Source organism: Hemiscyllium ocellatum, chromosome 7 (assembly GCF_020745735.1).
Source record: "Hemiscyllium ocellatum isolate sHemOce1 chromosome 7, sHemOce1.pat.X.cur, whole genome shotgun sequence".
NCBI lineage: Eukaryota > Metazoa > Chordata > Chondrichthyes > Orectolobiformes > Hemiscylliidae > Hemiscyllium > Hemiscyllium ocellatum.
In genome coordinates, this window is record NC_083407.1 from 45,237,638 (window position 1) to 45,493,851 (window position 256,214).

Here is a 256,214-nt window from a genome sequence, read left to right on the forward strand (position 1 = left end):
AGGACAAATGTTCGGCACAACATCATGGGCTGAAGGGCCTGTTCTGTGTTGTATTGTTCTATGTTCTGTGTTCTAACAATACAGAGAGGAGTAATCAGATGCATTATTAAATTAATCACAGGTTAAACACTATTTGAAGCGATGCAGCAGATTTAATCACAGACACTTTAATCAGACTTCGTAACCTTGGGGTTCCTGTATGATTGCCACCCGCCTTCCCTTCCCTTCCAGCTAGGTTCAAAACTTTGGGGTGTCAGGAACTTGAGCTTACCGCTGGGAAGAAATGTGATTTTAAAGTACAGCTGGTTGTTCCCACTTGCCGTACCCAATGAAGACTTCACTAGGTATAGTGACTTATTTGTCTTCTCAGGCCTTCTGTCTGGGTTGAGTCCATTGATGTGGTAATGTATACTTTTGATATATTGGGTGAATGCTCAGTCTTCCTTACTTTCTGGTGATTATGCTGCTTGGTTTTCACCTCAGTATGTGCCTGAGGCCTTGTGGTGTCAGTCAGGTCTGTGGTTTTCAGACACTGGTGGTCTCAGGTCTATTGGTTGTGGTCGGTTGCTGTTGGTTTCCCTGGTACAGAACAGGCCTGTGTTGGTAGATTTTGGAATTTCTGTCAGGATCCCTCTTTCAGAGGTACTTGTGCAGATAGCTCTCAGGGAGATAGCTTTCTCAGGTGAGATCAGGACCTGCAATTATACTAATTGTGGGCGTCTTATCTTCACGCCAAATCTGCACATGCCATTGAGTTACTGGTGAAACCAATTGGCTTCCAGGCAGTTAAGGAGTATGTGTAAGTGTATTTTGATTGAAGTTGAATGCCCAATATCTTTGTGAATGAATATTGATTGAAGTTGAATGTCCAGTATCTGTATAGGTTCCATAACGTCTGGGCTGGATAGCCCAAGGTTAAAAGTTAGTTTCAGTGTAGAGTGTTAGGTCTAGTTGATTATTCGCTTAGAGCAAAGGTGTCAATTTGGACTTTCCAGTTGAACTATGGTCCCAGGCAGCCATCTCTGTGTCTGTGTATTTTTCCCAGAGCTCAGTCCAATTGCTCCACCTTCTTTCAAAAGTTTTTTGAAAATCCAATGTTTTGATCCAGTATTGTGGAATATGGGGATTTTTGCTCAATCCTTGTTCATAAATTTAATTGGACTAACCTTGTGTTTATTATAGCTATAAAAGCAGGTCAGAATCTAAGGATTTTGTGACAATTAATGTCCCTGCTGTCTCGCAAAAATCTGCCTACCATCTACAAGATATAAGTCAAGAGTGTGATGAAACACATCCCATTGGCTGGATGAGTGTAACTTGAACAACACTTCAGAAAGTTGAAACCACACAGGACAAAGCAGCCTTTTGGATCAGTATCCTGTCTGCTACCATTAACATCTATTCTCCCTGTCCCAACATAAACAGTAGCAGCAGGTGTGTACCACATACAACAAACCTCATCAATAGCACTTTGCAAACCCATGGTCTCAACCTCATATTCGTAACTGTGTAGCCAATTTTCATCCAAATGCCATCTCCAAGTTTGCTGATGATATCATCGCTGTAGTCCAGATATCAAACAATGACGAGGCAGGATACAGGAAGGAGATACAGTCAGTTCAGATGTAATGCAGTAGCTCAGTTCTCATGAGATCTCGCGTTATAAGAAAATCATGCAATAGCAGTGCCATTTAAACTAATAGGACCAGAACTGCATTATAACCAATACAGATAAGGAAAATTCACATTCTACAAATAACACTCTAGATTCTTCAATCGCGTCAAAGCCAAACACACATTATAGCAGAACCGACTATAGAGTGCTTGGTGTTGTGGTGCAAAGACAACAATCTCTCCCTCAATTGATGTAATTGATCATCAATTACACAAAGAAAGGGAAATGGACATGACCCTATCTACATCAATGGAGCTGAGGTGAAGAGGGTCGAGAGTGTCAAGTTCCTAAGAGTGACACTGACCAAAAATCTGTCTCAGTCCATCCGTATAGATGCGATGGTCAAGAAGGTACAACATTTCTTCTTCCTCAGGAGGCTAAGGAAATTTGGCATGTTCATAAGGACCCTCACCAACTTTTACAAATGCACCACAGAAAACATTCTGTCTGGATGCATCACGGCTTGGTACAGCAACTAATCTGCCCAGGACCATAAGAAACTACAGAAAGTTTTGAACACAGCCCAGACCATCCCACAAGCCAACCTTCCATCCATTCGTTCCATCTACGCTCCACAGAAAGGCAGCCAACATCATCAAAGACCTCTCCCACCCTGGTTATACTCTCTTCCAACCTCCTCCATCAGCCAGAAGATATAAAAGCTTAGACACACATACCAACAGGTTCAACAACAGCTTCTTCCCTGCTGTTCTAGACTGCTGAATGGACCTCTCAAAATTTCAAATCTAATATTGATCTTGCTTTTGCACACCCCCTGTGCAGCCATAACCTGTATGCCTCGCTCTGTTAAATCACCCTATAATCTACATCCTTGTATGTTATGATTTGCCTGTACTGCATGAAAAGCACAACTTTTCACTGTACTTAGGTACATGTGACAACAATAAATCAAATCAAATCTTGCCACCTAGAAGACCAAGTGCAGCAGACACATGGGGATACCACTACCACCGGCAAGTTGCTCTTCAAACCACACATTGTCCTAACATGGAACTAGTTCCTTTGCTGTTATTGAGTCAAAACCCTATCTTCCTTCAGCATTATGGGTGTACCTCCACACCAAATGGACTTCAGAATTTCAAGAAGGGGTGTGCCACCACCTTCTCAAGGACAACTTGAGATGAGCAATAAAGACTGACCATGACAGTGATGCTCACATTCTATGAAAGAAGCTTTATAAACTGCCATTTGGTTGTAACTTTAAATCGCAATTTACATTCTGTTACTTATTTAGTGTGCAGTTCATATCAATTAATATGATGTGAATGATTCTGTCACTTAGGAGCTTTCCAAGAAAAATAATGTCTGTGTCTTAATTTACTGAAAAGAAATTCTCCTTTGCTTTGTCAATCAAGTAACTGACCCTGCTCCTAATTTTCTTTACACTAATCCCACTGCTCACATTAGCATTCAAATTGTGTCTTGTGGCATATTGTTCTAATACTTCAATTCACAAAGGACCTCACTTATGAGTCAAAGCATTTGACTTCTCTGAAGGAAATGGTTTCACCATATTAGGTGGATGTTAGGCTGGCTCAGTATTGTTCCAAAATTAGGTTTTTGCTGGTTACAGATTTTGCTGCTTTTATGCACCAATTATTCTGGTGGGACCAGATCGCTGTGTATGCAAATTTTGCTTTTGCAATAGACGTTTGTATGGTCGCGTGTTATTATAATTTGTATTTCCCCCTGTGAATATTATCCCAGGCATTGGAGCACACTTTCAGGGTGTGTGACATCATTAACATGGCGGCAACTTGAACAGAACTGCTGTTCATATTAAAAGGAGTTATGAATTGAAAATTCCTTTTTCTTTCAGATGTGGGCAATTCTGGCAATAGTATTTACACTTTGCGTTGTTAGTCATTCTGAGGAACTGAACTAAGGTCTTTTTTTTCTTGATTTTGACTGTAATAATCACGCTCACATAATGAGTCTATTCTGGAAATGACAGGACAAAGACACAATGCCAGTGAAGGAAAGACTACATATGCCCAACTCAGGATAGTATATGCTCTGGAGAAGAACATGCAGATGATTGTGCTCCCATGACATTGCTGTATTTGTCCCTCACAATTGTAGTGGTCCATGGGGAAAGAAAAGTTACAGTTTAGAATTTTGAATTAAGTAAGATTTGCTCAGTTTAAATTAAATATAAAATCTAAAGTTTTTCTTGGAGTCGAACATGAAAGGTGTCTATTGAGAATAGCTGTGATGTAGTCAGTTAATTAGAGAGTTAGCTAAAACTACTTGTTGAACAAAAGCACAGCAAAGCTGACTCATCTATCAAAAGCAGTATAAACACACCGTCTATAAAGGACACCAGCACTGAGTTCAGCTGGCCAAGAGTGGAACACCTGGGTTTTTAGTCATGAGCGAATTCAGTAGTGGGTAAAAGAGATATACCTTGCTTTTATTTTCCTTACTTTTTTGGAATGCATCATATCAGCTGCACAGTGCCAGCACCTGCTCAGTTTGAAAACTAGAGTGATAAACAAGAGTGACATATTAGGACTCTTTAGATTAGACTACCCACAGTGTGGAAACAGGCCCTTCAGCCCAACAAGTCCAAACCGATTCTACGAAGAGTAATCCACCCAGACCCATTCCTCTACATTTACCCATTCCCCTAATACTACAGGCAATTTAGCATGGCCAATTCACCTAACCTGCACATTTTTGGACTGTGGGAGGAAAGTGGAGCACCTGGAGGAAACCCACACAGACACGGGGAGAATGTGCAAACTCCACACAGACAGTTACCTGAGGCGGGAATTGAACTCAGGTCTTTGGCACTGTGAGGCAGCAGTGCTAACCACTGTGCCACCATGCCACCCATAATCTGATAAACCATTCAGCTGATAGGTGTCATAAATAGTATCAACATTTAATAGATACTAAGTGAAATAGTAGTAAGGAATAACGATTAAATTTACATGACTGGAAAAGTCTCACTTGCTTCATATCAAAGGTGTGCCATGGGCTGCAGTTTTGTCTGTCTCTCTGTGAGGTACATGGAACATTCCTTGTTCCAGTCTTACTTGGGTTCCTCCCCACAACCCATCATCAGTGCTGTTTCCCTCTCTTGTTTGAAATTGGAAAAGTTTCTTAATTTCACTTCCAATTTCCACCCCGCTCTCACCCTCACCTGGTTCAGCTATGATTCTTCCCTTCCCTTCCTTGACATCCCTTTTTTCAATCCTGGGGATAGGTTGGTACTAATATCCATTAAAACCTGACTGACTCCCATGGTTGCCTGGAGTATTCATTCTGCTTCCTGGAAGGACTCCTTTCCATTCTCTCAGTTTCTGTGTCGCTGTCGCATCTGTTCTAATGTTGCATCTCCTGCAGGTGGCTTCAAAAATATCCACCTTTTTTCTTCATGAAGGGATTCCCAGCCATTCTGATTGACAGAATCCTCAGCCATGACTCTCTCCATTTCCTGGTTGGGAAGCTGAAAATGTGTTGCTGGAAAAGCGCAGCAGGTCAGGCAGCATCCAAGGAGCAGGAGAATCAAAGTTTCGGCCATGAGCCCTTCTTCAGGAATGAGGAGAGTGTGCCAAGCAGGCTAAGATAAAAGGTAGGGAGGAGGGCCTTGGGAGAGGGGCTTTGGAAATGCGATAGGTGGAAGGAGGTTAAGGTAAGGGTGATAGGCCAGAGTGGGGGTGGGGGCGGAGAGGTCAGGAAGAAGATTGCAGGTTAGGAAGGTGGTGCTGAGTTCGAGGGTTGGGACTGAGACAAGGTAGGGGAAGGGGAAATGAGGAAACTGGACAAATCTGAGTTCATCCCTTGTGGTTGGAGGGTTCCTAGGCGGAAGATGAGGCGCTCTTCCTCCAGCTGTCGTGTTGCTAAAAAGCTTTTTCCCACTCCACCAAGGACATGCAGGTCCTTGGACTCCTCCATCGCCAGACCATAGCAACACAACGGCTGGAAGAAGAGCACCTCATCTTCCACCTAGGAACCCTCCAACCACAAGGGATGAACTCAGATTTCTCCAATCTCTTCATTTCCCCTCCCCCCACCTTGTCTCAGTCCCAACCCTCGAACTTAGCACCACCTTCCAAACCTGCAATCTTCTTCCTGACCTCTCCGCCCCCACTCCCACTCTGGCCTATCACCCTCACCTTAACCTCCTTCCACCTATCGCATTTCCAACGCCCCTCCCCCAAGTCCCTCCTCCCTACCTTTTATCTTAGCCTGCTTGGCACACTCTCCTCATTCCTGAAGAAGGGCTCATGCCCGAAACGTTGATTCTCCTGCTCCTTGGATGCTGCCTGACTCGCTGTGCTTTTCCAGCAACACATTTTCAGCTCTCTCTCCATTTCCTGCTTACCATCATCTATCCTTTTGTCTGCCTGTCTCTTTTTCTTTCTCTTAGCTCTGTCTCCACATATTCGCTTCCTCCTTTCCACCACCCACCCCCTGTCTTCAGTATACAGGTATGTGAAACCTTTTCTTGGCTACAATCAGTTCTGAAGAAGGTTCGGTGGACTCAAAACGTTAACTCTGCTTTCTCTCCACAGGTGCTACCATATTTGTTGAATTTCACCAGCAATTTTTGCTTGTGTTTTAGACATTTCAACATTCCTAGTTATTTTGTTTCATTAAAGTAAAGGAAGTGATGGTTCTTTAGACAGGAAGAATGAGAAGTTAGAAGTAGATAAGAAGGAAATGAACAAATATTTTACTTCTGCTATCACTAGGGAGAATCCAAAAAAAAATTTCAGTAATTACAATTAATCAGGAGATGGAAGGGAGAGAGAAACTCAGTGAAATTACAATCACGAGGGAAGGGTACCAAGAAAACTGGTGGCGCTGCAGGCTGAAAAATCCCCAGATCCTGTTGGTCTTCATCCTAAGATCATAAAAGAGGTAGATAATGAGCTAGTAAGTGCATTAGTATTAATTTTCCAACATTCACTACATTCAGGAAAGGACTGGAAATATAACTTCTCCATTCAACAAGGGAGGGTGGCATGGTGGTTAGCACTGCTGCCTCACGGTGGTTAGCACTACTGCCTCACAGTGCCAGAGACCTGGGTTCAATTCCTGCCTCAAGTGACTGTCTGTGTGAAGTTTGCACATTCTCCCCGTGTCTGCGTGAGTTTGCTCCGGTTTCCTCCCACAGTCCAAAAATGTGCAGGTTAGGTGAATTGTCCATGCTAAATTGCCTGTAGTGTTCGGTGTAGGGAGAGTGGGTTGCAGGTTGGTGTGGACTTTTGGGCCTGTTTCCACACTGTAACTAATCTAATCTAAAACCAAAACATTGCATTTTCCAACCAAGTCCTGAATTTGAGATAAGATTAGTACCAATGACCTGCAAGAGGCCTTTAAATGAGGATAATGACTTATTATCAGTCTTATTATCACCTAATCTTTCTTCATTAATACGCAGTCTCCTAATCCACTACCCACCAGATAGAAAGCAGACACTGAAGGTTCTCAATATGAAAGTCAGAGCGGCTAACTAGTGACCCCAGCTCACTGCTTACTCAGCCAGATCTCCACTTTGGACACACTGCAACACATTTCAAGATATACTCCATAGGCAGAGACTGCATACATCCCACGTCCATTGACATTGGCACCCGACATGTTCTAGCCTTTTGGCATTATCATGGCATTTCTCCAATCCACTTATTTTACACTACTATACTCAATGCAACACTTTGAAATAGCTTTCATTTCAATGATGCTGCAAGTACACTTGACTGGAAGATGCTCTGTTCCAGAAATACTCTGCTCTTCTCTATTGCATCTCTCTTAAATTATTTCAAAGCTGTTCCTAATATCGTATATACCCCTTAGCCCTCAGTCAATGATAGTCAGAAGCTCTGTGATAACTTACTTGCAACATTCCTGAAAACACATTTCCTTAAGTTAAATATTTTAACCTTTATTTTCAATTAATACATTTTCTCTCCATTTCAATACAGAGTGAATTTGTTTAATGTGAGTAACGCAAAGTTGCTGATAGCAAACTGGTAGCTCACCGTGCACCACGCTTCACTGTCCTTTCCACTCATGTGTAAAACATGTTGCCATTGAATTACCAAACTGCTTAACAGGTTTACAACATTTGAACTGTTTCTCTCTTCAGACTTCTGGTCTGCTAAGTATTTGCAGCACATTCTGTTTACATCTGCATCATTTGGCCTTTCGTTTGTTGGATTTTTGAGAACTATTATGGGATCATGGTCAAAAACTATCATGGATGACTGTCTTTCTCATTCCAGCTCATGAAATTCCATCCAAATAAACCTCATTTATCAAATGGCTTGGCTGAAATTTGATCATAGGCCACATGTTGAAAAATTGGGCAGTTAGTTGTCAGGTAAGAAACCACACTGATTTTACTCCCTCACATTGCTTGTACACAATTCAATGAGTGCAAGTTCAAAGGCTTCATTGTTTCAAGGCTTCAATCCAGCAATATTTGACTATTTAAAACATCAGCCAGAAGGGTGGTAATCACAATGTTAATTCTGCTAGCTCTGTGAAAACAAGATTCTCTTATTTTTGTGGGTTCTAAGCTCTCGATATTAAACCGTTCCATAATGTGCAGGAAAGGGGTTGGTGTAGAGAGGATAGCTCATGCCATCAATCCATTGTAAACACGGCTGCTGGCAGAACCCAGGAAACTCAGCCATGAAATGGCTCCAGGCAGAATCTACCCCTACAGTGGAGAAGGAGAGGGAGTGCTGTACTGGGTGCTCACAGGAAAGTCTTTGGTCTCCCTTCTGCCCCTATGGTGGCCTCTCTATTCTTTGACACAATCAGTTATTTCACCCTTTCGACTCCAATCCCTGCTGCCTGCCCTTTTGATGGTTATTCTCATCCCACAATTCGCATTCACAAGTTGCAGTCTTGGCACCCATCCCTCTTAATTTCCATCAAACATTCCTAAGGGCATCCAGCTGTGGCCATGTGTCAGTAGTTTTCCTGCCTGGCAGATTGCCAGCCAGTCAGATTAACTGGCTGCTAGGTAAGAAGCAAATAAAAAATATATAACTTGGTGTTGGGTTTACATACAGGGTTTCTCGGTCTTATTGTGTTTCCTCTGCATTCTCTCTGCCTTGCCATATACATCAGAGTCCAGATGTTCCATTCTTACTCTCTCCTTAGTTCCTTCACTCAGTCTTGGCACTGTTACATTGGACCCTCACCAAGTGGAGACCCAAGATAATGAAACAGAAAGCCTTTAGTGTCACTCTGAGCTCATTAGCATGACATTTCTATCCCTGCATCTGCTCCAGGCACAAGGGTTCTACTCACACCTCGGGGAAACCTCAAAGTGTGCATGAAGCGTAAAGAGGTGGAAATTCTGTATCGGTCTGACAGGAGCTGAGATTAACTGCTGGTCGAAGCAATGCTACAACTGAAGATTTGCTTTGATTTGCAAACGTATCAGTAACAGGCAGAATTAAAACAGGTGATCATAAAAGCAGTTATTCTAAAACAGCAGAACACTTTTAATGAGATCAGTTTGTGGAGCCTCTAAATGATTATTCAGCCAGACGAAATTCAGTATTCTGATGCCATCAAATCCACAAATGCATTTTCATGTTTGTTTAATACCTGATTATGCCACAGGTTTGTACTTCTAAACCAAAACAATCATTTAAGCATCTGCATCATTTTGAAATGGTCAAACATATTTACAGATCATTGCCTCTGTAGTTATATCAAGCAGTGAAGCTAAATCGCTTCATTCAGCATGCTAATATTGCATCATAGCTGTGTTTCTAAAAAAAAAATGAAGTTTACTTTTAAACAGCCATTTTAATATGGTTTGTATTCCTAGATTTATAAAATTTGCTCATTACTCTTTCAGATATGTATTGGATAATTCAAGTGAAGCAGAAATGTTTTCTTTTCACCAGAGTAAACATTATTTGAAGCGCTTGTTGTGAAGTTGACATATTGCCTAAAAGGCATCTTTAAGAATGAACCGAGTACAAATCAATGTCATTATAATAATTGAGTTGAAGAGAATCTTCTAAAGCAATTTTGTCCAATAAAGATGGAATATACATGCATGCTCCTAAATCAACTGACCATCCCATTCGATGTAACCAGACTTGGTGACTTTCATTTAGGTACAATGGAATTATGAAGAAAAGCAAGATACAGTGAAGTCTATGGCATGGGACAGAATCTTTGCAGTGAGAAATTTCAAAGAATTCTATAAGAAGTGGAGCAAGGCCTTTATGATGTCCAGGACAACAAGTTCCATTTTACAAATAAGTTCTGGATGACTAGACAACAAGACTTTCACTAGAGATTGGCAAAGGTCTATTAATGGAGGATATTACCCTCATTATTGCCTAATCTCATCTCATTAATATGCAGGTTCCTATTCTACCACCTGCCAGATAGAAACTGGGTGCCAAGAATTTCCAACATGAAACTCGGAGTAGGTAGCTGGTGGCACCAGCTTTTCCAAACCTCCATCATGGACACCCAGCACCATCATCTCATGGTCACACGCACCACACATTGACAGACACTGACACCCAACATGTGTTAGACTTTCTGCACCATCATAACACATCTCTGATCCATTTACAGTACACCTCTACACTGCCCAGCTGCACTTTGGAACTGTAGTGGCTCCTCATGTAGGAATGTTAATGCACGGACACTTTGACGGGAGGGACAGGCACCTAGCTCATGGATTGGTTCAGACTCCATGTCATGACTGTCCACTTGCTCTATTAGTGCTCACTCACTTAGTGCCTATCTGGATGCTCACAGATTTATCTTGCCTTTTGTCATGTTGTCCCCTTACTTTAAAAAGTTCACCGAAGCTCTCTCTTGTCTTACTGTTTAGCACAAACACAAAACTCACCATTCTTATCAGCAATCATCAGTCAAGGTGATGGGCATGCTACTGTATAGTACTATGCTATGCCAATGTCATACCTACAATATGTACCAGCAGCATGCATAGCAAACACACTGCATGTGCATTAACTAAATAGCCATGTCTCAAAGTAGAAAGGGAGTAGCTCTCAGTCAAGTCACAAAAGGTGCTGTCAGTAAGAGTGTGCTGATGCAGTCAGGCAAGGACTGCACCCATGATCAGTCTAGAGGCTTAAGCACAGTTGGTCTTCCAATAGAAGCAGTCAGACTCAGGGGGTCGGTCTCGGTGATGTGCAGGAAATGTACCATGGTCAGTCCAGCTAGTATAGTGCAATCAATCAGGGGTTCATGGATCATCAACCAGGGAGCTTCACAGAGAGCAGTTTGGCATCTTGTCAGTCATCAACTGGGGTTATTTGTCCATGTCGGTCCTGAGTCAGTGAGGTTGGGATAGAGTAGTCAGTCCTGTGGGTTAGCAGAATGGATGTTGTGGGTGTGTATCAGAAGGCACAGTGGGTAGTAGGGGATGGGGGAAAAGTTGTGAGCTCAATACTGAAGATTGTAGGCAGCAGCCTGGGATGCAAAGGGTCCAAGGAAAATAAAGGTCAAAATGTGGTATACAAGAGGGAAGCCAATAATGTATGGGAGGATATGGGATGCTGCGGGAATGGAAAGTATGGAGATGATAGGTGGGCACCACTATCATTTCTGTGACAGGGAATTGTGCAGCATGATGGTGGGCATAAACAAACTGTAGTGATGGAACTCAGGCAGAAAGAATTTCCATTCAAGATGGTAGGTGGGAACATGTGGGATCCAGTAAACATGCACTGTCCAAGAAATACCAGGTAGAAATGGATAAAGAGACAGGGAGCAAAATCTGATGAATAAGTGGAATCTGGTGCTTACGGTAACCAGTGTGACCTGCTTTGTCTTCCATAATCCTGCTAAATATGACCTATGAATGGAAAATAGATGGAACCAGACCTTGAGTCACTATTTGCTTTATGATCAAAAATGCAGCCTTCACTTTTGCACAACAGGCAGTCCTTCAAAGGTTAAGTTAATGACCATGCAGTTGTAGAAAGCAGGTTGAAATTATTTGCAATCAAACAATTGTGCATGTGAAATACACACAGTATATAAGTGCGTGGGATGCAAGTGCTGGTCATAACTGGATGTTGAACACATCATTGGTTACTGCAAGTTTCAAATAGACACCTTTACGAAATAGAAGGAATCATATGCCACCTTAAAATAGGTACCAATGGGCTACAATGCACAAAGTTAGTACAAAACTCCATGGAGTACGCAATGGTAGAGAACTGATTCTATCCACCTGAATTGGAAGACTCTTTTACATGTAATGATGCCATTAAGGGTGATGTCGGGCTGGAAGGAGAAGGAATCAGTACTCATGCATCACTTGCATGGCACTATTATCCACTTGCCACATGACTAATAATGCTTCAGAATAAGGTCCTGTGTCAAAGCGTCAAAATGTGTCAATACATGGCCTTCTTTTCAAATTGTCTATGTCTCACTCTATGGTGGAATATGTTGAGACTTTATTTGTGAATGATCAGAATGCTGACTGTTATCATTGCTAAGGACCTGTTTTGTTTCTTCTGATTTCCATGCTGGGTCATTGCAAGCATGACTGATGGATCCAGCACAGGAGGCATGAGTATTACTATGATGCAACAAAGGTGCAGAGCACTGAAAGAAGGAAAGATGTGCCAGTTGGCCCAGGACTGGCAGCAACCTCCAGCAGAACTCAAACAGCATCGTAATGTTGGTGCAGATTGAGGATTGCCCAGGATACTGTCACTGAACTATGCCAACTGCTGAAATTGGACCAATGACCTGAAGGAATAGGAGGTCATCCTAGCCTGGTGGTCAACAAGGTGACAGTTGCATGGAATTATCTAGCTTCAAGAAGCCACAGAACATATCTTAATTGTGCATGTGAAAATGCATCAAAACTGTGACTGATGCCATTGGTACCAGATGAGATCACTTCAGCTCATTTCCCCAGGACATGGTTAGTTCTACAGTCTGGGCAGTTGGAATCAGAACTATAGCTGAATTTTCCCACATACATATTGCATACATATCTCACTGAGAGGCCCATGTCAGAATACAGCTGAATTCATCAATAATAAAGGGTTCCATTCCATGAATGTGCAAGCGATCTGTGGTGACTGGTTCCACTTCTTAGATGTTTGTTCCCAACTTCCTGGGAATTGCCACCATTCCCACATCCTCAATAACTTTCATGTTTCCACTACAATTGAGGATCCAGATTCCTTACAAAAATGGTTACTATGAGATAAGGGCTACCCACTGTGACTATGGTTGATGAATCACTATACAATTCCCTAATTAAGACAGAGTACAATGGAGCACATTTTCCAACCAACGCTATTGTTGAGCATTTTAGTGCGCACAACTGGATCAGGAAATGAGGGGATGTGATGCTGAACAACTGAGAGAGCTGGAGCAGACCTCAGAAGAGGAGAAAACTAAGAACATTGAGCAGGAGAAACATCACGTGGAGCATGATAGAACACATTGGGCTTATACATCAGACAGGACTTACTGTTACCCAGTTCCAGTAGTTTGAGAGCAATCATTGACTGTAAAATTGTTGCAGTTCAACATGCAAACATGTTCTGTGAGGCAAATGCAGCTTCTGTTTGCTGGATTTCTGTTTGCTGACAGTGATTGTAAATAAAAGTTAATCTTTATAAGTATTAGAAAGTTTCCTGTTGTAATGATCCAACATTCATCTCTGATAAGATGCGGGGCTGCAGTGGGTGTTCTGAAAGCATTGCATTGACCTAGAGAGGCTGGTCAGATAAGAACTAGTGAGTTGTGTTGCTGGTACATAACCATCCATAAGTGCAAGAATGTGCAAATGCATGGTGGAGCCAGCGTTAGTCATGCCACCTCTGTGCTTTGAGAGGCAGTTGATGGTTAAACTGAGATCGTCAATGCTTGACCAGTGGCATGGCAGGGGTTCTAAGATGGCACCAGCGCCAAGGATATTGGTACATCCCAGGATATCCCGGAAGAGGCAAATAATTCTGGCTACAGTGAGTGGAAACATCAGGCTTGTATCAGATGAGAGGGCACAATTAGGGCTTGGGGAGTCGTCAATGTGGAAAGTTTGGGATAATAACACAAGAAGACTCATTAGGACTAGGGGAGAGAAACCCTCCATAAAAGTCAATGACATTGACACTTAGCTAAAACTGGGAAGAGGTCATTGACACTTAGCTAAAACTGGGAAGAGGTGGCCTATAGTATCTTAAATTGGGCAGCATTGCAGCTCATTGTTAGCACTACTGCCTCAGTGCCAGGAACTCGGGTTCAATTTGATGATTCTATTGTTGTTCATTTCAGAAATACTCATTGTAACAGCAAACTCTTTAATCAGTGAACTTTAAAAACTCAAAGTATAGAGTGAACATACTGGGGAAAAACTCCTAGCCCTCAGTTTCTAATTCTAGCATTTAACAAATATAAACATAGTTGCAAAGACAATTATTGTTACAAGTTGCTGTAGACTCTTAAAATCTTTATGCAGGGTGCTGTAGCAGTGATAGAATAAGTGTGACATTGCATTTACACTGGTGGAATGGAGGAGGTCATCGACCTTATTTCTGCATTGCTGGATGTTTCCCTACATTGTGGAGATGGTATTGACCCTCTTGGTGACATCAGACCAGACTGGTCCAGTTGCACAGCTTCCTGTGTTGGTCCTCCAGGAATAGGATTTCTCTCCTTTGCACCTCAGTGTCCACCAGATCCTCTAGATCCCTGCTGGATATATGCAGTGCCATCTTCCCCTTCTACGACATCTTCCAATTCTGCCTTGTCAATGAATGAAGAGAAACTACCTCCACTGGTTGGAAATTCTAGAACTTAGAATTTTAGAATTAAGGCCAGACCATTCAGGAGAGGTATTAGGAAAGATTTTGACACACAAAGTGTTGTAGAGATTTGAAACTCTCTTCCAAAAATAGGAAGTTATGTTAGAACAGATATTAATTTTAATTCAGAAATAGATAAATTTATGCTAAGCAAAGGTATCAAGACATATGGGCTAAAGTTAGGTGTGTGCAGTTAGGCCGCAGATCAACCATGGCTTCATTGAATGATGGAACAGACTTGTGGGAATGAATGACCTACTCCTGTTCATATTTTCCTATGTTCATAAGTAGGGCAGCTTTGGATTTCCAGTGCTTATCCGGCTGCCAAGTAGCCTTTTCAAGATGACGTGGATGAAAGGGATGCTAGTCTTTGGGTGGATACCTGTTGAGTGGCAGGCTGTACTAGGAACAGCACATGGTAAGATGGGATGGAATTTGGGTGTGAGAGATACATCTGGGATATAGTAAATAATTAATGTGATACATTTGGTAACAAATAGTGAGAAAACTCACGAAGCATTGCAACGAAAAATTTTCCAAAAGCTCAATGTAGCTTGGGCTTAACCAAAGCAAAATGTAAAATTCAATCAATAGTAGCTAAATGTATATGTCATGTTTATTTAATTTACAACAGGCATTTCAGTTCAGAATCAATCCTTGCAAGATTGGCTTGGAAATATCTTTCAGAAATGCGTAAGCTGCTATATAATATAGATTTCAAGATTTTTTTACTTCTTGTTTACAAGACATAAAAAGTTTTTAAAAATCAGTTTTCAAATTGACTTTAGACTTTATCCAAATATTCTAGCAATGCATTCTTAACTACTTCAGTCATTAGTTCCAAATTACATAAAAAATTATCAAAAGTATTTGTACATTCTTCTGACTTGTAAGATCTCTGACAGTTCTCATGTCAACAAACATTGAAATACAACCCCAACTATCATCCACAATCCTCTGAGAATGGTAAGCATAAAAATGGCCACAAGTTCTTATTTTTATTTTCCCCCACAAAAACAAAGGCACCCCTTTGCAATCGCATTTACAGCTGTTTAAACTATTATTGCTGAAATCTGCACAAGTTCCAGAAAATAATATCACTTCAAGCTTCACTCTTATATGTCAGTGATGAAATACAACAGCATAGATGTTACTTGACTACTGGCAACAGCTCTGCTTGTGATATTGATAAATTCAGACTATCACTTACATGGGTTGAAATGGCACTTTAAGCAGAGTGACATTTATGGCTGATTATTCAGATAATGCCAGTGATATTTTTCACTATTTTTAAAAAGGATGCTAAAAGGAACCCTTTCTGAGGCAAATCCTTTAGAAAGTTGAAAATTATATTATTAATAAATAAGGATTTTAAGAAATTTTTCTCAAGTATCCCTTTTTGGTTTTCATACAGTGCATTTTTTTTAAGGGTGGAAGTTTATAGAGGGTTGGGTGGAGGGGTGAATTGGTAACCCACTTCTGTGTTTTCACAAATACAAGATTAAAGCCTCAAAATTATAGACATGGATGAAACCAGCCCTGGGCTATCTTCCCAATTCTTTCTCCATGCAAAAAGTGCTCAGTCTCTGCATGGCATTGTATCACAACTCACAAATAGTATTTGAAACTTAACACTTGGATGATTGGTATAAACCCAACATTTTAATATTTTGTGCTGTGTTACCATAGTTTGATCTGTATGGACACTCAGATGCTGTTACCTTCTCTAAAGATATCTTTATATTAAATCTGATTTTCATGTCATCAGCTCTGCAAGAAAGGCCACCCTTTTATTAAGGTCTGATGAGATTTTCCAAAATAATAGAATAAGACTTTATATTCACTGCATAGGATACATTTATAGAACATAGAATATAGAGCATAGTCCATTACAGCGTAGTACAGGCCCTTCAGCCCTCGATGTTGCGCCGACCTGTCATACCAATCTGAAGCACATCTAACCTACACTATTCCATGTACGTCCAATGACGACTTAAATGTAATTAAAGTTGGTGAATCTACTACCTTTGCAGGCAAAGCATTCCATACCCTTACTACTCACTGAGTAAAGAAACTACCCCTGACATCTGTCCTATATCTATCCCCCCTCAATTTAAAGCTATGCCTCCTTGGGCCCACTGTCACCATACTTGGAAAAAGGCTCTCCTGGTGTCCAGCCTTTCCTCGTAAGACCTTCCCTACATACCAGGCAACGTCCTAGTAAATCTCCTCTGCACTCTTTCCAAAGCTTCCACATCCTTCTTATAATCCGGTGACCAGAACTGTACACAATACTCCAAGTGCAACCGCTGTCGAATTTTGTACAGCTGTAGCATAACCTCATGGTTCCAGAACTCGATCCCTCTATTAATAGAAGCTAACACACTGTATGCCTTCTTAACAACCCTGTCAACCTGAGTGGCAACTTTCAAGGATCTGTGTACCTGGACACCAAGATCTCTCTGCTCATCTACACTACCATTAGCCCAGTACTTTGCATTCCAGTTACTCCGACCAAAGTGAATTACCTCACACTTGTCCGCATTAAACTCCATTTGCCACCTCTCAGCCCAGCTCTGCAGCTTATCTATGTTTCCCTGTAATCTACAACATCCTTCATCACTATCCACAACTCTGCCGACCTTAGTGTCATCTGCAAATTTACTAACCCACCCTTCTACAACCTCATCCAGGTCGTTTAAAGAAATGACAAATAGCAGTGGACCCAACACCAGCCCTTGCAGTACACCACTGGTAACTGGACTCCAGGATGAACATTTCCTATCAACCACCACCCTCTGTCTTCTTTCAGCAAGCCAATTACTGATCCAAACTGCTACATCTCCCACAATCCCATTCCTCCGCATTTTGTACAATAGCTTACTGTAGGGAACATTACCAAACGCCTTGCTGAAATCCATATACACCACATCAACTGGTTTACTCTCATCTACCTGTTTGGTCACCTTCTCAACGAACTCAACAAGGTTTGTGAGGCACGACCTACCCTTCACAAAACTGTGCTGACTCTCCCTACTCAAATTATTCTTTTCTAGATGATTATAAATCCTATCTTTTATAACCTTTTCCAACATTTTACCAACAACTGAACTGGTCTATAATTACCAGGATTGTCTGTAGTCCCCTTCTTGAATAGGGGAACCACATTTGCTATCCTCCAGTCTTCTGGCACTTGTTAAAGTTAACTTCTTAGTTGATTGTCTAATTGAGAATCAAGACAACACATCACAAATGTAGCAGTGTCCCACTAATGTCAGTCAGTACTCTAACAAAATCAAAATCAAAACCGAAAGGACTGCGGATGCTGTAAATCAGGATCAAAAACAGAAGTTACTGGGAAAGCTCAGCAGGTCTGACAGCATCTGTGAGTTAACATTTCGGGTCCAGTTCTGAGGACCCAAAATGTTAACTCTGATTTTTCTTTACAGATGCTGCCAGACCCGCTGAGTTTTACCAGCCACTTCTGTTTTTGTTCCTGCAACAAAATCAGATCATTACGACATTGAGAAACAACTGTCACAATAAGCATACCCATCCATCTCATTTTGCCAAAATTTCAATTTTATGATATGAACAATTCAGCAATGCTGGTTAATATAAAATGTAAAAGAGCTATTTCATTTTAAAACAAATATAAAATTCAGTCATTAGTTTAGATGCTTTACAGTGTGGAAACATGGTCCTTCAGCCCAACAAGTCCACACCGACCCTCCGAAGAGTAACCCACCCAGACCCATTTCGCTCTACCTAATACACCTAATACTATGGGCAATTTAACATTGCCAATTCACCTGACCGCACATCTTTGGCCTGTGGGAGGAAACTCAGAGGAGGCCACAGGGAGAATGTGCAAACTCCACACAGACTATTACCTGAGGCCGGAATCGAACCTGAGACCCTAGTGCTGTGAGGCAGCAGTGCTAACCACTGAGCCACCATGCCACCCTATTAGCTTTGGATTATATGTTTTCTCAAGCATTGAATGAGACATGTTACTAAATATGGAAATAATAGGATAGCTAGTCCAATACATTACAATCTATTCACTCATTAATTTCAATACAGTATTCCAATATATCGGCTAGTAATATAACAATACGATTATGTTATGTTTCCATTCTGCTCATGATGCCGAATTAAATAGAAGTATGAAGTACATGTAGAACCTAGCCAGAAATTTCATCAACCACATTTCACAAAAAGATATACACCAAAGTAATGTCTTGTTGTTAATCCTACAAACGACAGTTGTTCCTTTATTTACATTAGCTTTCTTGTACTAGCAATACCTTATAGCTGACAGCTATAATTAGTAAGTATCTACTGGCAGTGTCAATACACTGTCAAAAGAATCTGAAAAGTTATTGAAGCATGATATAATTAGAAACATTACATTTTATCTCCTGTCTAAATTGGATTGGTATCAAAAGCAAAGTATATGATTGACAAAATCATTTTATATCAGCTTGGCTTTAAATTAATAGTTCAGTCTACTCAGTGTTTTCTTTCACTTTTTGTTAGTAATACAGTTCGTATGTTGTCTAACTTTGTCAGGATTTCCCTGAAAATATTGCCAATGGCTGCTGAGGCCTGTTTTTAAATACAGTGATGGATTTATAGCTACAAGAGCTGGATTCTCTTGATCACTCCAGGTCTAGCTTCAAGAGGAGTAATGAACTGATTCTGTCAAGAACTCTTCAGATCTAGCTGATTTTGTGTTAGAGCTTCTGCAAAACAAAAAGCCCAGATTTGGTTTGACATTTATCTTTCAAGTATTGCTCATCTAATTTTAGTGTATGTCAACAAAAACCCTAAAAATGATCAACATGAGCAGGTGCTGCACAAACCTGTGCATTAAAGACATAGTTTTAAATATCAATATGTATAAATATAAGTGTCCTGCACAGGTTGAATCAACATCCTATTTCAAACAGATTTTGATTCCAATGACAACAAAATCTAGTGACATTGCAAAACTTTAGGTTACAAGGTTGTCCAACATTTTCCCTTCATTAACTTCTGGATTTCCTTAAAGAAAAAACATACGATGAGTATATGTTGATCCTTTGTTAGTTCTAAGTTTGTAGATAGAAGACATTGACCTGATAAATCAAGCCATTCCAAATATCCATTATATTCAATAATGCACTTTTATCTACATGCAAACAGTGTGATTATGGGGCAGAATTTAGTGAAGCTGATGAGCAAATAGCACTTGTAATCCAAAATATTCTGGGCTTAATTTATGGCCTCACAAGCTGGGACTGCAGAGCTACTAACCCGACACAGGTTCATATGCTCCACTGATTCCACAAACAGTGCAGAGGTAGCCCTCAGAGCTGCTGGGTGTGGAAGCATACTATAAGACCATAAGACATAGGAGTGGAAGTAAGGCCATTCGGCCCATCGAGTCCACTCCGCCATTCAATCATGGCTGATGGGCATTTCAACTCCACTTACCAGTATTCTCCCCGTAGCCCTTAATTCCTTGTGACATCAAGAATTTATCAATCTCTGCCTTGAAGACATTTAGCGTCCCGGCCTCCACTGCACTCTGCGGCAATGAATTCCACAGGCCCATCACTCTCTGGCTGAAGAAGTGTCTCCGCATTTCTGTTCTGAATTGACCCCTTCTAATTCTAAGGCTATGTCCACGGGTCCTAGTCTCCTCGCCTAACGGAAACAATTTCCTACCGTCCACCCTTTCCAAGCCATGTATTACCATGTAAGTTTGTATTAAATCTCCCCTTAATCTTCTAAACTCCAATGAATACAATCCCAGGATCCTCAGCCGTTCCTCATATGTTAAACCATTCCAGGGATCGCCAGTATGTCCTTCCAGAGGTGTGGGGACCAAAACTGGACACAGTACTCCAAATGGGGCCTAACCAGAGCTTTATAAAGTCTCAGTAGCACATAAGTACCACCTTGGTTGTCCAGAACTATGTCCCAACTGTAAAATAAATAAAAGACAGCCCTCTAACACTCACCCTCACATATAAATTGCATGCAGTCCATATTTCCCAGCCAACGCATTTTAGAGCAAGCCTGAAAATCACCCTGCATAGCCAATCATAATCTCCATTTCAATCAGTGCTTATATACTGAACTCCATGGCCTCTCCATCCTACCCCCCTCCCCTCTACCCATCTGCCCTTCATAACCCCGTCATCCAAGTACCATGTCATACCAACTGAAGACCCTACACTCACCACATTTTGCCCTTATATCTTCCATGCCAACTATCTATCATGGTCAGACTTCAGGTGCCTTGGTGCAATGGAGTAAAATAAAATTTTAGGTATCTAGTGATGTCTTTACTATTTTAATAACAGCATTTTCAGTGATTTTTTAAAAAACATTCAATACGTATAAATCCCTTCAGGTATTAAATCCCTTTGAAAAAAAAATTCAAATGCTGACATCAATGACTACATGAAGCTGTCAGACAAACTGAATTTACAATTGCCTTGCTATGATGATGTTAGGTTGTGGAATCAGTTACTGCAATATGAATCAGCAAAGATGATGTGCAATATTCAAATGAAAGGTTGTGATTGACTTGGGGATATGTTCATCACCTCGTTGAGTTGCACCCAGAGCACCAGAAGTGGAACACCGTTCTGAAGAGTCCTTTGAAAAGGCAAGCAGAAGTCATAACTGAGCTAGTTATTCATGGAGACATATGTTGAATCAACAGAGTGAACGTCTGGATGGCACAGGAAAGAAGGAGCTGTTCCGAGAGGATGGGCTCCACTTCAATCATGCAGGGACCAGGTCCTGATGAACTAGAACTGTAGATAGGGTCTTAAACTAAATAGTTCACTATGTGTAAACTTACTTAAATAAAATGTAATAATTGTTTCCATGCAGTCTACCGATGCTTTTGGTTGGTTTCAAATTCAAAACTGAAGGGCATTAAATTTAATGTTGAGAAATTTCAATTCAAAATGCAGCTCTTGCTGTTCTGTAAGCAAATACCATAGCCCTTTGAATATAGCAGGATGCCACAAAAAGCAATGAGATGAATATCAAGTAAATATGCAAAGAACTGTTATGCTGAAGGTAAGAAACAATTACCAGGTGAACTATCAAGTGAGATGTTTTGTTCATGTGGTGTTGATTGTGAGAGGACTATTAATCAGGACATGGATAGTACTCATTGCAGTATTTTAATTTGTATTATACAGTCATAGCTATGTATAGCACGGAAACATACCCTTCAGTCCAACTCATCCATGCTGACCAGATATTCTCACCTAATCTAGTCCCATTTGCCACCATTTGGCCTAGATCCCTCTAAATCCTTCCAATTCATATACCCATCCAAATGCCTTTTTAATGTTATAATTGTACCAACCTCCACCACTCCCTCTGGTAGCTCATTCCATACACCCACCACCCTCTGCATGAAAAGGTTGCTTATTCGGTCCTTTTTAAATCTTTCCCCTCTCACCTTAAACCTACACCCTCTAATTCTGAACTCGCCCATTCCAGGGAAAAGACCTTGTCTATTTATTTACCCTAACCATGCCCTTCATGATTTTATAAACCTCTATAAGGTCACCCCTCAGCCTCTGATACTCTAGGGAAAGCAGCCACAGCCTATTCAGCCTCTCCATATAGCTCAAACCCTCCGACCCTGGCAACATTCTTGTAAATCTTTTCTGAACCTTTTCATGGAATTTTTAATATTCAAATAAATAGGCAGATGACTTCTTTGGTTTGTGGCATGTTCGACAAAGCAGCATTGCCTGACTGCTGGATTGGATTGCCAACCCAATCTTTTTACTCAAGTGATTTATCGACTATGTCATTTTTGAATCACACAGGTATAAGTGTTGAGTATACATTTGTTTTGGGATGCTGATCTAGAACACCTTGACTTTGCTTGATTTGTTTGTAACTATCTCCTTTTTGCAATTATATCTTGCTGTATTACATTTATTCATGGGCGTCCATTATTCTTTATATACCCTCGGGCTATAATAAGACTTGCTAAAGTGCAGTCACACATTTTAAATAATTTTGGCATGTCTTCAATCTTCGGGGAAAAGTTGTTATATACATTCAATCAATGGGATCAAAGAAATGCCAAGTATTATCCCCAGTCAGAGTGTGTGACTGTTGTATCCTGATATGATCACAACTTCAGCATCTGAATGATATGAATTTTAACAGCTTGGAAGCAGTTATTTCTTCATTGCATTTAAATATGTGTCCTGAGTGACTTCTAGTGTACAAATGGAAAAGCAGCAGATCTTAATCAGATTAGATTTGCCTCATTCACTCCATTCACACCCCCAATTCTATTCACATAACCTGGCTGTTATCCCCAAGGCAACCATTACCTGTCTCTCAAAAGCAGCTATTTCCCTCCCTAAGACTGTCATCCTACAAATCTTGATGTTACTATCCTTTCCAAGATTACTCTTAGGTTAAAAACTAAAATAAGCATGTCAAAATTAATCTTTTTTTCATTTTCTTAACATTTAAACCTTTTTTTCTGACTGTAGATGTGTTCATCTGTTAAATATTACTGTATTTACTTTTGAATGAAAATCATATTTATTACATAAATTTCAAGTGGGATCCCACTTCATTTCAGCTTTAGCTTCTATTAAGATAATCAGCTGCCTATAAGGCCTATATACATCAATATTTGATCACATTTAGGCATTTAACAAACATTATTTTGAAATAGTGTTTTTTTTCTGCAATCTTGTGTTCTATATTCATTTATTTGAGAAATAAGAAGAAAAGTATCCCAAAGTTCTGCTAGAATGAAAAACAACAGGCTGAAACTTGGCCTTTTATTTGTCAAGTTGCAAAATGCATTGGATTTTTTTAGAGGGCTCCTCATTTGAAGTCCAACGAGATATATCACCGTACCTTACCTTCCTGTCATTAACTATCTAGCCCACCCCACTGGCATCTCTCATGTCCAATTATATCCCCAATTTACCACACTCCATTCACAGAAAATCTTACCATTCAAAACATTGGCATACCTTACATCCATGCCTTCTATAAAAGGCTACTGTGCAACTGGACATGCAATGGCAATTCATTTGTATAGAAATAATGGGAAAAGGGAAAAACCAGGAGATTGGCACTTGGTGATGATTTTCAATTGAATGCCAATGTGGAAATAACAGCTCAAATGATCTCCTTCAGCACTAAAATGTTTCTGTAATTCTGTGCATTTCATGACAAGAGAATGGAAATGGATGGCAAGGAACATGACTTGCAGTGGATATGATCAGCACTGGAATCTGCCTGGTTGCCAGGCACTACTCCAAAGAATCCATGTCACATTCTGTTATGAAGTTGAAGGTGTGTACTGTATCTTTAAGAGAGTGTGAAGGCTGTTTTGGCAGTGAGAGTTTGTAAGCAACTGTCATGTGACTGAATAGCAGTCTCAGAGTGTACTGGAAAATTGAAAATATGTAACATTTGGCTGTAAACTAGATACCTCAGTAGTTTGACCACCATTTGAATTTAACTAATCAGTTTAAATTATGCCCTAGGATACTAAAACACAGTCAAATTTGAATTTTACTGTTTTGACAACATCAAACCAATGAGACAATCTGATGATTTGGCTATAAATAAGCCAACATTTTGAGAATTAGCCGGAGAGAGAGCGACAACCTGCCATCTACAGAGTGAGACTGCCATGCAAAACACACTCTATTAAGCTTAAGCTAGGACAAATGTTCAGCACAACATCATGAGCCAAAGGGCCTGTTCTGTGCTGTATTGTTCTATGTTCTATGTTCTAAAGGTACCTTTCTCATATGAAACACCTTTGCACCAAAAGACTGAAGATGACCCAGGGAGATCTACAGCCAGAGGAAGACGGACACCAATGATGACAGCCACTGTAGTGTTTTGAAAATTAAGTTGATGTAATTTTAATAGGGGCTTTTATTGGATCAGTATATTGTTAATGAGCTGCCAGTGGATGCAGTGGAGGCTGTTACAATTGCAACATTTAAGATGCATTTGGATGGGTGTATGAATAAGAAAGGTTTGGAGGGATATGGGCCAGGTGCTGCCAGTTGGGACTAGATTGGGTTGGGATATCTGGTCAGCATGGACAGAGGTCTGTTTCCATACTGTACATTTCTATAACTCTATGACTCAAAAAAGTTGGAGGTGGATAACAGACATTTAAGTGAAAGGAAGCTTAGAGTTGTAGATAGTTGTTGTTTAATGTTTACTTTTAGATTTAAAGATTAAATTGATACTTTTTTCTTTAAATAGCAAAAGTTGGGAGTTCTCTGTTACTCATACTATAATAGATTACGAGGCAAGGTGAGCATTTCTCGTTGTTTGGTTTAAATAACAGTGGGATTTGCTGGCATGTTGTAAGGTTTGGGGGCTCAGGACTGTTATTTGGACAGGTTTAGACAGATCCGATCCGAGACTTGGGCAGATTTGGGGTACAAAGGATCCCAGCAGATTTAAACACTTGCTGATTAGTGTCCACAATCTTTAAATAAAACATAGAGGAGAGAATTTGTTTAATTTCGGGTTATTTGTGATTGGTTAAATTATAAGTGAGAGAAATGACTGTTAAGATTGTAAAAGAGGTTCTGGGGTTTGAAGATGGTTCCCACATTTGCCAAGAAAGTTTAGAAGGACAGAAACATACCATGATTTTAGAATTAGCAAAGAGGTTAAAACTGGGTTTAACCAAGGACAAAAGTAAAGCTGAAATTGTAAGGTACTTACTCAAGTACTTAGGGGTGTCAGAAAAACAGACATGTGCAGAGGTAGAAAAAACTTAAATTACAATTGAGGAAAATGGAGTTGGAAGATAAACAAAGGGTTAGAGAAATAAAGAGACAAAAGAGAGAAAGAGAGAGAGAATTTGAACTTCAGAAGTTGCAAATTAGTCAGGATGGTCAAGTTAACAGGATGGAGATGAAGAGAGAAGGTAATGATATATACAAATATGTTAAAACACTGCTACATTTTGATGAGAAAGATGTCAAAGCCTTCTTTATTTCATTTGAAAAATTGGTGAGGCAGATAGGGTGGTCAGAGGACTTGTGGGTAATGGTAGTTTAGACTAAGCTGGTTGGCAGAGCTTGTGAGATATTTGCAGTGCTGTGAGCTGAGGGGTCAAGAGATTATGTAAATTTCAAACAGACTATTTTGAGTGCTTATGAATTGGTACTAGAAATGTATAGATGGTGATTTAAAAGCATAAAGAAGGAACCAAGTCAGACTTATGTTGAGTACAAAAGAATTAAACATTGTAATTTTGATAGATGGGTGCAGGCCTTAAAAGTAGATAAGACCTATGAGGCTCTATGAGAGACTTTTCTGCTGGAGGAGTCTAAAATCTCACTTCGAGAGGTGTTAAGAATTCATGTGGATGAACAGAAAGTTCAAGAGATGAGAAGAGCAGCAGAGATGGCAGTTGAATATACATTGGTGCATAAGGCAAAGTTTCACTTCTGGCAAGAATTTCATCCTGTGAGTGATAGAAACTGGGAGAAGGGGAGATCTTATGCTATGAAACAAAGAGTAGAGAACACTGGTAATTGTTTACCACAGATTAAAAAAGAAGCCCAAGAGGGTGGAAAGGAAGTGAAAGGCCTCAGGTTCTTCCACTGTGGTAAAGTGGGACATGTAACGTCACAGTGCTGGTAGTTAAAGAAAGGCACTGTGGCAAAAGATGCGGTTAAAGAAACTAAGTCTTTGGCATTAGTGGAAGTAGTAAAGGAAACCCCAAGAAAAGTTGTGGATGAGGAGAGTGCAAAGCCTAGGCAGGGGCTGGGTATGGAGTTAGTGAACAAACAAAGAATAAAGAACAAAGAAACTTACAGCACAAGGGCCCTTTGGCCCTCCAAGCTTGTGCCGATCCAGATCCTCTATCTAAATCTGCCACCTATTTTCTAAATATCTGTATCTCTTTGCTCCCTGCCCATTCATGTATCTCTCTAGATACACCATAAATGTTGCTATTCCTGCCTCTACCACCTCCACTGTCAATGTATTCCAGGCCCTCACACCCTCTGCGTACAGACCTTTCCATGCATATCTCCCATAAACCTTTCCCCTCTCACTTTGAACTCGTGACCCAAAGTAATTGAGTTCTGCACTCTGGGAAAAAGTTTCTTACTATCCACCCTGTGTAGACCTCTCATGATTTTGTAGACCTCAATCAGGTCCCCACGGCAGCAACAACCCCTCCCCACCCCCACCCCCACCCCAACCCCTGTCTTTCTAGTGAAAATAATTCGACCTATTCAATCTCTCTTCATTGCTAGTGCCCTCCATACCAGGCAATATCCTGGCGAACCTCCTCTGCACCCTCTTCAAAGCATCCACATCATGGATGGCGACCAGAACTATGCACAGTATTCCAAATGTGGCCGAACCAAAATCCTATACAACTGTAACATGACCTGCCAACATTTGTACTCAATACCCCATCCAATGAAAGAAAGCATGCTGTATGCCTTCTTGACCACTTTACTGACTTGCGTTGCCACCTTCAGCGAACAATGGACCTGAACACCCAGATCTCTCTGTATGTCAATTTTCCCCAGGACTTTTCCATTTACTGTATAGTGCCTGATCTCTATAAGGAATTCACTTCTATCGGTAAAATTTAGTCATAAAGAACAGGGGGAGAAGGGAAAGAAGTTGGAATTTTGAAAGATACCATATCTAACCAGTCTCTAATAGTAAGAGATGAATGTATTTGCACTCTTTCTGTCATGTTACCTGCGAGAGTGGTAATTTGTGGGACAGATGAACAGAAATTTAGCATTCCCTGTGTAAGATAAGGTTGGAGTGCCAAGTCAAGACTGGGGAAATAACAGAGGGAGTAATTGACAGTGTGACAGTTCCAGGAATACAGTTTGTTCTTGGGAATAAGTTGGTGGGATCCAAGGTAGGATTGACAACCCTTGTTGCAGCGAAGCCAAATGAAGACCAGCGAACTGTGGAGTTAAAAGAAAAATACTCTGGAATTTTCCCAGACTGTGTAGTAACAAGATCCTACTATCATAAGTCACATAGAACAGAGCTCATTACAGTGCACTACAGTCTCTTCAGCCTTCAATGTTGCACTGACCTATGGAAACAATCTGAAGCCTATCTATCCTACACTATTCTATTTTCATTCATATGTTTATCCAATGACCATCTAAATACCCTTAAAGTTGTAGAGTCTACTACTGTTGCAGGCAGTGCATTCCATGCCCTTGCTACTCTCAGAGTAACGAAACTACCTCCATCCTATAACTATCACCCCTCAATTTAAAGCTATGTCCCCTCATGATAGCCATTACCATCCGAGGAAAAAAGTTCTCACTGTCCACCCTACTTAACTCTCTGATTATCTTATATGTCTCAATTAAGTCACTTCTCAACCTTCTTCTCTCTAACAAAAATAGCCTCAAGTCCCTCAGCCTTTCCTCATAAGACCTTCCCTCCATACCAGGCAACATCCTAGCAAATTTCCTCTGAACCCTTTCCAAAGCATCCACATCCTCCCTATAATGCGGTGAGCAGAACTGTACACAATACATCAAGTGCAGCTGCACCAGATTTCAGTCAAAAACTCTGATGCAGTCACAGCATGACTTCGTGGCTCCAAAACTCAATCCCTCTTCCAATAAAAGCTAACATACTGTGTGCCTTCTGAACAACCATATCAACCTGAGTGGCAACTTTCAGGGATCTATGCACATGGACACCAATATCTTTCTGCTTATTTACCATTAGCCCAGTACTCTCTATTCCTGTTGCTCCTTCCAAAGTGAATCACCTCACATTTCTACACATGAAACTCCAGTTGCCACCTCTCATCCCAGCTCTTCAGCTTATTTATATCCCTCTGTAACCTGCAACATCCTTCAGCACTATCCACAACTCCACCAACCTTATTGTCATCCACAAATTTACTAACCCATCCTTCTAAATCCTCATACAGGTCATTTATAAAAACAACAAACAGCAGTGGTCCCAAAATAGGTCCTTGTGGTACACCACTAATAACTGAACTCCAGGATGAACATCACCCTTGGTCTTCTTTCAGCTAGCCAATTTCTGATTCAAACCATTAAATCCCCTTCAATCCCATGTCTCTGTGTTTTGTGCAATAGCCTACCAGGGGGAATCTTATCAAACACCTTACTGAAATCCATATACACCACATCAACCACTTTACCCACATCCACCTATTTGGTCACCTTCTCAAAGAACTCAGTAAGGTTTGTGAGGTACAACCTACCCTCTACAAAACCATGCTGACTATCCCTAATCAACCTATTCCTCTTTAGATGATTATAAATCTTATCTCTTATAATCCTTTCTAACACTTTACCCACAACCGAAGTAAGGCACAATGGTCTATAATTACCAGGGTTGTCTCTATATGCCTTCTTGAACAAGGGGACAATATTTGCTGTCCTCCAGTCTTCTGGCACTATTCCTGTAGACAACAACGACATAAAGATCAAAGCCAAATGCTCTGCAATCTCCTCCAGAGAATCCTAGGATAAATCCCATCCAGCCCAGGGGCGTGTCTACTTTCATACTTTCCAGAATTGTTAACACCTCCTCCTTATGAACCTCAATCCCATCTAGATTAACAGCCTCTGTCTCAGCATTCTCCTTGACAACAGTGTCTTTTTCCTGTGTGAATACTGACAAAAAATATTCATTTAGCACTTCCCCTCTCTCCTTGGACTCCATGCAAAACTTGCCATTACTATCCCTGATTGGTCCTAATCTTTCTCTGGTCATTCTTCTATTTCTGACATACCTGTAGAAAGCTTTAGGGTTTTCTTTCATTTTATCTGCCAGCAACTTCTCATGTCCTTCCTGGCTCTTCTTAGTTCTCAACGAAGATATCATCGAACTGAGTCAAAGTGTGTGGAATTAGCTGATCATGTTAATTCCCAAACCTGATGGGACTCAACAATTTTGTGTGGATGATCGGAAGGTCAACGGCATAACAAAATTGGACTCCTATCCAATATCAAGATTGGAAGACTGTACAGAGAAAGTTGGACAAGCCAGTTACATTACAAAGTTAGACTAACTGCATGGTTATTGGCAGGTACCTTTATCAGAAAAAGTGAAAGAAATTTCTGCCTTTATAACCCCAAATGAGCTATATCAATTCAAAGTAATGCCATTTGAAATGAAGAACGCACTCGCCACATTCCATCTATCTGCACGATATAGTGATCTTCACTGAGTCATAGAAAGAGCATATGGTACAGTTGGCAGAGGTCTTTGACTGATTAAGAGACGCAAAACTGGTAATAAACTTAAAGAAAACAGAATTGGTAAAAGCAGAGGTGACATTTTTGGGACATAACATCCGTCATAAAAGGTTGACCCCAAGGAACACAACAACGAAGGTCATCCAGAAATTTCCATGACCAACCTTGAAGAAAGGGATGCTTCGATGTTTGGGACTAAGCAGATTCTGCCAGAAGTATGTTCCAAACTTCAGCAGCGTAGTGGCACCATTAACAGATTTGTTGAAGAAGAACACAAAATTTTGGTGGACAGAAACTCAGGAGGCATTTGACAATTTAAAAGCAGTATTAACCACCGCACCAGTTTTTGTTACACCAAACTTTTTGGAACCTTTCAAAGTTCCAAAGGAATTGGACCTGTACTGCTACAGGAAGATGATGATGGAATTGAATGGCCAGTTGGTTACTTTTCAAAGAAACTCAACACACATCAGATAAAATACTCTACCATCGAAAAGCAATTATTGAGTTTGGTACTGGCCTTGGAACATTTTAATGTTTATGTGATGAACAATATGTCAGAGATGGTTGTGCACACTGCTCACAATCCTTTTACTTTCTTGGAACAATTTGAAGGCATGAATATGAGACTATTTTGTTGGAGTCTTAAGTTACAGACTTTTAATTCACAAGTTGTACATGTTGCAGGTCATAAGAATGTGACAGTAAATGTGTCATCATGGATTTAAAGGATAAAGTATAGATAAGATTGAACAGATATCAATGTTTTATGACATTGATGTCTGTTCAATCTTATCTATACTTTATCCTCTATATATATTCATTGTAATGGAATTAAGAATTAGACAAAAAGAAACATCTTTTCACTATGGTAGTTCATTTTTTTCTTAAGGGGAGAGGTGTTATGAAGTTGAAGGCATGTACTGGACATTTAAGAGAGAATGAAGGTTGTTTTAGCAGTGAGAGTTTGCAGGCAACTGTCATGTGACTCTCTAGCAGTCTCAGAGTGCACTGGAAAATTGAAAATATGCAACATTTGGCTGTAAACTAGATACCTCAGTTGTTTTGACCACCATTTGAATTTAACCAATCAATTTAAATTATGTCGTAGGATACTAAAACCCAATCAAATTTGAATTTTACTGTTTTCACAACACTGAACCAATGAGCCAATCCAATATTTGGGGTACAAATAAGCCAGCATTTTGAGAATTAGCCAGAGAGAGAGAGCAACAACCCCCTATCTAGAGAGAGACTGCCATCCAAAACACTCTCTATCAAAGGTACTAATTATGAAACATCTTTGCAGAAAAAGAACAAAGATATAGCCAGAGGAAGACAGATGCCGATGACTACAGCCACTATTGGGTTTTGAAAATTAAGTCGATGTAATTTTAATGGGACTTTTATTGGATCAGTATATTGTTATAGAGTCAGAGGTAGATAACAGACCACTAAGAGAAAGGATGCTTAGAGTTGTAAATAGTTGTTGCTTAATATTATAATTATACATAGAAAAGTATTTTTCCTTAAAATAGTGAAAGTTGGGAGTTCTCTGTCACTAATATTTTAACAGATTATGAAGTGAGGAGTGCTTTTCTGGTTGTTTGGTTTAATTAGCAGAGGGATTTGCCGCCGTACTGTAATGCATTCTACCCAATGCTTTTCCATAAGGACAGAAGATACAGGAGCAGAATTAGGCTATTCAGCCCATTAGGTCTGCTCCATCATTTGCTTAGGGCTGATATGTTTCTCAACCCCATTCTCCTGCCTTCTCGCCATAACTCTTGATCCCTTCAATAGTCAAAAATCTATCTATCCCTGTCATAAATAATGACTTGGCCTCCACAGCTTTCTGCGGCAATCTCTCACTCAAGAAATTTCTCCTCATCTCAGTTCTAAAGGATTGACCCTTTGCTCTGAGGCTATTCCAACGGGTCCTAGTCTCTACTCCAAATGGAAACATCTTCTCCATGTCCACTACATACAGACCTGTCAGTATTCTGTAAGTTTCAATCAGATTCCCTCCCTCATCCTTTTAAACTCCATCAATTACAGACTCAGAGTCCTCAACCGCCTGTCATATGACAAGCCTTTTATCCCCAGGATTATTCTTGTTAATGTCCTCTGAATCCCTTTCAATGGCAGTGCATCCTTCCTTAGATACAGGCCCAAGATTGTTCACAATAGTCTAAATGCAGTCTGACCAGAGTCTTATACGGCATCAGTGATACATCCCTTTTTTTTGTACTCTAGCCCTTTTGAAATGAATGCTAGCTTTGCTTTTGCTTTCCTAAATGCCAAACGAACCTATAGGCTAACCTTAAAAGAATCCTGAACATGGGCTTGAGCATTCCACCCAGACTCTAATCCTGATCCTATCCCTGTAACCATGCATTTCCCATGGCTAATATACCTAACCTGCACATCTTTGGACTGTGGGAGGAAACTGGAGCACCTGGAGGAAACCCACACAGGCACAGAAAGAATACACTAATTCCATGCAGAAAGTCGCCCAAGGATGGAGTTTCTGTCGCATCATTAAGCAAGCCCTGGCACTGTGAGGCAGCAGTGCTAACTACTGGGCCACCATGCCATCTGTCCTGTTGGTCCCGAGTCTTACGTCTCATCTCAAGGTTTGTCACATCTTTCCTTAAGTATAGTAATTACCTCTTCTAGATTCAATACTCTAACCATTACCTCTTCAGATTCTGGAAGGGTCTCAATGAATTAGAAAATAGCAACTAAAACACTTTTATCCAATAAAATAGGGAGCTGCAAGCAGAAACTATAGGCCAGTTAGCTTAGTATATGTCATACAGAAGGTGCTAGAATTCATTATTCAAATAATTATAGCAAGATACTTAGAAAATCATATAGCTTTGTGAAAGGAGAAGCAGGGTAGCTTAATTTAATAGTAGCAGAAGGGGCTTCCTAAATATGGTGAACTTGAATATCTAAAAGATATTTAATCTAAAAGTATTACATCAAAGGTTGCTGCATAACATAATGAGACACAAGTGAACAAATGAAAAAAAAAACATTTAATGGGGTGGGTTGGTAACATAAAGAAGGTCAATATCAATAGTTTATCTGATGACATCAGCAGTGACATCAGGTCACATGATTGGCAGTGAGTAGAAACTCATATAGTCAAATGGACATTTTTGTTATGTTTGTATTGTACATAGTTCAAGAGAATAGCTGCTTCATGATAATTTCTGAGCAAACTCACATCTGACTAAGCAGCTTAACTACAAAAAGCATACCCAACCTTTCTAGTACACCTTGTCTATCAATTTTGACTCTATCTACTATCTCCAATTCCACAGCTGTTTTGTCAGATTCCTCTTCGCAAGGAAAAAACAACAGCAATAACTCATTGAGAATTCCAGTCTTGCCATACACCTTGAAGCATGTAAACTCTTCTTTCTCCCAGTAGGCTCCATTTCACCTCATACTATGTACTTTCTATTTACATGCTGCCAGATTTTTGTGTCCTTTTCATGTTAAGTGCCCTTTTATTCTCATATTCTCACTTGCAAGTCTTTTGCTCTTTATTTTCCTCACAAGTCATTGTCTTGGCCTGGCTTTATTTGAAGAATGCACCTGAGATGTATCATATGCTATATTATGTTTCTGTCTCATCATTCAGCAAGCTTTGGCTTTGGCTCCCCCCATTTACACCTACATTTCCTCCTTAAAGATCAAGCATTGGTCAATGATAGATTTTCCTGTCAGATTTTGTTTCAGACTTTGTCTGAAATTTCCACTCATCTCATTGCGGTCAGCTCTCTTCCAATTTGGATGCTATGAATTACACTGTTAGTTGCTCTTCTCTATTGCCAATCTAAACCTGTCAATTTACTGACTTGTTTATAAATCAACACCATGTTTGTAATGCATTAACACAGAAACATTGAAAATAATAGCTGGTGTAGTGCATTCAACCTTTTTGAGCCTGTTCCACCATTTAGTATGTACATGGCTGATCATCTAACTCAATAACCTGTTGCTGATTTCTCTCCATACTCTTTTATTCCTTGTGTCTTAGAACCATATCTATTTTCTTCTCGAAAGCATTCAATGTTTTGGCCTCAACCACTTTCTGTGGCAGAGAAATCCACAGGCTCAGTGGAAATGTTTCTCCTTATCTCAGTCTTAAATGGCCTACCCTTTATACTTAGACTATGATCCCTGGTTCCACATTCCCCAGTCATTGGGAACATCCTTCCTACATTTATCGTGTTCTAGTCCTCTTAGAATTTTTTTTTTAAGAGATTACCTTATAAAATGCATTGAATACATTTCTAATTGTTACCCTTAGAATCAGTCTGGTAAACCTTTGTTGCAGTCCCTTCATTACCAGAGTATCCTTCCTGAAAATAAGGAGACCAAAACTGCTAACAATATACTATGTGAGGTCTCACCAAAGCCCTGTACAATTGCAGAAAGACATCAGTGCTCCTATACTTGAATCCTCTCACTATGAAGGTCAATGTACCATTTGCCTTCTTCACTGCCAGCAGAACCTGTATGTTTAGTTTCAGTGACTGATTCACAAGAACACCTATGAGCAAGGGTCACCAGACCCAAAAAGTTAACTTTGATTTCTCTTCACAGATGTTGTCAGACCTGCTGAGCATTTCCAGGAACTTCTGCTTTTGTTTCTGGTTTACAGAATCCTCAGTTCTTTCAATTTCTATTTAGTAATCCTCCTGCCCGTTTTTGAAATCAATGTGGATAATCTCATATTTATCTACAATATAATAAAACAAAGAACTATGGATACTGGAGACCTGAAACAAAAACAGAAAGACCTGAGAAATTCAGCAGATCTGGCAGCATCATAACAGAGAAAAAAACAGACTTGACATTTGAGTGCAGCAATCCATCATCTATTGAGACCTGTTAAGTTTTTCCAACACTTACTGTTTTTATTCATATTATATTTCATCCCATGCTTTTGCTCACTCAGTTTAGCTTTCAGTCTGGAAATGAAATCATACTATTGAAAGAAAATGGATAGTTGAATTCCTCTACTTGTTTTGCCTTATGATAGCCATTTAAATATTTATTTATCAGTGGAACACTAAAACACTTCTTAGAGACATCATGGCTCAGGTCATAATGTTATTCAAATTCCAGGCATGAGCTTTCACTGAAAACAAATTACAATCTCTTGCTCTGAACAATATTTCCACAGATTTAATGCCTCCAAAGTTATTTTATTGATGCAGGAGTCAGACTATTGCAGTTAGAAGAGCCATATAAATGCAAACCATCAATCATCTGGTATTTGTTTAACAATGATGGATAAGAGCTTCTCTGTTCAAAACATCACCCGAACATCTGTAAAGATCTCTTTTCAATATTTTTACTGAAATAATAATCAGTTGTTTTCAAGAGAAAATTCTTCTAGACCATAAATGCTTGCTAGAGGTCTGAGCAACATGAGTCATGGCAGAATTGGACAAGAAGTCTGCATGGTTGATCCTGACATCAACCCATTCTGCTTCTTCCATGCAGTGTGCTGAGGATTCTCACTAGGCAGCACCGAGTTGCCAATTATGGGAGATTATTGCTTATGAAACCTCTGGCTGAGGGGACAACTCATTAATATTCAGCTTCCTATCTGAGAAACCTCAACATGAAAACCAGATCAGGTACCGGGCGGTTTCAGCTCACTGCTTGCTCCAAATAGTCTCCATGTTGCGGTGTGGACGCCAACATGTTGGGGCCACTAAAGTATGATGCACCCCAGGTTCACATTGCCATTCACATTGGCAACTGATGTGTGCCAACTTCTAAAAGCCATCATGGCATATCTCCAAACCACTTACAGAACTCTTCTACACTACAATTGTGCACCACAGTTGCCACTGTCACAAGAACTCTGTGCACTGAAGGACACACACCCAGCTCTTGGACTGGACCAGGTTACATCTCCAGGTTTACTGGTCACTGTCATTGCACTCACTCACTTTGACACTACCTGAATACTCACAATATCTCTGTCTTGCTTTGCTGCACTTTGCCCTTCAGCCGGAGATATCATGCTTATATTATCCCTGCCTTGCCTTGACAGTGGTGCAGACACAAAAGAAGACAGTTGGCATGATTGTCATCAGGCCTCAGTCAATACAAGGGGTCAGAGGGTCCCAGCAAACTAGGTCAAGGACAGCATCCAAACCAGTCTAGGGGCTTGGACATAGTCAGTCTGCTGCTCAGTCAATTAAGGATCTCCTCAGAAGGGATGAGGAGTTGAATGTTGGCAGCAGCCCATCTATCTAGATTCTTTCTACCAAAAATGTGGGAGAGAAAGGGAGAGATATTAAGGAAGATGAAAGGGGCTGGCAAAGCTGTTACTTTTGGCGCATGTTGGGAAATTACTCAAGCAAGTGAATAGGCAGCATACAGTGAGTACAGGGTTTCTGCTGTCTGGAGTTGGGGTGGGTGAGGGTGAGTAGGATTAATGCTGCAGGCAATAGTGAGATTGTTAAAACATGATAATGGGAGCTGGATACAGTAGCTGAGATAGAGTGAGCATGAAGTATTGTAGAGAAATGGTGGTACCTAAGCTGGTGGAATGGAGAACATCATTGACCTATTTCCAGCATTACTGTGTATTCCTCCAGACATCTGAGAATGTTTTGACATGGATAGTAGCCTCAAATTAGACAAGCAACTTTGAAAAAATTAGAATGTTCAAAGCAGGCTGGTCACCTGAATACTCCAGCTAGGAATAATGGAATAGGATCCCGGTTCTATTTTGTTGGTTTTCAGAACTGGGGCCATGATTAAAAGGGACGGCCGGGGGCATTCGTATTGTGCCGCTAGAGGTGAAATTATTGGACCGGCGCAAGACGAACAAAGCGAAAGCATTTGCCAAGAATGTTTTCATTAATCAAGAACGAAAGTCGGAGGTTCGAACATGATCAGATACTGTCGTAGTTCCGACCATAAACGATGCCTACTAGCGATCTGGTGGCGTTATTCCCATGACCTGCCTAGCAGCTTCCGGGAAACCAAAGTCTTTGGGTTCCGGGGGGAAGTATGGTTGCAAAGCTGAAACTTAAAGGAATTTCATACCACCACAAACAGCAGGACCTCCAAAACTCGGTCAGCAAAGCAGAATACTGATTTCTCTCTATCTTCCACGATTACTCTGAATTTCGGAACTGTGCAGGGCAGATCCAGACTAATCATGTTTTGCCAGATGCACAAAAGGCTTTCAAAAATGGAGCAGAAGCAAATAATACTGGTGAATTCTAGGATATACACTGTGTGGCAAGTTGACGTGACGTGGAAAAATGGGACTTGATCTAAATATTTATGAAAAAGGTCTGGGCTGAACATCATTGATTTTTTGCTAAGTCCAAGTTGTGCTGTGCATTTTGGAGGGATTTCTGCCAGACAACCTAAAGTCTTTTCTTACTTTATAGAGTCATAGAGTCCTACAGCACAGAAACAGGCCCTTAGGCCATTTGGTCAAAATCAAAAATCTTATTAATCTCTCCTTATTGATGACCATCACAATCCTATTACACCCCTCATGTCTGATTCTAGGCCCACTTGACCATGTACCATTCCCAGAACAACTCACCATGGATTACCTATCCGCCAAAAGACCAACATCCCTTGCACTTGCACCATTTTTAAAGAGCTTGTATGCACCAGGGGAAGCACTGGCATTCTGAAACTGCCTTGCTCATTGAAAGACAGATTGTGAATATGTAAGGAAAGTGGAAAATCGCACTGCGATTCACTGACAGTGTCCTAGAAGCCCTGCTCATGGGGATGATGCAAAGGAGGGCTGTCTTCTTTTAAGTGGACCAGCGGAGGATGCCACAACACCAGATGCTAGCAACCTGCTCTGAAGTTGTTACCCAAGTTGTTATCACTTCCCTGGTCCACAGAAACAGTCAGGAGTACCTTATGAAGGTAAACTGACCTTCTCCACAACTCCAGGGCAAGTGCCACACTCTTCTCTCTGCTACCCCACACTCACACTATCTCTGCTACTGCACCCCCATCCCAACAAGGCTCACACTCTGCCAGTCTCATTATTGCATGCAATATCTTCTCTCAACCACCTCAGGCTATCGTACCACTAACCTGGCATGCCCATAGCACTGCTTCCTCACTACCTCAGAAAGCCTCATTGCCTTTCAACCACTTGCACCAGAACTAACAGACATGCCATCCACTTTCATCCCGCTCAATTTCTCCCTTTCTCTCATTCCAGGAGAAGACAGCCTATGCCAAGGCAGAGTGAGGCTGAATGTGTGGAGGGGTGCCCAATGTTAGACTCCTCATTCCTTAAGGATAGAGCCCTGGCCTTCACAGGGAAAGACCAGTATCATTATGGCAAAGGTGAGAAGACATCTATGTTCTGTCAACAGAAAAGTGCCTCTCTACAACTCACGTGGGCATTGTACACCACTTTTCACCACTGGACATGATGGCTTCTATGTATCTCTGCCCCCTCTGTGAAGAACAGGCAGCAGTCACAGAAGTCACCTCCACAACCTTTGAGGATGAAAGTACCAAAATGTGGACATCACCACCCCAACATAGATTCTCAGGGTCTGAAGGCATGGTGACAGAGTGATGGGGAACCTGATGCATATTGCAGGTGCCCCTTGCTCAGTCAGAGACTCGGCAACATGAGATCCCTCAGAAGTCTCCTCTCAGGTTCTCCATCACCATTGTACCTTCCTATCTCTGACCCCTAGAATGCAATGGTATTGCCTCTGGCAACAAGACCCTAGGCATGTCTGGCCCATGCAGCACACAAGTGCACTGAAACCTCCAGGGCCAACAGGCTCCACCACTGAGTAGGTTCCCTCCACCACAGCTATAGAGCCAGGGGATACACTGAGCCACAATGGGAGGTAATGGAAGAAGAAGAGCTAATGAGCACTTTGTTGACACAGGCAACAATAGTTTTCCCTGTAAAAGCCCTAACATTAAATAAAAGTTGGGAGGTTTTGCTCAAACTGTGCAAGTGACTACTCAGACCACAACTGGAATACTGGGAACAGTTTTGGGTCCTTATCAAAAGAAAGATATATTGGCATTGGAGGCAGTCCAGAGAAGTTCATAGGGCTGATAACAGGTTTGGAGGTACTGCCTTTTGAGGACAGGTCAGTAGGTTGGACCCATTGTTGGTAGAATTTAGAAGATTGAGAGACAACCTTATTGAAACATCAAGATTCTAAAGCATTTGACAAGGTATATGCGGACATATTTTGTCCCCTTGTGGAGAGTCTAGGGCCAAATGGCATAATCTTAGAAGAAGAGATCTCGCATTTGATAGAGATGACAAGGAATTTCTTCTCTCAGAGGAACTGAACCTATGGAATTCTTCACTACAGAGGGCTGTTGAGGCTGAGTTGTTAAGTATATGCAAGGCTCAGATAGGCAGCTTTTTAATCAGTTAAGGAATCACTTGTTATAGGAAAAAGGCAGGAAAGTGAGGTTGAGGATTATCAGGTCAGACATGATCTCATTGATGTACTGAATGGCGAAATCCCCTTCCTGGTAATCCTTCCCACAAGGCTATTGGCTTCACAGCTCCCCAGGTCCTCACTCACTGGTCTACATATGCCTCCTGTTTCCACTGTGCCCCGGTATGTGAGGTAACCATGCCAGGAATGAATAATCATGACTACACACAGCCCTCGCAGCAACTGTACTCTTGGTTGTGGATGAATCACCCTCCTACATGACCCCCTTCCTTTCCATGCTTTATCAAATTCCTGCCTTACAAATACAGGTGGCCCCTTTCACAAACAGCATCCCCTTTCAACCTGCATGCTGTCATTGGTTCCAAAGACTATTGTAACGAATCTCATTCTCACAACTGCATCTGCTCTTGCCGCCCTTCACCCTCAACCCCTTTCCCTTTAACTTCGGCAGATGGAAACAAGGGACTGATTGTGATTCATCACACTGAGCAACCCAACTGGACAGACCTGGATGTGAAGTGCCCAGAACCCTGACTGATGGTTGAATATCTCCCCACTATGTTAGTCCTAACACCTGGATTAGCCACTGTAGAGCAAGAGGACTGACCATGATCCAATGCAATGTGATTGTAAGCAGAAAATCAAATAGGAGGATGCAAGGGAAACAAACACGAAGTATAAAAGAGGAAATTTTGGTAAAGATGGATGATAAAGAGATAGCAACAGGTAAGAATGCTCCAGATGAAGTGGAAGAGGTGGATTATTTGTTTAAATTTTTTTACCTCCTCAAATAATTTACTCCTTTCACCTAAGTGTTGCATCCTCATTCCTGAAACTGAGATGGTCTCAGCTCTGGTGTTGTGCTCACTTGTAAAGCTGAGCAGCAGTGCAGAAATGAGAGCCTAATGAGAATGCAATTTGAGAAGAAGTGCCACAGATGTTTATTAATAAGAATAGCACATGGATGCAATTACAAGATACTACCTCATTTCAGAATTTAAATGATGGTTTGTTGCATCATCTGAATTCCTTGATGAGCTTTCTACCTTTGGCATATCTGATATCCATATGCATTTTTCAAAACCCATTACATCCCTACTACTCTATTTAGCTATCATCTAAAGAGGAGATTAGCCAAATCATATATTTGGTGCCAAGTTGCTGGTCTTGTTTCCCAGACAACATGTGGTCTAGTGACAAACACAACAGGCTGTGTAGCCAAATGCTGTTTTGAAGATGCTTCATATTTAATCATTTTTGCGGACTTGAGTTTGGAAGATTTTACAAATGCTTGGATTCATTTTTAAAATGTCAGTGAAAAATCACATTGGAACTTTAATTAAACAAGGCATTTCTTGGAAATCCCCACATCCTGGGTAATTACTGGTCATGGCAGCTTGAACACACATCATGTAAGACACCTGACTGTTTTGTGACTGGGTTTTATGGCTGTCTCGTTTTAACATTGTTAGTTTGGAGTTTAAGTTTGGATTTTTCATTTGAGGAAAGCCTGCTACAAAACAATAAGCAAAATAATTCATGTTTCCTGTCTCTAAAACCACTTCTTGAGAGCAGAATGAAATCTGACCATTGTTCTGGAAGAGGAATTGAAATAATTTCTCAATGTTGTATTTCCTGAATAATCTGTGTCCACCAGCATTTCAAGGACAAAAGCATGTGCTTAATGACTTGACCACAGTTGCAAGAACAAAAGATTAGGACTTAAGAGTATTCTATGCCTTCTCTTTTTTATCTTCAAGAACAAACACCATTAGGTAGTAAGTGATTTTCTATTTTTTAAATGAATCCCTGCAGGTAATTCTATTTTATTTTTCTCTATAATATGTTTGTGTGTTTTAGCTTATTTACTGGGGTAAACATTGCTATTTCATTTTTCAACCTGTGTGAGTTTACCAGTTCTGTACTTTCACTGAATGGGTTCTGTTTTATAATAAATAAAGGTATAAGTAAAGTCGCCACAGTCTTACCAGACGATAGAGTTGCTCTTTCATTAGAGAAAGAAACTGGGGGTGATTTACCACACCTCAGGCAAGGGAGGAGATTGAGAAGGAGTGTCTTTCATAGTAAATAAATAATAGTGTTTATTGAAGAAACTGGTTTGACAGATATTTTCATTTTATGTCTAATATCAAGGATTATGATTCACCATATTGGGTCTTGAGTATACCATTTTTATTTGTTGTTGCGACACATTGAATAGTAGGACTAGAGCAATAATAGTTGAAAATGTGTTGCTGGTTAAAACACAGCAGGTCAGGCAGCATCCAAGGAATAGGAAATTCGACGTTTCGGGCATAAGCCCTATGCCCGAAACGTCGAATTTTCTATTCCTTGGATGCTGCCTGACCTGCTGTGCTTTAACCAGCAACACATTTTCAACTGTGATCTCCACCATCTGCAGACCTCATTTTTTACCTAGAGCAATAATACACTGCTATAATCTTGCATACAAATTAGGATCAGGAGTGAGCTATTTGATGCTTCTGGCCTTCTCCACTTTTCAATAAAATCAAACTTTAGCCTCAACTTGACAACCTGCAAGAGCCATCAAATCGGCCTTATTATTCAATGACTCTGCATCGACCACCCTCTTGAGAAGAGAATTCTGAAGCCTCATGACCTGTTGAGAGAAAAAAAACATTCTCCTCATCTCTGTCTGAAATAGGAGGCACCTTGCTTTTAAACAGTGACCCCTAGTCTAGTCTCGCCTGCAAGTAGATACACCTGTCAGCATCCACTTGTCCAGTTCACTCAGGATGATCACTTCTTGTTCTTCAAAAATCCAGTTGATACAGAACTAACCTGTCAAATCTTCCCACAGAAAATAACCACCTCCCAAACTATTCCAGCGACCAGATGACTGAAATGATTCTAGATAATTTTTAAATCTTTCCTAATTCTGGAGACCAAACTGTACACAGTTTTCCAGATGTGTCCATACTAGTGCACTAAAAGTTAAAGTTGCCTTACTCTTATCAGACAATAGGGATGTTTTATCAGTAGAGAGAAATGACTGGTGGTGGTTTAGCCTGAGCAGTGCCACACCTCAGGCAATGGTTGAGAAGGAGAGTCCTTTGTGGTAATCTCAGCTGATGCAGGAATTGAACCCGTACTGTTGGCTTCACTCATCACAAATCAGCCATTAAGCCAACTAAGCTAAAACATTTCTCCTTTTATAGTCCTTTCCCCTTGCACATTAAATAGATGGCATGGTGGCTCAGTGATAAGCACTGTTGCCAGGGGCCTGAGTTCAATTCCAGCCATAGGTGACTATCTGTGTGGAGTTTGCATGTTCTCCTCATGTCTGTGTGGGTTTCCTGTTGCTCCTGTTTTCTCCCACAGTCCACTAGTTAGGTGGATTGGCCGTGCTAAGATTATCTGTAGTGTCCACAGGGTTATAAGGATAGTGTAGGGGGCTGGGTCTGGGTGGGATGCTGTTCGAAGGGTCAGTGCAGACGAATTGGCCTGAATGGCCTCTTTCTGTATCTCTGAAATAAATTTATTGCATTTACTCAAACAGACTGTGTCAAGGTCATACTTTAATATTCATGAAACAAGGTAGTTCACAGGAATGTTACAAAGTAAAATTAGATGTAAATTCACCGAATGTGATATTAGAGCAGATGACCAAAAACATTGTGAAAACAGTTAATTTTAAAGAGTGTCTTAAAAAAAGGGAGGTGAAGAATCAAATTAGCTTTGAGAGAAAATCCCAAAGATTAGGTAATTTAAGCCACAGCCTGCACTGATAGTCCAATTAAAATTGAAAATGGTAAATAGGTCAAAATTATGCTAAGTCAGATACAGGTATATCAGAGGCTGTTCAGCTGGAAGAGCTTACAGAGATGTGGCGTGTTGAAGCCATGGTTACGATCCCTACAGAGACTAATGAATTTTTAAAAAAGAGATGATTTTTTTTCTGCTAGTATGGAAGGAATTGCAGGACATGATCTCACATCTTCAGACTTTTATTCTGATAAACAAATTAAAATCAATTGGATCAAACATTATGCACAAGGCAACTAAGACACCAAGGAAAATGTAATTTTGCTTTTAACTGGTATCTCAATCAAAAACTCTAAACTCATCCTAGCTTCCAGCAGACTCATTTTCCCTGTCATACTAAATCAAATCTTTCAGTGTCCTTCAAAAATCATTCAACTTAATATGAGTATTCCAGAACAATGCCAATTTCAGTAATTTCTCGTTCCTAGGATATCAGAAAAGTCCTCTTAGTCCTGTTCCCTTACTTTCATACAGAAGACCAACTTTTGTAAGCATTCTGCCTACTGTTAACACAAAACAGTTCACCCTCTTCTTCACAATAATAGCTACTGTTTTTCCCACACGCAGTAATTTTATTGTTTCTATCTCTCTCTCTCTGCCTATCTCTCTCCTTCTCCCTCTTTTTGCCTAACACTGTCTCCAAAGGTAACACTCTCCTTCAACACGTTTGGTGATTAGCTTTGGTTTCTTTCCAAATCATAGTGATGGCCCAATACATTGGCAGAAACTGATTAGTTAAGACATGAAACTTGCTAATAGTCTGTTTCAGTCTCCAACAGTTGCCAAGGAGATGGAAAGTGTTGAAAGCTAGGGGATGGAATTTGCAGCAGTTACTGAAGACAATAGCTTCAGTCTTCTCAGTATTGAATTGGAGGAAATATCTAGTCTCCCAGTACTGGATATCAGAAAAGTAGTCTTATAATTTAGCAACAATGAAGAAATCGAATGAAGTGGTGATGAGCTAGAGCTGGGTGTAATAGCTTACACGTGAAAACTAATATGAAGCTTTCGGATTGTATGACTGAGATATATTACACGGAATAGAAGCAAGGACAATGATGATGTGGTAACCATGTCAAAGACTGCAAACACTTCAAGAAGGGCAAGCAAAGTAAAACTTAGTTCCAGTTCAGGGGCCACATGTTACCCACAATGGAGATCAAACTCATTGTTAATTTGAAAGTAGTTTATTTGGAAATAATAAGTAAAAAAAAATGCATGTTAGATAGATAGGAAAAATGTACTACTCACAATAGGTAAGTACAGTTTACTGATCTCAAAGGAGATGAATGGACAGATGGTCCGATGACTATTGATCTTTGTAGCTTGTGTCAGCAGTTTTCCACTTTCTGGCCAAAGTATTAGAAAGCTCTGCTCCTAGTTTCCCTGGTTTACCCTCTTTTTGTTGATCTTCCTTCATCTTTGGAAAGTCGCTGCCTAGTGAGGATTGCCACCTCAACCCCAGCACCCATAATATATATTATTTCCAGGGCTGGTTTACCCTATGTCAATCAATTGGTCAAGACATTCCTGCGAATGTCCAAAGGACAATTAGTCAAGGTGTGACCTCCCCACTGTCATCACTTTGACTGAGGTCATCCTGTAGTTTATCTCATGATAGATGTCATTTGTTAACTCCTGTTAGGCAGTTATAGAGATAAGAGGGTACACAAGATTCCCTGAAAGCATAATTTCTCTTTGTTTACCATCTCTGTTTAACCTCAGCCTCAGACTGTTTGTATTTTTCAGATAGAGGAACAGCCTTCTCCCAGATATGTTGTGTCTGCTAATCCTGTAAGAATTCTATCATATTCTGGGAAGTATCCTTTCTTACAGAAGAGAAAATTTCACCTTTATCACAGTGATTTAGGATGGTGTTTTTGATGTTGTGATGCAAGTTTTGGACTTAATTGAAATACCTTCAATAAAAAGTCTTCCCTACAGTGCTGGTTTTCTTATTAATTAAGCTAAAATCCTGATTACATGAACACAAATATTTATTTTTGCAAAATTTATCCAGCTGACTATTCAGTTTCTTTAATGAAACCATTTCCAAATGCTGCTTCAGACAAAATAGAAGAAGAAAAGTATGTACCAAATATTGTGAAGCTATGGGACATTAATTGTTTTATACGCAATGGTTTTTAGCGTTGGTGTAAAATGATTTTGAAAGCAATGCTAGCGGCATTAACTTGTATTCAACTAAGTAACTGACTTCCAAACATCCATGAGCCCCTGAACATAAAACTACTGTAAACAATTGAATCAAAATTGTATTTGTGCAGGGGATTGAATATAAGAAATATCCCAGTGCCATTAACTAATCTCTTGACTCCTGCCAGTTATTTATTGATGTATCATCACACAGATTTTGTTACAAAATACAGTGATAGGTTTTGTACTGTGTCGCCATTCTCCAACTCCCTCTCAAAACACAGAAATATAGACCAAAAGATAGAACATAAAGGCGTAAAAATGAAGAAATAGTGTTCAACTTTACAGTCCTTCTTCTTAAGTGCACCATTATGGGCCTGGTAGCCAGCCATGACTCTCCTTTGCTGCCTCGCTGGAACAAGAGTCACCTGTCTTCGGTGTCATCTTGCCTCCACCGACACTCTGCCACTCTTCGCCAAACCTCACCAATTCAACCTCCACCAATATGTACCACATTAGCCAAATTCAACCTCACAGCCAACCCTGAGTCTGCTTTGTGCCCAACTCGCCAATGAGCCACTGCCGGTGTACCTGGTTTTAGACTGGGCCTAAATTCACCTCCACTGCCGCCTCCAAGATTCTGCGCTGGGCGCAGACACCACTAACAACCCATATCTGCCTCCGCCACAGCAGGCATGAGTCAGTGCTAGGATAGCCTTGGCAATGCAGAAGCGCTGGGCTCACTTCAAGTCCATGCTGGGCCCACTTGCCAACTGCCACAAGTCTGCACTGGACTTACTTCGAGTCCATGCTAGGCTCATTCGCCGCTACAGATACCATTGCTGTGACCAAGCTCTTCAGCAAGTGGTAAGTAAAACTTTAAAAATAAGAAAAGAGACGTAAAAGAAAAGAAATGAAAAGAGAAGTTGTTGAAGCTGACGAGCCCTGGGTTCAGAAGCCCCACTCTGCTGCCACCTGTAAACAACTACTGATTTTAAATATTTTCTCTTTGCTTCATATATGCCTTCTTCACCCTCAAATTCACTTTTCCAATACTTCTTCAGCCAGCCAATACATTGAAAATTCTGTTACATACATGTGAATGCTCCGTGGGTCTGGCTCACCAATTGCTGTTGTGCTCAGTAACTTATTTTGATTCCTAGTCACCAAATCTTCCAATTTAAACAACTTCTCTTTATGTTTAAATCCCTTCTTATTTTCTCCTTTATCCTGTGCAGGCCTCCCTAACTCAACGCCCTTCACAGAAATCTGTGTCATCCCAGGCGAAGCCTTCTGCATACCCCACTCCCATCAAGCCATCACTAGTTATTGTGACTTCAGCCACATAACGTAGATACAAACACTAGTCTCCTTCCTTGAACCTGTTCAGTTGTCTGCATCTCTCACTAGACCCTAAGAACTACTGAGATCCTACCTTTGTAGTTACCTCTCTTAGGTTTCCTCACTGCTGGTTTTCCTTATGGAGAAATTTTGCTATACCTAATGGACTCAGTATCCTCGCCATGCTAGATTAATCCTGTGCATAATAGGACAGGAATAATCACTTCATCAACAATATGATGTTTAAATGGTCAGTCATCTCATGACTTCAGTCCAGGCTCATTTGTTTAAAATTAGAAGCCATCCAACAAGGCTGATACACCTGGTTATTGCTGCTACCATTAATGCTGTAACACCAGCTGAATCTGTACAATCACGGGATTAAAATGTAATTATGGACATGCGAGGACATTTGGCACATCATTGTTAATTCATACAAAATGGTCCTGAAATGTCCTCCCGTCTTTACTGCGGTGTCCCATTGCATATTAAACAACTGTCCTGTCAGTTCCAAAATTAAAGCTTAACCAGAATTTGGATGTCAGTCCGCATAGCTGAAACATATGTATATGTGGTTCTGCTTTCTGTCATGGGAGACCAGCATGGAACAACTAGCACTTCTGCAGGCTCCACATTGCTCAAAGTAGTTTGTTTCCAAATAATTCCGAGGTATAATGATTTCATTACCGGCAGTACATGACTGGCAGTCCTATCAGTCTAAAGTTGTCTCCTTCAGGAATATTTTTACTGATCATGATCTCAAACTAATTCTTTGACTATAGCAAAGGCTATGAATGGAATACTAATTCTCATTTCCTGTCAATATCAGTGGTCTGCCAAAACTAGATTGAAAAATCTGAATATATAATTGTCATATTTCATTTTTTTTTAACAGAAAGAGTCAGAAAAACAGAGCCCCTGTTAACAGTTATTTCTAAGCACAGTGCACTCGCACAAGTTTAGGGAACGGCATCCCAATGATAAGTAGTCGATATAGCAAAAGAAAATTAATTATTTCCAAGAGAATATACCAGTAGCAGGCAATTAATAAACACCTCACACTTCTCACTTTGAAAAGATGATAGATAAAAAGAAGACCAAGAGGGGGCTGAAAATGTAGCCAGCTTTTAAATGACAAAGAAGGCCCTGCAAGTCAGATATGTTAAAGCAACAAGTTTTAGAAGATAACATATCTACCACACACTCTTAGGATCTTTTCTATGATACATAAATTGACTCACCAAAAGCTCTTTTTTTCACTGTACCAGGCCAAAAGATATTAATTATTAAACAGGTCAGTTCTTCTAACAGCAGGACATATTGTTGCATCTCCCCCTTTTGTACGAAAAACAGAAATACAAGCCATATAATTAAGCCATTAGCTGAATTCGGCAGTTCAGAAATTCTCAAGTCAAATAATAGTATCCAGAATCTTTCAGGCTACTGTGGTGTCACCCCTGTTGTGAACCATGACTGACAGAGCATTAGTTTGGCCATACAGTCTATATGCAATAAGCATGCAGTGGAATATGAGATCAATCAACCTCCAGTGACTTACTGAATAATGAGCCATTTAACACTGGGGAGAAAGCAGTATGTTCATTCTCATAGTTACTTCCAGCTGAACTAATACAATTTTTAAAAATAACCAACTTATCAGTGAAGTACCTATTTACCTTAAATGTTTTTGACTTATTTTGACTGGTGTGAAGTTTATGGTAAAGATATGTTGTGATTCTGGAGGAGTTTAGCTAATTCCTTAGATTTTCAAGGGAATGTCCTGCTTTCCAGCAAGGTGATCAGAGGGATCTCCTGTCCTATAATGATGTAGTGATTGTAACAAGGTCAGCCAGTTGCACTTTATAGAATATAAGTTCCCTGATTGGGATTGTTAATCTGGTTCAATCGGGGAGTCCTAGCTGATATAAACATAACAGTGTCAGACATCTGACCCTCTGACAGCTGGCTCAGAGGGAGCTGGACCAGTGTCACGGGCTTTGCATGTGTAAATAAAGGGAGACTTGGTGACAAAGGTAACGGCCTTTGTGCAGTGTTTTTCAAATGAGACAGCCTATTTCAATAACAGGAGATATAATGTGTCACTTCTGTGCTGCTGGACAAGCACTTGGAAAGATGGATTGTTGTATCAGGAAAAGTCGACAGGCTTGGCTTGTACCATGAGACATAGAAGCAGAACAGGCCATTCAGCTATTGGGTCAGCTCCACTTTGCAACTATGCCTGATATTTTTCTCAAAACCATTCTGCTGCCTTCTACCCATATCCCTTGATCCATAACCAAATCATAGAATAAAATCACAACGATGTACTCCCCACTCCCTCTAACCCAATCCTATCCCTGTCACCCTGCATTTCCCATAGTTAATCCACCTTGCTAATATATCCGTGGACATTATGGGCAATTTAGCACGGCCAATCCACCTAATGTGTGCGTCTTTGGACTGTAGGAGGAAACCAGATAACCCAGAGGAAATCCTCACAGACACAAGGAGAACATGCAAACTCAACACAGTCATTCAAGGCTGGAATCAAAGTCAGGTCCCTGGTGCTGAGCCACTGAGCCACCCTATCTACTGCTATCCAAGAACCTACCTATGTCTTAAATTCATACAATGACTTGGCCTCCAAAGCCTTCTGCGACAATAAGTTCCACAGATTGACCACCCTGTGGCTGAAGAAATTTTTTCTCATCTCACTTCTAAAGGGTAATCCTTCACCTTGATGATGTGCCCTTGGGTCCTAGTCTCTCCTCCTAGTGGAAACATCTCCACATTCACTCTATCCAACCTCTCAGTATTCTGTGAAGTTTGGAAGAATACATTGTGACATGATTAAAACGCACAAGATCCTGAGGGTTCTTGACAGGATGGGTGAAGAAGGGATATTTACTTTTGTGAGACAATCTCAGACTAGGGAGTCATTGTTTAACAAGTATGGAAAAACCATTTAAGACAGAGATGAGGAAAAATTATTTTCTCTTGGAACATTACAAATCTTTGGAACTCTCTTCCTTGACAAGCATCGGAAAGAACATTTTTGATTTTTTTTAAGGCAGACGTAGATAGAATTTGAATAAGCAAGGCAGCCATATGTTATCAGGGTAAGTGGAAATGTGAGCTGCAAATGTGTTGCTGGTCAAAGCACAGCAGGCCAGGCAGCATCTCAGGAATAGAGAATTCGACGTTTCGAGCATAAGCCCTTTCCTGATGAAGGGCTTATGCTCGAAACGTCGAATTCTCTATTCCTGAGATGCTGCCTGGCCTGCTGTGCTTTGACCAGCAACACATTTGCAGCTGTGATCTCCAGCATCTGCAGACCTCATTTTTTACCCTTAAGTGGAAATGTGAAGCAATCAGACCAGTCATCATCTTACTGAATAATGGAGCAAGCTCAAAGGAGGAGTAACCTACTCCTCTGTTTAATTTGTATATTATTGTGTGAAGTAGCCCTGCAGCACAAATACTGTGAATAAACCCTCTCCCATAAGCAGATAAGAAAGCAGCTATGAATTTTGTATACTGTATGGGCATATTTAGCAGTCAGTGGGAAAGAGATATCCATGATATGAATTGATCTTTTCCCAATTTCAGCTTGTTTCTGGTCCCAATTGAAGTTGAAGTAGTCAGTCACATTAAAGTATTCTCACAGTTAGCAAATCAATAAATAAAACTCACTTAATAGCTTCACCTTTTTGTGATAGATAGTGAAATGAATGATCAGGGCACAAACATTGGATTAATGTTGAAGATAGAACATCATACTATCTTATTATTTTATAAACATGCAAAATTTCTCATTCCTGTTAGGGTGAAAGGAAAGGCTGGTAGGACGAGGAATACTGGATGACTAAATAAATTGAGGATTTTATTAAGAAAAAGAAGGATGCATATGCTAGGTATAGACAGGATAGATCGAGTGAATCCTTAGAAAAGTATAAAAACAGTAGGAGTATACTTAAGAGAGAAATCAGGAGGGCAAAAGGAGACATGAGATAGCTTTGGCAATCAGAGTTAAGGAGAATCCAAAGAGTTTTTACAAATACATTAAGGACAAAAGGGTAACTAGGGAGAGAATAGGGCCCCTCAAAGATCAGCAAGGCAGCCGTCGTGTGGAGCTACAGGAGATGGGGGGGATACTAAATGAGTATTTTGTATCAGTATTTACTGTGGAAAAGGACATAGAAGATTTGGAATGTAGGGAACTAGGTAGTGTTATCTTGGAAAAGATCCATATTACAGAGGAGGAAATGCCGGATGTCTTGAAATGCATAAAAGTGGATAAATCCCCAGGACCTAGAACTCTGTGGGAAGCTAGAGAAGTGATTGTTGAGCCTCTTACTGAGATATTTGTATCATCAGTAGTTACAGGTGAGGCGCCAGAAGATTGGAGGTTGGCTAACATGGTGCCACTGTTTAAGAAGGGCGGTAAGGAAAAGCCAGGGGTCTATACACCGGTGAACCTGACGCTAGTGGTGGGCAAGTTGTTGGAGGGAATCCTGAGGGACAGGTTCTACATATTTGGAAAGGCAAGGACTGATTAGAGATAGTCAATATGGCTTTGTGCATGGGAAATCATGTCTCACAAACTTGATTGAGTTTTTTGAAGAATTAACAAAGAGGATTGATGAGGGTAGATCTGTAGATGTGACCTATATGGACATCAGGTAAGACGTTCAACAAGGTTCCCCATGGTGAGCAAGGTTACATCTCATGGAATACAGGGAGAATTAGCCATTTGGATACAGAAATGGCTCAAAGGTAGAAGACAGAGGGTGGTGGTGGAGGGTTGTTAACAGACTGGAGGCCTGTGAACAGTGGAGTGGCACAACAATCGGTCCTGGGTCCATTACTTTTCATCATTTACATAAATGATTTGGATGTGAACATATGAGGTATGGTTAGTAAGTTTGCAGATGACACCAAAATCGGAGTTGTAGTGGACAGTGAAGAAGGTTACCTCAGATTACAATGGGATCTTGATCAGATGGGCCAATGGGCTAAAACGTGGTAGATGGAGTTTAATTTAGATAAATGCGAGATGCTGCATTTTAGGAAAGCAAATCTTAGAACAACTTATACACTTAATGGTAAAGTCCTATGGAATGTTGCTGAACAAAGAGACCTTGGAGTGCAGGTTCATAGCTCCTTGAAAGTAAAGTTGCATTTAGATAGGATAGTGAAGAAAGCATTTGGTATGCTTTCCTTTATCGGTCAGAGTATTGAGTACAGGAGTTGGGAGGTCATGTTGCAGCTGTACAGAACATTTGTTCGGCCACTGTTGGAACATTGCATGCAATTCTGGTCTCCTGCCTATCAGAAAGATGTTGTGAAACTTGAAAGGGTTCAGAAAAGATTTGCAATGATGTTGCTAGAGTTGGAGGATTTGAGTTATGAGGAGAGATTGAATAGGCTAGGGCTGTTTTCCTTGGAATGTCAGAGACTGAGGGGTGACTTTACAGAGGTTTACAAATTATGAGGGGCATGGATAGGATAAATAGACAAAGTCTTTTCCCTAGGGTGGGGGAGTACAAAACTAGAGGGCACAGGTTTAGGGTGGGAGGGGAAAGATATAAAAGAGACCATAGAGTCATAGAGATGTACAGCATGGAAACAGACCCTTCGGTCCAACCCGTCCATGCCGACCAGATATCCCAACCCAATCTAGTCCTACTTGCCAGCACCTGGCCCATATCCCTCCAAACCCTTCCTATTCATATACCCATCCAAATGCCTCTTAAATGTTGCAATTGTACCAGTCCCCACCACTTCCACTGACAGCTTCATGCAGAAGGTAGTACGGGTACTGGTGGAGGCTAGTACAATTGCAACATTTAAAAAGGCATCTAGATGGGTCCATGAATAGGAAGGGTTTAGAGGGATATGGGCCGGGTGCTGGCAGGTGGGACTAAATTGGGTTGGGCTATCTGATTGGCATGGACAAGTTGGACTGAAGGGTCTGTTTCTGTGCTGTAAATTTGTTGGTTGTGTCTTATCGTTCACTGGCAGAGTTCATGTGATATGAGCTGCAAATGTGTTGCTGGTCAAAGCACAGCAGGCCAGGCAGCATCTCAGGAATAGAGAATTCGACGTTTCGAGCATAAGCCCTTCATCAGGAATAAGAGAGAGAGAGTGTAACCACAGAAGTGCTCATCAGTTCAATGACTTCCAATTGATTACAGTATGTGGGACCTCAACAATGCACCCCTTTGGTGAAGTGCAGAAGCACTGATAGCTTCTTCTGGGTTTCCACACTTAACTGTAAAGCTGCATACTCTAAACGGTTCTGTCACTTTCAGAGCAATAATTTCAGTGAACACTTCAATGACATACTATTACAAAATCGCTGTACCAAAGCTGGACTCAGTAGTAAAGTCTCTGGTTGAGCTATGTTTAACACAACAGAAGATGATTGTGCTTGTTGGGGGGGGGGGGTACACCCAACTTATTCCTAAGATATTGCTATGAAAGCTCCTCATGGTATTGTTCTATGCCAATAAAATTCAGCACAAACTTCTCTTGGGGCCATTTCACAAGTTTGATTCCATGTGTCTCCCTGATGGGGAGGTGCCAGTGTTGGACTAGAATGAATGCACTCACAAGTCACTTGATACCAGATTACAGTCCACACATCCCACCTGACAAAGCAGCATTGCTCTGAAAGCTTGTGATTTCACATGAACCTGTTGGATTATAATCTGGTGTTGTGCAGTTTCTGATTTTCTCTCTCTGGCCACAGTCTCAGACTAGGTGGCATGGTTGCTCAGTAGTTAGCATGGCTGTCTCACAGTGCCAAGGGGCTAGGTTTGATTTCACCCTTGAGTGGCTGTCACAGATCCTGGGTTTCCTGCAGGTGTTCTATCTTCCTCCTACAGTTCAAAGACGTGCCGCTTGGGTGGATTGGCCATCCGAAATTGCCTATTGTGTGCAGGCTAGACGGATTAACTATGGGAAATGCAGGGATGCAGGAATGGGGTGAGTCTGGGTGGGATGTCCTTTGGAGGGTTGGTGTGGACTTGATGGGCCGAATGGCCTGCTTCCACACTGTAGTGATTCTATGATTCAGACTGAAACACACTGTTTCAGAGTTTGATGTCCTTATTGGGCCTAGAGTTTCAACATATGACCATGTCTCACTGTACCTTGGGTGTTATATAATTTCATGTGGTTTCAAAAATGCAAAAGGATGTTTAAATATAAAAACATTTACAATGCAAATGAAAAAAGAGATAAGCAATGTTTTACGTTACTTTGGCAGGAAGGGATAAAAACTGATGAAACTAGAAATTCTGTGAATCTGTGATAACCGTTAAGGAGGGAAAAAAGTTTGGGTTTTGATAAGGAATTAGGAATTGAGTTTCATCTAATCGCGATGCCCAGCGTGGAGGGCGCAGTCTAGAATGTTAATGTTTTAAGTCACATGATAACTTTCATTCCAGTTGCACTAAGTGTAAAGGCACCATGTAAGTAACTACCAGGTTAAAGTGTCTTTGAGTTCGTCGTGCTACTGTCGTCTTCTATTAGTGTTGCAAACTGGGTTAAATTTCTTGCGATCTGCATGTCGAGTTACTTTCAATATCTGGGTAATGTGTTATGGAGATGAGGAAGTGGATTAGTTCAGCTTGTGCAGGGATCTTCTCTCCGAGCTGGAGAGGGTTCGCTCTTGGTTTCCGACAACTTTCTGGCTAACAATACTAAGCCTGATCTGCATTCGAGAATTCATTGATACCAGAACTCCCGCCCCGCGGATGATTGCAAAACTATCTGCTTTGGGCCGGCTGCTCTTTACTATGCCTTTTTATTAGTTAAGTTTCACATGGAAGTTACAATGTAGAAACTGCACGGCCCAAAATGACGCTGTCCCTGAGCGGCCCATCTTTTCGGAGGCAGACACGGGACTTGTATTAGAGTCTGTTGGAGGAGGTTGTAACAATATTTTGTGTGATCACAGAAATTGCTATGTATTGGTTTATTTTAAGCTCTCTACTCAGACGGACCAGAAATAACGCAGTGTATGCTGTTGGGCCGGAGGGAAGCAAAAATAAGTGTTGGTATTCATGAACAGGATTAGTATCAGTCTAGAATGGAAGGCAGCTCCATAATGGTGTGTTTTGTGAATTCATTTAATAGAACGATGCTTTGCTGTGCGGTGGGTGGGGATATAAATTAACTTGGCGGGGGTGGGGGAAAGAATGGAGTGGATGTCCAAGAGGCAAGGCCACATTGGATTTGGTACTGAGTAATGAACGAGGCCAGATGTTAGATTTGAAGGGAGGTGAGCACTTTGGTGATGGTGACCACAATTCGGTTACATTTACTTTAGTGATGGAAAGGGATAGGTATATACCCCAGGGCGGGAGTTATAACTGGGGGTAAAGCAATTATGATGCAATTAGGCAAGATTTAGGATGGAGAAAGTGAGGGCTGCAGATGCTGGAGATCAGAGCTGAAAATGTGTTGCTGAAAAAGCACAGCAGGTCAGGCAGCATTCAAAGAGCAGGAGAATCGACGTTTCGGGCATGAGCCCTTCAAAGATTTAGGATGGGGAAGGAAACTGCAGGGGATGGGCACAATTGAAATGTGGAGCTTGTTCAAGAAACAGCTACAGTCCTTGGTAAGTATGTACCTGTCAGGGAGGGAGGGAGTGGTCAAGCAAGACTGTGTGTTTGTTAGCGAGAAGAAGATTGAGGGGTGACTTAATTGAGACATATAAGATAATCAGGAGGTTATAGGGTCAACAGTGAGAGCTTTTTCCTCAGATGGTGATGGCTAGCATGAGGGGACATAGCTTTAAATTGAGGTGATAGATATAGGACAGATGTCAGAGGTAGGTTCTTTACTCAGAGAGTAGTAAGGGTGAAATGCCCTGCCTGCAATAATAGTAGACTCGCCAACCTTAAGGACATTTAATTGGTCATTGGATAAACATGTGGATGATAATGGAATAGTGTCAGTTAAATGAGCTTCAGATTGGTTTCACAGGTCGGTGCAACATCGAGGGCCAATGGGCCTGTATTGCTCTGTAATGTTCTATGTTCAGTAAACAGTGATGAACAGACCAATATAGAAGAAGGATCAAGCTGATCTAGAAGACAGTGTTAATATAGTCAGGTTAAGGCACAAGGGAGCATAGCAAAACATTTTTTTGCATTTCTTAAATGTAAGGAATCTTATGAGGAAGGCAGATGTGTTAACAATATTCGTTAATGCATGGGGAAGTAATATAGCTGTAAGTAAAAAATGAGGTCTGCAGATGCTGGAGATCACAGCTGAAAATGTGTTGCTGGTCAAAGTACAGCAGGCCAGGCAGCATGTCAGGAATAGGGAATTCGACGTTTCGAGCATAAGCCCTTCATCAGGAATGAGAGAGAGTAGCCAAGCAGGCTAAGATAAAAGGTAGGGAGGAGGGACTTGGGGGAGGGGCGATGGAGGTGGGATAGGTGGAAGGAGGTCAAGGTGAGGGTGATAGGCCGGAGTGGGGTGGGGGCGGAGAGGTCAGGAAGGAGATTGCAGGTTAGGAGGGCGGTGCTGAGTTGAGGGAACCAACTGAGACAAGGTGGGGGGAGGGGAAATGAGGAAACTGGAGAAATCTGAATTCATACCTTGTGGTTGGAGGGTTCCCAGGCGGAAGATGAGGCGCTCCTCCTCCAGCCGTCGTGTTGTTATGTTCTGCCGGTGGAGGAGTCCAAGGACCTGCATGTCCTCGGTGGAGTGGGAGGGAGAGTTAAAGTGTTGAGCCACGGGGTGGTTGGGTTGGTTGGTCCGGGCGGCCCAGAGGTGTTCTCTGAAGCGTTCCGCAAGTAAGCGGCCTGTCTCCCCAATATAGAGGAGGCCACATCGGGTGCAGCGGATGCAATAGATGATGTGTGTGGAGGTAGCTGTCAAGAATACCCCAGTTCAGTATATAATCTTTAGGTGAGATTGGATTAATGGGTTTGTGAATGAGGCAGCATTTATCACTGAGTCAATCGTTGCCGGAAGGAGGCATATCTTGGAAGGTTCTGTAAATTAGGCCATAATGGGTTGAACTTTGGCTCTGTCTTTTTAATTACTTTGGGGATGTATTAATCTCCACTTAGAAAAGCAAAGAATAATCAAAAAATAGTCAGCATGACTCTAACCAGGAAAGATAATCTCTTAAAACATGTAATTGAATTTTTTTGAGATGATAAATGAAGATGGAATGCAGCCGATGTAGTCAACGTGGACTTCAGTTAGTCTTTTAAGTATCTTGTGGAGGAGACTGGCTTACAAAGCTAAGAGTCCATGGGATCCAGGGCAGTTAGGCAAATTGGATCTAAAATTGGCTGGTGGAAGGAGGTGGGAGTGATGATTGAAGGATATTTTTAGAACACACTACAGTACAGAACAGGAACAGGTGCATGAAAGTGAAGCTAAATTAAATTAAACCTTTCTCTCTACCCATAGTCCATATCCCTCCATTCATTGTTTATTCAAGTCAGGTCTTTTTCAGCCTTTGTCGCTCCAGAAAAACAACCTTATTTTGTCCAGTCTCTCATTGTAGCTCATACCCTCTAATCCAGGCATTATCATGGCAAACCTCTTCCGTACACTTGACCTTTTGTGACTGGAAGCCTATTGAGAAAGTGTATAAGTTATGAGGAAGGAGGGAAAGAGTTAAGTTTAGAGTTCTTGAAAAAGGCTCAGCTCACATGACTTTGACCAGATAAGAATTTGCAGTAAACAATGAGGTGCTGGAGGCAAGGGTAGAGGTTTAACGAGGTAAAGAACATCCACTATGCAATGCCAGTTAACAAGATGAGAAACATCCATTGTGTAATGCCAGATGGCTTAATCTTTATTGTTGATGTTTGCTGATTGTAATGGTCACTCAATCAGTATAAATGTTGCCTTATTTGGATACTGCTTCCTGTAAGTGATGATATAATTCCTTAAGAATCTGCTGTTCAAGAGAAGACCGAGAACTCATGTCTTTGTGTCTGTGGGCAATTGTTCTCTTTCCATGGCTTGGGATAAAGATAAAGAAGGGAGCTGGAAAAGCACAGCAAGTCAGGCAGCATCCGAGGAGCAGGAAAATTGATGTTTCAGACAAAAGCCCTTCATCAGCCTTCCTGATGAAGGGCTTTTGCCGGAAACGTCAATTTTTCTTGCTCCTCGGATGCTGCCTGACCTGCTGTGCTTTTCCAGCACCACTCTGATCTAAACTCTGGTTTCCAGCATTTGCAGTCCTCACTTTTGCCATAAAGGTAAAGAAGGTAGAGCCATACCGAGTCAAAGCAAACACTCAAACAGATATGGAAACGGGATGACACTGTGACCAGTGGTGTACCACGGGTTTGGTGCTGCGTCTCTTTCTGTTTTCGTACATTAATGATTTGAGACATGAATGTAGGAAGTATGGTCAGTACGGGGCACAGTGCAGGCCAGGACGTTAAATGTCTTCAAGGCAGGGATTGATTAATTCTTGCTCTCTCAAGGAATTAAGGGCTATGGGGAGCGTGCGGGTAAGTGAAGTTGAAATGCCCATCAGCCATGATTAAATGGCGGAGTCGACTCGATGGGTCGAATGGCCTTCCTTCCACTCCTACGTCTTATGGTCCTATAGTTCACAGATGACCATGAAAATTGGTGTGGCAAATAGTGAGAAAAAAGTCTTGGGCTACAGTACAGTGTAAATGGGCTCAACAGTGGCAAATGGAATTTCATCCTAAGAAGTGTGATGTATTTTAGTGAGTAAAAAGAGAAAGGAATATATGTTGAATCACAGGATCTTAGGAAGGACTATGCATCAGAGAGACATTAGTGTGTAGGTCCATAGATCCTTGAAGGCTGCAAGATGTAGTTAGGATGATCAAGATGGCATATGGGATACTTTTGAATATAAGAGCAAGAATGTTATAATGGAGCTGTACATAATATTAGTCAGGCACAGCATTTCTGGGTCGTCACACTATAGGAAGGATGTGATTACACTCAGGAGGGCATAGTGGATGTTCATCAGGATGTTGCCTGTGCTGTATCATTTCAGCTATGAAGAGACTTGATTGACTGTGTTGTCTTTATTTTCAGAGCCCAGATAGCTGAGAGGGACCCGATTAAGGTCTACAAATTGAGAGGCATTGAGTAAATAGTGAAACCTTTCCTTTTAGCAGAGAGGCTAGTAATCAAGAGCCGCAGCTTTCAGGTGTGGAGCAGGAGGTTTAGAGGAGATTTGTGGGGAAAAGAAGACTCACGCAGATGATATCTAGAACTCAACCTAGAAGGTTGGTAGAAGCAGGAATCATCAAGACATTTACTAAGTATTTAGCTGAGCATTTGGAATGCCATAATGTTCAAAGCTACAAGCCAAACATGAAAATGGGATCAGTAAAAATAAATGATTCATGTACTTCTAATGGTAGTGGTTATGGTTTTTGAAGACTGAGGATCTTTGGTGAATTTCTGCAGTCCATCTTGTAGATATGATGACTGAATGTTGATGGTGGGGAATTGAATTTATGTAGATGATGTGCCAATAAAATGGGCTGCTTTGTCTTGGATGGTATCAAGTTTCTTGCATATCGCTGGAGCTGCAACCAGACAATTGGGGAGAATTTCATCATGCTCTTGACTTGTGCCTTTTAAATGGTGGAAAGGCTTTGGAGAGTCAGGTGGTGAGTTACTCATTGCAGGATTCCTAGCCTTTGAGCTGCTCTTGCAGCCACTGTATTTCATGGCTAGTTTTCATGAGCATCTGGTCTTTTCTGGCACCTTGCAGTACGCTATTATGAAACTTGCAGGTTTTCACTTATACTCTATATTCACCCTCTTAGCCAATCTCTTGGTTGTCCTTAGTCCAATTCTAAAATGCTCCCAGTCTTCTAGTTTACTCCTATTTCTAACAACTTCATATGACTCCTCTTTGGATCTAATACTATCTTTTATTTTGTTAGCTGTGATTAGCCCACAGTTTCTTTTGTATTTTTGCACCAGAAAGGCATGTATAACAGTCGAAATGCATTTATTCGTTCCTTAAATTTTAGCCATTGCATATCTACTGCTTTTCAGTGAAGATGTCACAATCACCTTTGTTTTTACCCCATCCTTTATATCTTAATTTTCTTTATTTAGACCCAGGGACCAGGTTTTGGATAGAATACTTTCTATTTCAGTTAAGAACTCTATTATGTTGTGACCTTTCTTTCCCTTTCCCCAAAGGAACTGTCTCAAGATTAACTAACCCCATCTCATTGCACAGAATCAGATCTGTTACCTAGTTGGTCTAGTCACATTAAACATTAACCATTTATGTGGTCCAAGATTTAATCTGCCACGGTATTATTGCGAACATGGTTTGCCTAGCCTGTGTAGATTTAAAGTCACCCATGTTTACTGTAGCACCCTTGTTGCTGCACCTTTAATTTCCAGTTTAATGCCATCCCCTACCTGAACACTGCTTGGAAGCCCGTAGACAACTGCCACCAAGGTTTTCTGCTTTATTCTACCCAGACTAAATTCTCATCTAAATTCTCTCTCACCTTTGCATTTCTTAGATTTTTATACTAACGATACCCATCCATCGTTTTCTTTCCTTTTTGCCTGTCCAACCCAAATGTTGAATACTGGCGGATGTTCAGTTCCCATTCTTGGTCACCATGCAGCCATGCCTCTAATTGCAAACGTATCATACCCATTTCTAACTATGTCCACTTTTAATTCATCTACCTTAATGTTTTGTGCGTTCAGATGTTGTATCATTTTTAAATATGTCTTTTGTTTTACCTTTTTTTTGTGCAATTGACCTATTTGCTGCCAGCAGTTGTTTTCTTTGCCTTTGCTTTCTACTTATCATTTTTTAAATATTTCTTATTTTTCTCATTCTTGTCTTCCTTCTACAGTTCCTATGCCTCTCCACTCTTGTTTAAACCCTATCCCTGCAGGAATTTTGCACCAGTCCTGCTGGAGTTGCAATCCATGCAAGTTGTATAAGTCCCAATGCCTCCATCTTACACCATCCCTTCAGCCATGCATTGAAACAGTCTTGATTTGGAGATGCCGGTGTTGGACTGGGGTGTACAAAGTTAAAAATCACACAACACCAGGTTATAGTCCAACAGGTTTAATTGGGTAAAAACAATTACTGCAGATGCTGGAAACCAGATTCTGGATTAGTGGTGCTGGAAGAGCACAGCAGTTCAGGCAGCATCCAAGGAGCAGCGAAATCAACGTTTCGGGCAAAAGCCCTTCATCAGGAATAAATCACATGAAAGAAGTGAAACTATCACTGTATTCTAACAGACGAAAGGCTTAACAGACAATCAATTTTTCAATATATAATTTCAGTTACATCACACTCTAAATTTTTGTTATAAATTCTGTATGTTAGGATTGAGCCCTAAGGCAAGAATCTTTCAAAGACAAGAATCTCAGGGAGTCCCTCTCCCACTGCAACTCCCAGGTTTAATTGGAAGCACACTAGCTTTCAGAGCGACGCTCCTTCATCAGGTGGTAGTGGAGGGCTCAATCCTAACACACAGAATTTATAGTAAAAAGTGAGGTCTGCAGATGCTGGAGATCAGAGCTGAAAATGTGTTGCTGGTTAAAGCACAGCAGGTTAGGCAGCATCCAAGGAACAGGAAATTCGATGTTTCGGGCCAGAGCCCTTCTTCAGGAATGAGGAGAGGGTGCCAGGCAGGCTAAGATAAAAGGTAGGGAGGAGGGACTTGGGGGAGGGGCGATGGAGATGTGATAGGTGGAAGGAGGTCAAGGTGAGGGTGATAGGCCGGAGTGGGTTGGGGGGCGGAGAGGTCAGGAAGAGGATTGCATGTTAGGAGGGCGGTGCTGAGTTCAAGGGAATCGACTGAGACAAGGTGGGGGGAGGGGAAATGAGGAAACTGGAGAAATCCGAGTTCATCCCTTGTGGCTGGAGGGTTCCCAGGCGGAAGATGAGGCGCTCTTCCTCCAACCGTCGTGTTGTTATGTTCTGGCGATGGAGGAGTCCAAGGACCTGCATGTCTTCGGTGGAGTGGGAGGGAGAGTTAATGTGTTGAGCCACGGGGTGGTTGGGTCACCCACCCCGTGCTGGCCTCTTACCCGCCCTCGATCTATTTATAGCCAACTGCCGCCGCGACATTAACCGACTCGACCTGTCCACCCCTCTCACCCACTCCAACCTCTCACCCTCAGAACGTGCAGCCCTCCACTCCAACCCCAACGTCACCATCAAACCGGCAGACAAGGGAGGCGCGGTAGTAGTTTGGCACACCGACCTTTATACCGCTGAGGCCAACCGCCAGCTCGCGGACGCCTCCTCCTATCGCCCCCTTGACCATGACCCCACCTCCCACCACCAAACCATCATCTCCCAGACCATCCATAACCTCATCACCTCAGGTGATCTCCCATCCACCGCCTCCAACCTCATAGTCCCACAACCCCGCACCGCCCATTTCTACCTCCTGCCCAATATCCACAAACCTGACTGCCCCGGCCGACCCATTGTCTCAGCCTGCTCCTGCCCCACTGAACTCATCTCCGCGTACCTCGACACGGTTCTGTCCCCTTTAGTCCAAGAACTCCCCACCTACGTTTGGGACACCACCCACGCCCTCCATCTCCTCCATGATTTTCGCTTCCCCAGTCCCCAACGCCTTATCTTCACGATGGACATCCAGTCCCTGTACACCTCCATCCCCCATCACGAAGGACTCAAAGCCCTCCGCTTCTTCCTTTCCCGCCGCACCAACCAGTACCCTTCCACTGACACCCTCCTTTGACTGACTGAACTGTTCCTCACCCTGAATAACTTCTCTTTCCAATCCTCCCACTTCCTCCAAACTAAAGGAGTTGGCATGGGCCCCAGCTATGCCTGTCTCTTAGTAGGATATGTGGAACAGTCCATCTTCCACAACTACACTGGCACCACCCCCCACCTTTTCCTCCGCTACATCGATGACTGTATTGGCGCTGCCTCGTGCTCCCACGAGGAGGTTGAACAGTTCATCAACTTTACCAACACCTTCCATCCCGATCTCAAATTCACCTGGACTGTCTCAGACTCCTCCCTCCCCTTCCTAGACCTTTCCATTTCTATCTCGGGCGACCGACTCAACACAGACATCTACTATAAACCGACTGACTCCCACAGCTACCTGGACTACACCTCCTCCCACCCTGCCCCCTGTAAAAACTCCATCCCATATTCCCAATTCCTTGTCTCCGCCGCATCTGCTCCCAGGAGGACCAGTTCCAATACCGTACAGCCCAGATGGCCTCCTTCTTCAAGGACCGCAGATTCCCCCCAGACGTGATCGACGATGCCCTCCACCGCATCTCCTCCACTTCCCGCTCCTCCGCCCTTGAGCCTCGCCCCTCCAACCGCCACCAAGACAGAACCCCACTGGTTCTCACCTACCACCCCACCAACATCCGTATACAGCGTATCATTCGCCGTCATTTCCGCCAACTCCAAACGGACCCCACCACCAGGGATATATTTCCCTCCCCTCCCCTATCAGCGTTCCACAAAGACCACTCCCTTCGTGACTTCCTCGTCAGGTCCACACCCCCCACCAACCCAACCTCCACTCCCGGCACCTTCCCCTGCAACCGCAGGAAATGCAAAACTTGCGCCCACACCTCCTCCCTTACTTCTCTCCAAGGCCCCAAGGGATCCTTCCATATCCGCCACAAATTCACCTACACCTCCACACACATCATCTATTGCATCCGCTGCACCCGATGTGGCCTCCTCTACATTGGGGAGATAGGCCGCCTACTTGCAGAATGCTTCAGGGAACACCTCTGGGACGCTGAACCAACCAACCCAACCACCCCGTGGCTCAACACTTTAACTCTCCCTCCCACTCCACCGAAGACGTGCAGGTCCTTGGGCTCCTCCATCGCCAGAACATAACAACACGACGGTTGGAGGAAGAGCGCCTCATCTTCTGCCTGGGAACCCTCCAGCCACAAGGGATGAACTCTGATTTCTCCAGTTTCCTCATTTCCCCTCCCCCCACCTTGTCTCAGTCGGTTCCCTTGAACTCAGCACCGCCCTCCTAACCTGCAATCCTCTTCCTGACCTCTCCGCCCCCCACCCCACTCCGGCCTATCACCCTCACCTTGACCTCCTTCCACCTATCACATCTCCATCGCCCCTCCCCCAAGTCCCTCCTCCCTACCTTTTATCTTAGCCTGCCTGGCACCCTCTCCTCATTCTTGATGAAGGGCTCTGGCCCGAAACATCGAATTTCCTGTTCCTTGGATGCTGCCTAACCTGCTGTGCTTTAACCAGCAACACATTTTCAACACAGAATTTATAGCAAAAATTTACAGTGTGATGTAACTGAAATTATATATTGAAAAATTGATTGTTTGTTAAGCCTTTCATCTGTTAGAATACAGTGATAGTTTCACTTCTTGCATGTGTAAATCACAAAACCCTTGTTTAAAAACCCTTTGTTAACAATAGTGATAGCTAGACAATATGTTGAAGGTGTTAGCCCCCTGTGTTCTCTGTCTATGACCTGATGTTTAGATTGATTCTAATCTAAAAAGTGAGATAACGGAATTTAACATAAATTCATGCAGTTTTTTAAGCTCAGAGTTCTACATAAATGCATCCGGTTTTTGAGCAAAGTACAATGTAATCCTGCAAATACAAATTCACCCCACAAATTATATTTGTGCATGTGGGTGTGTGTTTGTCTGGGTTGGGGTTGTGAGTGTGAGAAAGTGTGTGCGTAGTTAGTGCAGAGTGTCTTAAGTCTGTAAGGGGGTGCATGTGTGAGTGTGTGTGTCTGTAAGGATGTATGTGGATGTCTGTGTGTATGTGTATCAGTGTGTATGTGCATATAGGAGTGCCTCTGTGTGTGTGTGTGTGTGTAGGAGTATCTGTGTGTGTGTGTGTATAGTGCAATGTTGGTCACCGGTAATGTGACATGAACCCAAGGTCCCGGTTGAGGCCCTCCCAATGGGTACTGAACTTAGCTATCAGCCTCTGCTCGGGACCTTGGGTTCATGTCACATTGCAGGTGACCACCATTGCACTATACACACACACAGATACTCCTACACACACACTCTCACACACACATACACACAGACACTAATACACACAGACGTGCACACAGACACCCACGCACACCCTTACAGACACACACACTCCCACACTCACACATGCACCCCCTCATAAATTTAAGACACTCTGCACTCACTACACACACACACATACACTTTCTCACACTCAACTCCCAACCCAGACAGACACACACATAGACAGACAAAGACCCACATGCACACATATATTTTGTGGGGTGAATTTGTACTTGCAGGGTTACATTGTACTTTGCTCAAGAACTGCATGCATTCATGTAAAACTCTGTTATCACACTTTTTAGATTAGAATCAATCTAAACATCATGGCATAGACAGAGAATGCAGGGGGCCAGCACCTTCAACATATTGTCTAGCTATCACCTTTGTTAACAGCTCACCTGGGAATGCAACCTTTTTTTAAAAAAAGGTTTGTGATTTACACATAAAAGAAGTGAAACTATCACTGTATTCTAACAGATGAAAGGCTTAACAGACAATCACTTTTTCAATGTATAATTTCAGTTACATCATACTGTAAATTTTTGCTATAAATTCTGTGGTAGGATTGAGCCCTCCACTACCACCTGATGAAGGAGTGACACTCAGAAAGCTAGTGTGCTTCCAATTAAACCTGTTGGACTATAACCTGGTGTTGTGTGATTTTTAACCTTGAAACAGTCTGTTCTTCTATTCCTGATCTGGCTAGCAGGAGGAATTAACAGTAATCCTGAGATTACTACCCTTGAAGTCCGACTTTGTTTTTGTTATTTCCTAACTTCCTATGTTCATGAGTCAGAGTCAAAGAGATGTGCAGCATGGAAACAGACCCTTCTGTCCAGCTTGTCCATGCCAACCAGATATTCCAACCCAATCTAGTCCCACCTGCCAGCATCTGGCCCATGTCCCTCCAAACTCTTCCTAATCATATACCCATCCAGTTGCCTTTTAAGTATTGCAGGAGAAAGTGAGGACTGCAGATGCTGAAAAATGTGTTGCTGAAAAAGCGCAGCAGGTCAGGCAGCATCCAAGGAGCAGGAAAATCGACTTTTTCTGAAGAAGGGCTTATGTTCCTTGGATGCTGCTTGACCTGCTGCGCTTTTCCAGCAACACATTTTTTCAGTTTTAAATGTTGCAGTTGTACTAGCCTCCACCACTTCCTCTGGCAGTCCATTCCACACATGCACCATCCTTGGGCCCCAGCTATTTACAATCTACATCAATAACTTGGATACAGGGTTAGAAGGCTGTATAGCCAGATTTGCGGATGACACAAAAATAGGCAGGATGGTAAATTGCAATGAGGAAATAAGGACCTTACAAATGGATTTAGATAAGTTACAAATGTGGGCCAAAATGTGGATAAGTGTGAGGTCTATTTATCCTATCCATGCTCCTCATTTGTAAACCTCTGTAAGGTCACCCCTCAGCCTCCGATGCTCCAGGGAAAACAGCCCTAGCCTATTCATCCTCTAAATCTTAAATAGCTTAAATCTTCCGACCCTGGCAACATGCTTGTTAATCTTTTCTGAACCATTTCAAGTTTCACAACATCCTTCCTATAGGAAAGACACCAGAATTGCATGCAATATTCCAACAGTAGCCTAACCAACGTCCTGTTCAGCCATAACATGACCTCCCAATTCCTGTACTCAACACTCTGACCAATAAAGGAAAGCATACCAAACACCTCCTTCACTAACATATCTACCTGCAACTTCATTTTCAAGGAGCTATGAACCTGCACTCCAAGGTCTTTTTGTTCAGCAACACCTTACCATTAAGTGTATAAGTCCTGCTAAGATTTGCTTTCCCAAAATGCATCACCTCGCATTTATCTAAATTAAACTCCATCTGCCACTTAGCCCACTGGCCCATCTGATCAAGATCCCGTTGTACTGTAAGGTAACCTTCTTTGCTATTCACAATACCTCCATGGTGGCTGAATGGTTAGCACTGCTGCCTTATAGCACCAGGGTCCATGGTTCGATTCCAGCCTCGGGTCTGCATGGGTTACCTCTGGGCGTTTTGGTTTCCTCTGACCGTCCAAAGATGTGCAAGTCAGGTAAATTGGCCATAGTGTTAGGTGCGTTAGTCAGAGGGAGGTAGATTACTCTTTGGAGTGTCAGTATGGACTGGTTGGGCTGAAGGGCCTGTTTCCACACTGTAGGAAATCTAAAACCTCCAATTTTGGAGCCATCTGCAAACTTACTATCTATATCTCTTATGCTCACATCCAAATTATTGATATAAATGACAAAAAGTAGTGGACCCACCACCGATCCTTGTGGCACTCCACTGGTCACAGGCCTCTAGTCTGAAAAACAACCCTCCACCACCACCCTCTGTCTTCTATCTTTGAGCCAGTTCTGTATCCAAATGGCTAGTTCTCCCTGTATTCCATGAGATCTAACCTTGCTAACTAGTTTCCCATGCGGAACTTTGTCGAAGTCCTGAAGTCCATATCGATCACGTCCACTGCTCTGCCCTCATCAATTCTCTTTGTCACTTCTTCAAAAAAAAACTCTATCAAGTTCTGCTTGAGGACCTCATTCTGTATCATTGCTACTGACGCAGACAACAATCTCTGCAAGTGCAGAATCGACAACCTGTTACCTTTAAAATAGGTTCCCTCACTCTCCTTCCACTACACCATTACACACACATATGCACAAACACTATCCAATCTCAATCCATGCAGCTGAGCTACTCCTGGTGCCATGGACTTGGCTCTTGCTGCATTCCCCTGAGAAACCATCTTCTTATAGCCCAGTACTTTCTCTGTCCAGTGGTCTGGTGTAGTCCTGTGCACTCCTTACTTCAGTATTTCACTGTTCATGCTTTCGACAGAGATCCCAGGCCTGCAGATACTTTATGCTGACACGAGCCACCATTCTAGATCCAAAACATGGATTTTCTGCTGCTGCCTTGGACATTTGTAATGTATCCCTAACTTAGCACTTTGCACAGGACGATTGTTTCAGCTGGCCAACCTGGCTTGCTGTGACTTACCCTTAAATTACTCGCTTTCTATTTACTTCCTCTAGTTTAAGGAACATTGATTATATGCCGGTGTCCTTACTTTATTTCTTACGCTGTAAACACTACTAATCTAAAGACCATTTTTTTAATGACTAGACAATAAAAATCCTCACTTCCTCTTACTTGCTGAAGATACCACTTGAGTTTACACTTTCTCTGTGATTTTATTCTTGAATTTTTAAAAAGAATACTCAGCCATGTCTCACAGCCACTCGATTCCTTGAGGCTGAAGATAAATAAAGAAAAGAGAAGTGCTCTTTTCCTTTCCTTCTTCAATGAACTCCATTTCATAAAACTTTAAGACTTACCACCAGGGCATTTAAGCTCTTATTTATAACACTGGGACTAATCACTCTCATAGAGTTATACAGCACAGCAACATACCCTTTGTCCAACTTTTCCATGCTGATCAAGTTTCCCAATGTAAACAAGTCCCACTTGCCTGCGCTTGGTCCATATCCCTCTAAGCTTTCCCCACATACTTTCCCAGATGTTTTTTTAAATGTTGTACCCGCACCTACCAGTTCCTCTTGGCATTCACTCCACATACGAACCATCCCCTGTAGAAAAAGTTGCCTCTTAGGTCCTTTTTAAATCTTCTCTCCACTCACTTTAAAAATATGTCCCCTAGTTTTGAACTCTTACCCCCACTCCTCACAGAAAAGATATCTGCTATTCACTTTATCTGTACCCCTCCTGATTTTTACAAATGTCTATAAGGTCACCCCTTAACCTCCTGCACTCGAGTGGGGGAGCAAATCCAGCCAATCCAGCCTATAACTCAAACCCTCCAGTCCTGGCTGCATCGTGGTAAATCCTTTTTGAACCATCTCCAGTTTAATAATAGCCTTCCTCTGGCAGGGTGATGAGAACTGTACACAAGACTCTAAAAGTGGCCTCACCAATGTCCTGTACAACGTCAACACAATGTCCCAACTCCTATGCTCAGTGATCTGAACAAGAACGTAATGCCTCTAAACTCTTATTATCTCACTTTTGAAAGCCTCTCACTTGCCAGTCATCCTTTTACCTGTGATTAGGCTACTCCATTCAACTCTTGAAAGTTGAAGGACTTAGGCTCGAAATGTCAATTGTCCTCTTCGCATGCTGCCTGAACTGCAATGCTTTTCCAGCACCACATTCTCAACTCTTGAAGGTCCCTGTCTCATGCCATCAAAGTTTGCCTTACTCCAGTTAACTTTTATACAAGCCTATCCTTTTCTTCAGCTATTTTAAAATGAATAGAATTATGATTGCTGGTCCCAAAGTGCTCCCCCAGTAACACTTCATTCACTTGCCCTACCTTCTATGCCAGGAGGAGGTCCTTCTCTAGGAGGTACATCTACATATTGATAAAGAAAATTTTCTTGAACGCATTTAACAAATTCCTCACCATCCAAGCCCTTACCACTACGGTAGTCCCAGTCAGTGTTTAGAAAGTTAAAATTCCCTACTATTACAACTCTATTATTCTTACATATATCTGAGATCTCTCTTCGTATTTGTTCTACAATTTCCCTCTGACTATTGGGGGCCTACAGTACAGTCCCATCAAGGGGATCATTCCTGTCTTATTTTTGAGTTCCATCATATGGCTTCTCTGGATGATCCCTCAGAAATACCCTTTCTGAATAGTAGTGTTTTCTTTAATTAAAAGGCCTCCCAACAGTGAGTGTGAGGTAGAAGAACAAATAGGGAAGCTGATTTTGGAAAGAAGTAAAGGCAGCAGGAAAGTGGTGATGGTAGATTTTGATTTTCTGAACATTGACTGGGATACACTTGGTTGAAAATGTGCTGCTGGTCAAAGTACAGCAGGCCAGGCAGCATCTCAGGAACAGGGAATTCGACGTTTCGAGCATAAGCCCTTCATCAGGAATGAGAGAGAGTAGCCAAGCAGGCTAAGATAAAAGGTAGGGAGGAGGGACTTGGGGGAGGGGCGATGGAGGTGGGATAGGTGGAAGGAGGTCAAGGTGAGGGTGATAGGCCGGAGTGGGGTGGGGGCGGAGGGGTCAGGAAGGAGATTGCAAGTTAGGAGGGCGGTGCTGAGTTGAGGGAACCGACTGAGACAAGGTGGGGGGAGGGGAAATGAGGAAACTGGAGAAATCCGAATTCATACCTTGTGGTTGGAGGGTTCCCAGGCGGAAAATGAGGCGCTCCTCCTCCAGCCGTCGTGTTGTTATGTTCTGCCGGTGGAGGAGTCCAAGGACCTGCATGTCCTCGGTGGAGTGGGAGGGAGAGTTAAAGTGTTGAGCCACGGGGTGGTTGGGTTGGTTGGTCCGGGCGGCCCAGAGGTGTTCTCTGAAGCGTTCCGCAAGTAAGCGGCCTGTCTCCCCAATATAGAGGAGGCCACATCGGGTGCAGCGGATGCAATAGATGATGTGTGTGGAGGTATAGGTGAACTTGTGGCGGATATGGAAGGATCCCTTGGGGCCTTGGAGGGAAGTGAGTGTGGAGGTGTGGGCGCAAGTTTTACATTTCCTGCGGTCGCAGGGGAAAGTGCCGGGGATGGAGGTTGGGTTGGTGGGGGGTGTGGATCTGACGAGGGAGTCACGAAGGGAGTGGTCCTTGCGGAACGCTGATAGGGGAGGGGAGGGAAATATATCCTTGGTCGTGGGGTCCGTTTGGAGGTGGCGGAAATGACGGCTGATGATACGTTGTATGCGGAGGTTGGTGGGGTGGTAGGTGAGAACCAGTGGGGTTCTGTCTTGGTGGCGGTTGGAGGAGCGGGGCTCAAGGGTGGAGGAGCGGGAAGTGGAAGAGATGCGGTGGAGGGCATCGTCGATCATGTCTGGGGGGAATCTGCGGTCCTTGAAGAAGGAGGCCATCTGGGCTGTGCGGTGTTGGAACTGGTCCTCCTGGGAGCAGATGCGGCGGAGACGAAGGAATTGGGAATATGGGATGGAGTTTTTGCAGGGGGCAGGGTGGGAGGAGGTGTAGTCCAGGTAGCTGTGGGAGTCAGTCGGTTTATAGTAGATGTCTGTGTTGAGTCGGTCGCCTGAGATAGAGATGGAAAGGTCTAGGAAGGGGAGGGAGGAGTCTGAGACAGTCCAGGTGAATTTAAGGTCGGGATGGAAGGTGTTGGTAAAGTTGATGAACTGTTCAATTTCCTCGTGGGAGCACGAGGCAGCGCCGATACAGTCATCGATGTAGCGGAGGAAAAGGTGGGGGGTGGTGCCAGTGTAGTTGCGGAAGATGGACTGTTCCACATATCCTACGAAGAGGCAGGCATAGCTGGGGCCCATGCGGGTGCCCATGGCAACTCCTTTAGTTTGGAGGAAGTGGGAGGAATGAAAAGAGAAGTTATTCAGGGTGAGGACCAGTTCAGTCAGTCGAAGGAGGGTGTCAGTGGAAGGGTACTGGTTGGTGCGGCGGGAAAGGAAGAAGTGGAGGGCTTTGAGTCCTTCGTGATGGGGGATGGAGGTGTACAGGGACTGGATGTCCATAGTGAAAATAAGGCGTTGGGGACCGGGGAAGCGAAAATCCTGGAGGAGGTGGAGGGCGTGGGTGGTGTCCCGAACGTAGGTGGGGAGTTCTTGGACTAAAGGGGACAGGACCGTGTCGAGGTATTGGGAGATGAGTTCGGTCGGGCAGGAGCAGGCTGAGACAATGGGTCGGCCGGGGCAGTCAGGTTTGTGGATTTTGGGCAGGAGGTAGAAACGGGCGGTGCGGGGTTGTGGGACTATGAGGTTGGAGGCGGTGGATGGGAGATCCCCTGAGGTGATGAGGTCCTGGATGGTCTGGGAGATGATGGTTTGGTGGTGGGAGGTGGGGTCGTGGTCAAGGGGGCGATAAGAGGAGGCGTCCGCGAGCTGGCGTTTGGCCTCAGCGGTATAAAGGTCAGTGCACCAAACTACCACCGCGCCTCTCCGCCCCCACCCCACTCCGGCCTATCACCCTCACCTTGACCTCCTTCCACCTATCCCACCTCCATCGCCCCTCCCCCAAGTCCCTCCTCCCTACCTTTTATCTTAGCCTGCTTGGCTACTCTCTCTCATTCCTGATGAAGGGCTTATGCTCGAAACGTCGAATTCCCTGTTCCTGAGATGCTGCCTGGCCTGCTGTGCTTTGACCAGCAGCACATTTTCAGCTGTGATCTCCAGCATCTGCAGACCTCATTTTTTACTGGGATACACTTGGTGTCAGAGGTCTGGATAGGGCAGAATTTGTAAGGAGCATCCAGGAAAGTTTCTTAGAGCAGTATGTCAATAGTCCAACTAGGGATGGGACCATATTGGACCATGAGCCAGGCCAGGTGATAGAAGTTGCGGTGGGGGATCGCTTTGGGAATAGTGACCATAATTCTGTAAGTTTTAGAATACTTGTAAACAAAGATGCGAATGGTCCTCAGGGGTACTAAATTGGGTCAAGGCCAATTATATCAAAATTTAGCCGGAGCTGGGAAATGTGGATTGGGGGCAGCTATTTGAAGGAAAGTCCACATTTGATTTATGGGAGACTTTTGAAGATAGGTTGAAGTTAGGATAGCCATGTCCCTTTGAAAACAAAGGATAGGAAAGGCAAGATTTGTGAACCAGGAGAAAATGTGTGACTAACCAAGAGCAAAAGGTACGTGTACATAAGATCAAGGCAGCTAAGAACAGAACAGGCTTTGGAGGAATATTGGGAAAGTAGGACCAATCTTAAATGAGGAATCAAGCGAGCATGATTCATGATTCATGAAATAACTTTCATGAGCAGAATTAAGGAGAATCCCAAGGCCTCTTATTCATATATAAGAGGTAAAAGGGTTGGTCCACTAAAGGAGAAGGAAGGAAGGTTGTGTAATGAACCTGAGAAAATGGGTGAGATTTTCAATGATTACTTTGCATCAGTGTTCACTGAGGGAAGGGACATGATGAATGTTGAGATTAGAGTTAGAAGTTTGTTTACTCTGGATAACATTGACATAACAAGGGAAGATGTGTTGGGTAGGCTAAAGGATATTAAGGTGGACAAATCCCAAGGACCGGATGTGATCTTTTCCAGGTTGCTGAGGGAGCCGAGAGAAGAAATAGCTGGGGCCCTGACAGATATCTTTGTAGCATCCTTAAACACAGGTGAAGTGCCGGAGGACTGGAAAATTGCTAATGTTGTACCCCTGTACAAGAAGGGAGTAGGGATATTCCAGGTCACTATAGACCAGTCAGCCTGATGTCAGTGGAGGGAAAGTTGCTGGAGAAGGTACTGATGGATAGAATCTATTTATATTTGGAAGAGAATGGGGAGATAGTGATTTACCAATTTAATAGAGTACTTTGAGGAAGTGACCGAGTTGATAGATGAAGGAAGTGCTGTAGGTGTCATACACATGAACTTTAGTAAGGCATTTGATAAGCCTCCCCATGGTAAACTAATGGAGAAAGTGAAGTCATATGGTGTGCAGAGTGTTCTACCTAGGTGGATAAAGAACTGGTTGAGCAACAGGAGACAGAGAATAGTAGTTGAAGGGAATTTCTCTCAATGGCGAAAGGTGACCAGAGGTGTTCCACAGGAATCAATGCTGGGGCCACTGTTGTTTATGATATATATAAATGACCTGGAAGAGGGCATTGGTAGTCTGATCAGTAAGTTTGCAAGTGACATAAAGACTGGTGGAATAGCAGAAAGCATAGGGGACTGTCAAAGTATACAGGAAAATATAGATAGACTGGAGAGTTGGGCGGAGAGGTGGCAGATGGAGTTCAATCTGGGCAAATGTGAGGTGATGCAGTCGGGAAGGTCTAATTCTAGAACAAACTATACTGTAAATGGAAGAGCCTTGGGTAATGTTGATGAGCAGAGAGATCTAGAAGGTCAGGTCCATTTTACCCTGAAGGTGGCTGCACAGGTGAAAAGAGTGGTAAAGAAGGCACATGATATGCTTGCCTTCACCGGACCGGGTTATTGAGTATAAGAGCTGGCAGGTCATGTTAAAATTGTATAAGACTTTGGTTCGGCCACATTTAGATACTGTGTACAGTTTTGGTCGCCACATTACCAAAGGATGTGGATGCTTTGGAGAGGGTGCAGAGAAGGTTTACGAGGATGTTGCCTGGTATGGAGGGTGCTAGCTATGAAGAGAGGTTGCGTAGTTTAGGATTGCTTTCATTAGAAAAAAGGAGGGACCTGATTCAGGTCTACAAAATCATGTATGGTGTAGACAGGATAGATAAAGAGAAGCGTTTTCCCAGGGTGGAGGATTCAATAACGAGAGGTCACGCGTTCAAGATGAAAGGAGAAAGGTTTAAGGGGGATACATGCGGAAAGAACTTTGCACAGAGGGGTGGTAGATGCCTGGAATGCGTTGCCTGCAGAGGTAGTAGAGGCAGGCACAGTAGATTAATTTAAAGGGTGCTTAGACAGATGCATGTGTAGATTAGATTAGATTCCGTACAGTGTGGAAACAGGCCCTTCGGCCCAACAACTCCACACCGACTCTCCGAAAAGTAACCCACCCAGACCCATTTCCCTCTAACTAATGCACCTGACACTACGGGCAACTTAACATGGCTAATTCACCTGAACTGCACATCTTTGGACTGTGGGAGGAAACCGGAGCACCCAGAGGAAACCCACGCAGACACTGGAAGAATGTGCAAACTCCACTTAGGCAGTTACCCGAGGCTGGAATCGAACCTCGGACCCTGGTACTGTGAGGCAGCACTGCTAACCACTGAGCCACCGTACATGGGGAGCAGAGGGATACAGATCCTTAGGAATTGGGCAATAGATTTAGACAGTGGATTTGGATCAGCACAGACTTGGAGGGCCAAAGGGCCTGTTCCAGGACTGTAAATTTTCTTTGTTCAAAAACACCGCTCCCCGCTTGCCTCCCTTTCTATCCTTTCTATGCCATCTAAACCCCGGAACATTGAGCCACCAGTTCTGTCCCTCCATTAGTTGTGTTTCTGTAATAGCTATGATATCTGAGTCCCATATTCTTATATGTGCTCTGGGTTCATCTACCTTTAGATTCTTTACACAGCGGGTTGTGAGTTCATGGAATGCCCTGCCAGTAGCAGTGGTGAACTCTCCTTCTTTATGGTCATTTAAGCGGGCATTGGATAGGCATTTAGAAGTTATTGGGCTAGTGTAGGTTAGGTAGGATTCGGTCGGCGCAACATCGAGGGCCGAAGGGCCTGTACTGCGCTGTATCTTTCTATGTTCTATGTTCTATTACCTGTAAGACCCCTTGCATTGAAATAAATGCAGTTTACTTCTTCAGAGTTGCCTCATGCTCTTTTCTTTTCTACTTAACTTGCTCTTTTTTAAAATTCAGAGCCAACTTTACGACACTAATTAGGAGCCCTCACCTCTGTCCCCCTTCCCAAATAGCACTAATAAATGTCCCCACCCAGATAATGGTCTCCTTCCAGTTTGTGTTAAAAATATCTGTATTCACTCTGCAAACCTTAACCCTGTCTCTAAGTAAATTGTTTTTATCAATGTGTACAACAGCATCCAGCTTCTCACTCACCCTCTTGACAGCATTTTGCAACTGTTTTGTGACATCCCCAATGCCTGGCACCAGGGAGGCAATATACCATCCTGAATTCATGCTCACGGCCACTGACAGGAGAGTTCCGTGTAACAATTACTCTTTTGAATCTTGACAAACCCAACAAACATTTTTGTTGCCCAAGATCTGGCTGCCACTTTTATTTTCCTGTGAGAGACCATTCCCCTCAACATTACCCAAAATGGTGTAATTGTTTGAGAGAGGAATAGCCACAGGAGACTCCTGAACCACCTTCCTATTCCTCCTGACAAATAGCGACAAAGAACAGTGAAGCTAGTTACTTATTTGGCTGAACTCACCAGCTCTGCAGCAGAGATCTTGATTTGCTTGCTTAGGCCTAGCCCAAGCCTCTGAAGTCTCTAGAATTGAAACAGTATTTTTTATGTAAAATGATAAATTGTAAGTAAGTAGTCCTCGACTTTACACAAGATTAACCCTTGAAATTTAAAACTCTTGCCTTCTCTTTCATCATTTTACAGTCTTGTCAGTCTTCACCAGTTAAGATTGGTCAAGGATACTTTTTAAACAACACTTCATTGATTACCTGTAGTTACAAAGACTTATCTGAACCATGATAACCATCTTGGATTGTCAAGTATAACTTCAGTCACTAGTGGATTTTTTCCATTTGACCCAGCTGAGCAGTTTTGCTTGTGCCACACTTCTCTGAAGTGAATTGTTTGTTTATTTTTAACACATTCCTGGTTTTCAATTCCTGTATCCACATTTAGATCAGGACTTATCTGTCTGGAAGGATCTGAATTTCTAAGCAATTTATTGGAAAGTAGGTGTTACATGATGACACTATCGATCACTTACTTCATCACATTATAAATCCAATGACGTGTGCATAATTACATATCCTGAGATGTATTTATCTATTAAAATTTACCGAAATGGTTTATCACTTTATAGCTCCTTTTTATATGAATAATTAGGAGACAAATAAGACTACTTCAGTTCTTCATTGTATCCCATTATTGTGATACTGCATCCACTTACTCTGAAATCTCCTTTGACTCTCCATCCCTTCCTGTGCCTTTTAGTCCTCGAGATATGGCATTTTGTAGGTATCCTACTTTTGGTCACTGAGGCAACATGATGATTCAGTGGTTAGCACTGCTGTATCACATTGCTGGAGACAAGGGTTCATTTCCACCCTTGGGCAGAGGATGTGGAGGATCTGCAAAGAGATTTAGATAGGTTGTGAATGGGCAAAGGTCTGGCAAATGCAGTGCACTGTTGGTAAATGTGATGTTATTCACTTTGGAAGTAAAAATAATCGGTCAGTATTATTTAAATGGTGAAAGATTGCAGCATGCTGTTGTGCAGAGGGACTTAGGTGTGCTTGTATGTGAATCGCCACAAGTTGATCTGCAGGTACACCTGCAAATTAGAAAGGCAAATAGAACATTGGCTTTCATTGCTAAAGGGATTGAATTTAAGAACAGACAGGTTCTGCTGCAATTATATCCAGGTGAGGCAGCACCTGGAATATTGTGTGCAGTTCTGATCTGTCGTGAGGAAGGATATACTGGCTTTGGAGGTGGTGCAGAGGAGTTTCACCAGGTTGCTTCCAGAGATGAAAGGGTTACCCTATGAGGAGAGGTTGAGCTGCCTGGGACTGTACTCACTAGAATTTAGCAGAATGAGAGGAATTTATAGAAACATAAAATTATGAAGGGGATAGAATAAGATAGAGGCAGGCAAATTGTCTCCATTGGTGGGCGAGACTAGGAATAGGGGACCATTGGTGGGCGAGACTAGGAATAGGGGACCTGACCTCAAGGTTGGGAGAGTAGATTTAGGACACAGATGAGAAGGAACTGCTTTTCCCAGAGAGCAGTGAATCTATTGAATTCTCTTCCCAAGGAAGCAATAGACGCAGCTTTATTAAATATATTCAAGACATAGTTGGATTGGTTTTTGCATGGTGAGGAATTGAGTTGGGGGACAATGCAGTTAGAGGAGTTGACATGATGGATAGATCAGCCATGATCTTAATGAATGGCAGAGTGGACTCGGTGGTCCAAATGGCCTATTCCTGCTTCTATTACTATGAAACTGTCAATGTGGAATTTGCACATTCTCCATGTGTCTGCGTGGGTTTCCTCCAGGTTTCCTCCCACAGACCAAAAGTGTGCAGGATAAATGGATTGACCATGCTAAATTGCCTGTAGCATCCCAAGGATGTACAGGCTAGGTAGATTTGCCTTGGAAATGTAGGGTTACAGGGATAGGGTAGGCGCTTGGATCTGGGTGGGATGCCCTTTGGATTCGATGGACCGAATTGCCTGTTTCTACACTGTAGGGTTTTGATTATTAAACCATCTGCTTTCCCCACTCTTGAAGAATCTTACAAAGTCCATTTATTTTGTCGAACTTTACCCTCAAAGATTGAGCAGATTCCTTGTCCAAAACCCTCCCCAAAGCATGCAGGATATAAAACTGCTCTATATGACTGCAAACATTGGTACTTTAATTTAAGAAAACTTCTTACTCTATTTTTATTAGGTTGTTGACACTGGTTCCAAAATCTCTCCTGTTGTAGGCTCAGATGGTTGGTAGTAAGTGTTTAGTGGCATTGTATTACAGAAAATTCTCATCAACATCAATGATTTTGAGTTACCTGCCAGATGATACTGCTGTCTAATGTAACTGTAAGCAATGCAATTTTTTCCATTTGTTTTGAAATGAATTTTAAATGGTGGAACTTCTGGTGAATCTGCCTCTTGGCATTAGGCCCGTCTAAAATAATTCACCAGTATTTGTGCTAAACTCAAAACTAGTTTGTATTGCATATTGTGCAGAATTCATGTAGTTAACCTTTGTTTCAGCCTAGAAATAGTACTGTTGAAATTGGATAGTATTGTTGACATTAAACAACCCTTGGATCTTTGAAGATTGTGAGCCATTAGCATATTAAATAAAAATTGTTTGTATAACTCAATGTACTAATAACTTAACAACACAGACTGTCAATTTGTTTGTATTTCCTTGGATGAAGGTTTTGAACTGACCTAGATGTTCCAAAGGGAGGAATTGAGCAGTCAATTGTTTCTGTAGCAGGGCAGTGGAAAAAAAACTGTTATTTTTTGGGGTAATAACCAAACAAACTGCAGATTCTGGAAATCAGAAAAAAACACCCAAAATTGCTAGAAAAGCTCAGCTCTAGCAGCTTCTGTGGTGAGAAATTAGAGTTAACATTTTGGGACCATTGACCCTTCCTCAAACTCACTGTCTCAGTCACATGCTTGCTCAATCTCAACCGCATTCTCTCTCGCTCGCTCACTCACTCAGTCAAACGTGTTTGCTCAGGTGCTTGCTCACTCAGTCACATTTTTTCTCACACACTTGCTTTAACTTGCACTCCTCAGAATTGGAGTGGCTGCAACAAAATTTATGAAGGACTTAAGTATGACACCATCAAAGACAGGTTTCAGTAGAACTCCCCATTCCATCAGCATTGGCGCCAGTATTGTCTGTCCACAGGATATGAACATACAAATTAAGAGCAAGAATAGGCCACCATACCACATCACCACAGGAAATGACATCACCAACCCAAAGAAACCCAACGTATAAATAGAAAGCAGGAATTTTCATGCATTGCTTCGCCTGAAGCCCATTGAAGATGTTACCTAGTAGGGTAACAAAATGTCTGGAAATGAACCTTCCACCTCAGCAAGCAAACCTACATCCAAAACTTCAACCTGAGCTACAAATCTTCTCAAACCTCACTGTAGCCTTGCTCCTGTTGCACATTCTCAAAACAATTTTTGTTTTTTTAAATTGCCTTTTACCAAGACAGAAGAAACTCCTCTTTGCAGATTAGAAACTTACAGTTGAACATTTGAAACAAGGTAGCAGCTATGACTTCTGTACTTTATCTCTCCCACTTGTGCAATGTTTTTAACAGTGTCCTTGGCTGAGGTTTCTGAGCATTTACTTTGTAAAAACAAATGATTGCAAAGTAAAATTTTGATTACAAATAGAGTCTAAAGTTCAACATTTTGAATTAACTCTCTCTGCCATTTTGTTCACCTCGTCTGGAATATCTCACAATGGAAAAGCTGTAGGTAAAGGTAGCATTTTATTCTTCTGTAGAACTTTGCTCTACACTTTTTAAATGTACTCCAGTATACATGTGTGCAAGCACTGGTGTATACGTCCTTGTAATTGTTAGTTTTAGTATTTTGAGAGATTTAATTTTGAAAAGAATTTGAATTGTTGTAAATTATGTCGAAAGACATAGTTTTTTCAGTCAAAGTAATTTGTACAAATTCAACTTAAAATTGCATTGTGTCCACTCCTTGCATGATTATAAACTTTGCAGGATTCTTTTTAACATATAGTTTGCAGATGCCGCTAGGAACTAAATTCAAATGTTCACCCTTTCTGGAAAACTAAACTGTTGAGTTTCAAACAAATATACCATCTGCAATTGTCAAAAAATTTCTGAACCACAACACAATTCAAAATCCATAAGTCCAGAAAAGCAACCGCTTAATGGCTTTTTGATTCTTGCACTGGGAGAAATGATAGAACAAAGAAATAAAACAAAAAACTGCAGATGCTGGAGATCTGAAACAAAAAGAAAAATTGATGGAGAACCTCAACAGATTTGAAAACGTCTGTGGGGACGAAACAGAATTTATGTTTCCAGTTCATTAACTCTTCATGATTAAACAATGGTACAACATAGTGTACATTATGCAAGATATTACTTTGCTTGTAGCATTACTAGTTAGCCCTCCTCCCAAAGACCTGATTGGCATTAACTTCAATGTCCAGTGTTGTACAATGTGAAAGATAGGATGTAAAGACATCTTAACCCTACCTCTGAGCCAAAAGGCCTGTGTTTGTATTTGGGTTCACCTGCTCCAGATGTATCACAACATGACGCTGATTAAAAATATCCACCTATAAAGACACATTCTAGGAAGCTTTTCTATTCAGCATCATGTTACTGTGCAAGCATTTGGCTTTTTAAGATTTGGTGATATGAAATGGGCGGCATGATGGCTCAGTAGTTAGCACTGCTGCAAGAACAGCTGATAAAAAGCCTAGTGTTAAAGGTAAGTTTTAGGGAACATCTTGAAGGAAGAAAGTGGGGTGGAGATTTGGAGAAGTTTGCAGAGGGAATGCCAAAGCTTTGCATCAAGGCAACTTCGTCAATAGCCACCCAAAAGTGAAATATTAAAAAGGTCGGGGTGCTTGAGACCAAAATTAGATGGGTATAGATATCATCATATGCAGCTGAATTGAAGTAAGGTTTATTTTACCTGTCGTGACACCCATATCCGGCATTTTTTAAAATTGATATTATAGTATTTATCTGTATTATCATTAAACATAAAATGTAACTTTTAAAAAGTTGCATCTTTTCTGGATTCAAAGCCTCAATCTCTACAAATTTACTTTGTTCTTTCAGAAAAAGCTAGTGGTCTGATCAAACCTTGACCTGTGCTTCCATATTTTAAGTGGGAAAAAATGTTCAGCAGCATTAGCAGAAAAGTTAAAATTGCACATATATTTTGTCCTGTGGCTTCTACTTCACTGACAAACTTCTTGAGGCACTTTATCAAAAGCCTTACATTACAGATCATATCTCTGATTCTGAGCTTCAAGTCTCATCTGTACCAGAACTGTGTAATGACATTGAGGATGCAGGAAAAACTTAGCAGGTTTGGCAGCATCTGTGGACAGACAGACAGACAGACAGAGTTGATGTTTCAAGTCCAGAAAAATCATACCGTTTCTCTCTCCACAGATGCTATCTGATCTGCTGGGTTTCTCCAGTTTTCTGTGTTTCAGATTTCTAGCATTCACCGTATTTTGCCCTTTTTTTCCATAATAACATCTCCATAAAGATTGATCTAGACAATACCTATACCACTACATCAGCAGCATTAGTCATATCAGCCTATATGTTACATCATCAAAAAACTGCCTCGGGTTGTTTATGCATGATTTGCATTCAACAAATCTGCAATGGCTCTCATTAATTAACCAACCCCTTTTCAAGTGGTTGTTACTTTGTCTTGGAATATTGTTTTCTAAAAGCTTTCCACCATAAAGATTTAATTAAGTGGCATGTATTTTTAAACGGACCAACTTGAAGTCCAGCTAGCATTTGTAGTGCCTGCTTTATCAATTTTTAACTTATCCCATATCTCAATCACTTTCACCTTCATTGTAACTTTGCATCTGACTTTGTTTAAAAACATGCTAAAGTACTCATTTTGCACCTCAGTCATGCACTCTGCCTCCAGGCATGAATTTGTTTTTAGTTGCACATAGATGTTAAAGTTGCTGACAATGAAAATCAATTAATGTATTTGGGAGTCTGGGGAGTGAGAATAGGAAGGAACCAGTAAACAGGTGGTGAGGTATGTGGAAAAGAGAGGGACATTCAATTTGTTTGGTTTTCCAATAAACTTTAAACAGAAGAAAAATCTTGGTTACTGATCTGACCTTACCAATTGCAGTTACTTCTGGAGAATGGAAACAAAAGTGAGAGTTATATGCATTGTGGAAGAAATTCCCATTCTAGATTCGAAAAATTGACATCTGACAGTGCACTCTACTGTACATACCACAGCTTATCAGTTTTGAAAGATTAATGTTGCAGCGCCAATCTGCAAATGTTACTTATCCATCAGGTTTTGGAAAGCTTCAGAATAATGAATGCTCTGTGACATCACTTTCCTCATGTATGCTGCTAATACCCAGCTGTACTCTCACCATTACTTCCTTCAACTCCTAAAGTGCCTCCATATTGTCAGACTGTCTGCCATCCAATGACTGGATGCTCAATGAATGGATATTTTCTCCAATTCAATTTTAGGAAGACACATTCTTATCTTTAATCTCCTGCCACAAACTCTGCTCCCTAGCAACCTAGATAGTTTCTCTCCTGACAAACTATCTGGAACAGAAACAAAGCACATGTTTTGGTGTCATAATTATATAGTCATAGAGACATACAGCATGGAAACTGACCCTTCAGTCCAACTTGTCCATGCTGACCAGCTATCCTAAGCTAACCTAGCCACATTTGTCAGCACTTGGCCAATATGTCTCGAAACCATTCCCATTCATATAACCATACCAGCCTCCACCACTTCCTCTGGCAGCTCATTCCATATGCTCACCACCCTCTGAAAAGGTTGCTCCTTAGGTCCCTTTTAAAATTTTCCCCTCTCAGTCTAAACCTATGCCCTCTAGTTCTCAACTCCCCCACCCAAAGGAAGAGAGTCTATTTACCCTATCCATACCCCTCATTACTTTATAAACCTCTAAGGTTACCCCTCAGCCTCTGACACTCCAGGGAAAACGGCCTCAGCCTATTCAGCCTCTCCTGGCAGCTCAAATCCTCCAACCTGACAATACCCTTGTAAATCTTTTGTGAACCCTTGTAAGTTTCACAACATCCTCCTGATAGAAGGGAAACCAGAATTGCACATAGTATTCCAAAAGTGACCTAGCCAATGTCTGTACAGCCGCAACATGAACTCCTAACTCCTATACTCAATGGTCTATCCAATAAAGGAAAGCATACTAAACACCACCTCACTATCCTATCTACCTACAACTCAATTTCAAGGAACTATGAACCTGCACTCCTAGGTCTCTTTGTTCAGCAACACACCCAGGACCTTACCATTAAGTGTATAAGTCGTGCCTTGATTTGCCATTCCAATGTGGAAAACCTCACGTTTATCTGAATTAAACTCCATCAGGTCTTGGTCCATCTGATCAAGATCCTGTTGTACTCTCTGGTAACCTTCGCTGTCCACCTCCAATTTTGGTGCCATCTGCAAACTTACTAACTGAACCTCATATGTTCACATCCAAATCATTTCTATAAATTGAGGTAGGTTTCCAACCACAACTTCACAGATCACCAAGATCACCTACTTTCATTTCTGTAATTTAACCCAAATCTAACTTTGAACTAATTTACGGCTGAAGCCTTATCCATACATGTAACCTCCAGATTAGACTATTGCAACACACTCCTGGCCGTCATCTCATCTTCCATCCTCCATAAACTAGAGCAGAATGAAAACTTCACAGTTGTTATCCAAACATGCCCCAACTCTACATTGTTTCTCAGTCCATCAGTGCTTCAATTTTAAAACACTTATTCTTGTTTTCACATCCCTCTGTAGCTTTGCCCCTCCCTTTCTAAGAGACAGTTTATCCTATCTCTCAGTATTGATTCTAAAAATTTGCCCACCACCAAAGTAGGTCAGCTATTTCATCCCTGACCACCTTCAACATTCTAGGGAACAGTCCATCCAACCCATAACTTATCCACTTTCAAGGATTCCAACTCCTCGAACACTTGCTTCTTGTTATGATAATTTAGTTGATACGTCACACGGCACCTCTTTGGATTAATAAATCCAAATCAATCTTTCCCTTTATGAACATGGAGACAAAATGTCATTTAAAATTCTTCTCATATCCTTTGCATCTTCACAATATTTCTTTCCTTCATCTCTAATAGGTCCCACGTTTTCCTTTACTGTCCTTTTGCTCTTTATATACTGGTAAAACATCTTTGGGTTTTTCTTTATCTTGCAGATATTTTTTCATGTCCTCTCTTTAATTTATTTTTATTAAACCTAATTGCTGTACCTTCTACACTACTGTAGGCTATCTGCAGGGTTGAGTTTCTTGTGACTATCATCAGCTTTCGCTTTCGGTTTAATCTTCCCATGTATTTTTCTAGACAAACATGGAGGTCTAGATTTGGCAGCACTATACTTTTGGAGGGTACATATCTGTTTTGTGTCCTAAGCATCTCAATTTTCTAGTGCCTCCCATTGTTTTACCACTGATTTATCCTTTTAGTAGTCCTGTCCTCAGCCAAATCACTCGTCAGTTCTGGAAAATTAGCCTGCAAATCAAACTTCTGCCGCACCCTGCCCCTTGTTTAAAAAGAATTCCTGCTGATTTTATCTCTGTCCTTTTCCATAATTTTACTAAATCTAACCAACTCGTGGTCACTATCCCTGATATCTTCACCCATTTGCGACATAACCCACTTGCCTATGTAACTATAAAACTTTTCTTACTGATTTTTGATGACCCTGGTAAGTTTCCTTTCATAATCCCTTTTAGTAAGCCATATAAGTTGCTTTGTGGCCCTCTGCTGGTTTTTGTATTTTTTCCTAGTCAGCTGGATCTGTGCTGTTCTTCACATTTTTATAAGCTCTTCCTTTCAATTTTATGCTGTCTCTGACCTCTTTAATTGTTCATCATTGTTTTTAATATCTGTGAGGTGGTGCTTTTCCCTTTCGGCTATAAACTGGATTCGTATTGTGTTTAAATGTTTCATTAAACATCCTCCACTGTTCTTCAGTTGTTGTAGATTTTCTCAGTTTACTGTGGACAGTCTCTGTCCCATCTTGTTAAAGTTGGCCGTAAGTAAATCTAAACCTAAAGTAGCCAATTCGTGCATCACTTTCAAATGCTACTCTTGTACTCTATACCCTTCTATTTATAAAAGCCAAGTGCACTGTTTTATTTACTGCTCTCTCACCCTGTCTTGACACCTGTATACACACACACTCAGGTCTATCTCCTCTTGCATCCACTTTTGAATTATACCCCCAATATTATATCGTTTTCAATGTTCTTCGACCAAAGTGCATCGCACTCACTCCTCTGCATTGAACCTCATGGCCAGCTATCCAGCCACTTAACCAACATGTCAGTGGTCTTTTGGAGTTCCACACTGTCCTCATAGGTTTTTTTTCAAGTTTGATGTCATCTGCACACTTGGAAATTGTCCCCTGCCCACTAAGAATCACATTATTAATATACATCAGGAAAAGCAAGGGTTCCAATCCCTTGGGAACTTCACGACAAACCATTCTCCAGCCCAAAAAAATTGTCATAGAGTCATTGAGATGTACAGCACAGTAACAGACCCTTTGATCCAACTTGTCCATGCCGACCAGATATCCCAACCCAATCTAGTCCCACCTGTCAGCACTCAGCACATTTCCCTCCAAACCCTTCCTATTCATATACTCATTCAGATGCCTTTTAAATGTTGCAATTGTACTAGCCTCCACCACTTCCTCTGGCAGCCCATTCCACACATGCACCACCCTCAGCATGAAAGTGTTGCCCTTAGGTCTCTTTTACATCCTTCCCATCTCCCCCTAAACCTATGTCCTCTAGTTCTGGACTCCCCCACCCCAGGAAAGAGACTTTGTCTATTTATCGTATCCATGCCCCTCATGGTTTTATAAACCTTTATAAGATCCCCCCTCAGCCTCTGACACTCCAGGGAAAACAGCTCCAGCCTATTCAACCTCTCCCTACAGCTCAAATTCTCCAATCCTGGCAACATCCTTGTAAATCTTTTCTGAACCCTTTCAAGTTTCACAACATCTTTCTGATAGAAAGGACACCAGAATTGCATGCAATATTCCAAACGTGGCCTAACCAATGTCCTGTACAGCCGCAACATGACCTCCCAAATCCTATACTCAATACTCTGACCAATAGAGGAAAGCATACCAAATGCCTTCTTCACCATACTATCTACCTGACCTCTGCTTTCAAGAAGCTATGAACCTGTACTCCAAAGTCTCTTTGTTCAGCAACACACCCTTGGCCCTTACTATCAAGTGTACAAGTTCTGCCATGATTTGCTTTCCCAAAATGCAGCACCTCGCATTTATCTAAACTAAATTCCATCTGCCACGTCTCAGCCCATTGACCCATCTGACTAAGGTCCTGTTGTAATCCGAGGTAAACTTCTCTTTCCACAACACCTCCAATTTTGGTGTCATCTACAAACTTACTCTACCTCTTAAGCTCACCTCCAAATCATTTATATGAATGACGAAAAGTCGTGGACCCAGTACCGATCCTTGTGGCACTCCACTGGTCACGGGCCTCCAGTCTGAAAAGCAACTCTCTGTCTTCTACCTTTGAGCAGTTCTGTATCCAAATGGTTAGTTCTCCCTGTACTCCATGAGATCTAATCTTGCTAACCAGTCTCCCATGGGGAACCTTGTCGACCACCTTACTGAAGTCCATATAGATCACGTCTACCACTCTGCCCTCATCAATTCTCTTGGTTACTACTTCAAGAAACTCAACCAAGTTTGTGAGACATGATTTCCCATGCACAAAGCCATGTTGACTCTCTCTAATCAGTCCTTGCCTTTCCAAATACATGTACGTCCTGTCCTTCAAGATTCCCTCCAACAACTTGCCCCCCACCACTGTTAGGCTCACTAGTCTATAGTTCCCTGGCTTTTCCTTACCACCTTTCTTAAATATTGGTACCACATTAGCCAAACTCCAGTCTTCTCGAACCTCACCTCTGACTATTGATGATACAAATATCTCAACAAGAGGCCCAGAAATCACTTCCCTAGCTTCCCACAGAGTTGTAGAGTACACCTGATCAAGTTCTGTGGATTTATTCACTGTTATGTGTTTCAAGACATCCAGCACATCCTCCTCTGTTATATGGACATTTTTCAAAATGTTACCATATATTTCCCTACAATCTATGTCTTCCATGTCCTTTACTACTGATGCAAGATACTCTTTTAGTATCTCCCCCATCTCCCCCATCTCCTTGTCGAATGTGGGAGATTAGGTAGCGTTTGTGTTACAGAGGATTAGATCTGCAATAAATACTGTTGGTTCTGAATCCTGTCAGATCGAATGGATCATTTGGAGTGCTCCCAGTTGGAGGCAATGAGGAATTTACAAGAACAAAGGGGTGTGATGGATGCAATTATAGGAAGGGAGAAAAGTTGCAGATATAGTCACATAGATGGGTTAATTCCAGAAAAGGTAAGAGGTAGGCAGGTAGTGCAGCAGTCTTCTGTGGCTATCCCCATTTCAAACAAGTATGCTGTTTTAGAAAATGTAGGAGATGATGGATTCTCAGGAGACTCTAGCATGAACAGCCAAGTTTCTGGTATTGAGACAGGCTTTAATGAAATGAGGGGTACTTTGGCTTCCAAGAGATTGATTGATTGTATTTAGGGGACTCTCCAGTCCGAGGCACAAACAGACATTTCTGTGGCCAGCAGCAACAAATCAGAATGGTGCGTTGCCTCCCTGGTGCCAGGATCAAGGATGTCTCAGAAAGGGTGCAGAATGTTCTCAAGGGGGAAGAGGGCCCAACCGGATGTCACTTTGCTCTTTGGAACCAACGCCATAGGAAGGGAAAAGGTTGAGATTCTGAAGGGAGAATATGGAGAGTTAGGCAGGAATTTAAAACAGAGGTCCTCAAGAGTAGTAATATCTAGATTACTCCCAGTGCTATGAGCTAGTGAGGGTAGGAATAGGAGGATAGAGCAGATTAATGCATGGCTGAGGAGCCGATGTATGGGAGAAGGATTCTCATTTTTGAATCACTGGAATCTCTTTTGGGGTAGAAGTGACCTGTACAAAAAGATTATCCATTGACCATTACTCTGTTTTCCTTCACTTATCCAATTTTATATTCACATTTGTCAGTGTCACTTTGATACCGTGATCTACAACTTGCCTCACAGGTCTGTTGTGAAGCAGTCTATCAAATACCTTCTGGAAACCCATGTATACCATATTAGAAGTGTTGCCTCCTCAAGTCTTTCTGTTATAAGAGGCTGAGACTTGACCTTAAAAAGGTTTATAAAATGAGGGACATGGACCAGGTGAATGGACAATGTCTTTTCTCTGGGTTGGGGCATCCAGAACAAGAAGGCATAGGTTTAGGGTGAGAGGGGAAAGATATAAAAGGGTTCTAAGGGGCACCTTTTCAGGCAGAGGGTGGTGCATGTATGAAATGAGCTGCCAGAGGAAGTGGTGGAGACTGGTACAATTACAACATTTAAAAGACATCTAGACGGGAATATGAATAGGAAGGATTTAGAGGGTAATGGCCATATGTTGACACATGGGACTAGATTAATTTAGGATATGTGGCTGTCATCCATGAGTTGGACCAAAGGGTCTGTTTCCTTGCTGAACATCTCTGTGACTCTAAATTAGTTAAACATAGTTTCCACTTCAGAAATCCATGCTGACTCTTCTCACCTGTTTTCTGTGACTGATTTTACCATAAATAATTGATTCCAAAAGTCTCTTCACCACCAAATTTAAACAAACTGGTCTAAAATTGCTGGGATTAACTGAAACCTTTTGTTTTGAACAAGACTGTAATGTCCAGGGAAGACTGAAGTATTATGGCCATTATCTGTGTAATTTTGTCCCCACTTCCTTCAAAATCCTTGCATCCATCTTACCTGGTCTTGATGTCTTGTTAACTTTAAATGACAACAATCTATCCAAGACCACTTCCTTTTTGATCCTTCTACTGACACGTCTTCCTCTGTGACGATGGCCTGGGCAGTAACATCCTCTTGTGTAAACATACATGTGAAGTATTCATTTAATGCCTCAGCCATTCCCCCAGCCTCCATCTGTAAATCCCCTTTTTGGTCTTCTGATCTTGTTTGTCGTTGCTAATTTGTTGGTCTGAGTTAAGCTGACTGACTGAACTTTATAACCAACAGAAAGTGTTATGAATGTGCCCACCAGAAGGTAATGGGAGTTCATTTTGCTTTACAGCAATGGTGGATTGTCCATAGAAAATAATAATTCTCCCTCTCTTTCAGATGCAAAAAATGGCTAAAAAAGAAATGATTAAACCACTTTTGGGAAACGAGAGTGAAATTCATCATTGTGACCTCCAGAAAGTTGATGTTGGCATTCTGGGAACTGGAGACTTTGCTCGCTCGTTGGCTACACGACTGGCATGTTCTGGTTACGGTGTAATTGTAGGAAGCCGACATCCTAAACGCACTGCAGCTTTGTTTCCAACTGTGAATGAAGTTACCAGTCAACGAGAAGCCATCGGCAAGGTCAACATCATCTTTGTAGCAGTGAACCATGAACATTACAGTACATTGAGTGATCTTAAAGATGTACTGACTGGGAAGATTTTGGTGGATGTCAGTAACAACATGGAAATAAATGTGTATGAGGAATCAAATGCTGAACACCTTGCCTCTTTGTTCCCAGACTGCACAATTGTGAAAGCATTTAATGTCATCTCAGCCTGGGCTTTACAATTTGGAGCAAGAGATGGGAATAAACAGGTAGGTATCACAGAAATAAATGGTGCAAAGCAATTCCTTGCTTTGTCAATGGTGTATGATTTCTGCAGAGGAAATATCATCATACAACTTATTTCTAAGTAATTTACAAACATACAAAATAGGAGTAGAGCATTTATCCCCTCTGGCCTGCTTCAGAACTCAAAGATCACGGCTCATCTGTCTGTGTTTTTAAATTCCAGCTCCCCCATTATTTTTAAAGTCCTGGACTAATGAAAATCGAAGTTCCGCTGTCTTAAAACTATTCAGTGACCCTGATTCCACCATCTACTAAGGCAGAGACTTCTAAAGTCATATAAATCTTAAGAGAAGGGAAATAAATTCTCCTCTCATCTCTATCCTGAAATGGCGATTACAGACTTTGAAATAATGCCCCCATGTTGTGCAATCACTCACAAGAGGAAACAGCCTTTCTACACCCACCTTGCTGGGACCATTCTCTTCATCAAGTCACCCCACACTTCTCTAAATTCAAGTGGAACCAAGCCCAGTCTGTTCAATTTTTACTCAAAAGAACCTACTTATTTTTGAGTATCAATCTGGTAAACCTCCTATGAAACACCCTCCGTGCATTTATTAAATTTCCTTCATTAAATAAGGAGACCAAAACTACACATAGTTCTCAAGATGTGATCTCACCAGTGTGTTTAACAAGTGAAGCATTGTATCTTTGCTACTTCTCTCTGTTCCTCTTGAATAAATTATAACATACCATTAACTGCTTTGATTATGTGCTGTGCTAGGATATCTAAATCCCGCTGCACCTCGGAATTCCACGCTTGTCCTTTTGAGTAAGACTTTGCTTTTTTGTGCTTCCTACTAAAATGAAGACCACCACAATTTCCAACATTATACTCCAAAGCCAGTTTATTTTGCTCACCCAATCAAACTGTCTATCTGACTACAACTTTCCTTTGTCGCCTTCATTAAATACTTACCACCTATCATAATGAAGACTGTGACCTTAGCCACCATACCTTCTCTCCCCTCCTCTTAATCGTTAACAGAAATTGTAAAAGGTTGAGGCCCCAGCACAGAACCCTGTAGGACTTAATTTGTCAAACATCCTGCCACTCAAAGACCCATTTGTGCATAATCTCTGTTTGTGCTAATCACCCAATCTCTATCCATGCTAATATGTTATCCTCACATCATGAGTTTTTGTTTTCCAATAATCTTTAATGTGACACATTGTCAAATACCTTCTGGAAATCTTAGCATGTCTGCAGGTTCTGTCTATCCACACGCATCTTAATCCTTCAAATAGCTCCAATAAAATAGTTGAACATGATTTTCCTATTACTCATTCCCAATTACATGGAGTTTTTCCAAGTGCTGTAATGTCTTCGATGGTCAATTCTAACATTTTGCCCACAACAGACACAAGCTGACTGGCTATTTTTTCCTGTTTCCTGCCTCCCTCCCTTCTTGAATAGGGAGGATATATTTCCATCCAGTCTGATGGAACCTTTTCTGAATCTGGTACATTTTGCAAAGTTAACACAAAAGTCTCGACTGCCTCATCAGCAACATGTTTTTAGACCCTGCACTGGAATCTATCTGCACCTGAAGACTTGTTAACCTGCAACTTCTTCCAGTTTTGAGCACCACTTCTCCTGTGATTATAATGTTTCTAAGTTCCTCTCTCCCTGCCGTCTCCTGATTTACATCTATACCTGGAATGCTTTCGTATACACTGTAGTGAAGTCAAAAGCAAAATATTTGCTCATTTCATCCATCATTTGTTATTGAATATTAACTCCTCATTTTTGCTCTGTAACTCACTTTCTCTTTTTTCCCTTTTCAAATAACTGAAGAAACTTTTGCCCGTTTTTAGATTGCCAGCTGGTTTCCGCTCATTCTAATTTATTTCTCCCGATCATCCAATCATTCTTAGTATTCTGACCACACATCTAATCTGCCACTCATCTTTGTGTGGTTATGTGCTTTTCTTCAAACTTGATACTTGCCTTAATTTCTTTAGTCAATGACAGATGGTGGGTCCTCGATCAAGAGTGTTCTTTATAATGGGAATATAATTATTGAGTATCCTGAAATGTCCCCTTAAATATTTGCCATTATGTCTCTATTGATCAATCTCCTACCTTCGCAAGCTCAGGTTTCATGCCAGCATTGCCCTTATTTCGCTTTTAGTCCTAGATCTTTCAAACTGGATATAATATTCAATCATATTGTGGTGGCTGCTCCCAAGGGATGTCTTAACTAAGATAATTAATTAATTCTGTCACGTTTTACCATACCAAATCAAATGCAATCTGCTCTCTGATTCTAAAATGTTCTGCTCTACGAAACCATTTTAAAAGTATTGTAAACTCCTTGTTCAAGCTCTTCCTACAAATCTGATTTTTCCAGTTTATATGTAGATTAAACTTACCTATGATTATTGACTGCACTTGATCACAAACAATTAATATTTTTTCTTGCTTATTTTGTCCCACATTGTCCTTTTACAGTTCTCAGGGAGATCCATAGACAACTCCCACTGGTAGCTCTCAATTACTTACCTCTATCCAAACTGGTTCTACATCCTATTCCCCTGATGAAAGATCATCTCTAACTGTTGCAGAAATGGCATCCTTGATTAACAGTGCTGCCCCTCCAGTTTTATTTAGCATCCTATTTCACCTGAATGTCATATCCAATATTCAAGGTGCGATCCATATCATCCGTCAGCCATCTCTCCATCATGGTTATCAGATTTGTATTTATTTACTTTAATGTGCACTATTTTTGTGAATGCTACAATTCAAGTACAGTGCCCCTAGTTTTGGTTTTTGTTATCTTTGTAACATCTAATCTTGATATACGTTGATTTATTCTGAGGTATTTTCTCCCTACCTCTTCCCATGTTCTCTGTCAGATTAATTGTAATAGAAGCAGGAGTAGGCGATTTGGCTCATCGAGCCTGCTTCGCCATTCATGGCTGATCTATCCATTGTGCCAGCTCCTCCTACCTGCATTATCCCCATAACCCTTAATTCCCCTACCATGCAAAACCCATCCAACTGTGTCTTGAACATATTTAATTAAGCTGCCTCTACTGTTTCCTTGGGCAGAGAATTATGTCCTCATATTCATTATTAGCTATTTTCCTTTCTTATCTTGTCTCTAGTCTGTGATATACTACATCTTTCCACATTCGATCTCTGTCTCCCTTTATTTTGTTTAAAACCCTCTGTTATTTCCCTGTTGTCATTGTTCACATAAACACTCGCCCCAGCACTGTTCAGGTGGTAGACTGTTCCAGCAGCACAGAGCCCATTTTCCCAAGTATTGGTGCCAGAGGTCCATGAACCAGACCAGTCTTCGAGCCAAATATCAACCTCTCTTATACACCCTATGCCAATTTGCACCTGGCTCGTGGTAATCCAGAGATTATAAACTTTGAGGTTCTTTATTTTATTTGGTGCCATGCTCCTGTAGTCACAGGTAGATAGGATAGTGAAGAAGGCATTTTTGATATGCTTGCCTATCTTGTTTAGTGCATTAAGTACAGGAGTTGGGAGGTTATGATGCGGGTGTACAGGACATTGGTTAGGCCACTATTGGAATCCTGTATGCAATTCTAGTCTCCCTGTTATAAGAAGGATATTGCGAAACATGAAAGGGTTCAGTTGCCAGGTTTGGAGAGTTTGAGCTAAAGGGAGAAAATAACTATTTCCCTGGCGCTTTGGAGGCTGAAGGAAGACCTGATAGAGGTTTACAAAATCATGAGGGGCATGGATAGGGTAAATAACCGAGGCCTTTTCCCTAGCATGAGAGAGTCTGAAAACTAGAGGGTGTAGGTTTAAGGTGAGAAGGGAAAGATTTAAAAGTGACCTAAAGGGCAACTTTTTCACACAGATAGTGGTGAGTGTATGGAATGAGCTGCTAGAGGAAGTGGTGGAGACTGGTATAATTATGACATTTAAAAGGAATCTGGATGAGTATATGAATAGGAAGGGTTTAGAGGGATATGGGCCAAATGCTGGCAAATGGGACTAGATTAATTTAGGGTATCTGGTTGTCATGGATGACTTGGACTGAAGGGGTCTGTTTCTGTGCTGTACATCTCCATATTTCTGTAACTGAATGTATGATATTTTCTAACCTCTTTCCTTATACTATATATGCTGCTGGTACCTAGACAGGCCAAGACCACCAGGTCACTCTGACATCCTTCACCTGCAAGTTTCATTCCAACGTTGGGATGGCCTAAAGCCTCACAGGCAGCACAGCCATCTGGTCTCTCGTCCTTTACTGCAGAGAACAATGTCTATTTTTCAGTATACTTTCACCCAGTTCTCTTCGCTGTCATCCAAACAAGCTGACAGAACTTCAAACCTACTAGTCAATTGCAGAGGCTTACACTGTTGCCTTTTGAATACCCCTATCCACCTCACCCACAGCCTCCTATCTCTGACCGCTGACTGACCAAATCAGAAGACTCTATACTCAGTAATGTGACAGCTTCATGGCACAAAGAATCCAGGTAACTTTCTTCCCCCACCCAACATGCATTGCACTGTGTAGTTCAGCCTCCAGTGTAAACTCTGAGCTGAAGCTGCTCAGGCTTCAAATATTTAATTGTAGGTATTTGCTCTGGATCACAATGGTGTTAAAGAGCTCCCACGTGCTAAGCTGTAACACATCACCTGAACTGCCATCCTTATGAGTTTTAATTATTTAATTTTATTACTGACTGACTTGTGTTGCCCATTACAGATTTTATTAACTTTACCAGGGCTTTGAACACGACTAAAACTTAAGAAAAGACCGTAACCACTTACTGGAGACTCACCAAATAGGTAGCTCCTGTCAATGCAGCATAGGAAGAACCAATTCCAATCAACTGTACTGAATCTAGCTCTCTTGCTGTCTCTCTTCTGGGTTCTGTCCTTGTCCTTTTCTCCTCTCGGTGTATGATTTTTTTGTTTTGCTGTTGTGTTGTAAACTTGCAGAATATGATTCTTTCTTTGATTTGCCGTAGATTGTCGTTCATAAGTCACCCTGGTCCATAAGACAATCCCAATTCTTGTTGGCACAAAAGTGCTTGCATAACCCTTATACATAAACCCTGTTTTCCGTTAACAAATTTCCTCAGTTACCCTGTCACAAAAGCATCCTTTTTAAAAAAGATGAATTCCAGGAGTCATACTGTATCTCAATCCTATCATGAGAAGCATGAGATCATAAGAAAAAAGTGTGGTAGTAGGTTTGTAGCTCCTGAAGCATATTCGGCAATGGGATAACATTATGGATGTACTAACTGGTTTTAATTTTTTTTCTTTTTTTTCTCTTTTTCCCTGGTTTATTTTTAAATTTTCTCGGCACACTACCACCCAACAGTGGTAGTGTTTACTTTTCCCCCAGCACCCATGTCGTGTGTGCAGATGTCGGACACAGTGAAAAACAATAAGTACATAAACCTTTATTTATATTCCACCACCAGGAAGAAAGGAAAGCACCCAAGTGGCCAGTGACAAGCAGTTCCCTTCTCAAAGTGCAATGCTACATGATCAATACATTCCATCACCTGCCATGGCAGAGATTTGAACCTGGGTCCCCAGCACATTACCTGAGCCCCTGGATTAACAATCCAGTGATAACACCACCGAGCCATCATCTGGCCTGCCAAGCTGGTTTTAACTTACCTTTATTGCCTATTCTCAATAACTCCAATTACCTTGTAAATCGAAAATCTATTTAATTCCACCTTTAAACATACTCATGATGCAGCCTCCATTGCTTTCTACCGAAGGGAATTCCAAATATTAACAATCCTCAGGAAAGAAATTCATTCTCATTTCCATGATAAATAGGGAAACCCTTTCTTTATTTACCTGTGCCCTATAGTTCTGAATTTCTCCCACTTTACATGGAAGCAGCTTTTCCTGATCTGAATTACTAAATTTGAAAAATAACATGCCTTATTCTCCTACAGGTGCTGATCTGCAGTGACAGCCAGGAAGCTAAATGTGTAGTGACTGAAATGGCACGAAATATGGGATTCATTCCTGTGGACATGGGCTCATTGTCAACTGCAAAAGAAATCGAGAATCTTCCACTTCGCCTTTTTCCTTCCTGGAAAACACCTGTTCTGCTTGCACTAGGCTTATTTATTGGCTTTTATATCTATAACTTCATCATAAGTGTTATTCACCCATACGTAGTGAAAGGACAGAACAAGTTTTACAAAATCCCAATTGAGCTAGTTAATGTCACTCTGCCATGTGTTGCATTTGTGATGCTGTCCCTTGTTTACCTACCAGGGGTCCTAGCAGCCATCTTTCAGCTCCGTAATGGCACTAAGTACAAACGTTTTCCACGTTGGTTAGATCAGTGGCTTCAGCAAAGAAAACAGCTTGGTCTGTTGAGCTTTTTCTGTGCTGCATTGCATGCAATCTATAGCCTCAGCCTCCCTATGCGCCGGTCTGCACATTACAAGCTGTTGAATGAGGCTTTTAACCAGGTAAGAATTATAATTTTAAATATGGTACATGAATTGATGTAGTGTTGGAAAATTTCAAAGGTGATGCAACAAGCACACCACCAAGTGGCAGGTTTCATTAAAAAAAAATGACTATTTTATCTAGCCAATCTAGGCTCAATCTCTCCCCACAACTTTTAAATAAAATTGATATTTTGTTCAAAGCAAATTTAAAATAGTCTATTCCTAGTTTGGGGTTGGAGGGGAGGGTGTGTGGGTAGAGATGAGTTTTTGGAATTCTCAAGAAATTTTAATTAAGCAATACCACTCAAAGTACTGCTAATAAGTGCACATTTAAATAAGATTTATGTTAAGAAATTTCATTTGCTAATTTTGAGCTATCCAGTTGAGCTATCCAGTAACTCAATAAAGAATTTGGTGTTATCCCTGGGGTATGAGTACTTTGCTAATTTTACTTTTAAAATCCAATCAACAGACAAACTAATAGTGGCTATTATCCTGTGAAACAATAGACAATAAGTGCAGAATAGGCCATTCAGCCCTTCGAGCCTGCACCACCATTCAATATGATCATGGCTGATCATTCCTAATCAGTATCCGCTTCCTGCCTTATCTCCATAACCCTTGATTCCACCATCTTTGAGAGCTCTATCCAACTCCTTCTTAAATGAATCCAGAGACTGGGCCTCTACTGCCCTCTGGGGCAGAGCATTCCACACAGCCACCACTCTCTGGGTGAAGAAGTTTCTCCTCATCTCTGTCCTAAATGGTCTACCCCGTATTTTTAAGCTGTGTCCTCTGGTTCGGCACTCACCCATCAATGGAAACATGTTTTCCTGCTGCCAGAGTGTCCAATCCTTTCATAATCTTATATGTCTCAATCAGATCCCCTCTCAGTCTTCTAAACTCAAGGGTATACAAGCCCAGTCGCTTCAGTCTTTCAGTGTAAGGTAATCCCTCCATTCTAGGAATTGACCTCGTGAACCTACGCTGCACTCCCTCAATAGCCAGAATGTCTTTCCTCAAATTTGGAGACCAGAGTTGCACACAGTACTCCAGGTGTGGTCTCACTAGGGCCCTGTACAGCTGCAGAAACAACTACCTCAATTAATAATTAACCACCATAGACTATTGCATTTACTGTACACATCTGTTCTTGACTGATCTACCTGCAAAACATATTTGTGATCATAATTTGTTTGAGTTCAGTACTATTGTTTTTAAGTTGTTACAAACATATTGGACAAAAAAAATCAAGTACCGTCAAAATATCAATGGCATTAATAAAAATTTATTAAGGAAATTAACAAAAGCTGTAGATCTTGATGGCCTATCTAACCTTTGCAGATTTTTCTTATGTTTTGACAATTTAGGCGAGTTGCTTCACTCCTCCTTTAATATTTCATTTTGTTGTGACAAAAATTTTACATTCCTTTTAGCATGCAAATATATAATTCTTCAATTAAAACACCATAAGGTTTTAATAAGTTAAAGTGCAATATTTTCTTGAGAATTGTGTTACTTACTAACCCTGAGACGAATAATAAAATGCAACACTAGACACATAGACACTGGTCTATGTTTTAAAAAGGAGTGACTGTCTTGTACGAAATGAATATCAAGAATAGGCCATTTAAACAGGAAAGATGTTATTAAAATTGAAAGGGTTCAGAAAAGATTTACAAGAACATTGCTAGGATTGGAGGGTTTGAGGTATATGGAAAGCTTTTTTTCCTGGAGCATCAAAGGCTGAGAGTGATCTTAGAGGTTTATAAAATCATGAGGGGCATGGATAGAGTGTATAGCCAATGTCTTTTTCCTAGTGTAGGGGGAGTCCGAAGGTAGAGGACTTGGGTTTAAGTTGAGAGGAGAAAGACTTAAGAGGGACCTAAGGGACAACGTTTTCACACAGAGCGTGGTGCATGCATGGAATGAGCTGCCAGAGGAGATGGTGGAGGTAGGTACAGTTACAACATTTAAAGGCAGCTGAATGGGGACATGAATAGGAAGGGTTTAGAGGGATAGGGGCCAAATGTTGGCAAATGGGACCAGGTCAGATTGGGATGTCTGGTTGGCACAGATGAGTTGAGCCAAAAGGGGGTCTGTTTCCATGCTATATAAGTCTGTGTGTATGGCTCTTAAATAAAAGTCCTTAAATCATAGTCATACAACATCAAAACAGACCCTTCAGTCCAACCAGTCCATGCCAAACATAATCCCAAAATAAACTAGTCCCTCCTGCCTGCCCTGGCCCATATCCCTCCAAATCTTTATTTTCATGTACTTTTCCAAAAGCCTTTTAAATATTGCAATTGTACCCACGTCCTCCAGAAGTGTACAGTTTTAAACAGAGATCACAGTTGAGCAACTTATGTTGCGTAACATGAGCTGTGCCAAAATTTGTAGATACCTTTTGAATTCTAAGTGAATTAATGTTTCTCCAATTTACTTCATCACTTTGGCGCAGTTCTGAGAGGCCAAGAAAAACCAGAAGAGTACAAGGCTTTCAGTTCTTCTCGAACAACAGATCTTTCTCTTCTCTCTGTGCTTCCCAAATCTGCTGCCTGAAATACCACTCAATTGATAAGAGGGTGACTTGCATCTCCAGGATTTGAGATTTATCCAGAAAGATCTAAATCAAACAGGAATTATAGATCTAAGTGGCTGGTTTCATTCATTTTGGTAACCCATTCATTTCAGTTTAGACTAGGTCTGGTTATTGATGGTTTCAAAAGTTTGGCTCAGTTAGGTCAGGTGATACTTTGTTTAAAAAAAAATTAGTACAGCAGACTATTTTATTGACCAGGAGTGTACCAATTATTCAAATATTCCAGTTGATCGAGAGGTTCACATAATTAAGGTAAAAACACAGTAATAGAAATTAATGCAGGGGGTATGTACATCACTGTTATATTTTATTCACAACATAAATAACTTAAGTAAAACTTACCAGCAGAGAGCCTTCTCACTTACATCCTGAACTGACTACTCAGGCATCACAATAATATAGTAATCTTCTGATATTTCCGGTATATAATTGTTGCTGACTTATCGAGGGTGCCTGTTTAAGGGAAAAGTTTACTGTACATATCTCTGGTATCAAAAATAAATTGAAATCAAAAATTGATAATTGATTGCCAGTAGTATAACAATTCACTTCTCAAAGTTCAGTTATTGAGAACTTGAATAATCCTTAACACTTATATCATGTTAATTTAATAAACCTTCACTTGTAAACTTTCACTTTTACCAAGTGGCTGAGAAAAGCAACAAGAAAAGGTGGAATATTGTGTGGAGCTTAGTGAATCGTGTTCTGTGGACTAATTACATAGAACATAGAACATAGAAGGATACAGCGCAGTACAGGCCCTTCGGCCCTCGATGTTGCGCCGACCGAATCCTACCTAACCTATACTAGCCCAATAACTTCCAAATGCCTATCCAATGCCCGCTTAAATGACCATAAAGAAGGAGAGTTCACCACTGATACGGGCAGGGCATTCCATGAACTCACAACCCGCTGTGTGAAGAATCTACCCCTAACATCTGTCCTATACCTACCGCCCCTTAATTTAAAGCTATGTCCCCTAGTAACACCTGACTCCATTAGCGGTAAAAGGTTCTTAGTATCTACCCTATCTAAACCCCTAATCATCTTATACACTTCTATCAGATCTCCCCTAAACCTTCTCTTCTCCAATGAGAACAGCCCCAAGTGCCTCAGCCTTTCCTCATAAGATTTTCCTACCATTCCAGGCAACATCCTGGTAAACCTCCTCTGCACTCGTTCTAAAGCTTCCACATCCTTCCTATAGTATGGCGACCAAAACTGCACACAATACTCCAGATGAGGCCTCACCAGAGTCCTATACAACTGCAACATGACCTCAGGACTCCGGAACTCAATTCCTCTGCCAATAAAGCCCAGTACACCATATGCCTTCCTCACAGCACTATTTACCTGGGTGGCAACTTTCAGAGATCTGTGTACATAGACACCAAGATCCCTCTGCTCATCCACACTACCAAGTAGCCTACCATTAGCCCAGTAATCCATCATCTTGTTATTCCTACCAAAGTGAACGACTTCGCACTTAGCTACATTGAATTCCATTTGCCACATTTCCGCCCAGCTCTGCAACTTATCTATATCCCGCTGTAACCTACCACTTCCTTCCTCACTATCCACAACTCCACCGACTTTTGTGTCATCCGCAAACTTGCTCACCCAGCTTTCAAGTCCTTCCTCTAGATCATTTATAAAGATAACAAAAAGCAATGGTCCCAAAACAGATCCTTGTGGTACACCGCTAGTAACTGCGCTCCAAGATGAACATAATCCATCAACTACTACCCTCTGTCTCCTTCCAGCCAGCCAATTCCTAATCCAAACCTCTAATGTATCCTCAATGCCATACCTCCGAAGTTTTAGCATTAGCCTACCATGGGGAACCTTATCGAACGCCTTACTAAAATCCATATACACAACATCTACTGCTTTACCCTCATCCACTTCCTTAGTCACCTTCTCAAAGAACTCAATAAGGTTTGTGAGGCACGACCTGCCCTTCACAAAACCATGCTGGCTATCCCTGATCACGTTGTTCCTACACAGATGTTCATAAATCTTATCCCTTACCATTCTCTCTAAGACTTTGCCCACCACTGAAGTCAGACTCACTGGCCTATAGTTACTAGGGCTATCCCTACTCCCTTTCTTGAACAATGGGACCACATTCGCTATCCTCCAGTCCTCTGGTACTATTCCCGTAGACAATGACGACATAAAAATCCAGGCCAATGGCTCTGCTATCTCCTCCCTAGCTTCCCATAGGATCCTGGGGTAAATGCCATCAGGCCCAGGAGACTTATCTATATTCATCCTTTCCAATATTCCCAAAACCTCCTCCCTGCATATTTCCAGGGCATCCATTCTAATTATTTGTGATTCCATATTCACATCAGCAACAGTGTCCTGTTCCTGAGTGAATACTGATGAAAAGTACTGATTTAATGTCTCTCCAATCTCCTCCGCCTCCACACACAACTTCCCACTACTATCCTTGACTGGACCGATACCTACCATAGTCATCCTTTTATTCTTGACATACCTATAGAAAGCCTTTGGGTTTTCCCTAATCCTACCAGCTAAAGACTTTTCATGTCCCCTTCTCGCTTCTCTTAGCTCCCTCTTTAGATCCTTCCTGGCTACCTTATAACACTCAATCGCCCCAACTGAACCTTCACGCCTCATCTTTACATATGCCGCCTTCTTCCCTTTCACAAGGGACTCCAATTCCTTACTAAACCACGGCTGCCTCACAAGGCCCTTTACACCATGCCTGACTGGTACATACCTATCGAGGACACGCAGTAGCTGCTCCTTGAACAATCCCCACATCTCATTAGTGTTCTTCTCTTGAAGCCTGTTTTTCCAATCCACACATCCTAAGTCATGCCTCACTGCATCATAATTTCCCTGCCCCCAGCTATAGCTCTTGCCCTGCGGCGCACGATTATCCCTCTCCATCACTAAAGTAAAAGTCACCGAGTTGTGGTCACTGTCCCCGAAGTGCTCACCTACCTCCAAGTCTAACACCTGGCCTGGTTCATTACCTAGAACCAAATCCAATATAGCCTCCCCTCTTGTTGGCCTGTCGACATATTGTGTCAGGAAACCCTCCTGCACACATTGTACAAACACCGACCCATCTAATGAACTCGAGCTATAGCTCTCCCAGTCAATATCTGGGAAGTTAAAGTCCCCCATAACAACCACCCTGCTACCTTCACTCTTTTCCTGAATCATCCTCGCAATATTATCCTCTACTTCTCTAGGACTATTAGGAGGCCTGTAGAAAACACCTAACAGGGTGACCTCACCTTTCCTATTTCTAACCTCAGCCCAAACTACCTCAGATGGCAAGTCCTCTTCCATCGTCCATTCCACTGCTGTGATACTGTCTTTGACAAGTAATGCCACGCCTCCCCCTTTTTTACCCCCATGTCTGATCCTACTAAAACATTTGAACCCTGGAACGTGCAACAGCCATTCTTGTCCCTGTTCTACCCACGTCTCTGTAATGGCCACAACATCGAAGTCCCAGGTACCAACCCACGCTGCAAGTTCACCTACCTTATTCCTTATACTTCTGGCATTGAAGTATACACACTTCAATCCACCTTTCTGGTTACAGGCACCCTCCTTAGAGATCGCTGCATTATTCCTAACTTCCCTACACTCAAGGTCCTGTACCCTAAAGCTACAGTCCTGGTTCCCATGCCCCTGCAGAGTTAGTTTAAACCCTCCCAAAGAGCACTAGCAAACCTCCCCCCAAGGATACTGGTGCCCCTCAGGTTCAGGTGTAGCCCATCCTTTTTATAGAGGTCCCACCTTCCCCAGAAAGGACCCCAGTTGTCCAGAAACCGGAATCCCTCCCTCCTGCACCATCCCTGTAGCCACGCATTTAACTGCTCTCTCTCCCTATTCCTCGACTCTCTATCACATGGCACGGGTAACAAACCAGAGACTACAACTCTGTTTGTTCTAACTCGGAGCTTCCAACCTAGCTCCCTGAAAGCCTGTCTGACATCCTCACCCTTCTTCCTACCTATATCGTTGGTGCCAACGTGGACCACGATCTGGGGCTGCTCCCCCTCCCCCTTAAGGACCCGGAAAACACGATCAGCGACATCACGTACCCTTGCACCTGGGAGGCAACATACCAAACGTGAGTCCCTGTCGCCCCCACAAAACCGTCTGTCTGTACCCCTCACTATTGAGTCCCCAAGAACAATTGCTCCACCTTTCTCCACCCTACCCTTCTGAGCAACGGGGCCAGGCTCCGTGCCAGAGGCCTGAACCTCGTTGCTTGCCCCTGGTAAGTCATCCCCCCCACAAGTATCCAAAACGGTATACTTGTTCTTGAGGGGAATGACCGCAGGGGGTCCCTGCACTGGCTTCCTCCTCCCACTCCCCCTCACTGTCACCCATCTATCTTGAACTTTCGGAGTAACTACTTGCCTAAAGCTCCGATCTATGACCTCCTCTGCCTCCCGAATGATCCGCAGTTCATCCAACTCCAGCTCCAGTTCCCTAACACGGGTTTGGAGGAGCTGGAGATGGGTGCACTTCTTGCAAGTGTACTCAGCAGGGACGCTAATGGCTTCCCTCACCTCATACATGTTGCAAGAGGAACATTGCCCTCTCTGCACTGCCATCCCTCTAAAAGTAAGCTTTCCTTAAAAACAACAAAAACCAACTAAATCCAAAGAAACAAACAAGGAAAATGCAGCACTTACCCGCTAGTCACAATTGGTCTTATTATTAGGTTAGAGGAGGTGGAAGGGTGGGAGGCACTACTCGTTGCAAGCAACGAGGCACTTACATTACTGAAAAAATGATCATTTGTATTTTTGAAGAGCTATAATTTTAGCATTTTATTCTTTTAATTGATATAGTGAGTGGAAATATTTGAGGGCCATGACTGAGAATAAAACAAAAAGTTTAGCACTGTAAGCATCCAAAACAATAGTAATGTAACAGAAACTGGTATTAAATATGAAATTCACACTGTATTTCTGAAACAAAAATCTGAGTCTATATTGATGGAGTCCAAATTTGAAACAAATATATTCAAACCTTTCATATTAAGCATTGTGTACAGTCCAGGAGACTAGTTTTGCAGGAAAATTAAAAATCCAAAATTTGTACGTGACCTCGTTTCAGAATTTTAAAAAAATGATGGCATATAAGCTGTTGTAACAACATATTGCTATCACTGTAATATATTATTTATTACAGCACTTTGCCACATCTCTTGTATCTAAAAACATGGCATATGGAATGAAGTGTTTTGAAATAATTAACTAGTCAAACATTAGGGACATGAGACATATCAAGTAAATGCTGTAAGAATGCAACAAGTCAGTATATCAGCCTTTGCAAAGAAAAAGAATATGGATTGGCAGTTTAGATGTGTATCTTGCACCAAAACTGAAGGATAGCTGAATAAAGATTAAAAATAAAAATAAAAGATGGGATAATCAAGTGTTAAACAATGACAATGTCTGTGTTAAGTAACCTGCAAACTGCTTGGTAGAAAATGGATTGTTCTAAAGGATCTTGCACACTTGCTTTTTTTCTGTTATTTTTACAGGTCAAAAATGAGAGAGAAAATGCTTGGGTCGAGGAAGAAGTGTGGAGGATGGAAATTTACCTTTTCTTTGGAATTCTGGGCATTGGCATGCTTTCACTGCTTGCTGTGACCTCATTGCCATCAGTGGCAGGTTCTCTGAACTGGAGAGAATTTAGTTTCATTCAAGTAAGATTTTTTTTTAAAAAATGAATCTATGTTTCCACTAACTCCATATTTTATCAGTGAAGTTAATTGTGAACATAAATAGTAGAAATATATTACACAGCCTCTTAAGCCTGCTCCACCATTCAATAAGATTGTGTTTGATCTATTTTGTTTCAAACTCTGTATTCCCATCTGCCAATCACCTTTGATTCCCCTGTCTAGCAATTTATCCACTCCTATTTTAAAGATATTCAATTGTATCTATCTCCACAGGTAGAGAATTTCAAAGTCAGGAAACCCACTAAGAGAAAAGAAATTCTTCCCTTTTCTGTCCTGAAAGGGTGACCCCTAATTTTAGGTGTTCCCCAATTTTGGGTTGACCCACAAAGCCTTTCCATGCTCACTTTGTTGAGACCACTTAGGATGTTGTCATACACTCCAGTGGAAGCAAATAAAAGTTGTCCATCTTCTCCTACAGATAACCCACTCATTCCAGGTATCAATCTAATGAACATCCTCTGGAGACTTCCAATGCATCTACATCCTTCCTTAAATCAGGTGGCCAAAACTGCATGCAGTGTTTGAGATGTTGTCTCCGTAATGCCCAGTATAACTGTGACTTTTATGTTCAATTCCTCTGATATTAGAGTGGATCATTCCATTTGGGGCCTTGGTTACTTGCTGTACCTGCTTATTACATTGACACCTGCACCAGATATATTGTTAGGCTGAAAGTACTTCATGGGTTCCTTAAGGTCTGATCAAAACAAGAAGACAAATGCATTTTGATATAAAGTAAATGTATTGGCTTGATCAGTTTTTGATTTATGCAAACTGAGTAAACCTATTAGCTTAATCTACTTTAAACATATTCAACAAGCCTTCTAACTGTTGGTAATTCTGGGCAACAGCTGGCACTTGTAGCTCTATCTTGGATTCCACAGTATCAGTCTGCAGACCCCAGTCCAATGCTGAAAATCCAGGGCTTTGGTCTCACGGGCCTGGTCTGATTGGAAAGACCCACATGAAGGATGGTATCCCTGCAATTAATATTATTCTGAATGTAAGGTTAAGTGCTGAATCTCCATTTTGTAATAACCTCAATACTTTCCAGCCTTCAAAAATATCTGGAAAATAAATCTAGGTGGCTCTATGTAGACTACACAAGCAGACAGTATTCATAGACTCCACAAGGTTGGGCAGCTACCCCCCCCCCACCAGTAGTCAAAACAGACTGTTTTTGCATTCGATCTACTTTACATGTACTTTTGCACTTCTGTAGTTCAGTGTCATGTCTGATTAACCGCTAATGATGTGGTTTGAATATATCATTTTTGAGCCTAACACAACACTAGAGCATCTAAATACCTCTGTACCTCGGAATACTGCAGTTATTCTCCACAGAAGTAATACTCTGCTATTTATTATTTTTTCCTGCCAAATTGAACAGCAACTGCTTTTCTCATTATTATACACCATCTGCCAGTTTTGTTTTTAGCCCATTTGCCCTATCAATGTCTGTCTGCATCTTCCTTATGACTTCTTCAAAACACTTCCTTTTCCTACCTACCTTAATGTTGTGTGGAAAACTAACACCAACTCATCGACTACCTTATTTTAAAGCCTCTTTTAAAACCTAAGGATGAACTCCATCTGGATATGGAGATTTGTCAGCCCATAGCTCAAGAAATTTGTTAAGTTCCACAGTCCTTTCCAGTGCCAGATTTTCAACTATTCTGGAAAAAAATCATACCCCCTATAGTGAAGATAAAAGCAGCACATTTAATTCCCTCCACCGTTTTCTTATTATCAACTATTAACCCACTATATTCACTTTAAAGGATTATTATTCACTTTATGTTTTCCCTGAATATAAAACTTTTCCTGTAGAATCCCTTTGCTATGTTTTAAATTTTAATTTCTTCCTGCTGATGACCCTTAGTCTTTTTCTGCCAATAATGTGACCTGCCAGTCATTTTTGTGCAATAGTATGTTTTCTCCTCAAGTTTATTACTTTCCTTAAGAACTATTGTTAACCATAAATGGTTGGTCATCCTTTTAGAATCTCTTGATAATAGGCACTATTATCGAGTCTTCTGAAATGTCCCCTTCTTTCTGTGTTTTCTATTGATCTAACCCCTTGCCTAGAATACTGTTTACTTCAGTTAGATCACCATTTCATACCAAGATAGTTACCTTTATTTAGGTTCCAAAACCAGCTGCTCAAGGAATGCTTTTGAGTTGCTATGAAAGCTTCATCTTATAAGACTGCCAATCTGACTATTCCAATTTCTACGTAAAGTCACTTATGATTCTCGCCATTTTCTTTTCACAAGCATTCAGCATTTCTTCGTATATACTTTGTCTCATATTGTGGTTAGTGTAGATTTATCCACAAAATGTCATGTTGGACATTTGTTGTTAAGATACCAGCAACTATCACTGGCTGTTTGTAATGTAAAACATTTGTACTAATTCTTTTATTATTATTTGAAAGTTGAGAGTAATTTTGCTAATTTACGAACTACATACTAACAATTACCACCTGTTAGTTTCATTTTCTAGTTCTGGCAGAAATTCAGTTGTGAAACAATTGAGTCTTTTGATTTCCTTCATGTATGACAGCATTTGATTAACATTAATTGCATTTCTGAATTCACTGTCTTTTGTCAAGGACAGGAAAAGAAAACCATCTTTGTGGTAGAAACCAGAAAATTTATAACACAAGCCATTCAGCAAATCATTGTTTACGTCTAGCTAGTAAATTTATAAACTGTAGTGACATAATGTCCAGATTTGTGGTAAGTGCAATCATTAGTAATTTTTTTCGAAGCAATGATGCATTTTGTTTGCTCCTTGACAGTATTTTTCTACTTTCGATTGTTTTAATAGTTGAATCAGTGGATTACATAACTTAAAGGATTCAGAAAGCTTTCAGCTTTGTCTCTTAAAAGTGAGCTTCTTAACAGTCAAAACTGGGTTCCAGAATTTGAACACATGATCTTAATTGACAATTCAGTGTCATACTAAAAGAATGCTCTCTGAAACATTTAAACCAAGGTCCCATTTGCCTTTTTAAGTGGATGTAAATTATGCCATGGCAGATTCAGAACAGCCATGAGGAGGAATTACTTCTCTCAAAGGGTTGTGAATTCACTACCCCAGCCTGTGGCAGATGTCTGGACACTGAATAAATTTGAAGAGATACAGAATTTTGATTAGTGACAGGTTATGAAAAGCAGGCAGGAAAGTGGAGGTCAGACTGAGATTACATCATCCACAATTATATTAAATGGTGGAACATACTAAGCGGAATTTTCTACTCCTGTGCCTGGTTATGTTCTTATCCTCTGGTACTAATTTTAAGTATTGTGGTTCTGTGCCCTCAGCCAGTGTCAAACTTTGTGGGCCTATTCATGCACAAAGCTATAATCCTATACACAGTGATTACAACATTACAAAAGTATATTGGTGAATTATAATGCAGCAAGTGAAACAATACTTACAATGTAATGCCAGCATTAAATAGAAAGGTATGCATGAAGCTATTAATATTAGAAGTGCATACTAAAAGAATGTCCAAGCTTGATAAATGAAGTACTTATTCATTTGTAAAAATTGGAATGAGATTCTTTTAACCAATTGAAACTTAATTGCTTTTCAGTCAAGATTTGGAAGCGCTGCATTGGTGATCAGTACGCTACACACACTGACGTTTGGATGGTCTAAAGCCTTCGATTCAGCCCAATACAAATTCTACCTGCCACCTCCCTTTACAATTGCTCTCATTGTGCCTTGCATGGTGCTTGTGGCCAAAGTATACCTGTTCCTTCCTTTTGTCAATCGCAAACTAACACGAATCAGACGTGGCTGGGAAGCTAATCGCCAAGTGAAGTTCTGCCAGGATGGTGATGCCAGCCAATTTTCAAATGACCATGCAGAGAACACTAGCATCGTTTAAGTACTATCTCTGCAGAATCTCATTTTTTGAAAATTTGCAGTTTTCCCAATTGAAGCACTAATTCTATTTCTAGAGTATTTTATAAGTTATAAATAAAAGCTGACATGCTTGTTAAAGAATAGTATCTGCATTTCTAATTTTTTTTAATGCTTCGTACAGAAAGAATTGTTGACATTTTATTCATTACCTACATGGGTAGTAATCTAAAATGCCACTTATTAGGATGAATAGTTTTTAAATGGGTCAATATTGTGGCAGTTTTTAATGTCACTCAATTGTTCAGAAGAATGTTCAGTATATGCAATAGTACAGAAGGACAAGTATCAAGACAATAAATAGCTGTAAACACGTGAGCTTGGTGCATCTTCACAGTGAATCCATAAGATTACAAGACCCAAAATCAAAAGGTGCCACATTAAAAAACCACTGCATTCTATGATAAGTCTTACATATTCACATTTCCTCTAAGCCCAATAGAAGACATTGAGTTCAAGTCATTGAATTCTGAACATTAACTGTTTCTGTTTGCAAAGGAGCTACCCAAGCCTGCTGAGCTTTCAGCTAGGTTCAGTTAAGCAGAACTAAGCTAACTTAGCTCTTCCACCTCCAATGGCAGGGGGAACACCCAAGTTGTTCATATTAAACAGCACAGTGGTTAGCACTGCTGCCTCACAGCGCCAAGAACCCGGGTTCAATTCCTGCCTCAAGCGACTGTCTGTGTAGAGTTTGCACATTCTCCCTGTGTCTGCATGGGTTTCCTCCACAGTCCAAAAATGTGCAGGTTAGGTGAATTGGCCGAGCTAAATTGCCTATAGTGTTAGGTGAAGGGGTAAATGTAGGAGAATGGGGTCTGGGTGGGTTGCGCTTCGGTGGGTCGGCGTGGACTTGTTGGGCCGGAGGGCCTGTTTCCACACTAATCTAATCAAACTTGGTGATGCAGTCAATAAGTTAGTGTCAAACTATCTCAATAACTGCATCAAATTATTTTGAGTAAGCAAGTTTCAATATCAAAACTGCAGAGGGTAGTCTATGGTTACTCCACAATTTAGTGACATTCTGGATAAAAGCAAAACACTGCAGATGCTGAAAATCTGAAATAAACACAATGCTAGAGAAACACAACAGGTTGAGCAGCACCTGTGGAGAGGAATAGATTTAATATTGAATCCACTATGAGTTCAGAATGGGAGTTAGAGGTGGGGCGGACTGAGAATGCATGCAGGCACTAGGCAGGGACATTAGAAGAGTTTCTGGTGGGGAAAGTAAGGAATCCATATGACTCCTACCTTTACCTACATTAAGTGAATAAAATGTATTTCCTTTGTGTAATGTTTTGGAATGTCAAGGGTGTGTAACAAACTGTGCTTTTCACGGACTTTTAATGGGGTGGAGACAATTTAATAAACTTCATACTTTTATTCAATCCCACCATTAAAATTTACATTGAATTTAATTCCATTTATTTGAAAAAATATGAGCAGTACTTGACAACAACATACACAGTTGCGACATTTCAACTCCATTATTCAACGCCATTAAAATAAGACTGTGGTCTCCAGCCTCTTTCAGAATTGACCTGTAACCAATCATAAGCAAGTGGCGGTTCCAATTTTCTAATTAATTGCAGGGAAAGTATATAGTTATAGCTCAATCTTTTCTAAGGCAAAACACCATGGAAGAGATTATTAGGCTAGCCAAATTAAAATGCACCTTTCTACTGTCAACATTAACAGAAAATAACTTTATTTATATGTTGTGGCATCTTTTGGATTCTTGAACAAGTTTCAACATATTCTGAAGAATATAATATTCAAACTCATTAAAATTATTTAAGATTTGGCACATTCTGGTTAAATCACCATAATACTACAGGGTTCTTTTTGAACTTTTCATAATCTTCTCTCTTGAAATAAGCAAGTTCTGTTTCATGGGCTGAAAAATAAAGAGACAGATGTGAAGATCTTTATGATTTTTAACAGATTTTTGTTTAGCTCAAAACTGTAACTGAGAAAATCCACTTGTATTTATATCTTTATGGTTAATCCTATCACTGAATTATCCAACAGGAGACAGTGGACAGTAATCAGAGGTAAAAACAACAAAAAAAGATTCATTAGCTTGTATCTATAGGAATGTTGAGATTAATTGCACAACACATTCTATCCCAAATAATATCAGCCAACTTTGAATGGATTAACAACTGAGCCCAGATCCTGAGATCCAGTGTATGTGTAGCTGAAAGTGTATTTTACTATTGTAACTATAAATTGGAGAAACTTCAAACATTTTTTTGACTGGCTGTTATAATCAATTTGGATTCGTAGATTTGAAACAAAAGTGCAATGTCAAATTCCTTCATTAGTTCATATTGCAATCTCATCCAATATGCATGTTGAACATAAGTCGACAAAAATAAATAATACTGCAACTCTTCGGTCTTAAAGGTTTAATACATAATATTGTCTATAAATGGATGGAAGTTTTTTCACTGAGCTGGAAGGTTCATTTTCAGACGTTTTGTCACCATACTAGGTAACATCAGTAAGCCTCCGGTGAAGCACTGGTGGTATGGTCTGCTTTTTTTTTAAGAAAAAGCGTTTAGGTTTTCTTGGATCAGTAATGTCGTTTCCTATTCTTTTTCTCAGGGGTGGTAATGGACTCCCAAGTCAATCCAAGCCACCAGGATACATGAACATTAACAAGTCACAAAAAGATATGACCCACTCTCACTAGTGTCCTTAAATACAGATGAAGATGGGACAACACATCCATCCCAGGAGAAGCCAAACAGAGACACGTACAAGAATTCCTGGAAGCGTGGCACTCCAACTGGAATTCTATCAACAAAACATTGACTTGGATCCCATTTACCACCCCCTGAAAAAAAAGAACAGGAAAAGACATCACCAACCCAAGGAAACCTAAACACAAATAAAAAGCAGGCCATGCCACAAGTGCTTCACTAGAGGCTCACTGATGATGTTACCTAGTATAGTGATGAAACATCTGAAAACTAACCTTTCAGCTCAGCAAGCAAACTTATATCCAGAACCTCAACATGAGCTACAAATCCTCTCAAAACTCGCTAACACCTATGGGCACGTTACGCTAAAACTGGCCAGAAAATGGGAAAACAATGCCATCTGAGAGTGCCATCTGCAAACAGCTGTACTTCCTGCATGAATGCGGAGGGAAAAAGGCACTACCTAAATGTCTTAAATACAAACTTCCCCATAATACCCCACTAGCCAAAAGGAATAGCAGAGCAAAAAGGCTGCAGAATGCTGAGAGAAATGATTAATGATGCCCACAACAGACTCCATAAATACAACCAGGAAACTCCATGCCAAAAAATAACTTTACTCACTAATGCAACAGACCATGAATGGACAGACAGTACAACAGCTATAGACATTAGACAGTGACAACACAGAAAATGAAAAAACTAAACCTGCAGAAAAACTTACACAAAATAACAATACAGACAACACAGAAGCATGGATAAGAAACTTCTGACCAACCCTTAACAGACACTGAAAAAGCCGTTTAGTAAGAGGATTAAATTATAACTTCCAGGATGTGGACAAGAAAGATTTCTTAGCAGCATTAGAAACAACACAAAGCCAATTGACTCAGAAGAAATCCAGCAAACTGTCAGACAGACAGTCGTACCAACATTAAGCAGGAAACAGGAAGGAAACACACTCAATATATAAGAAAGGAAAGCACTAGAAGGACTCAAAAAATATAAAAATATTGTTATCCTACTGCAGACAAAGAATGCTAGACAGTGATTTTAAATCAAAGAGACAAATTGAGGAAGCAAATGCACTGCTTGCAGATACCAACACTGACCAATAAGTGGTGATAGACCTGACCCCACAACTAGAGAACAGAATCGCAGCCCTACTCAAAACACTCAGAAATCTGGAGAAAAAAATAAGACCGACTTCCAAAAAATGAAACCAGACAGATCCATCACACCACACTTCTAGGATTACCCAAAATTCACAAACCAGGAGCCCCCCTCAGGCACATAGTCTCGCTACCTGGAACACCAACTTACAGATTAGCCAAGGAGCTACACCAAAAACTAAAACACTTAGTAGAAGACTCACACCATTCCATCCACTCCACCCAAGAATTCTGAAGACCGAAGACACCAAGACAGAAGAGGACAAAATAATGGTCTCCTTTGACATAAAAGCTCTATTCACACCCATCAATATCAACCTGGCCAAGGAAACACTGACTACATCATTAGAAGACCCAAAAACACATACACCAAACACCACCAACTTCATCAGCAAGAACAGTATCGTCAAGCTGGTGATCTATGCCTTACCACACACTTCACCTTCAACAACAAAACCTAAAGACAAACCAACGGAACACCTATGTGATCTCAGATATCAGGGTTCTTAGCAGAGACAATAATGCAGAGAAACAAACAGTTCTGCCAACCATCCAACTCAAACTTTGGGTCCATTACGTGGATGACACTTTGGTCATCGCAAAACGAAACAAGTTAGAGGAAAGCTTAAAGACCATCAATAATATGCTTACTAGCATAAAATTCACTAAAGAGGAGGAAAACAATAACAAACTGCAATTCCTAGATGTCACAGTAGAGCCAAAAGCCAATGGGGAACTTCAAACCAGTGTCTACAGGAAAACAACACATACAGACCAAAGCATTCATCCCAATGTCCACAAATGGAGCTGCATTAGAACATTATTTCAATGAGCCACTACACACTGCAGCATAAAAGGAACTAGGAGGAAGAGAAGAAAATCACCTATACAGTGTATTTAAAAAAGAACAGGTACCCAATGAACACAGACTGCCGATTTCTCAGCAACAAACCTAAAGAAACACACAAAAACGTATTCAGAAACCCTAGCCACTCTCCCCTACATCAAAAGACATTTCAGAAATGACTGCCAGACTGCTCAGACCTCTTAGCATCATGGTAGCCCACAAAGCCACCAATACACTAAAACAGCAACTAATGAACTTGAAAGATCCTATACAGACAACAAGCAAAACTAATATAATTTACAAATACCTTGCAAGAACTCTAACAAACACTTCATTGAAGAAACCATCAAAAAAAAAAGCCACCACGATATATGAACATCAATTAGCACAAAAAGACATGACCCACTCTCGCTAGTATCCTTACATACAGATAAGGACACCGTTTCAACTGGGACAACACATCCATCCTAGAACATGCCAAACAGAGACACGTGTGAGAATTCCTAGAAGCATGTCACTCCAACCAGAACTCTACCAACAAACACATCAACTTGGATCCCACCTACCATCCCCTGAGAAAAAGAACTGGAAGTGACATCGCCACAGTAAATGATGTCACCACAGGAAATGACGTCACTAACCCAAGGAACCCTAAACACAAAAAGCAGGCCATACCACCAGTACTTCACCAGAGGCTCACTGATGATGTTAACTAGTGTTGTGACAAAACCTCTGAAAACGAACCGTCTAGCTCAGCAAGCAAACTTACATCCAGAATCTCAACACTCGCTATTGTCTCTAAATCTTAAATCAGCAACAAAATTGAGAAATGGAATTTAGAACAAATAGTTGGCAACCTTAGAATTCACAACAAACTGAAATTTCATTTGAGTTGAGTATCCTGGAATCTACAACATGTACCAACAAATAAATTTAAAGCAATCAAATTTAAATTACTGACAAAAAGATACTTCACTGAGCTGTTCGATTCTACCTACCTACTATGGAACTATCTTTTACATTTACTGTGCATTTCTTTGTGAACAGAAATTTATCTTCACTATTTTGGCAAATGTTGGGGTTTGGGTTTTATTAGTGTTCCAGCTTTCACGTAGTCAAAATGTAGATTCTTATTGAAATTTTGAAATGCTTATTGCATTTAAGTGTGGAGTTACTCCAATTGCTGGTGTAGGAATGTAAAAACTGCTTTCTGCGTCCGATATTCTTAGAACAAATTTTTTTTTACTAAATACAAACTAATTAGAAAGCAATTCTGAATGCAACAATATGTTCACCCAGATAAAATATGTCAGAAAGGTTTCCCAATCACTTACCCACTCCTGCTTCTTTCAGTGTGCTTGCCTCCTTTAATACAAGTTGATCATCGTTGTCTAAACTCACAACGAGATCATTTGTCTGAAAAATGGAAAATAAGTAGTACTGTCTTAGAACTGGACATGATAAAAGGCATATCGAGGTCCAGACAGCCCTTTAAATTCCTTATCAATAACATAGATTCAAAATTGAGATGGTGAGCATACAGACATGCGACAGCTTGACATCATTTTTACATTTCAATCAAGGCTTCCAAACACTTTCCATCACCATTCCTGGACACATTATCACACCAAGGAGACATATCCATCTGGGTGATAAATTTTGTCATAGAGGTTGAGAGAATGTGGCCCCGGATGGGCCAATGAATAAAACTTACTGCTAATTTTGCCCTTGCCCCCTCTCAGTTGAGTAAATCAAAATCTTCCTGTTGAACACCATTTGAAGTATAGAGGATAGCAAGGACATAAAATGCTGAGTGGAAAAATTTTAAATATCCATACTAGGGTGGCATGGTGGCTCAGTGGTTAGCACTGTTGCCTCACAGCGCCAGGGACCCAGGTTCAATTCCCGTCTCAGGCAACTGTGTGGAGTTTGCACATTCTCCCCATGTCTACGTGCCATTCACATATCTGTTGATGATAATGCTGGTAGGAATGATCACCAAATAATTCTCAGCACCAATGTGGTTTGCGAGAGTTTTGCTGTTTACACATATCTAACAGCTCAAAACTGGCCATCCAATATGGCACTTTAGTCCATTAGCAACAAGCCTGCATTCCATCCCATTACTTGGAATATTTATCACTTGTTTTATTAAATTGGGAATAACCCTGGTTGAATAAAGGGCACAGGGCAGCATGTTAACAGCAACACTAGACAAACTGAAAATGAGGCTTCAACCTGAGTGAAGCAATAGAACAGGCCTATATACATGTCAAACAGCAAAAGCAGCAAGACCTGAGCTGATAATTGATTTGATCCTGCAGTATGGTGAACAAAACTCCACAATTGTGTCATTGCAATCACGGACAATAATCAATTAAACAACTAACAGGAGGTAGTGGCTCCATAAACACCTTCATTCTCAATGATGGCAGAGACCTGCATGTCAGTGCAAAAGACGAGTTTAAAAACCCAGTGGATCCAACTCAACTTATTCCTGAAATACCCCCAAATGCAGATTCCAGTATATTTGTTTCGGTTCACATGATATCAATAGACAGTTACATACACTGTATAATGCACAGACCATGGCCTAAACAACATCTCAGTACTGAAGTCTTGTGTTGGTGAACTATCCCATGCTCTAAGTAAAGCTGTATCAATACAGCTACAGTGTGGTGTCCACTTGGCAAAATGGGAAATTGTCCAGGAGGCAAGACAAACCCAATTTCTCCAACTTATTCTCAATCTTCCAAATAACATTAGCCAACATTAACATATCAAGTGGCACTTTCTAATAACCTCCATTCCAATCTTCAGTTTGTATTCTACCAGTACCATTTAGCTACAGACATCACAGCCTTGTTTCAAACATGCAAAAGAGCTGAATGCGAGATGTCTGTTAAGTGTACCTGCCCTTGACATTAAGGCAGTATTTGATTATAAAGTTCAGTAGTCCTGATAAAATGAAATAAATGGGAATCTGGTGGAGACTCCAAAAGCTAGAGTTACACCTAGCACTAGGAAAAATAACTGTAGTGCTGAAAGTCGTAATGAGTTTCTCGAAGAAGTGTCAAAGGCCTAAACACCATCGCTGTTTTATCAATAGCTTTTGATCATAAGCTCAAAAATGCTGAAGCTTGATGATAGTTTGTCCAGTCCATTTGCAACTCTGGTAAGGAATAAGTCTGTGCCCACTTGGGCTTATAAACACCCACAAATGCTTCAGACAATGACTATTTTCAACAAGAGAGAACCTAACTATCTGCCCTTGACATTCAAGAGCTGAATTCCCAAATATACTGGGGTCATCACTGACCACGAATTTAACTGAGCCAGTCACATAAACACTGTGGCTACAACAGAACTTAAGCAATCTGTGGCTACGTGACTCAAAATAACATTTCTATCATCCATTTGGCACAGTCAGAGTCTGATGGAATAACCCCAACTTGCCTCGTTAAGTGTCACTCCAAAAACACGCAAACTCAACACAATCTAAAATGAAACTGCCTGCTTGTTGACATCATTCACTTTACATGGTCTGAAGAACACCAATGCTCATCTCAGTGACAATGGATGCTAACGATCCTCCTCAGCTGAACCACATGAATTACTTTGATACCTCTAGATGAGATGATTCAAAAGCATTCCTGCTTGGCCTCCCATATCCACACATTTAAGGTAATGTAATCCTCCGCTGCTTGCATTCTTCCTTATGCCAACACTTCTGTGCTCACTGACCTACAGTGGCTCCCAGTCAAAGAAAATATCAATTTTTAACATCGCAGCCCTGTTTCCAAATCATTGCATAACCTTGCCTGTCCCCATCCCTAAAAACGTCTCCAGCTCCACAATCCTCAGAGACATCTGTAGCATGTAATTCTGGCTCTTGAGCATTCCCACTTTTAGTTTCCACAAATGACAGCCAAGTCTTGAGATCGTGAAGCTCTTCTGAAAATCCCTGTTCTCTACCTTTTTTAGAATATTCCAAATAAACCTGTCTCTTTAATCAAACATTGGAATGTCTACCATAATATTATTTTAAGTGGTTCAAAGTTTAACTTTGCTTTATGATGTTCTTGTGATGTTTTGTTATGTCAAAGGTGCTTTATAAATAGGATGTTTTTAAACATTTCCTCCCTCCCCAAGTGCATAACTATCACAGCATCTATCATCTACAAGATCCATTACAACAACTCAAACTCAACAGCCAGGAGTCTGATGGAATAACCCCAACTTGCCTGCTTAAGCATCACTCCAAAAACACTCAAACTCTTAGTTAATTCAACAGCATCCACCCAAACTCAAAGCTATACTGCGTAAAAAAGACAAGAGAAGCGGTCGTACAGGAACTCCCATCACCTGGAAATTGATCTCCAGTTACATGCCATCCTAACTTAGGACTATATCACAATCCTTTCATAGTCACCAAGGTAAAATCCCAAAACTCTTGACTAACAAAACTATGGAAATACAAAGATTAGAGTGGTGCTGGAAAAGCACAGCGGGTCAGACAACATCTGAGGAGCAGGAAAATCGATGTTTTGGGCAAAAGCCCTTCGTCAGCCCCGATGAAGGGCTTTTGCCCAAAACATCGATATTCTTGCTCCTTGGATGCTGCCTGATCCGTTCTGCTTTTCCAGCACCACGCTAATCTTGACTCTAATCTCCAGCATCAACAGTGCCCACTTCTGCCTATGGAAATACAAATGCAATCAGAACATAGACCATCGAAAAGTACAGCACAGAACAGGCCCTTAGACCCACGATGTTGTGCCGAGACTTAATCCTAATGTAAAATATAGTAACTTAACCTACGTGCCCCTCAACTCACTGCTATCCATGTGCATATCCAGCAGTCGCTTAAATGTCCCCAATGACTCTGCTTCCACCACCACAGCTGGCAATGCATTCCGTGCATTCACAACTCTGCGTAAAGAACCTATCTCTGATGTCTCCTTTATACCTTCCTCCTAATATCTTCAAACTATGACTTCTCGTACCAGTCAATCCTGCCCTGGAGAAAAGGCTCTGGCTATTGACTATCTATTCCTCTCATTATTTTGTACACCTCGGTCAGGTCTCCTCTCTTCCTCCTCCGCTCCAGAGAGAAAAGTCTGAGCTTATTCAACCTTTCTTCATCCGACAAGCCCTCCAGTCCAGGCAGCATCCTGGTAAACCTTGTTTGCACCCTCTCCAAAGCCTCTCGTATCTTTCCATTAGTAGGACGACAAGAACTGGACACAATATTCCAAGTGTGGTCTCACCAGGGACTTGTAGAGCTGCAACAAAACCTCACGTCTCTTAAACTCTATTCCCCTGTTAATGAAAGCCAAAATGCCATATGCTTTCTTAACAAGCCTATCCACTTCGGTGGCAACTTTGAGGGATCTATGTACTTGCACACCCAGACCCCTCTGTTCCTCCATGCTGCCAAGAATCCTGCCTTTTTTCCTATTTTAGCATTCGAGTTCGACCTTCCAAAATGCAGTACTTTGCATTTATCCAGGTTGAACTCCATCTGCCATTTCTCAGCCCAGCTCTGCATCCTGTATGTCACGCTGCAGCCTGCAGTAGCCCTCTATACTATCGACGACACCTCCAATCTTTGTGTCATCTGCAAATTTACTAACCCACCCCTCAACCTCCTCCTCAAAGTCATTTATAAAAACTACAAAGAACAGAGGCCCAAGAACTGCGGGATCCCACTCAACACTATCCTCCAGACAGAATATTTTCCATCTACAACCACTCTCTGCCTTCTGTCAGCCAGCCAATTTTGAATCCAGATAGCCAAACCTCCCTGTATCCCATACTTCCTGACTTGATGAATGAGCCTACCATAAGAACCCTATCAAATGCCTTGCTGAAATCCATATACAACACATCCACTGCTCTACTGTCGTCAACCTGTCTTGACACATCCTCAAAGAACTCAACAAGATTTGTGAGGCATGACATGCCCCTCACAAAGCCATGCTGACTGCCTTTAATCACACTATACTTTACCAAATAGTCATAAATGCTATCCCTCAGAATTCTTTCCACAGCTTTGCTGACCGCAGATGTAAGACTGACTTGTCTGTGGTTGCCAGGGATTCCCCTATTACCCTTCTTGAAAAGTGGAACAACATTCGCCTCCTTCCAATCCTCCGGTACGACTCCCATGGAGAGTGAGGAGGTAAATATGCTCGCCAGCAGCTTAGCAACCTCCTTTCAAATTTCCCAGAGCAGCCTAGGATAAATCTGGTCTGGCCCTGGGGACTTATCAATCTTAATGTTTTCCAAAATTTCTAGCATACCAATTTCATCAATCTTGATCTGGTCATGACTGTATCCCAGCTCCTCTAAGTTTTCATTTACATTAAGTTCCCTTTCCTTGATGAAAACCGAAGCAAAAAACTCATTTAGGGCTTCCCTTATCTACTCAGACTCCACACACAAGTTCCCTCTGCTATCCCTGATCGGTCCAACCTTCTCCCTGATCCATTCTCTTATTCCTCACATATGAGTAAAACACCTTTGGGTTCTCCCTAATCCGTCTTTTGCCAAGCCTTTTTTGTGCCCCCTCTTGGCTCTCCTCAATCTATTTCTGAGCTCCTTTCTAGCAAGCCTGTCATCCTCTAAAGCTGTGCTAGATCCTTGCTTCCTCCACCTTACGTAAGCTGCCTTCTTTCTTTTGACGAGAAGTTCCTCTGTTCTCGTCATCCAAGGTTCCTTAATCTTACCTCTTCTTACTTGTCTCAGAGGAACAAATGTGTGCATCACTCGCAACAACTGCTCCATAAATAGTCTCCACATGTCTGCTGTGCCCTCTCTGTGGAACAACTGCTCCCAGTCTGTACTTCCCAATTCCTGTCTGATAACATCATAATTTCCTTTTCCCCAATTAAATACCTTCCCTCGGTAACTGCTCCTTTCACTCTCCAAGGCCATGCTAAACATGAGGCAGTTGTGATCACTTTCACCAAAGTGCTCTCCCACTGCGAGATCTGACACCTGTCCTGGCTCGTTGCCGAGCACCAAATCCAAAATGGCCTCTCTCCTCGTTGGTCTGTTAACATACGGAGTAAGGAAACCCTCCTGAACACACCTGACAAAAAAAAGGCTCCATCCAAACCATCTGCACTTATGAGGTTCCAGTCGATATTGGGAAAGTTGAAATCACCCATAACAACAACCCTGCTACTTTTGCATTTTTCCAGAATCTGCGTGCCTATGCGATCTTCAATCTCTACTGCTATTAGATGGTCTGTAGAAAACCTCCAATGCGGTGGCTGCTCCCTTGCTGTTCCTAACTTCTACTCATACTGGCTCAGTAGACAAACCTTCCTCAACAACTTTTGTTTCTGTAGCTGTGATGCACTCTCTGATTAGCAATACACCCTCTCTTCTTTTTCCACCCTCCCTGCTCGTTTTATATGTTCTAAACCCTGGAACATCAAGCAACCATTCCTGTCCCTGTGAAACCCACGTCTCCATTATGGCCACAACATTGTAGCTCCAAGTACTGATCCATGCTCTAAGTTCACCACTCTTATTCTGGACACTCCTTGCATTAAAGCAGACACACTAATTCACAAATGTGGTTCAACATTATCTTCACAAGGTCAATAGGTGATGGATAATAAATATAGATCACATGAAGATTACATCCCATAAATAGATAAAAGAAAAACCAATCACAAGTTTTTATTTCCTAATACTCATCTCTGCAGAGTTCTGGAAATGGTTTGCCTTTTAATGCTAACATTTGATCACACTATGAGATCGACTTATCTATGCTTATTTCAAATAAGCAGTCATTACAATATGCACAGAAAAATTAGTTGTCTTGAGGGGCTCTGATGACCATTTCATAAAAGTGAGGGGCATGGATATGGTAAATAGGCAAGGTCTTTTCCCAGGGTGCCCAAAACTAGAGGGCTAAGTTTAAGGTGAGAAGAGAAAGACATAAAAGAACTTAACAGGCAACTTTTTAAAAGGCAATGTGTGGTGCGTGTATGGAATGAGCTGCCAGAGGAAGAGGTGGAGGCTGGTAAAATTACAACATTTAAAAGGATTGGTATACGAATAGGAAGGATTTAGAGGGATAGGGGCCAAACACTGGCAAATGGACTAAATTTAGTTAGAAAATCTGGTTGGCATGGACACGTTAGATTGAAGGATCTGTTTTCTTGCTGTATATCTCTAGGACTCTAAAATGTCTACACGCCAAATTAGATTACAGTATAAATTTATCTAATGCATTACTTGATTAATTATATAGCGGAGTGTACTGTTCATTTTAGTTACAGTCCACACAAAAAAGCTGCTTGAAATTTGGAGAAACAAAAAAAAATAATGGGAGTAACCCATTGAGCTTGATCCACCATTCAATATGGTCGATCATCCATCTCAGTAGCCTGGTCTTTCTTTTGGCATATGCCCTTTGTCCTTTTAGCTCTAAGAACTATGTCTAACTCCTTCTTGAAAACATTCAATGTTTTGGCTTCAACCCTTCTTCTATGAAAGAAAATTCCCTCTCTGGGTGAAGAAATTTCTCCTCATCTCAGGCCAACCAGGTTTCCTTAAACTGTGACCCTCACTTCTGGAATCCATGATCATTGGCAACATCCTTCTTGCATTTACCTTGTCAAGTTCTGTTGGAATTTTGTAGGTTTCCCCCATCATTCTTCTCAACTCCAGTAAACATTATTCAAGGGATTTGAACAAGCTCAGACAATTTCAAGAAGGGCTTTAAATGGATCTTCAAAATGCAGGAAAGCAGTATTAACTGTATTCATTTCCCATACAACTAAAATTTGGGAATACCCGTATTAGATTAACAAATGTAAAAAGGGAACTCATATTGCAGATTACCAACGTGGCAATTAGAATACAAACATTTCTTACAAATATGTCAGAACAAGGTTAAGAACTGAACTAATGTCAAGACAAATACTTATCACATCTGCTGGATTACTTTTAGAACTGATATTGGACATTATAGATTATTAAAATTTAATTTTCATTTAAGCATCAGTTTATTATTCTTGAACATTTGTTGGAGCCTTGCACTTTCAGAAGTGAAAATAACATTTTTGCTTGAAGAGATGTTTAAAAAATAAATAGAGTGCTGAAAGAAATAGAAGGCTGAAACTACATTCCAAAAATTAGGATCAAAAGACTTAGTCTCTGATGAAAGAAATGGCAGAATAAGCCAAAGCAAAAACACTTCTAGAATTAAAATACTGTTGTGCATTTACAACAGGTAATTTGCCTACCCATAGGCAGCTTAGGAAATGATGTTATACATTGTCAACAAACAGAATGGTGTGTAAACGGCAAATTAATTTTCATGAAGTATAAAGTGATACATTTTGCTACAAAAATGAAAGAAAGAAACTACTACTTGGATAATAATAGACTAGATGGCATAGAGGAACAAAAGAGATCCAAGGACGCATAGTAGATACTGATAAAACCTTGATTTCTTTTTTGTATGAAATAGCCAATGTGTCCAAGAATGTAGCATTTTAAAACCTTAACACGTTTAAAACTGATCTAGGATCAGTTTACAAAATTGTTAGCTACCATGTATAAACAGGAAATACATATATATTATTTGTTTACATATTGCATATTCATTTAAATGATATGTAATAACTATATACTGCTTTTGTTTTTGTAAGATTCTAACATGAAAGGAAATGTTGATTTTGTATTATGTGCAATCAAGTGCACTAATTTTTTTGTTAGTGCATCACGGGCCACAACAACAGGTTGTTCTGCTATAACCCACGTTTCATTAATGCAAATTTGCTGTAACATGATTCACAAATTGGAAACACAGTTTCTAACGTGTATTGGCTGTAAAGTGATTACATCGCTAACACTTTAAGTGCTGTTTCTAAAGCGCAATTGTTCCATAACCCAAGGTTACAAAAGAATGCAACCATCGCATTATAGAAGAACAACCTTTAGCTGTTTAAAAAACAAAAACAAAATAAAAGGACTTCAATATTTGAATATACCTTTGCACCGTGTGCTTGGTGAATAATCTTTAATGTATCTGCGGAGAGATTGAAATTAGTAAAAGTTACTCTGTTCAGAAACAAAAAATTTTATCTGGATGATTCTGTGTCTGCTTTCTCAACCAGTGTTCAACACTCTATATTTTTCGTTCTCTATTCTTGTTTTCATCACCTAGTGAACCTGTAGTTAGATTTATTTGTCTGATCCTTTTGTCAACATGAAAATAATCTGGTTTATCCCTCTAAAGCTTGGGAAGAATCAAGCTGGCACTATAAACAGCTAGGGAATATCAGACTGGATCATATAGTAATAACTGAATTACTTGGCTGAATCATAATTACTCATACTTTCCTTCAAACAAGAGTGTTCAGAAAACTGAAACGCGAAAAGTACTGTTGCTTTGCAGCCTTCTTAACTCTTCTTGAACACAGTAGGCTGAAGGAAAATAATTATAACTAGAAAGAAGGCTGATAGCGGCCTAGCTAATATAGTATATAATATACATTATTAATGAGTTAGAGGGAAGACATAATTGCTAGTCATCTGCGACAGCAGGATCGTATAATACCATGACTAACACTACTCAGTCAAAAGAACAAAGAAAAATAGTTGAAAGACTGACTATTATAATGCTTGGCAATTATGCCTCATGGCCAGAAATATTCAAAGGTTATCTAGAGAATTATTGCGCAGAGGTTGATTGTCATACTCTACGAAACTTCAAAATCATTGAAATGTTAGTTAAGTGAAATCTAATGCACCAGATTTTCCAAGGAGTAGCATTCATAATCAAATTGACAGTTCCCTCTACTTTTATGATGGTAAGAAAGATCTCTGTATTTCAATCTTGGCTTCTTCAAAAATGCTTAGCATATCTTAAATCTAAGAAGTCTCTCATAGTGCAGGATAGTCAAGGGAAGTGAACCACGACTTTTCTTCACAGCATTAGTTGCAGTATTGTGAGATTTAAATGTCTAACAGCACAGACAACAGCCTTGTGAAAGGCAAAGTAGGCATGACATTAGGTGCATCCAGGGAGGTGGATAATCTGTGTTCGGTATTGGGGATGGGTTTGGGAGAGGTGCACTTGCTGAAAATGTGTTGCTGGAAAAGTGCAGCAGGTCAGGCAGCATCCAAAGAGCATGAGAATCAACGTTTCAGGCATGAGTCCTTCTTCAGGAATATTCCTGAAGAAGGGCTCATGACCAAAGCGTTGATTCTCCTGCTCCTTGGATGCTGCCTGACCTGCTGCGCTTTTCCAGCAAAACATTTTCAGCTCTGATCTCCAACATCTGCAGTCCTCACTTTCTCCCCGAGAGATGTACTTGGGCATGTGGCAATTTACCTAGGAGCTAGACTAGGCTTTAAACTGTCTAACATTTCCTGGGTAAGACATAACTTTCCTGCTGTGGAATCTCAGAGTTTAATAGATATTTCAAAGGGTTTGTTGCAACAATAGGGATTCCGCAGGTTACTGATGTACAATCCCCCACATCTGGCCACCAGAAAACCCAGACCATTATTATTAATGAAATCCTTACATAAATGAAACCATGTTCAATTCAGTTTTCTCATGATTAAAATGGCAGCTAAATGAAGCTATTTCAATTCAAATGCACATACCATAGGTGTATTTCTTAAAAGGTGGTGGAAGACCAGGTTTTGAAGATAAATCTGTGGAAAGCAAAGACAAACATTTCTAAATAACATTGATGCAGATTATCAAAAAAAAATCACATTTGGTTATGCTACAGCAGTTACTCAAAAATGATAAAAATATCATAACTTCACCTGAATGGGAACATGGCTAATTATAATTAGCACAAAGTAAATAGAAAGGTAATTGAATAGAGAAGAGTCATCAAGTAAGAAATCATACTCAAAACACAGGAGGACATTCAGCCCGTTCAGTCCATGTTATCTCATTCAGCAATCCAGTCATTCCTACCCTATACACCAGAAAATGTATTTGTCAAGATCCTTTCCACTTCCACCATCTTTTTAGGTTGTAAGATCCAGTTCATTAACACTCATTGCAAAAAACATTCTTCCTCACATCCATTCTGCATCACAAACCCAACAACTTAAATGCGTATCCTGTTGTACTTGCACCAATGCTAATGCATTAGCAAATGCAAACAAGTTTTCCTCATCTACCCTATCTAAAGTTGTCATAAAGTAATAAAACTCTCTAAAATCTTACTCAAACCACCTTGCTCCAAAAATAAATACCAGCTTTACATAATGTTCGCGGAGCTAAAATATCTCATGTTGAGGATAATTTTATAAATCTCCTCTGCACTCTCTCAAAGACTTTAGATCCTTCCTAAATTGTCATAATCAGAACTGGGCACAATACTTATGACTTAACTAGAGTGTTATGAAGTTTTATTATAACTTCCCTGTTTTTGTAATCAGTATCTATATTTTTGAAGTCCAAAATCTCTGAATTCGTCCTGCACCTTCAAATATTTTAAGCAAATGAAACCCCAGGACATTCTGCATCTATGAAGTATATATTGCCTCTCCCTGCCAGGCCACATTACCTCACACTTCCCTGTACTAAATTCTATCAGTTATTTGTCTGTCCATTGTAGCCTACATTACCTTGCAGCTGATTGGTATCCTTGCTATTTGTCACGCCTATAAGTTTGATGGTATCAAGTTTGAACAATATTTTCCTACATCTAAATAACCGTATTTGTATATATTAAACAAAAGCCAATCTCTCAGTTATAGCACATTTCACAACCTGGGAAGTAATTCACACTCAGTGCTTTGAAGTATAATCACTGCTGCAATGTAAGGACAGGCATGTGCCAATTTGTGCGCCAATAGGTCTCACAAATGTATTAAGGTAGGTTCGTCAGGACAATAGCAACTTTAATTTTAACAACAATTTATTTTTTGCAATACTGATTGAGAAATAACTACAGAGAGAATTCTTCTATTCCACAAGACAACTGGCAAATTTTTAATATCTGTTTCTGAACAGACAAGGTTTTAACTTAAGATAGAACATGGTAGTACATCAGTTACCCAATCAATACTGTGTCAATAGTATCATTCATTCTATCAATTAATCTCTTCTACTCTCTAATCATACCAGACTTTTGCTCTTTATCCTACCTATTGTATTACTAAAATTCCCCAATTCTGACAAAAGGCCAGGACCTTAATAGTAACTTTGTTTTTCTCTCCACAGATGCTGCCAAATCTGGTCAAGCATTTTCTGTCTTTTATTAAACAAAATAGCTTAACAGGTTGAATATAAAGAACAAATAGATATTTATATCTTTTGCCAATTATCTCACCATTCTGAAGAACGTTAAGAAATTCCTGTACAGTCTGATTTACATTGACATCATGGTAGACCAGAGATTTGAAATTGCGATGTTCAAAGGACCGTACCAAACGAACTGTGACAGTTACTTTCTCAGGAGACATGTGTTGCGCTAAGAATTTTAATATGTTGAGCCTATGAATTGTAAAAGAATAATGGAGTTAACCCATGATGACAAAGAGAATTTGGTGTATGGTTCAAATTTAACATTTAAATACCAGAAAACATTATGAAAATACATTATTTGCATTCAAAAACATTAATTTCTGTTTTCCTACAAATTAAACTATAATTTGAGGTGACAAAAGAAAATAGCAGAAGAAATGCATTAATAGATTGCCCTCAAAATTGATTCAATAGTCAGACTGAATCCTGAGATTTGGTGATCAACTTAACCATGACACATTAAACAATGTTAGGAAATAAAAACAAGCAACAGCCTAAGTGGCAAGCCCAGAGACAACTCATCAAGGGGCATATGAAGATATTCTGCATCATGTGGAGCTGTGTGAAACTGTAACTAAAGAGCAAAGAAGATCAGGAACCATCCAGAATAGCATACTTGTTGCCACTTCGTTAACATGGCCACTTGCAGTGACTACTTTTAAAACAAAGGCTCATGGTAATGTTGACATTGCTGGCTGGGCTTGCACTTATCATCCTTGAGAGGATAGAAGTTGTTACCATATATACTGCCTTGTCATTCCAGGTGGTAGATGTTTGAAAGGTGCCATCAGAGGAGCCTTGGTGAGTTACTACAATACATCATGTAGATGGTATACATTGCTGTCACTGATGGTGAAGGACATGAACAGGGTACCAGTCAAGTTGGCTGCTTCATTCTGAATGGCATCCAGTCTCTTGAAGACTTGAAAATAGCAGGTAATCAGTAAATTTGCAGATAATATGAAAATCACTGAGGTGGTAAATAGAGAGGAGGTTAGCCTTAGGTTACAAGAGGGTATAGACAGGCTGGTCAGATAGGTTGATCAATGGTAAATTGAAGTCAATCCAGAATTCATGAATGACTTGATGCACTTGGGTAGTACGAAGTGGGTGGAAATCTGCAACTCACTGACTGAAACAGTGATAGAGGCAGAAACCCTCATAAGTATTTAGCTGTGCATTTGCAATCCAAGGCATACAACGCTATGGGTCTTGTGCTGGAAGATGGATTAGTATAGCCAAGTGCATGTTTTTAACGAGTCCAGTCTTGATGGGTCAAATACCCTATCTTCTGTGCTGTCGATATCTATGAAAGCAAGATTCAAAAATAGCGTTGGTGGAAATAAATTAATTCTTGTAGATGGTTGATTGACACTTGGGAGCCAGGAGTCCACAAACTGCAAAATCCCTAGACTCTGAAGTACTCTGAGCCAAATGCAGCTTCTGGTCAAAAGGAAACCTACGTTCCTGACAGTAGGAGATTCAGCAATTAAACATCAACTGATGATGATTATATTCTTTTCTGTTGAAGATCAGTGACTGGCACAGATATACAGCATGGAAACAGACCCTTTGGTCCAACTCATCCATGACAACCAAATATCCCAACCCAATCTAGGCCCACCTGCCAACACCTGGCCCATATCCCTCCAAACCCTTCTTATTCATATACTCATCCAGATGCCTTTAAAACGTTGCAATTGTACTAGCCTCTACCACTTGCACTGGCAGCTCATTCCATACACCTATCACCCTCTGTGTAAAAGAAAAAGTTGACCCTTAGGACTCTTTTATATCTTTCTCCTCTCATTCTAACCCTATGCCCTCTAGTTCTAGACTCCCCCACCCCAGAGAAAAGACTTTGTCTATTTATCCAATCCATGCCCCACATGATTTTGTAAACATCTATAAGGAACCATACCCCTCAGCCTCCAATGCTCCAGGGAAAACACCCCAAGCCTATTCAAGCTCTCCCTATGGCTCAAATCTTTAAATCCTGACAACATCCTTGTAAATCTTTTCTGAACCCTTTCAAGTTTAACAACATTGTTACGTTAGGAAAGAGACCAGAACTGCATGCAATATTCCAACAGTGGCCTAATCAAATGTCCTGAACAGCCATAACATGACCTCCAAATTCCTGTTCTCAATACTCTGACCAATAAACGAAAGCTAACCAAACACCTTCTGCACTATCCTACGACTCCACTTTCAAGGAGCTATGAACCTGAACTCTAGGATCTCTTTGTTCAGCAACACTACAGAGGACCTGCTAAGACTTACTTTCCCAAAATGCAGCACCTCACATTTATCTAAATGAAACTCCATCTGCCACTTCGACAATCTTTGATATTGAACATGTTTTGCCATATTAAAGACTACTTTAGATTAGATTAGATTCCCTACAGTGGGAAACAGGCCCCTCGGCCCAACAAGTCCACACCAACCCTCTGAACAGTAACTCACCCAGACCCATTCCCTCTGACTAACACGATGGGCAATTTAGCATGGCCAATTCACCTGACCTGCACATCTTTAGACTATGTGAGGAAACCCACACAGACATAGGGAGAACATGCAAACTGGCACTGTGAGGCAGCAGTGCTAACCACTGTGCCACCGTGCTGCCTGAGTATCTGAGGAGTCACAAACAGTGTTAAATGTTATACAGTCATCAAACATCCCCACTCCTGCTCTTATGCAGGAGGGTTGGTCATTAACTGGGTCTAGGACACTACATATTAATTTATACAGGTTGCACCCAGACACCAAGATGACTGACTTGCAACATCTACAGCCTTTTTCTTTTGCCAGGTATAATATTAAGCAGCTGACATTTTTCACTCATTCCCACTTTGACTCCAACAGGCTCGGGCTCCATGATGTCTTATTCATTGAATGCTGCTTTGACGTTTAGAACAGTCACTCTCACCTCACCAGTTCAGCGCTCGTTTCCTAGCAGAACCCTAACTGAGTATCATTGAGCAAGTTATTACTTTGAAGTGCTGCTTGTCAGCACTGTCAGCAATTCATTCCATCACTTTGCTGATAATCGTGTTTTGGCTAGATTGGATCGGTCTTGTCGTGCACACAGAGCGTACCTGGTTACTTTTTCATATTGTCAGAGATATGCCAGTCTTGTAGCTTTACAGGAAAAGCTTGGCTAGGGGATCGCCATTTGGATTGGTCACTGGAACTGAGATTTTTGTAAATCAGGTGTATTTGATACTGAAGTCCTTCACTTAGCTCTAGTTTCAGTCTTTTTGGATTCCTGTTTTAGGTGTACTTTGCCTATTGTATGTCAGAAGTTGTTGCTGTAACAAAAGCAAGTGAATCTCTGAGTGAGAAAGATGTTATGGAGCTAAAATTGTATCTTTGTGCCATCCAGATACATATACAAAGAGATGCACAAGTTTCTGAAAATAAGAAAGTTGAGAGTCAAGTGTCCTAGCCCTGAAAAGGGCACCATTAATTACGTGAATTTACCTAGAAAGATCCATAAATGAATATCAAATCATAATGAAGTGATGCAGCTTTAAGAATATTAAATTAACATTTATATTGTATTTCTAGCATCTTATTGAGATGCCTACCACACCTTCTTTATTAAGTACATAAATAAATAGACAATTAATAGAATGATAACAAAAACAAAAAAATGATGGAGAAACTCAACAGGTCTGGTAGCATGTAAAGAGAAAATAGAGTTAACATTGAGTCCAGTGGTGGTCAGACCTTCGAGCTTCTCCAGTAACATGTTTTTGTTTCAGATCTTCAGCATCCATAATTCTTTGTTTTATTTTAGCACAGATTACTGTGTAGCTAAAGAGAAAACAGTAGTGTAGGAATAAATGTTATGTTTTCAAGTTGGTAAATCATAAATTAACAGCTTCAGTACTCCGACCTTAGCTTTTTATAATCTATGTTAATAAAATTATGAGGAGAATAAACATGAGGCATCCAAGTACAGCACATAACAGATTCCATTTTGTGGTTCCTCAGATAGAACACTTGCTAAAATAAGTAAAGTGGCCATAAATTAATCCAGTTTCTTCTTTTCCAAGTTGAAAGCACCTCTGCACCAAAAAAAAATCAGTCGCTGCAGGCATAAATAATTCAGACAACAGATTCCTCATTCTCACAGCCCATTTTCTTTCTACTTCAGCCAGAAGCACTTTATCAAAAATGTTATGCCAAACTGCAGGGCACTGCACCAACTGAGAGACAACAACTGCAGCTCTGGAACACACACAAACCTAAATTCATAACAAACCAGAGACTAAATGAGAGAGGTCAAATCTGGAATATTAAAAATATTTTGAAGGAATATTATTGTCAGAACAGGGCATTTGGTTTAAAACTGGGCCTGTCCTAGCAAAACCTGGCCACCCCATTCATCCTGCATTGAAGGAACCCAAAGTACACAGCTCAATTTATCTTTTTCAATAACATTACTCAATAAATCAAACTAAAAGACCATTTACTTTCTCTAGAATTTTCTTTCCTCGTGAGAATACAGTTTCATTCAGCACCTCCCCGTCACCATTTCACTTGCTGGTTATCAATCACAGATGGTTCGCTGTTTGAAACAAAAACCAAACAAGACCGAGAATACAGCAGGGAACAAACATTTCACATCCTGGAGCGGAAATGTCGGCCAAAGCCAAGAGTCCGACTCCTAAGTCCTAAGCAGTGAATGTCACTTAGGGAGACGGGGTGGTTGATGAGTTGATTCTCATTCCCAAACTCCCGCAGACTGCGCCCCTTCTCCCTCCCAGACCTGCCCCCTGGACTCAAGGTTTTATGAAGACAGCCGCAGACCAGAGGCCGGCTAGCACTTTGGGAGAGGAAAGAAAACAGTAAGATAACATGATCCCAAATACATACATATATCATATAAGTGTATATTCTCTCTGTGTGTCTCTTGAGCTAAGTACTGCCAGACCTTCCCTGGTTCCCCAGTGCACTCATACCAAACACTACGAACCACCAGCATTGTTTACCTCAAATACGAGAGACCGTGTTGACGCCTGCGCACTCGTGTGCGACTCAAATCCCGCGAGATTCACTTCCCGCCCCATGACTCCGCCCCCCCTACGAAACCTGTACCGCACACCTTCTAATAACTGCACAATCTGCACTTTACCGTAATATTCAATCAGAAGTGATTTTCATTTACCGCGTAGAGTCATGGTCATAGAGATGTACAGCATGGAAACAGATCCTTTGGTACAATCCGTCCATTTTCCTTGGATGCTGCCTAACCTGCTGTGCTTTAACCAGCAACACATTTTCAACTACAACCCGTCCATGCCGACCAGATATCCCAACCCAATCTACTCCCACCTGCCAGCAACCGGCCCATATCCCCTCCAAACCCTTCCTATTCATATACACATCCAAATGCCTCTTAAATGTTGCAATTGTACCAACCTCCAACACATCCTCTGGCAGCTCATTCCATACACATATCACCCTCTGTGTGAAAAAGTTGCCCCTTAGGTCTCTTTTATATCTTTCCCCTCTCACCCTAAACCTATGCCCTCTAGTTCAGGACTCTCCCACCCCAGGGTAAAGACTTTGTCTATTTATCCTATCCATTCCCATCATAATTTTGTAAACCTCTAACTCTCCAGGGAAAACAGCCCCAGCCTGTTCAGCCTCTCCCTATAGCTCAAATCCTCCAACCCTGGCAACATCCTTGCAAATCTTTTCTGAATCCTTTCAAGTTTCACAACATCTTTCTGATAGGAAGGAGACCAGAATTGCACGCAATATTCCAACAGTGGCCTAATCAAAGTCCTGTACAGCCACAACATGACCTCCCAACTCCTGTCTCAATACTCTGACCAATAAATGAAAGCATACCAAACGCCTTCCTCGCTAACCTATCTATCTGCGACTCCACTTTCAAGGAGCTACGAACCTGCACTCCAAGGTCTCTTTGTTTCGCAACATTCCCTAGGACCTTACCATTAAGTGTATAAGTCCTGCTAAGATTTGTTTTCCCAAAATTTAGCACCTCGCATTTATCTGAATTAAACTCCATCTGCCACTTCTCAGCCCATTGGTCCATCTGGTCAAGATCCTGTTGTAATCTGAGGTAACCCTCTTCGCTCTCCATCACATCTCCAATTTTGGTGTCATCTGCAAACTTACTAACTGTACCTCTTATGCTTGTATCCAAATCATTTATGTAAATGACAAAAAGTAGAGGACCCAGCACCGATCGTTGTGGCACTCCACTTGTCACAGACCTCCAGTCTGAAAAGCAATCCTCCACCACCACTCTCTGTCTTTTACCTTTGAGTCAGTTCTGTATCAAAATGACTAGTTCTCCCTGTATTCCATGAGATCTGACGTTACTAATCAGTCTCCCATGGGGACCCTTGTCGAACACCTTACTGAAGTTCATACAGACCACAGCTACCCTCATCAATCCTCTTTGCTATTCCTTCAAAAAACCCAATCAATTTGTGAGACATGATTTCCTACGCACAAAGGCATGTTGACTATCCCGAATCAGTCCTTGCCTTTCCAAATACATGTACATCCTGTCCCTCAGGATTCTCTCCAACAACTTGCCCACCACCGAGGTCAGGCTACCAGTCAATAGTTCCCTGGCTTGTCCTTACCGCCCTTCCTAAACAGTGGCACCACGTTAGCCAACCTCCAGTCTTCTGGCACCTCACCTGTGACTATCGATGATACAAACATCTCAGCAAGAGGCCCAGCAATCACCTCTCTAGCTTCCTACAGAGTTCTCGGGTACACCTGATCAGGTCCTGGGGATTTATTCACCTTTACCCATTTCAAGACATCCAGCACTTCTTCTTTGTAATCTGGACATTCTGCAAGATGTCACCATCTATTTCCCTTCAGTCTATATCCTTTTCCACAGTAAATACTGATGCAAAATATTCATTTAATATCTCCCCCATTTTCTGTGGCTCCACACAAAGGCCACCTGGCTGATCTTTGAGGGGCCCTATTCTCTCCCTAGCTACTTAGATTAGATTACTTACAGTGTAGAATTCAGCATGGCCAATTTACCTAACCTGCGCATTTTTGGACTGTGGGAGGAAACCACAGCACTCAGAGGAAACCCACACAGACACAGGGAGAATGTGCAAACTCCACACAGTCAGTCGTGTGAGGCGAGAATTGGACCTGGGTCTCTGGCATTGTGAAGCTGCAGTGCTAACCACTATACCACCGTGCCACCCACCCTTTTGTCCTTAATATATTTGTAAAAACCCTTTGGATTCTCCTTATTTCTATTTGCCAAAGCTTTCTCATGTCCCCTTTTTGCCCTCCTGATTTCCCTCTTAAGTATACTCCTACTTCCATTGTACTCTTCTAAGTACTCATTCAATCTATCCTGTCTATACCTGACATATGCTTCCTTCTTTTTCTTAACCAAACCCTCAATTTCTTTAGTCATCCAGCATTCCCTATACCTACAAGCCTTCCCTTTCACCCTAACAGGAATATACTTTCTCTGGATTCTTCTTATCTCCTTTCTGAAGGATTCCCATTTTCTAGCCGTCCCTTTACCTGCAAACATCTGCCTCCAATCAGCTTTAGAAAGTTCTTGCCCAATACTGTCAAATTTCGTCTTTCTCCAATTTAGAACTTCAACTTTTAGATCTGGTCTATCCTTTTCCATCACTATTTTAAAACTAATAGAATTATGGTCGCTTGCCCCAGTGTGCTCCCCCACTGACACCTCAGTCACCTGACCTGCCTTATTTCTCAAGAGTAGGTCAAGTTTTGCACCTTCTTTAGTAGGTACATATTGACTCAGAAAATTGTACGCACATAAGAAATTCCTCTCCATCTAAACCTTTAACAGTATGGCAGTCCCAGTCGATGTTTGGAAAGTTAAAATCCCCTACCATAACTATCCTATTATTCTTACAGATAGATGAGATCTCCTTACAAGTTTGTTTCTCAATTTCCCGCTGATTATTAGGGGGTCTATAATACAATCCCAATAAGGTGATCATCCCTTTCTTATTTCTCATTCCACCCAAATAACTTCCCTGGATGTATTTCCGGGAATATCCTCCCTCAGACCGGCTGTAATGCTATCCCTTATCAAAAATGCCTCTCCCCCTCCTCTCTTGCCTCCCTTTCTATCCTTCCTATAGCATTTGTATCCTGGAAGCTGCCAGTCCTGTCCATCCCTGAGCCATGTTTCCGTAATTGCTAAGATATCCCAGTCCCATGTTCCTAACAATGTCCTGAGTTCATCTGCCTTCCCTGTTAGGCCCCTTGCATTGAAATAAATGCAGTTTAATTTATTAGTCCTACCTTGTCCCTGCCTGCTCTGACTGTTTGACTCATCTCCCCGTGTCTGCGTGGGTTTCCTCCGGGTGCTCCGGTTTCCTCCCACAGTCCAAAGATGTGCGGGTCAGGTGAATTGGCCAAGCTAAATTGCCCGTAGTGTTAGGTAAGGGGTAAATGTAGGGGTATGGGTGGGTTGCGCTTCGGCGGGTCGGTGTGGACTTGTTGGGCCGAAGGGCCTGTTTCCACACTGTAAGTCTAATCTAATCTAATCTCTGTTCTCAACTGTACCAGTCTCAGATTGATCTCTTTCCTCACTATCTCCAACCCCCCCCGCAACCTTACTAGTTTAAATCCTCCCAAGCAGTTCTAGCAAATTTCCCTGCCAGTATATTAGTCCCCTTCCAATTTAAGTACAAACCGTCCTTCTTGTACAGGTCACTTCTACCCCAAAAAAGATTCCAATGATCCAAAAATGTGAATCCTTCTCCCATGCACCAGCTCCTCAGACATGCATTCATCTGCTCTATCCTCCTAATCCTGCCCTCACTAGCTCGTAGCACTGGGAGTAATCCAGATATTACTATCCTTGAGGACCTCCTTTTTAAATTTCTCCCTAACTCTCTGTAGTCTCCCTTCAGAATCTCAACATTTTCCCTTCCTATATCATTGGTTCCAATGTGGACAATGACTTCTTGTTAGCCCCTCTCCCCTGTGAGAAAATTCTGCACCCTCTCTGAGACATGCTTGATCCTGGCACCAGGGAAACAACGCACCATTCTGCTTTTTCTCTACTGGCTACAGAAACGTCTGTCTGTACCTTGGACTACAGAATCCCCTAACACAATTGATCTCTTGGAAGCTGACATACCCCTCGTTGCATTAGAGCCAGTCTCAATACCAGAAACTTGGCTGTTTTGCTGCATTCCCCTGAGAAATCATCACCGCCTACATTTTCCAAAACAGCATAGCTGTTTGAAATGGGTATATCCACAAAAGACTCCTGTCCTAGGTGCCAACTTCTCTTACCCTTCCTGGAGTTAACCCATCTATGTGACTTTATCTGAGACTTTCCCCTCTTCCTATAACTGCCATCCATCACATACTGTTGCTGTTGCAAATTCCTCATCGCTTCCATCTGTTTCTCCAACCGATCCACTCGACCTGATAAGATTCGCATTCAACAGCATTTATGGAAGATATAATCCGCAATAACCCTTAAACTCTCTTGAACTCCCACATCTGACAAGAAGTACATATCACTGCAAAGGCCATTTTTACTCCTTCACAATCTGCAGACCCAGAAAATAACAACTTCTTATATTCCTCTACAAACACTGCACCAGGTTAAATTAATAGTTATGGCTTATATTTTAAGCTTAATCAAGAGACTTATCTCCAAAAACATATAATCAAGAAAGAACCCACTGTACTCACTAATACAGCTCTTCTCTTGGACAGACTTAAAACAACAATTTACTGATCTGATTCTGTGTCGTGAACTTTGCCCAAACCGGTTCCGCCGAGATTAGTTGTGAAATTCACTGTTTGTTAATTTTCCCAGATGCACTCCGATGTCCAGCGACACATGGCACAGAACAATAAAGTGGATTGCCAGTGTCCTCAGACAATACAAAACTCAGACAAACTATTTTATTCGCGAGGATTAGTTCAAGCACAACAAGTTTTAATGCATTTATTGATGCTTTCAACAACCTTTCAAACACGACACATTCGGTAAAACTTCTCTTATTTTTCCCAATAATCTTTCTGCCCATTACTTTAGGTCAATGCTGTTAATAGGAATATGTCCTTCCTATCCCCTCAGTCTAGAATCCTCACAATTTTGTATGTATGTATTTTGAAGAAAACAACCCAAGTCAAATGAATCTTCTTTTGTTAAAAGTTTTCATTGACAAAGCCTTTTTAAAACTCCTCTGTTTCCCATTTATTGTGAGGCCAAACCTCCAAACCTAACTAGTATTTTCTACAGCTCTACCTTAATTTCTTATATTTCATTCATTGGCTAATATAGGAATTATTTTACATCACTCTTAATCACCTTACCTAACTGTCCTGCTAATGTCAGGTATCTTCGGATTTTCACTCCAAAATGAAACTTAACTTCTCAGCATCCGAACATTTATTACACTACAGGCCCTTGCCTCCCTGACAACAATCTCACACTTATCTGTTTGACTTCCATTTAGCACTTTGCTGACCACCTGGCTTGCATAATTGACATCTACCCACTTTATTGAATACATGGTTGTTTGGTGCATATTATTGTAATATTTGGATTCTAAATTGTTTTAAAAGTGAGTCTGTTGGAATTTGATTACTGTTGTGAAGGATATTTATTTAAAATCATCACACCATTATGCACCAGAAACCTAAATCCAGCACTGCTTTGGGTTCATGAAAGATGTTTATACTGTTGAGTTTATGACAGCGAGAGTAAAAACATTTAAGACCATTAGCTTTTGAACATTTCTTTTTTGAGATAATTAACTGTTTTCAGTTCAGTTTGTAAATCAAATGGTGAGTTTGGAAGCAAGTTACAGTTTGATTTGATTTGATTTATTATTGTCATACATAGATTCATAGAATCCCTGCAGTGTGCAAACAGGTCATCTTTGGCCCAGCAGGTCCATACTGACCCTCCAAAAGGTATTACAGCCAGACCCACTCCCCTACATTTCCCCTAACTGACACACCCTGAACAATATGGGCAATTCAGCATAGCTACACTTGGACTGTGGGAGGATTGGTTGGGCCAAAGGGTCTTTTCCACGTTGTAGGGAATCTAATCTTATAAAATCATGAGAGGCATGGATAGAGTAAGTAGACAAGGACTTTTCCCTGGGGCAAGGGAATCCAAAACTAGGAGGATAAGTTCAAGGTAAGAGGGGAAAGATTTAAAAGGGACTTAAAGGGCAACTCTTTCACACTGAGGGTGATGTGTGTATGGAATGGGCTGTCAGAAAAAGTGGTGGAGACTGATACGATTACAACATTTAAAAGGCTTCTGAATATGGTATATGAATACGGCTTAGAGGGATATGGGCCAAATTTTGGCAAATGGGACTGGAGTTATTTAGTTAAAAATCACATCACCAGGTTATAGTTCAGTTTCACCTGCACATCCATCAATGTCATTTATTGTATCCATTGCTCCTGATGCGGTCTCCTCTACGTTGTGGAGACTGGAGGCCTTCACACAGAGCGCTTTATGGAACATCTCCGGGATACCCGCACCTATCAACCCCACCGCCCCATAGCCCAACATTTCAACTCCCCCTCCCACATGCAGGTTCTGGATCTACTCCACCGCCACTCCCTCACCCCCGACGCCTGGAGGAAGAACGCCTCATCTTCCGCCTTGGAACACTTCAACCCCAGGGGCATCAATATTGACTTCACCAGTTTCCTCATTTCTCCTCCCCTCAGTTCCAACCTTCCAGCTGTCCTCATACCTGTCCTACCTGCCAATCTTCCTTCCCAACCAACCGCTCCACCCTCCTCTCTGACCTATTCCCTTCATCCCCACCTCCATCCACCTATTGTACTCTTGGTTAGCTTTTCCCCAGCCCCAGTCCCCTCCATTTATCTCTCCACTCTGGAGGCTCTCTGCCTTCATTCCTGACCTGCTGTGCTTTTCCAACACCACCCTAATCCAGGTTATAGTCCAACAGGTTTATTTGGAAGTACTAGCTTTTGTAGCGTTTTGCCTTTATCAGGTGGTTGAGGAGAATAACATTGTAAGACACAGAATTTGTAGCAAATGTTCACAGTGTGATGGAACTGAAATTATATATTGTTTAAGTTCCTCATCTGAACAACCAATACAGGAAATCGCCCAGCAATGAATTGAGAGGAAATTCCTGCAAGATGGCCTTCAGTGGCTTCCCCAGGGAGGTTTTGTACAGTATTTGAACTTGGTTATGTTGTTTCTCTGAAATTAGATACATCTCATCAGGCTAACATGAATAACACTATTCGTAGTAAGTTTTGACCTCAAGAACATGGTGAAATTGTTCGTAAACAAAAAGGACAAAGTACCTGGAGTGGGAGAGGCCTTCCTCGTTAGAGTGGCCTCGATGGAAGAGGCGGGGCCAGGATTCGGCGGTGTTGAGAGACGGGGCGGGGTCACAACGGTGCGGTCTCGAGTGTAGGGGTGGGGCCAGGAATGGTGCGTCTGGAGGGGAAGGGCAGGATAGGGAAATGCGGTGTAATGGGGCGGGGCCGGATGGTGTGGCGTGGAGCGGCAGGGCCAGGATGAAGAGATGCGGAGGAGAGGGGCGTGGTCAAGATTGTGCGGTGTGCAGGAGAGGGGCGGAGCGGGAAAGGCGCGAAGCCAGATGGTGCGGTACGGAGGAGAGGGGCGGGGCCATGATGGCGCGGTACGGAGGAGAGGGGCGGAGCCAGGATGGTGCGGTACGGAGGAGAGGGGCGGAGCTAGGATGGTGCGGTTCGGAGTAGAGGGGCGGAGCCAGGATGGTGCGATTCGGAGGAGAGGGGCGGAGCCAGGATGGTACGGTTCGGAGTAGAGGGGCGGAGCCAGGATGGTGCGGTTCGGAGTAGAGGGGCGGAGCCAGGATGGTGCGATTCGGAGGAGAGGGGCGGAGCCAGGATGGTGCGGTTCGGAGGAGAGGGGCGGGGCCAGGATGGTGCGGTTCGGAGGAGAGGGGCGGGGCCAGGATGGTGCCATACGGAGATGAGGGGCGGGGCCAGGATGGTGCGGTACGAGGAAGTGCGGGGGCAGGATGGCGCGGTATGGAGGAGAGGGGCAGGGCTAGGATGGCGCGGAACGGAGGAGAGGGGCGGGGCTAGGATGGCGCGGAACGGAGGAGAGGGGCGGGGCCAGGATGGCGCGGTACGGAGAGAGGCGGGGCCAGGATGACGGTCATTCCCTCCCGGTTCCGCCAATCAGAGAACGCGGTGTGGCAGTTTTACGCCCGGGTTTGGCGCTGGTGCAGTGGTATCCTGCTTTGAGAGCGTGCAGTCGGAGTGGTGACACCGAGTAAGCGGCAGCAATGGCACAGGTAAAAGGAGCGGCTGCAGACTCCGGCCGGGCACGAATGGCGGAGATGGTTATGGGGTTATAAAAGCTGGTGGTTTGTATTGTTGTGCGGTCTGATTTGCCTGGCTGCTCGCCTGCCGGTGGAGGGGCTGTAGCCACAGTCTCTGGGCTGGCTCTGATTGTGGACTCCACGCCCTGTACTCGGGCTCGTTATATATCACGGTTTTCCCACTACTGCCGTGCACTGAGCCTGCCATCCTTCATCACCCCTCCGGGGAGTCGACGATCTTAGGGAATTTTCGGCGCCCCCAAATGGGCGCGTCTCTCTCGAGGATGCCATTGCGGATGACAAAGCCATTTAGACTTTAACAAGGTATCTGCAAACTGGAGAAGCAAAATACATAGCTTAGTAGAGGGATTAACTCACATTTAAAATATGTAGATTCTTCTGACAGTAAGCACAATTCCTCATTGGAAATATTTGTAGTTTCAACGGAATTAACGGATAAACGGGAAAGTGCATCGCAATGCCTTAAATGCGGAATCTATTTTTAATACATAAAATTGTTGCGAAAAAGATCCTTATCGTACAACCATGGACGTTTGTTATTGGCTCAGGTATCATAACGTACCAGCCAGCAATTGACCAGTAGTATTGGTAAATGCAAACGTGCAAAATTATAGATGTCTCCTTTTTAATGTTTTGGAGATGCCGGTGTTGGACCTTTTTAATGTTATTACTGTAAAATTATTCCCAGGTGTCAATCGTAGAGGTCTGCACTGGAGACAAAAGGCCCTTGGCCCACCAAGTTTGCAACAATGAAAAAGAAGGACCTAACTGATCTACTCCTATTTTCCTGCATTGTGCCCATAGTCTTGTATTCTTTAGTGCTAAAAGTGTATACCTAAATACTACTAAACTGTTATGATGGTTACTGCCTCTACCATCCCTTACAGAGAGTTCCAGATTCCCATTACGCTTTTCCTCACAAGTGCTCTAAATCTCCTGTTCTTTAGTTTTTAACTCTGTGTCCCTGATCAGTCTACCCTGTCTCTGCCCCATAATTTTATAAATCTCAATCATGTCTCCCTACTCCCCCGGAGGGTTGGGAAAGTTGAAACGTATAAAATGTTTCAAGCGGCTTGGGATCGGAGCAGCTCAGTAAATGTTTTCCCTGACATTTGGAATCTAGAAGATGGGAGTACTGTGTCAGTCTGGAGTTGGCAAATTATTTTGTAAAGTTTGTTCACTAAAGATTGTGTGTCTATGGCATTCGTGACCCTGAAGGAATTTGGATGATTAAGCTTTCATTATGTTCAAGACAGAAGTTGATTATAATTTTGGGTTTCAACGAATATTGAAGTGTTGGGGTTGAGTCATAAATAATAGCACCACTCTAATCTACCTGCCAATCTCCCTTCCTACCTATCTGCTCCACCCTTCCCTCTGATCTATCGCCATCCCCAATTACCTATTTTATTCTTTGGCACCTTCTCCCCAGCCACACTGTACCCCCCCCCCCCCCCCCCCCCCCCCACTTATCACTCCACCATGGAGGTTCCCTGCCTCCATTCCTGACGAATGACTTTTGCCCGAAATGTCAGTTTTCCTGCTCCTCAGATGCTGCCTGACCTGCTGTGCTTTTCCAGCACCACTCTAACCTTGTAAAAAATACTGTCAGCAATTATTAACAATAATTTACCTACCAGTTTTAACATAATGAAACATCCAAATTAGCATATCAGAAATGTTATAGAAGGAAGTGATTCCAAGACTCATTCTAGGTGAGGGAGTCACAAGTTTTATCAGAGTTTCAAAAAGCCTCTTTGAAGTCTACAGTGAGGTAGAAAGATGGTGGAGTATAGAGAATGGTTACATGGAACAGATTTATGGAGGATAAGAGGAGAATGAATTCATGAGGGACAGCATCAAATTGAACTAACAGTTAAAATCGTAGTAAATAAAAAGTAACTTGGAGAAGAGACAGAGGAGGGAAAGCAAAGAAGTGATTAGGGCAACTCAGTGGTTAGCATTGCAGCCTCACAGCGCTATGGACCTGGGTTCGATTCCAGCCTTGGGTGACTGTGCAAACTCCAACAGACATTCTCCGAGTGCTTATGTGGGTTTCCTCGCATAGTCCAAAGATGTGCAGGCTAGGTGAATTTGCCATACTAAATTGCCTGTAGTGTTCAGGGATATGTAAGTTAGGTGCACTTGTCAAGGGAAATGTAAAGTAATGGGGTAGGGGAAAGGGTTTTGGTGGGATACTTTTTTCAGAGGCTTGGTGTGGACTTGTTGGGCCAAATGGCCAGTTTCCACACTAAGAGGTCTATGAACAAAAATCTGTGATGGCATTTTTACTGTCCTTGGCAAGGTGGTACTGAATGATTTGATTTTGAAATAGAGTCGAGTACAAAGTATATATAGAGTTATATAGCATGGAAACAGACCCTTTGGTCCAACCCATTCATGCTGACCAGATATCCCAACCCGATCTAGCCCCACCTGCCAGCACCTGGTACATAACACTCAACCCTTCCCATCCAAATTCCTTTTAAATGTTGCAATTGTACCAACCTCCACCACTTCCTCTGGCAACTCATTCCATACACGAACCATCCTCTGTGTGAAAAAGTTACCCCTTATCTGAAGAAAGTGATAGTGTTAGAGGACCTGTAGATGAAGTCAAGATGCGATCTTGTCATAATCACTGAACTGCTATCAGAGCTCTGAGGGATTATTTGATGGGAGATGTCTCTTGCTAAGGAGGTTTCATTAGGTGTCATCACTCAAGAAGGTTTCTGTTAATAATGATCATCCACAATAAGTTAATGGATGGCAGCACCCTTGTTACAAGTGAAAGGACGTTCTGGAGGGAGATGTCTGGAAGTATGGTAACAGCTGATCTGCAGGCAGTGTCCACAAAGTCAGGTGTAAGAAGTGAGAGTTTGACAGGGAGGGAGACTTAGCTCCCAGTTGGTGGGAAGGTCGAAAGTGGTTGAAGCAATTGGAGTTGCAGCTCAAAATGATCCAGCACTAAGTATACGTTAATAAACCTGTCGATTAGATGTAAAGAAAATTGGAGGAAAACTGTAAGCTTGTCTTCTAGTGAAAGAGAGCAGGAACACTCATGAATCCCCAAGGCTTGTGGTCAGGAAATAGGAAGGCGGAGTACCTGAGTATGTACTTGCGTACGGAGTATGACGGATAAAGAGAAAAAAGGTGAAGAGTGTGATACTTTACAAGATATGGCCATTGACGATTGACTATTTTTCAGCTTAATCAAAGACCAGTTTCCTTGGAAGAGGATTCAAAACATCTGAAACCCACAAAACATTTACTTTGTTCAGTTATCGTCGTTATCAATTGAACGTTGTTAGAGTTGCAGTTGACATCTGGTCATGACTTCAGTCATATACTACAAGGAACTGAGATGAAAGAGCAAAATAATTACATGAAGTATGTTTCTTATTAGAGCTAAGGGGTTGAAAGGCACCAAGCTACTAAATTACTGACTAAATGTTTCAGAGTACATTTTCCTAATTCTGCTGCAGATGTAACTCAGAATTAGAAATGCTCAATGTCACCTTAGAATGAGCCGATCACAGACAAATATGGGGAAAGCAATGATGAGACCCACCCTGTTATTGGTCTCTAAATAGATTACATTAATAATGTATTTACTGTAACTTTGTTCATTGTGGAGATCTGATTACTTGTTTGGGTTTCAACTCTTCAGGAAGATATTATTAGGGAGCCCATACAGAGCCAACTAACTTGGCAAGGATTTCAGTTGGCAATCATATCTTTTATAATGAAAAGGTTTGTAGCTCAGGTTGAGGTTCTGAATGTAGGTTTGCTCACCTGAGTTGGAAGGTTCATTTTCAGATGTTTTATCACCAAAGTAGTTAACATCATTAGTAAGCTTCTGGATGAAGAGTGGAAATGACTACCAGACTATTCAGACCTCTTGGCATCATGGTAACTCACAAGCCCACCAACACATTAAAACAGCAGCTGAAGAACTTGAAAGACCCTATCCAGACAACAAGCAAAACTAATGTCATGACAAAATACCTTGCAAGGACTGTAAAAAACACTACATTGGACAAACGGGCAGAAAACTAGCCACAAAAAGACATGACCTACTCTCACTAGTACCCTTGTATATAGATGAGGAAGGACACCACTTTGACTGGGACAAATCCATCCCAGAACAAGCCAACAGAAAGGCACATGAGAATTTCTAGAAGCATGGCATTCCAACCAGAACTCTATCAACAAACACATTGACTTAGATCCCATTTACCAAGCCCTGAGAAAAAGAACAGGAAATCGCATCACCACGGGAAATGACATCAGCAACCCATTGAAACCTAAACACAAGTAGAAAGTGGGCCATGCCACCAGTGGTACACTGGAGGCTCACTGATGATGTTACTTAGTATGGTGATGAAACATCTGAAAAGCAAACCTTTCAGCTTAGTGAGCAAACCTACATCCAATATCTTTATAAGACTTATCATCTGAATTCTTCTTTCTATTTTAGGGTGATTTTGAAAAGGCAGCAGAAGAAGTTAAACAACTCAAGTCACAACCATCTGATGAAGAAATGTTGGCTGTCTACAGTCTATACAAACAGGCAACAGTTGGAGATGTGAATACAGGTTTGTTAGTGACAAAGTTCAGTACTAATATTGCTTGAAGTGGGAGATGTTATTCGTCTATTAAAATTGCTTTTATTTTCCCAGATCGTCCTGGCATGCTTGATCTAAAAGGAAAGGCTAAGTGGGATGCATGGAATGCACGTAAAGGTTTGTACAAAAATTCTTTAATTTTATTTCTATAGATATAAACTTCTAAAGTTTATATGAAACAATTTTTGAAATGATATGAAAATGAAGTTTTCTAATTATCCAACATAACTATGTATGGTAACTTGAATGGGTTTGAAGTAGTCTGTACAGTTTATCTTGTGTGCTCTCCATGTATTACTACTCATAATCTCTGTTAATTACATGCATTAATAGCTATTATCTGTCTTCTATTCATAACGCTATAACATGAGCTTGCGAGTTCATCTGAAATTTGGCTTGACTTCTGACTATCAAGAGTCACTAGTAACATTTGAGATTGCGTAAAATTAAATATGTCCTGTAAATGTAAAATGATAAGCGTTCTTGGATTAGTGCCTACTGTACTTTGTTAGCTGATCCCATATGGTTTACTATTATAGCAGCTCTTATTAAAGAGGAAGATAAAATAAGTACAAGAATTATATCCTGGTATTTATAATCTCAATCTAGATATTCCATTTCAAGAAAAGTTTTGACCATTTCTATGTGGATGCACAATTTCTTTAGCATTATATTAATTAAATTATGAAGTGTTTTCATGTATGAAATAAAAACCTACTTGTAAATGATTTTAAAGATGCATTAAATAAACTGTCTGCAATTTGTTGACCTAATTAGGAACAAGTAAAGAAGAAGCAATGGCAATGTACATCTCAAAAGTTCAAGAGCTGAAGGAAAAGTATGGAATGAATTAAAATTAACTCTTTTTTTTAAAAAAAAGCTTTGATCTTTAGACTGCAGTTGTAGAAAAATGCACTGACTAATTTGTTTCCTCATGATACATATAGAGGAGATAATATTTAATGTAACCAACTGCCTTAATGGTAGTTACATTTGTGATTTTTCTATTAAAAATATGATAATTTGTATCACTTATTAATGTTTAATCATATCAGTGAATTTAATATTGGCTTTTCTGTAATCCACTTAAGAAAAATAAAACGACAACAGGGATACAATTAACTACTCATTTGTGCCTCATTGTTTTGATTATGAAATATCTTGAAATAAAGTTGTAAACTTGAGCGGCACAGTGGCTAGCACTGCTGCCTCATAGTGCCAGTGACCTGGTTCAATTCCTGTCTCGGGCAACCATCTGTATGGAGTTTGCACACACTCCCTGTGTCTGTGTGGGTTTCCTTTGGGTGTCCGGTTTCCTCCTACAATCCAAAAATGTGCAGGTAAGTGGATTGGCCATGCTAAAGGGTGTGGTAAATGAGATCCAAGTCAATGTGTTTGTTGATAGAGTTCTGGTTGGAATGCCATGCTTCTAGGAATTCTCATGTGCCTTTCTGTTGGCTTGTTATTGGCAAATCCATGGTAAATATAGGGTAGGGGAATGGAGCCGGGTGGGTTACTTTTCAAAGGGTCGGTGTGGACTTGTTGGGCTGAATGGCCTGTTTTCATACTGTAGGAAAGCTAATCTTTTTAAAAAACAATTCTATCTCCCATAGTTTCTCAATTTCACCAGTCCCATAATATTAAAGTTGTAAACTTGAGCGTTCTGCCTGACTGTCCAAGCAAAAGGTTTGAGCTCAAATTCAGTGTGTTCTACAGTACCATATGTTTGTCTATCATTGACTTCTTAACCCTTGTGGAATGGGGGTGACTGTCCACCTACCAGTAAATACAGAAACTCTGCAAACTGAATGGACTCTCCTAAAGTGTTTCCTCTGTAATGAGGTGGGTGGTTGTGAGAAAATCAAAAATGCTGTATCTTTCTTTCTGATTGGCCCTTATGGTGACTGGGCCACAATATGACCACAAATTTACCAGCAACTTACACTTTGCACCCTTGAAAATTTGTCATGTGACTCTAAACAGGGATGATTTTAACCTCTCACCTGGAGGGAACCTGAGATCACTATCTATCTTTCTTTGCGTTGTTTGTTTACATGAAGAAAGATACTGCTTTCTGGGGAAGAAATTTCCACAGGCCAACAACCCTTTGAGAAAATGAAAAATTCTTCTCCATCTTCAAAGTAAGGCCTGTTATTATACATCACTCTGGCAGCATCTTCTTTGATAATCATGCAAATCACTCATTTAGTACCTTTAGCCATGCCCTCTGCTTCCATGCATAAATCTTCCCTCTGGTCCCACTCTTGCTCTTACAATCCACTCACTACTTAAATACCTGCAAGAAGACTTGGATTCCATTTTATATTTGATAGCCTTTCCACATAATCTGTTTTTGGCTTATCCTCTCAACAATCCATATTCAGCTGGATTCGCATTTGTATTGCCAACCTGAAGTACATGAAAGACGATCTCTTTATTTATTATCTTAAACTCCATTTGTTTCTTCAGCCTGGGAGTTCTGCCTTTGGTTGTTTTGCCTTCATGGGAATGTAACTAAATATCAATTGACAGTAGGTGCAGGAGTCGGCCATTCTGCCCTTCGAGCCAGCACCACCATTCATTATGATCATGGCTGAACATCCTCAATCAGTATCCTGTTCCTGCCTTATCCCCATAACCCTTGATTCCACTATCCTTAAGAGCTCTATCCAACTTTCTTGAAAGTATCCAGAGACTTGGCCTCCACAGCTTTCTGGGGCAGAGCATTCCATACACCCACCACTCTCTGGGTGAAGAAGTTTCATTCAAAGGCAGTTCCAATCTTAAATTTCCATTTACCTTTGACACATCTGATCTTTCTCTTCTGAAAAGTCGCTCTTCTCCAACTTAAACTTCTACACTAGACTGCTGTTTGTCCTTTTCCAAGCCAACCTAAGTATTACAATATTACTATCACTATCTCCTAAATGTCCACCTGTTGACAATTATTTCAATTATCAAGAGTGCGGCGCTGGAAAAGCACAACAGGTCAGGCAGCATCGGAGGAGCAGGAGAATTGGTGTTTCGGCAAGAGCCCTTCATCAGGAATGAGGCCGTGGGCTGAGGGGATGGTGAGACAAATGAAAGGGGAGTGGGTGTTGTTTGGGGGGGGAAGGTAGCTGAGAGTATGAAACTGGTGAAATCCAGTTTCCTAATTTCCCCTAATTAAGGATGCTGTTGTGGGCCAGAGGCACTGGTGTTTGGATCCTTTATCCTTCAGGATAAGGCTTTTACCTGAAACATCAATTCTCCTGCTCGGATGCTGTCTGATGTGTTGTGCTTTTTCAGCACCCCACTCTCGACTCTGATCTCCAGCATCTGCAATCCTCACTTTCTTCTACCTGTTTCAATTGACACACCTTGTTCTCCAGAACCAAAGCCTCCTTCATTGTTGGGTTGTAAAGATACTAATCAATAAAATTTTATTGCATGCATTGCAGAAACCTTTTTCCCCTGTGTGTTCTTTTATTCTAATGTAAACTGTAATAGTAATCTCACCAATGGAGGACTTTAACTGTGGAGGATTTTGCACCAATGCTCTGAATTTGCTGTTACAACTTTGCCACTATATGGCATGCTGTTAAACTACACCCTGGGGATGGGGGGGGGGTGTCCCAAGATGGCAGCAATCTAAGAAGATCGGGTTGCAGAGCTCCGCACCAAATTGCAAGCGGGACAAAGTCCTAACCTGCCCTACCGGGCCATCACGATATGCTAAGACGCTAGAAAGGTTGTGGAGTCCCAGGAAACTGCCACAGAGCAACTTACCTTGGCTTTTGCCATCCAGGGATGCCCAAGAAGGGAGGAGGTTCAGCCTGCAGGATCCTCGTACTCGATTTCCTACCGGGTCCTGGTGAAGGAGCTCACAAAATCTCATGAGATGTTGAGCAAGCAGTTAGAGGAGAAGCTGGCCCCAATCTCTCTTATGCTGCAGAAGCACGAACAGCAGCTGGGAGAAATGGAGGAAAGGACGGCTAAGATAGAACACAGAGTTACAATGGTGGAAGCTGATACCAGTTCCTTAAAAGATAGGATCCAGGCCCTAGAGACGAAGGTCCTAATTTGCTTGACCAGGTTGATAACCTCGAGAACAGGAACAGGAGAAAAAAAATTTAGATCGTCAAGTCTACCGGAGGGTAAGGAAGGTGAGCGGCCGGTAGAATTTATTGAGGACTGGCTGCTGCAATTCCTTAACTTGGCAGCTGGAATGACAAGCTTGAAGATTGAGAGGGCTCACCGGTCCCGGCGCCGAGGTCAGTTCTGGACCAACGTCCTTGTCCTATCTTGGTACGGTTTCATCACTATAGAGGTAAGGACAGAATTATGGAAACTTCCAGAATCCAGGGGAAGGATCTGAAGACCCTAGTTTACAAGGGCTCTAAGATTATGTTCTTCCAGGACTTCCCAACATCGGTGATCCAGAAAAGAAAATCCAATGGCAGCGTCAAGACTATGGGAGCTTGGGATTCAGTATTCTCTGAGGTATTCCGCAGTGCCACGATTCACTTTAGATGGATCTGTACAGCTCTTTGACACGGAGAAAGCAAGAGACTTTGTGGACAAATTAGCTTAATCTGAACAATTGAGCATGTACAAATAGTAGTGTTGTTTGGGTATATCTCTACTTTTCTTTAAAAAAAAAGGAAGTCTGGTCGGGACTTTCTTTTTTATTATTGGTAACAATCTGGTCTAAACTATGCTCGGGGATGGTTGGGATGTGGATTTTCAATTTCTAAGTCAAGTTATACCAAAGGATGAGTGGGATTCTTCCCATTTTTTTTCAAAAAATTTCTTTTTTATGTTGTCATTTCATGGTGTATTTTCTTTCTTTTCTGCTTGTGTTTCAGTGCAACTCTAGCTAGGAGGAGGGAAAATGATTGGGATGGCTAGATGCCTACTTACGGGAAGTTTATGCCTGATTCAGGTATTTAAATGCCCTGGCTGCAGTCTTAGCAGCGGGATGGGAAATTGGGTTTTGGAATGTGTAGATGCCGCCTTTAAGCAGGGGGCGAGTTCCCCTATTCAGCGCACTTGACACTCTATATGTTGTTTGTTTTTTGGTTTTTCTTGTATATAATCTTTGATAACTTTATAGGTTTTCGAGTTAAAAGTGAGGTCTGCAGATGCTGGAGATCAGAGCTGAAAATGTGTTGCTGGTTAAAGCACAGCAGGTTAGGCAGCATCCAAGGAACAGGAAATTCGACGTTTCGGGCCAGAGCCTGATGAAGGGCTCTGGCCCGAAACGTCGAATTTCCTGTTCCTTGGATGCTGCCTAACCTGCTGTGCTTTAACCAGCAACACATTTTCAGCTAACTTTATAGGTTTGTTAACTGTAGACGTTTTAGTTTATGTAGTTTTTATGTTCGATGGATCTTGCAAAACTAAGACTCGGCGATTTGTAATTCGAGTTCCTCCTCTCTGGAAACTAAATGTTACTGCAGAAGGTTATGGCTAATGACTTGATTAAATGGTGTCCTTGGAACATCAAGGGGAGTCACTGACCAATTAAGAGGAAAAAGTATTCTTGAGTCTTAGAAAGGAAAAGGTGGATATTGCTTTACTACAGGAGACACACATAGATGATAGGGAGCATTTGAAATTACAGCAGATTGGCTTTGATCGGATTTACTTTCCATCTTTTAATACTAGAAAAAGGGGAGTGGCTATATTGGTTAGGAGGAATCTCCCATTTAGGTTACTAGAGTATGTTAAAGACACACAGGAGAGGTTTGTAATCCTTAAAACCCTGATAAACAAGAAAGAATGTGATGTTTTAAATGTTTATTGCCTTCCAGCCCATCCCCTCAAATTTCTGGTCGATGCGTTCCCTAAATTGATCAGTCCTGAGTCCCGGCATATCATTATAGGGGGAGATTTTAATTGTCTTATGGATCCCACAGTACACAGGTTGTCCAAAGGCCCCCCGATACCCTCTGTACAAACTAAACAATTAGTGGATCTGTGTGTGGAGTTAGGATTGGTGAACGTCTGGAAGCATCTCCACCCTACAGGCGGGGACTTTATGTATTTTTTCTAATCTGCACAGATGTCACACCAGGAGTGATTTTTTTTCTGACCCCTGTGGCAACTTTGGACTTGGTGGCAACTTGTGAAGTTGGTAATATTACCATCTCCAAGCACGCTCCAGTGTACCTGTTGGTTAAGATTAAGAACACTATAGTGGGCCGGAGACAGTAGTGATTGGATCCCTTTATCTTTAAGGATAATAAGTTTGTGGAGTACTTACTAAGGAATTTAGGGCATTCCTAGACATTAATTCAGGCTCAGTCAATAGCCTGTCTGTCCTTTGGGAAACTGCCGAAGCCTATGCCGGGGGTTAGCTATTTCCTACTCTGCCAGTAGATAGGGGCAGAAGGACAGGCAGCAACATCTCCTTGAAGCACAGTTGAAGGCAGCTGAGAAAGCTTACTTTGACAGGCCCTCAATGGCCAAGCTACAGAGGATCCTGGTGCTGTGGTCTGCATTGAATTCTGTGTTCATGCAGACAGCAAAGAAGAAGCATATTTTCGCAAAACAAAGGTTATGTGAGCATGATGACAAGCCGGGAAAGTACCTAGTGTATCCCGCCAGGAAAAGGAGTGCCCCTCAAGCCATTACGTTGATTAGGGAAGGATCTGGAAACCTAATGTGATTCCAAATTGATTAATGCAGCATTCCAGAGATTTCACTCTGAATTATACCAATCTCAGAGTTGTGAGGAGGGGTGGGCCAAGATGGAGTCCTTTTTCAAGGTTCTGGAACTCCCGGGGTCTAACCCCCGAACAAGAGTTTTTTCTCGGTGCCCCTTTATCAGAGCAAGAGGTGCAGGAGTCTGTGAAGCAGCTTCAGAATGAAAAGGTGTCCGGTCCTAATGGATTTCCCAGCGAATTCTATAAGGAATTTATAAGCATATTGTCAGGCCCGATGCACAACATGTTCAATGACTCGTACAATCATGATCATCTTCTGCCATCTCCGAGAGGCCAATGTTTCGCTTATTTTTATAAAAGGGAAGGTCCTGAAGGACTGTGCTTCTTACAGGCCCATTTCACCCTTAAATGTTGACTTTAAAATCCTCCCTAAGTCCCTTGCGTTAAGGCCGGAGACCATGTTACCTTCTTTTGTTAAAGAGGACCAGACAGGCTTCATAAATGGCCACAGATCCTCCAAAAGTATTAGCAGGCTGCTTAATGTAATTAAAGTGTGTCAACAACAGTCAATACAGGGATTGGTGATTTCTCTAGATGCAGAGAAGGCATTTGACCGAGTTGAGTGACTGTACCTTTTTTATACTCTAGAGAGGTTTGACTTGGGCAAAGTTGTTATAAGATGGCTAAAGGTTCTCTGCAGTGACCCATCACTGCGGTCATCACCAATTGGGTACGATCAAGCAATTTTAGCATTTTTAGGGGCAGTCAGCAGCCATTGCTTTTTACATTGGTGATTGAACCATTGGCGGAGGCATTCGTAGGTATCCCAATATATTGGCTCCAAAAGTAGGGTTATAATATTTTGTTGTACACGGACGATGTCCTCATTTTTTTGTCAATCCAGCAGTTTCAGTATCTTACCTGATACAATGCATCAGTGTGTTTGGCAACATTTCGGGACACAAGCTTAATTTTGCAAAATCAGAGGCTATACCTGTGGGTGGTCTTTTGAAGGTGCTAGACTCATAAGGGTGAATCTTGATTCCTATTTAAGTGGTCACAGTGGGACTTTATGTATTTGGGCATATTCTTCACTCCAATTCTGGATCGGCTGTTTAAAGCTAATTTTGTTTAATTATTCGACAAAATCAAACAAGACCTTCAAAGATACGAGGCACTTTCGGTCTCATGGTTAGGTCAGATAGCTCTGATTAAGATGAATATTCTCCCTGTTTGTTGTACCCTATATGGATGCTCCCCCTGATTTTCGATAAGCAAATGTTCAGGACACCAAACAGCTGGTTCAGTTCTTTTATTTGGCATCGTAAATTAGCTAAATTGCAATTGCCTCACAGGCTGGGGGCGGGGGAGCAGAATGCATCTCCCGGACATTAAAAATATCAACTAAGCCCACTTTTATCTAAAGTGAGTGGTTGGGCTTGTGGGGACGCTTTTTCAATATCGTTAGATATCAAAACCTCTCTGGCTCAGTGCTCCTTGCTAGCTTGCTGTTTTTGGACAGAATGAGGACCGTTAAGGAACATTGCCATAAAGCAATAATTTTTAACAATACTGTTAAGGCATGAAAGGAAATTCACCACAGGGAAGGCAATATTGGCAAAAATATCTTTTCTTATACCTATAGTGGGTATACCAGGTTTTCAAATGGGATTATGGATTCAGGATTCAAACTTTGGGCAGCTGGGGGTGTGTCTTGGTTGATTTATTTGAGGGAGACACAATAATGTCTTTTGATCAGTTAGCACAGAATTGCGAGCTATCTAGCAGGGACCTCTTTTGATTTTTTTCAAGTTAGAGATTTTATTCAAACAAGGACAACACTTTTGATTGATCCCTACAAATCCAAAATAGCGAGGAAGGGACTAAGTGCTAAGAGTACACTTTCTGTCAGCACTTTATATTATCGATTGAGGAGCAGCCCCTCAGATGAGTTTGGTCAACTTTGCAGGGTGTGGGAGAGATAACTCAGCATTGCGGTCTCCTCAGGGACATGGGAAGATATTTGGGAAAATGCAAGGAAGATATCAATTTGCAAAATGGCCCATGCTTTACAGTTGAAGATTCTTCATAGGGTACACTTGGCTCAGGATCGTTTGTCAAAATTTAAACCAGGGGTATCTTCAACATGCCCCAAGTGCAAGGTTGGTACAGGCACTCTTACCCATTATCTCTGGTCCTGTGGTAGGCTTCAAACATACTGGAGCGCTGTGGTGGGTGCAAAGGAGGGGATTTTGTGTGTAAGGGTAGAGAATGACCAATCTCTCTTCTCCTTGACCTGCAGTGTATTACCTGTAGATGCGCATAAGAAAAATCTTTTCAACATCCTTACTTTCTGCGCAAGAAAGACTATCTTGTTAGGTTGGGTATCTGAAAATACCCTGGCCTATTAGGTTGGCATAAAGTTGTTATGGAGCATATCCTCTTGAATTTTCTTACAAGCATGGTGCACCATAACACTGAAAATTTCTATAAGACATGGCAGCCCTTTTTGGAATACTTGGACACAGATTTGCCTGCCACACTAATAAGGGTTTTTATATAGCCGTAATGATTGTGTTTTACGAGTCCAATATCTAGAGGGGCAACTGCGAACATACAAATATTCGAGAGTTAGTGTTTTGTTATGCTAAGCTGTATTTTAATTATTTATTAGTTTGTTCTTAGTTATCATTTATTCAGTTAAATAGTTTTTTATTATAAATTTTTACACATATTTATACATTTGTACATGAGAGCAGTTTGGGCTGTTTACAATTTTTGGTGTTCTTTCTTTGTATTGGTTTGAATTGTATTGTTTTGTATTTGTTGTAATATTAAAAAACCTATTTTTCAATGATATTTTTAAAAATAGAACCTATGGTATCAGTACTGTTCATTGACTCTAGCAAATGGAATATATTGTGAAGATTTGGAGGCTATTAAGTTTGGAAGAAAAATTGAACGTTTTTTGAAAATAAGGCTAACCTATCAAATGTGTTAAGAGAAGTGTGGATGTTAACGAGTTTTGAGAAATTTGAATGTCAGTGCACATACAGTTACAGGAAGCAATTATTAACGTAAATGGCATGTTGACTTTTATTGTGGGGGGGGGTGAAAAAAAGAGTAAGAAAGGTTTGATGCAATTGTAAAGAGTATTGGTGAGATCACATCTGGAGTAGTGAGTGCAGTTTTGCTTTCTATATCTAAGGAAGAATATATTCTCCTTGGATGGTGTGTAATGTAAGTTGACTAGATTGAATCCTAGGTTGACAGTTGGTTTGTGAGTAGAAATTGAGTCAGTGACTCGTACTCTGAAGTTTACATGAGTGAGATGTGATTTCTAAAATACAAAATTTTGGGAGGGCTTGACCAGGTAAAGTTTGAAAAGTTTTTTCTATTGCAAGGGGAGTCCATTTCCTTTCTGTCCTTTTCCTATCCCGTTCTGACATCGCTTAATATAGTTAGTGATTCTTTGTGGGTTTGCTACTGTTGCCATTTCCTGCACCAAATTTAATTTTTGAAAAAAGATAACCAATATCCAGAAGTTATTTTTGAAAATTTATAATGACTTAAATAGTCATTTGCATTGAAAGGAAGTATAAGTTTAACATTTAATATGCTGGTCAGATTTTGTGGCAAACCTGTGTTTTAAAAAAAATAAAATTGAGGATCCAGAGTTCTGGCCCCTGCTTTGTGCAGCAGTGTTCACAGGAATTGTACATTACTCTCATATGGCTCATTTCTTGTACCTCCAGCAGATGCGAGAGCCAATAGATTTTTGTTGTTAAAATTGAGACAATCTGATTGGCTGCCTCTGCTATGGCATGGTGGCTCAGTGGTTGCGCTGCTGCCTCACAACGCCAGAGTTCCAGGTTCAATTCCAGCCTCGGGCAACTGTCTGTGTGGAGTTTTCATATTCTCCCCGTGTCTGTGTGGGCTTCCTCTGGGTGCTCTGGTTTCCTCCCACAGTGCAAAGATGTGCAGATCAGGTGAATTGGATATGTTAAATTGCCCATAGTGTTAGTCAGAGAGAAATGGGTCTGGGTGGGTTACTCTTCGGAGGGTTAGTGTGGACTTTTTCAGCTGAAGGGCCTATTTCCACACTGTTGAGAATCTAATCTAATCTACCTAACTCATACATTTCCCCATCAAGTCAATTCCCCATAATGTTGCTCCTTGTGCCAGCCCTGAACTCTCGCCTTCACTTAGTTTCTTTCCTGTCTCCCCTCGTGGCTTCTCTCATGTCACCCTGTCATGTATCTCGCATGTATGTCTTGCATTCCATCCCCATTAACTGATCAACTTTGCTTTTGGTCACCCATGTCAACAAATATGGTTAGATTCTCTCACATTGGAGATTACCATTGTCTGGCACTTGTGTGACATGTATTTTACTTAGCATTTGTCAGTCCAGCCATGGATACTGTATTACTATAGGTCTTACTGTATTTAGACTGGGATACTTCATTATATGAGAAGTTATGAATGGTGCTGAACATTGTGCAATCATCAGCAATCATCTCCACTCTGACCTTATGATGGAGGGAAGATCATTGATAAAACAGCTAAAGATGTTTGGGCATAGGACACAAACTGAGGAACACCTGCAGCTGAGAAGATTGATATCCAAACAGTATTCCCTGAAATTATCTTTTTGGTGCACAGAACCTCAAAATGGCTGTGAGGCCACTGAAAAGGAACAGTGCCTCCAACAGCCACAACTTTCTGCCAATTCTCAATCCAACTAGCAGAGGATTCTCCAGATTCTCATTGACTGCAGTTTTGCTAGGGCTTCTTGATATTAAACACAGTCAAATATGACCTTGTTATCAAGGTCAGTCCTCTGACCTCACCTCTGGAAGTTAGATTTTTTGTCAATGTTTGGATCCAGATAAGAAAGCATGTGTTGCTAGCAGAACCCAAACGGAATGTCAGTGAGCAGGTTGTTGCTAAGCAACTGCCACTTGACAGCATTGTTGATGACTCTTTCCATCTCTTGACTGGTGATTGACAGTAGACTGATGGGCTGATATAGGCTGTGTTAAATTTATCCTTTTCTTTTCTATATAGAAGATTTTAGTCAGTTTTACACATTGTCAAATAGATACCACTGATTCAACAGCTTGGCATGGGGTGAGGCAAGTCAGGGGCATGTGTCTTCAGTACTTTTGCTGTAATGTTGTCAGGACCCACAGCCTTTGCAGCAACCAGTGCTTCCAACCATTTCTTGATATTATGTGAAGTGAATTAAATTTGCTGAAGACTAGGCTCTGTGATGTTGGGGGCCTTTGGAAGAGGCTGAAATGGATCATTTGCTCCGCAACTCTTGTTGAAGTTTGTTGCAAATGCTTCTCGCTTTATCTTTTGCACTGGTATGCTAGCTTCTTGCATCACTGAGGATGGGAATTAAAAACAGCGCTGGAACAACTCAGCAGGTCTGCTGACATGTGAAGTACAGAATAGAATTAATATTTCCAGTCCAGTATGAATCTTCCAAATGCAGCCAGATCTGCTGAATTTCTCCAGCACCTTTATTTTTATTTTGTATTTACAGCACCTGCAGTATTTTGCATTTATTTGAGGATGAGGATATTTGTGCAGTCTCCTCCAGTGTGTTGTTTAATGGTTCACCTGCATTTACAACTGATTGTGGCAGGACTGTGCAACTTAGATCTGACCTGATGGTTTGGAATTGCATAGCCCTTCATTGCAATTGCTGTCAATGCAGTTTGGCACACCGGTAATCCTGATTTTTAACTTCACCTGTTGGCACCTCAGTTTTAGGTATGCCTGGTGCTGCTCCTGATATGCTTTCCTGCACTATTCATTGAATTAAGGTTGATCCCTGGTTTGATGGTACTGGTAGTGTTGGGGCAAAAACGCTGGGACACGAGATTACAGATAGTCTCAATACCTCATGAATGTCCAGTCTTTAGTTGCTAGATCCATGTGAAGTCTATCCCATTTAGCACAGTGATAGTGCCACACAATAAAATGTAGTGTACTTTCAATAAAATTGGGTCTTTGTCTTCACAGGGACTGTGGGTGATGATCACCTTTGCCAGTATTATGGACAGATATATCTGCAGCAGGCATGCTGCTGAAGATAAGGTTAAGTATCCTTTCTTTCCTGCAGATTAGCAGCTACGTAGTTGGTAGGACTCTACCAGCTCAATTAGTAGAGCAGTGAGCCACTCTTAGTGCAACGAGGGGTATGTCGGCTTCCAAGAGATCAATTGTGTCAGAGGATTCTGTAGTCTGGGGTACACACAGATGTTTCTGTGGCCAGCAGAGAAAAAGCAGAATGGTGTGTTGCTTCCCTGGTGCCAGGATCAAGGATGTCTCAAAGAGGGTGCAGAATGTTCTCACAGGGGAGAGGGGCCAGCAAGAGGTCATTGTCCACAATGCCATAGGAAGGGAAAAGGTTGAGATTCTGAAGGCAGATTAGAGAGAGTTAGGCAGAAATTTAAAAAGAGGTCTTTGAGAGTAGTAATATCTGGATTATTCCCAGTGCTATGAGCTAGTGAGGGCAGGAATAGGAGGATAGAGCAGATGAATGCATGGCTGAGGAGCTGGTGTATGGGAGATGGATTCACATTTTTGGATCATTGGAATCTCTTTTGGGGTAGAAGTGACCTGTACAAGAAGGACGGATAGCACCTAAATTGGTAGGGGACTAATATACTGGCAGGGAAATTTGCTAGAACTGCTCAGGAGAATTTAAACTAGTAAGGTGGGTGGGAGGTGGGACCCAGGGAGTTAGTTAGGAAAGAGATCAATCTGAGACTGGTACAGTTGAGAAAAGAAGTGAGTCAAACAGTCAGGGCAGGCAGGGACAAGGTAGGACTAATAAATTAAACTGCATTTATTTCATTGCAAGGGGCCTAATGGGGAAGGCAGATGAACTCAGGGCATGGTTAGAAACATGGTACTGGGATATCATAGCAATTACAAAAACAGGCTCAGGGATGGGCAGGACTGGCAGCTTAATGTTCCAGGATACTAATGCTACAGGAAGGATAGAAAGGGAGGCAAGAGAGATGGGGGAGTGGCATTACAGCTATGCTGAGGGGGGATATTCCCGGATATACATCCAGGGAAGTTATTTGGGTGGAACTGAGAAATAAGAAAGGGATGATCACATTATTGGGATTGTATTATAGACCCCCTAATAGTCAGAGGGAAATTGAAAAACAAACTTGTAAGGAGATTTCCACTATCTGGAAGAATAATAGGGTGGTTATGGCAGGGGATTTTAACATTCCAAACAGCAACTGGGACTGCCATAGTGTTAAAGGTTTAGATGGAGAGGAGATGGTCTTGTTAAGTGCGTACAAGACACTTTTCTGATTCAGTTTGTGGATGTACCTACTAGAGAAGGTGCAAACCTTGACCTACTCTTGGGAAATAAGGCAGGGAAGGTGACTGAGGTATCAGTGGGGGAGCACTTTGGGGTCAGCGACCATAATTTTATTAGTTTTAAAATAGTGATCCAATGGATAGACCAGATCTAAAAATTGAAGTTCTAAATTGGAGAAAGACCAATTTTGACGGTATTAGGCAAGAACTTTCGAAAGCTGATTGGAGGCAGATGTTCGCAGGTAAAGGGACGGCTGGAAAATGGGAAGCCTTCAGAAATGAATTAACAAGAATCCAGAGAAAGTATATTCCTGTCAGGGTGAAAGGGAAGGCTGGTAGGTATAGGGAATGCTGGATGACTAAAGAAATTGAGGATTTGGTTAAGAAAAAGAAGGAAGCATATGTAAGCCTATGTAAGGTAGAGACAGGATAGATCGAGTGAAAGCTCAGAAGAATATAAAGGAAGTAGGAAGTAGTAAGAGGGCAAAAAGGGGACATGAGATAGTTTTGGCAAATAGAATTACGGAGAATCGAAAGGGTTTTTACAAAAATATTAAGGACAAAAGGGTAACTAGGGAGAGAATACGGCCCCTCATAGATTACAAGGTGGCCTTTGTGTGGAGCCGCAGAAAATGGGGAGATACTAAATGAGTATTTTGCATCAGTATTTACTGTGGAAAAGGATATGGAAGATTAGGCTGAAGGGAAATAGATGGTGATATCTTGCAGAATGTCCAGATTACAGAGGAGAAGTGTTGGATGTCTTGAAACGGTTAAAGGTGGATAAATCCCCAGGACCTGATCAGGTGTACCCGAGAATTCTGTGGGAAGCTAGAGAAGTGATTGCTGGGCCTCTTGCTGAGATATTTGTATCATCGATAGTCACAGGTGAGGTGCCAGAAGACTGGAGGTTGGCAAATGTGGTGCCATTGTTTAGTAAGGGTGGTAAGGACAAGCCAGGGAAGTATAGAACAGTGAGCCTGACCTCAGTGGTGGGCAAGGTGTTGGAGAGAATCCTGAGAGACAGGATATATATGTATTTGGAAAGGCAAGGACTGATTAGGGATAGTCAACATGCCTTTGTGCATGGGAAATCATGTCGCACAAACTTGATTGAATTTTTTGAAGGAGTAGCAAAGAGGATTGATGAGGGCAGAGCAGTAGATGTGATCTGTATGGACTTCAGTAAGGCGTTTTACAAGGGTCCCCATGGGAGACTAATTAGCAAGGTCAGATCTCATGGAATACAGGGAGAACTAGTCATGTGGATACAGAACTGGCTCAAAGGTAAAAGACAGAGAGTGGTGGTGGAGGGTTGTTTTCAGACTGGAGGTCTGTGACAAGTGGAGTGCCACAACAATCGGTGCTGGGTCCTCTACTTTTTGTCATTTACATAAATGATTTGGATGCGAGCATAAGAGGTACAGTTAGTAAGTTCACAGATGACACCAAAATTGGAGGTGTAGTGGACAGCAAAGAGGGTTACCTCAGATTACAACAGGATCTTGATCAAATGGGCCAATGGGCTGAGAAGTGGCAGATGGAGTTTAATTCAGATAAATGTGAGGTGCTGCATTTTGGGAAAGCAAATCTTAGCAGGACTTATACACTTAATGGTAAGGTCCTAGGGAGTGTTGCTGAACAAAGAGACCTTGGAGTGCAGGTTCATAGCTCCTTGAAAGTGGAGTCGCAGGTAGATAGGATAGTGAGGAAGGCGTTTGGTATGCTTTCCTTTATTGGTCAGAGTACTGAGTACAGGAGTTGGGAGGTCATATTGTGGTTGTACAGGACATTGGTTAGGTCACTATTGGAATATTGCGTGCAATTCTGGTCTCCTTCCTATCGGAGAAAACTTGAAAGTGTTCAGAAAATATTTACAAGGAAGTTGCCAGGGTTGGAGGAACTGAGCTACAGGGAGAGGCTAAACAGGCTGGGGCTGTTTTCCCTGGAGCGTTGGATTCCCTCCAACATCTTGCCCACCACCAACGTCTGGCCCACTGGTCAATAGTTCCCTGGCTTGTCCTTACCACACTTCCTAAACAGTGGCACCACGTCAGCCAACCTCCAGTCTTCCAGCACCTCACCTGTGACTATCGATGATACAAATATTTCAGCAAGAGGCACAGCAATCACTTCTCTGGCTTCCCACAGAGTTCTCGGGTACACCTGATCAGGTCTTGGGGATTTATCCACCTTTAACCGTTTCAAGACATCCAGCACTTCCTCCTCTGTAATCTGGACATTTTGCAAGATGTCACCATCTATTTCTCTACAGTCTATATCTTCCATATCCTTTTCCACAGTAAATACTGATGCAAAATATTCATTTAGTATCTCCCCCATTTTCTGTGGCTCCACACAATGGCCGCCTTGCTGATCTTTGAGGGGCCGTATTCTCTCCCTAGTTACCCTTTTGTCCTTAATATATTTGTAAAAGCACTTAGGATTCTCCTTAATTCTCTTTGCCAAAGCTATCTCGTGTCCCCGTTTTGCCCTCCTGATTTCCCTCTTAAGTATACTCATACTTTCTTTATACTCTTCTCAGGATTCACTCGATCTATCCTTTCTGTACCTGACATATGCTTCCTTCTTTTTCTTAATCGAACCCTCAATTTCTTTAGTCATCCAGCATTCCCTATAGCTACCAGCCTTCCCTTTCACCCTGACAGGAATATACTTTCTCTGGATTCTTGTCATCTCATTTCTGAAGGCTGCCCATTTTCCAGCCGTCGCTTTACCTGCGAACATCTGCCTCCAATCAGCAGTTCTTGCCTAATACCGTCAAAATTGGTCTTTCTCCAATTTAGAACTTCAACTTTTAGATCTGGTCTATCCTTTTCCATCACTATTGTAAAATGAATAGAATTGTGGTCGCTGACCCCAAAATGCTACCCCACTGACACCTCAGTCACCTGCCCTGCCTTACTTCCCAAGAATAGGTCAAGGTTTGCACCTTCTCTCGTAGGTACATCCACATCCACATATTGTCTTGAACGCACTTAAGAAATTCCTCTCCATCTAAACCTTTAACACTATGGCAGTCCCAGTTGATGTTTGGAAAGTTAAAATCCCCTACCATAACCACCCTATTATTCTTACAGATAGCTGAGATCTCTTTACAAGTTTGTTTCTCAATTTCCCTCTGACTATAACATGATCCAAATAAGGTGATCATCCCTTTCTTATTTCTCAGTTTCACCCAAATAACTTTGCTGGATGTATTTCTGGGAATATCCTCCCTTACCACAGCTGTAATGCTATCCCTTATCAAAAATGCCACTCCCCCTCCTCTTTTGCCTCCCTTTCTATCCTTCCTGTAGCATTTGTATCCTGGAACATTCAGCTGCCAGTCCTGCCCATCCCTGAGGCATGTTTCCGAAATAGACAAAGTCTTTTCCCTGGAGGAGTTGAGGAGTCCATAACTAGAGGGCATAGGTTTAGGGTGAGAGGGGAAATATATAAAAGAGACCTAAGGGGCAACTTTTTCACACAGAGGGTGGCATGTATTTGGAATGAGCTACCAGAGGAAGTGGTGGAGTCTGGTACATTGCGACATTTAAGAGGCATTTGGATGGGTATATGAATAGGAAGGGTTTGGAGTGATATGGACCGGGTGTTAGCAGGTGGGACTAGATTGGGTTGGGATATCTGGTCGGTATGGACGATTTGGACCAAAGGGTCTGTTTCCATGCTGTACATCTCTATGACTCTATAATAGGAATGTTTCCTCATCCTTTTTCTCACTCCATTCTCCCCCTCCACAGCAGTGAAACAATGTTACCCGCAGTACAGAATCAGTCTTTCTTTATTATGCAGAACAGGTGGTTGAAATATATAAAACAAAATCTGAAATATTTCCATGCAATCTGAATTGTAAATGTTGAATTATTTGTTCATTTATGAATTTGCTGTTCTAATGAAAGATGGTTGAACTGAAATTTTGACTGTTTCTCTCCATAGATGCTGGCTGTTTAGCATTCTAATTTTCACTTCAGATTTGCAGCATCTGAATATTTTACTGTATGCAAAGCAGAATATCCCAGTAATGGGTGTTATCATTTTACAAGAGTGTTCCATGATTTTTTTGTTGAATTGATTGTTGAATCTTGAAAGACGGAAAGAAGTAACATGCATAAATGAAGAGGTGGATGGAAGAGATTGGAAACAGGCAAAGCACCACAGTTCATCGTTTCTTTTTGTGGTCCTAGTCCCAATAAATAGAAAATAAATTTTGTTATTACCAAGGCTGGAAGAGTGCAAAGTTTATCTTTAGTCTCACCATGTCAAGAGTCACAATATAAAATTAAATGCTTTATCCAGCTCCTGATGTGGCCAATTTTGTGCATTATCTATAGTAAATTTATAAATTTAAAGTTCATGAACCAGGTTTCTTAAACATAAAGACAAAATTATTGATTTATTGTGAAAGTCAGACTTTTTAAAAAAATTATTCGGTCACAGGTTAGGCCAGCATATATTATCCATCCCCAGAGGGCAGTTAAGAGCCAACCACATTGCTGTGGGTCTGGAGTCACATGTACACCAGACCTTATAAGGATGGCAGTTTCCTTCCCAAAGGGGCATTAGTGAACCAGATAGGTTGGACTCATGGTTATCATACGATTCTTAATTCCAGATTTTCTTGAATTGAGGATCTGAACCCAGATCATTACCAGGCTCAACAGTCCAGTGGCAATACCAATAGGCCATTGCCTTTCTTGACAAGAATGTAGAGCTAATTGTCACATTTTGACATAAAGTAGTATACATATCCACTCTTCTCAATAGCCAAATAGCCAGAGACTTTCATAAAGGAAGCAAATAAAAAGTTGATTTCTCTCTGTAAAGATTTACTTTCGGGAAAACAATAAACATTTCTGGCCCATAACTTCATTTTTAAAGGCATAGAAGGATAACATGAAATGTTCTGATGCTATCAACCTAGTATTTTGTCACATGCAAACAAGGATGTTTGCAAATGCTTTTGTTCAAGAAATACTGAGACAACCTCCGTCAAAGGTTTCTCTTCAGAGCAGCTTGATCAGTGTTCTTGGTACCACACTGGATGCATGTCAAGGGCTTTTTGAGTAAGAGGAGCACTGAACAGGAAGCTTTCTTTCAGCAGGCTGGACACTAATTCCAACAGCATCCAAAATGCTTCAAGCTGAACCGAGGTTTCTGGCAGTCGTAATGCATAATAATGACCTCAAGCAAACAAGTCCAGCAGTTAGCTGAAAGCATGCAGTTTCCAAGAAAAGCCTTTTTAGAAACAAAGTGTCCCAGTGTCCTAATTGAACTTTCAATTACTCTTTATAACAAAACAGTCCAGGTGTACACAAAACTTGAAATAAATCTATTTTTCCCACAGTTTTCAAAATTTAATTTCTCAAAAATTATTAAATACAAAGCCATCCTGATTATCTGCATACAAGTAGACAGACATTCCCAAACCATGGATAAAAAAAGATAATCCGATTGGATGAGATTTAGTGGGACAGGAGTGGTATGGAGTATAAACAACAAGAATCAAATGGGCTGAGTAGTCTGTTTCTGTGCAGTAAATACCAAATGCGTTCTTCCTAAAGTATCCACAAAGCTAAAATGTTATATAAATTAAACATTAAGTCAAGTATCATAATTACTAAATTAAATCTCCAGTCTGAAGACTGAAAGTTTTTTTTTCCCCACACCTACCAATGGACTCTTTAAATTAAAATGGGATGCTTGCTCAACAGTTTGCCTTTCTAGTGTTCCTTCTGATTTATGTGGCAGGAAGCTTTATTGTCATTTTTCATTTGGGAAAAAATTGTAGCTTTTTAGATATGCTGTATTCCAAACCCTATAAAGTGCCAGTCCCTGCCAAACTAAAGTAGAATTCCTTGATTTGTAACCTAGTTCTGGTTTTCTTCTCCAGCTCCAACCCCAGTTGAGTTTAGGATAATCTGCTCAAGAAGCTCTGTTCAATGTTTGTCAAACCTGCAGTTACTGTACCTTTTTTTCAGATGAGTGGTGTCAGTTTGTCACTGTGCTGATGCATGTCATAGCTGGCAAAAGTAGGGAAAGACTTATGTTTTATATCTATTCCAATGTGTTTACAGCCAATAATTTGCTTCTGAACTTTTGTAATACAGAAATGGAACAAGCAGAAAGTTTTGCAATTTGGTTGGAATTTGATGGATGCGGTTACCAAAAGTAATGGAGATATGGTATCTGTAATATTGTCTGAATGACTCATGAGAACCTGAAAGAAATTAAAATTAACTAGAAAACCTTCCAACTTCCCATGTAGAAAATAGCAAAGTTATCTTTCCCTCCAAGTAAATGTTCATAATTCATGCAAGTTCACATACGGAGGTAGAATTGGAGAAAAATCCCATGTGGTCAATTCTTAAAACAGTGACCTCTGTAAATGCATTTGTTAGCTAACTTGTATTCATTAAATATCATGCAGCTGCAAACTTTGAGTTTTTTTAATTTCCATATTTAAAACAGATACTATAAATTTACAAGTATTGTAGGTATAAAATGACACAGGCAATGTGGCATATCACTTACAAAATGATATATATCAGTACTGCAATTGCACTGAGTAATTGTTATATTACTGTCCTTGTTTAAAGGCCGTCACTTGTGACTGAGCATTATAGCAGCTGTTTCAAAAACCTATGATTCACATGTTGTGCAGGTGCAAGTTATGGCCCATTACCTAAATGAAACACAACATGAAACATTGTTTTATTCTATGTGTGTGAGACACTCCTTGCAGAACCTCCAGAGTCTTCAAATTATCTATGGAACACTGCATGTTGTTTACTGTTAAGTGCCTCATGCACATGAATTGTCTTTTGATTTTCACTTCTGGGACATGTCCATCAGTTAGTTATGAAGTAGCCAACCAGTGTAGAATAAATTATTTATTCAGCTTATTAGATCTGTGCAGAAAATAGAATAAACACAGGACATTATTCATTGATCTATGTTATCTCTGTCATTTGAAGCTGCCTCATTATCTGTGGTTTGTAATCAAATTTCAGGATGCTACAAAATGTTGGAAGAACTGTGTGTCCTATTGACACTGCTCATCCTGTGGGAAATCCCATGTGGTATGGTTTAAACTTAAGAGCTAAAAGGCAGCAATCAACAGAAAGGCAGAACTGAGGTCCAGCGAAGGCAGCAGAAAAGTGGGAAAACCTAAGCAAATAACCTAATGTTGATTACTTACCAGGAAAGGGCAAAAAAAACCATATTTATACACTGCTTTAAAAATAAAGAAAATGGGATTAATAGCTATTACAAACTGGATAATGTAAAGCTGCTTTCTGATCACTTCAACTTTTATGTCTTGTTACAAGTTATTTTCAATATATAAAGTTTTTTTTGCATATGATAGTCAATCATCATCATGTAATTAAAAGTAAGGATGTACAGTGATTTGCACATTTCTGGAATTACCATTGTTGAATTTAAAACAAAATGATATCATTGTGATTATCCTAGTGATTTGGTAATCCAGTCTAATTATGTGGTGATGTATATATGGGGAGGCAATCACTAGACTGTTAATCCAGCAGCCCAGATAATGTTCTGGGGACCTGGGTTCGAATCAGATGGTGGAATTTGAATTCATTACAAAGAAACCTGGAATTACGTGTCTAATGATAGCCATGAATCCATTGTTACTTGTTTTTTTTAAAAAAAACAACCATTTGATTCACTAATGTCCTTTAGGGAAAGAAACTGCCCTCCTTACCTGGTCTGGCCTACATGTGATTCCAGACTCACAGCAATGTGGTTGACTTTCAACTGCCCTCTGGGTAATTAGGGATGGGCAATAAATGCCGGTCTAGACAGTGATGGCTAAAAAATATATAAAAAACAAATCCCATTACAGCAGCTGGAGAATTTAACCTGGCAAAATTAAAGAAAATCTGAAATAAATAGATCAGTAATGGTGAAGTGAAATGACTGGATTGTGATAAAAACCATCATAGTGCCTTCTACAGGAAGAAGTCTGCCTGTTCTGTCCTATATGTGACCCCAGAGCTACAACAATATGATTAAAGAACATGCGACTACTAGGTTTTTGAAACAGCCACAAAATGATCATACATTGACAGCCAGCTGCTGGATCGCTTTTGAACCCAACTGCCTGATATGAGTTGGAGTGCCAAAGACAGTGGAGGCTAGTCTTGATCTGAAGACCGAGTCTTTATTTAACAAGGATATAGAATAGTATTTCAAACCAATACCGTCAGAGACTGATGCATCCGTGATTGGTAGATCAGCATGGGCGTAGTCAAATAAATTTCTCCCCTTGTTTCATTCACCAGCTGTAAGAGACCAGAGCTAGCAGTTACATTCTACGAGAGTAGGGGGAGGCAATGGCCCAGTGGTGTTATCACTGGACTATTAATCTAAAGACCCAGGTAAAGCTCTGGGGATTCAGTTTCAAATCTGGTATCTGTAATCAATAAAAATATGGAATCAAGAGTCTAATAATAATCATGAACCATTGCCAATTATAAGGCAAAAAAATCCATCTGGTTCATTAATGTCTTTTAGAGAAGGAAACTACCATCCTTACCTGGTTTGGTCTACATGTGACAGCAATGTCATTGATTCTTAACTGCCCTTTGGGCAATAGATCCTGGCCTAGCCAGTGACATCCACATCCTGTGAATGAATAATTAGTCAGTGAAAGCCATGATACTCTTGGTGATGAACATTGAAGTCCTCCACCCAGTGTATATTTTGTATCTTTGCTACCCTCAGTATTCCTTCCAAGTGATGGAGCGATACTGATTCATCAGCTGAAGGAGGACTATAGGTTGTAGTGAGCAATAAGTTTTCTCATCCATGTTTGCCTAATGCTGACAGTTATCTGGAGTCGATGTTACATACTCCAAGGCACCAATATGCTGCCTCTCCTCAAATGTGTTCTGCGTGTGGGAGAGGACATACATTGGGATGGTGACTGAAGGTGTGTGGGACACTGGGTGCATTGTAAGCAAAAAAAAACTGATGCTGGAAATCTGAAACAAAAACAAGTAGCTGGAGAAACTCAGCATGTCTGGCAGCATCTCTGGAGAGAAAGCAGAGTCTGCATGTTGGGTCCAGTGAGGCCACTTCCGAACTGGGAGGGGTGTAACCTTGTCAATATTTAATGCTGAGATAGACAGATTATTCATCAATAGAAGAATTAAGGGCTACATAGAAAACACAGGTAAGTGGATATGAGGAATGTCAGATCAGCGTTATTATACTGAATGATGCAGCAGGCTCAAAGGACTAAATGGCCTACTCCTATTCCTTTTCTTTATGGTTTTATGGAGTCATCATTTACAGGAACTTAAATGGCATAGAGTTGGACAGCACAAAAACAGACTATTTGGTCCAACACGTCCATGCTGACCAAGTTTCCCAAATCTCCTTATGTATACAGTGTGACCACTAGAGTTAAGTCAAAGTCTGTGTCCTCTAGCAAATAACTCACCTCTGGACTTCCAAAATCCTGTCCAATAGCTACAAAGTACCTGTCAGGAAATGTGATGGAATATTCCGATCTTGTCTGAATGGGTACAGCACCAGCATCACTCAAAAAGCTCAATGCTACCCAGGATAAAGCAGACCACTGGATTGCTGACCCATCCACCTCTTAAACAATCCCTCTCTCTAACCATTGGCTCACTGCGTCTGCAGAATCTAATATTTGCATTTAGTCAACTCACCAAAGCTTTGGCAACTCAGTCATAGAGCTGTACAGCATGGAAATAGACCATTCAGTTCAACTCATCCATGCTGACTAGATATCTCAAATTCATCTAAGCCCATTTGCCAGCATTTGGCCCATATCCCTCTAAACCCTTCCTATTCATGTACCCATCAGATGCCTTTTAAATGTTGTAACTGTACCAGTGTCCACCACGTCCTCTGGCAGCTAATTCCATACATGCACCATCTGCATGAGAAACTTGCCCCGCAGGTCCCTTTTAAATCGTTCCCCTTTAACCTTAAATCTATGCCCTCTATTTGCAGCTCTCAAGCCCACAATTTCTACCACCTAGAAAGACAAGGACATGGTTGTCTCTTGATTCAAGGATGACATCTACTCAAGATTGTGAGTTTCTGGCATGGGTCTTCATGCTATGGAAAAGATTGATTCCCAAACACTATACCTTAGGGAAATGGCAGTGGATATTCCATGAGGAATATTCAGAATGCAAGATTTACTTCACTTTCTTTCCTTCTCTGCTACTGTTCAGCATCATCGTTGCTGTGAATGGAATGAGAGTGGGATGCAAATTGATTGACAAGTTTTAGCCATTTTGAACAATTGGTCATAGAGGCATAGAGATGTACATTAGTCCTCCCAATCATAAGTGTACTGCTGCACTTCAAGGAAAGTTTCAGAATGTCATTTTCTTCATCCTCCCTTGGAATGTAAGCCATTTGATAGTTGCGAAAAAGGACCTAATGGAAGCAATCCTTGTTGGCCATCCAGGTGTAGTCTTGGATTTCTATTGCTGATTTTGCAGAGTATTGCCCTAACTTCTTGTAAAGTTCAAGAAGGACACGGGCATTTGTTCAACGGTTCATGCATTGAATATAGCGCATGCAGCAGAGGCATTATTGATAGAATTTCTCTAGTGTTCTTTGGAATGTAAGGGCAGGAGTATGCCCCTCAGCCCCTGACTAACAACCTACCATAACTCCATATTCCTGCACCACTCCAGTAATGTAATTTGTAAAATCCTTTAGCAATAAATGCTAACATACTGTTTGCCTTTTGAATATGTTGCTGATACACAGTGCAAATCTCACTTCAGTACAGGAGTGTGGAGACAACAATTACTTTGTACACAAGGAAATTTGTTGGCTTGCAGAGGTCTTTGTTGTTGAGCATTCAATGCTATAGGTTGTCAAAGTCTGAGCTGGCACTGTGTGTTGGATCCCCTTGTCATTAGACCCAAAACATTAACTCATTTTCCTTCTCCACATATGCTGTCAGATCAACTGAATTTGTCCAGTTCTTTCTTTTTTTATTTCAGCCTCACTACTTACTGAATGAAAGGCTTTGGTCAGGTGGATCAGGCACATGGAAACACCATCATCTCTCAGTGCCTTTCCAAGTCATGTACCACACTGACTCAGAAATGTTTGCTGTTTTCATTGTCACTGAGTCAGTACTCTGGAACTCACTATCGAACAGCACTGTGGATGCACCCACCCCACATGGACTCTAGCAGTTATAGGTGGACCCCACTACCTTCTTGATGACAAGGAATGGGCAATAAAATCTGACCTTATTGGTGATGCTCATATTCAATGTATCAGTAAAAATAGAGTAATTGATTAGGAAATGGATTTATGGTTAGTGGTGGTGAGGGTGGGAGGGAGTTTCTAAGACTATATTTGTCAAATCCCAGAGGGGATTAGTTGGCAGGTAGGCTGCATCTGATAGGTTATTGGAAAATCACTTACCTTCAAGATCTAGCAGTCCTCGTTTTTCTGTAATGATGGTTTTCCTGAGGCTTGCAAAGCCCACTATCTCCTTTAAATTAGAAATGGTGTCCAATCTGAGACATGCAGCCTCTTTTTGATGTTTAAAGGCCTGAAACTGCTTTTTTCTAGTGAATTGAACACCTTCCATGTCCTGCTTCCAGTAAAACCAGAAGTGCAAAGGCTAGAAGTAAGTTGGTATCAGGATTCATGTTATTAGCACTTTAACATCAGACCCTCTCTTAATTTGTCAATTTTTTAAGGTTCATATTCCAATCATCATGTCACTAAGACAGCATTTTTACTTCACATCAAGTATATTTTTCTCAAAAAAGTTTTAAAAATTACTGCACAACACTTACTTAAGAGACTTTGCCTGTTATAGGTGTAGATCACGTGTTATCAATCCCAAAGCAAGAAATGTATTTTGTGCCCTTAATAACTTTGCATGATTTATGTATATGTTTTTAAAATACATAACTAAAGCAGTAAGAAAATGTGCAAGCAATTTGCACTCAGTTTTTGAATAGTTAGAACATTTTGAAGCCAAAATAGCTCTGAATAAGGTCAGAATAACAAGGTGTAGGTATTTAGTCTGCTAAAGGTTTCACTGATAATTAACCTGTTTGTTTTTCACTGTTGACTCCACAATTATTTGTGTATGTGTTTTCATTTATTGTAAACAAAGACTCAAAAAATTTAATAAATACTGTTAAAATTACAGCAAGCATGTTGGTGATGTGTGATCTGTCATAAATGATATTTAGCTACGGTATGTGATCAAGAAGCACATTATTTCAATTACATGTGGCTGATGTCACAGGGGACAGAAGACAAAAGGCTCAACAAGAAGTTTTTTTTCCCTTAAAAGTGGAACTTTCTTCAAGGCATTATCCAAAATCATATCCAGTGGGTGAATACTTTTGTATCTGTAAAAGAAAATTAAGATATACTTTCAATTGAGAACTATAGGTGCTGCCAAGCATCTGTTTTGTGCAAACTGAGATTTTTAAAAATTGTACTTAAAGGTTATGAGTCTAATAGGATCAATCTTGTAAATCTGCTCATTTTTGACATTGTTTAAAATAGATTGATTTAGTGTTTGTGTGCTTTGTAGGCCCACTTCAAAAGGTCATGTCAAATACTTGAAGTCATCAGATTGGTTCCAGTCTGCATATGGAAACCTACTCACTGTGATCTGAACTGAAAATGGCATGTCTATTTGAAACTATCTATAAATTAATAGAAAAAAGACCACAGTAAATCAATTTAGTAAAATATCAAACACTGTCCTTAACATCCTTTACCTCACTGGTAATATGATCATAGATGCAGTATTCCATAAATCACAATTTCAGTTAATCCCCGTATTAGGACTGGTGCCTCAAATGTATTTGTGGGAAAGGTGTAGCTCATTTTTGAACTAACCATTTCTGTAAGCAAGACATAATTTAAACATCTTACTCATTCCAGTACACCCTTCCGGACTTCTGACTTACCAAGGACTGCTTAACTTTAAGCACAGCATGACATGTACAATTTTTCAGTCTGACCAAAGCATTTTTCACACAACCTAATTACACAGAAACCTGCTTGATATGTCAGAATTTTAATAACATACATCAACAAGATCACATGACTGACACAATGGCTTTACATTCCCTCTTGCAGTCCTCTCAAGCCATTTTCATTCTGAATGCATACTCTATGTTCTACTAAACCACTACAGTGGGGAATGTAACCAGCAACTTTGCAAATTCACTGATCACTGCACGTATATGTAAACTGGATTTTCTCATTTCACAACAGGAAATGCACAATTTAGTACTTCTTTTCGCAAAGCAATTCTAGAATTCTGCAAAGAAAACTTATTTCTTCTAACAGAAAGGTCTAAAATTTAGTGTTGTATTAGAAAAAGTACAAGTTTCAATTAAATTGCTTGATCAGATGAAATTAAACATTCAAATTTTATCACAGATTTATATATGTATCCAATTATGGCAAATTTATTCCAGCACAGTACCACCAACTTAGAAATAAGGAATAAGATTTTTTTTGTTTCTGATGGTCTATATTACAGGGCCAATTTGCAACTACTTCCAGGTTTTTTTTTGCTAATTTGTATCAGATGTATATAAATTACTAAAACCTGTTTATGAGCTAATAAAATTGAAATCAATGGAAATCACTGGTTGGACTAGCATAAATAGAGATGGTTGTGATTGATGGAGGCCAACACTCTCAGCTCCAGAACTTTGCTCCAGGGGTTCCTATTGACAGCGTCCTAGGCTCAACCATTTCTAACTGCTTCATAAACGATCTGCCCTCCACCTGAAACCTGAATGTTTGTTGATGATTGCACATCTCCATCTTTCATGAAGTAGCCCATCTCCACATGCAACAAGAACTGGACATTATTCAGCAGTTAATTAGCAGGACCTGTTAATTCCTTCACTGTTGCTGGGCCAAAAGCCTGGAACTCCCATAATCAAAAGCACTAACAGATATACTTACAGATGGTGATCTTTGCAGCTTAAGAAGACTGTTCACCACTACCTTGTCGAGGGAAACTAAGGGAAAACAACTTCTAGCCTTGCCTGTGAATCTTACATCCCATGAAAAAAAAAAAATAATGTCACATAGGAGAAAATCTAACCACCTCCACCCCAACATTTATTTAATTGCCTTTGCTAAATTGGTTGCCATCAAGATCCTGGGGTCACAATAACCAAATTCTTAACTGGACCTGTTACATGAATATTGTGATGACAAGAGCAGCTCAGAGGCTGGGTATTCCATACTAAGTGAATCAACCCAAGACTTATCTAAGCCAGTCCACCATTTGCAAATTACAAGTCAAGAGTATGATTGAATACTTTCCATATCACAGATGAGTACAGTCGTAACAACTTCAAAATCTTGGAACATTTAGATAAAGCAATCTGCTTGTTGGGCATTTGCCAACCACCTGAAACATTCACTCCTTCTACTGTTGGTGCACCTTAATGTATTAGCTATAAGAAGCATCGCAACAACTCTCCAAGTTCTGCAAGATCACCTCCCAAATACATGATCTCCAGAAGAACAATGGTAGAAGCTCACATAGGAACACATTCACCTGCAAATTCCCCTCCAGATCTCATTACTTGGAAGTATACTGTTGTTCCTTCTTAATCGTGGCATCAAAATCCTGGAAATCCCTACCTAAGGGTTCACAAACATCAGTTCCATAGACATACAGTCCTTTTGTACCAATGCTCAGTAACAACAGTATGTACTCAACAAGATGCAGTGCTGAAATTGGCCAAACATCCTTAGGCAGCACCTTCCAAACCCACAACAACTTTTATCTATAAGGACAAGAGCAGCATCTGCAAGTTCCGCTTCACCATCCTGACTTGGAATTATATCACCTTTCTTTCACTGTCACTGGGTCAAAATCCTAGAATTTCCTCCTGAATGGCACTGTGGGTCTAGCTACAGCACATGGACTTCAGTAGTTCAAGACTGCAGTACAGATATCATCACTCAAGGGCAATTAGAGATGGGCAATAAATGCTGGACAGCCAGCAGCGCTCACATCCCAGGAGTGAATTAAAAAAAGGTGAATCTTTGGCACACATATAGAAATATAGACACAGTTCAAGATGGTGACTTAGCACTACTCTCTCAAGGCAATTTGGCAATCTGCCTGCCACAAATGCATCTATCCATGACAGTATTAGTAGGCATGACCACTGCACAATCCTTGTGAAGTCAAAATCCCACCTTCACATTGAGGATGCCCTCTATCATGTGATTGGCACTACCACTATGATAAATATCATAGAATCATAGAGTCTTACAGCACGGAGACAGGCCCTTTGGCCCAAACTGGTCCATGCCGACCAAAATGCCCGTCCAAACTGACCCTATTTCCCTGCACTTGGCCCATATCCTTCTAATCCTTTCTTATCCACATACTTGTCCAAATGCCTTTTAAATGTTGCTAAAGTAACTGCCTCAACCACTTATGCTGGCAGTTCATTCCATGTGCGTACCAACCTCTGTGTAAAATAGTTGCCCCTCAGGTTCCCTTTTATGTGACAGACTTGGTGAACAGATACAGAAACTCAAGACTGGGCATCCGCCGTCAGTGTAGCAGCAGCAGCAGAATTACACTTCATCACGGTCTGCAACATTGTGGCCTGGCATACTTTACTATTACCATCAAACCAGGGGCATCAACTGTGGTTGAATGAAGAATCCATGCCAGAGGTGGCACCAGGCATACCTAAAAATGAGCTGTCAACCTGGTGAAGCTACAGAACAGAACTACGCACATGTAAAATTGCATAAAGAGCAAGTGACAGATAGAGCTGAATAATTCCACAACAAAGTGATCAGATGTAATCTCTGCAGTCCTGTAACAGCCAGTCTTAATGGTGATAGACACTTAACTCACTGAAATCATAACTGTCACAGAGGAATATGATTGTGGTTGTTGGTAGTCAGTCATCTCAGCTCAATGACATCACTGTCGGAGTTCTTCAGCGTAGTGTCCTAGGTCGAATCATCTTCAGCTGCTTCATCAATAACTTCTCTCCATCGTAAGGTCAGAAGTGGGGACATTCATTGATGATTGCACAATGTCCAGCACTATTTGCAACACTTCAGATCCTGAAACTGTCCATATCCAAATGCTGTAAGACCTGGACAATATCTAGGCTTGGTCTGAGAAGTGAGAAGTACTATTCATATCACACAACTACCACACAATGACAATCTCCAACAAGACAGAATCTAACCCTTTGCCCTTGGCATTCAATGAGACTACCATTGCTGAATCCTTCACTGTCAACATTCTGAGATTTACTAATGATCAAAAACTGAGCTGGGTTAGTCATATAAATACTCTCGCTATAAGAGCAGGTCAGAGATTAGGAATTCCACACCAAGTGAATCGCTTCCAACTACCTAAAGCTTGTCCACTATCTCCAAGGGTCAATATTAGATTAGATGAAGGTATTTTGTCTGAAACGTCGATTTTCCTGCTCTCGGATGCTGCCTGACCTGCTGTGTTTTTCCAGCACCACTCTAATTTCCAGCATCTGCTGTACTGTCTTTCGCCACTATCTCGAAGGTATAATTCAGTAATGGAATACTCCCCACTTGCCTAGATGAGTGCAGATTCAATAACACTGAAGAAGCTTGACATCATCCAGAATAAATCAGCCCACTTAATTGACACCACATTCTCAAAATTACATCTCTAGAAATGCACAATCACAATGTGTACCATCTGTAAGATGTACTGAAGCAATTTACCAATGTTCCTTAAATATCACCTTCCTCTACCATCTAGAAGGCCAAGGGGAGTAATACATGGGAACACCACCACTTGTAAGTTCTCCTCCAAGCCACTCACCATCCTGACTTGAAAATATATTGCTGTTCCTCTAATGTTGCTGTACCAAAATCGTAGAACTCCCTGACTAACAGCATTGTATGTGTGTCTGTACACTAAATGGAATGCAATGTTTCAAGAAGGCAATTCACAACATTTTCTCAAGGGTAACTAGGAATAGCAATAAATGTTGTGACACCCTCATTCTCTGCCTAACTAAATGTAAAATTAGGGATGGGCAATAATTGCTGATCTTGCATAATGTGACGTTATAAAGAAAAATAAGAAAATGCACAACTACTTTCATTTTCAAAATTAGAGAAGAAATACTGACTTGATTTCAACAGATTTAATGAATGCAAATCAAAACGGCACATTTCTAGTGTGGGTGACTATATCCAAACTTCATCTCAGAAGTCATAAATAGACCAATTATAGTATACTAAGAGTAATGTTAAAAGATACTTACCATGTATAGCCAATACAACTTGTTTTAAAATCTGTCTATGAAATGCACAAAATTTGTACAAATGCTTCCATAAAATGTTAAGAAAATACCTATTTACCCATGAGAGAAGGAAGTTCCTGGTCTAAAATAATTGTCTTCTCCCAATTTAAAGAACAATTCCTCAGGCAGTCGTCTTGATTGACTGCACTTGTCAATCACCAAAAACTCTATGGACCCAGCAATGCACATTTTATAGTTGTTTAATAACTTCAAATCTACAGCAGTAAATGTCATGATCTTACTATTATAAGATTAGTGCCAGTGGGATTGTGAGCAGCTATAGAACAAAATATCTAGGGAGATGGATTAAAACAGTATGATTATTGGATAACTGTTCAAATCACAAACAAAGGATTTTGGTGAATAGGGGTGCTGTGTAGTTTTATATATACACATATGAACATATGATACATGTAAAGTGTACATCATATTATGTAATCTAAACATTTGTGCTAGGTATGAATTTGTGGAACAGGTCTTCCCATGAAAACCATGTATTTTATTTGACTGTAATAAAATGTGTTCTGTTCTGAATGACAAGAAATAATTAACATTTATACAAAGATAATCTCTTTCTGCTAGCATCATGCTACATAGATAAATCTGCAAAGCAGATTCCTGCAGCTGTTAAAATGATGTAGGCTTTTTATGAATGTGACCTGTTTTCTGTGATTTAATTTTAAATATGCACAAGCTGACAATAATACTACCAATAAAGAATTCAATGTGGCTAATCTTCATTTATTCATTGGAAAGATCCTACAATCTCCCACCCCTAATTTGCTATCCAATTGGTTCATAAATGACATGATATTTGCTTCTGCTAATCGATCTGCCATTCCATTCTGTATTGATGAGAATGCTCAGTGCTAAATTAATAATTTTTTATTAGTTTGACTCCATGGTGACTTGTCCTTTTGTCAAGTTAATGTGAAATAGTATTGTGGACTTCTGTATTCTGATCTTCAATTATCATGTATATATAAGTTCACATCAGTCACCAAATTTTCAAGTGGAAAAGCCCAAATGTTTCCAATTTTTCCTCTTCAGCTAAGTACATGCCTAGGTATCAGCATTTCTGCTTTTATCTGTGCTGACTCTATAGCACCCAAATGTATATCTTTTCTTTCTCCATGACCTGAGCTGGGCACAATTCTCAAGGTATTCTGATCACATATAGATTGACTAAATCTGACTTATAGAGCTAAAGTTACATAATAGGAGCAGATTTGCCACTATTCTGAAGAAGTCGTACTGAATTTGAAATGTTAACTCTGTTTCTCATTCCATGGATGCTACCAGATTTTCTAATCTTCTTCAGCAATTTTGTGTTTGTGTAACATTTATATAGACGGGACATAGACTATTACAGTATTCATTTATCATGTTTTGTTCCTTTTTGCACTTAAACAACAGATGCAAGATGTACTAATATTATCTTATATTGTACTGTTCTGATTAGTGAAGTCAACACTTTACTGAGTGGTATCTTTCCAGTCATTGAATGATATTGCCAATGGTTAGAGTTTTGGAAGAATCCCATGAAATCAGCAATGAGGGATTCCTAGAGTCAAGAGCAAAAGCCCCATTTTCCAATCAAGTGTTGAATGGCAAGATGAGATTCTCACTTGTGAGTGGTGAGAGACATAACCTCATCATAACTGCATCATTTCACCTTATCAATATTCAGTTTCCCAACCTCCCACCCACTAGTTTGAAATACACATTGATAATTCCATGTAAGTCAGATCAGTAAACTGGCACCTCCAACTAGCGGCTTTGATTAGTCATTGATGTCTTTGGGTATGTTTCATGGGCAGCAAATGCACACATCCTCCATTCACCAAGATCTCCCTCTTTGGCAAAATAGGTTGCAAATTTCTCTCTGTCCAACTTATCTAGAGTAGATTGACAAGACGTGTGGAGCAGCTGTGGACTGCCAGCACTCCACTGGGTGCACTATTGGGCTCTAGGTATTGCACCAATCCACGATGGGTGGTGAATAGGATGCACACAAAGGTAATGAAGTGAATTGGGAAGACCATGTAATTAAACCCATTAGGACTCATGGAGCAAAACCTTTCATGAAATTCTTCAAAATTGATACTTAGCTGATTTCTAATAAGATTCAGCCCAGATTCATTAGTGATAACTATTCTGTGTGGATTGAATATGTTCAGCATCAACCCTACTAATGTTTTGAGATCAAAATCTACAAAATGGTAAGAAATATTAGTTCTTTGGATGCTCTCTTTATCATGTTTTGTTCCTTTACTGAGTTTCCAAAGCTTTCAGTTTAACACACCTTTTGTGTACAACTTTGGCAATTGACTGGATACAATGTCATAAAACTCAGGGTAATATCGTTTGAAAACTGTTCTTGGACAAATGGACCATCATATTTTCTCACTTTCTCTGTTGTGACGAATTATGCATGTGCTTGGATGAATCTCCTTGAATGTGCATACAGACCAATCATGCAGGCCATGCGTGGACAATTATGTTTGGAGATCTATTTTATATTTATTTCTCAAGATGTTTTGCATGTTGTTGTCCATAAATCATTGTTATATCCTGCATGAAACTGTTAATTCCTGGGGGAGACAGGACAGGTGGATGTTTTGATGGATTATGCATGTAGAGTGCTAAATGTTATGGTGATCCTTGGAGCTGTGCACTTCCATACCTCAGTAATCTTTTTCACATCAATGTAAAACGTAATTTATTGTGAGCAATACCACTGGAGATCTGCTAGTAGCAGTAACATATGTTAGTTAATTCCCTGAAACTAAAACTGATTAAACAGAAGGAGGTTACACAGCAAAGCTCATAAACAATGTGGACTGTAGGAATTATCAAACAGAGGCATTAGATAACAACATTTTTCCCTTATGTGCCATCAATGAAGCACCATGAATTCACTAACTGGACAAACCATCTATAAATTATTTCATTGAGATGCACAAAAATTTGTGGGGACTTGAGAAGGTAGATGTTGAGAAACTGTTTCAACCTGTAGAAGTGCTTCACTGAGGCATAATTTGTAAGGTATATACAAAGTTAAAAAATAAATTATGAAAAATAGTGACCAAAACTTTTATGTAAGAAATTATCTTTAAAATTATTTCTTAAATGCAGCAAGGTGGAGAAGAGCAGGCATTCAGAAATTAAGACAGAAAATGCTGAAAATACTTAGCAAATCCAGTCACATCTATGTGGAGAAACTCAGTTAACACTGCAGATCAATAACATTGCTTTAACTCAAGGTTGTTTCTAATATCATAACATCCTATTTTTCCTAATGACATTTTCTTGGAACAGTCATATAATAGAAAGAGTAAATTAAATAATTCTATACACAATCACTAGATGGGGTTAGTGTACTTCTTTAGTATGCATAATTTTACGTAGGTACATTCACACATAGAAAATGCACATGCAAGTGTACATGTTTTGTAATTCACTAACTGGACAAACCATCTATAAATTATTTCATTGAGATGCACAAAAATTTGTGGGGACTTGAGAAGGTAGATGTTGAGAAACTGTTTCAACCTGTAGAAGAATCTTAAACTAGAGAGCATAGTTACAGGATAAGGGGACACTCATTTAAAGCTGATATACATTGGAATTTCTTCCACCAGAAGGAAGTGAATGTCTAGAATTCAATACCCCAGAGAGTTACGGAGGGTATTTATAGAGGAGTTAAACAGATTTTTGTTATATCAGTAAGTTGATGATTATACTGAGCTGGTACAGGAGAAATGCTGAGGTCTGGGGCAGGCTTGGAGGACTGAATGGCTGACTCTTGCTTTTATTTCTTATGATTACAATTTGCTAACTTGATAGCCTATTCTGAAAACACCACCAAAAATGTTGCTAAGAGGCCAGAATGTGTCAAATAAACAGCTCACTGCAGTACTTTCACAATGTTTCCTCCATCCTGTTTCCCTAACCACTCCTGATAAGGTCCCAGCTTTGCTTGTTCATCAGTTAGTTAATGCCATTAGCCAGCATGATATTCAGAATATCACCAAGAATATTATAGTCCTGGCTGAGATGGACTTGGGACCAAGATTGTTTGGGATGGGGGTGCACACACCTAGAGTAGCAGGCAGCGCTTGCAACTCACTCTCGAGTGCAATCAGAAAAGCTTTCCATCTGCCACCAAATCTCAACTCATAATAGCAATGAAATCTCTGAGAGGGTGACGTGAGCTTGTTTTGTCCATAGAAGTGGGCTCCATTTGTGGGTGATATGAGGCCCCTCAATGGTATTTAGCATGTATAACCTGGCAACTATAAATTCAAAATACCACACACCTACAATTTCATTACTTAGCATATACAAGTCACGCATTGACTGACAATGTACATTAGAAATCCTGGTCACAAGCAATTCTGACCATATCATTGAACATTACAAATTAATCCTATCAATCTCGGTGAAGTAGAAGAGATCACAGATGAACTTTAAAAAGTCACAGGCAGACACCAATTCTTAAAAACATTCTGAAGGTCTCATAGAATACACAAAAGAGTGGTGCTGCTTTTCTCATACATTGAACAGTAAGTTACATGCAATGCTACATTTCTCGAATGATTTGGTTGGAGGCAGAAATGTGGTGGTATTCCTATCCCACTTAGAATCTTTCGCTGTATTAGTGTAATATGACTCAGGCTAAATACATGGAAATAAAGTCTTAAATGTCAAGGATCCATGTAGAATTACCTCACAACCCTCCTTGTTGGAGGCCTGTGCAGTCTACTATATGAAAGCCTATGGTAACAGTCTAACTTCTGCCTGCTGCAACTGCTGATGATTTACATCATCGCAAAGCTATTTTGACTGAATGCATCCAGTAACAGAAGGTGTTATTATCACTGTCACAGCCTTACAAAGACTACATTGACATATTGAGGAGGCACAAAGGTGTCAGCTCGCCCAGAATCTTACAGCAACCTCCAGTAGCTGTGGAATAGCCTCCTATGGAGAAGTTATTGTAACGTTGAATCATACAGCACAGAAGAGGTCATTGAGTCACTGACTAAGCTACTCCATATCTACACTCAAGTTACTTTCTAACACTTAGCCCATAGCCTTGAATGTTCTGACATTTCAAGCAGTCAACCAAGTGCTTTTTAAAGGTGGTGAGGTTTGTCTCCTCAACTATCAGAGCTGAAAAATGTGTTGCTGGTAAAGCGCAGCAGGTCAGGCAGCATCCAAGGAGCAGGAGAATCGATGTTTCGGGCATTAGCCCTTCTTCAGGAAACATTGATTCTCCTGCTCCTTGGATGCTGCCTGACCTGCTGCACTTTTCCAGCAACACATTTTTCAGCTCTGATCTCCAGCATGTGCAGTCCTCACTTTCTCCCCGCCTTAACTATCATTGTTGGCAATGCATTCCAGATTCCCTTCACCCTCTGGGTAAAAAGAATTTTCCTTAAATGCCTTCTAAACCTCCTGCTTTCACTGTAAAATTATGCCCCCTTGTTGTTGACCCTGCTTTCTAACAACCCTGTCCATGTCTTCATAGACTTACACGTCTTAATCAGGTCCCCACAGCCTTCTCTGCTCAAGAAAATAACCTGAGCTTGTCCAGCCTGTCTTCATAGCCAAACTGCTCCAGCCCAGACCACACCCTGGTGAACCTCCTCCGTATCCCCTCAGTGCAATCACATACTTCCTATAGTGTGGTGATCATAATTGCAAATGGTACTCCAGCTCTGGACGAACCAAAGTGTTGTACAACACAACCTCCCTGCTCTTATAATTTATACCACGACTGATAAAGGCAAATGTCCCATATGCCTTCTTAACCACCCTATTAACCTGTTCTGTCACCTTGGAGGATGTGGACAAGTACCCCAACATTCTTCCATTCCTCTAATCTTCCTCATGTTTTCTATTCAGTGAGTATTCCCTTGTCTTGGTATTTTTTTCCAAAGTGCATCACCTCACACTTTTCAGCATTAAATTTAATCTGCCATCTTCAATCTAATCTGTCCATCTGACCAATCATCTCTCCTGGAACCTAGTGCCATCTTCCTCACTTGTTAACCATCTGATCAATCATTGTGTCATCAGCAAATTTGCTCATCATCATCATCACCACCCCCACATTCTCAAATATATTTGTATATAAAATGAGGGATCTAGCACTGACCCTTGTGATTTACCACTGGTCACTGGCCACCAGTCACACAAAGAGCCTTCTACCATCACCTTCTGTATCCTACCACTAAGCCAATTTGGGATCCAACTTGCCAGGTTACCCTGAATCTTATGTGTTTTTCCTTTTTTATCAGGATCCCAAGTGGGACATTGTCAAAGGCTTTGCTGAAGTCCATATAAACTACATAAACTACTGTCATCTACACATCTGTTCATGTCGTCAGGAAATTCAATCAAATTTGTGAGGCACGAACACCAATTTTGTTTGTTAACAAAGCCATGCTAACAAAGCCATGCTGACTATCCCTGATCAAACGTAATCTCCAAGTCAGAGATTAATTCTCTCCTTCAGAAGCCGTAGCGGAAGGTACTGTCAAGATGCAGAGGAGGTTCAATAGGCTCAGATGTATCATCCTCTATGTAACTTGCTCAAGTTACATAGAGGAAAGCAGTCAGACTATGATCTCGGACACCTACATCCTGACACCCGTGTACCCTACTGGAGCGAGACTTGTGCTGTGAAGGGGTAAGAGACTTCCACCTAATTTTCTTAGCAACTAGCGCTTCTAAATATCCATTGGAAAAAGTGTTTGAAATTTTAACCCACAAATGTATTTGTGCCAGACCACACCACTTCATCTCATTTCCCTACAATGAGGTCAGAACTACAACAAAGACAGTGCTATAGACTTCATCCATTATTTTACGAGCATCATAACCTTGAATCAGAGAATCCTTTAAAGTGTGGAAGCAGCCGTTTGTCCCACTGAGTCCACACAGAGCCTCTGAAAAGTATCCTACTTGGATTCAAACCCTACCTTATTCTTGTAACCCTACACTTTCTATGACTAATCCAACGAATCTACGTATCCCTGGACATGACAGACAATTTAGCATGGCCAACCCAAATAACCTGCACATCTTTGAACTATGGAGGAAACCCAGGGAGACAGGGGGAGATTGTGCAAACTCTACACAGACTGTCGCCACTGGTGGAAAAGAATACATGTCCATGGCGCTGAAACAGCAGTACTAACCACTGAGGCACCAAGCCACGCTCATGTGAGGAAAGTCTTCTACTTGGTAAATGTCCAAGTTATCTGTGATCATCACTACTACATCATAGAGGACTGCACCAGCTACCCTGGAGCTGCCATGATGTCAATATCCTTAATAATTCTCAGGTTTCTGCTTCATTCTAACGGCCAGATGTCATATTAGGATGGCTGCTGTGAGACAAGTGCTATCTTCCCCAATCAAGGCTGATGACTCCCTGACTGAGGCTGATTATAGATACAATGCACCTCATTCTTCTACCTGGGCTATCATGGAGCAGACAAGATGACTTCTCAAGATGAAGTTCAGAGACTTGGATCAACTCGACAGAGCCTTGCAATACACCAGAGTATGCTGTGAATTCCTAGCATGCTGTACTAATCACAGTTGGAACAAGCAAAGAGATGTGCTGGATGTTGAAAAACTAAAGAACAGCAACAGTTTTCTGAGATGGAAGATGAGGACATTGAGCTGGGGAAACAGTATCTTCACGGTGAGGAACAGTGCAGCATCAGGGACACTAGGCCAGACAGGATGTAATTGACATTCACTTCAAAGCAATCTAATTTGGCTGAAGTCATCATTCAGTGACTGTAGTTGCCTAAGCATGGTCCCTAACTCAAATGCAGCTTTTTGGTTTGTTCATTCTTAACTTTCCCTGCAAACTAATTAAGTTTAACATGAACAACTTTTTGAAGGCTTAACAATATCTGCTCCCACAATGTAGGATGTTATCTTCTGATGGGTATTATGGAATGAGTAGCACTCTTTCAGATATGGTTGGAACATGATAAGGCTCTAAGAACACATATCTTCTGCCACTTGATTCTTTGTCCTTGAGCTTAAAAGACATTTGATGAGACAGGTGATGACTTAAAGTGAGAGTCAATAAAATGTGACACTGGAAAAAACACAGCAGGTCAAGCAGCATCTGAGGAACAGGTGAATTGACATTTCAGGCAGAACTATTCATTAGGACATTCCTGATGGTTTAGTGATTAGGGTTCACGGCTGCTGCCCGGGTTCGATTCCTGGTCAGGAATCCAGATGTTAAGTCTCTCGCAGCCCTGATTGATTGATAGCTGTGATATCTGTTTACAGTGAAGAATCACCCTTGCCACCTATGTGCACTCAGAAGGTTTCCTTATTCCTTGACCTCCCACTGCAGTTCCAGGATACCTGTCTTAGAGCTTGTTGTCCTTGAAGATTGGACAGGTGTTTGTGGTCTAGACAACTGAGAGTGTCCTTCACAAATGGAAGCTCAACTTCCTCAGCATCAATTTCCACAGATTTAAGGTTCACAGGCAGGGTGGATGTAGAAGTGCCCAGTCCCTCAGGTTCAGGTACATAGTTCTTTGAAGGTTGCAGCAAAGGTAGACAAGGTGGTTAAGGGTGGCTTTTTCTAATCTACAAATAGAACCCACCAAGGTCTCAGTACTCATGAAGGGTGCAGGAAAAAACCTTAACTGAGTATTTTCTGAGGAATTTGTGACAGAAGGTTAAGAGTTTGCCTTCATTGCACAGACCTTTGTGTATAGAAATTGGGACATCATGTTGAAGTTTTACAAGACATTGGTGAGCACTGTGTTTAGTACTGGTCATCCTGCTGTAGGAAGGATATCATTATATTGGAGGGGTTCAGAAACGATTTACCAGGATGTTGCCAAGGTTGAAGAGTTTGAGTTGTAAAAGAGGCTGGGTAGCTGGGAGGTTGAGGGGTGACCTTATAGAGGTTTATAAAATCATGAGAGGCAAAGATAAGGTGAATAACAAAGGACTTTTCCCTCAAGGAGTTCAAAACTAGAGGGCAAACTTTTAAGGTAAGAGGAGAAAGATTTAAAAGGGAAATGAGGAGCAACGTTTTCACACAGAGGATGGTTCACATATGGACAGATAGGTTAATAAGAAAGGTTGAGAGGGATATGGGCCAAACATATGTAATTGGGACTATTTTAATGTGGGAATCCTGATCTGTTTCTGTGACTCTATGAATCTATGATTCTATAAAAAGAGACTTCTGGTGTCTTCTCCTCCACCTTGGTATCTGTTGCCACCATTCTGTCCAGTTGAGAGGAAGGGACATCCTCTTACCTTGTCTTTCATTATGAGCATCAATGACTAAAATGATGGAGTGCAGACCTGTGTGATCTCTACTGCTATTTCAATGGCAGCCACAGGTTGTTTTCCTTTGTGAGAGAGTCTGGAATCAGTGGGCATCATCTCAGAGTAACGGGCCACTCATATAAGACATACAGTGAGAGTCATACAGCACAGAAACAGACCCTTCAGCCCTACTCATCCATGTCGACCAGGATTCCGAAACTGAATTAGTCCCAGTTGCCTGCATTTTGCCCATATGTCTCTGAACGTTTCCTATTAATGTATCTGTCCAAATAACTTTTTAATAAGCTATCACTTCCTCTGGCAAATTGTTCTATATATACCCCACACTTTGTGTGTAAACATTGCCCCTCAGGTCTCTTTTAAATCTTTCTATTCTCAACTTAAACCCACATCCTCTAGTTTTGGACTCTCCTATCCTGGGAAAAAGACCTTAGCTATTCACCTTACCTATGCCACTCATGATTTTATAAACTTCTATAAGATCACCTCTCAGCCTTCTACACTCCAGGGAAAGTCCCAGCCTATCCAAACTCTTCTTATAATTCTATTCCTCCAGTCTCGGTAACATCATTATAAATCTTTTTGCATCTTTTTATTAAGTAACAGCCTTCCTATAGGAAGGAGACCAGAATTTCACCCAATACGTAAATACGGACTTATCAATGTTTTGTACAGCCATATCATAATGTCCCACTCCAGTATTCAATGCTCTGACTGGTAAAGGCTAGCATATGAAATAGATTAGAAGAAATTTCTTCTCTCAGAAGAAAATAAATATGTGGAATTCTTTACCACAGAGAACTGTAGGGGTTGGATTCTCATATGTATTCAAGGCTAAGATAGATCTTTCATCAGTAAAGAAATCAAGGGTAATGGAGAAAAGGCAGGAAAGTGGACTTGAGGATTATCAGATCAGCCATGATCTCTTTGAATGACAGACCAGACTCATTTAGCCTACTTCTGTTCCCACATCTTATCATTAGTCATCACCTGAATACAATGAAACATCAATTATTGTTCAATTAACAAGTAGGTAAAACAAATCATAGGTTTAGAATAGCTACAGAATTAACTCCTCCTGTTGGAATATCCATGGGGTAGGAGTGTACTTTTAAGTGTACCAAAAAGTTGGTACACCACGGAATAGAATGAAATAAAGAGCTAATTATATGGTTTTCTTCAGTGAAGAAAAAACAATTTTATGACTTGTTGTGTTGAGAAAAATGATTAAAACATAATGCCATACATGCACACAAATACAGTTATAAAGTGTAATACAGGAATAAAAAGTATAAAAAGGAAGATAAAAGAATATTCCATTTCAAATTCCTGAGAGTGTCCTTGAGATATTAAGTCTTAATCTGAGATTGTGGTTGTTTAATTAATTAATTCTATTCTCATCAATAGCAAACATTGTGGATCTTTTTGCTCACAGCAAACAGATGTTCCTCTAATTTGCTTTATCCCTTGGTTGTGTCTTTTGAGAGTGACTGGCAGAAAACGTGGAAAGAAAGCAAGTCAACATTGGCATTCTCCAGTTCCAGTTACAAATACATGTTCACTTTGATGTTCTGCAATGCAACTGTGTGAAACATAGCTCAACCCAAAACGTTAACTTTCATTTCTCTCCACAGATGCTGCCAGATGCTGAGCTTTTCCAGCAATTTCTATTTTTGTCCCTGAAATACAACTCATTCATGTCTTTTCATATCTGGCTCACGGTTTCTCATCTGGATAAGTTGCAGGTAATATTTTCATCACCAATATCTGAAACCTATCTATAATTTTGTAAATCAAACTGATAATATAGATCTTAATTTCAATGTCCTTTGAAAATATTAATTTCAGCTCGGAATGCCTTTGTTGATCCTACTTTGGTTTCATAAAGCTGGAATTATCTAAGATCAGCTGTTTTAAGGTCAGTGTTTTTCCTTTTTAAAACCATTTAAGGACATGAAGATCCAAGCTATTCAAATCCAACGATGGAATTGAAAATGAATAATCCATATTTTACCATTATTTTGACAATCTTTAAGGACACTTTATTTTTATATGAGGTAGTAATGTCAATGCAAAAATCCTTGGAAAAGCGGATGCAGGTACAGTGACAATGTTTAAATGACATTTGGATAAGTACATGAATAAGAAATGTTTGGAATGATATGACGAAGCGAAGGAAGGTGGCACTAGTTTACTTTGGGGTTATGGTCAACACGGACTGGTTGGACCTAAGGGTCTGTTTTAATGCTGGATGACTCTAGGACTCTATAACTTGTTGAATGATTGTAAAAGAGATTTTAGCAGTGTATTAAATTTTAATTATTCGTGGATAATTCCTCAAACCATGAAAGCTCAATGTTGTATTGTAAAATGTTTTATTCCTACGTTAGTACAAAAAAGCTCATCAATATTTAAAATAATCGAATTTAAGCTCGTTTATGATATTTCAGCCTTTAGCTTCATCACTATTTGTCATTATCTCCTTTCACTTTCTGTTTATTTTAATTAATTCAGAGGATAAGGGCACCATTGATTTCACCAGCATTTACTTTGATCCCTAATTGCTCTGAGAGTAGGTAAGAATCAGAACACTATTGTGGGTCTGGAGTCAGAGTGAGCTGCACACAGACAGAAAGGAGAGATTATATTTGAAGTGAGACACAGCCTGAGTGTGTGTATATATTCAGGGACTTTGGAGGAATAGAACTGGTAAATCTTTTCTTTCCTCATTTTTAAAGCTTAGAATTAAATAATCCACTGAAAAGGATAGTAAGGTAATTGATGCAAAAGAAATAAACATACAACATGGTGAAGTTTAATAGGAAGCCAAAGGATTTGGAAGCATTTAAAAACCAGGGATAACAAAAAAATGACGAGAAGTTGAAATATTAAAGTAAGCTAACTCCTAGCATAAAAGAAGATTGCAAGACTTCTCTTTTAGATATATAATAGGTAAGAGAGAGGCAACAGGAGACATTGGACCATTGGAAAATGAGGCTGGAGAAGAAGTAAAGGGGAACAAAAAATGGCAGAGGAACTACCTAAGTACTTTGCACCAGTCTTCATGGTGGAAGATGCAAGTAGCACACCAGACTTCAAGAGAGTCCAGAGGCAGAGATGAGTATTGTTGATGTCTATTTTGCTCCACAAATCCGGATGACATATGTTTTCTGTACAACAGCAGTAGCTTTCTTATCAGACATTCGGTGAGAGATTGAAAGCACTCTAAAATAGCCGAGTGGCCACTTACAGAGTCATAGAGTCATAGTGTCGTACAGTTCAGAAACAGACCCTTTGGTCCAACCCGTCCATGCTGACCAGATATACCAACTCAATCCAGTCCCACCTGCCAACACCCGGCCCATATCCCTCCAAACCCTTACTGTTCATAAACCCATCCAAATGCCTCTTAAATGTTGCAATTGTAACAGCCTCCACCACATCCTCTGGAAGCTCATTCCATACCCGTACCACCCTCTGTGTGAAAAAGTTGCCCCTTAGGTCTCTTTTATATCTTTCCCCTCTCATCCAAAACCTATGCCCTCTAGTTCTGGACTCGCTGACTCCAGGAAAAGACTTTGTACATTTATCTTATTCATGTCCCTTATGATTTTATAAACCTATATGAGGTCACCCCTCAGTCTTCGATGCTCCAGGAAAACAGCCCCAGCCTATTCAGCGTCTGCCTATAGCTCAAATCCTCCAACCCTTGCAACATCCTTGTAAATCTTTTCTGAACCCTTTCAAGTTTCACAACATCTTTCCGATAGGAAGGAGAACAGAATTGAAAGCAATATTCCAACAGTGACCTAACTAATGCCCTGTACAGCCACAACATGTCCTCCCAACTCCTGTACTCAATACTCTGACTAATAAAGGAAAACATACCAAATGCCTTCTTCACTATCCTATCTACCTGCGACTCCATTTTCAAGGAGCTACGAACCTGCACTCCAAGGTCTCTTTGTTCAGCAACACTCCCTAGGACCTTACCATTAAGTGTATAAGTCCTGCTAAGATTTGCTTTTCCAAAATGCAGCACCTCACATTTATCAAATTAAACTCCATCTGCCACTTCTCAGCCCATTGACCCATCTGGTCAAGATCCTGTTGTAATCTGAGGTAACCTTCTTTGGGGTCCACTACACCTCCAATTTTGGTGTCATCTGCAAACATACTAACTGTACCTCTTATGCTCACATCCAAATCATTTATATAAATGACAAAAAGTAGAGGACCCAGCACTGATCGTTGTGGCACTCCACTTGTCACAGGCTTCCAGTCTGAAAAAGCAACCCTCCACCACCACTCTCTGTCTTCTACCTTTGAGCCAGTTCTGTATCCAAATGGCTAGTTCTCCCTGTATTCCACGAGGTCTAACCTTACTAATCAGTCTCGCATGGGGAGCCTTGTCGGACACCTTATTGACATCTATATAGATCACATCTACTGCTCTGTGCTCATCAATCCTCTTTGTTTCTTCCTCAAAAAACTCAATCAACTTTGTGCGACATGATTTCCCATGCAAAAAGCCAAGTTGACTATCCCTAATCAGTCCTTGCCTTTCAAAATACATGTACATACTATCCCTCAGGATTCCCTCCAACAACTTGCCCACCACCGACGTCAGACTCACTGGTCTATAATTTAGACCAGAGTGGTGCTGGAAAAGCACAGCAGGTCAGGCAGCATCTCTAGCTTGTCCTTACCACCCTTCTTGAATAGTGGCACCACGTTTGCCAACCTTCAGTCTTCCGGCACCTCACCTGTGACTATCGATGATACAAATATCTCAGCAAGAGATCCAGCAATCACTTATCTAGCTTCCCACAGAGTTCTTGGGTACACCTGATCAGGTCTTGGGGATTTATCCACCTTTACTTGTTTCAAGACAACCAGCACTTCCTCCTCTGTAATATGGACATTCTGCAAGTTGTCACCATTTGTTTCCCTACAGTCTATATCTTCCATATGCTTTTCCACAGTAAATACTGATGCAAAATATTCATTTAGTATCTTGATTAGATTAGATTACTTGCAGTGTGGAAGCAGACCCTTCGGCCCAACAAGTCCACACTGACCCTCCGAAGAGCAACCCACCCAGACCCCATTCCCCTACATTTACCCCTTCACCTAACACGACGGGCAATTTAGCATGGCCAATTCACCTAACCTGCACATCTTTAGACTGTGGGAGGAAACCGGAGCACCCGGAGGAAACCCACACAGACACAGGGAGAATGTGCAAACTCCACACAGACAGTTGCCTGAGGCAAGAATTGAACCCAGGCCTCTGGTGCTGTGAGGCAGCAGTGCTAACCACTGTGCCACCGTGCCACCTCCACACAAAGGCTGCCTTGCTGATCTTTGAGGGACCCTATTCTCTCCCTAGTTACCCTTTTGTCCTTAATATATTTGTAAAAACCCTTTGGATTCTCCTTAATTCTATTTGCCAAAGCTGTCTCATGTCCCCTTCTTGCCCTCCTGATTTCCCTCTTAAGTATATTCCTACTTCCTTTATACTCTTCTAAGGATTCACTCGATCTATCCTGTTTATACCTTACATATGCTTCCTTCTTTTTCTTAACCAAATCCTCAATTTCATCCAGCATTCCCTATACCTACCAGCCTTCCCTTTCACCATAACAGGAATATACTTTCTCTGGATTCTCGTTATCTCATTTCTGAAGGCTTCCCATTTTCGAGCCGTCCCTTTACCTACGAACATCTATTCCCAATCAGCTTTCGGAAGTTCTTGCCTAATACTGTCAAAATTGGCCTTTCTCCAATTTAGAACTTCAACTTTTAGATCTGGTCTATCCTTTTCCATCACGATTTTAAAACTAATAGAATTGTGGTTGCTGGCCCCAAAGTGCTCCCCCACTGATACCTCAGTCACCTGCCCTGCCTTATTTCCCAAGAGTAGGTCAAGGTTTGCACCTTCGCTAGTAGGTACATACTGACTCAGAAAATTGTCTTGTACGCACTTAACAAATTCCTCTCCATCTAAACCTTTAACACTATGGCAGACCCAGGCTATGTTTGGAAAGTTAAAATCCCCTGCCATAATTACCCTATTATTCTTACAGATAGCTGAGATCTCCTTACAAGTTTGTTTCTCAATTTCCCTCTGACTATTAGGGGGTCTATAATACAATCCCAGTAAGGTGATCATCCCTTTCTTATTTCTCAATTCCACCCAAATAACTTCCCTGGACATATTTCCGGGAATATCCTCCCTCAGCACAGTTGTAATGCTATCCTTTGTCAAAAATGCCACTCCTCCATTTCTCTTGCCACCCTTTCTATCCTTCCTGTAGCATTTGTATCCTGGAACATTAAGCTGCCAATCCTGCCCATCCCTGAGCCATGTTTCTGTAACTGCTATGACACCTCAGTCCCATGTTTCTAACCATGCCCTAAGTTCATCTGCCTTCCCTGTTAGGCCCCTTGTATTTAAATAAATACAGTTTAATTTATTAGTCCTACCTTGTCCCTGCCTGCTCTGACTGTTTGACTCACTTCTGTTCTCAACTGTACCAGTTCTCTTTCCTAACTAACTCCCTGGGTCCCACCTCCCACCCACTTTACTAGTTTAAATTCTCCTGAGCAGTTCTAGCAAATTTCCCTGCCAGTATATTAGTCCCCTTCCAATTTAAGTGCAATCCATCCTTCTTGTACAGGTCACTTCTGCCCAAAAAGAGATTCCAATGATCCAAAAATGTGAATCTTTCTCCCAAACACCAGCTCCTCAGCCATGCATTCATCTGCTCTATCTTCCTATTCCTGCCCTCACTGGCTTATAGCACTGGGAGTAATCTAGATATTACTACTCTCAAGGACCTCCTTTTCAAATACCTGCCTAACTCCCTGTAATCTCCCTTCAGAATCTCAACCTTTTCCCTTCCAATTTCATTGGTTCCAATGTGGACAATGACCTCTTGCTGGCCCCTCTTCCCCGTGAGAATATTCTGCACCATCTCTGAGACATCCTTGATCCTGGCACCAGGGAAACAACACACGATTCTGTTTTTTGGCTGCTGGTCACAGGAATGTTTGTCTGTACTTTGGACTATAAAATCCCCTAACACAATTGATATCTTGGAAGCCAACATACCCCTCGTTGCATTAGAGCTAGTCGCAGTACCAGAAACTTGGCTGTTAGTGCTATGTTCCCCTGAGAATCTATCACCCCCAACATTTTCCAAAACAGCATACCTGTTTGAAATGGATATATCCACAAAAGACTCCTGCCCTAGATACCTACCTCTCTTACCTTTCTTGGAGTTAACCCATCTGAGACTTTCTCCCCATTCCTATAACTGCTATCCATCACATACTGTTGCTGTTGCAAATTCCTCATTGTTTCTATCTGTCTCTCCAACTGATCCACTCAATCTGATAAGATTCGCATCCAACAACATTTATGGCAGATATAATCTGCAGTAACCCTTAACCTCTCTTTAAATTCCCACATCTGACAAGAAGTACACATCACCGTACTAAAGGCCATTTTCGATCCTTCACAATCTACAGACTCAGAAAATAACGCCTTCTTATTCCTCTACAAAACACTGCCCCAGGTTAAGTGAATAGTTATGCCTTATATTTTAAGTTTAATCAAGAGACATATCTCCAAAAACATATAATCAAGAAAAAAACCCACTCTACTCATTACTGCAGGCTTTCCATTGGACACACTGAAAACAACGATTAACTTATCTGATCCTGTGCTGTGAACTTCACCCAAACAGGTTCCTCCAAGATTAGTTGTGAATTTCGCTGTTTGTTAATTTTCCCAGCTGCATTTCGATGTCCAGCAATACATGAATTCAAAACAGCAAAGGCAATAACTGTGCAGGTTCTCACCCATGTTTTCACCATGTGCTTCCTTTGTCTGTTCTTCTCCCTTTTAAAACTGCTGTTGTTTTGACTTTTTTTTTCCAAAGTTCCAAAACAATGCAACAGCATATGAAACAGTAATTGCTGCTCCTGAAATTCAAGGAAATCACTTCCAGCATCTAAAATACTTCAAGGAGGAAGCTGTAGAGCGCGGGAGCCATGGTTTACGAAGAAAGTGGAATCTCTGGCCAAAAAGAAGATGAAAGCTTATGTTAGGATGAGATGTGAAGGCACAGTTAGGACACTTGAAAGTTACAAGGTAGCCAGGAAAGACCTAAAGAGAGACCTCAGAAGAGCCAGGAGGAGGCATGTGAAATTGTTGGCGGATAGGATTAGGGTAAACCCTAAGGCTTTCTATAGGTATTTAAGGAATAAAAGAATGACACAAGTAAGATTAGGGCCAATCAGGATAGTAATAGGAAGTTGTGTGTGGAGTCAAGGAGATAGGGGAAGCACTTAATGAATATTTTTCGACAGTATTCACCCTAGAAAACGACAATGTTGTTGAGAATACTGAGATACAGGGTGCTAGACTAGGTGTGATTGAGGTTCACAATCCTGCAGAGTGTGAACATGGATAAGTCCCCTGGGCCAGATGGGATTTATCCTAGGATCCTCTGGGAAACGAGGGAGGAGATTGCCGCGTCTTTGGCATTGGCCTTTAAATCGACATTGCCTACAGGAATAGTGCCGGAAGACTGGAGGATAGCAAATGTGGTTCCCCTGTTCAAGAAGGGGAGTAGAGACAACCATGGTAGTTATAGACCAGTGAACCTTATTTCAGTTGTTGGTAAAGTGTTGGAAAAGCTGGAAGAGATAGGATTTATAATCATCTAGAAAATAATAATTTGATTAGGGATAGTCAGCACTGTTTTGTGAAGGGTAGGTCATGCCTCACAAACCTTATTGAATTCTTTGAGAAGGTGACCAAACAGGTAGATGAGAGTAAACCGGTTGATGTGGTGCATACAGATTTCAGCAAGACATTCGATAAGGTTCCCCACAGTAGGCTATTGTACAAAATGCTGAAGAATGGGATTGTGGGAGATATAGCAGTTTGGATCAGTAATTGGCTTGCTGAAAGAAGACAGAGGGAGGTGGCTGATGGGAAATGTTCATCCTGGAATCCAGTTACCAGTGGTGTACCGCAAGGGCTGGTGTTGGGTCCACTGCTGTTTGTCATTTTTATAAACGACCTGGATGAGGGCGTAGAAGGGTGGGTTAGTAAATTTGCAGACGACACTAAAGTCGGTGGAGTTGTGGATAGTGACGAAGGATGTTGTAGGTTACAGAGAGACATAGATAAGCTGCAGAACTGGGCTGAGAAGTGGCAAATGGAGTTTAATGCGGACAAGTGTGAGGTGATTCATTTTGGTCAGAGTAACTGGAATGCAAAGTTTTGGGCTAATGGTAAGATTCTTGGTAGTGTATATGAGCAGAGAGATCTCAGTGTCCAGGTACACAGATTCTCGAAAGTTGCCACCCAAGTTGACAGGGTTGTTAAGAAGGCATACGATGTTTTAGCTTTTATTAATAGAGGGATTGAGTTCCGGAACCATGAGGTTAAGCTGCAGCTGTACAAAACTCTGGTGAGGCCGCACTTGGAGTATTGTGTACAGTTCTGGTCACCGCATTATAAGAAGGATGTGGAAGCTTTGGAAAGGGTGCAGAGATTTACTAGGATGTTGCCTGTTATGGAGGGAAGGTCTTATGAGGAAAGGCTGAGGGACTTGAGGCTGTTTTCGTTAGAGAGAAGAAGATTGAGAGGTGACTTAATAGAGACATATAAGATAATCAGAGGGTTAGATAGGGTGGACAGGGAGAGCCTTTTTCCAAGTATGGTGACGGCGAGCACGAGGGGGCATAGCTTTAAATTGAGGGATGATAGATATAGGACAGATGTCAGAGGTAGTTTCTTTACTCAGAGAGTAGTAAGGATATGGAATGCTTTGCCTGCAATGGTAGTAGATTCGCCAACTTTAAGTACACTTAAGTCGTCATTAGACAAGCATATGGACGTACATGGAATAGTGTAGGTTAGATGGGCTTCAGATTGTTATGACAGGTTGGCGCAACATCGAGGGCTGAAAGGCCTGTACTGCGCTGTAATATTCTATGTTCTATGTTCTAAAAAAGGAGCAGCTGTTACAGACAGACATTTTTACTTGTAGTGACTCTTCTTCATGAATCTCTGCCTTACACACAGAGACAATATATTTTATAGGAATTAAACAAGGACTTATCAGTTACATGGATGATTGTCATTACATAGTTTAAAGTAGATAATTATGAATTTACAAAGCTTGATAAATGTCGATGTCCTGTGATAACATGTGAATGGATTACAGAAACTGATTATCATATTGTTCATGATTATGTATTCATAGAAAAAGATTAAGGCAGAAGGGCTCTTCCTTCAGTAAATGGGGGATTTATATACCTATGCTAATATGGAAGGGAATAGGGAATCACATGCCTATGTTAATATGGAGGGGAAGTGAGACAATGGGAGCAGGAGGCCTTTTAACAGGGCTATCAGTCTTGTCTGGAAAGAGCAAATTCCTTTGTCTGGAGCTATGGGGGAATCCACATTTGTGGCTCTACTAGGCTCTATTTGTAAGATACATTTAGCCTCCCCCATACTGAGGTGTTCTGTCTGGATTGTAAGAGTACAGGCCTTTAGTCGCAGATAAGCCTTTGGCAATGGAATGTTTAATCCTTGAGTCCCCAATGTGTCCTGAAAGAGAAGCAAAGCATGGAACTGACCCCTTTGTGGCATTTTAACTTCCTCATTCCCGACATTTGATCATTTGATGATCAACCAGGTCCCCTCAGAGCCTATTGTGAAAACACTCAGACAACAGTGGCCATAAGCACTGGAGCACTAGAATGCAGGAGATCACAATTACTATTGTTATTCTGATATGTGCCAGCAGGCCTCCCCATCCTCCAGAAAGCCCCTTGGTGATCACCATCTTAGGCCATCACTGAACCCTTGTTGGTGGTTTCGACAGTCTGGATTTCCTGCTTGATGTGTTTAGAGAGGTCAGTGATGTTAGTGGACTCATCCGGGATATAGGTGTCGCAACCTGCCCCAACATTAGCAGAGGTACCATCCTCCTCAGCTAGCAGGAGGGTCCAGTGCCAAACGATTCTGGAGGGCCACAGTTCTAACTGCAAGTAGCTTTGCATTAATTTCAGTTAGGACACGAGCAGTATCATTGGCGACCCTTTCCCATACTGTTCTGAGCTTGCTAAGTTCTTGGAAGTGTAAGTAGATTCCTGTCAGGTAGGGAGAGCATTCCCACCAAGGTGAGGAACTTGACGAGGGACCTTCTGGAACTCGGGATGTGGGCAGGTTTCCCAAAACCTGAATGTGGGGTACAACACACCCTGTGTAGCATGACCCCTCCCAATCTGAGGGAGGCCAGAGGTAGGCTTTCAAACAATAAATGAAATATGTACCATTGTAAGCTGTCAGGGTGGAAGCAGTGCCCCCCCCGGAAACAGGATTATTCCAGAGGTGGAGAAGGAAAATTGATTTTCCTGCTCCTCGGATCCCCTGCCCTCCATTCCTGATGAAAGACTTTTGCCCGAAACGTCAATTTTCCTGCTCCTTGGATGCTGCTTGACTTGCTGTGCTTTTCCAGCACCACTCTAATCTAAACTCCGATTTCCAGCATCTGCAGTCCTCACTTCTGCCTTATTCTACAGGTGGCCTGAGGTTCTGTTGGGTCGGTGGACCAATCAAATATAAAGTACCCGTGTTCTGTTAAGTCCCGAATAGGTTCAACCCAGGGGATGGTAGAGGAGCATTCACTCATTCACACATAAGTGCCTTTGGTGGCTTCCGCTCCCGCCTGAAACAAATGGTGTAGTCGATGGTATTGTTGAGAACTACACGGTAGGGGGGCCTAGGTGATTGGTCGTAATTAGGGTGATACCAGTCCCTGAATAAGGTCAGGCTACACCCCACCATCAATGTTAGCAAGGTCACCGGAGGGGCTTCGACGCAGTATTTATTCGGTCAATTCGTGCCATCGAAAAGGTATGGGCTACAAAGGGATTCCTCCCACCGAGTGGGGTGGCACCTGGGCACATACCCAGCCGTGAGTGTCTCTCCCCGTTACCCAAGCTGTCTGATAGGCTCGGTGCAAAACGTTTGATGCTGCGGGTGGTCAATTTGGGATCCATCTATTCTCAAGGCTCCCTGTCCCAAAGTCACCAAGGTCACAAGTATGGAAAACATCCTTGTCCTTAGTTGATGTCTGCTTCCAAGCTGTCTCTTTTGCAGTTGGTTCTGTATATCCACCAGGGATGGCCTTGTACTTTCACAGCCCGTGGGACTGGTTAGTAGCACCTGGAAAGGTCCTTTCCATCTTGGGTCCCAGCTTCTTTCATTCCCAGTCCTTTATCATGACAAAGTCACCCGGCTCAGCAGCAGGGTAGTCTCCTTCAGGCAGATTGTCGCTTTCTCTGTAAACCTGACGTACCTGCGAACGCAAACTTTGGTCAGTTTTGGTTAGCCCCTGTAGATACACCCCCACCTTTTCTCCCAGGATGTTTATATCTAGTCTCTCGGGGAGGTGAGGGTCGGACTATCCCACGTACCCACGAGGTCCTCATGGGCTTCCTGTAAACCACCTCAGCAGGAGACAGGCAGGTTTTGCTAGAAGGGGTAACCCTCATGTAGAATAGGGCTGGAGGGAAGATCTTCAACCAACTTAGACCTGTTTCCTCTTTTAGCTTCACCAGCTTGTTTTTTTAGGGTACCATTTGCCCGCTCCACTACTCCAGCCGCGTTTGAGTGGTGAGTACAGTGGAATTGTTCTGTCGCTAGTTTCCCGCAAATCCCTTGGTTAATTTTGGCCATGAAGTGTGGCCCATTATCTGAGCTAATAGTCTCTGGGAGTCCATATCGGGGAATTATTTCCCTCAGCAGTATTTTCACTATCGGTGCAGCCATGTTGTCCGTCGTTGAGATTGCCTCAATCCATTTGCTGAAGACACCTACAATTACCAAGCCATACTTATAACATTGTACTCTGGGTAGTTCTATAAAATCTAACTGTAAACTCGAAGATTTTAACTGTAAACAATGAAAAGGCCCACCAGGCAAGGGGGTAGTCAGGGAACTGCAAGGCATCCCCTTTCCAGCATTTGCCTTTTTGCAGATGAAGCATGCTTTGGCTCGTTTCTCAGCCAATGTTTTGGGAATCAGAGTGCCACCAGGTTTGTAGAAACATGCTGACCATTTCTTCCTTGCCTAGGTATGTAAAGTTATATACATAATCCACCAAGGTTGGTAAGAGCAAAGAAGGAACACAGATCTGTCCCACAGTTTGGTATGAACATCCAGGGTGCACCCCACCTGTGACCAACAGTCTGTGTTCCTCTGCAGGGGCGCCCCCTGTAAGTGATGTATCTCGCCCAGGTCTGGCATACCTGTTTTGTAACAACGTGTTGCTGTGAGCCCAACAGAACCAGGAAAGTAGGATGTAAGGCTGCCTGCTTGGCAGTGGTATCTACTTGTGTGTTGTCTTTGGAGATTCTGTCAGCAGCACCATTGTGAGCTAAACATTTGATCACCACTAGGCTGGACGGTAACAGCGAGGCCTGCAAAAGGTTATGCACAAAAACAGCATTACTAATGGGTTGCCCTGTGGAGGTTAAAAATCCCCTAAAGCGCCACAGTCATGGGCAACACTGATAGCATAGCGAGAGTCCGTATAAATATTGGCTGAGCTCCCTTCCGCTAGGATGCAAGCCCGAATGAGGGCAAACAATTCAGCCTTCTGTGCTGACAGTGGAATCTCGAGGCCTGCACGTTCATCCACATCAGAATCTGTAGCAATCGCGTATCTGCAGCATCGCTACCTGTGGTTGAAAGAAAGGAGATGCCATCCACATAAAAAGTGAAGGCTGCATGTTCAGGTGGCAGGTCTGTGGTATCCCGGTCCCAATGAAATTCCTCAGGACTGGCTGAAGGTACATTGTGATCGTGGGGCAGCTGAACAAACTCAGTGGTTGTATAACTTTTATAGCATAACTTGGGGTCGTTCTGGCCTTCTCCTCATCTGTGTCCTACTGCTCTCAGACCAATCCATGTTCTATGTGTGTAGCATGCTCATGACACTCGAGATGTTCTCTTTGAATCTGTCACTTAAATCATCAGAAGTGTGGACTGGTCCCTTTCTGTCATGCTTGCCCATTTGTTCCTGCCACTTAGTAACTTGTTCTGGTGACAAGATCATGCAACAGAGGGCAAAGAGATCCTATGGTGTTGCATTATCCATTTGAGTTGTGGGCTGGACATAATGGGCAAACTGGGCAAGTTTATCTTTGGCAATCCGAAGCCTGATTCATTATCATGATAATCTCTTGGGATTTCCAGGGGACAAAGACCCCGATAATTGGTGGCTCATCTTCTTCATCTGCCTTGGGGTTCAGTAGCTGTCTGATGGGGAGCATAGTTTCGGAGGGGTGACATTGGAGATGGTGTCATGGAAATTAACTTGATCGACTCAAATGCTAGCAAGAGCAAAGAAAATGTTTACTTTAGATCTCTGCAAAGGGACCCAACACATTGGCAAGACACCTCATGTAAGAGGCATCTGATAGCTTTCACTTATTCCCTTTATTCTATAATTCGCTTCTTCTTATCAACAGCTCAAGGTCAGGGGCCTGGGACATTTTTAAGTTCCTTGCCATAAATGGAGTTGTTTTTCTCATTCCTTGACTGTTGATATGGTAGTTTAATTGGCCTTGTAATTCTGCTGTTATGTTGGTTTGCCTTTATATTTTTTCTGTCTACAATACTTGCCCTCTGCAAAGTCAGGCCCTTACTTCTTTGATTCCCTATGCTTTTATAGATTTCACAATAAATGTTAATTTTTTCATTACAATGGTGAACTTCAGTGTAACGGTAACAGGGTGCCGCTGGTTTCCTAGAGCACACCTCAACCTGATCAGTTATACACAGACTCAGTATAGCAGCGGGGACAGAGTCATAGGTGGCTCAGTGGGAAGCACCGGTGCACTAGGGTAACATCCCCATTCCCCCTCTACTTCGGTATCATTCTTTTCCTCCTCAAACAGGGTTGGTATGTCACACCTGAGCTTGGGATCCCAAGAAGTGCTTAGGTTCTCTCTCCGGCTTTGCTGCTTTAGCCCTCTTGTTTATCTTATTCAGCTTTAGCTTCTTTATGCTGTTTCTCCTACTTCCTTCTTTCTTTAATGTCATTAATACATCCAATTTAAACAGCTAAGAGAAGTATTGTCTCCAATACTGCCTACTGTCTAGAAGTAGTAGTGTAAAGAATCCCATCAATTAGATTTGTCCTACTCCTAGGCAACTTATGGAGTAAAAATAAAGGTGACTCCTGCAAAGAAGGTTATTTAACTTCTTGTTTCAGGGCCAGTGCTTTGCATGAGGAACAATAAGGCCTCACTTGCCTTTAACAATTCCTCACTTGCTATGCTACTGAAATGTTTCTTTATATTGCCATAACTTCTGTCACCAACTGAACATTAATCAATGCAGCCATGCTTTAAAGTAATCATGAGGCAATGACACAGATCACTGCCAATCTGGAAAGGTATAAAGCCTTGCCATTTAATTAATTAACTAACTGTGATAATGCAGTTCAGGATAGTACAAATTGTTTTAAAATATTGAGAAATAAGCATTTTTAATGAGAGATGGAAACTGAACAAGTGACTAGACATCGCACTGTGAAGTAATAAGAATGAACAAACAGATTTCAAAGTCACCGAAATGATTCAAATCTGTTTAATGTTGTACATATGAAATTGTAGCAGGATTGTTCAATTACATACATATCCCATTCAGCTGACCAAATCACAAGTTTTTTTTCTATTGAATAGGAGTTTTGTTAAGAGTCTTCAATATAAACTGGAAATTCATTTAATCAAAGTCCAGTGCTAAAATGTAGAATGTGCGAGACTTGGCAAGATGGCGACGATTCTGTAAGACTGCTATGGACAGCTCTGCCTAACAGCCAAGGCATACCAGTGTTTTTGCCATCCCTGGCCAACTTATGTGGTGGAAATATTAGTTTAAAACCTTACAGAACACATATTTGTTAATATTTGGGAGTGGAAAGGATGCCAAAGGGAAAAGGAGCAAGCAAACAGCAGCAGGGAGGACACTACCCTGCAACACCTCCCACACTAGAGACTGCAGCAGCAGCAACCTCTCCTGAACCCCCGGGGACCTGACAGACTCACAGGAATTGGCTGCGGCGATGGAGAGACTTCCCTTGAAAGTTGCAGCTGCGTTTGAGGAAATCCGTGGGGAGATTTGTGCCCAGGTGCAACCTATTGCATCCATGCTGCAGAAGCATAAGCAGGAGATCCAGGGCCTCAGGGAGAGGCTGGAGGAGGTGGAGGGTCGAACTAAGGCCTCGGAAGCTGCAATGGAGTCCTCATCCAGTCGGATCCAGGTGCTGGAGCGAGAGGTAAAGGCCTAACGAAACCATATCGATGACCGAGGAAATCGAGGTCGGAGGTTAAATCTCCTAATTGTCGGGCTCCATGAAGGTGAGGAAGGTGAGCAGCCAGTCAGTTTCTTTAAAAGCTGGCTGCCGAAGTTTTGGACCTTCACATCGAGTCCAGCAGGCTGCAGATTGAAAGGGTGTACCGGGTTACAGTGCACAGGTCAGGGCTGGTGCAGCATCCCTGCCCGGTCCTAGTGCACTTCCACTCATATAAGGACAAGCAAAAAGTCAAAGAAGCTTCCAGACCCCTGGGGAAAGATCCGCAGGCACTGCTGTACAAGGGGTCAAAAATCATGTTTTTCCAGGATTTTTCAGCAGCTGTAATCCAAAAGAGGAAGTCCTTTGATGTAGTTAAAAAGAGGCTGAGGAACTTGGGCATCCAGTACTCCACGAGATACCCCACAGTACTTCGTTTCAGCCACAAGGACTCAGTTTATACATTTGACTCTGCAGATAAGGCTATAAACTTTTTGGACAGTTTAAGATAGATGGATTGGTTTGATGGATATGGTTAATGTTTGTTCTCTTTTTTTATTTTTCCCCATGTTTTCCCTTCTTTTTTTTATTCCTTTCTTTCTCCCTAATAATTTCCTTTTTGGAAAGGGAGAAAAAGACTGGAATAAGTTGTTCCTTTTTTTAATAACTGGATTTTCTGATGGGAAATTTTATGGATGTTCTTTATTGTCTCTCACCCTTTTCTTTGTTCTGCTTCTCTTTTAGTCACAAATAGGGGTGACATGAAGCCAGGGATAGGTGGAGTGCTCATCCTGACTTTGTCTTTTGATTTAAGGATCATCTCCTTGTATTTCTCTCTGGCCTCAGGCTGGGGCACAGTCCAGGTTTGAAGGAGCTGTGAAGGAAGGGATATGTAGGGTGAGTGCCCCCTATGGGCAGGGGGAAGAATCTTCCATTCAAGGTTCTATAGCTAGTTTTCTTTGTAGCTTTTTGGTAGTATTAGTTGTTTATAGTTATGATAGAATAGTTTTTGTATATATAGTTTTTCGATTTACGAATTTTTATTTACTTATGCTTGGCGCTTTGTAAGCAAGGTTCTCCCTCCAAAGGGTTCAAGGGTGTCTGAAACGGGATATGGGTAATTATCTTATTAAATGGTGCACCTGGAACATTAAGGGAAGTCATTTGCCTAGTAAAAGGAAAAAAGTGCTTTCTAGCCTTAAGAGGGAAAAGGTTGATATCGCTTTGTTGCAGGAAACCCATCTTGATGATGGGGAACACCTGAAATTACAACGGGGGGTTATGACCGGGTATTCTTTTCATCCTTTACTACTAAAAGTAGGGGAGTGGCGGTACTTATCCAGAAAAATCTTCCGTTCACATTATTAGAGCAGGTGAAAGATGAGCAGGGACGGTTTGTGATACTTAAAGCCCTGATATATGGGGAGGAACATAGCATTTTAAACATCTACTGTCCTCCGGCGCATCCCCTCAAATTTTTCTTTTCTTTTCTTAGTGTCTTTTCTAAGCTGAGTGCTTTTGGAACACGGCACATTATTAGAGGAGGGGATTTTAATTGTCTTTTGGATCCGACAGTTGACAGGATGCTTATTGGGCCCCAACTATTTCTTCGCAGGCCAAGCAGTTCGTTGACTTATGTGAGAAGTTGGGGCTGGTAGATATTTGGAGATGTCTTCACCCTACCAGCAGGGACTTCACCTTTTTTTCAAACCCACATAAGTGTCACACAAGGATTGACCTCTTTCTGGCTCCCTCGGCCCTTCTGGATTCGATTATGGGTTGTAAAATTGGGAATATAGCTATCTCTGATCATGTGGCAGTACATTTGTAGGTTAAAGCCAAGAGTGAAGGGCTGGGTTTGCGGCACTAGCGTTTGGACCCCTTTCTCCTTAATCATTCCAAATTTGTGGAATACTTTTGGAAGGAATTTCAGGAATTCTTGACTATCGACTCCGGCACGGCTAGTAGTCCATCCATGCTATGGGAGATTGCAAAGGCCTTTGCTAGGGGATTAGCTATTTCCTATTCGGCTAACTGGAAAGAACAGAAGGAGGAACTGCAGCGTCTACTTGAAACGCGGTTGAAAGCCACAGAGGCAGCACATTTTGCGCAGCCTTCGGTGACTAAGCTATAGTAGATCACGGCCCTCAGGGCTGCCTTGATTTCAAAACTGACACAAAACGCAAAGAAAGAACTTGCTTTTGCTAAACAGAGGCTGTTCGAATATGGGGATAGGACAGGGAAGTATTTAGCATATCTGACTAGGAAAAAGCGTGCTCCCCAATCCATTACTATAATCAGAGACAGCACCGGGATCCTTACATACGATGCTAGAAAGATTAATGAGGCTTTCGAAGCTTTTACTCTGAATTGTATCGGTCTGAAGGTTGCAAAGACAGAAGTGCTAAAGTGGAGTCTTTTTATAAGAACCTGGACCTCCCAGGGAACAGGCCTCTCTCCTTAATACCCCCTTGACAGTTCAGGAAATACAGGAGGCAGCTAGGCAACTTCAGAGTGGGAAAGCACCTGGCCCTGATGGTCTCCCGGGTGAGCTTTATAAGGAGTTTATAGGGATTCTGTCAGGGCCGATGTTGGAGATACACAATCACTCCTATATGCATGAATGCCTACCACCATCTTTGACAGAAGCTAATATTTCCTTAATTCTTAAGAAGGGGCAGGTTCCTGAGGATTGTGCCTCATACAGGCCCATCTCTCTATTAAATTCAGACTTCAAGATACTGTCCAAGATCCTGGCGCTGAGATTGGAAAGAGTGTTGTCCATATTATTAAAGAGGACCAGACAGGCTTTATAAGGGCCCGTAGGTCCTCTAATAATATTAGAAGGTTGCTGAATGTGGTCCAAGTTTGTCAGCAATGATTGATTCAGGGGTTGGTGATTTCCTTAGATGCAGAGAAAGCATTTGACCGGGTGGAATGGCCGTTTTTATGTCTTAGAACATTCCAGGTTGGGTGGAGTCTTTGCTAGGTGGGTGGAGGTTTTATATTGCCACCCTCTGGCCGTGGTCATCACCAACAGGGTGAAGTCTGGGAATTTTACAATTGGTAGGGGTAGTCAGCAAGGTTGTCCCCTCTCACCGTTGTTGTTTATGTTGGCGATAGAGCCGCTGGCAGAGGCTATTCATCAGAACGTCCACATGGCCTGTTTCCACACTGTAAGTAATCTAATCTAATCTAAAGTTATCTAATCTAATAACCGCTCCGGAAGTGGGATCGAAAGCACACGATTACATTGTGGATGATGTCCTTCTGTTTTTATCGAACCCGATCACCTCCGTACCCCATTTGATACAATGTATCAATTCATTTGGGGCTATTTCAGGATATAAGATTAACTTTGCAAAATCGGAGGCTATGCCTTTGGGGAACCTTAAGGATGTGCCAGAAGTTGAAGGTGGCTCTAAGTTCCCTTTTAAGTGGTCATGGGCAGGGTTCTGGTACCTAGGCATTTTTATTACCCCAAGTTTGATCTGTTATTTTGGACAAACTTTGCTCATTTGCTCGACAATATTAGGCGAGATCTCCAGAGATGGGAGACTCTTCCAATTTCATGGCTAGGCCGAATATCTCTCATTAAGATGAATATTCTTTTTCGTTTGCTTTATCCCATGCATATGCTCCCTATAATGTTTCCCATGTCAACGCTGCAGAAGCTTATGGGGTGGTTTGGTTCCTTTGTCTGGCATCATGGGCGGCCCCTCATCAAACTTACTAAATTGCAGTTGCCTCAAGGAGGGGGAGGAGTTGATTTCTCAGACATCAGAAGGTATCAGTTGAGTTCCCTGCTGTCCTTTGTCTGCGATTGGGTAGATAACGATCCAGGCTCAACATGGCTGGATATTGAGGCCTCCCAAGCAAAGTGCCCTCTTATTAACCTATTGTTCATGGATAAGATGAGGACAGTTATGGACCACTGCCGGAACCCCATTGTCATTGTCATTAGTATAGTCAAGGCATGGAGGGCGATGCATCAGAGTGTAGGTTGTTTATTCAAGACATTGCCACTTACACCCTATAGTTGGCATGCCAGGGTTCTGACCAGGGATGATGGACTCAGGGTTCAAACTATGGGAAGTGAGAGGAGTTTCTAGTTTGGGAGACTTGTTTGAGGGGGAGGTTATGATGTCTTTTGAGCAACTGAGCTGCAAATACGGGTTGTCCAGCAGAGACCTTTTCTGTTTTTTTCAGGTTAGGGATTTCATCCAGAAGAAGACCACGCTTCTCCCTATAAGCCCGATACAGAGAGGTTGGTGCTACACTTCACAAGCACCCTTTCGGTTAGTGCCCTCTATCGCCTGCTGGGTGACAGGGTCTGGCAGAATATTAACCGGTTATGTGAGGTCTGGGAGCAAAAGCTGGGAGTGGAGATCTTTTCTGAAACATGGGAGAACATATGGGAGAATACTCGAAAGATCTCAATCTGTAACAGAACATGCGCTACGCAGTTAAAAGTTCTGCACAGGGCTCATCTGGCACCAGACCGTCTGGCAAAGTTTTAAAAAGGGGCATCTTCAGTGTGCCCCAAATGTAAAATAAGTATAGGTACTCTTACCCGTTGCTTCTGGATATGCCACAGGCTTCGTGTTTATTGGAGCACTGTCTCAGGAGAGATAGGGAGGGTATTGAGGACTGAAGTCAAAGTGGACCCGATATCTCTCCTCTTAGGTCTACTGAATTTACCGTATTTAGACGGGCATGGGAAGAAACTATTTAATATTCTTGCATACTGTATACGGAAGAATATTCTGATGAACTGGGTGTCTGAGAACCCGCCGGGCTTGCTGGGATGACAGAAATTAATTATGGAGCACATTTCCTTGGATTTTTTCACAAACACGGTGCACCACACAACAGATCATGTTTATAAGACATGGCAACCCTACTTGAGTTATTTGGATATAAATTTATCAGTTATCTTAACTAGGGTGTTTGTTTAACCAGGATGATTAGGTTTGTCAAGCCCTGGGTCCTGGAGGGGGTCTCCCGAGTTAATAAGGGTATGTATGCAATGCTCCCGTTCCTTTGTTTGGGAGCCTTGCGCCGTACATGGCTGTTCTGTATTTTGTGGATTTTTTTGGATTTTTGGTTTTCTTTTTTTTGGTGTTGCTTTGCACAGTGTTAGGGTTTGCTTTGTATTATAGAGTAGGTTAGTAGTTAGTAGATAGTAGTTGTATTGTAATTTGTGTTTTTATCTTTTTATTATACTGATATTTGTGATTGTTTTTTTCAATAATTTTATTTGTTTGTAAAGTTAAAAAAATGCTAATAAATATATTTACAAAATAAAATGTGGAATGTGCACAGTTTCCAACTCTGAACTCCATTACAATTAGCAGGTTCTAGTCTTTCAATTTAAATCCCCAACTTGTTGTTTTTTCAAACAGTTCTGATTAGTCATTGCTCATTTATAATGTCCTAGGCTGCAAAATGACTGCAGCAGCATTAACAAAAGTCTTGTCAAGATGCCTCATATGCACAAATAATGACTAACCCAAAGACATAGATATTTACAACAGTATCTTAACCTTTGTTACATGTTTTTTTTTGCAAGATAATGTTGAACTGACCCTTCAGTTCTCAGTGAGGAAGGGACATTGACATTGAATAAAGCTATGAATGGCACTCTATACTGACAAAGGAGACAAAGCAGGCTTAAAATTAAGTGGAGGTAAATGGATCCGAAACAAAGATTCAATTCAACCAGTATCATTTTCTGAAAACAATACTATTGGTTTGGTTTATCCAGATCCACCTTTACACTCTGTTTTACAATTTTTAAGTTAAAATGTATAAAGTTCACTGTAATTCCTGTATTTAATGAACAAATGTTAAAGTCTGAGGTGATTTTCCTCAATGTTAGGTTTGTTAAGGATATCCCTGGGGGACAGCCTTTCTCTGGCATTTTATAGTTTCAGCCCAGTGTTCTGTAAGAAAACAAACCAGAAACAAAGAACAACAACACATACCCACACAGACATGACTAAACACTGGCACCCTGGTCAATTGTTTTGATGCGATCGCAATTAAAAGTGCTAAGTCATAGTTTTGGAATCAATTCATCATTCAAATGAAACTTCCACCACACAAACCATTACAACCACTCAAAAATTCAAATTGGATATACTTTAATTTGTATATAAAAATTTAGTAAAATGACCAAGGGGCCAGAACCCTTATAATCATTTTCCTGATCAGGTATTTTCCCACAGATTGTCTCGCTTCCCAACTACATAGAGGGACTGTCCCATTTTACCTTATGAGTTGTTGCTCTGCTGTCAACAGTTTCCACCGGCTAGATCATTACTGTGGGGTAAGACATTTACTAAGCCTGCCCTCTTTCCTTACTATATATTAATTTCCACCAGCCATATCTGAAAGAGGCAGCTCCCTAAACCAAATCCATCAGGTAGTAATGAACACTTCCCTAACCGGGGTCCCCAGTCCTGACCTTTTTCCTACAGGAACAATACAGAGTAGCTAATGTTACCCGCAACAATTCAGAGCAATCTGACAAAACTTTCCCACTGTATGGGCTGGGTCCGGGTGGTTCGTTCAACCTCTTCAAGGTACCAGTTCCACTGGGCGAGGGACAGATTGTCTGGCTGAACACAAGGAGCAGTCTGGGATAAAATACTCTGGAATGCCCTTACCACTCTGTTCAATTCAGATTTTTGTGTCACTTACTCAGCTCTGTGAAACATTCCCTATGTTGAGATCTGTGTCACAACACCAAATGTCTATTCTGTTCCACAAATCTGGACGACACAAGTTTTCTGTACAACAGCAGTAGCTTTATGATCAGACAACTGGCGAGAGATTCAAAGCGTCTCTAAAGTAGCCGAGTGTCTACTTGTCGTGACTCTTCTTTACAAATCTCTGCCTTACACACAGAGACAGTTTATTTTATAGGAATTAAACAAAGGTATATCAGATTGTCTCCACATAGTTTAAAGTAGGTAATTATGAATTTACAGAGCTTGAGGAATATCGATGTCCTGAGATAACATGTGAATGGATTACAGAAACTGATTATTGTATTGTTCATGATTTTGTGTTGATGGGAAGAGATTAAGGCAGAAGGGTTCTGCCTTCAGTAAATGGGGATTCACATACCTATACTGATATGGGAGGGGAAGTGAGACAATGGGAGTGGGATGCATTTTAACAGGTTTGTGGCTAGGGCTATTAGTCTTGTCTGGAAAGGCAAATTCTTCTATCTGGGGCTGAAGGGGGAATCCACATGTCTGGCTTTACTAGGCTCTGTTTTAAGATACAGTCTACTGAAATGTTCTGTCTGGATTGTAAGAGTACAGAGCTTCAGTTGATACTGCAATAAGACCTTTGGCAGGGGATGTTTAACACTTTAGTCCCCAATGTGTCTTGAAAGAGAAGCAGCAAAGCATGGAACTGACCCCTCTGTGGCATTTTAGCTTCCTCAGTATAGTAGCCATGACTAAGGAGAAGCTGCTGGGAAGCTGAAAGGTCTAAAGTTGGATATGATTTGGAGATTAGATTACTTACAATGTGGAAACAGGCCCTTCAGCCCAACAAGTCCACCCTGACCCTCTGAAGAGCAACCCACCCAGACCCATTCCCTTACACCTAACACAACAGGCAATTTAGCATGGCCAAGTCACCTGACCTGCACATTTTTGGGCTTTGGGAGGAAACCGGAGCACCTGGAGGAAACCCATGCAGACACGGGGAGAATGTGCAAACTCCACACGGACAGTTGCCAGAGGCCGGAATTGAACTCAGTTCTCTGGTGCTGTGAGGCAGCAGTGCTTACCACTGTGCCACCGTGCTACTCATCTGACAAAGGAGACGATGCTGGTGTTAGACTTGAGTGTACAAAGTTAAAAATCACACAACACCAGGTTATCGTCCAATAGGCTTAATTGGAAGCACACTAGCTTTCGGAGCATCGCTCCTTCATCAGGTGATAGTGTAGGACTCAATCCTAAAACACAGAATTTATCACAAAAATTTACAGTGTGATGTAACTGAAATTATACATTGAAAAATACCTTGATTGTCTGTTGAGTCTTTCATCTGTTTGAATACCATGATAGTTTCACTTCTTTAGTGTGTTGGATATATCACCTTGATCAGAAGGATTACAACCCAGGGTTCTAAAGGTGATTACTGAGGCGACTGTGGAGGCACTGGTGATGATCTTTCCATCACTGGAGTCAGGAAGCATGCTAGAGGAATGGAAAATGTTTAATGTAACACCTCTGTTTAAGAAGGGAGGATGGCAGAAAACAGGAAACTATAGGCCAACTAGCCTGACCTCAGTCATTGTAAAATTTTACAGTACATTATTAAGGCTGTGATTGCAGAGTACTCGGAAATGATACTCATACCTGACAAACCTGTTAGAATTCTTTGAGGTTGTAAAGAGCAATTTAGACAAAGGACAGCCAATGGTGTTAGGGGTTGTGTACGGATTTACCATTGGCTGATGGGCAGAAGACAGAGAGTGAGGATAAAGAGGTATTTTTCAGGATGGTAGCCTGTGATAGGTGGGGTTCCGCAACGATCCGTGATGGGACCACAACTATTCACACCATTCAATAATGTTCTGGACGAACAAACTGAGGGTATTGTTGCTACATTTGCTGAAGTCACAAAGATGAGTGGATGGACTAATAGTGCTGAAGAAGTAGAGAAGGAAAAGAAGTGACACATGGAACACATTGTGGAAAAATGTGAAATTATGCACTTTGGTAGTAAGAATAGAGGCAAGTTTATTTTCTAAACAAATTTAACCACAAAGTGATTTTGAAGTATTAGTTCAGAATTCTCTTAAGGCCATCATGCAGTTTCAATTGGTTGTTAGGAAAGCAAATGTAATGTTATCATCAGTTTCAAGAGGGCTGGATTATAGGAGCAAAAATATCTAATCTCATCAACCCGAGGCTCTAGTCAGACCACATTTGCAACATTGTGAGCAGTTTTGGGCCTCATATCTAAGGAAGGCTGGGCTAGCCTTTTAGGGTGTCCAGAGGAGGTTTACAAGAATGATCTGGGAATGAATGGCTTGTCAAATGAGGAACGGTTGAGGCCTCTGGGTCTGTAGTCAATGCAGTTTAGGAGGATGGATGGCCTGGAAAGCGTAGATGTGGATAAGATGTTTCTATTAGTTGGAGAGACAGGAAAATGAGGGCACAGCCTCAGAGGGACCCTTTAGAACTGAGGCAAGGAAGAATTTCTTCAGCCAGAGGGAGGTGAGTCTGTGGAACTCATTATTGCAGATGACTTTGGAGGCCACGTGACAAGTGTATTTAAGACAGAAGTTTTTGAGTGGTAAGGGGATCAAGGGTTACAGAGAGAAGGTAGGAGAATGGGACTGAGAAACATATCAGCCATGATTGAATGGTGAAGCAAACTTGATAGGCTGAATGGCAAAATTCTGCTCCACTATCTTTTTGATAAAATGTGGTGCTGGAAAGGCACAGCCAATCAGTCCTGATGAAGGGTCCTGACTTGCATTGTTGACTTTCCTGCTCCTCTGATGCTATGTGACCAGCTGTGCTTTTCCAGCTCTACATTTTATCGACTCTGACTTCCAGAATCTGAAGTCCTTACTTTCTCCTATATCTTTTATTCTTATGAGTGACATGGAAGCCAGACCACGTGCTAATAGCCGATTTCCTTCCCTGAAGAGGATTGGTGAACCAGATTTTTTCAAAATGACAATGGATGTGGTTACACCATCACCATTAGGCCAGCTAATTTTATTGACTTCACCATCTGATATGATGTAATATGAACCCATGTCCCCAAAACATTGGTATGGGTTCTGAATTACTAGTCCTGTGACATTATCACTGTAGCATCCTTTCACTTTTCGTAAAAAAATATAAAACATGAGCAACATCATCATGAGATCAAGAAAGAGTTGGATCTCTTTAAGAGCATTAAGGCGGATAAGTTCCCAGGGACTGATGTTATCTACCCCAGGTTATTGAAAGACGTGAGAGAGGAGATTGCTGGGATCTTGTCCAAGATTTTTGTATACTTGCTAGCCACTGGAGAGGTTCCGGAGGACTGGCGAGTAGCTAATGTTGTTCCCCTGTTCAAGAAAGGAAATAAGAATAATCCAGGAAACTATAGACCACTTGGTCTCATACCAATGATTGGGAAGTTATTGGAGAGAATTCTTAGGGAGAGGATTTATGCACATTTGGAAAAGCATGGCATAATTAGGAGTAGTCAGCATGGCTTAGCGCGGGACAGGTCATGTCTTACTAACGTGAGATATTGTATTTTAGGTCACTTTACTAACCCACTAACAAGTACCCTATATTTAATAAGACTGCATTCCCATTTCATTCATTCATAACTCCCTGCTATTACACAGTTTCATTCATTCATCCATAAAACCGGGGTTCCATAGTATATTTTACATTACAAGATAAACCAGATTAAAACAACTATTTCAACTCATTTCATGTCTTTCTGCTATGACACGCATTTTATTAATGCTCATCTGTTGTAAGATGATTGATGAATTGGGGACATTGTTTCTATAGTGCGAACTTTTAAAGCATGTATTGGTTATAATGCAAGTCTAGTCCCATTGGTTTAAGTGGTGCTACTATTACACGATTTTCTTATAATATGGAGTTGCACGAGAATGGAACTACTGCATTATAGCAGAAATGACTATACTGCTTTTTCATGCCTTCAATCCTTCTCAGCCCTTGCTATTAGCAGTGCTTAGGCCTATTTACATCAAAAGCTACCTCTGAATAAGTGTAACACATTCAGAACAATACCATCCTACTTACTATGACATCTCCATGAAAGACTATAATATTAATGAGCCCTTACCAATCATCTTGTGGGACCTTAATAGGTATAGAACATCAAACAGTTCTCCAACTAACAGCTATTACCCCTTTTTAGAAACGTACTATCTAGATAGAGGATTCTGGGTAATCCAAGATGGAGGACAGGAAAAATTTGTAACTGTAACAGCTGCTCATTCTTTTTGGTATTTTAAGTGTTGGAGGTGATTTTCTCGAATTCCAAGAACAGCAGTTATTGTTTTATATGTTGTTGCAATTGTTTTGGAACTTGCAAGAAAATATGTCAAAACGTCACTTTTAAAAGGGAGAAAGACAAAAGCAGCAAGCATATGGTCTGTAAGGGAGGGAGAGAAAAAAAACCTACACTGCTAACTATCACAACAGTGAATCTGTCCTGTTACTGCCTTTGCTGTTTGAATTCATGTATCGTTGGACATCGGAGCATGCTGAGGAAAAATTCACAAATGGCAAAATTCACAACTGATCTTGGAGGAACCTGCTTGGGAGCGGTCACAGCACAGAAACAGGTAGGTGAATAGCTTTAAGTACAGCCTTGCTGTAAATCTACAACAATGAGTAGAGTGGGTTCTTTCTTGATTATATGTTCTTATTGGGATCCGTCACTTGATTACATTTTTAAAATGTAAGCCATAAGTATTAAGTTAGCCTGGAGCAGGGTTTTGTAGAACAATAAGACGGTGCTATTTTCTGGGTCTGTAGATTAGAAGGAGCAAAATGGCCTTTAGTACAGTGATATGCTCTTCTTGGCGGATGTGGGAGTTCAGAGAGTTTATGGGTTACTGAGGATTATATCTGCAATAAATGCCGTTAGTTGCGAATCCTGTCAATTCAAATGGATTGGTTGGAGCGACAGTTAGAGGCAATCAGGAATTTACAAGAGCTAGGGGGTGTGATGGCTAGCATTTATAAGAAGGAAGAAAAGCCACAGATACAGTCAGGTAGATGGGTTAATTCTAAGCAAAGTAGGAGAGGTAGGCAAATAGTCCAGGAGTTTTCTGTGGCTATCACCATTTAAAACTAGTGTACTGCTTTGGAAAATGCAGCGCATGATGGATTCTCAGGCGAATGTATCATGAACATCTATGTTTCTGGTATCAAGACCGGCTGTAATGCAATGAAGGGTACGTCAGATTCCAAGCGATCGGTTGTGTTAGGGGGCTCTCTGGTTAGAGGCATAGACAGATGTTTCTGTGGCCAGCAGCAAAAAAGCAGAATGGTGTGCTGCCTCCCTGGTGCTAGGATCAAGAATGTCTCAGAGACGGTGCAGAATGTTCTCAAGGGGAAGAGGGACCAGGAAGAGGTCATTGCACACATTGGTGCCAATGACATAGGAAGGGAAAAGGATGAGATTCTGAAGGGAGAATATAGAAAGCTAGGCAGGAATTTAAAAAGCTCCTCGAGGGTAGTAATATCTGGATTACTCCTGGTGCTACAAGCTAGTGAGGGTGGGAATAGGAGGATAGAGCGGATGAATGCATGGCTGAGGAGCTGGTGTATGGGAGAAGGATTCACATTTTTGGATCATTGGAATCTCTTCTGAGGTAGAAGCGACCTGTACAAGAAGGACGGATTGCACCTAAATTGGAAGGGGACTAATATACTGGCAGGGAAGTTTGCTAGAGCTCCTCATGAGGATTTAAACTAGTAAGGTGGGGAGGATGTGGGACCCAGGGAGATAGTGAGGAAAGAGATCAATCTGAGACTGGTACAGTTGAGAAAAGAAGTGAGTCAAACAGTCAGAGCAGGCAGGGACAAAGCAGAGAACAAGGTAGGTCAGATAAATTAAACTACAATTATTTCAATGCAACAGGAGGCCTAACAGGGAAGGCAGGTGAACACAGGACATGATTAGGCACATGGGACTGGGATATCATAGCAATTACAGGGATGGACAGGACTGGCAGCTTAATGTTTTAGGATACCAATGCTATAGGAAGCATAGAAAGGGAAGCAAGAGAGGAGGAGGAGTGGCTTTTTTGATAAGACCATAAGACATAGGAGTGGAAGTAAGGCCATTCGGCCCATCGAGTCCACTCTGCCATTCAATGATAAGGGATAGCATTACAGCTGTACTTAGGGAGGATATTCCTGAACATACATCCAAGGAAATTATTTGGGTGGAACTGAGAAATAAGAAAGGGATGTTCACCTTATTGGGATTGTATTATAGACCTCCTATTAGTCAATGGGAAATTGAGAAACAAATTTGTAATGAGATTTCAGTTATCTGTAAAAATAATAGGGTGGTTATGGTAGGGGAATTTAACTTTCCAAAACATAGGCTGGGAATGCCATAGTGTTAAGGGTTTAGTTGGAGAAGAATTTGTAAAAAGCGTGCAATAAAATTTTCTGAGACAGTATGTGGATGTACCTACTAGAGAAGGTGCAACACTTGACCTACTCTTAGAAAATAAGGCAGGGCAGGTGACTGAAGTGTCAGTGACCAGTGACCATAATTCCATTAATTTTAAAATAGTGATGGAAAAGGTAGACCAGATCTAACAGTTGAAGTTCTAAATTGAAGGGAGGCTAATTTCGACGGTATTAGGCAAGAATTTTCAAAAGCTGACTGAAGGTAGATGTTTGCAGGTAAAGGGACGGCTAGAAAATGGGATGCCTTCAGAAGTGAGGTAACGAGAGTCCAGAGACATTATATTCCTGATAGGGTGAAAGGAAAGGCTGCTAGGTGTAGGGAATGTTGGATGACTAGAGAAATTGAGGTTTTGGTTAAGAAAAAAGGGGGAAGCATATGTCAGGTATAGACAAAAGAGATCGAGAGAATTATTAGAAGAATATAAAGGCAGTAGGAGTATACTTAAGAGGGAATCAGTAGGGCAAAAAGGGGATATGAGGTAGCTTTGGCAAATAGGGTTAAGTAGAATCCAAAGGGATTTCACAAATACATTAAGGACAAAAGGGTAACTAACGAGTAAGGCAGCCTATGTGTGGAGCCGCAGGAGAGAGGGGAGATACTAAACAAGCATTTTGCATCAGTGTTTACTGTGGAGAAGGACATGGAAGATATAGAATGTGGGGAAAATAGATGGTGACATCTTGAAAAATGTCCGTATTACATAGGAGGAAGGGCTGGATGTCTTGAAATACATAAAGGTCGATAAATCCCCAGGACCTGATCAGGTGTACCCTAGAGCTCTGTAAAAAGCTAGGGAAGTAATTGCTGGGCCACTTGTTGAGATATTTGCATCATCGATAGTCACAGGTGAGGGCCAGAAGACTGGAGGTTGGCTAACGTGGTACCATTATTTAAGCAAGGTGGTAATGACAAACCAGGGAACAATTGGCCAATGAGCCTAACGCCAGTGGTGGTCAAGTTTAGATTAGATTACTTACATTGTGGAAACAGGCCCTTCAGCCCAACAAGTCCACACCAACCCTCCGAACAGCAACCCACCCAGACCCATACCCCTACGTTTACCCCTTCATCTAACACTACGGGTAATTTAGCATGACCAATTCACCGAACCTGCCCATCTTTGGATTGTGGGAGGAAACCGGAGCACTAGGAGGAAACCCACACAGACACAGGGAGAATGTGCAAACTCCACACAGACAGTTGCCTGAGGTGGGAATTGAACCCAGGTCTCTGGCGCTGTGAGGCAGCATGCTAACCACTGTGCCACCATTAAGGATATCTGGTTGGCATGCATGAGTTGGACCGAAGGATCTGTTTCCTTGCTGTACATCTCTATGACGTTATGACTTACTATTTGACTCGCCAACTTTAAATGGTCATTGGATTGTCATATGGATGAAAATGGAATTGTTTGTGTTAGATGAGCTTCGGATTGGTTTCACAGGTTGATGCAACATCCAGGGCTGAAGGTCCTGTACTGCGCTGTAATGTTCTAAATGTTCTGTGTTCTCCAGCGCTTCCGTGAAATTACATGAATGAATGAAACTCACACCGGCAATAGGAAACAAATCTCACAACACAGCTGCGGTAGTCAGTGTAATATCCTTTATTCTTTATTGAGTACAGATATAATTTCTAATTTATTTAGAGCATATCGGCCTAGTATTTCTGCTAACATGCACTAACTTAGAGACACCTCTTAATTATGCAAGCAGACTGGACAGACACTCTTAATCCCACCATTTAACAGATGTTTAACCCATTTCCTGTTTCGGACAGAAGTTACTGAAACATTTGTGTGTTATTAAGAAAACAATGTGATGGAATTTTATTATATGTAAGAACTGTGTATAAAGAGGATATTGTAAGAACCGTATTTCGGGATTCTATTGCCACTGCAAACTTGTGCTACTGTGGTTGCTGAAAAGGAGGCTATTTTCACCACACACTGATTTCAGTCCTTATTTGAACATGGTCCCACACTAACTTGATTGAATTTTTAGAGGATGTGATAAAGGTGATCCATGAGGGTAGAGCAGTGGATGTTGTCTACATGGGTTTTAGTAAGGCTTCTGATAAGGCCACTCATTGTTGGCCCATCCAGAAGATTAAAGATGCATGGGATCCATGGTGACTCAGCCGCATGGATTCAGAATTAGCTTGCCAATAGAAGGCAGAGGACAGTGATGGAATAGTGTTTTTCTGGCTGTCTGTCTGTGACTAGTGATGTTCCGCAGGGATCCATACTGGGACCTCTATGTCTTGGGATCTATATAAATGACTTGAATGAAAATGTTGTTGGGTGGGTTAGTAAATTTGCAGATGATACAAAGAGTTGTGCATAGTGTAGAAGATTGTCATAGGATACAGTGGGATATAGATCCATTGCAGTTATGGGCAGAGAAATGGCAGATGGAGTTTAATCTGGGTGTGAGGTGCTGCAATGGAGATCAAATGTAAAAAGAGAAGTATACACTTAAAGACAAGACCATGAACAGCATTGATGTACAGAGGTATCCTGGGGTTCAAGTCCGTAGCACTCCAAAAGTGCCTACTCAAATAGATAAGATGATAAAGAAGGCATTTGGCATGCTTGCCTTTACTAGGTAAAAACAATGACTGCAGATGCTGGAAACCAGATTCTGGATTAGTGGTGCTGGAAGAGCAATGCAGTTCAGGCAGCATCCAAAGTGCAGCGAAATCGACGTTTCTGGCAAAAGCCCTTCATCATTCAGGCTGCACTTTGGATGCTGCCTGAACTGCTGTGCTCTTCCAGCACCACTAATCCAGAATGCTTGCCTTTTACTGGCAGGGGAATTGAGTACACTAGTCAGGATATCATGTTGAAGCTTTATCAGACTTTGGTCTTAGAATAATGTGGTCAATTCTGGTCGTCATATTAGAGGGATTTGGAGGCTTTGAAAAGGGCGCAGAAGAGGTTTGCTAGGATGATGCCTAGATTGGAGGCCATAAGCTATACAGAGGCTAGAGAAAAATGGGGTTGTTTTCTCTGGAGCGGAGGACGCTGAAGGGAGACTTGATAGAAGTCTATAAACTTCTCCGATGCATAATTTGGCTTGATGGTCAGAATCGTTTTCCAGGGTTGAAATGTCTGCTACTACAGAGCATACATTTAAGGTGAGAGGGGAACGTTCAAAGGCGATGTGAATGGCAAGCTTTTTACACACACAGGCAGGAGTCTGGTGGAGACAGAGATGATAGGGGTGTTTAAGGGACTTTTAGACATGCATCTGCAAGTATTGGAGGGATACAGGGAAAGTGGTCCAAGTCGAGGCACAAGGGATTAGTTTAATTTTGCGTCATGCCCGGCACAATATTGTGGGCCGAAGGGCCCGTTCCTGTACTGTGCAAATTCAAGTTCCAACAACCACTTCTGATTGGCTGTCTGAGAGCTTTTCAATGTGATTGGTTGCTCAGTCTGCTTTATTACATCACTGTTGCTCAGGGGCAGAAGTTTCCTGTCGCTGGAATTGACTTACACTCACGATTCAAAATGTGAAATACATACCATAACCCTCACTGTATCTCAGCAGGGAGCTATCTTCAAAAACAAGGGGGAGGAGAGTCAAATAAAAATAAAACTAATAGACTGCCCAAGCTGGAAATCTGAGATAAACACAAAATGCTGGAGAAACGCAGCATGTCTGGCACTATCTGTGGATAAAGATATAACTTGCTCTGAGGTTTGTTTGTTGCACAGATGGTGTCAGACCTACGAAAATGAGCAGTCTCACTTCACTGCCGACTACAAAATCGGGACTTTCAACTCCGGTAACTGAATGCAAAAACTGACGAATCATTTTCCACTTGCAAGTTACTACACACTAACAGTTTTATACCTGCAGTCCAGTCAGTCTCTCCAGATCTATCGCTTCGTTTCAAATCACGATTTGTTTACAAAAGCGGAAAAGAAACCAATAGTTTAACCCTTGTGGGATCCTCTCCACTGGAGCTTATTCTAGTTCACCCTGAACTTTCTTGCACCAACACTAACATAACAGTCAATGTATCATTGCCAGAAAATTAATTCGGAATTGCTCAGGATTTCTACGCAAATTAAGTGTGACTGGCCCATTACGCTCCTCTAAACATTTTTGTTCACTGATGTTTATGTAAATTCGTTTTTTTTAAATTAAAAAAAACGCGGGTTGAAACAGTTTGCCGTAATGTTTCGCCCTGGTTACTGGTGATAAGTCACCGGTCAAATCAGAAACCTCAAGTGTACGTGAGCACGTAACTTGCCCATGGCTGCGGAAAATATCGAAATGCCCAGTTCGATTTGATATCTTTCTGAGTCAGCTCCACCCAGTCGGCTGTGAAGTTACTTGTTTACCAAGGAGCGGAAAAGGACCTGGTGTTCCAGCTAAGTCAGCAGAAAAGCTCCAACCAGTTTTGCAATCAGACCGCTTTCCCGGACCGCCCGTCTTCTATCTACTGCATTCGTTAATCATAAATCTCCAGGCAAATGTTGGACTTTTGACTTCAGAAATTGTCGAGAAATCTTCAATGTCTGGAAACAAACAGCTTCGCCATTCCTAATTATTGCTGCTGGTCGTGCTGTCTGTTCATTCCAAACATCATGAAGCTTAATGTCCTGCTAAAGGTACGTTCACTCTCAAGAGCTGCTGTTTCATAGTTCTGCAAGAAAATAATCATACAGTTATTCAGCCAAACAGAAATAAACATAATTTACTTTGAAATCACGCATATGCCAACTTAAACCCAGGCCGGTATAAGAGGATGATCGAATTTAAATTAGGTCTGACAGGGCCAGGGGAGAAAGCCTGGAGAATGGGATAGAGTACTATTAACTATGAAACCGTTCCAGTGATATTTTAAACATTTTGATTGTTCTTTTAATAATCTCAATAAAATCTGATCGATTTTCTGTTCTTTTAAAAATATTTGTTTCAAAGCATTGTTTAAATCAACCTATGTAATCATGTTCTGACATGTCTCCAGAACGGTGGAACTTGAATCTGGAAATTTGGCCAAGAAATAGGGACATGACCATTGCTTTACAAGTAAAGGTTAGAGTAGTGTTGGAAAAGCACAGTAGGTCAGGCAGCATCTGAGAAGCAGGAAAATCGACATTTCTGGCAAAAGCCCTTCATCAGGAGGGCTTCCTGATGAAGGGCTTTTGCCAGAAATGTCGATTTTCCTGCTTCTCAGATGCTGCCTGACCTGCTGTGCTTTTCCAGCACTACTCTAATCTTCACTCTAATCTGCAGCATCTGCAGTATCCACTTTTGCCTCATTGCTTCACCAGACCCTCTGCTCATATTTCCATCTTCTCACCATCTTCTGTCACTGATACAAAGGTAAATTGTGGGCAGGGCTTCAAAGGGGATCAGGTGATATGAGACAAAATGATCCCTGGCACCTCAAAATAAATCTTGGCTTGAGCTTTGAATCAGCTCAACAAACACATCACTCACCCTACAGAAGGTACAGTTCTGAAGGCATTTGTTACTGTCTTTATTTTCATACAGTTTATACAACTTGGAAGGGAGCTCAACCTTCTTTGCAGACTGGCAGATCAGCAAGGCAATTTTTAGCAGCCTTATCAAAACTTGTTAGATGAAAACTTAACTGGACACTTTGTTGAATCCTAAATGACTAGCCTAAGAAGGTTACTACAGAGCATGAGCCTTTAATATCTGTTGAAGGTCCACTTTGCAGCATTTCTGGTGTGTCATCGTAAAATATGGAACTGAACCTTAACTTTTTTTTCACTATGTCAATGTTGTCAAGTTTCATTGTTTCTTTTTGCCATTTTTAAAAGGTTTAATGTACCTGGAAAAGCATTGTCAATTCTCAGTTTTCCTTCACAGCATGATAAGACCATAAGACCATAAGACATAGGAGTGGATGTAAGGCCATTTGGCCCATCGAGTCCACTCCGCCATTCAATCATGGCTGATGGGCATTTCAACTCCACTTACCAGCGTTCTCCCCATAGCCCTTAATTCTTTGAGACAACAAGAATCTATCAACCTCTGCCTTGAAGACATCCAGCGTCCCGGCCTCCACTGCACTCCGTGGCAATGAATTCCATAGGCCCACCACCCTCTGGCTGAAGAAATGTCTCCGTATTTCTGTTCTGAATTGACCCCCTCTAATTCTAAGGCTGTGTCCACGGGTCCTAGTCTCCTCACCTAATGGAAACAATTTCCTAGCATCCACCCTTTCCAAGCCATGTATTATCTTGTACGTCTCTATTAAGTCTCCCCTTAATCTTCTAAACTCCAATGAATACAATCCCAGGATCCTCAGCTGTTCCTCATATGTTAGACAATTTGCCCTGTATCTGGCAGAGAAGGGAAACCTGGTGCCCGACTTTGTGGACTGTCACCTGAAGCTCCTGGTAAGCAGGATAGTGCAGGAAAAGGATGATCTTTTTCTCCAGGATTAGTAGAGGTACCCACGTCATCAGATCCTGCCAGTCTTGACCCAACGTTGCTGCCTAGCTTATTGTAGTCTGAGCCATCCGGAGGAGTACCCAGCAGTGCAAGAAGAATATAAATTATTTTCTCCACTAGCCTAATTTGTGATGAAGGGCTTATGCTCGAAATATTGATTCTCCTGCTCCTCAGATGCTGCTTTACCAACTGTGTTTTTGCAGCTTCACACTCTTCGATCCTGATCTCCAGCATCTGCAGTCCTCACTTTCTCCTACCTTCTCCACTTGGTCAGGGTAAGGACCAACATCTTCTCTCTGCTACCTCACGCTCACTGTTTCTACTCTTGCATCCACCAAAGTTCAAGCTTGCTTTCATCCACTCAAACACCCACTCTCATAACCACTGTTCAGCCGACTCAGTCTTTCTCTCTCAACCTACCACCTTTGTCCAACAGCACCAGTTCTGCTCAATTTCATCTTTTACAGTCCCTCCCTTTTTCTCATTCTAAATGGAAAGAATAGAAATAGCCAAGATGGGTGGTGGGTTGCCCAATATTCAACTTCCCATCCCTATGAAGAGAAGATCCTGAATGTGACCACTTTGAGTGGTCAACTGTACCCAAGCCTCTGGACCAATATTGGAGGCTACTCTTGACTTATTCTGCTAGGAGCCCTGGACTTGAATGAGGACTACTGACAAGCATGACTTTGTGTTTCACTAATGTGAGCCTGGTAGTTCTGGTTGGGGACACAAAGCACTAAAAGGTAAGGCAAGGTATTGGTGTTGATGAGAATATCCAGGGAGGCTCAAAGTGAGTGAGTGCTAAGGACAGCAAACAAAGAGTTTTGAAATGCAGCCTGGCTCAGTCCACGAGTTGGGTGCACAGTCTCCTTATGCCAACATTTCAATGCAAGTTATCCACTCACCTCAAAGTGCTGCTTTAAAGTTCAGAAGTGATCCATAAGTGGATTGAAGAGGTGTCATGAGGGGTTTGAGAGATTGGCAGGTATTGGATGCCAGCATCTGTGGACAGGGTTGTTTAGTGGCAGGGACACTAGGGTGTTTTCTGAGATTTTGGGTGTATAAGATGGATATCCAGAAGAGCAAGCAGTAAGCTGGAGTTACCGAGTACTTGCACTAACTTTCATGTCTAACTTATCCTAAGTATCTTGGTTTCCTATTTATGTGTGGTGGGATAGGAAGCTTGAAATTAATGAGCTGAGATATGCAGTTAATGAGGCTACTGTGAGAAAATCTTGTCTCCAAGACTGGAACTCTCTTGGAAAATACAACTAGTTGCTCCCAACATCAAGATAAGCCTCACCTCTTAAATGATTCTCCCAAATGTTGCACATTAGCCCAATGTTCAAGGCCATTTAAGATTTTTTTAAAAACTTTCTAAACTATATTTAAGTTTGGAAGGAACACTACGTGTGTTACATTTTGGCTCCAGATTGTGATACATTCATTAGATCACAGAAACATGTAGTACCAATATAGAATTTCAAGAATTTTTTTAAAAACCCTTTCTCTTATTTATAAACTGCATGTTCCCAAAGCTTTGTGTAATCTCAAAAAATGGACAACAAAATAGTTATTTTCAGTGATCTATGTAATAGTTCACTACCTCAAGCATTTTATGGTGTAGCTATTTCTGTTGAAATGCATGCTGATTATTTAAATCCCATAAATTATACAGTACATTTTACCATAAAAATTTAAAATAAATAGATGAGTCCTTCAAAGTATAATCTTAAATGATAAACTGAGTTACTATTTATGTGAATCAGTGGTTACTGACCAGTATCTCAAAAGTTTCAATGAAGAGTGCAATAGGTCATACCATGAGCAGCACCATGGCTACCTAAAAATGAAGAGTCACCTACAAAACAGGACTGTTTACATGCCAGGCAGCAAGTGATAGACAGAGTTAAGTGATCCCACCACCAATGGGTCAGATCTAAGCTCTTCATCCTGCCACAGCAGGATTGTGAATGGTGGTGGATAATTAAACAATCTTAATGGAGGAGGAGGCTATACAACAATCTCCATTCTCAGTAATGGGGTTGCTCAGCACATCAGTGCAAAACGTATTTGCAAGAGTCTTTAGCCTGAATTGTCAAGTGGATGATCCATCTCAGACTTCTCTAGAGGTCTCCAACATTATAAATGCCTATTTGATACAGTTCATGTGATTTGAAAACTATTGGATACCTAATAACTTTACAGCAGTAGAACTGAATACTTGTGCTCCAGAACTCACTGCACCCCTAGCAAGCTGTTCCAGAAAAGCTTTAGCACTGTCTCTACCCAACAATGTGAACATTTGCCCACGTATGGCATAGAACGAAGAATATAGAATGTTACAGTGTAGAACAGGCTGTTCAACCCTTGATGTTGCTTGACCTGTGAAATTAATCTGATGCCCATCTAACCTACATCGTTCCATTATTATCCATATGTATGTTCTATGCCCATTTAAATGCTCTTAACATTGGTGAGTCTACTACTGTTGCAGGCGGGCCGTTCCATGACCCTACTACTCTTGGATTAAAAAAAATACCCCTGATAAGTGGACTAAGTCTATCACCCGTCAATTTAAAGCTATGTCCCCTCGTATTAGTGTTCACCATCCGAGGAAAAAGGCTCTCCCTGTCCACCCTATCTAACCCTCTGATTATCATATACATCTCAATTAAGTCACTTCTCAATCATCTTCTCTAACGAAAACACCCTCAGTTCCCTCAGCCTTTCCTCGTAAGACCTTCCTTCCATACCAAGCATTTATGTACCTGGACACAGAAATGTCTTTGTTCATCTACATTCTTGTTGCTTCTTCTGAAGTGAACTACCTCATACTTATCCACATTAAACTCCATTTGCCGCTTCTCAGCCTAACTCTGCAGCTTATCTACGTCCCTCTGTAACCCACAACATCCTTCGACACTATCCACATCTGCCCACCTTTGTGTCATCCGCAAATTTACTAACCCATCCTTCTACACCCACATCGGGATCATTTATACAAATGACAAACAGTGGTCGCCTCAAAACAGATCCTTGCAGCAGACCACTGATTACTGAGCTCCAGGATGAACATTTCCCATCAACCACTACCCTCTACCTTCTTTCAGCTAGCCAATTTCTGATCCAAATCAGTAAATCACCCTCAATCCCAAAACTCCTTATTTTATGCAACAGCCTACCATGTGGAACCTTATCAAATGTCTTACTGAAGGTCATATACACCACATCAACCACCTTATCTTCATCCACCAATTTTCTCACCTTCTCAAAGAACTCAATAAGGTTATTGAGGCACGACCTACCCTTCACGAAGGGTTGACTATCCCTAATCAAATTATTCCTCTCCAAATGATTATAAATCCTATCTCTTCTAAACTTTTCCAACACCTTACCCACAACCGAAGTAAGGCTCAGTGGCCTATAATTACCAGGGTTGTCTTGACTCCCCTTCTTAAACAAGGGAACAACATTTGCTATCCTCCAGTCTTTTGGCACTACTCTTGTCGACAATGGTAACATAAAGATTGAAGCCAAAGGCACGACAATCTCTTACCTGGCTTCCCAGAGAATCCGAGGATAAATCCCAACCAGTCCTGGTCTTATCTACTTTCAGATCTTCCAAAATTGATAGAGCTTCTTCTTTGTCAACCTCAATCCCATCTAATATTGTAGTCTGTATCTCCATATTCTCACTAACATTGCCCTTTTCCAATGTGAATACTGATGAAAAGTATTCATTAAACACTTCCCCATGTCCTCAGATTCCACACACATAACTTTCCATTTACTACTTTCGATTAGTTCTAATCTTACTCTAGTCATTCTTTTATTCCTGATATACTTATAGAAGTCCTTAGAGTTTCCCTTGATCCTATTCGCCAACAACTTCTCATATCCCCCTCCTGGCTCTTCTCAGCCCTCTCTTTCGATCTTTTCTGGCTAACTTATAGCTCTGAAGCTCCCTAACTGAGCTTTCATGCCTCATCCTCAGAAAAGCCTCCTCTTCCTCTTGACAAGAGGTTCAACTTCTCTAGTAAACCATAGCTCCCTCTCTCAACAATTACCTCCCTGCCTTAAGGTATATACTTATCAAGGATCCGCAATAGCTGTTCCTTGAATAAGTTCCACATTTCAAGAGTGTCCATCCCCTGCAGTTTCCTTTCCCATACTATGCATCCTAAATCTTGCCTAATTGGATCATAATTGCCTTTCCCCCAGTTATACCTCTTTCCCTGCAGTATAAACCTATCTTTGCACATTGCTTACGTAAACATAACCAAATTATGGTCACTATCGCCAAAGTGCTCATCTACCTCCAAATCTAACACTTGGCCGGATTCATTCCCCAGTTTCAAATCCAATATGGCTTGTTGGCCTGCCTATATACTGTGTCAGGAAAATCCTCCTGAACACAATGAACAAAAACTGACCCATCTAAGCTACTTGAACTACAGTTTTCCCAGTCAATATTGGGGAAATTAAAGACCCCCAAACATGGATCAAGTAGCTGAACCCTAGATTTAAGGCAAAAGTGACTGCTCTTGAATTGAGGCTGCATTTGACCAAGTATGGTATTAAGAAGCCCTAGCAAAACAGGATTCAGTGGGAATCTCAGGAAGATGTTTCTGCTAGTTAGAGTCATACCGAGCATTAAGGAAGATGGTTATGGTTGTTGGAGATTGGTCATCTCAGCTCCAGGACATCTCTGCAGGAATTCCTTCTGCCCAAGCATCCTCAGCCACTTCACTAATGGCATTCCCTTCTTCATAAGATTGCAAGCTGGATATGCAGTCATCAGTGAACAATGTTCAGGGCCATTAATGATTCCTCAAATATTAAATCACTCTATGCCCAAATGAAGCAAGGTCAGGACAATGTCCAGGGAGGGGCTGACAAGTAACGAGTAATATTTACACAAAGAAGTGCCAGACAATGGTCATCTCTAACAAGAGAGTATCTGTCACCCCTTAGTATTCAGCAGCATTACCTTCACTTGTGTCAATGTTGTGACTTTATCCTGGTTTCTTTGAAGAGAGAGATTGAACAGGAGGTGCAGAGCAATCTGTGGAAACGTAAACAACTTGTGAGGCCTTTTTTTAAAAGTAGGAACAATTGAAGCAGCCTGGATGGGTGTGGCCAGCTCTCTCGGAGTTGGAAGGAACTCTTGTTTTTTTTAACTTTTATATTCACCAGAAGCTACTAGAGTTTTGTCAAAGCTATTGTTTCCCTTCTCTTGTTTACAGTGAGTTGTTCAGGTTCAATTTTCTATTCCGGGCATTGCATGTGAGACAATCTGATTTCTGAATTTGCCTTTTTGCCAAGGGGAATGTTTACTACATTTGAACACTTAATTAGTATGAGTTACTGTACCTATTATTCTGTTTGTTTATTCCAGTTACTTCCTCCTTTTGTTGTATTTTAACTATAATGTTTGAATAAAGTGTGTTTTTGCTTAACAATAGTTTGACCGGTCAGATTGTACCTGGCACACATCACTTTATGGTTGCCTTTAAAGCAAAGTTAGGATCTAGGTTACTTATTTTAAAATATAGTCTGGTCCATAACACACTGAATTCCTCATAATTAATGACCTGGGTAACTGTTGGTCATTAATTGAACTGGTCTAGCATATATATACTGTGGCTACAAGGTCAGAGACAAAGAATCCTGTAACATGTAGCTCGCCTCCGAGTCCCCAAAGTCTGTCCACCAGCCACAAGCCACAATACAGGTGTCTGATGGAATACACCCCACGGAATTGGATGAGTACTATTGCAACAACAATTAAAAAGCTTGACACCATCCAGGACAAAGCAGCCCACTTGATTGGCACCACAAACGATTCTTCCCTCCATTATGATGTTTAGTAGCAGTAATGTGTGCCATCTACATTATACACTGCAAAAATTCACTAAGATATTATTTTGCAAACCGATTGAATCAAAGAATCCCAACAGTGTGGAAGTAGGCCATTTGGCCCATCGTGGTCTACACTGACCCTCTGAAGAGCATCCCACCCAGACCTATCCCCCTACCCTGTCGCTATAACCCTACATTTCCTATGGCTAATCCATCTAGTCTGTATATCCTTGCATGCTATGGGACAAGTTAGCATAGCTAATCCACCTAGCCTGCACATCTTTGGAGTGTGGGAGAATACCTGGAGGAAACCTACGTAGACATGGGGAGTATATACAAACTCCACACAGATAGTCACCTGAGGGTGGAATCAAACCCTGGCACTGTGAGGCAGCAACACTAACCATTGTGCACCACGCCAACCTACTATTTCCTAGAAGGACAAGGACATAGAACATAAAATTACATAGAAACACCCCCATCTGCAAGTTCCCCTCCAAGAGCTTGACAAATGCCAGTTTCATAAGTAAGGCGCAACAAGTCTGTGGTTTACAGGAAAGTCAGTTGTGCTGCTGTGGAGATATTAGTCTGAAGGATGGGCTAATGAGACAAAGGGAGGGACTGAGTATATTTACAGAGAATGGATAATTAGTGTCTCCCCTGTGAATGATTGGGAAGTACAGAGGGCAGGACAGGTTTATAGTTTGGGAGAATGAAATGGGTGAGTTGATGTAATGCATGCAATAGTGAGAGTTGTAGTCCATGAGCCTTATTAAAGGTCGTGTGCACTGGCAGATAGACCTGTGAGTGCTTCATAGAAGATGGTGACATTTACTCCTCTGGAGCTCAGCTAAACGCAAAGTTCCAGACGCTGAGAAATAATTAGGCATGCATCACAATATGAGAGAAAAGGCTTTCTCAGGTACACATTGCATAAACAGCTCACTCTACAACAAAAAGATGCTTGGGAGTGAATCGAGTGACCAGTTATCTAGGAAAGTTGTGATGTGGGATAGTTATTGCAGTATTCCTGAAAGTCTGAAGTTGATTAATAGGGTGTCTTTGTCACGTCCAAGAATGCTGACTTAGGAGAGAGAATTCATGCTCAGTACCATGGTACTGTGAATCTAAGAGTTACCATAAGTAAATTAGAAACTGAAGGTTCATTCAGAAAATAAACAAGGTACTAATCACCAGACATGTCTATAGTACTGTCAGTGAGCTACAAATTAATGTAGCTTTTTTAGCGCCAATTTTTAATTTGCACGATTTGAATTAAAATAGCCCAGCAGTTAAACATTTGCAGTTTATAAAAACCTATTGCTAAAGTTTTCTGTAGCATAAAGAGATAAAGCTATTAAAGAAAACAAAATAATTACCAAGGTCAATGGAGAAAGTTCCACTAAATATCTTGTGTACCATTGCTTGAGTTCCTCTTTACTGAATTGAAAATGTCAACCCTTAGCCTCAGATTCAGCAGCTGCATGCCTTCTGTAATCGTATTTTCTTGTGTAAGTATATACCGTGAGTAGAGCAGACTTTGAGACAGTGAGTGAGAAAAGGTTTATCGTTCCTATCTAGTTCTGTGGCTATGATGCTTGTAGATTGCCTGGACTCTTTTGGCAGAAAAGCTAGTTTTTATTTCCCTGATACATAGCTTTCTCACACCTGAGCACTCACTTGAAGGTGTTACCTCTCAGAGAGCTTTCTGTACAGTTCTGGTTCTAACGTAGTTTTGTACAGGTAATACAGCAGCCAACTTCAATTTTACCTCTTGATAAATCATTGTCTCAAAAAGCAAAGTTATTTGTGTAGAAATTATCTGAGATGGTTCCTTCCAGACATTTGCTTGTCTCAGAAGATTTGAATTTCCATATCTTCAAAACCAAAGGGATGATCAAATTCTGAATGATTCTCTTTGCGATTGCTAAGAGCAATCTATTTGCTTTCGGCTGATGGAAGTGAATCGACAAGAATCACCCATGTAACTGCTGGTTGACAAAAGTCCAAAAGTTAACGAGGATTTTTTTTTACAAAATATTTTCAGTTTAATTACATAGCCGTGACATTTTGCATACTCCATCAGTCGAGGTATAAAATGTTTTTTTCTCTGCAGCTGCAATGAACAGGAATGCTTTCTGGGAATAGGTGTAAGGAGTGTAATTGAGTAGCTAGAGATGGTGTTGGACAGGGAGAGTGACCAGATTCAAGACTCAATTTATATTGGATTAACTGCGTTAGGGAAGAGGAGGGATTGAAGCCTTTCAAAAGAATATTGAGGAGTTAGATTTGTTTTCTTTTACTAGTTTCAGAGTTTACTTTATCTACCCTATTAAGGAGACCGAGCCCAAACACAACAGCACATAACTCAACAAATGAATTAACAGGGTAAGTTTTAGATTTGTGTGGCATTGAATGAGTTTAGGAAGAGGGAGTGATCAACAGATATGATTGGCTTCACCTAAACTAAACTGCTTCTGTGTGAGTATACAAATCAGTAAATATTAAGTGGGAAACTAGAGGCACTAATTAGAATAGGGGGATATGATTTTGTACCCTTCATAATAATATTAATTCAGATGAATGCTTTAGAACCCAGTACTTCCATCTGAACAGGATTATAGGGCCTCAGCCAAATTTTTCACCAGAATTACAATACCTTTCGTATTTCAGCACTCTCAGTAATGCACTGAAATACCAGTTTAGATTATGTGCTTATGTAGTTCAAATCCACAATCCTGTTCTTGTCAGCAAAGAATTCCGTACATTCAACTGAGGTAAAGTGGGACAAATTAAATACATTCATTTGGAAAAAGAATAAGTCCATTAAAGTCAGGGAGTTTCATGGAGAAGCAAAGACAAAAGATCATAAATAATTTTAAGGGGAATGATAAGGAATCAATGGAGATCTAAAATGGATAATAAAGATCACTGGGAATCAATAGAAAGAAAAGTAACAGTTTTTATCACAACATCTGAAATGCAGGGATATTGAAAGAAGAGGTGATCTCCATTTGAGAGATGGAGCATGTGTTTCACATTGCTGGGATGTGGAATAAGCATTTTGCATAATTTCTTAGCAGGTGAATGTGAAAGTAGAACTCTAGGGATGCCTGAGGAGAGTGTGGAAGTCCCTGTACTGGGAATAATTATTCAAAAGGGCACCAAATTAAAAATGCTAATGAAACTAAAAATAGAAAAGATACCATGCAACATTTTATTCACCCTGGAATTCTGTGGGAGGTTAAGGAAGTTTTATGAAATTATACACTCCTGGAATATAAGCACAATTGGCAAGATCAACATTTGCTCAACCCTAAATGCCCTTGACAAGCTGTTGGTGAGCTGCCTGTCATGTGGAATGGAACACTATTGTTCTGTTAGGAATGGAGTTCCAAAATGTCAGCATTTGACCTAGTGACAGTGAAGGAATGGTGTTATAATGTGTAACTTAGAGGGAATCTTGCAAGTGGCAGTGTTCCCATGGATTGTGCAGAGATGGTGGCGTAGTGGTAATGCTTCTACATATTAATCTGCCGACCTAGTTAATTTTCTGTGGGAATGGTTCAGATCCTACCAGGGCTGCTAGTGAATTCAAATTCAATTCACAAATCTGGAGATGAGAGCTAGCATCAGTAATGGCGACTGTGGAACTGTCTGATTCACAAAGCCATCTGGTTCACTGCTCATTAGGGAAGGAAAACTGTCAGAGTTTACTGACAGGATGACAGAGAAAACTGTCATCCTGACCCAGACAGACAGTCACATGGATGATTTCTATGTGCTCTCTGAAATGCCCTAGAAAGCCACTCTGATCAAGGGCAATTAGGGACAGCCTAAAAATGCTACTGTTGCCAATGACATCCATATCCCGTGAAAGAATATGAAAACAATGTACTTCCCTTGCCCTCCTAGATAGTAGAGAATATGGGTTTGGAAAGTGTTACTAAAGTAGGAGGCTTGGTCAGTTCCTGTTGCATATCTTATATGCAGTGCATGCTCTTGCCATGTGTACCAGCAGTGCTGAGTAAAGTTTGTTATGCCAATGAATTGACTGTTTGGACCTGAAATTAGAACATTGCTCCACAATGAACCATGTATGCCTTTGAAAGAATGCAATGATTGGATCAGCTTGATATGTTTTCTGGAAGAATAATATTTTTCATATGATGTTGGTAGAGGTATCGCTGTCAACCTGCCTTTAGCCAATTGCAACAAATACTTGAATTTATATTTTACATGCAGCAGTATCAGATGTCAATTAAAAATGTAGTTAATCAATTTGAAGGTGTAAATTTCATGATTTTCCAGAATGGGGCAAGAAAGAGAAAACTTTGACCTAATAATCTAAGAAAAATAAACACATAATCAAAAATGCATAAGAACATCGAAAATAGGAGCAGAAGTAGACCATTTTGCCCTTTGAGTCTGCCCCACCATTCTACATGATCATGGCTGACCATTCAACTCAGTACCATGTTGTCACTTTCTCTCCTGCCCTTTGACTCCTTCAGCTCAAAGACTATTTTGTCTTCTTGAAAGCATTCCATGTTTTGGCCTCAACTGCTTTCCATAATAAACTTATATCACTGGTTCACCATTATTTGAGTGAACAAATTTTACCTGATCTCTGTCCTAAATAGCCTACTTTGTAACTTTAGACTGTGACTTCATGCTCTGGATTCCCTGATCGTCAGGAAAATCCTTCCGGCATTAACCGTGTCTAGAACATTATAGGTTTCCATGAGATCTCCTTTATTCTTCAAAACTCAAGTGAATGAAGTCCTAAATGATCTAGTGTCTCTTCATATATCTGTTCTGCCATCCAGAGTTAAGCCTGGTAAATCATCGTTGCAATCCCTCCATAGTCAGAATATCCTTCCTCAGATAAGGATATCAAAAGTGGACACAGTACTCAAGAAATGCTATCCCAAAGACATTGTATAATTGCAGCAAGACATTCCTGTTTCTGTACTTGAATTATTTTGCTATGAAGGTCAACATACCATTTGTTGTCTTTACAGCCTATGCACCTAAATGCTTATTCTCAGTGACTGGTGTATGTGGACACAAGGATCTCATTGTACCTCTCCCTTTCCTAATCCGTCATCTTTCAGATAACAATAGGCCTTCTTGTTTTTACTACCAAAGTAGAAGACCTCACATTTATCTGTATTATACTTCATCTGTCATGCATTTGTCCACTTCATTACTTTGTCAAAATCACACTGAAATGTCACTGTATCCTCCTCACAGTTCACCCTCCCATCATGCTTTGTAAACATGGAGACATTACTTTTCAGTTCCCTCATCTAAATCATTAAAATGCTTAGTGAATAGTTGGGTCCTGTATTGTTAGGCTGAAAGTAGCGAATGGATTCTTTAAGGTCTGATCAAAATGAATACATTTTGATATTCAATACATAGCAAATCTATTAGGATAGTCTACATAAGATTTATGCAAACTAATGAGTGAACCTATCAGCTGAAACTACTTTAGACATATTCAGCAAGCAAGTCTAACTGCCTTCTGTCCATCAGGGATTCCTGGATGACAGCTATATCTTTGAGCTTTATCTCACTTTTCCCGGACCAGTCAGCCCCAGACCGATAGTGAAAGGCCCCTTTGAGGTGGGAAAAGTTCACAATATTAATACTATTCTGAATCTGATATTACATGCTGCACTGATGTTTCCAGAGTACTTTTCCTAAGCATTCCTTTGTGCAAAAAATAGGTCCAGATGCTGTTGCAGAAGAGCCTGTTCCAAATCCAAGGCAGGTACATTGTAGTTACGTTCCAACTAAAACAGACTGCTCTTACACTAAGCCTGTTTCTTGTTTTGTGATTTGTGGGATGTGAACATTGCCTCTAGACAGCATTTAATGCCTGTCCCTAGTTGCCCTTGAGGGTGGTGTGAATCTCAGCAGTCTGTGTGCTGCAGGTAGACCCACAAAGCCCTTACAGAGGGAATCCCAGGAATTTCAGCCAGTGACTGAAGGAGAGCAGGATATTTCCAAGTCCACCTTCTCAAGGCCAGTTGGAGATGGCCAGCCAGAGATGCATACATCACACAAGCGAATTTTAAAAAGTCAGGATGGTGAGCAGCTTCAAGATAGCGGTGTTACCATGTATCTGCTGTCCTTGTCCTTCTAGATCGAACTAGTCGTGGGTTTGGAAGGGATTTTTGATGAATTTCTGCAATGCATCTTATAGATTGTAGCAGCTATTTGTACTGAGTTACTCGCCAAGCTTTTGACCGTTTCTTTGTTGTCATGGTATATATATGGTGAGTCTGGTTGAATTTCTGGTCAATGGTAAACCTCCCATCCCCACCCCAGACACACAGACAGACAGACGGACAGACACACACACATGTTAACAATATGAATTCAGTGATGATAACAACATTGAATAGATTGTCTTTTATTGGAGTTGATAGTGTGGTGCTAGAAATGCACAGGAGGTCAGGCAGCATGCCTTCATCATGAATTCCAAACTGGAATTTGGATGCTGCCTGACCTCCTGTGCTTTTCCAGCACCACACTCTTGACCATAATCTCCAGCATCTGCAGTCCTTTCACCGTCTTTTATTGGAGACAGTCATTGCCTAGTATTTATGTGGTGTGCGTGTTACTTACCACTTCTCAATCCAAGCCTGAATATTGACCAGAAATTACAGCATTTAAAAATGGACTTCTTCAGTATCTGAGGAGTTGTAAATGGTGCTGAATATTGAGCAATCATCAGCGAACGTCCTCACTTCTGACATTATGATGGATTGATGAAGCTGCTGAAGGTGGTTGGAGTCCTGGAGTTGAGACGACTGATCTCAATCAACCATAACCATCTTCCTGTGTACCAGGTATGACTCCAACCAGTGGAGAGTTCTCCCCCGGTATGCATTTATTCCACTTTTGCTAGGGCTCCTTGACGCCATGTTTGGTCAGATATGGCCTTGATATGATGGCTTGTTACTTCCACCTCATTTCTGGAGTTCAGCTGTTTTTCCCATGTTTGATCCAAGGCTATACTGAAGTCAAGAGCTGAATGGCCCTGGTGGAACACAAACTGGATGTCACTGGGTATGTTGTTGCTGAGCAGATGCTGTTTGATAGCATTGTTCATGATACCTTCCATCACTTTACTAATGATTGAGAGTAGACTAATGGGGCCGTAAATGGCCAGTTTGGACTTGTCCTGCTTTTTGAGTAGAGGACATACCTCGGTAAGTTTTCCACATTGTCAGGTAAATGCCACTGTACTGGAATAGCTTGGCTACAGGAGTGGCAAATTCTGGAGCACAAGTCATCAATACTATTCCCAGAATGTTGTCAGGCGCCATGGTTTTGCAGTACCCCGTGTTTCCAACTATTTCTTGACATGACGTAGACTGAATTGAATTGACTGCAGACTGGTATCAGTGGGGACCACTGGATGAAGCCAAGATGGATCACTTCTAGCTGAAGATTGCTGCACCCTTATCTTTTGCACTATGTGTTGGGACTATTCATCTTTGAGGATGGGGATGTTTGAAGAGCATCTTCCTCCAGTAAGTTGTTTAATTGCCCACCACCATTTACGACTGGATGTGGCAGGACTGCAGAACTTAGACCTGATGTGTTCGTTGTGGGATCAGTTCACTCTCTGTCACTTCCTGCTTAAGCTGTTTGGCATTCAAGTAGTCCTGTTTGGAAGCTTCAGCAGGTTGACACCTCATTTTTGGGCATGCCTAATGCTGCTCCTTATATGCCCTCATTCACTTTTGTGAACATGGAGAAGTTGCTTTCAGTTCCCTTATTTAAATCATTAATATGCATAGTGAATAGCTGGGGCCCTGTTTTGTTAGGCTGAAAGTGGCTAACGGGTTCTTTAAGGTCTGATCAAACTGAATACGTGGGCTGCAATACATAGCAAATTTATTAGCAAAAGTGTTGCTAGATTTGTTGGAAGCCTGTCCCATTTAGCATGGGGATAGTGCCATACAACACGACGGAAGGTATTCTCAATGTGAAGGCTGGATTTCATCTCCACAAGGACAGTGCTGTGGTCACTCTTACTGATACTGTCATGGAAAGATGTACCTGCAGCTGGCAGATTGGTAAGGATGAGGTCAATTATGTTTTACCCATTTGTTGGTTCCCTCACCATCTGCTGCAGACCCAATCTAGCAGCTATGTCCTTTCGGACTCGACCACCTTGATGAATAGTGCTGCTGCTGAGCCACTCTTAGTGGTGACCATTGATATTCTTTACCCAGGGTACATTCTGCACTCTTGTCACACTCAGTGCTTCCTCCCTGTTGCTCAACGTGGGCGTGTACTGATTTATCAGCTGAGGGAAGACAGTGTGTGGTAATCAGCAGGGGGATTAGCCATGTTGAACCTGAAGTTATAAGACCTGTTGGGGTCTTGAGTCAGTATTGAAGACTCCCAGGGGCAACTCCCTTCTGATTGTATACCATTGTCTCACCACCTCTGCTGAGCCTGTCCTGCCTGTGAGACTTACCCAGGGATGGTGAACCTGGTGTCTGGGACGTTGTAAGATATGATCCCATAAGTATGCCTATGTCAGGTTGTTGCTTGGCTAGTCTGAGACAGCTCTCCCAATTTTGGCACTAGCCCCCCGATGTTAGTAAGAGGATTGGCAGGGTCGACGAGGCTGTTCCTGTTGTTGCCTTGGTCTGTCAAGTTTCATTTCACTGTTGTGACTTTGTAGCAATTGATACAACTGAGTAGCTTGCTAGGCCATTTCAGAGGGCAATTGAGAGTCGACCACATTGCTGTAGCTTTGGAGTCGCATTTGGGCCCCATCAGGTAAGGAGGGCAGATTTCCTTCATTCAGTGAGCAAGATTGGTTTCCCAAAAAAATAGAGAATGGTTTCATGCTTGACAATAGACTCTTAATTCCAGATTTTTTAAAACTGAATTCAAGTACCACCATCTGCCATGGTGGGATTCAAACCTGGGTCCCCATTAGCTGGGTTTCTGGATTACTAGACTAGCCATCAGACCATTAGATCATTGCTCCCCTGTTTTTTTATATATATTTTCCTTTGATTGCTTATTGTCGTATCCAATTAACCCTAAACCATTAATCTTTAACAAGCAGGTTTGGAGACATTTTTAAGCCTAACACTGCAGGTCCAAGCACTGAACTTTGCATAGCTCACTAGTCGCTGTCAGCCAATCAGAAAAAAGACCTGTTTATTCAGCCTTGTGTCTTGTCCATCAACCAACTCTATCAATATCAGTATACTATCTCAATTATGTGAGCTTAAATTTTACATGGTCATTTATTTCATAAAATAGTGATATTCTTGCCAGAATATAAGGTTGCTGTCTCATTAGAGAGAGATGACTGGTGGTGGTTTAACCTGACAGTTACCGTGCCTCAGGCGAGGTAAGAGGTTAACAAGAAAATTCCTTCATGGTAAATTCAGCCAATGTGGCAATTGAACCCATACAGTTAGCATCGCTTTGCATTGCAAACCAGCTATGCGACCAGCTGAGTTAACCAACCCCTCCACATACCCCCAACCGCCAGTCTATAATGTGAGAACTTATCGAAAGCCTTTGAAAGCTCAAGTAAACCACGTCCATTGGCTTTCCCTTGTCAACTCTGCATGTTACATTTTGAAAAGATTCCAGTAGATTTGTCTAGCATGATTTTCCTTACAAAAATTCTTGCTGACTTTGTCTGATCTTGTCACTGTTTTTGAAGTGCTCTGCTATTAAATCTTTTATTTGATTTGATTTATTATTGTCACATGTACTTGGGTACTGTGAAGGTCATACCATTCAAAGTGTGTTAGGGTGATAGAACAGGGCATTACGGCTGCAGAGTAAGTGCAAAAAGTGTGAGATCAACATTAAATTTGAAATTTCAGAAATCCATTCAGAAGTCTAATAGCAGCAGTGAAGAAGCAGTTCTTGAATCTGATGATGCATGTGTTTAAGCTTTTGTATGTTCTGCCTGATGGAAGAGATTATAATCAGGGTGGGAGAGGTCTTTGACGATGTTGGCTGCCTTCCTGAGGCAGTGAGGAATATAGGTGAAGTCAATGGATGTAAGGTTGGCTTGTGTGATAGACTGGGCAGTGTTCACAACTTCTGAAGTTTCATATGGTCCCGGGCAGAGAAGTTTCCCCATTACAGATCTCGGTCTAATATGCCATGTTTCACTATTTTCTCTCTACCTCCTTGTTAAACTGTGGGGAATCATTAGCCACTGCCCAATCCATAGGAACTGTACCAATGTCTATAGAATCTTGAAAGTTGACCATTAATGCATCCACTATTTCTAAAGTCACTTGCTTAAGTTTTTTTTTAAGGTGGTTTTGTTTATCTCACATTGGTTTCATGAAGCTTGCCTCAATCTGTGGTCAGATGGCTACCACAGCCACTTTTTTTACCTTTCAGAAATCATTTTAGTCTGTGAAGGTCTTATATTAAAATCAACTGATGTAAGTTAAAAGTTGGCTTGTCTATGTTTACCATCATCCTATCAGTGGGTGACTTCAAGAAATCACATCAATATTTTGATTTTTTTTTATTCAATCACTTTGAAATATCCCTGGCCATAATGCAAATATATGACGTTCTTCACAAACAAAGAGAAAGAAAAGGTTTTTTTTTCAGATTAGATTGATTAACAAAATTTATGGGAAATATATGAATATTTGGGGATACCAGTAGAGTAATGTTAGTAATTGAGATGACGTCATTGAAAAGTGGGTTAAATACTTTGACTGCAGTATAAGTGATGAAAACCGAAGAAAAAAGATCAAAGATGTAGCTGCAAATCTAGGGATAATAAGAAGCATGAATAAAATCATCAGACCAACACTGAATAGAATGAAATATGATAATGCAGTCAGACCAGATAAGATATCAGTGAATGCATGGACCTATTCAGATAAGTCTGGGGTTCAAATCCTGAATAAGTGATACAATTATTTTACAATGAAAAAGAAAATTCAAGGGCATGGGGCCAAACATTTTTGCATCGCTATTCAAAGAAAAGGGACATATTCAATATTGCCTCAACTATCCACGAATTAAATTACTGCCACATCATCAAAATATGGTACAGAGTCATGGACAGAACACAGCAAAATGACAAATCCTTGAAAGCCGGTTTGGTTTCATGACAAGTAGAAACACCACAACGTATTTTTTTGCTTGAAGGAAATGATGGAGAAATATTGAAGATTCAAAGTTATATGAAGGTTTTATTCACGTGTCAAGTGAAGGCTTATGACCAAATCTTCTGAGAGGGTAGGTGTCCATGACAGGTTTTAAAATTTGAAGAGACTCTGAGACATATGTACAATAATTACAGGCATGTACAAGAAACCAAGGAATAGAAAGAAACAGTGTGGGCAGGAATGAGGATTTGAAAGTTTACACCAAGGATCATTCATCACTTAGTTCCTTCTTCATAATTGTCATGCAGGATCTGAGTCAAGGAGGAGGAAGTCCCATGATCAGTGATATTTGCAGATAACATTAAGTTGTATGAAGGCGATGATCAGAATGTGACTGAATATCTGAAGAACGAGAGAAGGCAGGGGTACGATGATCAGCAGACCAAACATTCAATATATGGGCTGTCAGTTTGATCCTAGGGAAAACAAAAGACCAAAGTTAAGTTTTAAAGGTTATGGAGGAAAACTTAGGGAAAATGAGTAGCTTCAAGTAATTGGGGTCACTGAGGGCAGGAGTTGCAAGTAAAGGAATGGAAGTTAAGCAAAAGGATTAGTTTGTTTGAAGTAATTGCAAGAGATATAGTGTAGTGTTATGGGATATGTTGCCATCACCAAAAGGAAGAATTGACTTGTACATCATCAAGAAGAGAAGAATACTGATTGGTAATAAAGAGCTGTGGATGCTGAGTGACAAGATGCATTGAGTGACAAGAAAGGACAAGATTAGGAACAAGTACATCTGGGAATCAGTGAAGACTGTTTGAGCATCAAGAAAGTAGCCAAGATGTGTTTGAAATGGTATCATGACATGCTGCATAGTGAATTTCAGAATTAGCTTTATGCCATGTATTTGGAGTGCAGGTTCATAGTTTCTTGAAAGTGGACTCATAAGTAGATAGGATAGTGAAGAAGGTTTTTGGTATGCTTTCCCTTATTGGACAGAGAATTGTGTTTTGGAGTTGGGAGGTAATGTTGTGGATGTACTAGACATTGGTTAGGCCACTTTTGGAATATTGTGTGCAATTCTGGTCTCCCTTCTATCTGAAACTTGAAAGAGTTCAGAAAAGATTTACAAGTATGTTGTCAGGGTTGGAGGATTTGAACTACAGGGAGAGGCTGAATAAGCTGCGGCTGTTTTCCCTGGAGCGTAGGAGGCTGAGGGGTGACCTTATAGAGGTTTATAAAACCATGAGGGACTTGGATAGGGTAAGTAGACAAGGTTTTTTGCCTGGATTCGGGGAGTCCAGAAACAGAGGGCATAGGTTTAGGGTGAGAGTAGAAAAACTTAAAAGGGACATAAGGGGCAACTTTTCACAGAGAGGGTGATGCGTGAGTGGAATGAGCTGCCAGAGGAAGTGGTGCAGGCTGGAACAATTACAAGATTTAAAAGGCATCTGGATGAATACATGAATAGAAAGGGTTTAGAGGGTTATGGTCCAAGTGCTGGCAAATGAAACTAGATTAGATTAGGATATCTGGTTGGCATGGACTGGTTGGACCAAAGGGTCCATTTCTGTGATGTACATCTCTTTGAGTCTACTCAAATGAGTACAGAGAAGAGTTTACAAGTTGCCACTTATGGTATCATCTTAATTACAAAGGACCCAATGTCCAGATTCTTAAGTACAAATTTAAATTAGAAAATTAGAAACATGGAAAAATAAAAAGTCTAGCATTACCAATCATAGGAATAAATTAGAAAAGTAAAGAAACAAAAAAGTTCAGAATAACAGTCCTTCCAACCTAGTCCACACCAGGCCTTGCCTCCAGACCATGGGCTTCATCTCACGGCCAGGGGACTGCTCTGGAATCATCTCAACTGGAAGTCCATGCTGGGCCACCTGGAGTCTGCTATGCCGGGCTGAGAGACACCCACACAAAGCCAAGAGATTGCCACAGCTGGTCTGTGCTTAAGTTAGGAGTTCAGGACATCGTTGAAAAGAAAGAATGAAGAAAAAAAAAACAAAATTGAATTAAAAAAAGAAATGACGGAGCCGACGATCTCTGGCTGAAGAGTCCTACTCTGACACCAACTTGGATCTAACAGAGAGGACATGTTGTGAGGCAACTGATGATAATGGTATTCTCAGGAAGGAGGAGAAGAGGAAGCTTAAGACCAGCTGAAAGGATGTGGTATTGCGAGACCAAAACATAGCAGCACTAGAAAAATAATAGGTGATTGGCTGGAAGTGATGGGAGAAGATAATTAAGCCTGCATTGTGGTGACCCCAAAAAAACTGGGAGAGGCTGAAAGTAGAAGGTTGAAATGTTTCAACTGATGACATAATAACTGATATCCTGTGTTCTGTTTGTGAGTTCGATCCTAATTGATAGCTCCATTGTTTGGCTAATAAATATTCAGCAGCTTAGCTCTTTTGATTCTGATGATTAGATAGAAACATCTGACAGCTCAGTAAGATTAGATTAAGTATCAAGTTTAAACTTTAAATGGGTACGAAGCTATGTTTTGTAATAAATTCTGAAACTTGGTAATTTGGTCTCCCAATCATTGTATGGCAAACTTGCAAAGAAACAGGGCCCTAGGAGTTCTCCAGAATGCAAGAACCATAGCAACTCCCAGGATAACTGGCACAGACCTCCAGAATCTGGCACCGATAGTCACAAATAATTTGAATGATGATGGAATGGAAGACTTCTGTTGACGAACTTTCTGCCGAGTCCTCACTATGCAGTTCAGGAATGGTCTATAGCCCACTTCACCTAGGAGCATCCGATGATGGTGGAGGATTACACTGCCCAAGTTGCTTGACTCACCTTATCCTCCCCCCCCATGACAACATGAGCAGCTGTGATTGAGGAACAAAGTGGCATTGGTGATATCCATTTCTGGATTGAAGATTACCACAGAAGTTGCTCCTTGAAATGTGACCCTGGCATAAAACTTCAGGGTAACTGTGCCCCTTTTCTCTTTCATTCAGGGAATGTGGCAGTTTGACTTTTCTTTGTGGCGGGTAGGGGGATGCGTCTACAATGTTGTCACACTGACAGAATTCAACTCTTAACGTAACGTAAACTGTTAGGTTGTGCAACATATATTTGAAAAAGATTGTATAGCCCTCAGCTGTCTGTTGTGGGATGACATTGAACTTTTTTGCCCAGTTTCCAGGCTGATGTCTCCACAGCTCCCCAATAGATGTACCTATTATCCCTGGACTACGTGTATTTAACTTGCAGGACTGATCATGGCCCAATCCCTGGACTCTGAGAATACCAATTCCCTGGCTCTGGTAGGACCAAGTGCTTGACTGATCCTGATCAACAACCTGGACAAGGATCAGGCTAGCCTCTGGACTAACTGAGGTGACTGCCTCTGACTGACAGTGGGAGGCTCTGTTGCATAGTGGTAATATCATTGTAGTAGTGGCAGAGTCCCACGCTCATGTTCTGGGAACATGGGTTCAAATCCCAAGGTAATGGTGAAATATAAATTCAGTAAATGTTTGAAATAAAAAGCCAGCCTAATTGTGACTTTGCAATCAATGTTACTTGTTCTAAAAAAACCCATGTGGTTCACTAGTGTCTGTCATCCTTATCTTATCTGGCTTACATATGACTCCACTCCCACAGCAGCGTGCATGATGCTGGGCTAGAAGGGATATGTGGTAAATGGTGGCGTAGCCAGCAACGTCCAAATCCAAGAACTTTTTTAAAAAGTAAAATCCTGCTTGACCCAACTAAGCAATGCTACCCTTTGATTCTCAGGCATGGTTAATTTGTTGGGACTCATGCAATGTTTGTGACATAGAGTGTTGACAAATGCTGTTCATTTTAAATTGATACAACTCGTGTTGAACAGAGACTGTTTAGATTCTCTGGGAAGCAGAGAAGAGTTGGAAATGGTTTATATATAAGACAAGTTGGGCTAATAATCTCATTTCCTGAGTCATAAGAATCTGAAGTCACCATTTAAAGATTAAGGGAAAAATCAGAATATCATTTTCTCAATGTTGAGATTCCAAATTTTTCCATTTTCACCAATGTACCCAACCTTGTCTTGCCATTGTTCTCTTCACTCCAAGCAGGGGAAATTGCACCATTTGTTTTCAGATGATACTGTTCTGGAACAACAATGGGGAAAAGAAAATTAGCAGGGTACCACATTGGCAAAGTTAGGCAAGTTAAAGTAGGTGTAATTAAATTGATAATTGTTTCAGCAATTATGAATATGACAGTTATGTAGGCTATTTGCACTGATTAGCCATCCATAAGTTAACTGTTACCACAGAACAAATGAAAGACATTTCAAACTGACCCGATCAGAATTGCAAAATTCATTGTCAATGTGATTTCAAGGTGCCTTTGCTGGCTGTATTTTGCAGAATAACTATTGCACTTGCTGTTTTGTGATGGTGTTTTGTTTTTCTGTAGCAAATTGTGCCACCTACTGGAAATCTTTAAAGTGAAAAAATACAACTTACAAAGTTAACTAAAATTAGTAAAATTTGTTGAGAATAAATTGAAGTTTTGAATGTGACTTGGAAGCCCAGTAATGATTTAAATGGAATCTGAATGTTTTATTTCATTCCCATATAGTATTTATTGTTCAAGGTTAGAAATGGTTATGCTGCAAATAATGAGCATGTTTGAGCTAATTCAAATTAGTTATCTTTCCACCGATTCATAGAATGTGATATCCTAAAAACATTTTATCTATCATTTCCTCTGCTTCCACCACCTCTCTTCAGTGTGCAAAGTTTAAAAAATGAAAGATCACTCATTTCCACCCACACATAGAATGAGATGTCCCCAAAACATTTTATCTATCTTTTCCTCTGCTCCCACCACCTCTCTTCAGTGTGCAAAGTTAAAAAAGCTTTTAAAAACTCACTCATTTACATATGTTTACTCAAAAGAAAAAAAAATAGCAAATCTGCCTTGTAGACATCTAAATACTTTTCAGGGTCACCACAACATAATGGATTTTGTTGGTGAATAATAATAATATGTGCAGTACTGAAATTTAGTTTCAAGTACAATTAAAATAAATATCATTAAGTATTTATAATGATTTTCCATAATGTATTCAGATATATTTACAGTTCACTATGGAAAATACATGTGCAAAGATCACTTTCAGTTGAGTATTACATTGCCTGCATTGACACCATGCAAAGTTGTTTTAGCCTAATGATAACCTTTTTGGCTTGTAACCACTGTATTTTATGTTAATAAGTCTACGCCACATGTTTCTTGGAAGGAACACAGATATTTGATTCAGAACTTGTCCAAGAAGCAGACAATGTGAGCCTATGTGATAAAATGCTGAAGAGAATAACCAATGAAGTTGAAAGAAATAAGGAAAATATATATAATTATGTAATTTGTTTTGAGGCATGGGATGTATCACATGTATCACAACTTTAGAATGTTTCTACAGTGAGTACATTTAGAAATTTTATAAAACAAGCATTTTATTCTTCTAAATGTTTCTCAACCACATGCCAATAATATTATTTGCACATGAAGAAAATGAAATTGATTCCATGAAGCAACTACAAAAGATATTGATAAGCAGAATTTCCAAGAAAGTATAATCTGTCTTTATAAAAACTGCATTCTTAAAGAAGTTGTTAATTGCACATTGGATTCAGCCTTTCTAGTGGTTTAATGGTTTGGATAGTTTAACTGTGAATAGGGTTAAAATTGTCCTCTACATATTTACTATGAATTTTATGATATCTGTAAATTAATGAAATGATAGTTTTTGGCCTATGAGGAATATATAATATAGACATGCTAATGAACAATTTATACTGTGGAATTTAAAAAAAATAATTTTAGTGGAATAATTATTATGTATCAATGCACATATTCAAAATCTGAGTTCTACTCACATTGTTTTATCCAAAGAAATAATAGATTTCACAGTAATCTGTAACAGTTTCTATGGACACATAAGGGCATAGTCTGCTTTTGCACCAAATTAATTTTTTGTTAGCTTTTTGTAATCCATGAAGATTATATCGTTCTTTCGTCAGGTAGTCGGGCAGACATTAGGTTGAGAACTGAAAACTAAAAAGGAACATATTGAATTAGTAATTAAACTACAAAGAGTCATCAATTTGTAATTGATTCCAGTATTTATTCTAAGAAAATCTTGTGTTTCCCTCTTTTATCAGTCAATAATACACAATCATCCCATTCCTACTATAATGATCAGGTGCAGAAAAATCAGGTTTTGCTGTAAAAGTGTTTCTTTGTGTTTTATAATTTCTTAATAATTCACCAATAAAATCAATATCATGTTCAGTCTATAAGATATTAGGTTAATTGCAAAGCTGTGTGCAAGAATCCTGAGGGTAATATTGCCTGCTAATGAGCTTGTTATATGATTAAGTTTAAATAACACTGTCAAGAGAAAGCTATCATTAAATCATCCTTTAAACAATTTAATTAGTTCAATTTTAATAGCTAAATTACAAATTTAACAAAGCCACTGTGACAACCTATTATGAAAAAGGAAAGGAACTATTGCAACTAGTATATATAAAATAACAAATATTAGAAAATTGAATGGGAGCACAGCAGTTGAGTTTTCTCTGTATTTCCAACAATGAGCTCATGGAAGAGAAAGATACATGAACATAGTTTACACTATTTTGAGTGCATATCCAAGTAACTTTCTAAATGCATTAAGGAGTTCTTTACCATCCTTCCACTAGTTCTGGTCTCCAAATTTGAGGAAAGACATTCTGGCTATTGAGGGAGTGCAGCGTAAGTTCATGAGGTCAATTCCTGGAATGGCGGGATTACCTTACACTGAAAGACCGAAGCGACTGGCTTTGTATTCCCTTGAGTTTAGAAGGCTGAGAGGGGATCTGATTGAGACATATAAGATTATGAAAGGATTGGACACTCTGGCAGCAGGAAACATGTTTCCGCTGATGGGTGAGTGCCGAACCAGAGGACACAGCTTAAAAATACGGGGTAGACCATTTAGGACAGAGATGAGGAGAAACTTCTTCACTCAGAGAGTGGTGGCTGTATGGGATGCTGTGCCCCAGAGGACAGTGGAGGCCCAGTCTCTGGATTCATTTAAGAAGGAGTTGGATAGAGCTGTCAAAGATAGTGGAATCAAGGGTTATGGAGATAAGGCAGGAAGAGGATACTAATTAGGAATGATCAGCCATGATCATATTGAATGGCGGTGCAGGCTCGAAGGGCTGAATGGCCTACTCCTGCACCTATTGTCTATTGTCTAAATTTCTCACCCCCACCATGCTGCGAAGAAAATATTTATTTTCTACACTGTTATAATTTTCAATCAATTACTTTATATCTATGCCCTCTGCTTATTGAATTCTGCTCAGGATAGTAGGTCATTCCTGGTCCTCTTTGTCTAGACAAATCATCATTTTACAGACTTCCATTAGGTCTTCCTTCACCCTCCACTGTTCCAAGAAAAACAAGCCCAAGTCTATTTAATCTTTACTCTTAGTTAAAATTCTCCATTCTCTGCAATATCCTTGTAAGTCTGTTCCATACCTGTCGAGTGCAGTCATATTCTCCCTGTAATTCAATGACCAGAGTGTACACAGTACTTTAGCTGTGGTCTGACTACTATTCAGAGAGTTGGATTTTGACATTTGGATGGCTGACCTCAATGTGTATGCATGCATGGATCAGTTCCCCATAAAGTGGATAATACTAGCTCATGGCAAGAAACTGCAATGTGAAGTATTTTAACATGAGGAAGCTATTGTGCTATATTTACCTCATGGTTCTTGCTAACCTCCATTGGGTGTTGGAAGGATTTAGAGATTGATAATCAGCTGTTTGACCATGTTATCAGCTTATCAGTGAAGTGAGCCAGTATTGAAGATTCAGCATCATTTTGAGGGTTTTGACCTCGTTTATAATGATCCAGTGAACTACAAGGCATGAAACCAGTATCCTGATTCACCTCACTGGATTCAAGCTATCTAACATTGGGTCATTTTAGCTGGTAATAGGTTACATGGGGACACGGGGACATCCCAACACATTAACAATTCAAATTAAATTTTGTGAAGACAGGAGAGGAACTTCTGTTTCTGTTGACCTGATATATAAAACTAAAGTTGTTAATCTATGGGTCGCTGGTAGCTTTGTTATAATGGCAGTTGCATCCTCAGTTCTTCATAGTGATGAAAATTCCACAAAGACTAAATCTATCTTTCTTCGTTATTTGAGCGTTCAGTATACAGTGAAGAAGCCAACTCAAAGTAACAGCAATTAAAACGAAAGAGGTTTCAGTTTGGAGGCCCCGATCTCTGCTGCCAAAACAAATTAGTTGGAAATACTGTCCTGAATGCTTTCCATATTTAAATAATCACGTCTACTTAAGTATGAAGGATTTTCCACATCACCACATTCCAAATCCTGTCAATGAAATCCTCACTAAGAGTCTAAGAAGCAGACAATGCAAAGCATAAATTAGCCCTTAATTTGGATTTTTGAAACATGCCAACTTTGTTACAAAGGATAAAATACTGCAATTGACTAGCTTGTAATAGTCTGCTTTATGATGAGCCTGCCTAAATTGTCTTTTACTAACCTAAAAAAACTGCTGGGATTGTGTAAACCCTTGAGTTAAGTGAACAAAGTGGTGCTCTGTACACATTGAAGCTGTCAAACTGATAATTAATGGGGAAATGGATTAAAACAAAAATCTGCAACAACTTTCTGAAACTAATCAAACTAAGATAATCTTGAGAGAGACTGCCGTATAGACCTATCCAGTCCCCCTCCCCCTCCACCAATACCTTCCTCTGCCTCACCGAACTGCTCCTCATCCTTCATAATCTTTCTTTTACTCCTCCCATTTCCTCCAAATCCAGGGGACACCACGGGCACCCATATGGGCCCCAGCTACCCGTGCTTCTTTGTCGGTTGTGTTGAACAGTCCCTCTTCAGTGCCTACACAGACACTATGCCCCAATTCTTCCACCGTTACATCTATGACTGCATCGGCGCAGTGACCTAAACCCAGGCTGAACTGGAGCAGTTCATCAACGTCGCCCACAACTTCCATCCCGCCCTCAAATTCATTTGGTCCATGTCGGACACTTGCCTTCCCTTTCTTTACCTCTCCATTTCCATCTCTGGTGACAGTCTCCAAATGGATGTTCACTACAAACCCACAGACTCCCATAACTACCTGGACTACACCTCCTCCCATGCAGTATCCTGCAAGACCTCCATCCCATTCTCCCAATTCCTTCAACTCTTCCGCATCTGCTCGGACAAGGAGACATTCCACTCCCAAACATCCCAGATGTCTGCCTATTTTGAACAACGTGCTTTTCCTCCCTCTGTCATCCAGACAGCTCTCCACTGCACCACCTCCATTCCCCGTTCCCCTGCTCTAATACATCCCCCCAAACGCAATAAGACTGACTCCCCCTTGTCTTCACCTACCACCCCACTAGTCTCCCCATCCAACGCATCATCCTTAAACACTTCTGGCAACTCCAAATAGACCCCACCACCAAGAACATCTGCCCCTCCTCACCTCTCTCTGCCTTCTTCAAGGACTGTTCCCTGTGACAGTCTTTGGTTTGCGCCACTTCCCCACCAACCCTCTTGAACCCCCAGGTACCTTCCTCTGCAATTGGGAAAAGATGCAAAACCTGCTGGTACACGGCCCCCCCCCCCCCTCACCTCCATCCAGGGCCCCAAACAGTCCTTTCAGCAGAGACAAAGGTTCACCTGCCTCTTTTTAAACTTAGTTTACTGCATTGAGTGTTCCCGATGTGGTTTTCTCTATATCAGGGAGACCAAATGTAAACTTAGGGAACAGTTCGCCAAACATCTCAGCCAGGCCCAGTCACCGCCCATTTCAATTCCCCTTCTCACTCCCTTTCCGACATGACCATCCTTGGCCTACTCCATTGCCACAATGAACCCCAACAGTAAATTAAAGGAACAACACCCCATCTCCTGCATGGGGCAGCCTACAGCCCGGAAGATTCAACATTGAGTTCCCCAATTTCAAATAACCTCCTTTCCCAGCCCCTTCCCCTCCCAACCATTTAGCAGATTCATTTCTCCCATTGACCAACCTGGTCGTACCCTCTACCTGCCTTCACCTATCCCCATTTCACCATCCTGCTCCACCCTTTTATCTGCAGCTTACCTAACATCCACCACCAGTCTTGAAGAAGGGTTGAACCTGAAACACGACTTCTCCACCTCCTGATACTGCCTGGCTTGCTGCGTTTTTCTGGCTTAGTGCCTGTCCACTTTGGATTCCAGCATCTGCAGTTTTTTTGTCTCTAGAAATAGGCAAGCAAGCCACTCACTTGCATCAAACTGCTAAGAAGTCTCAAAGTAATGAATCCAGCTAGTTATCTGGCCACTTAGGTATCCCAAACATGGGGAGGGGATGGCCTAGTGGTATTATCATGCGACTGTTAATCCAGAGACTCAGATAATGTTCTGGGGGGCTGGGTTCAAATCTCGCCATAGCAGATGGTGAAATTTGAATTAAGTAACAAAAAAAATCTGGAATTAAGAACTTAATGATGACCATGAATCCATTGCCAGGAAAATCTATCTGGTTTACTAATGGGCGGCACAATGGTTAGCACTGCTGCCTCACAGCACCAGAGACCCAGGTTCAATTCCCGCCTCAGGCAACTGTCTGTGTGGAGTTTGCACATTCTCCCCATGTCTGCTGGGGAGAATGTGCAATTTTCCTTCAGGTGCTCCGGTTTCCTCCCACAGTCAAAAAATGTGCAGATTAGGTGAATTAGCCATGCTAAATTGCCTATAGTGTCAGGTGAAGGGGTAAATGTAGGGGAATGGTTCTGGGTGGGTTGCTCTTTGGAGGGTCGGTGTGGACTTGTTGGGCCAAAGGGCCTGTTTCCACACTGTAAGTAGTCTAATCTAATCTAATCTAATGTCCTTTAGGGAAGGAAACTGTCACCCATACCTGGTCTGGCTTACATGTGATTCTAGACTCACAGCAATGTGGTTGATTCTTAACTGCCCTTTGGACAATGTGCTGCTCTAGTCAGTGATGCTTTCATCCTGTGAATGAATAAAGGGGAAAAAAAATTACCACATACAGGTAGTTCTCAGATAACGAGTGTTCCGGCAGCACGATTTGGCTATAACGTCACTGAGAAATTAAAGAACGGTATTTTCGAGAACGCTTACTTCTGTTTGCCCTGCAGAAATTCATCAAGGATCTTTGGAGAGCACATTACAAATATGAAACCATTGCCAGCTGGAAGAAGAAGGGCAGCAAATAAACTTGAACAGCTACAAGTTCCTTTCCCAACCATTCACCCTCCAGATTTGGAAATGTACTGCCATTTCTTGAACGTTGCTAAGTCAAAATCCTGGAATTCCCTCATTACCTGCACTGGGGAGGTAGCTACACCAAATGGACTGCAGTGCTTCAAGAAGGCAGCACACCATCACCTTCTCGAGGCCAACTAGGGATGGGCAACAAATGCTGGCCCATCCTGTGACATCCATATTCAATGAATGAGTTCAAAAAACTATTTAACAGGCAGAGGCCCACAATATTGACCAGCTCTGCAAGTTTTCCTCCAGTTTGGTTTTTGGGTTGGGGTCCAAGAAATCCTCCAGTGAACTTGCTAGGCCCACTGTAGAGCTCTGAGGACAGGTTTTCCTCTACCCTCATGGCATCTCAAAATCTGGCTGCCCAGTCTTTCATGGAGGGCTGGCAAGACATCCAAACATTTGTGTCACAATCCAATGCTGTTTACCACTTCAGCTCTTAACATACATAGAACATAGAACATTACAGCGCAGTATGGGCCCTTCAGCCCCCGATGTTGCGCCGACCAGTCATATCATTCTGAAGCACATCTAACCTACACTTGCTTGTCCAATGACGACTTAAATGCACTTAAAGTTGGTGCATCTACTATGCATTTCATACCCTTACTACTGTCTGAGTAAAGAAACTACCTCTGACATCTGTCCTATATCTATCACCCCTAAATTTAAAGCTATGCCCCCTCGTGCTCGCCGTCACCATACTTGGAAAAAGGCTCTCCCCGTCTACCCTATCTAACCCTCTGATTATCTTATATGTCTCTATTAAGTCATCTCTTAACCTTCTTCTCTCCAACGAAAACAGCCTCAAGTCCCTCAGCCTTACTAACCCTCAGTCCCTATTAATACTGATTAGTACTTCTGATTGGCCAGCAGCTCACTGAGATTGGTCTTCTGCCTTTGAATTGTCAAAATGAGAGACCTATTTTTCTTGGATGGGCTCTTCCCAGCTCTCTCTTAATCATTCCAGATATTTTACATTTTACTATTTTTTTTCAGTGTCCTGTTCTGCTGCTTCCTTTGCTCTTTCATCATGATTACAAACAAATGGGCATTAGCATAGGCTATCTGAAGGATTGATGGGACAGGGATCATGGCATCCCATGAAATTCAGCCTATAGCATTTATATCCTTATTAACAATGATGCTTCCTTTAATGTTTTATAAACCTATATCACTAAGTTCCCCTGCTTTTCTAAAGCAATGAGTCTGCTTCATATGCAAAGTATACTTACTTTAATAAAAATAAAGAGCATTATCATACATTTAGTGGCATCAACTTCCATTTGCCATTTCTTAGCCCATGCCCCTGACTAATCAATATCCTACTGAAATTTTCTTTAGTCTTCTGAAGAATTAACCATACAAATAAATTGTCCATCCACTCCTAGGTGAAGGTTCAGGCAAAACTTGTTTTCACCACAATTTTGTAGCCAGTTCAGCATCAGTTTTTACACCATCATCCAATCCTATTTGCAGAGGCTCATTCCATTTCTCATTATATTCTGTTTTGTGGTAACTAAAAATCACTTTTTATTATTATTTATTTCCCTTTCAAAGTTAGGTTTTTCTCTGCTATGCTGAAACCCATTATCACCCTACATACACACCTTTTGGTACTTCATCCATCATTATTGAATGTCATGTCTTTAAATGATGATCTTGTTTTTCAAAGTAGTTTAGAAACTATTTCTGACCTGCCTCTTGTTGTGGGAAAGTCGGTGGGGATGGAGCAGAAGAAATCTGCTGCGATGCCAAATGAAAGATCTGGCCTCATGTCTCCATCTACAATCTAAAGGTCAATGTAAATATGACTCAATCTTGATCAGGTCCAAAATCTGAACCATGTTGTAATTTTTCCATCCCAAGGATGAATGCAAATTACATGATCTTAGCTCCAACGTTTTCAGACCTAGTATTTATATGTTCTGCAAATTTGAGTTTAATGTAAAACCTGTCTCTTGATCTGCTTTCATTATTATTTAAATAAAAGGATAAGTTGCAACAAAAGTACACTTTTAAAGAATAAAAAGAATAATTGAAGATTTTCAGTATAGTAGAATGTGCACCTTTTGATAAATGTCCATGGAAATTATGCATTTACCTTTCATTGTATATACTTTGTATATGCATAAACAGCTAAATTCTACAGACCTTGGAAATCTGACATGATCACAGAGAAAATAGCTAGCCTGATAACATCTGTACAGAGAGAAACAGAGTTAACTTTTTGAATTTGGTATGATTTTTCTTCAGAACTGAAAAGAGCAAAGTAAACAAGATATAAACATGTCATGGCTGAGGGGGATGGAGGAAGAATAAATGAAAAATTGAGAATAGACATCATGTGGTCTGTGCCACCGTGTGGTGGGTGGCACGTTGGCACAGTGGTTAGCACTGCTGCCTCACAGCGCCAGAGACCCGGGTTCAATTCCCGACTCAGGCAACTGACTGTGTGGAGTTTGCACATTCTCCCAGTGTCTGCGTGGGTTTCCTCTGGGTGCTCCAGCTTCCTCCCACAGTCCAAAGGTGTGCTGGTCAGGTGAATTGGCCATGCTAAATTGCCCGTAGTGTTAGGTGAAGGGATAAATGTAGGGGAATGGGTAGGTTGCGCTTCGGCGGGTCGGTGTGGACTTGTTGGGCCGAAGGGCCTGTTTCCACACTGTAAGTAATCTAATCTAATCTTAAAGGAAGTAATGGAATTCAATATTAATACCTTGAGGCTGTGAAGTTCCTAAGCAGAAAATGAGATGATGGTCCTCAAGCTTGTGTGTGTGTGTGGGTGGGTGTATGTATGGTGTGTGTGTATATGGCTGGGTGGGTGTATGTGTGTGGGTAGGTGTGTATATAGGTGGGTGGGTGTGTGGTTGTATGTATGGTGTGGGTGTGTGTGTGTGGGTGGGTGTATGTATGGTGTGTGTGTGTGGGTGGGTGTATGTTGGAGCAGGCCCAGGGCAGAAATGTTGGAGCAGGCCCAGGGCAGAAATGTTGGCATGAGAACAAGACTTATTGAAATGGCAAGAAACCAAGAGATCAGGATCATTCCTTTGGACTGGGTGAAGGTGTTTGATCTTGCCAATGCAAAGAAGACAGCATTGTTAAGTACAAATTAATAGATTAAGTTGAAATAAGTATATGTGAAACACTGCTTCACCTGGAAAGTATGTTTGGGATCTTGGACAGTGAGTAGGGAGGAGGTGAATGGGCAAGTGTTATATCTTCTGTGATTACATAAGAAAGTGCCATAGGGAAGTGAGGAAATGTCAGGAATGATGGAGAAATGGACCAGGGTATTAAGGAGAGAATATTCCCCACAGAATGCTGACCGTGGAGAGGCATAACATAAAGCTAACTTCACCACAGCTTGTAGAATTTAACATCCAATCATAACTTTCAAAAATGAATACAATCTGCACCATTTGAAACATTTCAGTTGCCTATTTTGGTTTCCATGTCTGAGATTGCAAACTTGTATTATTGTAGTTAGTTGTTGTCATGGTCATACGCACAGGAAGCGATACATTAGATTTTAAAAGACCCAGTTCTCAAAGGTCCTTACAGACAGCAGAGAGGCACTTTCACTGTATAAGTCTGAAGCGAAATCATAACATATCCCAGAGTTGTCAGTGTTACCACTGATTCATGGCTGAGGAAAATTCTTAATTTACTACTCCTGTTAAAATACCATTTCTGTATCAACAGTTGCATGCAGCTCACACATAACGTCATTATTATCTTTTCACCACTTTGCTTCCGTTTCACATCATCTACCATGTTCCTGATGCAAATATATTAAACTTGCATGTTGCCAATCGAAACAATACCTGAAGATAATTAAGAAGTGTTTTCAGATTCCAGCTCGCACTGTTATTGATATTCACACTTCATGTCAACTAGGTTAGATTGATTTCTTACCTAGGATATTTGTGATGGATGAATTCCGATGTAACTGTGAGAGTTTTCATTCCTGAACTGTTGGAGCATGTTTTCTAGGACATCAATCATATAAAGGAATTGATGGTATTTCTTAATGTCTGCAGGGTAAGGTGCTTAAAACCGTCAGTGAAGGATAAATAGCCTAAAAGGTGGGCGGACTTTTTAAAAACAATATAATTCACTGGATGTGCGCATCACTGGCCAGGCCAGCATTTATCACCTATTCCCAAGAAGGCAGTTAAGTGCTAACAACATTGTTGTGGGTCTGGAGTCATGTGTAGGCCAGACTAGATAAGGATGGCAGTTCCCTTCCCTAAAGGATATTAGTGAGCCAGATGAGTTTTTGCTAACAATTGACAATGGTTTTATCACCATCATTCGAATTCTAATTCACATATTGTTTGCAATTCACATTCAACCATCTGCCATTGGCAATATTTGAACCTGGATCCCCAGGACATCACTAGGGTTTCTGGATGAATAGCCTCGCGATACTGTTCTGTTTCATTACATTGCCTAAAAAAGTGACAATAGCCAGCATGTTACAAACTTTCGAGAGGTGAGGCACAATTTGGTGAAATTGCATAAGCCATTTCAGCTCTTTGGTAGCATTGGTCGGGGGTGGGGTTCTGACCTGCAAGATCTATTAAAAGCAGTTAGTTGTTCACTGTCATTTATTGTAGAAGGTTATGGTTCCAAACAGGGTTACTGTTCATTTTGCATTGGCTCCATTGATTCTAAAGATGTCAAAGATTTTGGGGAGAGGCAACAATTGCTACTGTAGCTTTTGAAGAGAGCAGATGTATCAGTACCAGCTGCTTTAGGTTTCAGTAATTGTGCCTGACCAAATGTGGTTGTACCTATTGCTATTGTGGATTAAACTTGTTATTCAGGGAGAGTGCCTTTTCTGTACATGCTCATCTTAGTGGTGTATAGACTACCGCTAAGGATTAGATAGGCCCAAGATGAAACAAAGACAAAGGAGGACTCGTGACAGCAAACTATCTTAAAGAACCCTCATTCAGTGTCACAATCTTATAGTGGTGGAAATAAATGTACTAGGAGTGGTCACCTAAGAAAATACCACACCACCTGCATTTTATCAGCAGTGTGTAGACTGTCTATCCATTTAGGAGCTGTCTGGTGACGATTGACAGCCTCCCTCTGGGCTCAAGTTGTGGGTCTATTAAGTCAGACATTCTTTGGCTCACAGATAGGGCCCTTGTTGGCTGTTCTATGGAACATCCACTTGGCCTCAGCAGCAGCCACTTTTCCTCGCCTGAGACTGTCTAACCGACCCTATGACCCCTGACTCCACTCACTGGTTCAGCATCCCACCTTTGCCCACACATTATGGACACCAGGGAGAATTAATTTAAATTATTTTATTCTCTTCTGATCATAAGCAGAGGTGATTTTTAATTTCTCATGCTATTTATTTTTACATAGGCTGTGAAATGCTTTTTCCTTCATACTTTCAAACACAAAAGAAATAAAGAAAATTTAAGGTAATTTGGCAATATGGACAATAGTTCACTTGATGTTTGACTGAGTCCAGAAGGTCAGTGTCTAGTGAAGACTCTTTTCAATTGGCATTCAAGTTCCTGTGGCTACGGTTGGCTGAAGGTGTGGAATTCCTTTTGAAGTTGACAAAGGCTTAAAGTTGTTATGTAGTTTTCCACTGTTTGTCATTTTCCTTCAAGCATTATAATTTGAAGATTTAGACTATATGCAGGCTTAGAATTAGAGTGGTGCTGGAAAGCACAGCAGATCACTTTTGCCATCACTTTCACCTATATGCAGTCTTAGTTGAGCGTGGAGTATGACTTAGGTGTTGAGAGTGCGGTACTGGAAAAGCACAGCAGGTCAGGCAGCATTAGGAATCCTGACGAAGGGCTCATGCCCGAAAAGTCGATTCCCCTGCTCCTTGGATGCTGCCTGACCTGTTGTACTTTTCCAGACCACACTCTCGACTCTGATCTCCAGGATCTACAGTCCTCACTTTCTCCGGTATGACTGAGATGCTACCAGTTAGATGCTTAGCAGACTGACTTGATGTAAACAGCAAACTGATTTTTACCAAACTGAAACAAGGGTATAAAAATATACAGTTAAAGCTTTGTCTTTCCAAAGGCCAGGAGTTTTAGTCACGTGATAGGGTTCTTGGATGAATTAGTTTTAACCGGCAGCGTAGTTTCTGAGTAAACTTTAGTTTTTACCTTTCTGGCTAAGACAACATTCATTCTTATGTGATTAATTTTTAAAAAATTCATTCACAGGATATGGGTGTCGCTGACTAGGCTAACATTTATTGCTCATCCATAAAGGCCCAAAGGGCAGTTAAGGGTCAGTCACATGGAGTCCAAACCAAATAAAGAAGACAATTTCCTTCCCTAAAGGATGTTAGTGAACTAAATGGTTGTTTTTTTTTCTTGACAATTGACAATGGTTTCATGGTCATCATTCGACTTTTTTTTAATGAATTCAATTCAGGAAGGAGACCCTAATGGGGAAAACAGTGGAACTGCAAAGGCAGGAGTTTCTGGGGTTAATTCAGGATGTTCAACAGGAATTCATCCAAAGGAAGAAGAAAGCTACTAAGAGGAGGAAGAGGCAATTATGACCGATAAGGAATGCATTAAAGCGAAAGCAAAAGTATATACTGTAGTGTGGTGACAATTAGTGGGAAAACTTTAAAAACCAGAAAAGGATAACTAAAAAGCAAAAAGGGGGAAGGAGTTGAAATATGGGGGTAAGCTAGCTAGCAATATAAAAAAAGTGAAGGGAGAAGAATGGAGTTGAGAAACATATCAGCCATGATTGAATGGCAGAGCAGACTTGATAAGCCAAATGGTCCAATTCTGCTCCTATGTCTTATGGATTTTATATTCTTCTTCTCCACAATCCTGACCAAGTTAACTCTGCTTGTTTGTTTGGTCCAG

General features: G+C 41.2%; 3 protein-coding genes across 6 annotated transcripts; 2 read left to right on the forward strand and 1 right to left on the reverse strand.

Moving 5' to 3' along the window:
- Positions 1 to 53,948: 53,948 nt before the first annotated feature.
- On the forward strand, positions 53,949 to 108,157 carry LOC132817062 (metalloreductase STEAP3-like). 2 transcript variants are annotated; one of them, XM_060827153.1, is made up of 5 exons: positions 53,949 to 54,033; positions 88,823 to 89,305; positions 95,268 to 95,795; positions 103,934 to 104,098; positions 107,742 to 108,157. In XM_060827153.1, exons 2-5 carry the CDS (start codon positions 88,823 to 88,825, stop codon positions 108,036 to 108,038), a joined length of 1,473 nt encoding a protein of 490 aa, XP_060683136.1. In that variant the 5' UTR covers positions 53,949 to 54,033; the 3' UTR covers positions 108,039 to 108,157. The 2 variants fall into 2 exon arrangements, with proteins under 2 accessions (XP_060683136.1, XP_060683135.1); XM_060827152.1 differs by lacking the exon at positions 53,949 to 54,033 and adding an exon at positions 54,472 to 54,493.
- A 1,307-nt stretch (positions 108,158 to 109,464) lies between these two features.
- Positions 109,465 to 138,573, reverse strand: c7h2orf76 (chromosome 7 C2orf76 homolog). Of its 3 annotated transcripts, none has more exons than XM_060827854.1 (6): positions 138,461 to 138,573; positions 126,135 to 126,298; positions 124,444 to 124,494; positions 122,820 to 122,857; positions 114,135 to 114,216; positions 109,465 to 109,970 (listed from the first exon to the last, which is right to left on the reverse strand). In XM_060827854.1, exons 2-6 carry the CDS (start codon positions 126,265 to 126,267, stop codon positions 109,894 to 109,896), a joined length of 381 nt encoding a protein of 126 aa, XP_060683837.1. In that variant the 5' UTR covers positions 126,268 to 126,298; positions 138,461 to 138,573; the 3' UTR covers positions 109,465 to 109,893. The 3 variants fall into 3 exon arrangements, with proteins under 3 accessions (XP_060683837.1, XP_060683838.1, XP_060683836.1); XM_060827855.1 differs by lacking the exon at positions 138,461 to 138,573 and adding an exon at positions 131,113 to 131,162; XM_060827853.1 differs by lacking the exon at positions 138,461 to 138,573 and adding an exon at positions 130,997 to 131,104.
- Positions 138,574 to 139,335: 762 nt separating this feature from the next.
- dbi (diazepam binding inhibitor (GABA receptor modulator, acyl-CoA binding protein)) lies at positions 139,336 to 145,199 on the forward strand. The gene is made up of 4 exons (XM_060827856.1): positions 139,336 to 139,443; positions 143,972 to 144,089; positions 144,174 to 144,236; positions 144,897 to 145,199. The coding sequence occupies exons 1-4, from the start codon at positions 139,435 to 139,437 to the stop codon at positions 144,971 to 144,973; spliced, it is 267 nt and encodes an 88-aa protein (XP_060683839.1). The 5' UTR covers positions 139,336 to 139,434; the 3' UTR covers positions 144,974 to 145,199.
- The last annotated feature ends 111,015 nt before the right edge of the window (positions 145,200 to 256,214 follow it).

Excerpts from the sequence above, each read along its gene's own strand:
- LOC132817062 (XM_060827153.1), top strand. The coding sequence starts at position 88,823 with ATGCAAAAAATGGCTAAAAAAGAAATGATTAAACCACTTTTGGGAAAC. Across the intron at positions 89,306-95,267 it reads CAAGAGATGGGAATAAACAG|GTGCTGATCTGCAGTGACAG; the intron begins GTAGGTATCACA and ends ATTCTCCTACAG. Across the intron at positions 95,796-103,933 it reads TGAATGAGGCTTTTAACCAG|GTCAAAAATGAGAGAGAAAA; the intron begins GTAAGAATTATA and ends TTATTTTTACAG.
- c7h2orf76 (XM_060827853.1), bottom strand. Across the intron at positions 124,495-126,134 it reads TCTTAACGTTCTTCAGAATG|ATTTATCTTCAAAACCTGGT; the intron begins GTGAGATAATTG and ends TGCTTTCCACAG. Across the intron at positions 109,971-114,134 it reads ACTGAAAGAAGCAGGAGTGG|CCCATGAAACAGAACTTGCT; the intron begins GTAAGTGATTGG and ends TTTATTTTTCAG.
- dbi (XM_060827856.1), top strand. Across the intron at positions 144,090-144,173 it reads AGTTGGAGATGTGAATACAG|ATCGTCCTGGCATGCTTGAT; the intron begins GTTTGTTAGTGA and ends TTATTTTCCCAG. Across the intron at positions 144,237-144,896 it reads TGCATGGAATGCACGTAAAG|GAACAAGTAAAGAAGAAGCA; the intron begins GTTTGTACAAAA and ends TGACCTAATTAG.